The sequence below is a fragment of the Chelon labrosus genome (genome assembly GCF_963514085.1).
Source record: "Chelon labrosus genome assembly, chromosome: 4".
Taxonomy (NCBI): Eukaryota; Metazoa; Chordata; class Actinopteri; order Mugiliformes; family Mugilidae; genus Chelon; species Chelon labrosus.
The window spans coordinates 14,417,070-14,667,566 of NC_140340.1; the positions used below are offsets into that span (position 1 = coordinate 14,417,070).

Below are 250,497 nucleotides of genomic sequence, written 5' to 3' on the forward strand. Positions count from 1 at the left end.
GGCACGAAAAGTTACACCGACAGTGCTTCACAAGTTTACCCACAGACAGTTTGAAAGTCACAGAACAAGAATCCACCTCTTTTATTCTCTGTTTTTTGGTCCACGGTTTACCAACCAAGATCAGGTTTCACAATATCAATATTAAAATCAGCCTATGTGTAACTTTTAACTGGCTCTAGTTCTAATTTAACAGCGTGGGAACAACCGAGATTTTCTCCGTAGATTACAAAGCACGCACGACACGTCAGCACAGCACAGTACACAGAAAGTTGACCTATTCTAGACTCTGCCTCAGATCTTTCCACTATACCGACCCAACTGTTAGATCGAATGCAGGACAGTCGTATTTTATTACATACCATGAACATGTAGAAGTTAGTACACTTGAATTTATCACATATTAGAGACACACAGATAAGTTGTTGTCCTGGTAGCAGCTCTGGGAGGATGTACAGCGCTCCATCAGCACAGCTCTGAGCTAAATGCTAGCTGATGTTTAGCAGGTATAACAGCTAGTTTAGTTTAGCTCGCATACTAACATTTCCTAGTTATCATGGGAATGTCAAGACAGGTATCCAAAAATTATTCATAAGATTATTTTTACACATGATATTGGTGCTGGTAGACAAACATGGGGTAGAAAAAGTTATGTGACCATGTTTAGACCAGCTTTTATGCTAGCTGTTGGCTGTCAGACAGACATCCCTATAACTAGGCTGCTAGCTTGGCTGAAAACGTCCTCTGAATTCCCAGTTTTCAGTATGTGACCCTTTACAAGTAAAAAACAAAACAAAACAAAACAGCAGTCTCTACTTTAGATCTCTACCCTGTGGTTTTGCTGTATTATTGCTCAGCTGCAGGCTAACTAGACATGATTACAGTCCGACACAAAAGCTGGTTTTGTTCTCTGGAGCTAATTTCCCCCATTCATGACAACTGTGGGAAGTGTACATTTTTTTATATCAAGGCTTCAAGGCTTAAGGTTAAAGCGTCACCAGCGTGACTCAGCTCCACATCTTTTGAAATTAGAGTTTGGGCGGAGTCAGGCGATACCGAGATGGCGACAGCCAGAGCCACCACACTGAGCTTCAAAATCTCTTAAATTGCTCTTGAGGACGCCTGTGGATGACGTCATGCAGGGTTTGTAATCTTAATTTTATGATAAAGTAATTTTTTCTTATTTTGTTTGGATACCTTAAAATCATAGTTTAGAAAGAAAAACTAACTTTAGAGGAATTTTTTATTATTATTATTTTTTTTAATTGTGGGAAGTTTTCAACTTTTCTGTCCCACGCACACAGACAAACATTCAAGAAATATTCAGAGCAGGGTAAAACTGGCTGAAAACATCCTTTGAATTCCCAGTTTATTGGTTTGTGACCCATTACAGTGGATGTTGACTGGCAAAAGAAAACCTTTAACAGTTTCTAATGTAACCGTAAAGAATGACAAGTATTTAATCACGCAGTAAACCCTCCTCTCAGAGAAAGCTCCATGTATTGCTACAAGTACAACTGAAAAAAAAAATAAAATAAAAAAAATCCAGTTAATCCAGTCAGGTTTTGTTCCACATATGCAAAAAGCTGAGCAGGATATTCGGTGCACCTATATTTCCGCCTTCCATTTTAACACTCAATGTTCTGAGGAAATTATTCTGCTTATTTTCACAGTGGCTTAACGAATAAGTCAATTAGAGCCTGTGAGAAAAATTGGGAGGATGAAATAAGGACTGGGGAGATTAACAGTTCCTGTCAGGACAAATATTCCTACATTTGGATGAAGCGTCTACGTACCAGTCGGCGACAGTTGTCTGTATCCTAACCCGTGCTGATATTTCAGAGCTGATTGCTGCTGCTTGGAGACAAAATGGTTAACCTCCGTCTCTAATGGATTCCTGGGAGTAAATTTAGAGCAGCAGCTCTCCGCTGGAACCAGCACAACTGGCTTAAGTGGTCACGTATTTGGGAAAGGCTAAAATGGCATTTGTGTAAAATCGATTTTATCAACGTAGAAAATGGCCACAAAAAAAAAAAATACCACACACACAAACGTTCATGCACGGATCAAACACGCAATTAGAAGAGGACACGCACTGGAGTCTGCACACTCGTCTTTTCTCCGACCTTATAAACACACTCCAGCTGATTAGTGCCTTTCAAGTGTTCATTAAGGGTCAATTGGTCAAAGGCTTCTAATTGGGGCGTAATGAAAGATAAAAGAGCGCAGCATGAGGCATGGCAAGACAAGAAAGGAGGGACCACAAAGGGAGATTTCAAAGTCTCCTTACACATTCTTATTTCATCTTTTAGGTTTTTTTTCCTTTTCAGTTTCTGTTCTTTTCTCAGTGCAGATGGTAGGGTGTGTAAACAAGTGCTCCCTTCTTATTTTTCACTAAACCGAGAGAAAAGCGTGATAGGAAGGGGAATAGGAAAAACATGGGGGGGTTGAGTAAGAAAGATAAAGAAATATTGTAATCACACAGCACTGAGCGGTTCATTTCCTCCGTATCTACATCTTCCACAGTTGGTTTACGGTTTACAGCTCCATAAAAATGACATTTCATTATTCCATTTAAATTACAGCTGAGCAGGAGTTCAGAATCCAGTGCTGAGAGTGTCTGCTTCGATGGGAGTCTTGCGTGGGCTGGGTAAACTCTTTAGGTACTCCAAATGCCTTCGGGCCTCAGCTTGGTTCTGCCTCACGTAGTACACTACATACACAATGACCATAAAGAACCACACGAACATGGTCACGAGCATGGCTACGTCAGTGGTCTTCCTCTGCATGCTGCAGAAATTCACCCCAGAATCCAACAGTTTGACCAGAGGTTGACCTGTGTGCTCCCCCTGTGAGCCCGGGTCCTCCCACCGGCTCCCCTCTCCCACCCCCCGCACAGAGCTCTCGCAAATGATGCCATTCACCGTCTCAGGCTCCAAGTTCAGAGTCTCCATCAGCTCCTGGAGGGCGCAGTCACAGTGCCAGGGATTGTGGTAGAGGCGTGCTTTTGCACGGGTGGAACCGAACTCCTCCCTGCTGGCCTGCCTCAGCTGGTTATGCGAGAGGTCCAGGAGGCGCAGCTCGGGGCCCAGGTGCCGCAGGGCCCCCGAGGCGAGGGAGTCGATGCGGTTGTGGGACAGGTACAGGTCCCGCAAGTGAACCAGGTTGCTGAAGGCACTCTCAGGGATGTTTCGGATGTAGTTGCGTTCCAAGTGGAGGGAGACAGTCTCTGGTGGGATCCCCTCTGGGATCTCCCGCAGCCCGGCGTCCGAGCACAGGACTGTAGCCGTGTCCCAGGCGCAGTGGCAGCTTTTCGGGCACTGAGGGGAAGCTTGGCCCCACAGAGCCGAGAACAAGAGTGACATGCACAGCCATGAATGAAGATCCAGTCTTTTACCTCTTCTTCCGCTGATGCTGGTACATCTCTCCTCACACCAGCCTGTGCACATCGCCTCACCATAGCCCACTGACACACACCAGGTCCCAATCAGACATACACGGTCGCACCAGGAGAATCTGACAGATTGAGAGAAAAAGGGTCAAAATGGAAAAGATGACACAGTCTCCCGCTCTCTCTCTCTCTCACTGTCTATCTCTTTACAACCACATGCAATCAAAATGAATGCTCACAGGGGAGATTATGATGGTTAGGAGGAGAATAAAGGTCAGTGGGTAAAGAGATAGACACTGAAATGAGCTTAAGGCCGTTTATTCAACAAAAACACTCGTGCATGGGGAGACACTGTAATACAAATGTACCAAAACATGTAAGAAGATCATTTCTGTACAATAAAGAACACCTCAATGCACAGCAACTAATTCAGATTTGGTGGCGCCGTTAATGACTTTGGAGTGAAATTGCACTTTTACAAGAGGCATCTTATTGCAGCGATCCCCCCATGAATCACAGCTTAAGCAGCAGTAATGATAGCTTAAGTGATCTAATAAGGCTGAAACCCCCTCTTGTGCTTCTGCATTAAAAGCACATAAATCATTAGACGTGATTATATGAACTCCTCCCCGCCTCTTTCCTGTCGTGTCCTTCCTGTGGCTCAAAATAAAGACCAGAAGAAAAGCCTCATATCACTCCCATCAATACACGCTCATCTCATTTATCCCTCTATTTATTTTCCCATGGTGCCATAGCCCCCTTAATCATATTCCAAAGGGGAGTTGGGCAGGGAGGAGGGTGGTGCATTGTAGGGATGGAGGTTAGAATGGGAGTGGGATCGATAGTCCGAGCATTGCCGGCTACACTATTAACCGCAAGAACATCAATCCTGCCTGAGTCCCAGAGTGTCAATAAGTGACAGAGATGGAAAAAATAACCCAGCAGTCATCTGGGTGTTAGCAGCTGCCCATTGGTTCTGCAAAAATTAAAGAAAAAAAAAAAAAAGAAAGTCTGGCTATACTGGAGCAAAAACCTCTGGAGATTACATTACATGTGTTATGTGTGTTAGGCTATTTTAGAGCCTCTCATCTGCTTGTCTGTCTGGCTTCTTCTTCAATTTATTTATTTATTTATTTATTTTTTAAATCTATGTGGGTCTGTAAATGGTGTCATTGCAGTGTGTTCAGACAATCCAGTCAAGTGTTTTCAGAAGGACAGTTTTGTGTTGTTGTTGTTGTTGTTTTTTTTTAGTGCGCCCAATATGATGTTCATGTTCCAAGACAGGGATCACTCATTGAATTTGATTAAAAGACTATCCTCTTAAATGTCAAGCACTTTCTGCTTTCTCCCTTTTCCATAATAGAATCAGAACTGCCATCCGTCTCAATTCTCCTGCCTACACTGAAGATCCATCGACCCCAGACTAAAGAGTGGCCTGGATGGGCTTGATTTGCCTTAAGGTGACTGAACTGACACTCCAAGTGGCCCTGTGTGTGTCTTATAAAGCGAAGCGAGGGTTTAGTCCTCCGCTCATTAACTGTCTACTTATTAACATACCCAATGTAGACGCATGCAAATCCCCAGTTAACAAAAATAATCATCCGGTGCATGAATAAGAATGGGAATGAGAAAGGATAGAGAGACGGGGGATGGAGAGAGGCACTCAAAGCAAACACAGCTGGCACTGTGGTTACAGCTGGCGATTACAGTTTCCAATTATTATTATTATTAGTTTCAACATTCCTCCTATCTGCTTTTTTTTTTTTTTTTTAAACAGACATAAGGTAAATTGGAAAACACAACAGATGAATCCTCGGCTGATTTCCTCTCCTCTACCTTGCAGTAATTGCATCCAGCTGCCCCGAGCCATAACATTTCCGATTAAATTTCGTTTAGACTTATAAATGTCATCAACCTGCGTAGCTATCCGAAAGTAAGGACCTTTTCACATTCCTCCTCGCTTTGCACTGTGGCAAATATCCGTTTCCTGCGTCCTGTTGCAAGCTCGGCACAACATAACTCAACAGAACATTTTTTTTTTTTTTAAAGAAAGCTTTGGCTCCGATCGCCTCGCTGTTTTAAAAAGTTTATGCAAATTAAAGAAAGACATGCACGACTATAAGAGACCTCAGCTCCGATGTGGTGTCTAAAGAACAGATGTTACGGATAGATGTGAGATGCTGAAATGGATTGATATAAAGGAACTTACCTGCAAAGCTGCGCCTTGTGAAGTTTGAGCGCATACAGCGGGTGAGGATGTTTTTCTTCTTCTTCTTCTTTTAGACTCCGTTTCCAGTTTTTCTTAGGGTTTTTCCGAGCGACAGAGTGGATACTATCATCATCATCATCAGTGTAGATAAATTTAGGAAGAGGATCAGCTGTGAGTCGGGGGCTTGTCGCCTGCAGACGCTTCCGTCACTGACTGTTCTACCAGTGGAGGGCAGTTATAGCAATGAGGATGTAGGGCAAACTCTCTCTCTCTCCCTCCCTCCCTCCCTCTCTCTCTCTCTCTGAGTGCGTGAGCGTTTGTGTGTGAGTGTCAAAAAACAAACACGGGAGGTGTGTCATCGATCTTGCCTTCACTACAGATGACGGCAGTCTCGGTTTTCTGAGAGGACACCGGTCCCCTCCGTATGAGACGTTAACTTAATTGAATAATAGGTGTAATTAGATTCTTACAGACAATCTTCCGGCACAGTCTGATTGAATCTCAGGCCGGGGCAGGTACACAGGTACAGAGAGGCATTTTAGAAGGAAAATATAGAAATGCAATAGCATAACATTATGACCACTGACAGGAGAAGTAAATAACATTGACCAACTTGTGACAATCCAGTGTTCTGCTGGGAAACGTTTGGACCTGGCATTCATGTGGATGTTGCTTAGACATGTACCACCCACCTAGACCAGACCAGACCAGGCACCCCCACCACATAGCAATGACACTCCTTGATGGCAGCAGCCATCCCCAGCAGGATGCAGCCTGACACAGACACAAACACGAAAACGCTTTAAAGAAAACAAAAAAACAAACAAAAAAACAGCACAAGGTGCTGCCCTGAGCTCCACTAGATCCCAAACCGATCAAGTATCTGTGGGATGCACTTTAACAAGCCTGATCCACCCAGGCGCCTCCCCTCAACCCACAGGCCCCGAAGGCCCCCACTAACAAGATTTTCTTATCAGACAACAGGCAGAACTGTTTGGGAGGCACAAGGAAGAGCTATAAAAAAAAAATGGGGGGTGGTCATAATGTTATGCCTGTTTAGTGTAAAAAAAAAAATAGAATAGAGAGCGGACGGAAACACTAAAGAGAAGACACACCTGTTTCGTCCATCCTTAAGGTGCAGAGGCCACTTGATTCATAAATCAAGTTGGACTTGGATTAGGTGTAGAAACAAATGCATGGATTTGTTAAGGCCACCTAGAAAATCGCATGTTAAGAAATGTGTTATTCATGGGGCGGGGGGGTTACTCTAAAGTACAAGCGGCTTTCTCTCCCTTTGATTTTCTACCATAAGCAGCAAAAATATCTGCCCATCTACAGCAGAGCCCTCCGGGGGGGAAAGGATGGCTCTGACAGCTATGATGGCACCTCATATCCCTCCTCTGTCTCCCCCCCAGCCTGTCCTGCTCCCGTCAGCTTGCTCAAACCTATGACATTTCCACTCTTGACAAATATAATGCAGAATGCTGCCAGTGTGATGATGATTTTTCTTTTTCAGCCTTGCAGCTGGATTTTGTTGTGAATATTTCGCCCTTGACGGGTGATTGTCTGCCAGAGATGGGCCTGTGCACAAGCTGAGTTTTGTGGTTTTACAGATAGAAAATAAGGGACAAAGGGGGTGCATAATGAGAAAGCACACAGCACGGCAGAGAGGAAAAACACCCCGCCCTAAAAATGAAAACCTCGCACATTGGCTGTTTTTTTTTTTTTTCCTGAACTGAGAGTGAATAGCACGATGATGGGTGAGAAGTTCAATTTGCAGGAGGAGAAAAGCTGTGGAAAGAAGGGTGTTATGCATGTGTCTATCCGGGATGTCTTAAGAGGACGCGGTTCAAAAAAGATCCACATGCCCTACGAGCAGTTCGCCGATGACAATGTTGACAAAGTGAACTCGACTGGAAACTGCAGTGAAGTGAAGCAGTTTGGCATCGTCTGTTTGGTTTTGGTGGAGAGCTCCGAGGGGAAAACTGGATGAACCTTCCACAAATTTGTTAACAGAAAGGAGGCAGTGGAAAGATATGACAGCCCGCAGCAAAAACCTTCTCCTCCAAGACACAGAGTGCATGCATGGTTGGGACTGTGTCTATTATCTGTGTCACAAAAAGAAAGAAAGAGGACAAAAAAGAACCCCCCCCCCCCCAAAAAAAAAAAAAAAAAAAGATATCCATGTCCTAGAGAGTATGCCTGGTGGAGTGGAGGAGAGCGAGATTAAAAAAAAAAAAAAAAAGGAGCATTTCTTGTAACTAGCCTGTGATTCTCTTGGGATTGAATCCCCAACAACAGGTCAGGCTGGGGGCAGGTGTTCTGCTGAGGTTCTCAGTAGCCATTCTTTCCACTGTGTGGCCAAATGGGACTTGCCGGGAAAGGAGTCGTCTAAAAATGCTTACGACCCAAGGCCAATAGAAAGGTTTGGTCTGTTGGTGCTGCGTCGTAACAAAGTACAGTGCAGACGGGGAGAAAAAATAAATAAAAAAGATCCTCCATGCTGACAAAACAAAGTATTAAAAAATGTTGCTTTGTAGGTAGTTTGTTTGACAGGAAGGTACTTAGTGCTGGAAGAAAGGAAAAAAAAAAAAAAACAGAGCATAGGCTAAAATTAAGCAACCAAAAATGCTACAAAAGGACTTTTGAGGACACTCTGAATTTTAAAACACAGTGAGAACATCCTGTGATTTCCTGCGCTCAGCAATCAGCCACTTGATCACGAACACACCTGAAACCGTGCACGCACGGGCACAGTGGCGACTGGAAATTCAAATCAATACATATTAGCCCACTGTTCTCTCCCACTTTCAATTTGATGCTCGTCGAAGAGTGTCTCAAATTACACCACCATCATGAACAACACCTTTTTCCCCGATTTGTTCGGTGAGGCAAGCTGTGAAAAAAAAAAAAAAAAAAAACAGCATCAGTTGGCGGAGATTGCAATATGAGCCAGGCGACTGTAAAAGGTTGTCAGAAATGTGTATGGATTAGATTGAGGCCCTGGCTCAAGTCCAGCACAACAGAGTAGCAGAGTAATAACATTAAAATGCGTGTGTGCGCTTATGTGTGGAAAAGAATATGCAAGAGGTAGAGTACCTTTCCAAAGCCATTAAAAATAGCCACTGCACTCCCAGCTAAAAGGGAAACAATAACTCAGCAGCTGAAACTTGAGACTAAATATAGATTGGATGATATAATGCAAGCTTTGTTGCAATGACTACGTATTCTGTGGGTAAACTCGCAGACTAACAGGCATCTAATTTCAATTTCTGAGCAGGAATCACTCTGAACACAACAAGCTTCTGTTAGAGAGAGAAAAAAAAAAGTAAAATGTTTAAGAATTAACAGTCCGCACCACTGAACTGAACAATGAATGACAAATGAGGAAAAAGAAATGAAGCTGGGGCGACGTTAACAGCCATAAGTAACAACACGTGGCTTATTTTTATTTTTTTTTAATGCACTGGCATTTGGACAGTGACACCAGCGCTGATGGAAATAAAACGGGCGCCAATGAAATTAGAGCGATACGTTATGTAGAGCAAGAGCAGCAGAAGGTCATAAAGGAGGAGAGTAACAGGTAGAGCTACGGGGGAGAAGGATATCTGGAGTATTAATGAGAATATTCAAGGCACACCCCCCCAGACTTTATTACAGGGAAATTGACTGTACGACTCGTCTCAGTGCCGGTAACCTTGTCACGACACTGGCTGCCACAAGGAGCACCTCTTTGTGGCGTTCGGAAATTTAATTTCTCAGAATTAATCAGGCCTCATTATTGGAGCTTTGATCTCGGGGCCAGCGGAAGTAGCCTCTGTATCTCTTTGTAGTGCTGCAGTTAATGTCAGCACACTGGAAATGAAAGAAGGAACCACTGTCCAGGTGTCTATAGAAATCAACCCTTGAAAGGTAAGGCCGTGGTATTCACAGGCTTTGAAGAAGATGCTGGAGTTGGTCGGTCAGACGGCGGCACATTACGGCTGCTGAGACTAAAAAAACCAAGAGATGTAAGCGGACTACGAACAGAGGTCAGTTTAATACTGGATTTAACACAACAGTTAACGCTGAAATTGAAGTTTACATACATTTATGAGAACCAGTAGACAGCAGAACTGAGGAGAATGTGTTGAAATATCAGTATTTAAGAATTGGTCTGATGTTATCTGGCTGCCATTTCCATACCATCTCCATTCCGCAGAACAAAACAACATTAGCGGCGGCTCGGATGTACAACACAAGATGCTCAGAGGAACATTTTAATCCTTGTTATTCTCTCTAAACACTGGGGCCACATAACAAAATGTGCTGTTTATTGTTCTATCTAAGCGATCAGCTGCTTCCATTTGCAGGGGGCTGGGCGGCGGCCTGCAGGGTCCTCCGGGCCATCTCCAGGACTCCTTCCTGGGTCTTGTTCCCGCCAATAAAGCCTCCGGCATGGACGAAGATGCAGCCCTTGATCCCGCTGAGCTCCGACAGTGCTTCATCGCGAACACCGCGCCACTCTTCTGGCAGGGACAGCCTGGGACAGGAGCACAGAAGGGCAAGTTGGCTTACAGATGGACACTATGTGGTCAGCTGCTCACTTCCTGTTGACACATTACTTTTGCATAACACACTGTGCTGCACTAGCAGCATGTCTGCACAAGCAAAAGAACAGCTCTTATGAGGGGAAAAAAAAAACAATTCTGGACTCAGGAATAGTGTAACCTACCTATTGTCCTCCAGGTCAAATTTGACCCATCTCAAATGTTTTTATATCATATAATTTGATATAAATGTGGTCTACTGCCCATAGACTCCAGGAAGACAATACAAGGGTTAAATAAAACATCACTATATAGAAGTTAATATGAGTGACTATTAACTGGCTGGAGCTTCTTGGATATAAAGAGCTGCTTCTTTTCTTTCTTGTCTTCTATGACAGTGACCTAAATTAGTTGGTGTTTGTTGGATGCCATCTTGAGGTCTAAGAACCTAGACTCATTTGTTTGATTGAGAAAATGAACAGGAAAACACAAAGACTTTCTAAGGCTTTGCACAAAAAACTTTGATTATTCTTTCCAGATTTCACGGTCAGAATGACAGGAGATAAGCTGCCGCCATCAGAGCTAAACTGGAGTAACTCTCGCATATGGCTCCGCTACAATCAGGCCCGGCAAATAGACCAATAAAAATCAGCTTCATTCTTCTCCAGCAACGTGGAAAATCCCACATCTGCACGGCGGCCGGAGAGCCATACGGTGGCAGCGGAGTCAACAGGCAATCGCACAAAGGGGAGGAAAGATTGGTTCTGCGAGGGTCTGCGATGTGACCTCGACACAGAGTCTCCGGAGGAAGCGGCGAGAGGCTGAAAATTCATAAAAATGCAAAGAAGCTCATTTACCCCCTACTGCATGTAGCATACATGTCTGTCTGCAACGAGACAGATCGTTCAAAGTACATTACCATCTATCTTGAGTGCATGGACATGTGTGTCAATTTTCCCTTGAAGGAGTTATTATCTTCGTTATCTTCTAGTATTGTTATACTCGTTTCATTCTGGTTTAATTCCGATTCAGCACGTCATCGCTCACCTCTCACCCTTTGACTGCTTCTGAAATAGACTTTAAATGCCTTTCGAACTACTTAAATTCACTAAAAGCTCCAGATTTCATCAAAATGTCATTCTGCCCCATCTTTCTCTTCGCCACATGCTTGGTGAATTACAGGAGCGTACAGATGAACTTGTCAGAAACAAAGTGGCCCAGTTATCAAAGACAGCCGCAGTTTCGGTTTGTTCAAACCGTATAGGGTCTAATTCTCTGAAATCTGCCTCTGAATATTAACTACCATTATCTATAGCATCCTGGTGGCACAGAAAAACCATCAGCGACCGTGGAAAAGGGACCCACAATGTCAAATGATTTGCATGAAACTTGTGATTAGTCTCTAGGCAATTATCCCAAGTCTACACAGTCTTATCCCTATTAAGGCTGCCAGAGGCCAACCTGGGGAGGAAAGCATGGCAAACCTCTAATCCCCGTTAAAGAATCAGCCAATCGATAGCTCCACAGCATGGCTGGAAAACGAGCTCGGAGGAAAGGTCAACAGGGCCGATAATGAGGGAAGGAGTAGGAGGGGGATGACTGCTGTTATGACAGGCCAGGAAGCTTTCGTTCACTCGATGACCAGTCTAAAAATAAGACCACAATCAGCAAATTAGCATCTCATGGGAGGAGACCCCCTTTGAGAGCTTAAGTGGGACAAACGCTGGGAATTAATAATTCATTAGAAAAAATAAATATCTTCCTTTAGAGTAGCTTTAGGACCCAAAACCATATTTACTGAAGTTATACAGGGCTTGAACCCTGTGATCAGAGGATAACTAGAGCCACTTATATGCAGAGGTGCTGAATCCTCCTGCACCCTGAGTCAGGGACACCATTTCTGAGCCACAGATTTTTCACACATTTTCTCCTTTCAACACGGGCCATACTGGTAATTCAGCCAACTGATATCACAAGAGGGAAAAGCTGGGAAAAAGGGGGGGAGAACATGCATAATTTTCTCACTTTTGAAGGGAAAATTACATGGAATTATTTTCATTTCCTCAACACATTTCTCCCCCCCCACCCCACCCCCCCACTTCTCACAAACAAGACAGCTGTTAATCCTCCTTAAATCTATGATGTCAGGCCTGAAACCATCAGTTTGGTGGATTAGATGGACAAATTATTTCCATTATTGTTCAAGAAAAGTTGTCTAACATTCTCCAGTTGCAAAGATTTGCTGCTGTTGTTCCTACTCACGTGATAGTTAAAAGCTTTTGGATTATTTGTTGGACACTTGAATATGTCACCTGGTGACAGACAGGTGATTGTTGAGGAATCAGTTTCTATTTTATAACTTTTTATTGGATAAACTATTAATCAAAAATAATAATCAGATGAAGAAAGAGACAGAGGAGATAAAAGATAATAATTAGAAAATGATCAGCAGCTGCAGCCGTGATACAAGAGTACAGTAGATTAACAGTGACAGCAGTCGGTGCGTTTTCCCTGAAATAGGTGAATGTTTCTGGTTCAGCTCATGCTGCTGTCCACCTACAGTACTATTCTATATAGCGCATCTCTAAGGAAGGACTGCTTCCACTCCCCTCTTCATTCTGCCGGCTCACATTTCCTTAGCAATGTGATGCTGATAAAAATAGACCTTTTTTTCCCCCAGGTGCAGTAGCAGGGACACGGGTGATAACAACACCCCTTTCGCAGAGTCGGCACAAGCCTACTGAGAGGAAGCAGGCCACCCAGAGAAAGAGCCATCTGGAGCCATGTTTTTTTATCCCTCCAACAAGCCATTGTTCCCATGTAGCTCCACACCAACCAGCATGTTTGCATTAAATTGAATCTTTGAAGTGCTCCGCCACCATAAACAGGTGCCTGTCCTTTTAGTTGAAAGAGCGGCCCCCTGATGAGATTCTGCAGCCGAGTGGAAAAAAAAAAAAAAAAAAAAAGTCAACAGGAGGGATGAGGCGGGGGGGTAGGTGTGAAAGGTGAAACGCCGAGATAGGGAAGAGGGCGGATGGGGAAGAAATAGGATTCATGGGAAGAGAACAAGACAGGAAAAAGGTAATGAAACAGAAAGGGGGTGAAACAGGCAGAAATACTCTACAAAAGAGAGAGGGACATAGGGCAAAAAAAAAAAAAACCCACTAATGACATATAAAGAGAAAGAGGAACTCGTGGAAAGAGGTGAAAATGGAAGGTATGTAACAGAGCACCCACTGGTCAGGTCATGAGAGAATCAAAAAGCTGTTCCTGCCCTCTTCCCATGTCTGTAGGCATGAGGTGTTCAGGAGGTCCCCGACTGCTCTCAAGCAACACGGCGTATCAATAATGAGACCCAGAATAAAAGCACCGGGCCACATAATGTCAGAGCTAATAAGACATTTAAAGAACATGGTGGTCAGCTGGGCTAGACCATCAATGACAGAGACCATCTGCAGAGACTTCAAGCAACAAAAATCTTCATCCTGACAAGTGTTTCTGTGTTTTCAAGAATAATCTCAGGCAATAACAACATCCCTGAAAATGGACCGTGTACACAGGAAGCTCAGGATCGGTTGCTTAGTTGTATAAATACTATGGAGGAGGATAGACGACGAGGTGGAGCTGCTATGGAAAGTAGCACATGAGTACAAGGCGGCCTTGGCTGTGGCAAAGCATTGGAAGTCGTCATAACGCAAATAATAAGTTCCAGGAGGGATGGGGGGGAAAAAAAAGCTTCAGCGTCATCATTTCAAAAAAAAAAAAAAAAAAAAGACTCTATTTCTGCCTGCTCAGACTTAAACACCAGCAAGGAGTTCTCAAACTAAAAGGTGGGTCAGCAAGGTTTCCTTTTAGAGGGGAACTAAAATTGGTGGAGTTGCAAAAGTTTGTATTGTAAAACGAAAACCCATTAGAACTCGTGAGACCATAGGAGGGTGTTATTTTCAGGAGCAGAAAGACATCCAACCAATGCCTCATGTGCAAAGTAGAAAAAATACTGTGTATGTACTTCTGTTATTATTGATACCATTTATAGCCAGCATTTGATTCAGCGGCAGTGATTCCACGTATTTACACTGTATAATACCCTCTTTAGAAGTATGCCTTTATTGTCAGCGGCAGACTGTGTAATTGTATCTCACAGTTACCAGCTTCACTCGCCTATTGCTTTATCTGAGACGTATTAAGTTTCAGTTAGACATTAGGCTAATTTTTAAGGATTTAATTTGATTCACATTTCAGAAAAGATTACATCTGATCATGAGGATTTCTACCAACAGAAAACACCTCCAGCGGAGATTATGTAATAAATGTTATAATAGCTTCTGAGAGATGTAAAAATAAATAAATAAATAAAATTTGTTGAAGATGCAGTCTTTTAATAAGCGATTAAATTTCCTATTAGGCTTCTCTTCCGCATGACTCTGCATTAGGCTTATGAAACCTGCTCCCTAGAGTCATCCAGAAGGAGGTGGGGTGAATAAGTGAAGGCACAATAATAATTACTCTCCCACAACAGAAATGTGACTAAAAGCTTAACGTTTGCTCCAAGGGAAGAAATCTGAAGACTGAAGATGTCGGGGAGTAAAGTAGGATTCAACTTAATTTTGTGTAAAGGCCAATTTGTGACTCAGGGCTACTTGTGAACGTATTACATACAAAATGTATTTTTAACTGTTTTAATGACATGAGTGAGAGAACAGTGGCAATGGGGACAAATTACTTCAAATCGCATATCGCTATGATTCAGTCATACAGCTAACCAGAACCCTGTAAAACCAGAAATCAGCCTCACCAACTTGATGAGGTGTAACATTATGACTACCTGTCTAATATTGTGTAGGTCTCCCTTGTGCCTCCAAAACAGTGACTCATCAGAGAATGGACATGGACCTTCTGAGGGTGTCCTGTGGTGTCAGGAAGTTGTTAGTGTTGTTGTTGTTCCAGTTCATCCCACTGATACTTGATCAGTTTGGGATCTAGGGATGTCAGGCTGAATCCTGCTGGGGATGACTGCTGCCATCAAGGGATGTCATTGCTATGGGGTGGGGGTGTCTGGTCTGGTGTAGGTGGGTGGTACATGTCTAAGTAACATCCACATGAATGCCAGGTCCAAAAGTTTCCCAGCAGAACACTGAATTGTCACAAGATGGTCAATGTTATTTACTTCTCCTGTCAGTGGTTTTAATGTAATAGCTGATCGGAGTATAAGCAACACTAAAGATTTTTCCCTCTTCACAGTATTACCTTCTTTCTTTTTTACAAATCTGCATTTCAATCAGATCTCCTCATTAAATCATAGTCAATACCATTGGATCTTATCAGGCTTCCTTTAAGACATTTACAAGCAATAATAAGCCAAGAAAGAAGATGAACTTTTTCATTTTAGTCATCACAGAATAATTGTTAATTAACAGTTGATATAATCTGCCTAAAATTGTGAAGCCGACAGGGGTGTGATACAGCCCCGTCCGTGATCAGCCAGCTTTTGTTGTGTGTGCTGACACAAGTTGTTGGACCATTGGCTTCCGGCCAGTTTAAGATGTTGAACAGGTGGCTTATTAGCGAGAGAGACCATGCTGGCTTTTGAGCTTAGCAATCCAAAGTACAAGAAACGAAGCAAACAACAAATCTTACAGAGGGGTCACGTAGAAGGCGCTTCTCATTTTTCATCTTCGTCTCATCTGGACATTACTATGCAGACAATGAAGACAAACCAGCTGGTTTTTATTTTATAATGATAAACACAGACTACTGCCACTTGCTGTATGAGGCTATTCATTCTCACTAAGGTGCAGAACGTATGTGCTAGTTGGTTTTAGTATTCCAGGTGCATTCAAGTGCAACTTTCTGGCCCAGACACACTTCACATGAGTCAAGGCAACAGTACATATTTGTTGCCGCCGGTTCTTTGATGTTGTTTCAGTGTGTCTGTGCCTGTAAAGATATAAGATGTGATAAAGAAAGGTTTGTGTGTCTGAGATTAATTTTATTTATTTTTATTTTTGCAACCTGGGACACAAGATCAAAGAAGCAACTGACATCAGAAAGTATCCCCCGGCGATACTGTTCATGTTTACAGCTGTGAAAATCAAAAATCACTATCAATGCTCAGTCACTAGAGCTGACGTGACCAATCCACGGCGGCAACATCAATGCTGTAAAGTTTTTCTGTAGTTAATGTTTTAAAAGTAAAGATCAAAATTAACAGGTCTGTGTGATTACACATGTTAAATGTGACACTTTGACAGCTAGAAAGGGTCCAAAGGATCCTGGAAGACGTTTTCATTGACCGCAACTTGATGAAGTGTGCTACATTCTGGGATTTAGGAAAGTAATAAAACAAACGCACCACACCTACAGAACTCCACTGGGTTTGCTGACGACATTATTAGAACAGCATTGCTGGCCAGACCGAAAGAGGCTCTTTGGATAAACAATTCCCCTCCAGGGATAAGGAACACAGCCGGTTCATACAGAGGCTCTTTGTGCCGTCATCACTGTCATTATGACAGTGATGACAGGGCGAGAATACTAATATGGTTTCATGAACATGGATGAGGCACTTTCATCATTTGAGTGCCTGGCTTTAGGGTTCAAAACCTCATTATTGCTAAAACATGTAGAAATGTCCTACAACAACGGCAGCAGCAGGGACTGACATAAAAGACAAGGAGAGGTAAGACATGTATGTGTAGGGAACAATTCAGAGTGTCTTTTAGTTGTGTAACAGTTGAGGCTAATATTAGCCTCAGCTGTAGTTTGTGTTTTTAGCATGTTAGCATGCTAACAAATCAAACCGATTAATATATCAAATTATTTTCAGTATATGAGTCTGGTAACATGTCATTTGAATTCATTACCGGGCACATTTCAACCAATACAGATGAAAAAAAAAAATACTTCTGCACGTTACTGGATAGTCCTACAAGAAAGTAGGGCATTTTATTGTAAATAAATTCAACTCCACTGCTCTCATATGATGTTACTTTTCTGCCCATCACCACATAAAGACCAAAAGATTTGGTTGGCCCGGCAGACCTTTGCTGTTGCATAATCATTTCCCAACGGAGCGACCTCAGACATACTTTCTGACGCACAAACTTTTGCGGGCAAGGGAAGTTGTGTTGGCTTTCGAGCTATGGAAGCGATGAATCAGGCATAAATTGACCTTAAACCAAAAATAATCTAAGGGAGCTTGTGTAAATTTGAAGCTTGACTTGGTTCGGCTGCAAAAATGATCAGACTCGACAGCTACATTGACATTGCTGCTTTGTTTTCACTCTTCAGAGAATGGCATTCAAGCTGAGCGCTGATAATTGACCCTCCTTCGGCAATATAAATAATTATTTTGTTCAGCATAAGCACATTTGCACATCAAAATTCGAATTAGTTCAGTGCTGTCATTTAAAGACTAAACAAGACTATAAACAAACTATTTTTTTTTCCCTGGCCTAAATCCTATTCATATTATGAGGAGGATGTGAGTGGACTATGTGTCTTTTAATCAAAGGGACTGAATCTTACGTTCATTAATATTCATACTCCTGCAGTATGCTGGAAATAAAAGCATCTCTCGACATGGCAAAACAGCATGTATTGTATATCCATCAGCTGGCTTTATTTGAAGCACAGTGTTTAATTAACATTAGGAAGACACCTGAGTGCGAAGGGTGTGAATGGAAAATAAGACTCAGGTGGCTCTGTTGAGATGTGGGTGTGTTTACATCTTTTTATCTCCTTAGAGAGCAATGTGAAAACAACACCTCTGCCGGAAGTAAAGTCTTCTTCATCCTACAAACAAATATTACTATCGTTGTCGAAGCATCGCTCTCAACAGATAACGCGTCGGCCCTCCATGAGCAGTTGTCAGACGGTCCAATAAGCACGAAAGTTAAATCATTCACCGTGGGTCGTCTCTGTTACTAGAGCGCAACTCAATTCAACACATGGAAAACTCTGTAGCTCTGTGACCATCTCCAAGTTTCCCACAAATGGGTCTGGGAACATATTTTGTGTGTGACTCAATCTCACAACACCTGCGCGAGTGATGCACGCTTGATTTCTGCCAAGGTAATTCATGCAAGGTGTTCCCTCTGCACCTACGATCACAAGCTGTGTGTCACGAAGCAGAAATAGCATTTGAATGACCTTTAAAAGATCCCATCCACATGTCTTAATTCATTAAAAACTCTAATCTGTGTCTCGCACAGTTTTACAGAAAATAATAACATAATAATAATAATAATAACATGCCACTACTCTTCCCTTATAAATAAAATCCCAGAATATAGTTATATTCCTATCTCATACTTTAGTGTTTCCACATCAGACACATGAATGTTGAATGTCATAGATCATGCTTAAAGGCCTCAATCTTAAAATAATATTTTCAGTCAGTACACAGAAAATGTATATGAATGAATGAAAGTACTGACTACAAAGTGCAGATTATTGAGTTAAGTTTTCTTGTCCTCACTAAAAACAGACTTTGGATTAAGGTGCAGTTGTAAAAACAATAATAAAAAAAAAAGTACCTGTTCTGGAAGGTGTTGAGCCCAGCAGGGACACACTGGATCCTCCAGTTTTCTTCCTGGTCTTGGTAGAGGACAAACTTGATGGGCGTCTCTACCTGGAGCTCCTTCTCCAGCTCAAACAAATGCTCCTTCCAGGGACACCCACTTAGGGGGAACACCACCACCTCTCCACTGGGGTCTACCTGGAAATGAATGAGATGGAAAACAGGAAATTGCGTGTGGATACAGAGCAGCAATGATTTAAAAAAAAATTCTGCAATTATAAATGCATTAGTAACAAAAGATAAAAAAGACGAATAAAATAATTGTTTTAAATAATTAAAATGTCTAATAACGGCATCGTTATATGTATTAGTATACTGTGTGTTTTTTTGGGACTGATTGATTGTAAACTGAACTTGGCACTGAAATTCAATACAGGAGGGAAAAACATTTGCAAAAATGGAAAAGACACGGGACTCCTCCCTGATTTGAGAGCTGTGACAGAAAATCAATACAGAAAAGGCAGGAAGAGTCGGTGCCAAATACAGAAATAACTGTCTAAAACTAAAAGAAAAACAAAAACACACCCTCGTCATTCTACAAACCACCATTCACCACCTGTCTGCCAGATCACCAGGAGCAGCAAACGGTATTATTTACAAGAAAGCCAGCGTTCTGATGTTTTTGGCACATAGACAGTAAAACGCGAAACATGTCAAACTGCACACAGCCCTGTACCTGATGCCTCTTTTTAATGGCTTCCTCCACGAGCTCACGAGCCGGCAACCAGGCTGACTTGTAGAAATTCACTTGTTCCAGGAACTCCTCCCCAACCATCTTCAGAGCTTTCTTGAAACCCTCCTAGAGATAAAACGCAAACACATACGTAAATACACATTGAAGTCTAACAGGGTAAGAGAAAGTGAAAATAAAATTGCATCATATTCTTAAGTGTTTTTACTAGACTTTAGATGAGAAAGAAAAAAAGCTTTGCCAACCTGCTCTTGGTTAAAAATCTTTTGATCATTCATTCTCTCACAACTATACCATCTCTGGATTCCAATACCGCCTGATGTCAAATACTTTGGGACTGTGCAACATTTAAAATGGGGGTTGTCTCGTCTACACGCACAACCCCAGCCAACTTTACCCTTCCTGAGTGTCAGAAAACCTAAGTGATCATTATACACAAAAATAGACACACACAGTTGGTCATGCAGAAGTCTAATCAGTATGCACCTGACTGAGAGGGTTCGCAGCGGCCCCGAGTTTTAACAGCCATGGACGGAGGAGATGAAAATCCATTATGTTTTTCAATTATCACAAACAGCCACTGTTGAGAGTTCACCGTGTCACTCCATCGTGAAGTTGTCTACCAAACCTTATTCAATTCAAATCTCTCCCGTCTCTCAGAGCTGGCTTGCCTGCAGTGTCAGTTAGTCGGAAAATTGGAGGAAAGTGCCGGGACAAGTATTATAATCATGTAAGCTGGAATGTGGGGAAAAAAAAAAAAAAACACAAACAAATAGGCCAGCGTGTCCCTGGGGAGCCTCTATGATGGGAAAAAAATTGTTAGCGTAGTCAACACATATGCAAACCTAGGCTGCAGGTATCTCATGAGAGTCTGCAGAGGACAGGTGCTGTTCTCCGGCAGGCATTCCCATCCTGCACTAATGAGAGGCAGAAACGTCACGCTAGGCCATTTCTGAGGTTCTGTTGTTTCCAGACAATGATTGCACCCGTCATGTTTACCACAACACTCTTAAGCTATTTTGTATTTTAGTTTCACTACAGGTCAATCATTGCTAGTGATTATGTGAAAGCCAAACTGTGGAACTGCTTTCCATTAAATACCCAGGTGGTAAACACAAAAAGGGGCCAAGGCGACAGGTTATTCATCAACCTGAAAGGTTTTTTACATCATCAGTTTTATTTATTTATTTATATATATATATATGAAATTGCATTTTATCATTTTGTTTATCTATTTTGTGCAGAGATTACTGTTTTTGTGTTTGTCTGTAGAAGAAAACATTAAAAACTAATTAATTATTAAATGCAGCTGTTTTGTGAATCAGTAAATTGATTTACTGAGTAATTTTACAGGCAAATATGTTCCATCAACTCAGATTTGGGCCCACACTTGGTCTACTGATTCGGATATAAAATGTGATTTGAAGACATCTGCTCAGGCAAGAATTAAGTAACTAGGAAAACCCACTAAACTTTAATTGGTGTGAAAAATGATTGATTGTTAGGCTGTTATCTCTTGGATACAATGCGTCTTGTAAATTCACAAAATATAAAAAAATAGCCTCCCTGGGTGTTGAGCATTTAATCTGGTCTGAGTGGGGCACAGAAAAGAAATAAATGCTGTTCGTTCACATCATGGGAATAGTTTGGATGCCAGGGACGAAATGTGGCTTCACTACCTTCATTTGAACACATTTGCATGACTACATGTGTTTACTGTACTTTAGCATTTGACATACAGCATCAGTTGGACGGTCCTAGAGTGCTAAAGTAAAAATCCAAGCATTGATAAAACACATATTCATCCAGAGACCTCTGTGCCACAGTTAAGTGCTACCAATGATTCAGGCAGACAGACTTGAATGGTTATGAAACAAATCACTCAAGAGGGATCCACTTTATCACATTGACTCATACTCAGGAAATTCTTGGTATTTACTGTGTTCAGAGTAACCCAAAACAACGGTGTTGTGTGTATTTGTTTGGCCACAAATTTCCTCACACCTCCTTATAATGTGTTAGTTAAGCCCTCTGATGCTGCTAAACTGCACATTTCCATTTCTAATGTTAACCTTTGCCACTACTTGTTCAAAAATAATTTAATTACTATTGTAACTTCAATGTTAACCGAATAAAAATGTCCAAGCCAACCTAAGAAAAGTGCACAATTTGACAGTTCAAACACCAACCGTTTTCTTGTAGCACCGTCACAGAACCATGTATATTACGGGTTATCTGCGGACGCATCTGTTCTCTCTTTCTCTCTCACACACGCAAATGCATACGCACACATGCCCTCACCTCAGTATCCTGACTCTTGCTGTTCCAGCGTGGATTCAGGTAGCCGACACGTGAGCTCAGCGTGGAGGAGATGGTGTAGCGGGCCTCCCCATCATACTGTGAGATGCCATTGTCTATAGCATCCACCGCCTCCACAAAGTTCTCGTACACCTGCGAGCAATTCAGAACGACATGTGACAGCAGAGGTCAGGAAACTGCAACAGCGCTAGAATCAACCGTTTAACATTTACACCAATTGCAAGCATAAAGCCGGCATATTAAACAGGGATTTCCGGAGAGATAAATGGAGCGGGATTATCAAATCACGATCAAAACCCATTTGGTCACAGTGTGTGGGCAGTTACTGAACTGATCTTTTTTTTTCTTTTCAGTTCACTCGTAAACTGCAAGGAAGTGCTATTTATCGAGGAAAAGTAAACTCCTCTCTACATTTAAAGGTCATTCACCAAACACTTGACATTTTGCAAGTGGCTTACAAGTCAAACTAGGCTTTGGGGCGAAAAAAAGAGAGGTTCAGTGAGTCTGAACTGGCCGAGGACAAGGCACGCAACACTCTAAAATATATAAAGACCAAGCGGTAAGTAAAGGGACTAAACTAAACTCTGGGCTTTAAACAAACTCACACATCAAAAGGCCAATGATAATAGGAGTTAATAGTGCTAATATTTACGGTGGCACAAGATTTAGCCAGCTTAATGTGACTGCCCGTCAAAACGTGCATTAAATGGAGACTTGGTTTGAATCTGACAGAGGAACTTGGTCCTATGGTCAATGCTGCAACTGAAGACAAAACGGCAAAAGCTAAATGTTAAGCTTTCTTTTAGACAAAACCTGCATGGTTTCAGTTTTGAAACAATACAAACACAGTTTTAGTAGTGAAGATAGATTTATGATTGTTTCTAGGACTACATCCTTTTAACTTAATTAGCAACAAAGATAAAAGCCTTTGGGTTCAGTTTACCAGCTGATGCAGGCCAGTGGAAAAATTTCAAAGGAGTGTTTGTTTTGTGATTAAAACAATCAGTGGTAATCTTTGCCTGCTATAAATCTGTCATCTTTATTCTCTCACCTTGTCATAGAGCACCTCCAGCTGCTTGTCATCCTCCTTGAGTTGCGTCAGCTGAGCCACCACCCGCCGGCCAAAGTGGAGGTAGACCAGGCCGGCTGAGCTGAGCTTGGTCACCCATTGCTTCTCTGGACACAGGCTGTGGAAGGTCTCTGAAAAACTCCTGAATAGAAGAAAGACAATCTGTTATAATCCGGATTATAAAAGGAAGAAAAGGTCCTTTTAAAACTAACACTGTACAGGAAGATGGGGAAAGATCATGAAAGACATTTAAAACACGTAAAAGGGTCGTAAGAATTAAAATAGGTTAGAGCTGGAATTCTTTCTTTTAATCATTAATTCATATTGTACGGTTTCAATCAATCGCTTAATAGTATAGTTAAACAAAAAAAACTGGTCAATTTCAAATGTCTTTTTATGTGTGACAAGGAAAGAAGCAAATTGCATAATTTTCTGGCCCCGATTACTTTAATTTCACTATTATTCCACTATTAGATCAGTAAATATTTTCTTGCAGCTCTAGAGATCGTATCTTGCAATCAGATTTATTTGGCCGTCATTGTTAACAATTTATAAAGCACTAATAAGAATAATAAATCATTTATATAGTAATTATAGGTACTAATTGTCCGTGATCATTTAATTGCTTTTTAATCAAAAAAGACATTGCAGTGAGCCTGGGCTGTTACACATAGGTTTTCTGCTCATAAACAGATAATTTACATTTTTTCCAATAACCGATCTCTTCAATAAAATGCTGCACCAAGCTATACATCTACAAAGTCCATTACTGCATGTGTATCAGACATCAATAACAACACATCCATGATTATTGTCACCCAGGCGTGCTTGCGAGTGTGAGCACGCTGAGCCACTGGAGGCCTCTCCACAAACACGTGCTGAGCTGGGTGGGCTCCAGCGCCGAGCCACTGCTGGTCATTTAATTCAGGCTTAATTAGGGTGCTTGGGCTGCAGCACAGCGGAAAACAGGCCGTCAAATGAATGAGTGACATGCTAGGGAAGTGGGGGGGTAATCACAGCCATTAAAGAGCTAATTGGCCAAGCCGAGGCATTTCTATGCTGATAACCGCGAGATGGGGAGAGAATGCAAGAGAGGAAAATGACAGACTGGAATGGAGAATGGCGAAAAGAAATGCGCCTAGCAAAGAGAAAGTCATCAGACTGTTTGTGTGAAATCAAAGACGGGTGCATCTCCCAGCATTTACCGCACCGGGTCAAAAGTGATACAGAAGAATACAAAAAAGAGTTGGAAATATTGGGGTGTGAGTGTTCAGACATAATAAACATAAAAGCTACTACGATTCCCATACTGCACCAGCTGCACCACTTATTGACGCCGATCGCTAGTCTAAACCAATAGAACAGCCTTACTGAATACTACCCAAGCAGTTTTTGAAAAGACTGGCTAGTCATTCTCCATCACACTGAGTCCATCCTCAAAACAATGGAAGAGATGGCGTATTAGAGTTAAGTGTGGACTTTCATGAGCTTTAAAGGAAACATTTGGAAACATCGACAGACGTCAAATAGGAACTATGATCTCATATCATGTAATTATATCAATTCAGTTTCACTACAGAGTAGTTCAATGAACGGTGTCTGAATCTGCAGCAGTTACATGAGAGAGAAAAAGATCAAACACCTTACTCTTATTACATTATACAGTGAATCTGTCCCAAATAGAAATTGCAATAAAAGTGTGTGATGTCACTTTCCAATATGTTTTAAACACATTTTAGGTTCAAAGCAGCGTTATTATTTATTTTACACCATTGGTGGATATCAAAATTGCAACAGATATGCACACACCTGTGAGGGAGTATACATACTATTCTTATATTTTCTTAAACATCATGAGATTACACGGGTTTCAACTGTCTGTGTTCGCTCCAGAATCCTGTCTTGAAACTGAAGAAGGCTCACACACATAAACAGACCCACTGCTGCAGTCGGGTACTGTCTAAATGTTTTGGGCTGTTTTATGAAATCTGGCACAGAAACGTGATATTGTGACACAGCTCTGTACATTCGTCTTCATTTACGTTCTGTCAGAATCATTGATTGTCCCATTAATAAAGAATCTGACAGCTGTGAGGCTTGTTTACATCATCTGTGGTACTACTGCAGCGCATGGTTACACCAGAGTACGATGGCAGCACCTTTGTAGCATGAAGGTTTGTTCTGCGTCTTCTAATGTCCCGTTCTATATCTATGACTCTACAAGATACAAGAAGCATTACCACAACAAAAGAAATGACCATGTGATAGTTTTCTTCTCAAAAGCATACTGGATTTACTCCTGTGCTCATTTGAGAGGCAGATGGCAGGTGGGAAATGTTGCATTTTAATTCATTTAGATCCAACTGTGATCTAGTTCTACAGCCTGCCATTGCTGGTTAAACGCCTACCAGTTGAATTTTAGTTTTACTGAGTTCTGCAGAAACAGTGTTATCACTACTGAATTGTAATCTAGAAAATCTTTTTATTCGTTTGTATATTGTAGTTCATCAGTGTTTAGCTGGACCTTAATGCAATAACTAAACTATAGTAGATTATATGCCGATGTTTAAAACAAAACTTAATCCCAAATGCCAAGTTAACTGAGTGAACTGTAGTTGCATCACATTATAGATTTGAGTTAATATAAGTGGAAAGAGAAGTGCCCAAAAACCATATTTCCCTTAGTTCTGCAAGAGATGCAAATCCAATCAGATTAACTTTTAAACTATGTTCTCAAACAAAATGGCATAAAGCGTTTTCGTTATTCAGTTCCACTGGTGATGAGTGTCATGGTTGTTTGTTTTGCTCGTGTTGTTCTGTTCATGCAGGTTATTCTTTTCTGTAGTTGTTTCCTGTGTTATTTCGAAAGTCTCACTTCCCTCGTGTGTCAGTGTTTGCTTTTATTCTCGTCTTTATTGTCCCTCCCTTGCGACCGTGTGCTCCACCTTCAACAGTTGCACCCGTGTCTGGTTAATCAATCAGTTCTCTGTCTAGCCCTTTGTCCTCGACAGTTCATCTGTGAATCCTCCAGGTATTTTCCCTTTGTAGCTCTTGATGACAGCTGATTTTCTAATCTCAAGTTTTTGGTGTATCTTCAGTTTGCACTTCTGGACTTCGTCCCACGCTCCTCGCTTTGCTTTATGAACTTGCCTGTTGTGTCCCGCATTCAGCTTCTCCCTTTGAACTGAGCTGCGTCAATGAGGCACTACAAAACGAGGATCATGTTCTTCCCAGTTGAGAGATATATTTACTCCCTTTCATTCCTTTGCTGAGAGACTGAGCAGCGAGTCTATTTCTAGTGTGAGCAACCACAGTCTTAATCCCTGCCAGATTTAATCTGTTTTGCTTTATTACCGTCAGTCAAAACATTTCTCTTGCTACAACTTCTTGAAGTCATTTTCTTCTCTACTTAAGAAACTTCTGGCATAAAAATATGTCTGCACCAGTTTCTCACACTGTTAATAATTGTTATTTTTTCTTAAATACAAGGGAACATTTTTTTTTATCATAAATCTGCTTTCCTTATTCCAAAGTCTGCATGGCATTTTAGATTCCTGTTTGGGGACCTCCCTTGATGCTCGGTGTTCACTGCTTGCATTTGTTAACTTCTACTAAACTGCAGAATTTTCCACTGTGTTTAACATGCATCACATTTTCATATTATATAGTCACCTGTATCAGAAACGACCAAGTGCACAAGCACACTGCATAGCCTGTTCTCTTCTGTTTTTACTTGCTTCCTTTCTGTCTCTGTACCCGACCAGCCTCGGGCAAAAGGGTCCCCCATATGAGCTGGGTTCTCCTCAAAGTTTCTTGTTGTTGTAAGGGAGTTTTTCATTTCCACTGTTGCCTTACTTCTTGCTCTGGAAGGGACTGTGAAGCGCACTAGTGAAGCTAAATGCATTCTAATATGAGAGTCCAGCACCTCTGAAGATCACTACTTAACAAGTTATATCTCATACCTGGTCACCTCATTAAACACATGAGAGTGGTATCTTATCATCTACTGTTAGTAAGAAAGCCAATAAGAATATTTCCAAAAAATGTTTTAACTACTCCTCCAGAAGCTCAATTTTAGACTCTTACTTTAGATTTTATCTGTCAAGTATTGGTAGGGCTGTCAACCTCATCTGTACGCAGTGGATGTTTTTAAAAGGAGTGCAATTGAAATGAACACCCACTTAGATCCATCCCTGCCATCACAACCATATTGCCCCCATCCGCGCATGTGAGTGACAGTCACATTCTCCTGTGGCCCCTGACGGTGTCGTGGCAGCCTCTGTGCCTCGTGAACCAGCAGCAGGGGGGCGTTCAATTGAAGGAGCGCTAATTATCACTAACCGCCTGCCAGGAAGAGAGCCCTAGCATATCTTTATCGCTGTGGTCATAAAAGCTATGTCTGATTATCATCAGGACATTAAGCAGACAAGACACCTGGAATGGGCTGATTACTCAACGTGATGAGACTTTGAGTGCATGCAATCATTCGGAAGAAACTTTGCCAGGAAATTTAACACAAAACGTAGAGCCTCGTCCTTCATCATTCATGCAATCAGGGTGCTTTAAGAGTGTAAGAACAGAAGATGCATGTAAATTTTCTCTCTGATCCTTGAACCCCAGATGATGACAAGATTTACTGATAATATCTCAAGATAAAAAAAAAAAAGACAAAGCCCTTATTAAAGTAAACTAACTAAGCAAGAAAAACCCAATACATGACATGGCTGACTCATAAACACAGCACATCTAATTGCCTTGACAGTGCTACATTGCATTATTGTACAATGTTCAGTTAATTTTTCTTTTATCTAAATGTTGAGGAGAGTGAGGAAGTTTGGCATGAATCCTCAAAAACGTCTACAGGTGTCCCTTCGAGAGCCTGCTGACGGGCTGCATCACAGCATGGTACGGGAACTGTTCCAGCACACTACATCACTGGAAACAGTCTCCCATCCATCCTTATCAGAAACGGTGCCTGCGGAAGGCACACAGCCTCATCAGGAACCACAGCCACGCAGACTATGTCTGGCGGACGGAACAGGAGCTTGCCTGCTCGCACCAAAAGACAGAAAGAGAGAACCCAAGCTTTAACCCAGTTTCTACCACCAGGCTATCAGACTCAACTCACAATAAACTAATCTCTGAACTGAACTGAACATGGGCGACACAGTGGTGTGATGGTTAGCACCGATACTTCGCAGTAAGAAGATTCTGGGTTCAAATCCATCGACCCGACAGACTGCCAGATTTGTACCTCTGATGATGATCGTAGCGATGCCTCTTTGGGTCAAACTCTCCACCCACATCTACAACAAGGTCGCATTCTGCCAGCTTTGCCGGATCCCTCGTCCGAATGATCTCAGCATCCTGTGCAATAAGCAGAAAGAGTTGTAGATAATTTATCAGGAAAGAAATATTATTTATCCAAACACATTCATAACTGGAGTGTAGTCCTAATTGAACCTAAAAACACCTGTAGGCTGTTCTGGCCTCTGACCTTTAATTAAAAGACTGATCTGTAATTTTTGACCACTTAAATTACATTTTAAAGTCACATACACCGATCAGCCACAACATCAAAACCACAGACAAGAGAAGTGACCATTAAATTGCAGTGTTTTGCTTGGAAATCATATGGATGTTACTTTAAAACGTACCAATCACCTAAACATTGTTGAAGCCTAAGCACACCCTTCCATGGCAGCAACACCCCCCGATGATTGCGCACTCCCCAAGCAGGACAACGCACCCAACTGCACCACAAAACTGTTCAGGAACAGTTTGAGACGAAGGGGTTGACCCTGCCTCCAAACTCCCCAAATCCAATGTAATCGAGCATCTGCCGCCTGATCGCTCAACACACAGGGCCCAAAGGAACCACTACTAATGCTCCAGTGATAAACTCCCTCACAGCCTCAATAATTCAAAGCTGGCAGTAAGAGGGCGATCTACTCAGTATTAGGTTTTAATGTTGTGGTTGATCCGTGTAAGTAGTTTGTGGTAGATAAATAATAAGTTTAATGTCTGCTCCTTAACCTGATTATAAGCAATGTGCAGACCTCTATAATGCTGCATTTACATTACTTGTATTGACAAAACTTTCATACATTAAATGGTATAGTTGCTTTAAACTGTGTAGGGCATCTATCCAGGGCATTTAATTTACTGTATTAGTTGAACAGTTTCTCAACTGACAATCCAAAAACTTTGCCAGGTCAATACAAACAGCATACCATTATGTGAGGATGTAATCGGCCTAATGTCGGATGGATGAATTTCTTAAATGACGTTATATCTCTGCCTATGAACAACTTTATTCAGACAATAAACCCTTACATGGACACCATATTATACTAAAAGGACGTGTAGGAACATGTTCCAGTTCCATTCATTCCAGTTTGACTTAGATTATATTATTTTGCTTTTACTACAGTTTTTTTTTTTGTTTATACTGAGCATCTTGCAGAGGTGAAAACAAAATCTCGATGCACTGTACAACCTGTGTTCTGCAATTACAATAAAGGATATTCTATTATATTCTATTAATAACATATTAAGTTAATAATATGCTATTAAGGCATTTTACTATAGTATTGAGTCTAAAATGTGTGATTATACAGTGATTTCTACAGGTGCTTTTCCGCTTTCTAAGATCCGTCTATTTGTACAGCAGCGCCCCCGTCTGGTGAGCTTTAGCATGACACTACAACGAGACAAAATAAATTCATTAATTTAAAAAAAAAAATTTAAAAACCCATGCCGTAACTAAAAGAAGTTTATCGAGGGTTTCGAAATGATGCTGCTTGTAATAACAGATTATAATGAGCTAAATAGCAGTATACAGGGGTCTAATAAACTACAAATTCTCCCCATCAGCGACACTGAGCAGGTTATTGTACTTACCGCGTACTCAGGTAACTGTCGGAGGAGGAAACAGGCCAGAACCTCGTCGCAGTGGAAGGTTCCGTTGTGAGTTCCGATCTTTTTAACGGTCATGTTTTTTTCAGTGCGGATTTTCTTGGCTTCACTTGACATGTATCGCGGTTCCGTGTGCAGAGTAAAGTCTACAGAGAGTAAACAACAGCGGCTAGCCTGAGTGTGTGACCGCCGTGAAACGCGTGGCTTGCCTGCAGCTATTGAATATGTTATATGTTTTGTTAATTTCAGCGCAATCACGCGCAGATGCCACATTCAAACAAATCCAGCACGGGAAGCACGGGGGGCGGACAGATTTGGTAGCTGGACCGGATGTGGTGCGTCCGTACAGTGAGCCGTCTAACTCGGTTTCCTCTTCGAGATATGTTCCCCCCCTTGCTTGTCCCACGCATTGACTGGGTCCACGACTGGTTTTCGTAACACGGAGGTTTTAAGGAGAGACTCGGAGCCTAAAGTAATGTTTTGTAGAAGACAAGTGCGTTTCAGTTGTTGTCAATTGAAAGTGACAATGGATTAATTAAACTGCTGTGTTGCAGTTCTTTCAGGTGTTTGTGAACACATTCAGTGACTTAAATAATCAAATCCATTATGTTCCAAAAATTGCTGTTGGTGCTTTGTGGAGAGATATTATATACTGGTGGTGGTTAGCACTGATACCTCACAGCAAGAAGGTTAATGGTTCAAATCCCTGTGTCTGCATGGGTTCTCTCCGGGTACCCCGGCTTCCTTCCACTATCCAAAGATTCTAAATTGGCCATGGGTGTGAATATGAGTGTGAATGGTTGTCTGACTCTCTGTGTTAGCCCTGTGATAGACTGGCAACCTGTCCAGGGTGTACCCTGCCTCTCGCCCGATGACAGCTGAGAGATAGGCTCCAGCACCCCCCTCGACCCTTCACAGGAACAAGCGTTTACAGAAGATGAATGAATGAATGGTTGTCTGTGTCTCTGTGTTAGCCCTGTGATAGACTGGCAACCTGTCCAGGGATAGGCTCCAGCCCCCCTTGCATTCCTTCACAGGACAAGCAGTTACAGAAGATGAATGTTACTGTGCACTGTAAATACATTTTGTTATCCTTTGATTGCAGGAGTAATGTGGGCTTTTTTGCATAAATGTGGTGTGATTTTATAATATAAATATTTGATAGTGTTACATTACCTTATCACTGTCAGGCAATGGGAAACCCTGGGCACCTTGCATGGCTGCCCACTGCTCACAGTGGTGTGCTCACTTGGATGGGTTAAATGCTTGATGGTTGATGGATTTGATATTGAGAGTAGTCTACTCAGGGAACTTGGCTTAAAGATGTTGCCTTTAGCTGCAGAGGTGATACTTTTGATTGAAGCAGATGGAAGAGGACTCTCAGCCACTTTCAAAAGGGCATGTTTGCTCCTCCCGCTGTATGAAATGAAACAGTTCTTTGTGGTGACATTTCTTTTGTCTCAAGTCCATCCTACAGATTAAAACAAGGCTTATTTGTTCATTTGATATTCATGTTTTTGCCAATATTCTGTGACAGCAGAATGGGGAAAAAAAACATGGCTGTACACTATAGTTAATAAATCTGTAACTTTTAATCTCATCAACTGCAAATTTAATTGATAATAAAGCAGTAGAGGAAATGAGTTTATAAAATGCCTTAGAGCAGGTCTTTTAGAGTTAAGTAAAGTCAGTTTTCGCAGACAAAAAGTCACATTGTATTTACAAGAAACAGAAGTCTTTAAAAGAATGTCTGAAAATGAAAAACTAAAATTTGAGTTAAAATCAATGCAAAAGTAAAAAATAAATAAATAAATTAAAAACTAGCATATCCAATAATACATTCAAAGAATACTTCACATCGTGTAAACAACTGTTTGTCTTTAGCTTCCTAATTTTGAGATCACGTGTCAATGTCTATTTCTAAAACAGACTATTATTATTACAATGCATATACCTTATGCAACATATACTGGATTATTAAACACTTGTCTGTAGTTTGTAAAAGTCAAGATTTATGGACTTACGGAGTACCACTGAGGTGGTTGTGCTTGCGGTAGGTTCTTCCATTTCTGTAGAAGACTTTAGATGGTCTAAACTTATTGAGCTTTTGGTCACCTTCCTGACTCTTCTTCAGTTACTCAGTTTGGTCATAGAGACAGCCAACTCTATCTGAAAGGATCCAAGTGGCTGTAGTGGTTTGTTTCCCTATGGAATTCACTGTGCTCATGGGAAGATTCAGAATTTCAAAACTTTCAAAATGATTTGAAATCCTTATCCTGATCTATTTCTTGATTCATGATATCACGGAGGTCTACAGAGGGCTCTATGGACTGTTCGTTTATTTTTTTGTCCAGACAGCATCTTATAGTGAATAATGTCAGAAGTGAGACATATTTGATAAATCAGATTTCATTTATTTCACTTTGTCATTATAGGTCATTGAGAGTGTGATTGCATCCTATACAAATTAAATCTACAACAATGTGAAGGGATTTGCATTTAGCTTGTTGTTAATGTTTGACATTAAAATCATTCTTTTTATCATTTATTTTCTTTCCAATAACCTCTTTTTCAAATCAACGCAGTTGTGAGCTGCAAATCTAGAATCAGGGTGGGATCTTTAAGGAGTGTCAGGCTGAGCTCTCACCCCAACTCTCGTTCTCGCGGTATTACCTTCGAGGAATATTGACAAGGTAATTAGCCAGATGGGACCCCAGTAGTAGTAGCAGTAATAGACAGGCTGAACGGAGGTACCACGGTTTCAGAGCTTCGCCGTGTGGAAGAAAAACACCTGCTCTTTCTTTATTTACAACCGGACCCACGAGTGGAAACTGCTGCGTCCCGCTACCGGACAATAACAACGAGCCCGCTAAAGGTAGGGTTTTCTGTCAGAATCATGATTGCACTGTCTGTTTCCTGCAGCCCATGATTCATCCTCCCGATGCTGGTAACATCCTCTTCAGTGTGGATGTGCTTGAATCGCGTGCACATGTCACACTGGAAATCATCCAGGCTGTGTATTGTTATGGCTATGCAATTGGTGTCCGATATTGGAGTCATTCTGGGCTGTATCATTTTTTTGTGTGTGTGTATCAAGTCACTAAATCTCGTCGGGTAATAACTGACGCGATGTTGTTTTAGTTTACAACCACCAGGTGGCGCTGCGTGTCAGCCGAGCTGCTCCATCTCATATCGTCAGTTCGCCAGACATGAGTCTTTATTTCAGCGTAATGAAATCGATAAACATCGATTTAGGGGAGGGGGAGCCCTTTTTCCTGAGAGGATAAGGAGTAGGGTTTCTCTTGAAAAAAATAAAGTCGACGCCCACGTTATATCCAGTGCTCAGATTAACTCAAAACCGTTATTACAATCACTGGTGTGTGGCTTTAACGGAGTGTTGATGGCTTGGGAGTGTCATGGGATTACACTGAACTTTTGAATGTTTCTTAGACTTATATTTTAATGTTCAAAAAAAAAACATTGGATCTATCTTATCTGCAAACACGCTATTTCTGTGCAAGTTAAATGAAGAAATACACCCAGTATATTAGGTGCACTAGTGAAAATCTAATCTAATACAACAGTCCTGCACTAAACCTAGCTTCATGAAGGTTATGGTATTCAGAATATGTTTAAATAATTGAGAGATCTTTTTTTTAAAAAAATTTGGAGGATGTGGTTTATAGTACTATAGAATTGAACTGTCTATTATTTTGACAACCTACATACCATAAACACATTTGCCTTTCATTTGATATTTTAACAGCACAACAGTGTACAACTTCCAAAATGATCAGTGAATTACCACCTTCATTATCACCATTGTATTGTAATGCATTCGTTTGTACCTAATGTTTTGTCAGGTGAGTGTACATTTGGTCCATTTTCCCACTTGGTGACTTGTAGCCTTTGGTCAGCACCATGGACAGCGCACTGCTTTTTAAACAACTGGCCGAACGTGGCCTGGTGATTCTGGAGGTTTTATATCATGATGTTGGCTTCTTGTTTTTGATTCAACACTCTCTTTTCCACCTTTCGATGTGACATCAGCTCTACCACAATTTTATGGAAAGCAATAATTGACTTCTTCAGCTGAATTAATGACCCTTAATACAGCTAATATGTGATCCAGTCAAGTGGGTAATTTGCATGACTCTGTATAAATGGTGGTTGGTATTCCTCCAGAATACAGATTTGGGAAACAATACAGCTACCTCTAATTATTCTGAATATATTAGTCAAATGTGGGATTATCTCATCTTTAGCAGGTTATGACAGAACAGACACTTGGCGGATGAATAAAAGCAAAAGTCAGCCTCAGTTTAAGATAAATGAGAGACACATGTCGGGGATACAGAGATGAGAAGATTATTAACTTATGGTTTGCTTGGTATGGAGTAAAACCAAGTATGTAATACAATCTTAGCAGAACAATGACACCCGATAAGGCACTTAAATGACCTAAAGAAAAGCAGAAATATCTTCAAGAAGGCGTTGACATGCATCTTGCAAAATACTTAAGTCTTCTGCTTTGTTATTTTTCTGTTCAGGGTGGTCAAAAAAATAATAGAAAACTGGTTAAAAGTACCTGTATATTTATTTTCACTTTTAGGTAATCACAAGCCAAAACCACTGAGAACCACTGTCTTAAACTGACAAAAAAAATAAAGATACAATCTGAAACAAACAGAGAGAGGGGATAACCAGTTTTTGGTTTTACTGCAGGGGTGTGCAGCAGCCGCCACCCCTTCCCAAATATTAAATGAGTCATGGTCACAAGCAAATTGATATAAACAAGCCCGAGGATGCCGTTCATCAGCCAGCCTCCCACTTTTTTTCTGACCAGCCAGCGCTGTATGAGATAGCCAGCTTTCTCCCCATTGGTTCGCCCCTAGCCATGAGATACAGTTGTGGGTGGCTACAGAGAAAGCGTCACAGCGCCTGTGATTTTCCCTGCTGCTTCCAGTTTTACACGCGGCGATGATGGGAAATGAACCTGCCCTGGCTTTCCTTAAAAGGAAGAGGAACTCGGCGTTCAATCAAAAGTCAGATATTTGCTATAGGGGAACTGTACGTCACATCCCCCTGTGTTATAACCCTGCAGTGGCTGATGTGATGTGAGCGGCAGAAAGTAGGTTGGCTTTGGTAGTCTAATAATATACACATATATTTATGTTTATATACATTTATACATATATTTACGTGGGATTACGCTGCTGGCAACTTGATATTTATTATATGAATCATTACAAAAGCAAGAAAAATCTTAATATATTTATAAAGGTTCATCTGGTGGACATAAATCATGCTCACTTCCAAATAACCTTTACATGAAAATATTAATATTTCTCTTTGCCTTGGAAGTCAGAATCACTCTCTATGTATATAATAGAATCTATGTATATAATAGATGAGTTCATTTTTGTGTACAGTTACAAATTTTGTTCTGCGAGAATGAACTTTAGACATCTCATTGCTTTTCAATCCACAACAGAATCAGTTATCAGGAATCAGAATTGTGCATTTAAGAAAATATTTTTTGTATTATTTCATATTCTTTTGCACCTTGAGATAAAAAGTTAATTAAATATTTGCAAAAAAATATGTATCTAATGAGACAAACCCATTACCCTACAGCCAAAATAATAATAATAATAAAAAATAACCCCCAAAAAACAGCATAAAAATCATTAACATAATTATTCACATGTCCCCCCTTAACAGCTGGTGAGCGGCTACACTCAGGGGTATTTGGGAAGTGTAGTTAATCCAATGATAATCTTGAGCATGGTTTACACATATTATCGCTTTAATTGCCACGTGTGCTGTGCAATTATACCGTCACCAATTAAACGGCTGTAGTTTACCAGCCTGTCTCTGCATTTGGTTCCCTTAGTCTAATAGTTGCCCCTTCATCAATGCGTGCGAGCGACGCCACCAAAAGCTATACTAATGGATTTTCCGTAGACATAATGAATTAATGACATGCTCAGACGCAGAGTGGTGCAGGATGAAGGCCGATCTGTGGAGATGAGAAGGGGCCGAGGACTGAAGGTGATGTAGCCTGGTGAAGGTGTGTGCGGGTGCGTCCACATCTGTGTCCCTCCATTAGAATGCAGAGTGTGTCCTCCAGTGTGAGTCACCCCCACTCCCCCTACCCCTCCCATCCTCCCACCTCACACCACCACCAGCTCCAAACTGCAGTCACCGCCTAATATTACGCCTCTGACTTCACACTGGCCAACAGAGGATTCTGTTTCTACGGCAACACGCTCCAGACTCCTCCCCCTCTCGTCTCCAGCATCCACCCACCCTCCCCTCCCTCCAGTCCCCCCCCCCCCCACCTTCCCGTCAAAAACCACGTGACTTTCAGGAAGGCTTCTCCAACCTCCCCTTTATTGTTATTAACCCTCTCCTGACTGGGCCGCCGCCAGAGGCTCTCAACAGCAGGCTGCCCGGCTGCCTCCTCCATTCTCAGAGATTTCAAAGGAAAAATCAGATGCATCCCTAATCTCCCCCCAAGATCAAAGCAAGGCTTGATCTAAATGATGGATTAGCATATTTTAGGACATGACAGAATGAGTCAATATGCTTCAGTTGTCTGAGACACTTCTTGTAAATATCGAAAAGAGCACGTTCCCTAGAGATTCTTGTAGCAGTAGCTTTACTAACACGACTAATTGTATGTGAAGGAGTTTGACTATAGCAGTGAACCCCTGAACGTTCAGCTCATTGTTCTGGCTCTCATCTTGTTGTTTAGTGTTATTGTCACCATTACCAAGAAAGAATTAATATTAATTCAAGATTAATGGTGTATGGTATATGCAAACATACAACAACATTTGTTCTCTCTACGTAACCCATCCATTTGTACACACAGAGTAGAATGAGAAGTAAATATTGGAGCAGCAGGTAGCAATGCAAGACACGTAGGGAGCTTGCTCAAGGAACCTCAGCCATCGACATAGAGGGATTTGAGTCACCAAACTGCCTCACTAACCACAGCTCTTCCTACCTCTGCCGGATCTGTTTGCTATTATGTTCACTATATGAGGTTAAACCAGCTATAACAATAATAAGGTACAGGGAAACAGGGAAACTACAAAGAATTATCATCTGAATCAGCAGTGTAGGTCAAATAGCATTTTTGACTGGCAGCCGTTTGTTCAGGATCAAAGAGCAGATGGACACAGTTTAGTTGCATTTCCACTCATTGTTACAAGAAATTTTAGCCCCAGGAACTTTTTCCTAGGAAGTAAAAGTTCCTTCAGGTCGTTGGTCACGTCTACATGGTGGTCCATGAAGATCAGGCGAATTAGTTCACTGACAGATGACAAAACTGTGGTATGACTATGCAACACTGCTGTTCAGCTGCTATTGATTGTGATTTACTAGCAAGCGGTAGTAGAAAAGCCGAAATTCCTGATTTGCTAGACTTAAATTAAGCAAATTAATTTTACAAGTTATTGCAGAGATTGCTATTGCTGAAATAAAATGCTGGATTAGTCGACAAGTCAGAAATGTTTAGTGCCGCTTGCTTGCACCTCCAAATTTCCTGTACAAAGGAGTACAGGAACTTTGGAGTCCCTCCAGTGGGAACTTAATGAGTGCCTCCAAAGGCCCCTAGTCCCCGGGGAAAGTTCTGGTGGTTGGCTTTAGTGACCAGCTGGTAAACATGGTTGAGCATATGTAGAGATTTGACATGTGAGCTGGTGTTAACCAAAAACAGGAAAACAGCAACATAAACACATTAATGTCTATGTTCACCAATGTCTTCCAGATACGTAAACAAGTAAATATTTGCTTACGTGTCCAGTCTCAGTTTTGCAGGATGTCTTTGTTCTCTTTCTTGGCATTCGGTAATGCGGCCAGGGTCAAATGATGAAAGGCATCAAACACACATCATCCTTTATAGAGTTTGGAAATGGAAAGAGGAACCTTGGCATCCGGCAGTGATCTCACCTGAATATTGCCTCATTGGCACAGCTGTCTCCTCAGCATCCCGTTGGGGGATGTGTTGGTTGTAGATGTGTGTTTGGGTGCGCATGTCTGAGCACGCGCAAGTGTGAATGGGTGAACTTTATGAATGAAAACTCCTCTTCCTGAGCTGCAGACAGGAGGTGAGATCATCTTGTTGAAATGGAGAATCCCCCACCCACAACACCCCTCCCTCGCCCACAACACCCCTCCCTCACCCGTCCACCAACTCTGGTTGGCGCCAATCATAATGAATCCCATCAGTGGACAGTATGGATGAAATGCACAGTAGTGGCAACCTGATGGATGGCAACACTGTGCAACATCAGCTGCCCCTAGCAGACAGGAAGGGATCGCTCCATAGTGCGTATGGACCGAGGCATATATAAGCACACAAACAGACACACGCCTTCCTTTCTTCTTTCATCAGAAATCAGAAAGAATGTCTGGTTGTTGGTCTCCAGTCAATGTGATGGTGAATCCAAGTGCCAATTATCTTTGCTCCTTTTGTTCACATTCCCTTTAGGAATAGAGTTGAGTGGATTTGATGATTGGCCACCTATTCAGCTGTGTGTGAGTGAAAGTGACAATGAGTAACACAAGGGGCTCTCGATGACGATCCATAAATAGGCTCTCCAAAGAGCCAGAAGCTGCCCTCCCCCTCATTCTCTAGTCTACATCTGACCACACACACACACACACACACACACACACACACACACACCTCTACCCTACCACCTTCCCCCTAACCAGTCTGGGACAATCTGTGTCCACTTGGCACTGGTCCTCACGCAACATACTGTACACTGAGAGGCATGTATACGTGCATGCACACACACATGACATTCCTCTCGACATTCTTCACTGCGGGCTTGTGTTAATTCCCTCCTACAGATTATGATGCACGTTGCCAAACAATGCGGCATTTTACATCAGCTACTTGGAAGGATTGCACAGTGTGTTTGCTCGGTTCTCTCTTAAATCAGAAGGGCCCTTTGCATGTGTGTGGACAAAAAGACAAATTGCTCGTTTAAAATCTACGGTGCAGTCGTCCCATTGCATATATTTCTATAAAGCTGTCACCTTGTAGACTTGTAGGATTTGTGTCTGATAAGGACGGATACCCTGCGGCGTTCATTCTGCGCTCGTTTCTGGCGGCGCGGCCACAAGAGAAGCAGAAGCTGTGTTGGTGGACATCACAGGCAGCAGTGCTGATTCTCAGAGGCCTGAGCATCCCTAAAGAGGAGCCGTCCTGCAACTACAAGGTCTAATAAATAAGTCATGAAGAAAGTTTTAAAGAAAAGATAGAAATAGAAAGGAACACGTTCTACTCTGTACAGACCGCCTTAAGACAGGAGTTGCACAGGGATGGCATAAAATAGCAAGAATGATTAAAGCAGATTTTTTTCCCCAACCCCACTCTTTCATTTGGTTTTAAAACCAACATGAAACATTCATAAAGCACATTTTTGGCTCGAACTCGTTCAATATTCATTTGGGAGCTTCACATTCCTCAAATTGTAAAACTAAGGATCAAAACTTTTGTTTAAAGGAGATTTAGAAGTACTGGAAATGATAGCCATAGCTTTATACCATGTCCTATTGTGATATTTATTAGAATATGTTATTATGTTGAAGAAATATGGATGAGCATTTATCAACAGTATAAAAATCAGTTTGTCCTTTATCTTCTTCTTTATAGCAAACTAGATCATAAACTGCAAACAGGAAAAATATAAATTCTTGTTTTCATTTGATAAGAACATTCAAAAGGCGGCAGAGGACTCAAACAATAAATAAATGAAGCACAAGTGATGAGTTTTTCTAAGGTCCCATTTTACAACAGATATCAAACTCAGCGAGCACAGCGTCCTTTTATTTTTCCTCCACGACTTTGTAAAGCGCAACGAAAGGAGAAAGTGGGGGGAGGCTTTCGGCGCTTGTGTTTGTGCAGGTTTCTCGGTCTGACATGCCTCCGCACTAGTTAGGGTGTCTACAAGCGGCGCGATGAGGTCATCGTTATGGGTTTAAGCTCAGCACGGGCTTAATCTGGGAGATAAGGGCTGGATTTGGATTTAGCTCTCAAAAAAAAAAAAGGGGTCATGTAGCTACAACCATTTAGTCCCTCAATAAATACAAAGCTCAGACAGGGGATCCCCAGCTGTTTCACAGACGCACATGCTCCTCCGTGTCGGCCAACAAGTTTGACTCGGATTCTACGCTGTTTAGATTGATTTCGTAATCTTCCAGTTGGCCTGCAGAGTTCACCTGGCAGCTGCTCATCATGCAGGGTATCACTGACTTGAATGTGTCAACAGAGGAAACTGAGAGGAGTTTAAAGTGATTCCCATTGTCTTCAGGTGTTGATTATTAAATTCCAAGGCAATGGCTGGACAAAACCCTGAGATATTCAGAAACTGGTGTTCAGGTTTAATGTTTTTAAAGTTGAATAGTGTTTTAAGCCAGAAAATACACCGATCAGCCACAACATAAAAACCACTGACAGGAGAAGTAAATAACACTGACCATACAATGTTCTGCTGAGAAACTTTTGGACCTGGCATTCATGTGGATGTTACTTAGACATGTACCACCCACCTAGACCAGACCAGAAACCCCCACCCCATAGGAATGACACTCCTTGATGGCAGCAGCCATCCCCAGCAGGATGCAGAAACACAAACAGTTTAGGAACAACTCAAAAAAAACATGAAAAACAGCACAAGGTGTTGACCTGGCCTCCAAAGTATCTGTGGGATGATCCACAGAGGCCCCTCCCCTCAACCCATAGGACCCAAAAGCCCCCACTATGAACATTCATTGCCAGACACCACAGGACACCCTCAGAAGGCCCATGTCCATTCTCTGATCAGTCACAACTGTTTTGGAGGCACAAGGGAGACGTACACAATATTAGTCAGGTGGTCATAATGTTATGCCTGATGGTGCATATGCAAGATGTATTGTGTATAATAGATTATCTCCAGTGTTATACAGTGCATATTTAATCACTGTATTGTTCATTTAGTTGAAGTTTATTTTTTTTGTGATTTCTGCATTTTGGACCTTTTTGAACCAAGTTTTGTTTAGGCTGTATGTTGCATCCTGGATCTCATATGACTTTGTAGAGTGTTGATGCAATTTTATCCAAGTCACACGAATTCACTATAGAAAGCCGAGCACTGAAGAAAAAAAAATAAATAAAAAAAAACTTGTATAAAAACTTTATTTCAAGCTGGAGGCTTTGAATGTCTCTTAAAGCTGCACAATCAAACTAAATAAGATTTGTGTTGAAAGGTGACAGTTGTTCAAATTAGCGTGATATTTTATTTCATTCAGGTTAATTAAAGTCGCTGAGGGAAACAAATCGCGCCTGGGGAAAGTCCCATTTAGGTCCTGCAAGTGCTGTCCCACCTTCTCCTGTCTCAGAGAAATGGGTCAGTAGAGATTGGATATGATAATAATAAAAGAAAACACTGCCGTCCTTTCCTCCGCGTCCTCTCTGTGGCAGACGGAGCTCGCAGATTATGCAGCAATTACACTCGGTACAGAGGGCGTTAATAGGGTTTGAAGGGATTTAAATGGTGCTTTCCAGTCAAATGCTGCATGCTTTGGAGATGACATCATTTCGATCACCTCACATACCGGCTGACCGTCCTCCTCCTCCTCCCCCTCCTCCTCCTCCTCCTCCCGGCCTAAGAGTAGCCTCAGTCACCGCGTATACCTGCACTTGTCCCGTGTCTCACCGGACTCCACTCGTCACGGCGCACCTCTCGTCTGATAGGAGGATCGTCGACGCTTGCCTCCCTCCCTCCCTCCCCTCTCTCCCTCTCCTCGCCCGTCGTGTTTACTATGGCCGTATAAATTCCAGAGTGTGCGCACATCGCCTCCTCAGAGGGGAATGGAAAAGGAGGAGGAGGTGTCAGGAGCAGGAAAACAAGCGAATCGGGGGAGCGTAGCTATAGCTGTGTTTACTGTTCGCTGGAGTCAAAAGCAGGAGGAGGTTTCTACTCCGATCTAGGCTGCTGCTGCTGCTGCTGCTGCTCCCTGGATGCAGACAAGAAGCAGGAGGAGGAGGAGGGAGCGTGGATGCTGATCACAGCGACGAACCTAGAGAGGACGAATTGTTAGGTGGTTGTCATTTAGAATACATCCCAAACTGGAATAACGGCGATGGACTCCAGCTGAGGTAGGAGCAGACACTTTGGCAGCATCCACTTGGGATGTTGAGCAGGTATCGACAAGACATTAAGGCACATGCTCTTTGTACCAAACAACAAATCCTGTATTTTTTTTTTCCCCTTTAATCATAATAATGTGAAAATCCGTGGTGTGTTTGACTGTAACTTCAGTGTTGTCAGTGATGCTCCTTTGACGCACCGCGTCTTAAACCGCAGGAGGTTGCGCGGAGAGGCAGTGATGCGCCTCCGATACATCCACAATGCGCTGGCCTGTAACAGAGCGTAGCCTGCTCCTGCAGCTCCCGCAGCTGATGCCTCGAAATAAATAAAGTGGGAACCGGGGCAGCAACATTAGGAGACAGGTTCAGTCGGATGTGAATGACGCCTGAACCAGATGTGTCTCAGTGATTGCATTCTCCCTGGGAAGAAAATTATAATGAGGGTGATTTTTCCCCCACAGACTTTGTCTCTGTTAATGAAATCTCCTGCTGGTGTCTGTCTAGTTTTGGACTGTCTCTATGATCGATATTGGTGGTTATATATATGGTAATATATGGCTATATTCTGCAAGGGTACAATATACACACTTGGGCTGATAGCTCACACACATCAGATGCCAGGTAAATGACTGTTAGTGGGAGTATCAGTCATAGTAGTATGGCTGCTATAAGAGTCAGTGATAGCATGAAGATGCATTTAAGCTCTTCATTTCACACAAATTGACCTTCACACTGATGGATTTGTCAAGTACTTAAAGTCTGGATTTACTGGAATAATTATTCTGTGCTCTATATAATCGTGTGGATTCTGATTTGTGAACATATACAAGCGGTCACCTCTTAGTTGTGCTTGTCAGGGACAGCAGAGGGGGAGTGGATCTCATCAGAAGAGACTCTGCCAAGAAATAATGCATTTTCGTTCTCCACTGATCGTGCGTGCGCTGCTGTCCTTGGAGAAATGTAAACCTTTGAAGAATCCAGTAAAAATTCCCTCATTATCTCTCAGCCGTCGTCTAACCGTATCCATTTTAATATCCTAAAAGTAGGATATAAATAACCAGCTGTGGCTGCCATTTGGCCTGTGGAGCACTAGTTTTGTTTAATCATGTGCATGTTCCATCAGAAGCTATGAGAAGCTACTGTATGTTTGTTATATTCTGTCAAATGTCAGGAAACGAATTAATAAAGGTAGTCCGATGCTGTGGGGCCTGTACAAGGTTGTCAGTTGAGCCCAAGAGGGGGTTCTCACATTATTTACAGTGCACTTAATCAAAGCTAGTGCTTTCTCTGATTTATGGGCAAGACAGGATGATCTTTTGTCCTTTATCCATACATCCTGATTCACATTCTTGCCTTCGATATCTTTAGACATCAGTTAATGTCAGCGCCCGGACCACATAGCACATGTACAGTTATAACTCTCACCTTCACCTGTACCTGTCAGATTATGAAATATGTTGCAAATAATCACAAAAATGATGAATGTTTTGAATTATGCAGGAACTTCTTCCTTCGTATTTATCATCTCTTAATAAACAGCGTATTTTTTTTAATTCTATTTTGTTTGCTGTGTGCAAAATCTGTTTTTATTTTGTAGAAAATAGCAATATTCTCCATATTCAACAACAAAACCACAAAAAACTTGCACCTAAGGAGGATAGAAATGTTGAATATTCTGATTACAGCTCAAAGCTTGGGTCAGACTCACTGGACCAAGCTCTGACGCATGCGTATACTAACTCAGTAACAACAGCTACTTATAATAGGCTTAAGCAATCATCTGCAAACTCAATATTAAGCTAAATGAGCATTTATTAACAACTTTCAGGGGGTAATATAGTAATTTTAGCTTTCACTTATAATAATATCCCGTTCTCTTTTTCTTTCCTCCTCTCTGTGGTCTCATCAAGGCTCCCAGTTCTCCAGTCAGTCCCTCATGGCGCTCATTCATGAACCTCGTGCCCCTTCACCCTCTCTCTCTGGCTTCAACACACCCCTCTCTGATCCCCCATCCTTTCGCCGCCTCGATGCCGAAACCCCCTGCACCCCGGAAATGGACCTGACCCCAACCCAGTGTGTCCTCCGCAACGTCCTCTCCATAGACACTGGAGGTGCTGTCGAGCCCGGGGGTGGAGGGGGAGAGGGGCAGACTGCTGGACACAACCAGACACCTGGTGAGGAACAACAGGAGCACTTTGCCAACAGCGTCCTGAAGCTCCACGAGCACGATGGGAGTCCCGGAAGGACGGAGGGAGAGGGGCAGGAGATGGACAGATCTGTGGTCAGGAGCCATGCATGCGATGACGCCAGGCTACAGTGCCAGTCTACGGGAGGGGGAGGAGGGTTTCTGGAGGGGTTGTTTGGGTGCCTGCGCCCTGTCTGGACTATGATTGGCAAAGCTTACTCCACAGAGCACAAACATGACCTGGATGGTAAGTCTAGTAGTCACATTAATTTCTATAGTCTATACACACTACGATCAATGGCTGCTTTTAGTTTTCCAATAAAAGCAACCACTAGCTTCCATTTAATTTTAGTGTGAAGCTTTGATATGTTAATTAAATGATCCTCTCCCCAGTTTAATTACATTAAACAGTCGGTAAAATAAAAATGACTCCCACAAAGGCCATGTTGTAAACAAACACTTCCCTTGACGTGAACGAGCTGCAGCCAGAGAAGGAGACTCTATCAAAGCTGCAAAGGGCTTATTTCCCCCTGATATCCCCCTCTCACCCACCTCCATCATTTTGCCTGCATGTGCCCACCTCCTACTACCACCCCCCCAGTGAAACTAGCTCCCCGTGACGCCGTGTTGTTTATGTCTGCAGCCACTACAATAGCGCAGGGCTCCCCTGAGACTCCACTGCCAAATCTGCTTCATGAATTATGCATGGCCACGCTCTGACCCCGCGCCTCTCATCTCTATTAACGCAAACCATGACACACACACACACACACACACAACCACGCGCCCAAGGATGAAGGCGAGCACGCACAAACGCACCCTCAGATAAAAACACTTAATATCCAGCTCTGACATGAGCACATATAGTCAGATGAGATGCCAAATACAAACTTGATAAAATAAATACGGCGTCACACATCAGGCTTGAAGCTGGCAGTTTTATGCATCTCCTTGTCTTTACGGCTTCCAGATATTTTATCACCCGTTTGACTTCCACATTTCCCCTCTACTCCCCCCTCTCCCTCCGTCCCTCATTGTCTCCCTTCCTCTCCTTTTCATCCTGCGCTGTTATCACTCCCAGCCCATCTGCACCTCGCTGCTCCCCTCCTCTGTGCGCCATCGCGGGGAGTCACACACACACTGACGAGAGCAAAACGGATATTATAAAAGTGAAATAAATAGGGTTGTTGCAACTGAATGCCTGCCCGCCATATAACAATACCCTTTTCTTTAGCTTTGACTAGAGGTAACAATGTATCTCAGTATAAAGCAGGAGAACTGTAGGTCCTTTATTGACTGTGAAGGACGGTGGGGCGTCTGGTGATGTGCGCAATTTCTACAATTTTTCACATCAAACAAAGCAGACCTGAGGATAGTGACGTATCAGATGTGGCCTTATGTCTTTATTGTGGAATATCCAGTGACTGATTGAGGGCTCATTAGAGACTGAGCCCTCAATCAGTCACAGCAGAGCATTAATCATTCATATCGTCCTTATTAATATGACAAATGTGTCTGAATCTTCTTTTCCGGGGGTTAAGAACAGCAGCAGAGTGGGCTGTAGATTTTCTCTGTATTAACAGCCTGTCTCCAGCCACATGGACCCCCGCTGACCCGCGGGGAACTGCTACCCTTCCGCCCCTCTATTCGCCATCAGGCTCTCAAATCCCCTCCTTTCTTTCTACCCCCTCATGAACGTTGGACCCTTGTTTTTTGCGTCAGCCCAACAATGGCGCTAAGCTGGATTTAGGAGGCTGAGGGAGAATTACCCACAGGAGATTATAGTTCCCCGTCTGTGTGCCACACTCTAGTCTTAGGTTAAGGTGAGGTTCAGCAACAGAACAAGATATCAGCTGTGGTTCTGTGTCGAGGCTTACAGCAGAGTTTAACCTTTCAATTCAGTGCCGCACCACCTGTGGTGGGGTTGCCCCGTTACCAACGTAGTTTGTATAGTATCACAAGAAGAAAAACAAGACCAAGAGTTTACAACGGCTCTTTAACACTAGGCAGAGGAGGGCCTAGCTAAAGCATGCTAATAGGGAACAACACACTGATGCTTTGCAGAGCATGCTAACCCCTGCTAATGAGGACACAGTCATTTATTTTACTTGTATCTGGTCAAAAACTCTTCAGCATTTATCTTGAAGGGCTCTTAACTGTTCCACTGTTATTTGACACTTTCAAATGTCCTCACACCTCATGTAAGCTATAAATTGTCAATAATTTTTTACCCTGAACTACAAATGTCATGGTGGCACAAGAGGAGAGAGAATCATGAGAGTCCTTAACGTCCGTCATCCAGGTGACCGTGATTGTCTGTCTAGGTTTTATAACAAACCCTTCAGTAGCTGTTGGGATATGCTAGTCTGGACCAAAGTGCTTGGATTAACTTGCTGACATGTTGTGCATAGAACCTCAATACTAGTGTGGAAAAAGACAAAATAAATTCATTTGACAATTTTTAAAATCTAGAAGGCCTGATAGTCTGGCAGGTGGATGTTAAACAGCAGCGTAGTTTCATTGTTGACGCTGGTGTAATTGATCTACAGTCTGTAGAAGCTCCGTGCGACCGCCACTCTGTTCTTTATCCACAACTGGCATGTTACCATGCAGATGAACTCACCAAGCTCTTTGCCACCTCACTTCAGAAGCATGGGAAATCCCCTTTGAGGAGATATCGGACCTGCAGTGGGTGGGCAGCGGAGCCCAGGGCGCCGTCTTCCTCGGCAAACTGCACGGACAGGAGGTGGCCGTGAAGAAAGTGCGGAATATCAAGGAAACAGACATCAAGCACCTGCGGAAGCTCAAACACCCCAACATCATCACTTTCAGGTAAGGAACATACTTACTTGAGTTGAACATTTGGGCGTTCAAGTTTTAATAGATTTTGAAAATCATTTGTTAGCTTAGATGGTAGCAATATTTTCTAAGGACATTGTAAGATCAGCAATGAAAGTAGTTCAGTTTCAAGTTTTCCTAGCAGTCACTGTAACAACACTCTGTTTATTCTGCTTCACTCTTGCAGAGGTATCTGTACCCAGGCTCCATGTTACTGCATCATCATGGAGTACTGCGCTCAGGGACAGCTGTACGAGGTGCTGAGAGCCGGCAGGAAGATCACGCCGTCCCTGCTCATGGACTGGGCCATGGGTATCGCTGGGGGAATGAACTACCTTCACCTCCACAAGATCATCCACAGAGACCTCAAGTCTCCCAAGTGAGTCGTACAGACCTGGGAAATATTTACTGTTTGGCTGCAGCTCTAAAAAGTGGTTCTAATGTAACGGACAATGTCGGGACAAGCAGGTCACTGGAGAGTTACATTTAAAGCTCGGACTACTCACATTGCCACATTAAAAAGACAAATCGGTTTGAATTTAGTGTTAGAACCTTGTATTTAGTCCCCTGGAAAGACAGTACAAGGGTTACAAATCGATAAAGGAGACCCAGCAATATACAAAAAGCTACTACTTCTACTTTCCTATCCTTTTAATTAACCCTCAAAGCCTCAGATTCATCTTGTGACCTGCAATGGTGGTCCTGACCCTCAGTTTAGGCATAAGTATAATTCCCAAATGGCCTAACTGGTCAATGATAACAAACCAAATAAACTGTAAATTTTTTTATTTACCTGTTTGTACAGAGATGAATTTAAGGTAAATACAAACCTGAGAAATCTAACGTTTAATTCCAGCATGCTGATCACCTACGACGACGCAGTGAAGATCTCTGATTTCGGCACGTCCAAGGAGCTCAGCGACAAGAGCACTAAGATGTCTTTTGCGGGGACCGTGGCCTGGATGGCTCCCGAGGTCATACGCAACGAACCTGTCTCAGAGAAGGTGGATATTTGGTAGGTGTCCCAAACTGTCTGCTCTTGACAAATCTCCCTCATGATTTGTCTTATCATGTCTCTGAATCACCATAGAATCTCATTACTCGATGTTGACTACACTGGAGAGTGAAGGATCCTATTTCCAGAAAATCTATTCAGTATTATGTACAATATCTCATTACATGAAATTCTATAGGGTCTGGGCCACATCTGATGGGTTGCCCTATGTTAAGCCCCGGACTCCCCCCTTCCACTGCATTCTCAGCCTCTTTCTCTCTCCCCTTGTACTGCATCCCTCCATCAGTCTTCCTCTCTGTCCTGAAAGGAACGCTGGCTAATTTAATAATTGATTTGCCAGATGCTGCAGTGCTCAGGAGAGGCTGGAATAACCTTCCGAGCCTACGGATGGTTTGGCCCAGAGCCAGCAGTGCATTAGCAGAGAAGTGAAAATAGGATTAAAAAGCTTTTGATGTAGAAAGAAAGCAAAGCATGGGTGTGTACTGTGCAGTTTTGTTTAAATTTATGCAAATCACTTAACAGTAGTCCACAAAAAAATAAAACAGAAGTGAGAAGGAGAGGCCGTGGTTAAGAGCTGCCGTGTGTTGTACGTGTTTAGTGCTGTTTTGTGTTGGCATATTTCTTCAGTGAGAAAACAAGGATTGAAATTCAACATATAAACACTGAAGGTGATACAAGCTCACCACTCAGGTCAAAATCCAAATTAAATTCTGTTCATGAAGCACCGTATAATTGGTTACAAGTTAATTATTGTGTATATTTAAGAATGTACAAAGAGAGGACCGTTGTACAGCGAAACACAAAACTGTCACACTCTAACACCGGGGCTCAGTTTCTCAGTAACAGACTTTGACGACGGCTTAAATCAAACTCATTTTTCAGACAGAACTGTAAAGGAATCTATTGCACAGAGTTGTTGTCTGTGACTTCTGTGGAAATTAAGATATATTTTTTTTTTTAATCCTGCATTTGGAAGAATTTTACAAGAACTATTAACTGTGAAAATTCAAGGACTTTAGGCTTAGTACCCCTGCCAACTCTTGATTCAAGCTCAGGATAATTTCCTTTGGCAAGAAAAAAAAAAGTGCAAATATGCAAACGGTCACTGGAGACTGAAAAGTTTCTAATTTTATTTTATTTTTTTTATGTTATTAACCAGTCGGTGTTGCTGATTGTTACCATGGAAACATAGCTCACAGGGCTGGCTTACTGAAATTTAACATTTTAACAGACCCCACATATTAGCCCTCTATCGTCACGGCCACTCCTTTCATTTTACTGATTTCCCAGCTCTCTTGCCATATACTGTAAGATATATTTCTTATCAACACAGCCTGGACTATTTAAATATGTGTGCAGCTACAAAAAAAAAATAAAAAATGTTGATTTGTTTTTGTGAACTGCGTTGGAACCAAATACCTACAGTAACTAGCAAAATCCTTATGCTCTATAGCTAATGCTTCCTGCTGTATGAAGTGATCAGATAATTATTTGATGACATGAGTAGAATTCCCCTCTTTTCCTATCACCAGGACAGATGTGAAGTGTTCCTTCCTCGGCCTCCTGAATTATATTTTGTATAGAAACACATCATTGGTTGTAACCTTCTCATAGAAGTCATTTTGTAAGGTATGGTGTGGGTGGGGGGTGGGGGGGATAGATGCCGTGCCTTAAAGTCAACTCTTGTCTTCTTGTGCACGATGAATCATAAACGTGGCGGAGGTGGAGGGATTCTAAAAATACACATGTAAACAGAATATCACACGCACCCTCGATGCTACGCGCTATAGGCACCTTGGATACTATACGCGGTCACCATAACAACGCGCGGAGTCACCGGCAACAGACTTTTCTTAGTTACCATCCCCACGGTCCTGCTCTTCTGCTCTTACACCACAAACAGTGTTAAAAGCAGAGCAGGGAATTTAAAATAAAAGCTCAATGTACCGTTTTATTTATTTTATTTTATTTTTTTACATTAATCAGGTGCCACATAAATTGACCTATGACAATAATATTTACATGATTTAAATAAATTTTTTCTTGCAACTGTATTTTTTAAATATCCATTAAATATAACAGCTGCAGCAGTGTTTCAAAAAGCAGCATTTATTCACACAAACTTAAAAGTGTGACATGTTCCTTCGTCTGCCTTTCACATCTTTGCCAGCGTGTCTGACAGAAAATGTGCCACGTCCCTCTGCAGGTCATTCGGCGTCGTCCTGTGGGAGATGTTGACGGGAGAGGTGCCCTACAAGGATGTGGACTCCTCCGCGATCATCTGGGGAGTCGGCAACAACAGTCTGCAGCTGCCTGTACCTGAAGGCTGTCCAGACAGCTTCAAACTGCTCCTGAGGCAATGCTGGTGAGGAAGGGGGAGGAGAGCGGAGGAGAGGAGGAGGAAGGAATAAAATAGAATCTGATAAGCTGGATGCTTTGGAAATAAAATAATTTATTTCCACTCTTTACAGGAACTGCAAGCCCAGAAACAGACCCTCCTTTCGACAGATTCTCCTGCATCTGGACATCGCCTCTGCAGATATATTGTCGACCCCGCAAGAGACCTACTTTCAATCTCAGGTAAGTGTTCTTTATCCTGTTAAACAAATCAAGTGTGTGAGCTGCAGAAAAATGGAACTAAATGGAAGATACCTGATTCGTCGGACTTCTGAAGCTTAATTTTAATTTTACACGAGAAACTTGGAAGCAATAAACAGTTCATTGTACATTAAGACATGTCAGTACTGTTTTAAGATAGATAAGAGTGTGAACCCAGCCATGACCCCTATTTAATTTCACTTAATTAGATTTTTTTCATTTCATATTATTTGTCAGTGTCGAAGACGAGACAGAAATTAGAATTAAATCCCACACAAATACTGTTTATGTGTAACTGCAGAAAAATGGAGTTGAGAACCACCATTTCTCAAATCACTGTCTCTCTTATTAAATAAATGTCCATTAGATGAAGTCCACATTAGCTCTATATATCTCTTGACAGGAAACCTTGTATGAACAGCAGCTAGCATCACTAATAGTCATTTTGCTGTCACGCCACTGCCATTTGTTTCCAGTGTGCTGCAGTAACTACATGCAGTGCAGAGAGCGTGCAGCTGCACTGGGGCCCCAGGCCCCTTGGGAGTCCACTAATAATACCTGTCCTTCCAGTCACAACATATTATTGTTGGTTCCTCTGTCTTTGTTCCTTGTCGCATGTGAGTGCTGTTGTGCGGTCAAGGGGACAACCTTTCTCTACCTCCGTCATATCAGAGCGGGATAGAGAAGGAGGACGTGTGTCTACCTGAGACCCGGTGGGGGATGGAAGCACACGACAAATGTGTTAGGCCATGGCAGCCCACAGTAGATGATGGACACATGTGGAAAAGCGTAATTGTGTAGAAGATATGTCTTTTGTTCAGCCATGCAGGACCTCCATTTATAACTCAAGCATGTATAATCAAGGGACACGGCTGTGCGCACAAACGCAGAAGATCGATTTTTATTTTGTCTTTGCAGCAGTCCGCTGCTTTTACCTCTCACTACATCTCATGATGCAAAACGTAAACCTCTTTCACTAACTCCACTTATCCTTGATCCTTTATTTCTCCCGGTCCCCCTTCCCCCTGCAGCCCTCCCCGCTATTTCTCTCCTCTCTGGCCCATAATGGATTTTTCTTGTGACGTTAGAAAGAAGCATTTGCTGCTGGAGTGTATTGATTGCTTTAATGGTAGGGAGCAGAGAGCAAAGAGAGAGCAGAAAGAGGGGACTGGAGACATGGAGGAGTGTGCGCAGAGTCCATTAGCTTAATAAGAAGAGCATCTCTTGTGCATAGATATACGCGCACGCACGAGAGCCACATAGACATGCACGCACATGCACACGCTCATAAATCTCACTTCCTTTGTCCTTTGATATGACAGGTATCAGATAACAGCTGTCATGCTCCACTGTGTACAAGAAGATGCCCACACGGCGTTTTTTTTTAACCATGTCATGTCAGTTCATGTTCAGTATTGCTCGCTCTCTCTCTCTGTGTATTGGTGATCATCTGACAGCCTAATGGATTTTGTTTCACTGATACAAACAAACCTTAGTCATAGAGCATTCTGTTTTATACTAGATCAAGGTGCAACAACGTTTACTCTCGGCATTGATATCATTTGTTGTTCATTTTACCTTATCTCAGACACTAACACATGTGTGGCTGCATTTTCTGAATGTGCAATTTGGTTAAAATCAAGTGATTAGAAAATTGTGATAGCAGTTAGCTGGAGTTAGCTAGCTACGTCAGATTTTCTCCTTATCTTCAAGTATAAAATACTAATTTGTGACTTACTCTGGCAGTCATTAAAGGCGGCACTAGATATATTAATTGCTGCATATGCATATACGGTAGACTTATGATTAGTTCCTTCGATGGCGATTTCTTTTTTTCCCAGAAACATGCACACTGATCAGCATTAAGGCTGTAGATAGATGTGGTGGCAGAAGCATTGGGATTAAAGGACATAGTAATAGGGGTTGTAGTACTATTACATGATAAAGAGGATCCCATTTGTGGGTTAAAACTGGCTGAATGCTTGTCAGCACTACTTCTATCTGTAGACGTGGGAAATGTGCAGTCGCTGTGAGACGTTAACTCTTGTTCTGATGGCTGTGTTTTATGTGTCCCGGCAGGCCGAGTGGAGAGACGAGGTGAGGCACCACTTTGAGAAGATCAAGTCTGAGGGGACGTGCATCCACAGGCTGGACGAGGAGCTCATCAAGCGGCGCAGAGAAGAACTCAGGTTAGTTATGCAGGAAACACTGAAGGCTTATTAATTGTACAAGAGCAAATTTAATGCGTTTATTTGGGATAAAGGAGGAAGTAGTGCTCGCAGAGATGATTGCTTATTATATACTAAAGAAAAAATGTTTCATATACTTAAATCTGTAACATAATAGTAGTTGCTGTAGATGAATATCTTTGCCAGCATCCGTCTCACTTTCCTCTCCACACAGACATGCGCTGGACATCCGGGAGCACTATGAGAGGAAACTGGAGAGAGCCAATAATCTCTACATGGAGCTCAATGCCATCATGCTACAGCTGGAGATCAAAGAGAAAGAGCTGCTCAAGTATGACGACTGAATTGCTGTTATATTCTCTTCAGGCTAACAGACAACAAAGCTTGATAAATTCAAAATTTACCCGACTGTAAAACGATCAAATGTAGGGCTTCATTCATTCAAACAGACGGCGCTAAAAGCTTTTTTTATTCATCAGAGCCGGTTAAGTATTCGTAATGAAAGACCACGGAAAAGTTCAAACCTGAAATGTGAAGTGAATGGCCATTACATCTAGACACACAAGGCCACTGCATTTTACAAAGTGCTCCTCTCATCGCCGTGCTCAGTATCCATTGACATCCATTAAAAGAGCTTTGTGTTTAAATGTCAGGAGGGAGCAGTCGCTGGACAAGAAGTACCCGGGCTGCTTCAAGCACCACAGCTCCAGACAGTCGGCCTCCTCCAACTCGATGGAGAAACTCATGAAGAAACGCAACGTGCCTCAGAAGCTGCCCTCGCACAGCAAGAGGTGAGCCAGCGAGGAAGAAACAGCATTTATGTTCGGATTTGGTTTCATCAAGCTGCATCTACATGATTGTTAGAGAACTACTACACGCTTAGCAGGGAGTAGTGGTCTTCAGGGTGGACTCCAGGGTTGGAAAATACTGATATTCACAAAAATATGAAGACAATTAGTCTTATTCTGTAGTTTATATGGTGAGAAAGGCAGGTGATGAACTAGAAAGCAGCCGAGGTTTCCTCCTCGTTTTTAAATGAATTCTGTCTCTGTCGCTTCCAGGCCAGACTTATTGAAGTCAGAGGTCATCCTCCCCAAACTGGACTCGTCCATGACCCAGGTCACAATCCCCAACAAGGGCTCTACCTCCCCTGGCCGCTCCCGCCGAGGAAAACCTCGCTACAGGAAGGCCGGCAAAGGCAGCAGTGGAGACTTGGCTCAGCTGAAAGCCACTTTGTCTTCATCTTTAGCAATGGTCAATGCCACGTCGTCTGTTCCCAGCAGCAAGCACCATCTAGACCCCAGTGCAGCCCTCAGGGGCCTGCAGCATGACCTGCTGCTCAAGAAGATGTCCTCTTCCAGCCCGGATCTCATTTCCACCACACTGGAGGCCGAAGGGCGGAGGAAGTGGCAGGCGAGGCCGGGGCTGGACAGAGCGGGAAGCCAGAGCGCCTCAGCCGGGCTGGGAGAGGGCAGGACTGAAGGTCTGGAGGAGGGCCCCGACGTGGGCGGAGGCGCTGACGACCTTGCAGAAACACCCCCACGCAGCGACACGCCCAGCGAGGACGCGGCGTCTATTCCGTTCTCCAGCAGCCCCGACTCACCGTGCGGCAGAGGAGCTGCTGCAGGCAGGGCATCCGTGCTTGGGAACCCTCGCACGCCCCACGAGGGCGAGGAGAAGGAGGATGGGGCGGTGATCACGCGCTCACCCAGAAGTCAGCGGCTCACACCTGCAGCACTGCTCTACAGAGCAGCAGTCACACGCAGTCAGGTGAGACTTGAACGGAAGCGAGTGCTCTTTACTGTGACCCAGTTTCACAAAATCATTTTGACTTTTGCGTTAAAAGGGAGCAAAGATTAATTAGCAGGAAGATGCTTTGGGGAAATCAAACCATTTGGATTTCATTTGTTGCTACAGTGGGTAACAAGTGTGTGAGAATTCATAACTGCTTGTAAAATGCTGCCATATGAAAATTTGTTTTGTAGTCCAGTAGTCAAAACCTTTCTATCGTTAATCTGCCAAATATAATCACCTTCACTCCATTAGGTGTACTCAAATTAGGATCACACGCAAAAACTACAAACGATGGTGGAAAGACACAATTTATCCACATTTTATTACAGGCCACTTCATTAGGTGTGAATCACTGCTGCTCAGTCTCGCCTGGAAAAAGTCTAATTAATGTACATTTGCTCTTGTTTAGTGTACACACTGAATAAAATCATTGGCAAATTTCTCCACAGAGACGTGGAGTGTCTTCAGAGGAGGAGGAAGGAGAAGTGGACAGTGAAGTGGAGCTGCCAAGGAGGCGGTAAGAACTGTGCATCATGCGAGTCAGAGCACATCAAATAATAATTGAACTGTTTTTATATTTTTAGCTGTCCACAAGTACATACTTGAAAGTGTATATTTAAAGTGTACTTTTACGCCCATGAAAACCTCAAAAAAATCCATTTTCAGGGTTGAGCTAAAGGCATTAAACCAGCCACATCTCTTCTAACTCGCTATATATTTTTTTAACCTCACGTATTTCCCTGCATAGTTGCCAAAAACATCTGTGCAGATGTGTCCCAGTTCCCAATTAACAGCACAAGAAATCAACATTATTCGAAGCTCTGTACAAGCGGGACACACAAAATAATCAGTGCGTCTTTAAAATCACACCAACAACTAAACTTAAGAATAGCGGCTCCTACATCTACAACTTAAGAATAGCTGTAAAAGTCTATATGCCTCTTTGTGTATGTCATTTTTCAGCCTTCTTTCTTCACACTTCATGAATATGTACACTCTCCCATTTTGTACCCACTCAGGCGGCCCGTGAGCATCACCAAATGCCAGTCCCTGTCGACCTTCAGCTCAGAGAACTTATCGGTCTCGGACGGCGAGGAGGGAAACACGACCGACCACTCCCACAGCGGCACGCCCGACGTGGTCAGCACCAACACCGACGAGCGTCTGGACGACAAGAGCGACGACCTGCTGTCTCAGGGTTCAGAGATTCCCGCCGACCCGTCCGACCCGACCCAGCTGGGCTCCGACGGGCTGTCTGAAAAGGAGGCTATCCTACGACAAGTCAAAACGCAGCTCGCTTCAAATGACCATAATTATGAGGTAGGCGGACGGAAAGACGCGAAAAAGTAGTCTGGATGGTGACTGTAGCACAGAGAGGTGCTACAGAGATAATTAAACAAGTCTGCTGTCAGTTACTAAGATGCGTCGCCCTTTTGTGGATGTTCTTACTCGGATAATTAACGCTTTTTCTCCAAACCAGGGTCTGTACGATGACTCGGACTGCGACAGTGCAGAGCTGGACCATTCTTGCAGTGCAGAGCCCAGCCAACCTCCAACCAACTGGTGAAAGCCTGACACCTCAGCCCACTCAAACACCTGCAGATCTGGCCTCTGAATACCTCTAACCATCAGGGACATTTTAGAGATGCACAAAGCAAAGACCTGCATTCTCAAAAACCTGATATCCTGGAAAAATGTTTGTTTTGAGATAAATACATCACAGGGTTGTGGAACTGAACTGGGGCACTTGCCCAGCTGACAGAGCAACAACCCACCGCAACAGGCCCAAAAATCAGCATTGCAAAAACACACCTCAGCAACAGAGGCCTCGGTCAAAGAGGCCGTTAAATGTCTGTTAATGTCTTTACTATCAGTTTTCTATTTTCATCTCCGTCATGAAAGCGTGTCATATTATTTCACATCGTGTCATATGAAATTATTTCAGGGCTTCTGTGACGTTTTAATCGCCAACATCACCGATGTTGCTTGTTGCACTTAATTTAGGAAACATGCCGATTTCCTCGCAATCCTCGTGTCATATCGCATTTCCTTTAGACACATTATGCACTAATTTATTTATTATTACTTTCAGTGAATTCATTCAGAAATCATTGTTTACGTCCGATTTTTGTTGTTTACATTTTTTCGTTTTAACTTATATCCGTGTCATGGATCGTCAGCGTTTTCCATTTTTTATTATCAGTGTAAATATGTGACGTTGTAAAATGAACAAATTTTTTAAAACGTGAGATTGTATAATTTAAGGTGCTGATGTTTCTAATTAGGTGGCACTATTATATTTGAACCTCAAAAAGCTTATGGTAGTAGAATGTACTGTAGCTGCTGTTCATGTCAAGAGATTCAAAACACAGCCGACGAGAGGAACAACATGTGAACAAAGAAAAAGCAATATGTCTGCTCTGGTGCGCCTGCTGGATTTATTAAGAGGAGACGGGCTTTTTAAAAAAAAAAAAAAGAAAAAAAAGTATTGCAGTGTTTACTGTATTAAAATGTCTGGAAAAATCCCTTTTTGGAACATTTGAGGGTTGTGTATATATAGCATCAAAACAGCATGCTGGTGGAAAAAGTAAGGATAACTTATTGGATATAATCGAACAGGGACCACGGAGGAACAAATGCAACAAAAGAAAGACCTCAGATTTCTAGCAGACACTTAAACACTCCAGTTAAATGACTGAAGGCAAATGTATGACGGGGACACAAAACACCTAAAGAAGTCTCTGGGTATCTGAATCATTGTTACGCTCACTCAGTTTGAGCATTGAATGGTGTGGCCATATTGTTTATTGGAAATTTAAAAAAAGAAAAAAAAAAGAAATAAATCTATGTCCCATTTTTTGCATCCTCCATATTGTGTATTTTAGAAATAACAGATCAGTCACTGTCTTATATTTGGCAGGAATATCACACAAGAAGGCAGTTCACCCTTGACTTCTTACTCGGTGTCAAGAGGAAATAAATTGACCAGTTTGCATTTTTTTTCTGCCAAAATTGAGGCGTGTGGTACCGTGATTTGCCCCGTTTACAAGCTACACTCAACATGAGCTTATGATGGGGAAGTTCTCCAAGCCCACACATTAGTTTAGAGCCCTCAGGAGCTGAAAACTTGGACCGTCTCATTCTCACTAATGTCTAAGAGCTCCATCTGAACAAACTCCGGTGTTTATGTATTTGTGTCCCTTGACAAGCCTTCTTAAAGAGGACATGCTCCAATCTGACTGTACAACAGCACACTACATCCTGTTCCCATTAATCCACAACCGATCAGGTCAGACTCAATAAGCTAGAAACAAAAAAAGGCAGCTGTTCTTACGTTAAAATCAGGTGTTATGTTTTAAGAGTTTACATTTGTAGAGCTTCCCTCTCCTCCCCGCCCAAGGTTTAAAGCTAGAAATCCTCCTGCGGGATAAAATGTTGCCAAAAAGCAAAACTACTGCCCTCTAGTGTCTCAATCGTGGAGGTGCTTACGTTCGACATGTTGATTTCAAACATCCCCTCATGAACTGCGCTATTTTTATTTTTTATTTATTTTAAATGCTGCATTATTGTAACTGTACAATAAATATATTTAAGAAATTTAAAATAAAACCAAACGTGTAAAATCTCAACTTGTGTTTTTTTTTTTTTTTTTTTTATTCTATTTTAAACAGGGAGAAAAAATAAATTCTCAAGATGATTTGTGGTTTGAGCATTTCACATCTTTATTTATTTTTTAAACAATGTTGTGGCACCCAGGTCAACAGTCTCAAAAAACGTGCACAAAAGTTTTTTTTTTTTTTATTATTTTCCTTTCCTGCAAAATAAAATAAATTCTGACTTGAGCAAAAGCAAAGAGCAGGAAACTAGTGTTAACTCGCAACCCTTTCTTTGTCTAATTCCAGAGCATCAGCGATTTCAGTTCTCAGCCTCATCACATTTAATAGACAGATCAGTCAGTGTCCAAGAGTTAACCCCCCCTCCCCCTTTGGTAGATTAAAAAATAATATTTCCTCCATTTAAAACAAATTTTTTTTTTAGTATATATCAGTCTTTACAAAAAAAGCGAGGACAACCCTCTGCTTCAGATCCCTTGAGGCGAGCCCATACCCCAAAAACCTCCCATCCCAGCAAAATATCAACACATGATCTCAGAGGACCAGGAGGGCGGGAAAAAAACAGGAATGACACGTGGAGGGGAGAGAAAAAAAAAAAAAAGGGAACATGACATAATAGACATTTTAAATTATCTGAATTCATTACGTTGGGAGTGTTAGAACATTTGTGATCTAATATAACAGGTGACAGTGCATGTACAACTACGTGTGGTTGTCAGTGACACAAGTGTAATCCGTGTTACAAGCACTTTAATAGAAGAGGTGACAAAGTGGGAGGATGCTGTGTTTACTCAAAGCCAGTAAGCATGAACATGAAACGGGCCGGTGGAACTGGGAGAGGAAAAAACAGGAGCCGTATATAAACAGAATAAAACAGTCACTCTATTCTTACTGTTGATACCTTTTTTTTTTTTTTTTTTTGTCTTTTTCCTTTTTAAAGAAAAAAAACTCGACTGTACAGAACTAAATCTATATGCCTATTCAGAGCTTTTTCAACTCTACTCCTCTGCAGTGGCAAAGAAAGGAAAGGGAAGAGAGCGAGAAATTCGTCATGAAAAGAAGAAAATATTACAAATTATTAAAACCTCGACTCAGAAAAGGGGGGAATTAAAAATATAACTGTTTGCTGCTTCGTCTGACTAAAATAATAAAAAAAAACAAAGAAAATAAATAATAAAGTCAAGAGAATCAAATCGGTGGCGAAGGGGTGGTGACATGATTTTAAATGAGGAAGAGGCGGCATAATATATAAACTCTTAAGTTGGATAGTTGCATTGACTGCTTTATGGTAGCCGATGATATAAAAGTGAGATTTAGTGCAGATGCAGTGTCTTATCAGTTGGCTGCCAGTCCTGTGGCCTCAGAGGAAAGCCTGGAGAGACAGAGAGACACCCGGAGACCAGGGAGGGAGAGAGAGTAAGGCATGCAATCAGACAGACAAGATAAACGGTAATATATCATTTACTGTACATTACATTGTTATTATAAAATCCTCTAGGAGGACACTATCTGGATTTATTCATCAGGTAGATTATGCTCTGATAGAGAAAAAAAAGACAGCTAGATGTCTGATTACTTAAAACTTTCCACAACAAACAGATGATAAAAACTGATATTTAAAGAGGTTGCATTAAAGAAATAGTCAAGAGTGAGATGAGGAGAGTCATACCACGCTCACGTTTATAGGAAAAGCTCAGCTTGGCATAAAGACAGCAAACAGGAAGAAACAGCAAGAAAGGCTCTTTCCAAAGTACAGATGCAACTAATTATTAGCATTTATTGATCAGCTGATTACTTTCTTGATTGTTTAGTTTAGAAAATGTCAGACTATACTGGAAAATAGAGTGTAATAAATTCTGATGTCTTGTTTGTCTGACCAAGAGTCAGAACTTACTATTACATATGGCAAAGAAAAGCAATCCATTTACACATTTAAACAAATGGAACAGTAAATTCATTTTGAAGAAATAAGGCAAACTTTTATTATTCTAACAATAGAACCATTAAACCGCTGTAAACGTAACAATCGCAGCTCTACTCCAAATGTACGACAAACTCTACCAAAGTCTCACCTCTAAAGCTCGCCAATTAGCACGTTAACGTGAAAATGACAGATTACAGATTACGTGGCAAACTCTAGCAGGCTCCGCTGGTTGCCTGGCAACTGGTGGGCAGATACTGTCGTCTCTGATGAGAGCCAGGCTAACTGTTTCCTCCGGTTTCCAATTTTTATGGTGAGCTAAGCTAACAAGCTGCTGCAGCTTCCTACTGAAAAGATACAACGGAGCCTTTAAAGCTTCTCACTGAATACTTTGAGCAAGAAAATAATTATTCTGTTAATGGAGCTATGCTAGAAAAGGATTTTTTTCCCCCCCAATAAAACGACATAAAGGATGATTTGGTGGCTTTGATACCTGAGGGCTGATTTATTTTTTTTATTATTTTTTTATTGTATTTGAAATTACATCTGTTTCTTAAATAACCAAAAAGTAAATAAATCCTGATACACTCCATTATGACAGCTAACAAAAGTCACTTAAAATCCACTACAAGAAAACTATTCCCATAAATACAAGGTGACATCTTAAAGAGGGAGCCGCTACCTGAGCAGAGCTTACACAAAGAGAGAAATGCTTCAGTAAATCAGTGAAATGATTCACTGTCCATGCTAAGTTCAAAGTCATTAGAAAATATAATGCGCTCATCGTGTCACTTCTTTAAGAGACTACAGGTACAGGTATCTCTTTTTTTTTTTTTTATTATTATTATAAATATGGCATCAACCAGGTTTCTGGCTTTATAACAATGGGCTGTTTTCTGTAGTAAGCGAGGCATGGCACAGCCAGATACAAAAGCAAGTGCAGGTACGGACAACAGAAGAGCATTGTCAGCACTTTAGTAGTAGATGACTTATGTTTCCTTCGTTAGTAAGGGGAGAGCCTTCGCCTTTTAGACTTGGAGCCCAGCTCTGGGGCGATTTTGGGCGGCTCAGTGGGGATTGGGTGTGCGGGGTTACTGGCCCCGCTGACAACATGGAGGGCCAGGAGAGGGAGGGGCTTGAGACTGAGGAGACTTGACACACAGGCAGGAGAGCTGGGGAGCAGGGAATCGGTGGAGGAGGAAGAGGAGGAGGAAGAAGAGGGAGGAGGCGGCCCTGGAGCCAACAAGGACAGAGGGATGGAGGCTGTGGGGGGCACCACACAGGAGGAAGAGGAGGAGGAGGAGGAAGAGAAGGAGGAGGTAGCAGCAGAGGAGGTGGTGGTAGTAGTAGTAGTAGTGGTAGTAGTAGTAGTAGAGGTGGAGGAAGGGCACAGGCTGCTCTGTTCAGGGTTCAAGGAGGAGGAGGAGGGAGGAGGTTTAGAGGACTCTACACTGTAGAAAGAGACAAGGAGAGAGGGACAACACAGTCGGGATGGGTCACAGGGCAGGCTGGTGAGCAATGAGTGAGTGGGAGGGTGGGGTTTTTCGGGATAGGAGGAGGAATGTGGTGAGGTGTAGGGGGAGAAAAATCACTTAGGGATGTGTTCAAAAACACAAGACAAAAAGAATCACTAGTAATCCATGCATCAATTAAAATCAAAAAGGAAAGAATAATCACATCTCCAGTGACGGATCAATGAGGAAGTAAAGGACAGAAGAAGGGAATCAACACAAGTGCAGACTGACAGACAGCAAGCAAACACCAAAGTGATGATTAGCAGAAGTTAAACAACGCCATTAACTCATAAGTCATTTAAATCTGCACATAAACTGAAGCTATAAAGACACGTGGGACGTTACAATAGCACCAAATTCAGAATCTATACACAGCTTATACGATGCTCTGATGGTCTGAATCCCACGACTGAATCGATCTGTTTGGAGATACTGTGATTGATTATCTCACCTGGCGTTGATGAGGTACTCCGCCAGACTGATGCTGGCTGGCGAGCCTGTGATGGTAACCTGGCGGTCAGTCGACCCGTCCACTGGATTTGCAATCTTGATCTGGGCACCCGACATTTGCCTGATCTCATTGATCTTGGCTCCCTGGCGGCCGATGATGCACCCAATAAGCTGCATCGGGAGAAAGTTAAGTTATTAGACATGAAGGTAATGAACACGTGCTTCTCATAAATGTAGGCTGTCATTACAGGGGTTTGTGCTTGCAAAAGATTTACAATTTTGCTGTTCCAATACGACTGATTTCACATTAAAAAAGGGATAAACATCAGTGCACATGAATGTCAAAACCTTGTGCCTACATTACCCATAATTCAACATGACCACCAATAGTTCAACTTTTTATTTTACTTGCTGACATTTTCAGCAGTCCTCGTCTAGACATGTAAACCCACAGAGGTCCCCTTTAACACACCACTAATAAATGTATAGAATAACAAGTTTTAATTCTGATATGAAGTGACTTCTTGGATAAAAAGGGACTTACATCATTTGGAATGGTCATCTCATGAGAACTGGTCTGAGCAGAAGCATCTATTCCTGACAGAGAAAATGAGAAAACGTCTTATAAATGTGCATTAAAGCCGACAACTACTAACTGAAATGGCAAGTTACTCAAGTGAATACGGCACAAATGCCACCAGGCAAGTTGATTTTTAAGACAATGGTATAAATTTGCAATGAACTGACTGACGTCATGTAATGCTGTTGATACTCGCATTGACTGTCTTCCACTAAACCCAAGCCAGTATGCATTAGCTTCACCACAAAACATCTGAATAAAAAAAATATACTGGATTACACGTGTACTGTACATTATGTACAGTGTCATACACTATAGGGGAAAACAGTGTAGCGGACAGAAAGAGTATGAAATCACTCTTTCTGCATTTTAAAAGTCATCTGGTTTACAGGACAAGATTACAGAATGATATAACTTTTGAAAACCAAAAAAGAATAAAACAGTTACATGCGTTTTCTCATAGCGTCAGCTGGCAGAAGTAGGAATTCCTTATATAATAACACCCACATGGCCAAATAATCTTGAATCTTTTCATCCACACACATAAATCTCCTTTGTATAATCATATAAACCTCTCCTTATTTAAATACTTGTTACTGACTGAACTTTATTCATCTCCTTTACTTTTTTCTGTGACTCTACTAAATGTCTGAAGAAGACAAATAGTAAATCTTCATCTTGCCACTATCTCCATCCTAGCTGTACCATGTTTATTCTCGCCTAATTTTCATTGATTGTATGTGTTCGGTCCACAAATGTTGCGTTCTATGTGCTGCATACCAGTAAATCCCTGGTTGCTTGGTGCGATGGGGAAGGGGCTCTGCTGCATAGCCAGCTGGTGAAGCTTGGTGAGCTGTGGAGAGATAGCAGCAGAGGAAGACTGTGAGAGTGAGAGAGGAGGCAGGGAGAGAAACAGAGGAAATGGGAAAACACAGGAAGAGGGAAGAACAGAACAAAAACCACAGTCAGTACAGACGGCTACACAAAGAAAAGCAAAAAAAAAAAAAAAAAAAGATTTCACACACATCACTCAATACCGCTGTGTGTACATTTCTTATACTTGCACAAAGCTCTACACGGATCACTGATGTCTGACAATCAGTGTGTTTTATCACTTGTCTACAATAGATGAAATTGAACATTTAAGCAAGATATTAAATGTTTATCTCGATTATAAAGGCCTTTTTACTCCTGTAAGCAATGGCAAACAAATTTTGAATTGAACAGATTTGAACTATATACATGTCGCCATTATTATATCATGTATCTGGCTGGTTGTTCGCTGATCTGACGCCAACAGTCAGTGGCAGGTAAGTCTAATCATTTACCATCTATCACATCCAATGCTCCCTGTTGGAACTCATTAAAAAAAAAAAAAAAAAAAAAGAGAGAGAAAGATTAATTGAATAAAGCAACAAGTGGCTAGAGCACATATAAATAATGGAGGAGGAGGGAAAAAAAAATAAAAAAGAAAGAACAATGCATCTATCTGGGGCAGACTAATGAACGAGACATCACGTGAAACAAGACACAGCACAAAAGGGATACAACAGAAAACAGAAAAGAGTGAGCAGCAGGAACAGATTATTATTCATGGAAGAGTGGAGATTCTGGACACAAACAACAAATGGCAGTTTAATTAACAAGTGTCTGCCAGTCAACGGTCGAACTACACAAATGTGATGGAACGTAATGTTGCTGCTCTTTATATTGTTAATAAAAACAGGAGTGGTAATAATAATTGTAGGTCAGTAAAGGGTAAAACCAAACCAAATTAGGGGCAAGTTTAGCTACAGTTACAGGCTGCAAAACGTTGTGTGGGCGGTGGCACAGTTTGGAAGAGCTGTAATTATGGGAGGGAGTGGTCAGGGTCATGTAGAAATATCTACTGCACTTACATCTGGCTGTGGAATCGCGTGCTGTCCTTGTACGGCATAGGCCTGAAACAAACGAAAACAAAGCTTTCATAGGCCTCACATCGGATTTGGTCGGGAAACTCACTTCTCCACCTGACAGCGAAATATCTCCTGAAGACTCAAACACATTAAAGCCTCATCTGTACTCATACTAAATCAGTTCAACGCATATGTCTTGTCCAAAGTCTCCACATATCTAGGAAAAGAGAGTATCTTAGGAGCTGTTACAGTAAAGGAAAACAAGAAGTAGGGAGGAAAAATAGGTATTTAGTAAGATAAAAGAGCTTGTAAAGTTAGGCCAACAAGCATCAGTAAGCGTTTTGGTTCAGACAAACACTGGTGAGGAAATAGGGCCACATGAAACCTAATGCTTCAAACAATGAAACAAACTCTGGGGAGTTACACAAAAACAAGGCCCTGTAACAAACTGCATCGAGGCCAAACCTTTTGTACAGAAGTTGCTGATGCTCACTTCAAACAGTTAGCACAGGAGGATCTTGTTACAACGGTTTTCTTAACTTAAATACCTTCCAAAACCCTCTATCAACTATTGTGATCTTGCCAAGTCATATACCAGTATTAACATTGGAGTTTTCATGAACTTATTTTGAGTAGCTTGCATCATCAAATATGTATCTACCAGCGATAGAAAGACTGTGGTAATAAAAACAGCACAACACCATCCTGTGTTGCTTTGAAGTGTCATATGTACCTGTCCGCCTGCAAAGATGACGGGGGATCCTGAAGGCTTGGGTCGGTAGGGGATAGTGACCCCCTTAGGGGGAGACTGTACAGGAGACAAAATAAATATTAAACCATTAACGCCTGTGCTGACATACAAGATAAGAAGGGTACCTGCAGCTAAATTGTTTGTATAGTCCTATAGTGTTGAAAATATCATTAAAATAGCACAATATAAGAATCCATTCAATCAGCTCAAGATATCCCCGAGTCCAAACCCAACAAACAGCAACTGAAACCTTAGAGCTCACATTATCTCACATTATTAAGACAAAAGTCAATTCATTTGAGTCACTGCTTTCAGAGTTCACTTACCTCAAGCATGACCACACAGATCTGCTTTACACACTCAATTATTGACTGAGGAGTGCCGGCGATGGTGATGGCACGCTCCGTGGAGTTGGGAAGCATGTCTCCTGCCACTTGTACCTGAGCACCGGTTGACTGGAACACACAAATGGAGCGATACGAGATCAGAAATGTCTCATCAGTTTTTCATTATAACTAAAGTAAAGTAAAAGGTGACAGTCCGCAAAAGCTGAAGGCAATGCAGTTCACATCATTTATTTACATTACATGCTGTTCATTATGCACACCTCTCGAATTTCCTTGATCTTGCAGCCACCTTTCCCAATGAGGGAGCCACACTGGCTGGCGGGCACCACAATGCGTAGGGTCACTGGGGGCTTGCTGGTGGCTGTGCTGTTTGTCATTGAACTGCTTATATCCTGGCAACAATAAGAACATGTGTGTTAGTCCAGTTTGGGATTGGACTGGTTATTTGGTGAATGCATTAGCCAGTACAAATTGGGACCGACCTCTTCTAACTTCTCAATGATCATGGAGAATGCTTTAAAGATGGCAGTGGTTGGACCTGCCAAAGTAATGATCCTCTCAGGACAATTGCCCTCAGAGATGTTGATGCGAGCCCCGCTCTAAAGACAAAAGTACAGAGTTAAAGCAAGAAATCTGGGGATAACACTGCACAAATCTACTGATTAATGGTGACTTTAACCTAATGTTGTACAGTGTCATAATTATAGCAAAGTAATGGGTATGAAAGACCTCACCTCTTCTCTCATCTTCTTCACAGATTCACCTTTCTATTAGTAGAGAATCACACCAAGGTCAACTTAAATATCACTCAAAACAAACTTTAAATAATAATTCACAATTGGTTAATTATAATAATCTTAAACAGCAGCTTACCTTCCCGATAATACTTCCAACTTCCTGAAACAGAAAAAAAAAAAAGACCCATTAGGCTGATTCATGTTTTTTTAAACTTGCCACAGGCAATTTTCAGGCAGTGAAAAACCATGCAGTAAATTTCACAAATGATTCCACCACACTGGGACATGAAGAAGAGCTTTGATTGTAATGGCATCAAATGATAATGCGTTATTATAATAACCGAGAATGCGGTCTTTGATTTATTGCTCATCACAATTCATCGGGCTAATTTGAGGAAAGTATAGCCTGCCCCATGATAAACACACCCACACTAACCCACACTAACCCACACAGACTCAAGATGGTGCTGTTGACCACAGTGAGACCAAGGGTGCAATCGGACAAAGTTATCTGTAACCTGCGAATGCTTAGCCAGCGATGAAGTCCGATTTGAGATGCCACAAGATAGCAGAGCTTTTGAAGAATACTTTCTTTGCATCAGTCTGAAATGCTTGCAGTATAAGTGGATGTTTCAAGGGCAGATTTTGAGACATGACTTCTTGACTCGTGGCATGTCACCATTTGTAGCCACAACAACAACAGGCTACTGTCAGACCCAAGACACAACAAGTGTACGTTTCTAACCCGAAAGCCAGATTGATTCGTGATAATGGCGAATGCAATGTAACTCCTCCTGGTTGTAAAATTTATCGTGCTGATCTTTCAAGGTCCTCTGCGATCGTACAGAGAGGACTGATAGAGAGGAATACATCGCCACAATTTTGGTGAGATTAAGGACATAACTGCTGATTGGAGGGGTTTCACATGTTCCTCTCATGTGGGAGCTCCAGCAGAGTCGAATGCGAAAACCCGTTTCCACTTTGGTATGAGATACAAGATCATATCACTGAGACAACGCCCCTGCTCATTCCATCGAAAGTCCCTGCCCTTTGTACATCCCGGTGGGACGTCATTTCCATAAATAAAACGTCACACACTATTAGAAAGCCAAGGCGAGCAGCTGATGGGTGACCTCACCTTGCCATGCATGAGCAGCCTAATGGTAAGGGTGACATTGAGCCCGCCTTCAATCACACCGGAGTCCATAACTGCAACTGCAACTCAGCCGTCAGAACAGAACTGGGATCTTTGGTCACTGAGATGGATCTAGGAGGGAACAGACAAACAGATTATATACCAAGAAAGACAATGTGGAAATGTTCTGTATAAAAGTGGTCCACTATAATGTGTTGGTACATAGTAGACATATACTAAATATCTCTCTGTAACTTAAGATTATAAACTACTGCCCTCACTATGCTCTTGCTGCATACAGACATAGTTTTACTAATAGGCCATAGACTTAAATGTCAACAAAGTAGTTTAAATACCTCTGAATCTCTCAGTTCACCTTGTAGTTATCTCATTGTCCAGCATAGCCACATGACTTCACTCATCCTTCTGAATAACGTGTAACGACAAATCTCAAATCTCTTAAACTTAATTTACACAAAAGACAAACGTCCCTACAGAAGTAAAGATGAACCTAATCACAAAGCACATAACACATTTGGGATATAGCTTACGCTAACGTTAGTGCTCATGAACACTGATGCGTTGAACACGATGAATCAGAAAAAAAAATGGCTAAAGGCTTTCACTGTGCCAAACACACACGCTTCTAGTTGGGACGCATTTATTCTCAAACAGCTGACCGAGGCATGCTCCAGCACAAGTTATCTGTTTCCGAGCAAGCAAACAAGCATTTACTCCATGTCGACGCGACCAGAAAAAAAAAAAAAAAAACACAACATATGGCTCGTCTGCTAACGATGCTCTCATCATTAGCGATGAATCAAGTTTATCAACAAATGTGCGCACAATTATCGTCTCATTACCAGCCAGACCTTAATTACGTAAAACATACACCTAAAAAATGACTGGTGTGAAGAGACTATATTTAATAGCGTACTTTGGTGGCGGTGTTTAATTTAAAGTAAGCCAATTTAACTATTAAAGGTAGCCTGTTTGCAATGTAGCATGCTGGTGCTGGGAAAATGAATGGAGCATGCGTGCGCTACTTAGCAACGCTATCCTGTTAGCTTAATTCGTCAACGTTATTAACAGCTGACCAAATATCAGTTGCCTTCGTGTCAGTGTAGTTATGTCACCTTTTATTAGAGTCCGTGAGCTAAAATGAAGATAGGAGCGTTTGGAGGCTACATTAGAATTAAACTTCCCCGTGGCTAGCTAAGCTAACGCTATCGTTCAGTACGGAGACTGCGTGCTCATCATCGTGCGGCCTGTTAGCACGCTGGACCAACTGCGGCTAGCCGCTCGCTGGGCGCGATTTCTTTCCGCTACTTCTGATCACAACAACACGTACAAAAACACCAAACAGCGAAATAAAACTCACCTGATTCGAGCGCTGGTACGTGATCGGGGGGAGGGTTGGGGTTGTAAGGGTAGAAGGGGAGAGGTTCGGGAGGGTAGAAACCCGGGGGAGAGTTTAGAAAGGACTCGGGGAAGAGGGAAGAGTGATGTGAGATCGAGCTCCACTCCTTTACACAAAGACAACAAAACTGCAACCCATGAACTTTCCCCTTTCACCCATCACAACCCCCCCCCCCTCCCGGATCTGACCCGGAGATGTCCTAAAAGCACCCCTCTACAGTAAAACACCAGTGGGACATGATGCTATACCCCAAGTTACACGAAAACATATTATTAGAAGTATTATTAGTTATTGAGTACAACGCAAACATTATTACACTAGTTTTAAAAAAACACAATAAGAAGGGTCTGTTCTTGGATATAACAAAAAACCCACGTGGTTCACTGATGTAACATTAATTGTCAAATAATTTTATGATTTTCCCTTTCTAATATGTTCATATTTACAAACGTCAATTATTATTTTTTAAAGAGCCACTAGTGGGCGTCACATCTGTTGCAAATGAATTCACAAATTTATTAACTTGGGAAGGACACAAGATGAAAATGATTATTTGAACATGAAGTTTTATTTTTACACATAACTACACTGGATGCAGAATAAATCTGTTGTTTTTTTCCTGCAGCCATGAACAGTAGTGAACATACAAATAATAAACAATAAAAACAATATCCACTTCTAGATTAATTTTCAAAGAAAACCAACTCCTCTTATATGCATATTGTTTCATTTTACTAAAGCACAAATGTTAGATTTTTATTTATTTTTTTAATCAAAATAAAGTAGTACTCGAACACAGGTGCCCGCACAGTGCTGCAATCTAAATTACTTCGATATACATTAGTGTAGAAGTAACAGTAAAGAAACACTGCAGTTACCTTAAGCCCTTAAATCATTCATTTTAAGACATGGTGAGATGCCAATACAGTTTAATGTTGCGGTGATGTTTACAGTAACAGCTTAGTGTCATCAACAGACCATGTGAGATATGACAGAATACTGTAGAAACAGGAATCCCGTTGATAGTGATAATAATTGCGTTTGTGTGTTTTTATAGCTAATAGTTGTGTTGCACTTTTGTAAAGCAGTATTTTGTGAAAGCTCTCTGTTGAAGTGGTGTCCTCAGTCTGAGTCGCTGCTGCTGCTGCTGCTGCTGCTGCTGGAGGAGGACTGTGAAGAAAAGCAGGTTTACGATTACACATGCATTTATATATTAAAAACACAAACAGAAAGTGTTTAATTTAAATCAAGCTGCTTTTCATAAATGCTAACGTTGCAATTAAGTCTTACATGGAGAGAGAGACTGACAATAGTTTCCCATCATTCTAAAAAGAGAATGGGGCCACATGAGTCATAACACCGTCAAGTGGAAGGAATGCATCACACAGACATCCACCCACAAAACATATATTCTCCCGCTGTTACTCAATTAGATCCATACTTTATATTCATTTGGCAGACACTTTGGTCCAAGCCAACTTGAAATAAGTTCATATACACTTGATAGGAATGTTGAAGACCTTTGGCTATTTATCCAAGCAGTTTCTTCAGACCTGAAGAACTCAACAAGTCCAGCTGCCTTTGTCTTAGCTTTGTTCTTTACATATACTGCAATCTTCACAGACACGGATTTCCAACTATTTAAAACCTGTTTCTGTAAAGTACAGTATTACCTGACAGAAAGGCCCACCGTGCATGCATACTCATAATTGGTATGATCTCAACTTGTAATCTTCCAGTTGCCTTTAAAAGGTCTCTACTCCATATCAGTGGTTTTAAATATAATGTTGCTGTCAACTACTTTACATAATTTTAGCATGGCAAAACCTTATATCATTCAAACTGCATGCCATTATGTATGCTAGTCTTCTTTCTATGTGTGAACCATATATATTTTATATACTATCCAATATATTCAAGATGCCACATCTCTAAGTCAATAGAAACCATGTAAATTGGAAATTTAAGCTACATATGTGTGTTAAAGTCCAAAAGCCTAAATCTATTCTGAATAAAACCACAAGATCTAAGATAGTCAAATATAGCCAGAGAAGAGCCACATCATGTTTCCAAAGAGTTCATTAATTTGGCGAACATTAACAATAAGAACTGTTTATATGATAAATGACGCAAGGCTTGCAAAGTTTCGGATTTCTCTTCAGTACACATTTACTCAAATGTATGATATATTTAAGAGGAGCTTAAACAATTAACTGACTGAAAGAAGTATAACCGCTGCCGGTTCTTTGTGTTTACAACAGATGTCGAGACAAAAGTCTCATTCTGACGATCACATTGAGTATTTTGAGCATGTTGACTAATCTCCACCAAACAATTGTTTATTCTACAAAGAGAACTTTATGTCCAGAGCTACTCTTTGGTCTAGTATAATGTGGTCATGTAGTTTCTCAAGAGTGCTGTGTTTCTTGAAGTGTGTTGCACTTTGCACTCGTTAAGTTACTGTTGACTCTTGATGATGTGTGTTTCCAGCATTGACTGACATGAAATTAAAGACCCGAGGCAAAAGGGGTGTGGGCAGGTTGAAGTTTCTTCTCTTTATCTAGTTTTGCTATTAATATTTTACCTGCAGTAGGAGCAAATTTAACCACTAATACATACTTAACATTCTTACTTTAAACCCAGTCTCACCTTGCCATGTTTGTGGTGTCCATGCTTGTGCGCCTTATGTGCCTTCTTCATCTTCTTCTTCATCTTTTTGTGGGCTTTGTGTCCGACTAAGCCCACTCCCATTCCTGCCATTCCTCCCATCATGGGATCTACCCCTCCATGATGATGATGATGATGATGATGACCTTTGTGGTGGCCCTTCTGATGACACCCTTTTGGTGAGTGAGGGTATGGACCTGGGTGAACTCCTGCAGGAGGGACTGCTGGATATCCACCGGGAGGCATAGGATAAGGATGAGGTCCCGGAGCTCCATAAGGCATTGCCCCCATGGCTGGGTTCATACCTGCTGGGTACTGGCCAGGTGGACATGATGGAGGGGGAGGGTGGGGGAAGCCTCCTGGTGGAGGGACAGCAGGATATGCAGGGTTGTAGCCAGGGGGATAGGCAGGGTTTGGCGGCGCCGAAGGAGGAGGAGGACCTGAAACAGATAAAAGAACACGTATGCACCTTCAGAACACCTCCACTACAAAGCAAGGTCGTTCAGGTTATGTTTGATATCTCACCTTGATTTGGCCACATGACGTGTATTTTACTGGCTAGTCAGAAGAATAAAGCTCTCAAATGAAAACCTGTGGAAACGGGAAGACAGTAAATTCAGTTTGAACAATTCAGGAAATATCATTCTCTTTTATACTGTTGAACGGTTGAGTATGTGGCTCATGATTCAAGTATCAACAGCTCCCCTCACTGAAAAAAAAACCAAAAAAACAACAAAATAACTATGCAAAGCAATTCTGTGGTTGGTGATTTCAGTGATATCAGTCAGAATAACATGTCTGAGCAAGCATATTTGGACAGCTGTTTACACAATTATAGTTGAAGACTTTATGTCTGCTGCGATTTTGATTTGTCACAGGAACATATCAAAAGGCATAGCAGTGTGTTTATTGGAAACACAGAGCTAAAACTAATCTAATGCATTACATTATCCCAAGGTTTTTGTTAAAAAGGATATAGGTTACTGTATGCTGCCCAGTCCACTGATGTCAATAAATAAAACAAACACAAGCTCAAGTATTCAAAATTATCATAAAGTTCCATAAACGCATGCTTTAACCACCATAAAGGTGGATTTTTGCTGGACTGTTGCATTAAAATAATTTTTGCTGTGTGTACTTAACGAACAGACTGTAGGTCTGTTTACTCTTTCAACGCCCTACAACAACGACTGCAACATTAAGCACTGAAACAGAGTTATGCATTTCATTTAAGCATGATATGGCCTTATTCCTCAACCACAGCCAGTAATTTCGTAATAATATTTCTATTTTACCCTACAGTTACAGTACAGCTGTAGATCCAAAACAAACTAGGTTTAAATCATCTTGTCGTAGTAGTTTCTGTCTGTTTTATCCCACATACGCCACTTCTGACACTTGCATATTAAAGCATAGATTTCATAGGTTTACCTTCGATGATAGTTATTTCGGGTCGCGTGAAGTTTGTGAGGAATTCAGGGCTCCGTGTTTGGATTTCCGCATTGAGCTGCGCGGAAGGCTGCAAGTAAATGCACCAGGAAGCCACGCCCGTTATTAAAGGCTGCGCGCACTGTTTACTCACAGGCTAATAAGGTCCAGCAGGATTTGGGTATAAGAGTTGATCCACTAGTTTCTGCGACATAAAAGCCTGTGATGTCATGTACACCATTTGTAAATGACTTCTGTAAAGGGAGGAGTCAGAGGAGAGGGTGAGCGTTTTCCATGACACACAGATGTAAACCTATGAATCAGGTGAGGCATGAATCCATTACATCATGGGTTAACCATCGAGTAAACAGTTAGGCATGCAATTCAGTCATCTCAAGAGCTTTAATAAGACTTAACAACAAAAAACTTTAGCAAGTATTACAAAAAGAAAAGGAATAAAAATAATTATAATAACTTTGTTTTGGCTCATTTACTTAACCTAACCAAATTAATTTTACTAATTTACTAATTGTTAAGGGCTCCTATACAGCAAACATTTAATTTAATTTAATTTAATTTAAACATTAAAGTCTCACTGAGAAACAATATGTTTCAAAGTAAATGTGCAACTGTATTTCATTTAGTGGCTGTTCTACAGTTGAGGTGTGGGACATCGACAAAGGTGCTGTTCGATTCACATCAATAAAGCCATGCCAGTGTGACAATGAGTCATGCACAACAGCCAATGAAATCTGAAAACTGAAGCTCCTTTGCTATCCTTACTGTCACATGTCAAAATATATTACCGGTCAAAAAGACCCATTGTGCATGCTGGGATAATTTGGGAAGTGATAGCTCCATCTTGCCAGGATTGGAAGTAAAGTGGGTGCACTTGTAAGTAAGGTTTGTTATTTAAATATGAGTGATAAATAATTCTTATAACTCTTCTTCTCGTGTTTGCGCTTTTCCTATACCTGCAAACATCATTTGATTCATTCATCTGTATATACCACAGTGATAGAGTAACACAACAATCATCAGCAATAAAGACAAAATTACCTTATCAACAATAATAACATAACTGATAAGAACAAGTGTTAAGAGACACTGATATAATGATGCATACTGCATCTGTCCGTGTCCTTCAACCACATACAAATACTGTGTTTGAGTACGTTTTCCGCCTGGAAAAGAACTCATTATGCTATGAAACTTATGAGGTAAGCCAAATCTGTCCAAATGGTTCATTTTAGAGCCAACGTTATTACATACAAAGTCAAAACTAATTTATGTTCCTGACTGAAATATTTCAAATGAATAAATCAAGAGAACATTGTGATCCCAGTGTGCCAGCATGCACGATAGCCAATCACATTAGAATCCTTTGCTATCTTCTTCATGACAGGTCAAAATATATAATGGTATATTTTATTACATTCAAGCTTAAATGGACAAAAAGCAATGCAGAACAGCAGGACTGAAGAGGAACTAATCTGTTCAGAATCTCTGAGCTGTCAGTCAGACGTCCAGGTAAAAATCCCAAATATTTCTGTTCATGAGGCAACACATGCTGTGAAACAACAGCGCCTGCAGATGGAGACATTTGCAGAAACTGTAACATCAAATTAGAAACTATGGAAGCAGAACACAGATATACAAGTTATTACCTCAATGGACAGTATAGCAAGCTGACAGTACGGCTCACTGTAATATTTTAATGGATTTAACCGCCGAATGGTCATATTTCAGTACTATTATAAGGATGGAAAAAATAGCACACCAATCTTAAGCACCACCTTAACGGTAATAAAGACTAAATTTTGTCATATTTGCTTTGGGTATTTTGGGTATGACTGTAATAGGATGTGGTAAATTAGCCTGCAGATGATTAAGTACTCTACAGCCCAGCTCTCACAAGAAGACATTTTATTATCCATATAGTAGCAGAGCAGGCACAGTCAAGTCCTACAGCGCCTCCCTGTGAGGACACGACATATATTTTTATACAGCAGTATACCTTTATATCGTATTTTATATCCTATCTATCTATCTATCTATCTATCTATCTATAAATATACAGGTATTTATTGCATTTATGCATGTTTTATATGTACTTTGTTTATATTTTGATAAATACTTTGTATTTAGTATGTATAGTTTCTATATTGTTTAAATATACTTGTATAATATAATTTAAACTTACTTACACATTCTACCTCATTCTACCTTACTTTTTGACCCTGTTTAATTCCTTCTACCTCTGTGTAATAATGGTACTTGATACGTGGATGTCAAACAAACCGAATGGAACAACTTGTTGCTCCACTGAAACATAATGTATAATGTGCAAAGAAAGAAAGCTCATAGTAATTTTATAAGTCAGAGTGAAATACTGTATTTAAGTTAAATAAATAAAGCAGTGGTTTTTCGGTTTTGAGATGAAGCAGCAGTGGTCACAGTTTGCACTTTGATATCCAGTTTCTTGTAAGAATTAAATTCCATCTATGTACCTTCTTTCATCCGTGCCTTGAATCCACGGTGGTCTCTTACCTTTTAATTTGTGAAGTGAAGTGGCCGCTCACGTATTCAGCACATAACGTACTGCAAGACAGCGAGCCAGCTGCTGTTATCTGGTTTCCGCTCAGCGCCAAGGAAGTGGACGATCCCATCATGCTTCATTAGTGGTAGCTCAAAAACCTCCTTCACTTTGGTAAATTTATGTTTTTTCAGCCAGCATGGAAAACGTTCATGGCCACCTGGTATTTTTCTTGCCAAACAGTTGCAAAATGCCCTTGGGCCACAATGGAAGAGGAATGAACACACAGGCAGAGGGGAATGATTTGGGAACTGCAAACCACACATTCCCTGGACTGGCAGGACAGTGAAAGCATCTTATAAATAATGATTGTTATTTTAATTTTAAGGACTAAGAAACAAATTGCTACTTGTGTGTGCTTTTCAATTTCATTAACAAGTAACACATTGTAAAGGCTATTGATTTGTTAATGTTTATCTGCCACTGTGATATCATACAGTAGGACAAATAAAAGCATCAACATCATATCACAACAGGACTTAAAGGATACTAATCCAATAATATTGTTAGCTTGATTCCTAGTGACCTTGCTTGATTCCTTTTCAGCAGCATCAGTGATTTTTGGAGACTCTTCTCTCCTGTAACCCTCTGACTCCAAGAAGACTATGCGATTGATACAAAGACTTCCCCGCTGCCAACCCCGACAGGCTCAAAGCGGACCTTCCACTCATTCCTTCTGCATTACTCTATGAGCTCAGGATATTTCGCTTTCTTGCCTTCATGGGCCCCAGCCACCTGGTCTTCACAGGGATCAGTGATTTGCATTATGACCACTTGCTGGGAAGAATCTGATGTGGTGTGGTGTGGGAACTTCAGCTGTTTCCCTAAATCGACACTATATGATTTTATGTTTAGAAGTCAGAATTTTGATTTCCACCGAGCTTTAACCGCTGACTGTATGTTTTAACTTAACATCACATTTTAAATACTTTTAACACAGACAGACTTGAGACTGAAGTTGTGTTTAGGACGACATGTTATTCATTTTATATAGTGTTTACACAACTTAATGCATACGTGTTTAAATATATATAGGTTTGCCCTTTGTGGGCGGAGCTTAGAATGGATTAGCCGCCTACCGACCCCGATCCGTGCTGCCCAATGCTACAAAACAAGCGCCTCTAGCTTTCAATCACGTTAATTGGTTGTGTACCTGCGCGTGGGAGATCCTCGCTAAACTTCATCAACTACTGCATGTCGTTAGTTCAAATGGTAAAAATAACTTTGCTGTACTTTAAATGCTAAGCTAAATATGTGCTATACACCATTAATTAGTGTTTGGAGCTAATTATGTTCAATATATTTGTCTCCAGGCGCCTGTTTTAGGAAAGCACTCTCCCAAGAAGCTAGCTGATGTTTTTGCTGAAGACTCTGAAGGCGATGGAACATTTTACGGCTTTTCTGACACTGAAATCAAGAATGGGGTATTTTTATTTATTTATTTATTTTGTTGTAGTTTAAGACAATAACGACACAAGCTATACATATCCTGATAAAACATTAGAAAAGGAAGCCTTTATTCTTGATTTATTTGTCATTGATATAACGCCGTCAGGTCAAGAATCCAGATTTCCACTTTTAACCAAACAGACATTTGTGCTTTTCATTTGCTGTTACAATAATTACAAACAAAATCCCAATGTGAAATCTATGATGTAACCTTAGGGACAGCACTAACAGCCAAATGAGAAATAATCCCCATTTACATCCATCAGAATTTAACTTTTGAGGATGAAGATGAAGCCCAGACTGACATTTCCCCCAAGGATCAGAAAGCCCCCATCCGACCATCTGCTGCTGCTGCTCAACCCTTCAGGCTGAGAGTGGCCCTGCGCTCAGCTCCACTCATCCAGCAGTCCACTGATGATGATGATGAGCAGGCGGAGGAGGAGGAGGAGGATGCAGAGGAGGAAAAGAAAAGGACGAAAAACAGAGGGGTGAAGAGGGCAAGAAAGGGCGGCAGGACGAAAAAGGAGACCCGCGTGAAATTTGAAGATGAGGTGGAGACAGCGGTGGCTGGGACGTCTCCGCCCGAAGACTCGACTGAAGACGCTTCAGACAATTTCCTGGCCAAGAGAGCGCAGAACATCAAGGCCAACAAAGCTATGGTGAATCACACAAAACCGCACGCAGGGATGGAACAAACACATTTTTTTTTAATTATACACTGGTGCTGCAGAAAAGCACCCACAAGGTCCCACGTTAAACTAAAGTTCACACTCACTGTAGATATGTTGCATATCCCTGCACACAGGGATCTACTCAAATTTTACTTATAAGTAGACCGTAAAAGTCATAGATGTAGATGTGAGACACGCAACACAACTTCTCTTTTTCATAAGCCCTACTAGTGGTTATACTTTAAATTATGCTGAACAGCCGGTCATATTCTGGAAGCTGGAAGGAAAGCTATGTTTAGCCGTGCAGAGCAACAGACCGACAGTGTTTAAGATTTAAAAACCAGACAAAAGCACTTCAAGAGTTGGCAAATTTGCCCTTTACAGCGACTCGCTGTGTTCATCTGTTTTTATCTTCACTCTCTACTCCAACAGTTGGCTCAGCTGATGGCAGACCTGCAGAAAATGCCAGGAGGTGCAGGATTATTGCAAAAACAAGCAGGCAAACAGAGGGCAAAAGTTAAAGGCTCTGTGAGTATGTCGGGAAAAAAAAAAAACATTAGCCAACATGTGATATGCACGGAGTTGATTTTATTCAACCTCGCCTTCAGCGTCCACCCCGCTCTGGGGCGACTGGAGGGGAGGCCAGGAGGAACCCGGACCGGGCGTCCCGCAGACAGACCCGATCTATGGGGACAACTGAGGATTCTTCAGCTTCTCAGGAAGCCGAAGTGGAGCTCAGCCTCGAGGACGAGCTGCTGCAGGTCAGTTCTGCCATTTATCATCGAGCAGACGGTGTACATTTAGAATTCCATATGGTCTCATTTTTCTAGTGATTTATTTATTTTACAAGTCAAAATAATGGATTATTTGTATGCAGCCATTCAGAAAAACTGCATATTTATGCATCTGCAGTATGTGATTTATGATCCAAGGCTCCACATACAGCCACTAGACAGATCATTAGGTACACTAGTGAAAACGAATACATTCTAATACAACAGTCCTGCAATAAATCTTAACTCTGTGAAGTTTACGGTATACAGCATTTGCTTAAAATAACTGAGGGAGCTACAGTTTAACAGCACAAAAAGCTACATCCTTCAGAGGGGTGAATCGTTTGCCATCACACAGTTGGATTACCACCTTTCTTACACCGTTTTAACATAAACTGAACATTATAACGCTCAGGAAGCTAAGATTTAGTGCACCGCTGTCCTATTAGAATGCATTAATTTTCACAAGTTTACCATAATGAACTGTCAAATGAGTGTTGGTTTGTGTTTGTCTCGCCAATGCCCGTGTAAGGCTTCAAACTCAGTAAAATGTTTTTTCCATCATCTGTTTCAGGTACGGGGAGCTCCACGGCGTCGTGCCACCCCGCGGCCTAATACCAGCAAACCTCATATTATCCGTCCGGTGGAAGACATCACGGAGGATGAAATTCAGCTGGTCGCAGACAATATGACTGACAAAGTGTACAACACGGTCACAGTGAGTTTACTGCTGGACTTTGTATTCATTTCTTAATGAATTACAGATTATATTCAATGGTTTCCTTCAATATCGGGTTAGTTTTTTTTTTTTTTTTTTTAAGTCCTGGTGTCATTTAAAAAGATCAGACCTATTCTCACACACAGTGTTGCTGTGTAAGTTTTATTGAGCACTCTTGTATTCATTTGCACTGCACTGTGGTCAGATCTTAATATGCAAATCTATGACACCATTTTGGCAAGAACAGCGCCTCCTAGATCAGATTAAGTAGTTGTCCAGACCATTTCAGGCATGTTTGACAGGCATGTTAAAGTTAGCAGGAATAGGGTGAGTAAGACGGCCTTTTATCTTGCTGGGATGTTATGTTTCAGTAAGAATGTGGTCACACTTTATAGGCTACATTTGCACCTGGTGGAGATCTGTGCACAAACCATCTACAAATGTGGTCTGGCTAATTTAAATCAGATTTAATTCTTCCTGGTTTTGCGTTTAAACATTTAAAATGTTGAAATAGTGTGATTTGCCTTCTCTGTGTATTTTCAGGGCTCGACGTGTCATCAGTGCCGTCAGAAAACCGTTGACACGAAGACGTGCTGTCGCAGCGAGGACTGTCGGGGGATTCAGGGTCAGTTCTGCGGGCCGTGCCTCAGGAACAGATATGGAGAAGATGTCAGAAGGGCGCTGCTTGATCCGGTCAGACTTCTGATACACCAACACTCTACAAACCTTTACACTCGGTTAATTAACAAAGCTATGTAAAGAGATCTGGGGACGGGGGGGACACAGTTTACATAGTATGTCAAGGTCATGTGAGAAAATAACTTTTAATGATATTATCCCTCAATATGAAGCCATACCTCAGTTTTATGTTTTCAGAGTTGGCTTTTAATGACGGATATTGGGCCTGAAACCTGTTTAGGTGTGCACTGTGACATAAAAACCAGTTGAAGCAAAATATTCTCTTGCTTTTTTCAGTTCAGTTTAAGAAAGGGAATTTTCTGTATGAGCTAAAAACTGGTCCAGCCTGAAAGTGAAGCACAGTCTGTACTGCTCATAATTGTTTGCACTTTAAATCTTTTGATTGAACATTGCACTGATCTACAGTGTCTTATACTGCACTACATAATTACATCACTTTGGACAAAAGCATGTCCCAAATGAGCTTTATTACGCAACCATGCAGGCTAACAACTCCCCTACAGCAGCAGCTTCACTCTAAAATGAAACCTTTTTTTTTTCTTACCTCTCTAAAAAAAAAAAAAAAAAATTTGACTTCCTATTGTACATCAGGAGTGGAAGTGTCCTCCCTGTCGAGGCATTTGTAACTGCAGCTTCTGCCGACAGCGCGAGGGCCGCTGCCCTACTGGCATCCTGTTTCCCCTGGCTCAATACCACGGCTTCTCTGACGTCCACTCCTACCTCAGCAGGTGGGGTGCAGCTATATTTGATCAATTAAAGTTTTCATATGTAATGGCAACACAAGTTTGAAATAACGACTCATTGACACTGGAAATATTTGTTCATCTGGGGACTTGATGGGGTTTTTAGTTATTGTTGATATGTCTTTCAGTCCAGGTCCTAATAAGTTTTATCTAAAGCTTGTTACTTATGCTGCTAAACCACCCTTAAACTCTTCTTTATCTCCTCACAGCCTCCGCAACAAGCTGAAGAGCGAGGAGGACGATGTAGAGCTGTGATTTAAACACTAGAGGGAACAATTGTTCACATGCTTTTACATTTTTTGTATTAGTTTTGGGTCTTAATGTTTTAACCTGTGATTTTAAACAAATAAATGCAGTTTCTGACCAACCAGTTCTTTTGTGTGCATTGCTGGTGTTTGACTGAAGCACATTTTAGCAAAGAAATGAGCCAAAGTACATTTAAAGTTTTAATCCAGCTGTTGGCATTTGCAGTAGTTGTATACACAGAATATAAAATCCCTTATTCAAAACAGGGTGAAAAAAGAGCACTTGTTGTCCAATTAACTTAGTCTACGGAGTTTTAAAGAACTTTTCAACAGTACACAAGAGTCAATCTCATTTCTCAAAGCAGGATTATAAAGCGACAGTGACAGGAAGGACATCTTTTCAGAAAAACTTAATAGATTTTACAACTTATTTATATGGACAACAAAGGGAAGGTTTGCCTCAAGCTGAATATTTTCCAGTTATAACTTTAGCGTATACAAGAGTAAAAGTGATTAGAAAGTTCATGGACCGAATAATGTGTTCCTAGTTTTCTTATAAAAAGGAGCATTAACCTTTGGTTTTGAGCTTACATATTCATGTTGTCCGGACATTATTACAAAATACATTGCTCTGACCTGATATGACTAAATAAGAAAAAAAGTTTCAGAAAGCAAACAAACTCATGCGGCTGCAAGGCAAAATCCCGGAAGATATAGCATAGAAAAAAAAAAAAAAAAAAGTACTGGACTGTATAGAATACATTATTCTATGACAAAGGCTCTGAAGTTTACACGTGTAATCTACATATATATATATAAAAGTAACAAGATTAAGATTGATTGTGCATGAGAGGATCAGACAACTGGAAGGCAATCTCTTGCAATCATGTAAGATGACCCTGCCTATGCTAAGAATATCCATAGCCTTTACATCACCAAAAAATATGTATATACACATGGAAAAAAAAAAAAATCGAAATGCTTTGCGATGATACAGGTATCAAAGCATGATGGCTTGAATGTGTGTACTTACATGAGAGGTTAAAGAGTTATTCTCAGGATTTCAGTGCCCTGACACACTTCTATCCTCACATTGATTTATGTTTCTGTCTCTGACCTCATGAACAGCCCACCTCAAATCATTTTACATTTTATTCCTAGAAGGGTGAAATTGCTTTTTTGTTTTTTAATTCATTTCTTGAAAGACTGCGACTGCAGCAATCTAAGAATCAAACGCTTGCCACTCAAGATCATTTTCATAATTAGTTGTTTTTTTTTTTACAGGGGAATTTAGCATGTTGAGCTGATGTTTGTCAGTTAATGTGAGGGGGCCAGAGCAGTCTGACGGGGCAGGAGGTGCCTAAGGTGAAGATGGACAAGTGGCAAAGCTCACAACCTCAGAAACTAGGCCGAGCCTGACTTAGTAGTGTCATCTCTTCACTACGGAAGCTTGTAGAAAGAATATTACTAGCTACAAATTCAAAGTGAAGTGCACTGGTCTGTGTGTAAATGTTAGTGTAGTGCCATTTCCATTCAGGGGCAGTAAGATTTCATGACGATTTCTCTAATCTAACATTTTAATCCGACTCATCCATCTCTGAGCCTTAAATGACACATATCTAAATACAAGATGGAAATCATATTCCAGCCTCAGATCTCAAAATCAATGTCTGTTGTGTTGCATTTGTGACCACCTCTCCGTTCTGAAGCCCTTGAGAGGTTCTGCAGCTGCAGTAACGTGCCCTTTTTAACCCCAAATGTCCAATTACAATATCCACAAAGGTCATCTTCCTCCACCATCTTTAGTAGCTGTTGCCATTGATTTGGTGAAGGTCCACCTGCATCATGTTGATACCGCTGCTGGCTAATCGAGCTATGCTCTCTGCAGATAAGGTTTCCATGGTGACAATGGTGTGCTGGTCATTGGCTGACACAGCTCCGGTGCCGGCTTCTGTTCCTGCTGCGGGGGAAGGAGACTCAGTTGAGCCCGTGGTGCTGTTGGTGTTGATGCCTACAGCTTTCTTGTTCATATGGGTCTTGATGTGCTTTGAGAGGTGGTCGCTACGCATGAAGCGTTTGGGACACTCCGTGCAAGCAAACCTTTTCTCACCTGAAAAGTGGAGAGTACAATATGTTAAACATACTACGTAAACGTAACTACATCTGGTGCTTGTCCAGTCTATGACTGACAGCTGTATACAGTTAAGAAACAGCATAAATGCCAAATTATGGGTCCTGTCGTTTCAAATTAGAGGCATATTTGCCATTTTGACACACAGTGTGATATGCACACAGCTGTACCCTTTACAACCTTTCCATGAAAGACGACAACTGACCTATTCCACAGAAGCCATTTTGACCTGTCATAGTTATGAAACCATAGCTGTTGCTAAGAATAATGATGGCTCCAATCTATTCATTCATTCCAGTAAACCATGGCAGTGAACCAGCGTGCCCCAAACCAGGAACCTCACACTGTGTTTATGGCGACATGACATCTATGTAGTGCGAATGATTTAGTGTCCTAATATGAATAAAATCAAACAGAATTATCATTTGTACCCGTGTGTGTTCTCTTGTGGCGCTGAAGTTCATCTGAGCGGGTGAATCGTTTGCCACAGAAGGACCAGCCGCAGACAAAGGGACGCTCTCCCGTGTGCCAGCGAAGGTGGGCTCTCAGGTGGGATGTCTTGCCGTAGATCTTCCCACAGCCAGAGATGTGACAAATGTGCTGCTTCTTTTTATTTGGATCTCTAAATGATGCAAAAATAAATAAATAAAAGGTAAAGAAAAACACACCAGGGATGAGAGAAAATGATTTTTCCACAGAAAACTGTTGTGTTTGTTTTTTGTTAGAAGACTATGTGTCATCAGGTGAGAGAAAATTAACATTAATCAAAACTATTTCAAGGCAAATGTATACTTTATCTTAGGGATGTCCCGATCAAGTATTTTTGCCCTCTAATCCGATACTAAACATTTAATACTGAGCATAGGCCGATCCGAGTCCCGATCACATCTTAAATTAACAAAATGTCCTCCTCCTAGAGAACCTAGGCTCCAACAGATAGCGAATGACCTGTGTCCTCTACTACAGAAATGGACTGGTCATACAACGCCATTAACACCACAACCCTCTCTCTTTGCCTTGATGCTGTCTCCAGGATACTTATCTTTTCTTTTTAACGCATCGTTCAGTGATTGTTGTTTCTGTGCCACCTTTAACAGACTGTACTCAACATAATTCGTCTTATTTTTTTTGGTAGGGGGTGAATCAAGTTGCGAGTATTAAATTATGTTCTACTACTACCACCACCTTGCGAAACACCCACATTGCACAATTTACAATTGTCTGTCTGAGCGACTTCATTTCCACAGTAAAGTTCTTCCACACAGCAGCTGCGTTTCTTTGAATTTTGGCAGCTATGACGCTAGCCAACAGTCACTTAAACGAAAGAGGAAGAAGATGTTTTGACACTACAGGGATGAGATTTGGGTTTATGGCAGAGTTAAAATAAATACTACAAAAGATCAGGCTTGGCTGAAGGCCGACACCAATCCGAATGGTCATTTTAAAAATTACTTGGATCAGCCCCAATACAGATCAGGACGTCCCTTCTTTAGCTTACAAACAACACTGAGTTAATAATAATAGTAATGTGGTAAGTTAAAATAAATAAAAAGATTAAAATGCTACACTAATTGCACCTTTACTTAAGAACATTTGGCCAAGACGGCATCCATACTAGTTCAGTGACATACCGGCCCTCTCCATCCTTGCAGAACGGGCATGTACAGGCTTCTCTGCGATTACGACGCCCTTGTGGTTGTGTGCCCATATCCTCATCATCCATAGCGGTGCTATCATCCAGACCTTCTCCACCCGTGTGCAGTGCCTGCTCTCCTGTAGTTTTGGAGGAGAAAAACACTCCAGTGTGAGATAATGTACACAGTGGTTTGAAATCTTTTTGGTTTATACATATATTATTTATCAAGTTTAAAACACACTCCATCCACTTTACAAATCTGTTTCGTTTTTCATATGTTTGAAATTTGTTCAAACCTAAACTCGCACGTAACTAAAAATGTGAGGTTATTTCTGATCTATTGCCAGTGATTTCCAAACTATTTCACAATTATTGATTTCCTTCTAATACTTCCTTATCTCCAGGCCTTTAAGAATGAAAAAGCAATACTAGACCCAGTGCATTCATAATAGATTAGCAGCATACAATAAGTACCAACAAGATTACAACTTAAAGTACTGGCGCTGAAGTGAAGAAAGAGCAGCCATTCAGTGTTGCTGTGATCTAAACAAAGGGGCTACATACAGTATGTGGTGGCTGAAGGGAAGCACATATTTTCATACTTTACTTAAGTTTATCAAATGATAAGTCAGAAAGACTTATTTGATAAACTGTAGACTAGCAAGCATGTTGATATACTAGAAGAAACTGCTGATGACAGAACTAAAAAAAGGGGGTCAGATATGATAATGGTCTTAGTATGATGGGAGGGGTGAAGTTACACCCCTGCTATAATACAGAGGTTGTGACCAACCCACAACTACAGTATTATATGACTAGCATCCAAAGAAATGAGCGTCAACAACACAAGAAAAAACAATGAACTGAACACAACACGTACAATGCAGTCACATGTTCACGGGAACACTGGAGCAGCCAGACTGGTTAAACCAGAATACACACAGTAGAGCAAGATCCAATCCAGAGATCATTTGCATTTAACTGCAAGTAAATGTAGTTTTCTGGACTAATTAATATTCTGTAAATACCCAACAACCAGTTAATCAACTACTTTTGCAAATACTGTCTACTACAATGGCTGATCTTAGTCGACTTGTTCAGAATAACTAATACTAAACTCAATTAAAGTTGGCGTCTGTTAATTGGATCCAAGCCAAAATAGATGTAAATATCATTTCTGAAGTAATTTTTAGAAGTTTAGTATAAACTGGATTTTCACTAAGAACTCAAAATGTTTAAAACATGCCAATCATGGATTTAATAAGCTGCATCTGTACTTGTTTTACATTTATCATCAATTATTCATGACTGACCTGTTGTGCTGGCGATGCTGATGGGAACCCCATGCAGCTGGTGCATCTGTAGTCCAGATCCCCCAAGTGTGTTAAGATTAATGGTCTGGATGCCTGGGATCTGCACTGTGTTGACAGATACTCCTCCAGCTGCAGCAGTTCCCTGAGTCTGGCCAAGTTGGGGGAGAGACTGCACTGGGGCCAGCGTGATTTGCGCTCCCGACGGATTTTGGATCTGAAGGGTCTGCCAGCTCACCTGGCCATTGGGGCCAACAGTGCGAAGGAGTATGGGCCCTGTATTTGGCATAATTTGAAGATTTTGAAGCCCCTCCTGACTGAGTGTTGGAGCTGCAAATACTTGACCGCCAGCAGTTGAGAGGGTACCGGCCTGGATGGTTTGAAGAGGTGTTCCACCTTGAATAACCTGCTGAGGCTGGATAAGGATTTGCTGTGGCTGCTGCCCATCTCTGTTGTCTGGCTGTATTGGGACACCCAGAGAAGATGCTGTGTTCTGCTGAAATGTCGTTCCTGCTGTGTTGCTGTTCTGTGTTTGAGTTATTCCATAAGAAGAGGTGGTCTGCGTTGTGACAGTAGACGCACTCGTCATGTAACCTGCCCCGCTGTTGGAAGACACTGGCTGCTGTGACTGCTGTTGCTGTATGAGTTGGTTTCCCCCTGTATCTCCTCCACCATTCCCATCTCCACCTGTACCACCAGTACTGACAGGCAACAACGTGATGTTTCCATTTAGAGACACAGGCATGTTTGCCAAGAACTGAGGCTGATTTTGTAACACACTGTTGCCTAAGCTTATATTTTGTATGGGGATGGCTCCCTGAAGGAGGCTGGGCATGGTTATGATGTTTCCAGCTGCACCAGCTCTGTTGGTTGCAGCTATAATCTGCTGGCCATTAGGAGAGGACACGATCTGCAACTGTTGCCCTGTTCCAGCCGCAGATACAGCAGACTCCTGCTGAGCATGTGCAAAGTGTACAGCCTGGCCATCTACTGTCTGAAACTGGGGAATAACTTGGTACTGAATGTTGGGCATCATCCCTGATATGGTGGTAAGCACCTGCTGACCCTGCATCGAAGGAGCCTGAGCTAGTACGTATTGCTGTGGCTGCGGCTGCTGCTGACCCTGAGTGCTCACAGCAACTGTTGATGGTGAAAGCACCTGTCTGCTCTTGCCGGTCTCTCCTCCTGCCATCACCACTGAGGAATCGGTGGTGATGGTGTTGGAGCCTGAGGATGCTTGAATGCTGAGAGGGATAACCTGCCAGCCGTTGGCACTTGAGGTGAAAACACCCTGGTTTATGTCGAGCTGTTGCTGTTGGTTATGTTGTTGTTGGTCGGCAGGGGAATCATTCTCTCCTGGGTTGTCAATCTGACTGCATGTGGCTGCCAACAGGGCGAGAGGAGACGGCTGTTGCGAGTCCTGGAAAGAGTTTAAATCAGGAGGAGAATACAGGAAATTAAGTAATTAAAAAAAATGTATATCTTACAATTGAATATGCACGAAAAACCTGCAAAAATGTCTACTGATATTTTACATGTACAGGCAAAGAACATTTTTTGAGCAAACGTAATGATAAAAGGATTTATAGCAGGATTACAGTAGCATAACAGCAGTCATTTAAAATGGGCCGGCTTAAACCAGGAGACGATTGAAGATTTGGAGAAGTGATTTAAAAGATTAATTTCAGTTTAGGAGTGTGGACTGTAAAGGCATTTTAAAGACAATAATTTTTACTTTGAAATAAAACGTGTTTCAAGAGATAGGACGGCGATTCTAAACGTTTACAACACGCTTGACATGCATTGGAAATAGCAATAAGCAATGTATGTCATAGTGAAGCACCGACAAAAGCTCCAACCCACTTTTTGTCATCAAAATCTCCAGTATGTCACGGGGAGTGGGCTTCAGGGAGATGTATGGGAGGGACCACATTTTTCCAGAGCAGCGGCGGGCTCGGCTTCCCCTCCCCCCAAACCCACCCATCTCCCTCCCACACTTTATTTTACCCTATAAACTAACACACTCCTCTAGCCACCCCCTCCGAGGCCAGCCAAATGGGCCGAGCGAAATGCACATGAAGTGCCGGGGTTAGACGGGAACACCCCGTGTGGGCGAAATTTACCTGCCCATTCCCCACCCCAGCGACATGTGCTCTGGGGAGAAAATCAACAACCAGCCCAGGTCCCGACACAGACGGGCTTCAGGATCCGTCAGATAGGGGAAATAACACACACTAGCTTCAGTGGGTATGAGCGGAGAGTATAGTTAATAATCCTACAGCTACAGTCATCCGATTTGGCAATAGCTGAAGTCAAAGAGACCGGTTAACCTACTTGTGAATTTGTGTTTCGCTTTTGACTGAAGCCTCCATCGCTCTTCACAGCGGCCATTTCACCCTGCTGCTGATCTGCGGAAGAAGAGTTTGTAAGATCACTTCTCTTAAAGTACTTACTTATAAAACAGCAAACCATCACACTGAGCTGCATTCAATATTGGGTGAAAAACACACACGGTGTCCACAAGATCCACGTTGTAAAAAAATAAATAAATAACTAGACATCAGAGGTATCTCTAGTGACTTTCGAGACAGTTTAGACGCTAAATGTGAGAAAAGCCATACCCCAAGTACTCCCAGGGCCAGCTAGCATATTAGCTGAGCTAACATGAACTCACCATAACAAGAAATGTTAAGGAAAATCGGTAAGTGTAAGCTAAAGTGACCGACAGATTATTTCAGTTGCTCTGTTAAATCTAACTTGTTGGTCGGCTCAGGGTAATCAGACAAAGTTAAAAGACATGGTAGGCATGTGGTGTCAGATAAGAACAGAAGTAAAGTTACTGTTCACCACTTAGCTAGCTTGACTTGGTTGGCTAGATGTTGTTAGCTAAGTACCAACAATTAGCGGTTAACGTTAGTTGGTCACTTTTAAACTGCTCGAGACGGAAGCTAGGTAGCCATATACCGTCACATTTACAACAGGAAATACGCTTAAAACAACGTACTTTGTCTTTACTCCTTACTGTAAAGTTAATGCTTCGTTTCGCAACATGCCACTGAGTTTAAAAAGTTCACTTACTGCTCATAATTTGAAGACGGGAGGAGTTTCTCTGGTCTTTTTTCGGGTTAACAACTTTTCACAACTTCACACAAACTTGACGCCCCCCCCATTTGAAGGAGAAGCCACGGGTACGTTCAATTTATGAACCTGCGCAGTCGTCCACATCCTGCAGTTCAAACTTTGACTGGCAAGTACTTATATCGTTAGCGTTTATTAACGTTATTATTATTTTATTTTACAGTTTGTAAGTGGTAATTAACTCATGGCTCCCTTTTTAGATTATTTATTTATTTGCCGGGCTTTTGTGCACGTCTACTAAAAATCATGGTATCAATTTGATACCAAATGACAAGTATCATTCAATTGGAAATTAAAAGACTGATCACACACTACTTTAGTGAGACATAATAGGTGCACTAAACAGCACGTATTTTACGTTATACTAACTATAAAATAATAATTTAGTAGTGTAGTATTTAGATGGAAATTCACATCGAGCCTCTTTTGACATCTGGTGACTGTACTATCGCTCTACCCTAATAGCTAAAAGAAGCGCACCCATCTGTGAGCTTCTTGCGAAGGATTGCTTCTATCCTCCAATGGAAAGGCTCGTTTCTGCCAACGAGCATCAACCAGCCAATGTAATTGGATCACAGGCAGAGAAGCGGGCGGGACTAAGCACGTTAGGTTGTACCCCTGAGTATGATTGACGTTGTGTTATCTGTTTTCCGCTTAAAAGGCGCCATAAGTAAATACGTGTACGTAAATACAGATAATTCCTGTTTCTTCAGCTGAAAACATGACTTATCATTCAACAGAGTAATGATGCCACAGCGTATATCTTGCTTTGGACACGGAGGTGGGGAGGGAGGAAGGCGGACTGGGTGTTTTTAAGTCTTGCCTCCGTGGCCACTGGCCACTCCCTGGTGGCGCCCGATGGGTCGGGAAACAGCAAGGAGGCGGGAGGAGTCAGCCAGGGTGGAGGAGAAGATGAACCCCCATCACACACTCACACTGGCTGTAACCGCGCTGGGAGGAGAAAATGGCTCGCTTGTGGGAGGGCTTACATTAGTGGATTTGTGAGGGGGCTGTCAGTGAGGCAGCACATGTGGCCATGTAAACAGGACAGAGGGTGGAGTCCATCCTCAGGCCAGGCCTGCACCAACCCCACTCAGTCTGAAATCACAGGTATCCTTCCGTCAATTACAGATGGACCTTCTCCTTTTTATTCATAGGAACACCTGTAAACTGCGGTAGAAATGGTAGAAATGTAGATATGAAACAAACAAAAGTATATATAACATATACAAGAATGTATATTCAGTATACAGTATACACATACAATATATACAATATATAGGAGCATAAACTATGGAGTGGACATGAGCTTTATTGTGTGTATATCTAGATAAATACAGCTTATACAAATATATATATACAAATATAAAGAGATAAGTGTATGACAATTCTATCAATTTTCAATTTTATTTTATTTATATAGCATCAGTAACGCTTTGAACCCGGCCCTAGACAGGACTGCAACTGTAAAAGAGGCAGACGTCTCCTATTATTATGTTGAGGTGTAGGTCCTTTAAGCTGTTTTCTTTTGCAACTGGGTGGTTTAATCCATAACACATCCCAGTTTATAAATTCATTTGAGCTTTCGTACAGAAATGTGCAAGCAATATAGTGTATATAAACTACTTTCGTTTAGACTACTTCATCAGTTCTCTTATGCATGCATGCAAAAACTACAAAGCCAGTAACCTACTAAATTAAAATCTTTGATTAAAAAATATATAATTGTGTTACATCAATATAACTAGATCTGCTATAAGCCAAAAATAAGGAACAGCCTTTGGGCTGGCAAGTCGTTAATAGTCATTAACCGGGCGGTTTCTCAGGTCATAATAATGTTAAGAAAGCTCAGAAAAATCTATTTCAAATAAGCCATCAGAAAAAATGTAATAATCTCTTAGACATCAATAAAGGGTTCCTCTGTTGTAAATATTAATACAACATTTATTATGTTTTTAATAAATTAACTACGCATAAGTTGTTTATTATGAGGCTGGTTTAGATTCGCTGCAACACCCTTCCAGGACCTCATCCAAGGTCAGAGGTCAAATAAAGGCCTTCGCTGGGGTTTTCGTGATGAACCAAAGGGACATCTGCTGCTGGAGGAAAAGTAGCTGCTAATTGGGATCTATTAAACATATGATCCCTTAAGGCATCATATTTCATAAACTGTTTAGACTTGTTATAAAGAAGTAGCTAACGTTTTCTCAGCTCCTTTATGTTGCTGCAGAAGTCGGCTACGATAATGGGGCACATAAGCTTTTTAGGTCATAACAAATACCTCAAATGAACATAATATACGTAGGTAGATGTAGATACATAAATAAAACAAATCACATTTTCTACATTAATACCACAGGAGGGCTGCTTTGGAGGGGTTTGTAATTCAGTTTTTATTATAGTCCTATTTATTCGTGTTGCACTGTCAGCCCTCACCTCTGGCATTTCCAGAAACCTGCTCAGAGTCTTGCTTTTGTCTCTGCAGGATGTGTCGCAGCTGCGTCCCACGCCGATAAAACTTTTTGTGTTTCAGATGAGATGCAAAGTCACTTCCTACAGTCTTCTGCAGCGTGACGACGGTCCGGGCAAACTTCGCCATGCCCGTTTAGCCGACACGTTTCAGAGGAAATCAGCAGAAACGCCTAATCGCGCGTTAATCGCCGACGGAACCGGAGCCCGCCTGGATGCAGTTTGACGTTTTGCTGAAGACTGCAGATGAAGTTTCAGATATTCTCAGCCTGCGACAACAGGAAACGAGAGAAAGAGCGCCGCTGACAGAACTGAAACCTGAAGCGTTGATGAAGGTAAGGCTGCTTGTCGTTTGGCAAGATTGATCTTTACTTTGCTTAAAAAAACTATGACCATGCCTCATTAATTCACCTGAAAACCTACAGACAACCTTTATTAGACTCAGTTTGGACTTTGACACCAATTAAAATGTTATTTATCCTTTGAATTTGGATGGCTCTATCAGTCATCCTTACACTCTGTCTAAGCCTGCGCTCTTTTACTGCGCTGGATGCTGCCTCACATCATTTTCTAGAGCTATTCGCGGCAGTTTGTTCATACTGTACAGTTCCCTATTTAATCATGTTCATTTTACACCGAATTTATTTGAACATATACAACATATGTTATTTAAATGATATCACTGCACACTGGGTTTATGTTTTGTGCTTTACTCTTGTTCTGAAGAAGCAGTATTTTATTGCAATTTTGCATTTGGCCTTGATAAACATGCCACCCTACAGTTGTTCCAACGGTTGTAGTTTAATTTATTTTATAATTAGACCGAGAGTTGTCTCTCTTCTTACATTTTGGCACTAGGTTAAGTGTCATCCAAACATAAATGTCAGTGAAAAGGTGTTGACACTCTATTAATTGTTCGGAAATATAGTAATACAGTAATTAAGATTAAATTCTCAGTTCATACTGATGTTTCTAATTTGAAAAACAATTAAGTTATTACAATTGAGGAGGATGATTAATAGTGTTTAAGTGAATCTTTAAGAAATACACTGAATATAATGGATTCAGCCTTTTCATCTGCAGCTCTCCCGGGCTCGTCTACAGCTTTGACCCCACCATGTTCGCTGGCCTTGCATGAACTGAGGCGATGGAGAGCCCGTCCTCCACGGTGAGGCGGCGAGCCTGGATCAACAGCAGCCGACAGTGGCCCACTCTGGAGGAGCCCGAGGGACCGCTGTGCAGCCTCCCATCTGCCTCCATAGCGGACGATGATGTCTTTTCTGATGGTAAGATCCTGCCATGAGGGTGAAGAAGCTAATGATTAAGTACAGACTGAACTATATTACATGGGAAAAGGCAAAAATACAACACTTCAGTGGAATCAAAGAATTCACATTTGTTTTCATGACAGAATAAGTCAGATGTTAGTATTTGGAGCGTGCATGCGTGTTTGGAAAAAGACAATAAATAGCACAACAGTTTAAAAAAGCACAAACATGTTTATATAATGAGGATTACTCAAATGTGTTCAATTTCCACAGGATGCTTCACAGGAAAGATTGAGAACTGGCTTCTCGGTTGTGGGTGAGTCAGTTTGCATTACTACTTGCATTTGATGTAAGATAAAGAAAAAAAAAGAAATCGAGCACTGAAGAACTCGATGCTCGTCTCTGGAAACTGGTGAACACACAACAGCAAGTAGAAAGTGGAAACTTTCTGAAGTCTGGTTGCTCAGGAAGAGGCAGCCACAGTATAGTTTCCAACATAATAGCATCAGGTGTTGTCTTTTTATTGTTCCACTGGAAAAAAACACACTTTAAAGCCGTGTCATGAGTGCCAGGAACTAACATTTTGCTGAAGTTGTTGATTTATAAAGTAATAATCACAACTATGATTGTATCTGAGCCTGTTTCACTAAAGGGCTTGTGGTTTATAGTAAGGCAACAAGGAAATACCGGTTCCTTCTGTGTTTTATGAAATGAGGTCGCAATATGTCATACTACATTATCAGTAACTCCACTGCATGTTAATGGACCAGTAACACAGCGAACATTTACAGTAAGAAAAATAAAAAAGTTGTGGTTGAACATATTCTCAGAACTTGGCGTGAAAGTGACCACTGATCGGTCTGGAGGCGTTGACCTTCATGTTAATGATTCTGCATGAGGAAGTTGACAGACTTGACAGCCCTCAAAAGGTTGTACAGGAGCCATGCTGCCATTGTGCTCCAGATGAAGTTATCTATCCAATTGCGTATTTGATGGAAGCATGCAAATGACCCTGACTGGATGTGTGTGTGTTTGTGTAATAAATGTTGGGACATGCCTTACAGGTCAAACGTCTGCTCAGAGAACAGCAGGCAGCTGAGTTTTGGTGAGTATGAACAGAGTATGACTAGTGACAGTGTGCTATTCATTGTCCCTTTTTGTTTTAAATGTTTCATATAGTAACACACTGAACTCAATGTGTGTAAAAATACATATTTCATTCGCTGTTTCCCCTTCCTGAGGGACGCATTCAGATTCTGTTAGTCTAAGTCAAAGAAAGTCAAATCATTTTGCCAAATGCAGTCGGGAGAAGTAAAATATCTTCCTTTCTGTTAGGCTACTCCATCAGTTTTCTTATGCGTGCATATATTCCATCGCATTTGACGCAAGAAAAATAAATGTATCTATATAATATAATGTACTTAAATCACTGACTTTGTAATTTCCTCAGAGGCTGTGCTGCAAGCCAGCAACTTAAGTGATGACCTGGGTCTCGGAGCTGATGGTAAGCGCACACATGCACTCACACACCGTAGTGTCACCATCACTTCAAAGAACATTGCGTTTCCTCTTCCCAACCTCAGCCTCAACTAAGTTTACCACCTTTAAAGGAAACTGCCAAAAAAGAAAATGACAAAATTGGGCGTGCGTCGCCGTTTCTAAAATTCTCCGCTCACACTTTTGCTTTGTCTGCAATAGTTTTGTCAGAGGTGCGCACGGACTGACCCATGTGTGCACATCAGCTGCAGTACGTAGCTGAAACATCCAGTGTTGCGCAGCGTTAATGTGACTCTGCCAAAGAGGATATTTTTAGGAGGGGGAAGTGCAGGCTGTTGAGTGCTTTGTTAATACATCTAAAGTGAATTCTCAAAAGGTCTTTGTTCATTTTAAAATAAAACACTTGGACGGGCTTTTCAGTGACACATATAGAGATTATACTGAAATGTTATAAAATTGTTATTTTAAAGGGTAACTTTGGATTTTATTCATTTCTTGCTTAGTGTCTTAGATATATTGTAAATTTTAAAGATGGTTACTGAAGATAATCTGGTCACAGGAACAGTTACAGGTGGCTTGCTTATAAAGACTTATGAGTAAAGGCCAAAGCTTTCCAGGCTGTTCTTTTTAATTTAATTTTAATTTAAATATAAATAATTCCACACCTTTTTTTTTTAGTAAAACTAAGTAAACTGACATTTCATTTATATAGTCTGACAGGAAACATGATGCCAGCCAGGCTTCTTTGTTCACAAGGAGTTTAGTTCAGTTGAGTTGGTTTCCCATATAGATTCTTAGACCCCACCTTTACAGAAAGCTGCATACCAGCCAGGTGAACACAGGTGAGAGTAGAAAGGGATTTTCCACTTGTGGCTTGTGATTCAAAGATATCTGTAACATTCCACTCTCTGTATCTGATTATGTTTTTGTAAAAATAGCATGTGAATTCATCCTTGAGTAACTTCCTGGTGCAGGTTCTGCATGGCAACATGAGTGGGTACAAAGTGATAAGTGAATAAGTACACACCTGATGGGATTTGAATCCAGATTTCATCAGTGTAAATCTACCCAGTGCATACACACTCAGATGCGTATCAGACCTGTTCTCATTCTGAAATGATTTCTGTGTTTCAGCGTCTGTGTTAAGTGACGGCGATGTTGCATGTGAACCTGGGTGAGTATCGCCTTGGCCCTAGGTGTGAGTGTGAACGGTTGTCTTGTCTCTCTGTGTTAGCCGTGCGGTAGACTGGCGACCTGTCCAGGGTGTACCCCGCCTCTGGGATAGGCTCCAGCTCCCCCGCGACTCTCCAGAGGACAAGAGGTTACAGAAAATGACTGAATGAATGAATATTTTACTGCTGAATTGTTGCAGACTGTTAGTTATGAGTCCATGCTGCTTTGGTCATTGTGGTTACAACTGCTTCTTGCGTGTTCAACTCACATTTCCTACATTTCCATTGCAATTAGTTTCGGTTTCAAATTAGGTAACGTTCATTCAAGCCTTGATCGTACGGTTAACCTACAGTTGTATGTATCTGAAGATGTTTGACTCTGTTCAGTGCTAAAGAAACTTAAATAAATGATCTGTTGCCACTTGCCTTCTCATTTATTCCCTGTGCTGAAAACAAAGCCTGGAACAATGTCCTTCCTTCAGACGTCAGAGCAGCCGGCTCACAAGCAGGTCGGTTCTCAGACTCAGTATGGTTTTTAGTTGTTGAAAATGAAATAAAGAATATTTGCTGTTTTTTACGCATTCTGACATTTACATTTCATGTCTATAGTACCCCTCGTCGAGGACTATGTCTGCCGTCGCTCAACTTGGGGAACAGCATGGCCTCCAGCTGCCTCTCCTCCTCCACCTGGAAAACTACATCAACGTGAGGCTTCAACGCGCTTTAAAGAATTCATTTTGTCTGTCTGTCTTGATTTGGTCTGAAGACTGCGGACCAGTTTTGCTTTTTAACTACCTACTTGACAAGTTGCAGATTTCCAGATTGGTTTTCCTAATCAATATATTCTTGAAACATTTTATTTCTCCCACTAGTGTATCAGAGGTGCTGCAGCTTTGTGCAGAGGATGCAGAGGAGACTCTGTATGAGCTGGGTTTTGGATCTGAGGAGCCTCAGGTCACCGTGCGCATTCCTCCTCGCTTCTTCACCTTTCCTTCTCAGGCTCAGGGCATCAACTTCCGCCTCTTTCTGGACTCACAGCTACGGCGAATACGGGAGGAGGACCCCAGCCTCTCTCTTGCTAGTAAGACCATTAAGTTATTAAAATCCTCTTCTGTAATTTATTTTTCTGTGTCATGAGCGTCGTTTAGCTGGGATGAATCATTCATTTCCATTTTATTCTTTTCACAGGTCGATTTAGACAAGTGCAAGTGCTCACAGCCATGGCCAACGCTTTCTATTCCCTTTACTCCCATGTGTCCCGCACTCCTCTCCAGAAACTAGCCACACCAGAGTTCACATTCTCCTCCTCTCCCGTGCAGAGGATTGAGCGGTTCAGGAGCAGCGTTCGCAGCGAGCCGCGCTCGCCGGTGGAGAGGCTGAAGGACACAGTCAACAAAATGTGTCTCTACACAGGCTCCCCCCGCGGGTCAGACTCAACCTCTCCACAGCCCTCACCCAGGAAAAGATCCAGCCTCCCGGATGTTGTGGATGTAGTCTTGAAATCCAAGAGCGGGGCTAACAAGAAACTGGATTTAGAGGAATGTGACAGGAGTAATTCAGCTGTAGATCTCAGGCTGATCACAGACGATGGGACGGAGGAGCGAACGCAACAGTTCACGGTGGACACAGAAAGTCTTCAGAGTGGAAATAAAATCTTTCATAAGGAGATGCAGGACAGTGAACAAACAAATAATGCGGATTCTGGTGAAAACTGTGACCTTGACAGAATGAGTCACGGTGTAAGAACATCTCTAGCGTCATCGTTATCAGGAGAAACTGTGATAGAAACAGGACATCAGTTACTTTCATGTAAACCAGAGCTGGACTCATGTTTCACTCAGAGTGACACAAGGATGGCGGAGCTAAAGCCCGTTGCCAAGGTTACTTATGATCTAATCTGCCCGCAGATAGTCGAATGCGTACACCAGGCGCCTTTCTGCTGTAAAAACACACACAGTCCGAACACTTTGCCTCATATCTCCACAGAGGCTGAAAGCACAGATAGATCTTGTCCCCGTCTACAAGGACCCATCTCTGAGACTAATAAGGACACACACACCAATGACATTGCCTCTTCAGGAGAGGCCACACAGACGGATGCGTCCGGATCACTTCCTGTCCCGGAGCCCAGTGGCGGCTACGCTCATTACTCCATCACTGTGACTGGCTGGGAAGGGGACGATGCGTCTTTGTGTCCCTTGAACACGTCAGAGTCCGGTCATGCTACTCCTGTCCCAGCCACCCAGACACGTAAGGAGTCTGGGTTTAATGCGGGGGAGGGACAGTACCTGAAACCTCTGACACACCAGGGCCTGGGCCACTCCGCCAATAACCTCGAGCAGGTTAACTCCTTCGAGCTGGAGGAGGTACAGTAGTTTGACAACAGTGCTACACATGCAGAGGATGTTTGACAGCTATGGTTGGATAATGCTGAAAAAGATAACATTAAATATGACGAGAAAATAGTTGCTTTTAATCTTTTTAACTACATTTGGAAAATGTTTGTCCCTCAAATGATAATGATTAAGTAGATTTTAGTGAAACGTGGGCAGCTCTTAAGTTTTCCGGTACAGTCAACAAGGCAAATTAATTAGTAATCACCAAAACAGAAAACTTCATATTATCTCTAAAAGCATGTTTGGTTTTAGCTACTGACTCATTGTACATGACTCTTTGGTTTTCGTGAACCCCATATTAGATATGTTAGATTATTCTAAGCACTTTTACATTTTTGTGATTATATAAAAGGATATCTACTTTTTGTCTCTTCAGGTGCACAGTGCAGGAGAGGAAGATTTTGGACAATCAGATGCTACTACAACAGAAACTTCACAATTGTCCAAAAAACATCAGTACAAAGGTATAGCTATATTTTATCTGGCTTAAAATATATATATATTTTCTCACAGGAACATGACTTGCCATCATTAAACTGCTGACACTGTGAGAAAAACTGCAGTCAACCACTATAGACGGTTGCATCCGCGAAGGGTGTTAATTCACACTGCAACAACCACTTACTTCTTCTTTCTTGAGCATGCAAAGCATCATGGGGGTGGGGGAGGGGGGAGGGCTTTCTTACTCTGACAGACACACGTATATACAGGTCACTGTGCAGGTGTGTTTGTCTCTGGGATCTTCCCTTCTGTGTCTCATCCAGGTCAGAGTGCAGCTGCTTTTTTTTTTTTTTTGCTGTGGCACACAGTGCACGTAACACGCAGGAGAAAAGCTCTGACTGTGTTTGTGTCCTTGTGCAGGTGAAGTGGTCCGAGGTGACAGCGTGCAGTCCGACAGCAGTGGCTACGCGGATGAAGAACTCAGCCCCTCATCAGACAGACACAGCAGATAACAGAAACGTCAACAACATGTAAAGCAGAAGATTTGCATAGCTAAACATCCGAACAAGGACGTAAAGTCAAATAGATCCAAAAGATTAAAATGTCATACAAATGAGAGGCTCTACACTGAAGGACATTTCCTTCAGACAGTTTGTTGTTATAAATAGCATTAAGTTTCTTCCTATTGCTCATACTGAACAGAGACCGTTGTAAATAAATGCAGCACTTGATGAAAGAGCGTGGTCTGTATTTTTATAGAATGGTAATTTAATAAAGAGAAAGACTGTACTCAGTTCCCAAAATCAGTAAAATGTACAAAAAAAATTTTTTATTGAAATTTTCTCAATGGAGTTCAGGCTTGGCAACCGGGCTAAACGTTCTCACTCCACCACACGGAAGTCTCAGCAAGAACACTGATGGTGTCGGCACCTAAAAGTTATTATTAAAAACCAGCAACTTCCTTCTTCTAATAAACGGGCGCAGGCCGGCCCCTTCAGTTACACCGAGCACCATGACACGAGGGCAGAAGTGTGACCAGCCTGCAATGTGCGAAAGGCGTGCAAATTATATGCCGGTTAACTCAGAGAACATAATCTGTAAAAGTAGCATCAGTTTTTAAATGTCACAGTTGGAGTCACAGTCATTTTGGAAGAAAAAAAAAACAAAAAAACAAAACACATGGGTATAAATTACTGGGAAAGCACAAAATTCTTGAGGTAACAATATGTGAAGAGTATGTGGTGGATTTGTTTGCCTGATCTTTGATATGGAAAGCTTAAAGTGAGGTGTGTGTGATGGTCATAACAAGAACAAATATTTAGACTTACTGGTCTTCTTGCACTTTGAGTCCAATCATAAATTTATCATTGTTCTAACAGGAATGGATTTACAAAAGTCCTAACCTGAATATCTAAAAGAGTTAATAGAGACAATTTAGACGTTCTGATATACAGTATGTTCACACGGACAGTTCATATAAGTGTTTCCTTAAATTTTACACCTAATTTCCATTAATACTCTCACACAAAGATAACACGGCCCAACATTGAGAACGGCACAGACAGTTTGAGTTCCTGGAGTTTCTAATTAACATACACAAATATAACACATTCTTCAAGACTCAAGCGAGCTCATCTGTAAAAGGGGGCAGTCCTTAAAACTATTGTCCTCTGATTATTCTGCAGAGTCTCTTTCTCTCTAGGTCTCAACAGCATGGCTGAATTTTTTGTTTTTTACATCCAGCCGTAAGAAGGGGCATTTGACACAGCACCAATTGACCTTTTTTGCACTTTTTCGCTTCATCATATTTTGTCTGACTTGTTTTTTTGGGAAACTCAGCTCACTGCAAGAGCACCATCTGTAGTTTAAGGTAAAGACTTTTCGTTTTTTAAAACGTAAGGAGAGGATGATGTGAAGGCAATAATGCAAATAATACTAAAATGCATTTTCAAAATAATTTGAGACAATAATGAAAAACGTCAAGAAGTGAGGTTCATGGGCTTTTGGGCAACTACATCTTCACTGGCAACAATCAGACTCAAAAAAAAAGAACTCGGGGGCAGAAAAAGTCTCCATTTCAAAATCTGAGGTAATTTGAGTTATTTCAACTCATCACAAAAGCGCCTCCGTCGTCCAGAGCGGAGATTTTGTGGCGGCTTGTTGTGTCGAGCACGAGTCTGTGAGGGGGACAACCGAAGACGCCCGTCATTTCCCTCCTGCCATGATTTTGAGGTACTGTAGTGCATTGTAGGCTGCGTTGGCTCGCGCGGCGTCTGTGTTTGAAGCGAAGCCGTGGCACACTGTGATTGGCTGCGTGGACAGCTCCACTAAACACTGGCACAGGCCGCTGAGGCTGCGCTCCTCTGGAACAGGACAGAATGTAAACATTAAAAAAACAGAAAAGCATTCGTGATGCCGACTTGCTGTCGTCTGGCAATTTTACTCAAAAACTGATATTTACAACATTATTAATGTTTTGGAAACAGGAATGAGAATTTAAAATATAATTCTCTATGTACATGATGCTGTGTCTAAACCCTCTACACGTTTGCATTACAAGAGAACCACAACACACAGATAAGCCATAACATTATGACTGTCTATGTCACTAGTCCACTAAATGACACTGATATCCCATTAATACATAATGATATCTAATTATGGCACCAGTCAGTGGGTGGGATATTCACCAATCAGCCACAACATTATGACCACTGACAGGTAATGTAAATAACATGGACTACATTGTGACAATCCAGTGTTCTGCTGGGAAACTTTTGGACCTGGCATTCACGTGGATGTTACTTAGACATGTACCACCCACCTAGACCAGACCAGACCAGGCACCCCGACCCCATAGCAATGACACTCCTTGATGGCAGCAGCCATCCCCAGCAGGATGCAGCCTGACACAGGCACCAAGCGTTAATGGTTAATGTAATATAGATATGTATAACCATTATCTCACACCTTCTAGTTGCAATACGTGGTGGACAATCCATGTGTAAAAATGATGTCTCATGCTCCCTGAACCACTCTTTCACAATTTGAGCCCGTTGAATCCTGTCATTGTCATCTTGGAATATGCCCGTGAACATCAGGGAAGAAAAAATCCATTGATGGAATAACCTGGTCATTCAGTATATTCAGGTAGTCAGCTGACCTCATTCTTTGGACACATAATGTTGCTGAACCTAGACCTGACCAACTGCAGCAACCCCGGATCATAGCACTGCCCCCACAGGCTTGTACAGTAGACACTAGGCATGATGGGTGCATCACTTCATCTGCCTCTCTTCTTACCCTGATGCCAATGATCTGACCCTTCTCAAACTTACTAACATCTTTTCAACGACCACGGGATGTGTCTTTCGACATGGTTGTTTAAGAAATGAGAAGCTATTTATTGCATCAGTTGGGGTTAAATAACTTGTTGCCAACTGAAAGATAATCACCCATGCAGTAATTATCCAGCAGGAGGCTCGTACCTATTTGCTTAATTAAATCCAGATGGCGACTTTTTTTTTGGCCAGGCAGTGTATTTGGCTGCAGCTGATGCTTATTTTCAAATAAATTAATACAATAGTTATCATTTCATTCGCGTTATTTTTTGTAGGAAATAAATACTGACCATCTGTGCTGATTTATTAACCAAATCCAGCACAAATTAAAGAACAGATCATTAAAACGATCATATTAATGTGTAAACTGAACTTGACGGCAGAGCTGTGATCTTCAATTCTGGTTCCTCTGTGAAACGTCGCCCACACATTAAATCTTTCCCCACAAACTGACATGCAGCTGTAGGCTACTTCCTCCATATCTGAAGACAGTAATAGCAACCAAACAGCATGCCATTTTCAAAATGTCCCCATGATGCTTTGCAAGTCTTAACTTGTGCAGATGGCGTAAACCCTAATAAGGTTTATCATAAACACAGTGGAAGCTCCACCGAATTATCGCATTTGCATGCTCTTAAATAAAATGCAGCTACTCTTGCATGTAGACAGTGATATCTGTTATGTGAATGTAACATAAAACTGAAGGCTACTGTTTGTAAACTCACCTAGATCCAGGTAACTGATATCGAAGCGCTGCTCCGCAGACAGGTCACTCAGCAAAGAGCAGAAGTTGGAGTCGGAGGGCATACCTAGGGGGTGGCTACGGAGCTGGAGGATCTTCTCTCCAGCGGAGTTGCGCAGAGAGTCCCATGTGCAGCTGAAGCCTTTGCTCTTTCCTGACTCAGCTCTGCTCCCCATGTGCTGTGTGAACAGATATTTTACAGCAATTCATTGAAATTTGCATTATCTGCCGGCAATTTTCATTTGACAGAAAAGCAGAGTTTGTGGCTTCTAGTATTTTGAATAATATTTGAAAGACAATCAACTGCAGCAAGAAAAATGGAAACCTAACTAAGGATGCAATTTAAATAAATGGTAAAAGCAGAGCATTTCATTCTTCCTCTGATAATGCCAAATAACAGGTTCCTCATAGTTTTTGTAAATCAGTGTAGTGGTGCACAGAGAAACTTAATTATGCTTATGTCTCACCATGTTAAATGTGTCGTCTTCTGTTTCAGCCTCATTGCTGGTCCTCAGGTCTACAGGAACATCGTGAATACGCGATAACATCTTAGCTGCTGCGTTTCTCTTGGCTAGCTTCTTAGATGTTCCACTTCCTGTTGATGAACAAAAGATAACAGATTGACTTACTGATTACTGATTTAGACAACCAAGTCTTATTTAACCGTGATGTTAACATGTCATGTACCAAGAGAAAAGGTCAGAGAATGTCAGAATTTGCTTGGCACCCTGTAAAAAGCAGTATATATAATTTTCTTCAGTTTGCAGCATTATTTTTTTTTAACTCTTTCATCAATGTCATGAAGTTTAAAGAAACACGTACAAAAACATCCGCAAACACACGCTCTGAGAGTGAAACATTATGCAGCGTACCAATTTCTACAAATCTCTCGACTCTGCAGGTCATGGTGAACTCTTTGCGATGTGCTGGACCAGACTCCTGGGTGACCGTGTACTCTGGTAAACGCCATCCTTTCTGCACCACCAATTCCTGGCAAAGAAAGAAAGGAGAAAGAAAGAAGTGTAAATGGCAGCATACAATCAAACAACAAATCAAAGTCTGACCTCAGTAGTCATCTGCGTTTATTTACCTGCAGAGCCCCTACGGGGTTACATTCAGACTGCTGAGAAGTGCTCGAGGTCTTCATCTCTGATTGAGAGCTACACAGTTGTAGAGGTGGAATAAAGCAGAAGAGGAAATAATGAAACCACTTGGGCCTCTATGTTTTGTTCTTGTTTTGTTCTGTTTTTAACCACTCTACATATAATTCAAATACATCTCACTCATGACTAGCCATTAGGTGTATATAGCTGATGCAGGATCTAAGAGTTTATGTAAATAACCTAACAGAATATGACACTGACCTATCACCATCAGTAGACACATCAACCCCAATAAACCCTTCTACTCCAACACCAACTCCAGTGGGACCTCCAAAGCCTCCCTTGAGCATCTTCAGAGCAGCCTCAGCTGCTTTGTGCTTGGCTGCCTTCTTGCTGGGCCCTTGGCCGGTGCAGCTGATCTCTCCGACGGAGACGCGGAACGTGAAGTTGGGCTGGTGGGCCTGTCCCTCGGCCTTCAGCAGGTCATACACTGGGGTCTTGCCTATCCGCGTTCCATATTCCTGCAGCAGACTGATGGGCGTCTTTCCGGGATTCACAGCCAGCATTTGCTCAATACTAAACAAAAGAAGAACCCGTATGGGATGAACAGCCAAGCAACTGTTGACTTCTTTACAAAGAGTTTTAAGCATAATGTGCACCTCGATTATAAATGCTCTTGAGATCAAGAGAATTCTGCCATTGAGATATCACCGACAATATCACAGACAATTACGTATTATATTAGCTGAACTACCCCATATAATAATAATAATAATATTCCATACAACATATATCTAAATATTCCAGATAAATTGATCTGAGTCCATGCAGTTAGGACAAATATTACTACACAAATAATCACAAACTTGTGCTTCATCTTGATCCCTACACAGTTGATCTAAGTGTTGTTACTGGAGCTACATGGGGCACTTGCAGCTCTCTACATCACAGATTGATTAACCATGTAATCATAAACCAGGGTGACCAGGTTACAGTGAATCAACTTGTAATCAGTCCAAAATGTGCCATCCAGTTTCAGTGAAAGAACATGAAAGATAATTCTAAGCTCGTGGATGTCAGCATTATATATTAACTTTAAGAGTCAGGTGTGACTATATTTTGGTACCTTATCCTGAATTAATACCAGTAACATTAGTTCCGAAGGCAGCGGTTCAGTAAATACTAAAAAAGAGACCTATCTAACTGTCAGGACGTCCAGGGGAGCTAGCTACAGTGCTATGCTAGCTTAGCATGTGTGTAGCTTCACCTGGAACACCCGGAGTTTCTCTTCCAGCTGTCCGATGCTGTCTCGTCGTTCATTCCCTATTTCACGCAGACAGGGCCGATCGGTTTCGGTTGGCAAGTCGCCCCACCAAAACAGACACCTGCTTTCATTAGAGTGTATTTATTATTTTCCCAGACAGACGATGAGGCAACGAGCAGACGAAGCCCCCCTCTGCTCGGACAGACTGCGGCTAAGTACTTTCAGGCGCATAGATATGACGTAAACGCGCCCCCTGTGAAACGTGGTCAGTGATTGGTCCAATGGCTCTTGACGTTTGATTTTTTGGGCGCTGACATTTCATTGTGCAGTGTGGGCCCAGTGGTACGGGCTGTCTACCTTTCTACATCCATGGACAGGATGAAGGAAAATCCAGGTATTTATGCGCAAAGCCTCGTGAACACTTGCTTCTTCGGAACAATAGTGAAGTTGAAAAGATGCATTAACCAAAAAGGAAACTTTTGTAGTAGTGTAATAGGCCTATACGTACCACAATCACCCTGCAGTCAAATAAAAGTAATGAAAAACCAGAAAGAACATAAGTATCCCTCTCAAGCCAACAAGATGAGCTTAAGTCTTTTTGTCAGAGTAACACAACAAAAATAATGAGATAATAAAATATGTAAGTACCGAGACAAATTGTACTCCAGTGCATGTTAGTTGTTTTCGCCTCGTTTTGTTGAGTGTGCAATAAAAGTAATAGTCTTACAGTTTATATTTATTTCTGTGTGAAGTAGTTGAACTTTAAGTCTATTTGTTTTCACTTAATTATAGGTTGTAGCAATGAAAGGGCATTGGTTTGACTTGACAGCTTTTATTGCCTTCTGGGTATTTGTGCAGCAATTTGGTGAGCCTGAATTGAGCCAGCAGAGGGCGACAGTTAGTCACTGGTCGTCCCAGCTGTCAAGCCCCCTCCGTCTCTCTGCCTTTAATAGTGCTGTGGGTCACTGGGTTCTCTAGCACCTGTCATCTCCACTACAGATCAACGTGGAGAAATGGAAGTGGACTGACCATCATAAAGCTAAAAATGACAGTTCTGAATTTGACATACTGCAGGATATGAATTGGAAAACCTTTCAGAGATAAACCCCTCTATGATAAATAATAACGGGCATACAGATGACTATAACATCTTTCAAAACAAATTTAAAAGGTGTGTTGTATGGTAAAACATTTCAATGAACTGGCAACTAAAGCCGCAAAACTTCTGTCTCTGTTTCTTGTTCATTTGTTCCTATGCAAACTTTGTACATTTTTGCTTTTGTCTGTGCAACTGAGCTACTGTGACCAAGCAATTTCCCTTGTGGATGAATAATGTCTCTCTCAGTCTAACTCTAAGTCTAAAAAATACACTACGTGTAATAGTCAAAATATAAAAAATGAAAATAAAAGCATAGACTAGAAGATAACATGCTGAAACCATACTACTGTATCTGGCTTGACCAAACTTTTGACTAAAGTATGTGTGCTGTGTGAGAGCACAGGATGAAATTTAGGTAGGCAATGAAACTGTACATTTTATATAGTGCGCTATAAAATATCAGGCAGACAGCTCTGTTAATCGGATTTCTCTGTGTAGTTTGGATCTTTTTGCCTTTAAATACCTAAAGGAATCGTGCAGACCCTTAAAAATCTTTCGGAGCCACAACTCTAGCGTCCCGTTTCCAATTTATATAGCAGCGCTTCCATAAAATATTTCAGTACATTTTCCACCTTTCCACAATTTTACTTTATTTCTGTGGCTGGACAATTAATCCCGTGATGGTTTGCTTGTAAACCCCTGCTGGCCGTCGCTGAAATAGAGCTCTTATTCTGATGGCTTCATCTGCTGGCAGTGCGGAGGAGCACATTTTGCCAAATGCAACACGAAGTGAACCGTCCATGACAATGAGCAAAGCCGTCTCCCATCTGAACTCCCAAACCTACAGTCGAAGCAGCATGATTTATCTGTGACCAGAGGATACCACGCCTACTCATTACTCATACTTTCAGTGTTAATTTGCCTTGTTTGCCGGGCCTTCATTGCTCGGCTGAAGACCCTAATTTATTGGCCTATAACATGATAATATAAGTGTTTTTATTGAGCCAGTGGTTAAATCCCTGACTGAGTAAGATCAGAAATGAATGCCGTCTTAGCAGTTACTATATACTTTATCCAAATTGTACGCATACATAGGCACGCACATCCACAAACACACTTTCCCTTTCCTTGTCTTGGCTCGGTGCATTAGTATGTGTGGTTCTCCGGTTGCCAAAATCATCAGTAGATATCTTGAAGTATGGAGCTGTATGAATGCGCTTTTTTCCCTCCTTCCACAATATGATGTGTTTCCTTTTTTGTGTGTGTTTTGATCCCTCTCTTGCGGCCAAGCTGTGCTGTGGTGAGGCGCGGGTTCGAGTGGCGCTCCTGTGTTATTTTTGGCAGCAGCAGTGGTTGGTGGCTGTTGAGGAGAGAGGAGACAGAAGGGGGATAGCATGAAGACCAAAACCGAGGCTGTTTAAGGGATTTCTGTCTGAAGGAATTGCTTTGTAATGATCACAGACTCATTATGGACGTGTGTGTGTGTGTGCATGTGCACTCATGCAGTCATTCGCACACACACGCCGAAAAAAGACCTGGCGCGCACATTTGTTCATTTAACACTTCACAAACACCTCATATACATGTTCTCATTCACAGACCACACACTCCCCAGTTGCTAAATTGCTCAACATGTGAAATTCTTCCTTTTTCATAGATTCCATAAGTAGCTTTTTAAAATATAGCAGCCAGTGTACATAGTTGTCCGTAGTTCATCTTTTTTTCTCTTCCTGTCACATGGGAACTGTTTCTTGTTTGTCAACCACTTTGTTAATGCTCTCTCTCCTCTGTGGGAGTCAGACTGAGACATGCCGCCTGCTCAGGCAACATGCAGTGTCAGACATTCACGCTCCTCCCTCTACGCTTCTGAAAACACCATTTGAAAAAGATTTTCTCCAACTCTGCTCTTGGCCTCAGATCAAGAGAACGTTATTACTCTACTTTATTTATTTATATATTGTGGTGGTAATGTGTGTGTGAACGTATGCGTGTGTGTGTGCGAGTCTGGGTGTGTGTGTGAGTGATATGTAATTGTGTATGTATGTGTGTCAACCCACAGAGATATTTCAATTTCTTCAGAATATTAAATAAACATGCAGCAGCAGCTTCAGTGAAGCGCTGCCTGCCAGTGGGTTTTGGGTTGGATGGGTGGCGGTGCTGGTGGTGAAGGGGGAGAGGGGGTTTGTGGCCGTGGCTCTGGGGGGGTGAGGCAGCTCATGGTCAGGGCCCCCGCCGGACACACTGGCGCCTCGCGCTGGAGGACTTCTGAACCACCACACTCCTCCACCAAAACCCTGCCAACCCTGGCTCCCTGCTCCTGCTTCCAACCCAAATCACTCAGTCCTCCCTCTGCATTTGACTCACTCTCCTTCTCTTTCTGTCTCACTGTCTCTCTCTCCTCTCCCTCTTTCCTCTCCAACTGTTTTTTTTTCCTTCTTCAGTTTCCTCATTCACTTGATCCAAATCCAGATTCATTTGCTCATTTGGCTGCGTTCTTTTTCTCACTTACCGCTGTACTCTTAGTGGCAGGTCTCTCTTACTGTGTTTTCTCTACCTTCTCTCCTGAGGGTTTTGTGTTTTTACACCTCTGCCGCCCCTCTTCTGCACTGTCTCTCTTAAATCTCTTTGCTTTAAATGTTCCAAGGAAGTATTTAGTGGCTTGAACTTAAAAAAAGCAAACAAGAATGGTTTGGGCTGTATGTCAGTCAGAATACCATCAAGATAGTAAGCATTTTCAAAAGGAAAGAACACTTTAATGGCGCTCTAGATATTTGTAAGGGTATTAGGCTATAATGGGCCATCAATTTTCTGAGTGGTTTTCCAACCGTCTCCAACAGATATACTCGTCTTGTGAAAGAAAGAAACTTTCCATTGTGGTAAAAATGAAGCAAACCACGCCAGCTTTACAGTACGAGCTCTCTCTATAGATTCTACGACCTTTAATCTGAAATCTGCTCGGAAAATGAATATGCCGCCATGGTGAAAAATACATGATTATCGATAAACATCCAAAGCTTGCATTTTATCCAGGCCTCGTGAGCAAATGTGGTTTTTCAAAGACTCTTAACTGCACCTACTTCTGCATATAATTCAATTATGGATGTCAAACATCCTAAGTAGAGTAGATATGTCTTTACGTGTCACACACGCAATTTTCTTAACCTAATTTTCCCCTGGAAGCAATTTGTCATCCGGAGGCCATTAAACGGGAAGCATATTATCTTTTTAAAGGGGCACAGAGTCACCCACAACCCTCCCACAGTTCCTATAAACAAAATGGCCTCATTTAGTGGTGCGCTGGGCAGTAAGGGAGGACTCCCTTTTAACTTTAAAGGCTGTCGTTAGACAAAATAATGTTGTAACATCATATGATGAGCGTTGGAAATATGAAAAGCACTCAAAGCAAAGTTTGATGATGCAAAGGGCATGGATCGTTATTTGTTTTTACGGAATAGTACGGTAACACATAATCATATCGTACAGTGAGAAGAGGTAACGGAGCTTGACGCAGCATTGCTGCCAAAATGGGAAGGAATTCACTGCATAAATTAAGAAACACAGGACACATAATCACTGAGGCGCATCTTTTGTACTTCTTTGTCACATATATTTCCTCTCCTGTCATGTCACTGATGGCTAAAATGATAAGCATAGCATACATAAAGTACATTTGCAAAATAGCTTGGCCTTTTTACCTCTTGCCCTTTCTTATCTGGCATGTCTTCCTCTTAAACCTTTGTTTTTCTTCAGCCTGACCTCCTCTGCTCTCCGGGTCATGTTATGGTTCACTCAGGTCAGCTTACTTCTCCCCTTTGCCAAAGATGCCTTATCTTGTTTTTACTTATGACTGCTGACTGCTGAGCCTCTGGGCATGCTGACATTCTTTGCCCCATTCTCTTCCACAGAGACCCCAGTCACACCTGCAGACACCTGTGCCTTTGTCCTGCTTTATGCCTCCCGCAAACCCCCCGCCCTGCACACACGGGGAGCTAGAAGAAGGAACCCAGCCCTGTGGCTATGTCAGAGCGCAGTCCATTGTTTCACGTGGCCGATCAGTCAGGACCAGATAATAGCACAAAAAGAGGTTAATTAGCATTTTGTCCAGCACATCGTGATGAGGTCTTTTATTCTGAAGAGTTGGGTATCTCCCTGGAGTGTTCATTAGCTGTGTGTATCCCATCAAGTTGTAAGAGATTAAGTAAACAGTAGGTGCTTTAAAGTTGTTCGAATGTTTAAACAGGTGTATCTGGGATACCGTGGAATACCCCTTTTTAGTGCCGTTAAGCCTGCAGCAGTTTTGATTTTTGCAAAAGGAGTAAATGGGCACACGTGGGCAAACCATATGGAACAGATTGGCCGGCTTCTGCTTCTTTGCCTCTACGTGTCACTGCATGTATATTTTCTTTTTATGACCTTATTTGAAGCAACACGTAATGTTCCCTGGCTTTCTAAATAAAAGGAGTAAAAATAAAGTTAAGGCTACACTAAGTAAGCCACCACCGCTGCACAGGGAGTGTGTTTAAAAGAAAAAAAAGGCAGAAAATACCAGTAGCAGCGGAGGTTTTAAAAGCCACTGACCGTCTTCTTTACCCCCCACCCTCACGCGCTGGAACTGACACACCCTTACCCTACCCCGTTCCCCCATGTTTGGCTTTTATGTTGTGGACTCGACCGTGCGCCCACTTCAGACCACCATAAACATGTCGGTCCCTGATGACAGAGTCGGCCCCGGGACGTTTTATATAAATTGACCTCAAATACAGCTCATTAGAAGACCTAAATTGGAACCATGCAGCCTGGGAAGTGTAAATGTTACAATAGAAGAGTCGGTAGCTTCAGGGGGGTTCCAGCAGCTCTACAGGTCTCCTCTTCACTTTTCTGATGAACGTCCTTAGTTATTTTAAGCCAGTGCTTTTGTCTCATTGCATTTTCCTTTCTTTTGACTGGATAATTAATGCCATTTTTCACCTGCTTAGGAAAAAATTCTTAAACATGTCTCTAAATTTTACTCACGTGCTTGTCTTTCCTGTCGTCCTGTAACATCACCTGTTACCAAGTTATCATAAAAACCCCTTGAATAATTCTTTGTCTGGAGCTGCTGCACATCTGTTTGAGGCCTCATTTGGTCTGTCCTGAGGCTATCTCTCTTTTAATGCAGAGTGGGAAGTCCGCCCACCTAAAGTATTTTTATTAGTCTGGAAAAGCCTCAATGACCCCGACAGAAAAGCGGACAGAAAGACACACAAGTGGCACTTGTTCTGACTGTAACTCTCGCACAAACCCAAGGAATGAATCACTTAGGATGGCCAAGAAGTTTCAGAAAAAGACACAGACTTTCGGGTCGGTCAGCCCAGCTTCAACCACGCATTCGTATCTTCACATCACATCTTTCGTCCTGCATCCTGCCTTAATTGGGGTCCTTTGTTTGACCGCCTCCCTCCATAAACAATGCAACCACAGCTCCCCTGTCCTAATCCCCTCTTCTCCTCTCTCCTGACTCTGCTGGAGCATCGCTCTCGGTAATTACCCCTCTCAAGCTGGAGAGTGGAGTAATTGTCTTGAGTGTAACTACAGTGGCTCTCTGAAAGGGGGTCATTGTGTGGAGTTAAGACTTCAATTCAGTGAACGGCTTTGTTTGCGCTGCAAAAGATAATGAAAGTATTTGCTTGGCCATGGCGAGGTGGAAATATAGTAAGATATGAAAAGAACGACAGCGAGTGAGGAGAGAAGGGGATGCAGTGTGCACGTTCATGCATGAACTGCTTTTCTTTTTTTTTTTTTACATCTAAAAGTCAGACTTGTTTTTATATAACAATAACATCAGCAAAAAAAAATAAATAATAATAATTTTTTCAAGGTTTCTTTACTCGTAAAAGCACCAAAATTGCCGCACCGTAAATCTTACAACATGTATACCTTTATGAGGCTTCATGCTTCATCAGTATTTACACACATTTCACAACGACACAAATTTCTGGCCAACAAATGAAGCTCTTATGTTACTGTTAGGTGAAGCAACATTGACAGTATTTCATCTTGTAAAGTAAAATATAGAAAATACATAAAAAAAAGGAGATAAATAGCACACCTAACAATATCTATATATTGTTGTCAATATATAGTATATACAAAGAGGAAGGAAGTCCTTATTAATCAATACATTTTCCAGGTGTGGAAGACTTCACAATTACAAGATTATATAGAAATAGTTTGCACACACATTGAATTTCAAGATCTATAAATAAAACTTTAAAAACAAAGCCCCCAAACTCCACCTTATAACTAATAAATAGGAAAAAGAAAAGATTTTGGCCAGCTTCAACCACCTTGCATTCATTTTTCAGATATTTTATTTCCTGCACGGTGCAAGATAATCCTCTGTGTGTATAATTTAAGGCATAAATTAGATTATTTTATCTAAATATGAAATTAAATTAAACATGTAAAGAAGCAAACAGCAAACAAAAGGTGTTAGGAAGTACCTTTTACATCAGAACTTTTTTGGCAACAAGAAGCTGTAAGCAAGACTGTCCATTGTTTGTTTCAAAAAATAACGATTAAGTATCATAGTACGGCTGTAAATCAGATTTTTCTCAAGGCATGCGATGCTCCATCAACTCCGTCATCTTAACCATAAGTCTCCTTCTAAAACTACTTTCCTTTTGCGGCTTTAGAGCTCTTTTCCTTCTGCCTTAGCAGATTAAGTTTCCCCAGTGGTTTGTCTCATTTGAAAGGCAAAAAATGTGTGTAGGCTACAAAATTTGTGCATGAGCATGTTTACGTGTTCATGTGTCTGAGCAGGCATCCTTCTCTGTGAATCCCTGCATACATTATATAGGCTTGCTCATTTGTTTGCAGTAAATGTGCGCATGTGAATGTTCTGCTCATGTACGTGCATCTCGACTCGGTTGGTCATATTTGTGTGTGTATCCATGTGTGTGTTTGCATACGTTTCTTTACGTTTGCAGGTTTGCGTGTGTGGTCCAGAGAAAACAAAGCGATTGCTACCTGCAACTTGCTCAGTCATTCAACATATCAAGTCTTTTCAGACATTGTCCAATATCATTGTACGTCTTAGAACAAAATACTGTCTTTTTTTAATATGAAATGTGATTTTTTTTTTTTTTTTCTCCACAAAATAGCACTGGGTCAGATCAAGTCAGATCTCCAACAGTCCACTGCTGTTCTCCACTCCATTGGGCGTGCCAGTCTTCTCATCCCCATTAGTGATTTGGTCAGCGACAGGGTTGTTGGGCACAGCGCTGGAGTTGAGCTCTGCGGTCTCTTCGCTCCGAGGATCTGTGTCTCCCTCCCCGGCCACAGCTTTGCCCTGCATTGTAGAATCTGCGTGGGTCTTCTGATGCTTTGAGAGGTGGTCGCTGCGTGTGAAACGCTTGTTGCACAGTAGACAGGTGAACTTCTTCTCCCGCGTGTGGGTGCGCACATGCCTCTCCAGTTCGTCTGAGCGGGTGAAGCGCTTCCCGCAGAACAACCAGTTGCAAACAAAGGGCCGCTCGCCGGTGTGCCAGCGCAGGTGGGCTTTTAGGTGGGAGGCCTTGCCGTAGACCTTCCCGCAGCCTGGGATGTGGCAGCTGTGGACCGGTTTCTTCCTCAGGGACGCAGCTGAGGCTCCCAGCCTCTCCAGCTCCTGGCAGTTGGGGCAGTCACATGAAGACCTGGTGGGTGTACCCCCTCCACTGTACCCCCCTGATCCCCTAGCAGGCTTTAGGCCCATGGGACTTTCAATCAGCCCGGCACTTGGCACAGGCTTGGGCTTGTACATGTCCTGGGGCAGCATGTGTTGGGAAGGTTGGAGGAGATGTGACGAGGAGCCCAGTCCCACAGAAGGGTAAGGAGCTGGGTTGAGTGGTGTAAAGTCGGTGCTGTAACTTGGCAGCTGTGGGCTAAGGGACGCCTGCGGTGCTACAGGCTGCAGAGAGGCCTGGAGACCTCCGTCCGTCTGGGGCTGCGTTGCTGACAGCCAATTGGAGTTGGGGTGGACGTCCCACCAGGAGGATGTGGCATTAGCTGGAGCAGCAGTTATGCCTGGGTGGATACCAGCCTTATACCATGAACCATAGGGGTGCGTCATGTCCAGCGAGGTATAGACACTGGTGAGACAGTCGGCCGTAGCATGAGCCTTAGACACTAAATGAGACGGGTCCTGGGAGACGGAGGTCTGGAAGGAGTGGGAGAAAGGGTTATATTCTGTAGTGTAGCCTCCGGCTGAAGGAGGGGGGCTTCCAGTGGGGGTAAGCAGCCCACCACCTCCTCCTCCTCCAGCTGTGGTGAAGGAGCCAGTGTAGGAGTCCGCCAGTCCGCTGCCATCTGTGGCCCGCCCGTTCTTAGCTGTTTGAAGGTCAGAGGTCATGGTGTAGTGCTTCTTTACTGGAGTGGTGCTGCCGGTCTTACCAGGTGTAGCCGAATCCCTGACTGGGCTGGTGCTGCCAAACTTGTTACAGGTAGCAGTTAACATAGCCAGAGGACTGGAGCCATAGCGTGCGTCTTCCTGAGGAGGAGGAGGAGGAGGAGACAAGGGGGGAAAATGAGACTGTCTGTCTGGAGGAAATGGCTGCTTGCTGCTGCTGCTTCTGTCAGTGTCAACTCTAATAAAAAACTTATGCCTGACTGCCACCGCTGGCTTTTCCTGCTCTCTCTGTTTTCAAAGTGGTTTAGGGCAATTTCAAGCAGCGAATGTTTACGCTTGTGAAGGTTCTGCTCCGCTCAGCAAAGGAGGAATCCCCTCACCCTTTTATTTCCCTTAAACCGCTGTCGACAAGCTTTTCTTACCTTAACATTAATATTTGCTTTAAAGCTTTGTCCCGTTTTTACGGCATACATTAATAGACACTGTGCATTCATGCTTCTAAGCAGTTTAACTGTGTCTCACAAAGATCTTGTCAAACATGTTTTGTTTTTTTTTTCCCACTGGTGGTCACCATAGCATTGAAGACCTTAGACAAGCTAATTGTACATTGTGTCATAATAGTCTAGCCATTGTCCTGTTTATATTCCTACAGATTTAGATCTAGCCATTGTTCATGACCACGTTTGGGACCTGGTAAACCTGCACAATCTTTTATAAAACACAAGTATACGATACACCACTGTTCTACAAGGAGTTAACTAAATATATATTTATATATATATTTTTTGCAATGCTCCTTTATCTAGTATTTCACGTTCCCATGCGGCAGGTAACTTACCCCACAGTACAGCATGTCACACACTAAACACATGGATGTGACTAATTAATAATAAGTTTATGTCTGTATTGTTTCTGTAGTGAGTTTATGTTAGTTTCAGTTGTTGCTGCCGTGATACACTCTTACTGTTGAATTAAAAAGGCGCTTTTTCAGTGCGACAGAACTCTTTTTAATCCTAGCCTATAACTTTGAATCTTTACAAAATCTATTCAAATATTTGCTTAACTTTAGGAGAGAAATTCAGGCGTTTCCACGTTGATTGACTTCAGAGGTGATTGGCCGCTATCTCCTTCTCTTGCTACGAGCTCTTGCACCCTGTTGATTTTGGTTTTATTTCATGCTTTCAGATCTTTTACTCTTAGCGCCGACTGTCTTCTTCATTTCTTCAGCCTCTTATAATAATTAGAAATAACTTGTTGTGGAATTAGGTTTGTTCTGTTGACTTGTGGGGATGTTGATCCCAGGTTTTGAATAAACATGAACAGAGGTTAAATTTTAAGTTGTAAAACTTAGTAATACTGGGTAAAACCCAGCATGAGGTTGCTTTAAATCTCAAATATTTCTCAGTTAATGCGCAAAACTGGCAATTTCTTATTAATAATTTGTCAGACACCTTCTAACTAAACTTCATCCCTTCCACTTACTGCTGCGCAACTTTATCACGAGCTCTAGCTGGGATTTCAACAACATTCACATCATGAAAAGTTTGCATCAAGAAGAGGAGGAAGAAGAAAAGTCTACTTACAATTACATTCCCTACCTCCAGAATAGATGCGGCCATCCCTGAGAAACAGTATCCCTTTAGAAGCTGAGGGGAGAGGGAGAAGCGCCGCTCTGAGTCCCGGGACAGTTTGGAAGAAGTTGGGCTCCAACGCGGGGAAGTGTTTTGAGGCACTCGGGGCCCGCCCCCTAATTACAGACTCTGGGCTCTTTGAAGACTCGCTAAGAAGCAATAAAAAGCCAGAGATGGAGGAAAATGAACGGAGATTGGTGGCTAAAAAGAGGACATCCCACCTCCCCAAAACGAGAGTGTCGAATCATTTTTCAACATAAATGCATGAATGGGTTACTCATCAATCACCATGTGGACATTATTTCACTTTACCCCGCTGTATTTTTTTCCACTCGTATTAGTTCCGTGGAGTCTGAAGGAAAAGATTATACATTTAACATAAACTCTGAGAGAATCATCTGGACTGATTTCTCCATATAGACAGTCAGACTAAAGCGCACTTTAAATTGCATTAGTGCTTTTAGTCATATTATTGTTAAGATGTGGAAAGGCAGACTTTCTCCCAGAAGAAGAAAAATAACAAAAGACACATTCCCGCGCCACATAAATAAAATAAATAAATATATAAAGTTGACCGAGGTTGTGGTTTCTATCCGAGATTTTATTATTCTGGTTTCAACCCTCTCTCTGTTTCCAATATTCTTAACTGCCTTTTTAGACATTAACTGTGATGGTTAAAGAGGCCGAGCCGCAGACGCAGGCGAAGAAGAAAAGGATCGAGTCATTAAATAAAATAAAGAAGAGATTATCACGTCAAATAAAACGCATTCAAACGGCGGTGCGCTCAGGAATGACAAAGACTCGCGAGATTATTTCCACAAGCAAAAAAAAGGAATAAAAGAAAAAGAAAGTTTGAAAACACATAAATATAAAGTTCTGCCAAAACAAAGTTAAAATGTGGTATTTTAAATATCCAAATTTCTCTGTGTTGGCAGAGGAAAATGTCAGAATACAGTTTTAAAAATACTTAATGGCCAAATCCTGCTGACTTCCTTAATGAAATAAAAAAGTTTTTGTCCCCAAATTGCTTTCATGTAAAGACAAGATTTATTATTTAATTGTTAAACCATACAGATTCATAAAACTTAATATATTTAACACCGTAGAACATTTTATTTAACTTTAATATTTTATTTACTCTATACATTCAGTATTGTACTATGACAAAGCCTTCCAAAGAACACATTTCCTCGTCGGCTTAATCTTCTTTTATTGCACACATTTGCATAAAACAAACATTCACACATATCATAACAGAAACAAGACACTATAAGTGAATTATATTAGAAACAATAAACCTTTATATTGTATCTTTGTGGAATAACAGTATAACACAATACACAAAGAGCCTTTTTCATGGCAACCGTAAAACAGAGGATTTGAGCTAGCTGAGTCTTTTATGAAAAAAAAATGCGGCTTTGACAAGTTGACAGTGAAGATATTCTCAATGCTCACATTTAGCTCTGAGGTGTGTAAGGAATAGAACTACATCTTAATATTAGTTTGCCTCCTATGATTCATTCGGGTTTCCTACATGAGCGGCCGAGCTCGTTTTAGAAGTCCAAAACTCAACTTTCAGTCTCTCAGATTCTCAGCGCCTTTTTGTGGGCGTCTCGTTTTCTGAAGGAGAGCACAGAAGATTAAAATTGTTGTCAAAAATAAACATATAATTTCTGTCCTTATTTTCTCCTCAATTACAGGGCATGGTCAGAGCTGGGCTTGTCGTTCTGGAGAGTCTGGCCCTCACATGAACACAGCGGCTATATTTGGCAGTCTGCTCTCCAACTGACCTTCATCGCTTTATTTTCTTATTCCAGAAGGGGTGTGAGTAGAAGAAGAAAGGCCGCTACATGCAGTAGTTTACAGTGTCACACACTCCTACAGGACTGTGCACACACTCACATAAGCCTATAAATGTGACCTCAAACTGAGGACAAGGTGTCACAGAAGATTACAACACCTGCTATCTATCTATCTATCTATCTATCTATCTATCTATCTATCTATCTATCTATCTATCTCACATGTGTTATACGTGGCAATCTTTTGACACTTTCTGAGGCATTTCCTTCCCCTGTCATTTGGCACATGGCCTGTTACTGGTGTGAGTCTTTAAGTGAAATGTTCCTTTTCTTCTTAGCGTTCATTAATGCTTTATGTTTTACATTTAAGTGAAATGAGAGGGGAGGTAAAAGAGCTCCTGCGATGCTGCGAAGTGGTCTGCAACAGGCGGCTTTTCCTCATTTTTATAAGACTTGTAGTAATCTAAAACGTTGGCGTGCGTCCCATTTACAGTTGTCTTCAAAAGAGAGCAAGTGAGATCTATAATTAGAGAATGCGTTAAGCTCTTAACAGCCTCTTCAAAAAGCTTTCTCTCTTCTATTTTCTGCCCTGTGTGGTTTGGATTTTTGGGTACGGGCTCTGCAGGCTTGATCAACCTCGGGGCGTTGGGTGGGCACGACTGTGTTCCCAAGAGCTGATTACAAGTTAAAGAATAGTTATTGTCCATATGACAACCATCAGATGTGCTAGATGATGAGCTAGCTCATTAGCTCCAGGTGGTTGTTTGGCAGCACATAGCATGCGATAGCTGAATTAAGAAAAGTCATTAACAGCCTCTGCACTCGTTTCTTTAAAGACGTCAGAGTTTTGCAGAAGTCGCTTTTTGTAGTTGACTAGGTTTCCCAGTTGATTCTAGTTCATGGATTAAAGGATATTTTATTGTCATTCTCACCATAAAAGAGCAAAAAAGGTCAGTACTTGGTCTTAAAAGTAAGACACCTTATAACAGAAAAATAGAAGAATAATCCCAGCTGTCATTGGTCAAGAGGCGGAGTACACCCTGGACAGGTCTTCAGTCTATCGCAGGGCTAACACAGAGAAACAGACAACCATTCACACTCACACTCACATCTACGGCCAATGTAGAATCACCAATGAACCTAACTAGCATGTCTTTGGACGGTGGGAGGAAGCCAGAGTACCCGGAGAGAACCCACGCAGACACAGGGAGAACATGCAAACTCCACACAGAAAGGCCCCGGTCAGCCGATGGATTGCAACCCAGAATCTTGTTGCTGTGAGGCATCAGTGCTCACCACCACGCCACCCAAATTGATTTGATAACTTAAAACTTGACTTGATTAGTTCATCTCTTCTCAAAACGAAAACACACCTACAAAAAAAGGCAAAGCTCTTTAGAGAAATTGTCAATCTATCAAATGGGCGAAAGCTGACAAAAGTGAACAATGGATTCGTATTGCCATCCTATGACCAAGTTGTGCTGATTATGGCCAGATGTAATATAATGATTCTCCTATAGTCTCTGAAGAGCTTCTACTCTTTCATGAGTGTGTAGACAATCTCTTCTGATCTTGATGGGCCTGTATGAAACGTTGGACCACCTGACACTATTTTCATTTATTCATGAATAATCAAATCTACTTATTTGACAATTAGTAGCTGATTACCACATATTGAAACAGACAAATACACACTGTAGCTGCATGTCTGCAGTATGATTTCATCTCTTTGACTTCTTGAGTTTTTCCAGCCCTGATATAATTTGACGCTTTACAGATTATGGACATGGTTTTTCTCATAAACATCAAGTACAGACACTATACTCACTCTGCCTACATTAACGTGTGCATTTTCATTCATTCATACATTAATTTATTCATTCATCTAACTGCTTGACCTGTCGGCTGTAGGGGCTGTAGCCTGTCCTAGCTGTCATCGGGCGAGAGGTGGGGTACACCTTGGACAGGTCGCCAGTCTATCGCAGGGCTCATGTGCATTTTCTTTTCTTTTAAATGGAAATTACGATCTATTCCAAAGCCTTTCGCATCCATTTCCAAAATATTCATCCGTTATTTAAAAAGAAAGAAAAAAGCTTCAACTTCGTAAAAAAACAAAACAAAAAAAACAAAAAAAAACAGGAAGCAATAAGACTGCGTCCAACGATGACTTCCTCAATCATGTTCGCCAGTGGTCAGCTTTTCCGTGCAGACCCAGTCGAGCCATTTCATGCTGGCGAAGATTTTCCTGGTTGTTCAGCTCCATAGAAAAAGAAACTCCTCCCAGAGACAAATGACATGAAGCGAGGATGCAGCGTGTTTGCTTACATCCAGTTTGTCTGAGGAAACATTGAGTCGAGTCTTTTACACAACATACTTGTCGCCTCTTGTCGAAAGATAAAGTGAAGATACCAAACCTTTTTTATCTTTTGAGTATACGCAGCATCTGCTACGTCGTGTATAGTTAAGTTCTTATGTGGCTCCTTTGTATTTTCTTTATCTCAATAAACGTTTTAGTGTGAATACCGACCCATACGTCAATATCCAACTGAGAGTTGCACTCTTGGGTCAGATATTGGACAATTTAGGAGCAGCTAGTGTTAAATATTCAGCCAGAAAACAGAAAAGAAATAAACCTTCGTAACTTTAATTCATATTTTAAAGTTTCGAAATCACACACGTATCTTAGAAAATGTTATAATATTTCAATTTTAGTTGAATACATTAAGTTGGATTTGTGAAATTTTAGGCTTTTATGCCTGTAAAGTAAGTCAAATATCACTATACAGTACATAGTTGCAAGATTACAGTAGTTTTTCAAGTACTGCGGGCATGCTGTGTTCTTTGTGTACACTTTGATACTACAGCAAGTTCATCCAGCAGGCATCTTCTTGAAATAGCAGTGAAGGATCTGCCAGATAGATGCTACCACAGTCTTGGTGGTAGCGCAAAAAGCACAGCAGCAGTACAAACATGCCTGAAACAAAGCAGTTGGGACTCTGTAGATTTTAGGGGATGTCTACTCGTTGACATCACATACTTTCTTTTTAATGCATCGTTCTTTTTCGGGGTGACTAGCCTTCTGTTTTCTACATTGAGTCTAAATTGGCCTCTTGGTATCATTAGGCCATTACTGCAACCAAGTAAGTGTGTATAATGGAGGATCAATGGAATATCTCGCCATAATGCATTTCCCTTGACATTCCCCTCTGGGCTGCAACCCTCAGAAAATTAACAATGTTAATAATACTGCGACAGAGGGGGAAAATTGAAATGATTAGATGTGTTTTACTTTGCTGCTGATGGAAATGTGGTGAGAGGGAATCAGGGTCAGGGATAGACTTGCCTTGCAGCATGACTCTGTGCTATTTTTCCAGGCTGTGTGGTCAAAGTTTCAGAGAGCTTGTCAACGGAAAATGGGAAAGCGAGAGAAGTGGGGGAGAGGAGAGAAAGAGGGAGACATATAGACATCGAGACTGGCTGGGAGGAAGAGAGACGGGATAGCGGGTTGTTCAACGCACGAGTGAATATCATGTTCATTTGCGCCGCTGTTGATGCTGCTGATTATGGCATCAGATGTTAGTCACGTGCCTTTCCGAGTCAGACATGAAAAGCAACAACATGCTTTTAATAAAATGACCTGCCCCGGCTTGAGTGGTCTGTCTCTACTTTGGGGCATGTTGGTGGTTTTAAGTAATTCAACCACCAACAGGCTGCATTTCAGCCAGTGGACTGAACATATTCAGTCACCAGACATGGTGGCAATCACACAGAGCAATGAGGACAAAATACCACTAATCCTTTCTCTTTGATTTTTTTTTTTTGGAAATGCAAATAGGAAAGAAGCTAAATGTTTCCTTCTGCATATTTCTTTGAATATTTTTTGTACTTGTTTTTTTAATAGTTTTTAGCGTAATTTTAGTTTGACGTCCCCGTCTCCAGCCAGTTCTAGTTTGTTCCCATATTGCCGTGATGTCTCTGTGACCGCACATGTCAGAAATAATCCCACACGAAAAACTTTTACGATTTTCCCACTTTGGAATCACGAATGTTGTGTAACACTCTACTGTATGAGTATGATGTTTATCATTCGGGGCATTACGCACAAGTATCAGCTCTAGAAACACAGAAGTCCATCTGCTCCCAAACAAATCTCAGTCCACCGCCTTCTCGCTGTATACAAACCGGCATCTGGCCTGTAATCTCGCTGTCTGTCGGGGAGACCTGTGGCCACCTAATGACCCCAACAGGCGTCATGTGTGCAATTGCTCAGGACGGAATGACAGTCTCTTTCAATATCTCTTTATACATACTTTGTAAAATGAGAGGGACTTTTATGGCACTACCCTTTTGACTGGACACTGCAGGATGTCTCTAAGCTACGTACATGCAGTGTGAGAGGGTTGTGGACGCCTGTGATGTTTAATGTAAAACGACAAAGACTCGTTTAAATGTTCTAACCCCAGTTCACGCTTGGATTTTTATCAGACTAAAAAAAACTCATCCCATTCATTAATGGAATAACACAGGCTCTTTTAGAGTACTGCGGGACATAGACGTCGTAACTTACGCACGCAGCCTACGCTGGTGCGAGCCATTTACTTGTGTGCTCGTCAGTCTGGCTCGCCCTGTAAAAATGGGCTTTTTGTTTCTACTTCCTGCTTCACTTTCAACAATGGCGACTGAAACTTTCGCTGAAATTTCGCCGAAGACGAGTCACACAAATGTTTGTATCTCCAAACCGCCTCAGTTAACCTTTCCTCGATGTGTTCCATCTTTATTGATCCAAAACAATCAATTCGAAAATTGCGGAGATAGAGAAGCAGCCGGAAATACTAAAGCGGAAACACGCTACTACCAAGCGGACCAAACACAGGTCTTGTTCTCTGCGTGGCTGCAGCGCGTAGTTACATTTTTAGGGAGGTGCACGTCAGCTACGACATTAGGGTCTGCGCAGGGTCTGCGTAAGCTCCGCGCTGTCGCCGTAGCTTCTGCAACAATTTGGCGCAGAAGTCTAAACCGCCTTCAGTCACAGAAAGGACTTCAGATCTGAAACGTGACTTTTGTTTCCTTTACTCTTGATGTGGCGTATAACATGGAATAAAACAGATTCAAAATGTGACATGAAAAATCTGATTTAACATCAGTTTTTTAAAGTGGCCTTACAGCTACAATTTTTCATTATTTGATCATTAAATTTTCGTATTATTGGGTTCTCTTTTTTTAGATATGCTGAGATGATATTTTTTTTACAATTTAACATTGAGACCTGAAAAGACTTGAGTACATTTGCACCCTTTCGTCTCCAAGCGTCTCTCCGACATCAGAATTGATTTTGTGGCTTCCGACAGCTGCTATAACAACTCAACATTCATAGTCACTTTGTGGAGTAATTGCATGACGACATTCGAGCTTCTCATTCAAACTCTTTTTCAATCTTCACACAATTATGTCTCTGACTTTTTATACGCACAACTGAGTGAAACACTATCAGTGCTTTCAAGAAGATGCTGTCTCACCATTACCCCATTTGAACAATCATTGTCTCTCACCTCTCTTTATAATGCTATGTGCTTTCCCATTTGGAACAACTATGAAGACTTTACATATGAACTACCTTGTTTCAGGTGTATCCTGCCTTGAACACATACAGCAACTTGATATTGTCTCTACACAACTTAAGCTTTGTTTCCTCCCAAATGTCTTTAGGAACTCACACTATGTCTTATTGTGTGGAACATTTAAGACTGAAAAATCAGTGTGACCCCTGTAAAGGTTATTCAGCGCGGTGAGCAAACCTAAAACGCATGACAAAACACCACCACATGATTCTCATTTTAGTTGATTAAGGCCAGTGTGGTTGAGTCCGAGGGGGGGCAGAAATAAATCTGAGTTATCAGTTAAGCCTGCTTTCCTGATCCCTCTGATCAGTAGCTTCTTTTGCTATCACATGTGAACACTTATCGATTTCTTTGAATGTCACAATCTGCCGACTTGTACCCGCCAGAGTCAGAAGACCACCTTACTCTCTCTCCCTCTCTCCTCCCCCCCCCCCCGTTGGTTTCTACATATTTAGTCAGTCAGTGCCCCCAGACCCTGACAGCAGCTGGTGCTGAGGTTTGGGTGGGAGCTCATTACTCCTTGGCGGAGCCCTGCCAAAAAGAAGGAAGGGTTTTTTTTTTAAAGGGAGTAAATTGAGGTTTTCTTTTTTGGGTTTCTTTATATTGTACAGGCAAATCCAACTTCATGCGTCGTGTGAGCTGTTCCATGTGTCGTGTGTGTGCCACCAGCAGTCAACTCCGGTCCCCTCACCCTGGAAATAACTTCCGCTCTCCTGGGTTTAATGAACTCCCCTCCTGGATGTGCTTATTGCGCTGAAATAATCAGAACTTTACTCTGTGTTTGATAAAGCCTCCTGATTTCTTTTTCTTTTTTATTTCTTTCTCTCAGAAGTCATATTAATGCGTTTTGACATTTTTCTTCATCTTATAAACCTCATTTGAGACGACATTTTTCTTACTTTCAATAGAATTGCCTTATTATTTACTAATTTTGTCAACTGGTAGCCTCATATAGATAGTAAATCATCTTTACTTTGACAGGTTTTTAATTAATCTTTCGAAATACAAATCTACACATTGTGAGGGCCTGTAACGTAACTATATCTACGATTGTTTCTGTCTGTATTGCATTTTTTCTCTCCCTCATGAGATCCACTTCAGATCTGTGGTCTGCCACTCACGAGACAAAGCCTCCATCGCCTCTTCTCTTAACAGAGGATCGTTCAAAGCTTTACATTTGATGTCTTAGTGCCATAACGATGTGGTTTGGAGTACTGGAACTATCGTTTATTTATGAGAGACATATTGCCCTGCAGGAGACGGATAATATCTTCAAGTGGGTCGAAAGAGTGTCTCTATGTACGCGTTGGGTGACCAAGAGTATCAGATGTCCCTGTCTATTGAGTGATTGTGTGCAGCAGAAGTGCTCTTGACTTGTGTTTCCTCTTTGGGAGAGGAGACTGATGTGGGGACTTCCTGGTGATACTTATCAATAAAGGGGAGGGGGATCAAAGGAAGCAAAAACAGGGCTAGAAAGAGTGGGTTTGTGGACTAAATTGAGGACAAAGGCAAAGTCAAAGACCAGTCAAAGGTAGTGCTTGATATGATGCAGATTGTCCAGAGTTTCATGTCGAGCAAGCTGTCTGTAAGAAGCAGTGAGAGGAGTGGGAGTGGGTAGGGCACACTATACAGAAATAGAATGACATTATAGGTAAAATAAGCAGGTCATACCTAAAGAGAACTTCCTTACTTATAACCTAAAACCCCTAAAATCAAAACAAAAAAGGCCAAGCCACACCATATGTGTGCAAGAGGAAGCTCACGTCTTCTCTCCTTTAGACCACCCAACGCTTCACCCACACATGCTCCTGAAAAACACTGAGACTGTGCAGGACTGTTTAAACCAAACGTAACATATTTCACAAGATCTTGGAAGTAAGCTTAATACTTTCAGTTCATCCATTCTCTTCTTATTCTCTTGGGAGAAACACCAAAACCACGCAAGGAAAAACAGACTGATTACCGGGATATGGAATTTTATTTCTTCTGAATGAAAAATGCCTCGCTGCTGGGCGAAGGTTGGTTTGAAATTTTAATCAGGAAGTTTTTTTTTTCAATTTCATCTAAGAGATAAACAATTTCTCCACACTGACTGAGTCTAGTGGAGTGCAAATGTAGAAATTCTCCCAAAGCCCTTAGCGCTTTGACTGAAAATAAAGAAGAAACCTTCCTTCCCCCCACTTGCCTGAAGCCACAGCATGTGGTCTACTCTGTTGCTGCTCTAAAAATGGCAGGCGGGCGGCCTCGGGAGAAGCCCAGAACAGCCTCCACCGTAATGGCCGTGTGGGTGTGGCCCCTCGTAGATGGCTTTTGAGGGGGCCCCTCCCGGACGCCCGCACCCCTTGCCAGCGCCCAAGGGCTCCAGGCTGCCTGACCAGAGACACCGCGATGCGGCCCACGCTGAACCCAGGCCGAGCCGGGCTAGAGTGGGCTGGGCTAGTCCAGGGCCAGCACAGGATCCGCAGCTGCTTCAGAACAGGTTCCTACACTCCTGCCCTCTGCTGGGGTCAGATAGTAACGAGACAACCGGAAAAGCATGCGAAAAAAAAGTAGAAAAGTCCGTCAAAGTCATGTACTGTATGACAAACTGAGATTTCAAGAAACTTCAAATAGTCAGGTGCTAAGAAGCTTTATACCAAACCCAAACCTATATGAATTTCATTACTGACTCAGTGACCAGATAAAAGACAATACATACATAAAACAAATCACATACAAAAGCACCATAGCAAAAAAAAAAAAGAAGGGAATATCAACCAGGGGCCTAAACTACTAACCGAAAACCTACTACATATTATGTCTTTGTATTTTTCATTTTTTTTATTTATTTACTTATTTTTGTATTATTGTCTATTGATATGACTTATAATATGAAGCCAACATAACCTAAAAATGGTCTACAAGACTTTATAAACCTTTTTCAAAGTTGAAACCTGCAGGTGTAACATAATAGTGATGGAATACATTTTGTTAGAGCATATAAATCTGCCACCAATTGTCATGGATTGTTTAGATTAAAAATTAGTAAGTAAATTTAAATTTAAACCACCCAGCAGTGTAGGAATGATCTCTGCATCGATGTGGCATACACATTACTGCACTGATAATAATAATAATACGTATAACATGACAATTTCAGCTCGATTCTAATTCAGTTTGAATACACGAGCAGCAAGTAAATGGAAAAGAGGCGAAACACGGACATATTGTGCAGTCAGTAGTAGCTGCCTGTCAGAGGCTGACGCTGAGAAATGAAAGAAAGAAATGAGCTGGTACTCTTTGTGCTACCATTTCTACAGTTTTAATGTGGTTAGGTAAAGGCTTTAATCCTTAAAAAGATCTGACAGGTCAAACAAACAGTCCAATTTCATGTACGCGTCCTGTTGAGGAGTAGTCTGTCATTGAAAAGAAACATGCAGCAAGAAACCCTGAAGAACTCTGTCCATCTGAGCTCTGTTATACAGAAAAAAAAAAAAAAATGGTGGGTTGATTTAAGATTCGGCACGCAGCGTTAGCACGCTAGCCTCGGCATGTTTCAGCCCATCACATGAGAGTTCCTCAGTCGCTGATCATGTTGACCTTTAATCGCAATGATTATAGATGATACGCATTAAGTAACATAGTTTTGCATGTAAAACTGCACATGTGACTGTAGTGCGGCCTGCATTGTGAGCGGTAGGGTGAAGCCAGCCAGTCACCCTCTGGTTTGAATCAGTGGAAGGGGATTGCAGGGGCTCACTCTCAGTAGGTTGGCTTTTATTGCTTCTCCCCTTTGGTTTTAAACAGATCTGCCTGTTTGTGGAAGTGTGGCTGGCGGTCGGCTCCTCAGCTGGCAAGGCAGCGGCGTTTAATTGCTCTTTGTTGTGGCGGGTTGGGGGAGAAGGAGGCCCTGTGGTTGCCGCTGCACAATGGCGCTCCGGCCTGCCAGCACACACGCACATATGCGCACACATTGGGACACACATGGATGCACGCACGCATGTACCTACACACTCGACCAAGTGTGCTACGCATTTTTTTTATGCGCACAGAGATTAGCGGCCAAGCTCATGTGCACGTATACTCGTATCTAAACAAATGCATTTTGTTGAAATTCACGTTTCCTGGCATATGAATATTCTTGACTCCTGCTTATAGGATTTTAAAGGCGGTGGACGTCACCCTTGATGAGCTCAGCGATGTAGCAGTGTTGGTTTCTAATGGATTAACTAAGCGTTGGAGGAAATAAAGGGGGAATTACAGGGAGAATAAACAGAAGCAGCATGGTTTGTATATTTGTGCTGTTCTATGAAGGGCCAAGCATGTAATTATCACATTTACGGGGAAGAGCTGCTGAATAATGGGCCACAGTGGGTGTAGTGGTGGGGCAGAGTATCCTCCTTTATTCTGCTCCTCCCAGAGTGTGTGTTTGTGTGCGAGACAAGAAAACCTGAAGATGTGATTTGCAGTGTATTTAAATATGAGGTGAGCTAGTGTTTGAGCAGCAATTACTAAACCAGGTCACCTCTTGATTCTGATAAACCTTCTCTAGTTTGACGCAGTTTTAACTTCTTAATTCGTCCCAGCCCCAAATCCCTTTGCCTTGTTTACTTTTCCTGCAGCCCCTGCGCGTGTGTTTATCCAAATCTAAAGTATTCTTTTTTCTGCTCCTCCGTCACGGTGGCTTTTGTGCTCAACTGTGGTGAGTTTTGTGTATTTTTGTGTAATTTACTCCCACAATCGGAGGAATGATGTGCTCCTCTGCTGTACTCACCCTCCGCACCCCTCCTCCTCCCTCCCAGAGAGGTTCTTTTCCATTGATGCACTTACTGTAAAGTGTCCCCTCGCCCTCCATCTCTGACCACATCAACTTGGCCAATCAGTGATGACTCATTATACACACATAAACAGAACAAAGCACAAACAGTCATCACAGAGTTACTGCATACGTTTACACATGCAGAGTGTCTCTCAGCTCCCTCTATCTCTGTTTTCCTTTTTCGCCCTCCCCTTCTCCTTCCCTCTCTTTATTTCTCTAACACGCACACGTTGCGGATGCACGCAGAGCGAGCGCCGCTGTAATTTTTGGAAATGAAAATGGAAACTGGCACCAATTAGGGAAACCAATAAAGTAACCTCAGGTCCATACATCTGCCAAGTGGTGGAGGGGATTCAACTGAAGAGTATAGAGTTGCATCCAGCCTTTAGGTTATCATCCAGATAACATCCTTCAGTTTTTTTTTTTTTTGTTTTTTTTTTAACCATAGATGCAATTACATCTCATCTGCTGCACTCCTCTCTGCCCTTACAGAAGCGGCACATCATATAAAACAGGCTTTGAGTTCTGATTTAATGCCGTATTATACCTCATATCTGATGTCTCTACAAGACAAACAGATTCTGCCGGCTCCAAAGCCTTTCATTAAGAAAGTCAATGTTTACATCCACTGACAGCACAACTAACAGCGGAGCAGAAAGAGGGACATGTTTTGATTTAGTTAAACACTTACTAATTGCAGCCCTCATGGCTGCTGCGATTAATTGGTTCCTGCAGAGCGCCGTGTATAAGGCAGGAGAAGGAAGAAGGCACACGGGGCGGTGAGTTTAATCCTGCCTCGTGTAGAGACACAGTAATGGGGTAATGATCCTGTGGCCCTCTGTTGCTGATGTGGTGTTGAGGGAGAGAGAGAGAGGAGGAGAAAGGAAAGAGAGAGAGAGAGAGAGAGAGACCTGAGCTTCAGGAGAACCACTAAATGCTGCCACATTCGTCCACAGCAGTGACGCCATGCCACACGCCAGTCACACGATCAGACGCGCACCCACATGCAGACATAGCTCTCCTTCCTCCTGCTTCCTTAAAACATGAACATACATCAGGTATAGCGGCGGGCAGAAGACAAGCAAGTCGAGAAAACACCTTCATCATTTTGACACACAGAAAACAAATAAAACATGCTGCTGACAAGAAACATGTCGAACAGAACTGTGTTGCAAATATAGGCAGCACAACTCTCACAAAACAAAAGAAATCAAGTCAAGGTCCAGATACGGTGCATAGTTTTCTAGCTTGGCTATTTTTAATTGTTTTTAAGATTGTTTGTGTATTTTTAGAGGTCAGTAGAAGATTTTCACATTTAACTCATGACCCATTGTGAATGGGATGTCCTAAAAGAGCTACAGAATCATAAGAGCTGAACTTTTACATACCATTTCAATGGATCTATCTCCATGACAGCTGAACTGACTTTGTCCACTGTTGTGAAGACTGCAAAATACTCAGAATACTCAGAAAATACTATTTGAAATGTGTGTTGAAACATTAGGGATGCCCCCCAATGCCATACCGATCTTTTAATATTGAGTATTGGCCGATCCGATCCGATCTTACATAAACGTATAAATATAAACTCCTAGATCACGTGCGACTGGATTAAGTGCAACAAACAGGAGCTGTCAGAGCTAATGTAGTGTTGAAAGTGTACTCAATGTATTGTGTTTTGTGATTTATTTATTTATTTTTTTTTAGGTGGCAAATCAAGTTAGTAGTAGTAAATGACGGCATCCTTCAACCAGCAAACATCCACACTGGGCAATTTACACATTGCTGTCTGACTGACTTTATCTTCCAGTGAAGTACTTCCACACACCAGACATGTTTAGTCACGTGATATTGGTTTCCTATTCTTTTTATTCTTCTTCAAATTTTAGCAGCTTTGACGCTAGCCAACCACCACTAAAACAGAAGCAGTAGTAGTAGTAGTCGTCTCCTTTTTCTTCCTCTTCGTCTTCCGGGATTTTTGGCAGCTTTGACACTAGACAGCCGGCATTAAAACAGAAGAGGAAGAAGAGGACGTTCTGACGCTACAGGGACGTGGTTTTAGTTAATGGCAGACTTAAAATAAATAACTACAAAACACTGGGCTTGGCCAAAGCCTGATCGTGATCCAATCCTACGTATGTCATTTCAAACTTGCTGTCAGTGTGTCTTCACTTACTTGTGTTTTGCCCATTTTGTTTTACTTTCACTGAGTAAAGTTAAGCTTGTGTTTCAGGTAATACACACACACACACACACACACACACACACACAGGAAAAGGCCCAGCGATGTGCAAACATCATGTCCGCAGCATTTCTGTTCTGGGTGATGCAAATATATGCACAGTCACAAACATCCCTGTGTGTTTTTATGAATCATCCCTCACAGTGACTCATGTATCCACTCAAATATTTTAGTATTATAAAAACAATTTTATTCCGGTCAGTAGTCTGTTTTTCGAGGGAAACATCCCCCAAAAACCAGTTCTCTGTGGCTCTTTGTGGGCTGCTCACCAGTAGTATCCTGACACTTACTTCCTACATTGCTCTTTTCTTTCCTCTGGGCTGTCACTCCTCCTCCGTTCCTCCTATTCTATACCATCTACTGATTCCTGACTCTTTTCCTTCCCTCCCTCAGTTCTCTCTCTCCATCCCCACCATCCTCCCCCAGTCTCCCTCTCGCAGTCTTTCTGGCCTCTCCGTCTCCCTCTCAGTTGGACTCATGTGGGACTGATTGAGCTTGAGGATCCAGCCCTCATCAAAGGCGGAGTGTGGTTGAATTCGAGCAAGCCACTGAGGCTCCAATCTCGCACTGGTTAATGAGCCCCCCCCCCCTTCTTCCTCCTCCTTCTCTTCATCCTCACTCCATAGCCCCGGCATCCCTCCAGCTGCAAGCTCATACAACACAATACCTTTTCCCCTTTCCCCCTTTCTTCCTTCCTTCCTTTCTTCTTCCTTCCTTCCTCCTTCCTCCAGCCACTCCACTCTTTATTATCTCCTTTACTGCAGCTTTCTGCTATTTCAGCTAATTCATTGCTAACACAGCTTCCCCTTCTCCTGTCATTCATTCATATTTCAGCATTTCAGTCCACACATTTTTTTCTTCTTATTCTTTCCTCTCCTCCCTCTCCCCCTCGTTCTTCAGTCCCTCCACTCTCCGTCAGCCACAGTCCCTCCTCAGGCTCAGCTCCAAACCGAGGCTGGCGTCTGTCTCTCTCTCTGTGTCCGACCCCCCGCCCCTCCTCCTCCTCCTCTCTTTCTCTAACCACCCCTACCATCACCACACTGATGATACATACACGCTCTCGCTCTCTTGCTGCGGACCCTGACTTTAATCACTGCAAGCACTCAAACACTCTCCGGACACACTTGTGCAAGTGCACACACAAAAGCAGAAGCCGTACACAGGTGGGCGACTTCCAGAGCCGCCACATTTATGCGTATTGTACTTGTAAACACATGCACACATTGGCATAGTTTTATGCATGCACACATGAATAATTTATCATTTCCGCTTTCGGTTCAGTTTTACTGTAGTGAAGCAAGAAAAATACCACAATAATTTACATGAATGCAGTAAGTCAGTGGTACAAAGGAATTATTTCTGACCCTATTCCAGATGGTAACTGGGTTTAGTCATTAAAATTCAACAGTTTACAGGAAACCAGTGAAAAGCTGAGACACGCTGTCTTGTGATTTAATGTAATTCAAAATTATTTAATTGAAGCATGAAGCATGAGTAGAGTGTCTTTCTCGAAAAAAATAAAACTTCCCTTTTCACTAAATCCTAAATCCTGGTTCACACACTGTAAGTGAGTAGTAACATGGAGCTGGTTTTGATTATGAATTATGTTTATCATCAGATTTACATTATTTATGTGGCGATGCACATGGGCAGATCAAGGCATACCATAAAATTACCAGCTGTTTACTTTAATATATTTTTCTGAAACTTGGTTTAATTCAAATAGCTTTGTTAGGATTTTATAAGCACAATTTCTTACTTTTACAATCTAAACAAACAACGGGTTATAACTGTTAAATGCTTTTTATTTTATTCTTCTTCAGAAGATCTGTGGAAGTTACTGCAGTGTCATATCAAAATTAATTTTCCATATGTGTGGTGGAAAACACTGAGACAAAAAAAAGGCCTCACACACACAATAATAAAAACAATGAATAAATGTATTATTTTAAATTATTTGCAAAACGTGAGGATGTATATCATAAAATCTTTCATGAGTCAGTCGTGATTTCCATATATCTCCAAGCAAAATCACATTACTGGTTGCTGTCTTGTTTGATGCATGATGTAACATTGTTGTATTGTTGCACAGTGACACGACGAGCGACTTCACAGCCTCACATCTCAAAGATTTCACTCCTTTTCAGCCTCGGTGAGGCTCAAATATTGATACGGGCGTTGTTAAAAGTTTAACCAAGATACTTTTTGTTCCTACTTTTTGTCTAGCATTTGGCAACTCGCAAGCTGCGATGGCTTTCCAAAGCGTGTTTACCACATTGTGTGTCTGAAATGGCGAGTCGTGATGAAACTTAATTAGAATGGGATGTGTCATTTTCACGCTTGGCTGCGGTTGGATTATTGTTGTAGAGAAATACCTTTGACTCACCACTCTGTTGGTTGGGCTTTTCACAGCAAAGCCACACGGTTCGGCATGTCTTTCTTTAGGCAACAATCTTGGCAGAGAACACAGACGTGATGCAGAGCCCGTTGAACAAACATCGACAAAAGAGCTTCATTTTGTCATTTGGCCAGCTCATCAGGTTAATTAGGCGCAGCTCACTGGCGTCGGTTTTTATCTCTGCTGGCTAAAAATGAGGAGAGACTTCTCAGATGTCTAAAAGCTTAGTTTTGTTGTGAAGATTAACATTATGGATGTGTAGATAAGTATCAGAGCTGAAAACTGTTGACAGAGTTGCTGTATCTCCCTACTGCACAGTAAGGCTATAATTTAGAAGCACACATACACAACTATTGTTCTTATTCACAACTGATCTGGTTTATTTCTGTCATAAACAAACAGACATAATGTACTTGGGAATACACAATGCAAAAATAACACAAGTACTAATATGACCCAGTGTGTCATCTGCATTAGTTTAGCCTTTGATAGATACCATCTTTCTTCTATAAATACTGCCAGTCACTGCCCATGTATCATCACCTTCGCACTCAGCCTCACACCATTTCTGGCCCATCTCCCCTCTTTGTTGTGTGTGGTTGTCTGGGTGAGGCAGAGGGGGGAAGACCAGCAGTCAGACCACGTACACATGTTTTCAATTCCCCCTTACGGACCTCCCCTTTACTCTTTTGGCCTTCTCTTGCCCTTCCATTTCTCCTCTCCCCTCCACTCCCCTCCCCTCCCCTCCTTTCCCCTCCACACCTCTCCGTCTTTCTTTCTCTTCATGTCCACCAAATTGCCTATTAGACTTTCTGTTTGTCTATCTGCAGGCCTGCCTGTCTGTGGCGTGGCAGCCAGCTAAAACTATCCTCCAGTCCGTGCCAATTACACCATGGGAGACCACTTCTAACATTTTACACTGCATGGCTGCCAGAAGCCAGCTAGTCATCTTTCTTCACACACACACACGTGGACTAAAAAAATGTATTGGTGCAATGCAGCATATAGATTACGTTCATATGCTTCACTACATTATTGTACCATTCAGAAAAAAAGGAAAAGAATTGCTGCAATTTTTGCTGTTTCAGGAACAAATGACCTTAGCTGATTTGCAATTAGAGATTTTACATTTTTTTAAAAAAGCACGTCCTTCATCCTGCCTTTGGTTTATATGTTCACCATGTAGCCGAACATAAAACTGTACAAACATATTTCACAAGGGTACGACATGACATCTGGTTTTACCCTCATGGCATCCCACATATATGTCGTATATATGTTCTCAAAGTTGTTTTTTTTTTAAACATCTTTTCACAGAGACATTTTAGAACCCAAGTCAAGACACGTCGTGTGTTCCAAGAAAAACTGACTGATCAGCTTCACACATTTCCTGTCCAAGACGGTGACCAAAAGAAGTCAAACGATGTGGTCAAATGCTTAGCTAAACATTGTTGTTGCATTCTGTAATAAAGAGAGGAAACCTAGAAACCCAAAGGTCCTCCGGGGGAAAGTTATTAATATCCAGTCAGCAGTAAATTAACTGTACGTGTACATGTCTTTTCTCCTTTTCTTTGTTTTGTCTAGCAGTGGACCTTCCACCGCTACTGCCTGCTGCGCTCACCATGTCCCCTGAAGCTCTAAGACTGAGACAGCATGGTGATAGGGCTGCTAACAGCAATGGAGGAAAAATGGATGGTAGATATATATATATATATATAGTGCATCATGGTCTATAGACAGTATAGGGATGTGTTTATGTATGTGCTGTGAGAGAAATAAACCAAGGATTTAGGCCAAGTCATCTTTAAAAACTGTGGCTGAGAAACGTCGAGAAACAAACCCAGATAGACGGAAACTTTGGCCGTCTATGCCAATGAAAATAATTTGAGAGCAAGACGGACTAAATGAATGTGCAAAAAGGTGACAATCTATATACAGCGTGTACCTACAGTATCAACCAATGCCACACACAGTGAAAGGATCCTCGCTTTGGTCCTGGTGAGGTCCCTGCGATGACAGGGGTGTAGTGACTGTAGTACGAAGTAATTAGAGGCAGTCTCCACTGGGTCACAGTTTAGTCTATAGTGGCCTTAAAGGAGACAGAGTGGGAGTGAGTGCACAAAGAAGAAGGTGAGAAGAAGGAGTGGAAAGAAGATGTAATAAGGATCCTCACACTGGAGAAGAATTATGTTTGGTGGTTGAAGATCTTCTCTTAAATCTGGCCTAATCAGTCGCTAGCACATTAACAATGTAGGATGGGTAAAAGGTGAAAGATATTGTATTCATGATCCCACAGAGGACTGGCTGTTAAAGAGTTTTTAACGTCTTTATAGTGCATCTTTTGGGCTTAGAGAGCCACCAACTCTGCTTTCATTGACCTCATTTATAGCAGTAAGCAGCTGTTTAAAAAGACACTGATAAACGGACTGTACTCGTTCATCACTTAATAGCAGACCAAGCGGCAACAAAGCTAGCAGGCTAGAGACAAATGTTCTCCCTAGGAGCACAAAGGATGGTGGACTTCAAACGGCTGGACATATTCAAATGACTTTCTCTGTAACGACTAGATTAACTTTCTTGTAAAGTTATAGCAACACAAATTTTAACTAGAAGCCATAACAACAGTATAAGTTAATAATATGTTATGATAGATGTTTCAACCAGTTTTTGAGCTGCTGGTTCTGATGCCCTAATCTATATGTTAATATTAAAAATGGATGTAAATATTGCATATAATACAAAGAGATATCTTATGACAGTGCAACATTCTGCTGGGAAATGTTTGGACCTTGTGTGGATGTTACTTAGACATGTACCACCCACCTAGACCAGACCAGGCACCCCCACCCCATAGCAATGACACTCCTTGGCAGCAGCCATCCCCAGCAGGATGCAGCCTGACACAGTCGCACACACAAAAATGTTTTAGGAACAACTTTAAAAAAAAAAAACATGAAAAACAGCACAAGGTGTTGACCTGGCCTCCATATTCACTAGATCCCAAACTGATCCACAGAGGCCCCTCCCCTCAACCCATAGGACCCAAGGGTCCCCACTAACAAGATTCTGTTGCCAGACACCACAGGACACCCTCAGAAGGCCCATGTCCATTCTCTGATGAGACAAATTAATGGGTATAATGTGTTGTATAACTGTGCATTATATATTTATTAGTTCTTTACAGGTCTTTAAAATGTTAATCTGTAAAGTAATCAGTAACTATAGATGTCAAATGGAGTGAAACGTATACCTTTGGGGTAGAAGAACAAAGCAGAAAAGCAGGATAAAGTGTAAAATAAAGAACAAGTACTAGACATGTAACAACAGTACAGATAAAATACACACAGTCAATATCCATCACTGGCTGAAAGCTTAAAGCTGATACTTGGCACTTGATGAGCACTAGAAGTCCTTAAAGATGAATTGTAACCACTAGAGAATACCAACTTTAATAGCAGGGACTTTGGGATTGGAGACTTTCCTGTCAGAAGTGATACACAGACAACAAACGGTGCAGCTTCAAGAGAGATTTATTTCTCTGGAAGTGGATCGCACTACATCATGCTCCAACTGTCCAACTTGGTTAAAACGGCAATATATTGGAAGCCATAAGACCGAGGAAGTTTACTCTGCATGAGTGCCATCCCTCAGTGCTGGTGTAGGCTCCTGCTGAAGTCTGCATATCCTGCTTGCCGCCTTGTTAACCCAGAATACCCTAATGACTTCCCCCTCTCTCGCTGCCGAGCCACACTGTGAAGTCATCCATGTTTCCATGTAGCCTAAAGTGAGGAAAGGAAAGGAAAGGAAAGGAAAGGAAAGGAAACTAGACCGGATACAGTACAGGTTGTATCACTAATGATGTGTGCCCTGATGTCATTCATCCTCTTCAGAGAGTGACCCATCTGAGTGACCTTTCCCACTAATGAACATCCCACTATACGCACTCATAACCACACTATAGGAACCATATCCTGCTGCAGTCAGCTTAAATGTTTCTCCCTTTTTTGCTACCATTTCTCCAGACTCCACTTCAGTTGTTTAAAGAATAGTAACTGCAGAAATTGTAATAACAATTGATTAGACTCATTTATTGCTGAGGGAAATACAAAAAAAAAAAAAAAAAAAGCAAAGGAAGCGGGAATGTAGCAGCACTACTTTTCCGGGCCACAGAAATGTTAGCTGGGTTTAATCACTGTTTTACATCAATGTCAGCTTGTTAAAATGGTTGCTGCAAAAACCTCACATATAGAGGATCCAGGATCCAAGAGCGCAAAGAAATCACAGGAGTTGGATATCAATGCACGCAAATTGTTTTTTACTGTGGAATACCCATGCTTCATCAATAGTTTGTGTAGATAATTTATCAATATTATCTTCCTAATAGTAACACTGACGACACGTCTGTTAATTTTTGGTTGATATTAAGCTGTTGCCCACACTATTTCCATTATTTTGAGGTTTGCTATGTTAGCATTTACAGTCCATGCACAGGATAGAGACGCCTGCAGCTGAATGTCGCCATCTTGTGGTTGCATAAAACTGTCCCCAACGTAATTCTCAGTTTTATGTGCAACACAGGCCTAAGAGCAGCCATGCAAACACACACTCAAAGCCAGACATAGCAGTACAAAAATGCGCATATAATATAGTTATAGCCCCGTCTGATGGGTGCCTTCAACAGGCCGCAAGTCTGAGATCTTTCCATCAGCGTTCAGTTGGATCAAGATCAGGACTCATGGCGGGTCAGGGCGGTCCAGTCTTTTCTTTTGATTTATTCCTGGGTGCTTTTAGATGTTTGAGTCGAGACATTATCTTGTTGGAGGAGTCATGACTCGCAAAGAACAAGGTTTGAATTTAGTTTCATTAACTAACGCCATAACGACATTATAAATTATATACATGTTTAATTTTTTTAGCTGGTTCTACTGCCTCCGGTAAAATGATCAATACCGCAAAGTTGTGCCTTCAAATATTTATTTAAAGCTGCTCTAATCAATGTGTTTACATTAACAAGGGATGGAAATGCTGTAAGGTGTCCAGAGAATATTCTCCCCAAAGCAATGCAACTTGTGTTTTAGCAAATTCCCTCATATTCCACCTTTTAACAATATGTTCAATTGTTCTCTTGAAGCTACATCCAGGCAGGTTGTTTATTGCATAATTGACCTTAAGCTTTCCAGTGATATCAACAGCTGTGGTCTCAAGAACAGCAAGCTGCTTGGAAATGATCTTCAACCTTTTAACTTGAACATGTTGTAGAATTATTGGCCTCCTTGTCCCCTCAGACCTGCTACTCTTTTTCTTCTCTTATCAGTGTTCAGTGTGGTGCACATGTGTTATGCAAAACAGCTCAATCATAAAAGAAAAAACAGCTGAATGACAGATTAAAGTCTTCTATGATACTAACTGAAGACAGTAGCCTGCTAGAAACTGCACAACAGTCAAATACATGTGACTGTTGTGTGTCAGTGTCGAAAGCGTCTTGAACAATCTTAAGATTTATTCTGTTATAAACCAAAAGCATGCCGGGTATCTGCATGTGAATTACACAATCACAGAACAAAGCCTGAGTTAAAAAAATTCAAAGTGTATTTCCTGAAGTCATTCAAAAAATAACACCATATACCGGTGTCACATGTCTGCAGTTTATTAGCACAGATAAGGAGGGTCGCATAATTAGCAGAAGTACAACATAGTATATCTGTATTGTAGGGAACATAGTGAACTTCACAAGTGTAAATGAGGTTCTGTGTGGGTGGCTAGAAGGTTCATCTTGTTCACAACAGTTGTCCGTAATTTCCGAAATTATTGATTTCAGTAACAAGCAATTTCAGAGTGCTGCTCACACCATGACCTGCCTACCTGTTTCAGGACAGAAGCAGAAATGTATGAGTATTTTCAAATGACACACTCCAGGTACAGATTCCTCCAAATGAGACAGACATGGCACCTGTAAACATGAATACAAAAAGTGGTACAGTGTCCTCTGATCGTACTGATTGATTATAATGGATAGATGACAGATTTAGGAAACAAGCAAATAACAAAATAAAAGTGCAGCGTTCTCCCAGGATGACTTAAATGCAATTAGTTCAAATGTATTTGCACTTTTATTTTGTTATTGTTTGCCAGTGTGGAAATGACAGCTCAATTTCCCATTCAGTTACTTTATAATTATGGCAAGTAGCTGGAAAATGTGCTTCTGATGGAGCTTTCGATTTAAATTTAGCGTCGACAGGCCATTTTTAACACTTGAAATCATCAATTTAGGGTTTGTGACACATCCTACTAAGGAGCAAATGAATAGTGATTTAGTATTCATGATGATTCATTGCTGCAAACATCAGGAAGAGAGGCGCCAACAGCTAATCAGTGCCAGGTGATTCAGCCGATTACTCATTACTTAGTTTGACTGATGATGATTGATTATGATAAACCTCACAGGTCTAGACCAAAAGACGAAAACAGCAAATCTCAAAACCCTAGATTATTCATTCATCTTCTGTAACCTGTTAAGGGCCGCGGGGTCTGCTGGAGCCTATCCCAACTGTCATCAGGCGAGAGGCAGGGCCATTCACACTCACACCTATGGCCAATTTAGAATCACCAATTAACCTAATGAGCATGTCTTTGGATGGTAGGAGGAAGCCAGAGTACTCGGAGAGAACCCACACAGACACAGGGAGAACATGCAAACTCCACACAGAAAGGCCCAGTTGGCCCATGGATTCAAACCCAGGACCTTCTCACTGTGAGGCATCAGTGCTAACCACCTCACCACTGTGTCCCCAACCCTGGATTAATGTAGGGAAATAAGGGTCTATATTAGACCGTTATCTCTGCACAAACAGTTATAGTTTTGTGTATGTAGTTTTATGCACTTATTTGCACTTAAGTGCATGCCAGTGCTTAGATCTTCAAAACTTAAACTTCTATTCACTTAAAAAACTGTTTTTGTAGATAAAAAAATATGTCTTTAAAGGGGAACTCTGGCGCAAAATGAACCTGGGGTTAATAACACATGTGTACCGAGTTTGACCGTTCTCTGGTATTTGTTTTCATGTATTTGTTTTGTTAGTCAAATCAGTTTTCTTGCAAACCGCTATTTAAAAAAGGAATACAGTACCGTTCGCGTCCGGCTCGCTTATCCAGGCGGGCGCCATCTTGGGGAAACTGAACTGTCTGTTGCCGGAAGAAAGCACTGAGAGCATAGAAGCAGTGAACGAAGAGAGTTCAGTTTCCCCAAGATGGCGCCCGCCTGGATAAGCGAGCCGGACGCGAACGGTACTGTATTCCTTTTTTAATAAACTGCCTGTATACTTGCAAAGTTCTCAATGGTTCGGTTTACATGTAGAGACCCTAGTTATGCTACCGTGTAAGTGTGGTGATATTGTGAGCCTTGTTAGTGGTATAGAAATAGCGATTCTTTTTATGTGTCGGTGTGCCCCGAAGGCTAGCGTTATACGCTAAATAGCGGTTTGCAAGAAAACTGGTCACATTTGACTAACAAAACAAATACATGAAAACAAATACCAGAGAACGGTCGAACTCGGTACACATGTGTTATTAACCCCAGGTTCATTTTGCGCCGGAGTTCCCCTTTAAGCTCACTGGAGATGCCTTCTGTAATATCGTATCATCCACAATATGGTAATGTAGCAATGTCTCGTTTTAACGGAGGTCTTGCAGATTTGTTATTTAGATAAATAACTATAAAAAACAAGTTTTGCCTCTGGGAGTGAGTGTCGGGATAACAAGGGCAAATGTTGGACATTAACCCTCATTTGAGATTTGAACAGCTAAGGCTCAGAACCTTTCACTTTCACAACTGATCCAGCAACTCAAATGGCTGCCTTTTGGCATGTTTTATAATGACAACCCTGAACTAACCTATGAAGGCCCTACTCCCTTCTGTCTATTTTATGACAGGGATTGCTCCCTGACTGATTTTTAACCTTACAAAAGACCCAAGTCAAGTGAGTTTCAGGTGTGCACCGTGCACAGGTGATCCTAATAAAAACCTACACCCCCTCCAGCATTCATTTCGATCTGAAGAAGCTGTACTTGTATTATTATAACGTCAACCAGTCTATTGTTGCGAGCGTCCTGTACTTTGCTGTGGTTTGTTGGTGGAGCAGCACCAGCAAAAAGGACGTAAGTAGGATCGACAAACTGATCCGAAAGGCTGGTCATGTCATTGGAAGTGCCAATTTGGCAGTGAGTTGGAGATGTTTGTCTCAGTGAGGGACAGGAGGACGCTGGACAAACTGCTCTCCACCATGGACAATCACACTATACCAGACAATAGGGGGGTGTCTCTATTTCTTGTACATTTGTTCATATGCTAATTCTGTACATTTTTTGCTTTTACTATTTTTACTTTATTTTACTAGATTTTACTTATCTTTTATCTTATTGTATTTTATCTTTCTTTTACTTGTGCTTCTTGAGAGTGTTTTTATGTGCAACTAAGCTACTGTGACAAAGCAATTTCCCTTGTGGATCAATAAAGTCTTCAGAGTAAACCAAACCAATCCGGTTGCCTTTGTTTTTAGATATACCACGACCTGGATCACTGAGAAACTTCACAGACACATCCCACTCCTTGGTTTGAGTCACATACTGTACATAATATTATAAACAGCCTATGGTTTGAGCTTTTACCCCACTTGTTTGGGCCACAGGACGGGCAGCTTGTTTGTGGCTCTGGCGCCCCCTTGCGGTTTTAACAATCCCTCGGTTCAAAATGTCCCCTTCGCTTTCCTGACCAATGGGACCGGCTTGATTGTTTTGCATTAGCGCTCCTCCCTTTTTGTCGCCAACCACTCCCCCTCCACCTCCTCTCTCTTACACACACACACACACACACACACACACACACACACACACTAACCCACTCGCCCCCCCCACCTTGTGATGCCGAGAGCCGCTCCGCGGTTGCACCGGACGGCGTGTTTGTGCAGGCGGTTTGAATTTTAAAAAGCGACGTATTATGGATCAGTGATTGTGTTGATGGGGTGGTGACGCTGCACGAGAAAAGGTGATTAAATGTGCAATTTTGCATGCATCTCCATCTATACACACAACTATATTCATTGAGCTTGCGTTCAGCTGATGGCGTCACCTCTCCTCCGTCTGTGTAAACTGTGGTTTGGCTTCATTGTTGCACACTATTCTCCCTCCTCGCAGATAATCCCATCGGTCTCCGCGGCGGTATGAACTATGATCGGCGGTAAACGAGTAGAGGAACACGGAGAGAGAGATCTGACTAACCCATCTGGACATCAGCGGCGGGGATGATGAGGACCATGATGGCTTCTTCTGTGAAAACTGCATTATTTGTATTTCTGCACTGGGGTGAGTCCCTCCGCGTGTAGCCTATATTATTTGTACCTGTTTGCTCCGTATAGGCTACACACACACACACACACCGCCGTCGCCATCTGTCACACAGAGACTTTACATTTGCATGATTGTTTCTTCAATCAGAGTATTAATTTAGATATCGTTCCCAGCATGTGGCTTGTTTCCAGTTTGTTAGGCTGCCATCTTATCATGCAGTCATAGCTGGTGAACTCATCTGTGGCACGGCTATCAGAATATTTCTCTCATTCCTGTGGCCCTGTAAATTATTTGTTATTGCCCATAAATGCAAAAGAGGCTGGCTGGACAGATCGCTGTCAAATAAAAGTCACTTCCAGGTTGCTCAGGTGTGGCATCCAGGAAGTCCTGGGCATTGCTTCATTTGGACACTGTGAGGGTGTTTGCGTAATTACAACCATGATCGTTATTCTGTGGTGCTAATCAGCAGTTTTATGGATGAATGTATTTGATTTCCTTTAAACTTAAGGTTTGGCTGGTCATTTGAGGGTTTGCCACTTGTTTTATGTCATGCTTTATGGTCATAGTATGTCCTTATATTTTCCACATTTGTTTCCTGTTGTTTCCTACATTCAAGAGTCTGAAAAGGTGGGCGGTGGGCAAGTGTTTTGCAGAGATGTTATAAAAAAACAAATAAATCCACTTAAAATTCTAAAACAAGTATTTTTCTTTAGGGTAGAACAGTTTCACCGAAGCAGATTGAGGCAATAAAGTGCTTTAATATTTTTAAAACAGGGACTTTTGCATTTTCTAAACAACTATAGTTTTACTTGACAGTTTGGACTGAGAGAGGAAGAGTGTGGCTGACATTGGTTATATCTCCATGCTCACAGTTAATAGTGAATCATATCTAATATGCGTCAGGCTTCCTTGGGGCATAATAGCATCAGCCAGAGGTCTGTGGTCCAACATACGTCTCTTTGTGGGTCCTTGATTAGAAAACGAAGGGCCCCCTTGTTGCACATCATTTAATCCAGACAGTATTGAGCATTGTGACAAGCTGTGGTGTCCCCCAGCCCTATCAGGCCGGGCCCAATGTTAATTAGGACTTGATCCGCTTAAGCCTCCCACTAGTCTCCCATGTCATTATCTATGGGCGTGTTGTTATTGGGCTGTGGCTCTGCCTGTAAGAAAGCTCCAGTTGTTTGGGTCTCAAGTCCACATGCTCGCTCACGTTAACTTTCCGGGAGTGTCAAAACACACTCATACTTGTATTTCTAGTTGTTCAGGTAGTTTTGTTGAGGTCTGTTAGTAGGTGGAGATCTTTGTTCAGTGTTGGTTGGTAGGTGGGGCTGTGTTGTCTGACGTGTCAGGACGATCGCGTCTCGTTTGCATTTAGAGGTCATGAACTTAATTTTTAGCCTTTGGCACTACAGCCATTTAGCGTTCGACCCATATTAAAATAAAAATTTTCTAACGGTTTATAAAAACGTTGCAGTGATCTTGAATCGTTTCCCTCCAAAAAATGGGATAAGTATATTGATCACATCAGCTGTCTGACCTCTGGCTGTCCAAATGAGCGACAAGTTAATTTATGTGACCCATTCAGGGATTTTTTTTTTCTTTGAAATCATGTCATGTTTTAGTCTGTATATATCTTTGACTGAAGATTTTCTATTTAAGATGAGTTTTATCATCAGTTCTTATTTTATTCTTGGGATTTTTTTTTTTTTTTTTGAGTCTCTAATAATTTGCTCACTATTTTCTCAACAATTGTCCAGAATGCTCTAAAAATAATTCTAACATTTCATTATGAGGTGAATTTTATTTGCTCAACATCAGAAACTACCCGAAATAGATTGATAGAAATAAATTGAATAAATAAAACTGAATCATCCCAAATGAGAAACTGGCAGCCATCTCTTAATCAATCAGTTATCATATTTAATGATTAAACAATAGTTTTTATTATTTTCCAGTGCCGTGTTGTGATGTGATTTGTTCATTAGATGTCAAAAACTGCCCCAAAACAAAATATTATGTTGCAGTATTTATCTGTAGCATACAGCTGCCTTTATGTGTTGTTGATTTGTTCTGTTACAAAGTGCCTGTACATAGTAAATGAAAGGATAATAGAAATTTCTTATGAAACTCTGAAATCAATTATTCTTACAGAATATCATCTCTCATATTTTACTTCTTCCTTTAAAAGAGGAAACGATTCAATTCCTCCTGTGCCTCAGAAGATTCTAAAATCTGACTTCTTTTGGTTAACAGGCATCGGTAACACCATGCAAATATTTTGTGCAAGTGTCCTGGGAATGAGAGAGTAGTGGAGGAGTTTCAGTTCCTGTGGCCTAGAGAGAGTTTCTGTTGATCTGAGCCCATCACTATTTCAGACAGCTTTTAGTGGACGTCCACGTTATTAAGACAGGCAACGAGTCTCTATGAAACACAGTAACACTGGAAGCTCTCACCCCTGAGGCGCTCGCATTGAATATTTTGGCTCATAATGAGAAGAACACTGACAATCTGCCATGTTACCAGACCTCCATTAAGCAGTAAGGAGACAGGTTCATTTTCGTTTTCCTTTTTGGCCTGAGTGAAGTATTTTCAGTCAGTTTCCCTGTGATTTGCAGTTCAAATATGTCATATTTTGTCCATTATTATGCTCTCTGCCTTTATTTATTACTGCATTTGCAAAAAGAAACTTTGAATATCTTAACAGCAGCATATTTTTAATAAATACCAGTTGCTAGCGGTGATCACACCACCTGTTGCCTATGTTTATTTAAGGTTTAAGCCACAAGAATGGAGAGAGAGAAGTGTGGTACTTAACCTGGTTTCAGCCTTAGTTTTGTTCAGCTTTAGACTGTAATTTAAACACAGAAATTATAATATTTCATTCTATCTGACAAGTTATAGGCAAAACAATTACCCATGGAGTGAAATACAGCCACTATCAGCAAACATCACTGTAAATACGCCACTCTCTTTAAGACAACTGGCTGGTATATATTATTTTTTTAGTGAATAGCTCCTTTAAACACTACCCCTGACAAAATAATTAACGCATGAGCTCACTGAGATGGTTGTATTTCATTTATTAATTGTGTAATGCTATCCTGAGGAAGCTGGCACAGAGCCTCATCCCTAGGGTTCAGCTATTTAATGTATTGATTTCCTGTTAGTCCGTCATCAGCTCAGGATATTGAGCGGTGACTCCATGCACCAAAAAACGCCGCGAGGTAAAACCCTGACCCACAGAAACTGACATTGTTTCCAATCTTTCCCACTGACTCACCACACATTCTTGCTTATCTCGTGTTTCTGTTTTGTTTTACAGTGCTCCACTATGCCACGTGCCGCGATGTGACTCTTCCCGCTGGACCCCTGTTCCGTGTTGCTGGGTTCCCCCTGTCGCTGCCCTGTACCGTGTCGGGATACGAAGGCCCTCGTACGCAGGACTTCGAGTGGTTCCTGTATAGGGATGATGCTGGTGGAAGGCAGATGGGAGTGGTGTCCACCAGGGACAAGGGCTTCCCGTACGCCCCGTTCCAGGCCCGGGTGAGGAACGGGGAGGTGAGGGTGGAGAGGGACTCTGGGGACAGGGTCCGGCTGATGATCCAGAGGCTCCGGGCTGAAGATCAGGGGAAATATGAGTGCTACACGCCCAGCACGGACAGCACTTACCAGGGGAACTACAGCGGCTCAGTAATTGTGAAAGGTAAGACACAAGTTAATTCAACTCCAGGTGCATATATAAAGGATACTGGTACTCTAGTAATTGCTTACAAATCCTACAACAATCACCCTAAAGCAGAGTTTATTCCTCTACGGGACTAGGCACTGTAACCTACCCACACAGCCTACACCGGTGCGGGCCATTTATACTTGTGCGCACGTCAGTCTGGCTTGCTCTGCTGTTGCTCTGCTTGTCGGCGCTGTGTCTTTTTTGCCAGTCGGGTTAATTTTTGTTTCTACTTCTGCTTCACTTTTCAATTCCTGCTTCAGTTTAAAAAATGGCAACTGAAACTTCCGCCAAAAATTTTACTGAAGACGAGTCACACAAATGTTTGTATCTCCGAACCTCCTCAGTTAACCTTTCCTCGGTGTGTTCCATCTATTTTGATCCAAAAGTTGCAGAGATAGAGAAGCAGCCGGAAATAGTAAAGCAGAAATACGCTACTACCAGGTGGACCAATCACAGCTCCTGTGGCCTGTGTTGCCGCAACGCGTAGTGACATTTCTGGGGAGGTGCACGTCAGGCTACGCCGTTAGGGTCTGATGTCTGTGGCATAGAGGAATGACATTAGGAATATTTCTGTTGAAAATAAAGTACCAAATATCACCAGACTTGTAAACCAACCAACTCGGTGACATTACAAATCTATTTTACTGGTCAAGGATTGCAGGAAAGCAGAGCTTCAGTAAATATGTTTAAATCCATAAAGTAAAGAAGTAACGCGGCAAGATTCCGTATTCTTCCGGTAGTATTTGTTTTAGAAATATTCCTGTTTTTCTGTTTTTGTGGCAGCCAGGAGCGTGTGTTGAACCTAATTCCTTCTACCTTAATAATCAAGTTTTAGCTTTGACATATGCAGCAAACTGTCACATTCAGGGTCAGTCTTAGGGTATACAGCGTAAGAAAATGTTATTATCCAGACATGACTCAATGACTAATTTTGTTACATGTGTAATTTGGTGCAGCATTCCTCATTCTCGGCTTATTTTTATGCTCACCATCTGGAGTTGTCTGTTTCTCTTTCTCCCTATGAACTTGTTACACTGAGATCCATCTGCTCAAGCTGTCCAGAAATATTTAGGCAGTTTTACACCATCCATATGGTAACCAATTTGGTTTCTGTTAATCATGTTCTTTGTGTACTACTTAGTTTGGAGGGGTGTTAGTTTTGCTGGGTGTTAGTTTTGCTGTTGTGCATCGTCATAATATCCTGATAATCCTCTCTTCTTTTGGCAACACTAGAGACAAAGCGAAGGGAGGCAACCTCATTTCATGATTTGCTTTATTGTTCTAAACATGGAAGTGACTTAACAGCACACAGGCGATAGAATTTAATTTTGGCACATTTTTTCCTCCCATCAGGCTCCTGCAGTAGCTCCTTGTGATGTCATTGTCTTTCTGTGTGTCTTTGTGCACCTACAGTGATCCCAGACACGCTCCAGATCAGCTATTCCCGCTTACTCACTGGCCAGCCCGTGCCAGAAGGGGCTGAATTGACGCTGACGTGTTCGTCCAGCATCCAATCGGAGCAGCTCACCCATCTCGCCATCACATTTGGGAAGCGTGGCGCCGGAGAGGGTCCAGGGAGCGAAACCGGGGGCGAGGTCAGCACGGTTAGAGAGATCATCTCCATCGACAAGTTTCTGGGCATCGTCCCCGGACGTTTCTACAAAAAGCGCTACGACGACGGAGAGATCACGCTGGAGAAAAGGAACGGAGAGGGCGGCCAGGGTGTGTACGTGATGAAGATGAGGGCGGTGCAGCCGGACGACACCGGCTCGTATTTCTGTGAGGCCTCGCAGTGGATTCTGGACCCGGATCGATCGTGGCAGAAGATCGCCCAGAGGACGCTGGATATTGGCAACTTGACTGTCCAGCAACTAGGTAACCAGTGTAACCAAGAAACTGTGCTAGCTACTGTGCTGCCAAAACTACTATAACATGTGGCAAGATCTCAACAAGCACATTACACAACCGCTGATTATTTTGTGATCAGTCTTCAAACAACGTACACATGAAGATTACGCTGTTAGTAATAAAACCAGACAATTAAGCTTTGAAATAGAGATGATCGTAAAATAAATGAAATCTGAGACAGTTAATGAAAAACATCAGAGGTTTGGTTTCTACATGTCCGTTCAAGGCTCTTGATGCTTCTCTCTGTTGCTGCCAAGTAAGTGGTGTCAGTCTGTCTGGACTTGTAGAGCCATTGAGTACATTGGACAGTGTCCAGTGTTCAGGCTCAAGTCCTGGATGTTTGTGTTACTTAGAGCTCAGCTGAGTGCCTAGCTAGCTGGCTGATCAGTTTACAGACTGCACGGATGGGCGGCTGATTAAATTACTGGATAGACATTTGTATTCAGCTTGTTGCCTCGTTTTTGTTTGGCGCTTGGATACATTATGTGTTACGGTTTCTGATTAGCTCTCTGGACAGAGTTAGGGGTTAGTGTGGTTTCTGCTAAACTTTTTCCTCCATGTGCATGTGTTGTCACCTTACCATTAGGGCTTTTAGGGCAATTATTGTGGGTAAAAAATAAACGGTAATTACCAAATATCTTGTTTTTTTTTAGAGAAAACGTTTCTAGGAAAAGTAATAAAATCCAGTACGTTTAAATTCAAGACCAAGAGAAGCAGCCAATTCTCACATTTGGCAAGATATTTGTGTAAAATCTTTAACAGAATGTGACTACAAACAGCTACCAATTCATTTTCTGTCCCTCTTATCTGTTCAGGACTTCAGCTGTCACCTGACCGACAAGCTAAATGCTCAGCTCTCTTGTTGATTATCCAGCTGGATTTAATAGGTCAGCGGCAGGCTAGCTGTGCAGCTGGATAGCTTTGCCTTGCCGTTTTGGCTCAGTTTAAATTCTAAAGTGCTTGTGTCGATCTACAGGATTAAGTAATCTTTTCTCCCACCTTGACCTCTTGTGACTTTGCAAAGAGGATGACTATCTTTCTGTCAGACAGATGTGTCCTTAAAAACAGAACTGCTGCATCTAGAAATCCTTCCTTCCAACACTTCAGCTTCTCCGTTGTGTTACAAGTTTTAGTAAAAGATTAACAGCTCGACTGGTCTTGAAACCTTGGGTTTCCCACTATAGTTGAAGCACTGGAGCTCATCAGTGGCTGCATTGTTTCAGACAGACGTTCACTGACAAGCGCTATTTAGTCCCGTATCTTCTGGCCCCTGTTGTCTGACTAATACAATGGTCTGACGCTTCTCCTTTTGTTTGCATCTGTGTTTAGAAAAGTTGTGGGTAAATGAGGCTTTGCGCACACAATGGCTTAGTGTTGATAGCTTATAATTGTACCAGGCTATTAATAACATTTCCCATTTATCTAAGATGCACTTCTGCTATGCTCGTGTACTTTGATATTTCATTTTACCTGACTTAGTCAGTTACACTGTAAGTTTGTATTTTTCTGTTGCTGTGTGCAGTAGATTATTGGTGGATATTTGTATGTACGTGTATAATATTAATTCAGTACAATAGTAGATAGCATGAGCATAGTTTTTTTTAGCTCTTCTGCTCATAATTCATTAAAAACTAAGAAGTAGTAGTTTGATTGTGACTGCTCATCATTGATTGCATATCACGGGATGTCAATGATCTAATTTCCAGCTGTGTTTTTCTAGTTTTAAAATTATGCCATGGGAACTCTAATTCTACTAATTGCTGTATATTAATATTTGATTATTTTATATAATGTTTCAGTTGTATGATGTTTGTAGGCGTTCTGGTTTAGGTGATTTTATCCTGGCTATTAAGTGTAGTCACCCAAGCTTTCTCATAGACATAGTACTTTCAGAATATCACTTCCTGCAAAGGGTTTTACTGTCGCAGTGTTTACAGCTCTCCACGAGGAAGAATTTCCGCTACTTAAACTTTTATTTCTCTCTCTCTCTCTCTCTCTCTCTCTCTCTCTCTCTCTCTCTCTCTCTCTCTCTCTCTCTCTCTCTCTCTCTCTCTCTCCATCTCTTCCCCAGCGGAGTCTCTGAGTGTGACGTCCTCGCCCAAAGGGGTGGTGACCCTGCAAGTTGGTTCCCCTCTCATCCTGACCTGTGAGGTGTTGGGGCTGCCGTCTGAAGTTAAGTCAGGCCTTCTGGTTCAGTGGATGAAAAGGGGATCTATAAGCAGCGATGCGGTTGGGACCGGAGGAGTCGAGGTATCGTTGTTCAGTGCATTTATTGTTTTCAGTTTATACAACTCAGTGCGTTTGGTTGTATGTAGAAGGACAATGTAGGGATTAAACATTTCATTTCAGTTCACAGTCTAATAACTACTGTGTTCAAATTTTAGGTGGAGGTGGCCCGGATGAACCCAGATGGCATAGTGAACTGGGGGGATGACCTCAGCCGAGCTAGTGGGGGCTCTATGGAGAAAGTGGCAGAGGGGAAGTACTCCCTGAAGCTCTTCTCAGCCCGGCCTGCTGACTCTGGGGTGTACCGGTGTGTGGTGAGTGTGTATGCTGGAAGGACTAACCCCGGCCTCTCCATGCCTGCAACACTCACCCAGAAGTCGGAGGGCGTCACTGTCAACCTGAAGACCAAAGGTGAGGCTCAGGTCCTCATTTTCTTGTTAATTCTGCAAACAGAGCCAGAGGAGGTGGCATCTTTTGCACACCAGTGTTCACTGGTGGTGAGCCCAGAAGACCCTTGTTAACGACCAGCTAACTTGCCCACCACTTCATATCTTCCTCTTCTTCTTTAGAGTTTATTTGTTTGTTAGGAAACTATGAGTTTAAGTGTTTAAATACAGTTTACCAGAGTAGTTTGATGAGTAAACGGGTGCAGCGTCAGACTGATACAAGCATCTGCATCAGGACGTCCTCACTTTATATTCTATGAACAATACTTTCATTATAATTTATGTAAGTTTAGGAAAATGTATTCGCATGTTAACTAAACTCGGGTTAGCTCGGATCACCTTAGTAAGGTGACTGCAGAAAGTAACATCTGTTTTTCTGTCACAGATCAAAATCATACGTTTTAGTTTTACTCTTTAACTGTCACATCCAGTATTTAACATCTCTAACCTGTTTTTTTTCACTGCTCCACTACCTTCCACAGATGTTTTGGTGTCAGCTGTCGCTCTGCTCCCTCCTGGCCCCCTTCTAAAAAGAGGCAGCACCATCACCCTAATGTGTGATGCCACTGTGACAACCACAGGCCCAGCCCAGGCTCAGGTGCTGTGGCTGCGGTGGCCAATCCCAAAACCACTCATCAAGAGGGGATCTGCTGTTACTCCACTGGAGCCTCCTGCGGTGGTAAAACCCACGCTGGTAGCTGCCCTGTCGTACAACGGCGTCGCAAATATCTACGTTAACGGTAGTGAGATTAGCATCGACCGCTTGTCCGCCGTCCGCTACAGACTGAGAGTCCACTCGGCGACAATGGATGACCAGGGCATGTACTCTTGTCATGCTGAGGCGTGGGGGCAGGACCCGCATGGAGGCTGGTACAACACAGGGGTCAAAGCCGAGTCAGTTCCAGTGACTGTTTACCTGTACTCCAGAGGTAAGTGTCACCTACTGTACCTAACAGCACTAGACACAATGAATTCATGTGAGGGACTGTTTACTTTACTAACTATTTATTCAGGGCAGTTCTGCAAAGAGCTTAACTCTGGAAGCTGCTTGGTGCAGCTACGGCATGGTGGCCACTAACTAAACTGCTCCAGAGGAGTTTAGAGGCCACGATTTATTCCGGTGGTTCTGAGGATTGAACAGCTGAATCGAACAAGGGGTCACGCTGGCAACCTTTGATTTCTTGCCTTTACTCTCGACCTCGAATGGGGTTGTCTTGTCTTGCCCTCCTTAGAAAACTGCAGAGCATGGTTCATCTGTATTTACAAAATGTATGCACAGATGCACTTAAATGTATGGTCAAAGCATAATAAGGCCAGTGTGAACATGAATAGAGGTCTTGTTTCTGCTAAAACCGTTCCACCCGGAAGAAATTATAAATGTATCTTTCTTCTGTGTGTCTGCAACTGTTCATCTGACGGTGGTTTGGGTGAAATGATTATCATTGCATGACTCTGATCAGTGGTGGATTATACGGATCTGTAAACCTGTAGAACTGGCTCATAGAGTGATACTGCCACGCAGTTGGTGGTTATCAGTGTGTATGCTAGTTAGATTATGCAACATTTTTTCTTTTCTTTCTTTTTTTTTCATTTGCCGTTTAGTTCTTTGAGTCAGAGAAGGACAAAGTAATGTTTTTTTTATATTGTGCGTAGCCATTAAAAAACTTAAATGAAAGGAAAATGATTAAAAGTAACCCTGCAGTCTTATTTGTTTGTGTCCTCCTCTGTCTCCTCAGCTGCTGACCTCCTTCTCATTCCCTTGGTGATCGGAGTCTCGTCCGCCTTGTTTGTCGGCATTGTCATCATCGCGACAGTGACGTGTTGCTTCATGAAGCGGCTGGCGAGCCAGCGCGCTCGAAAGTAGGCGTTGCCTGTCGCCGGTTGTTTTGAAATCTGCACAGCGGCGCAAAGAGGCGACGCTGAGATCCTGTTGGAAGAGATGGCCCGCAAAGAAAAATACTGAAAACAAAAGGAAGTGGGAAAAAAAAGACTTTGTCACCTTGTTAGTTGATTTTTCTGTGTTCTGACCTACCTATTTACCAGTCAATGCCAAAAAAAATCTGTTTTATATTCTCTTGTATTTTTATATCCAAACCTTCTTGTGTGATTGCTGCATTGTGCACAAATAATTTTAAGCTGGATTTTTGGCTCCACCGCTCCGTCGCTCCTTTCCAGTCTTCAAGTGGACAATTTTCTTTTGGTTTAGCATAAACCACAGTCTTAGTTATTACCTTGTCCCATCTTATTATAATGTTTCAACTGAAAAAGAGTCAACATTCACAGGCAAGCATGGTCAAAAGTAAGCAAGGCACTCCAGGTTTGTCTGTCAGACGTGACAATATTGTTGCTTTTTAGCCATATACCCTCTCAGAAGCCTTGGTTTGATTATTATAGCGTGACGCGACCAAATGCTATTCAACTCGATGCTGGATATGTAGGCCATCCTTCGCTGACTAATGGTGCAAGTATCCCACAAACAACTTACAAGTTGTTCCAGTTATTTGTTCCTTGGACTGCATGCTTTCTTTTAACACAGAAACCACGAATGTCTAAATGTATGTGCATGGTTGGAAGGCACTGCCACTGACAGTCACATGAATGCTGATGGGGGCTCCAAAGGCTTAGCAGGATGTTCCACTGCCTGCAGTCCAGCACTGCTCTGCATGTAAACAAAGTCTCCGTCTGTTAATAAGGAAGCTGCTGGCTGAGGGACTTTCTAATAGCCAGTTGAGTAGCGGTTCTAATTTCAATCATCCCTCGCCTGTGATGATTCACCCGTGTGAAATATACAGACTTATAGATTTGTATAGATTTGACAAAGAAATGGAAGAGATAACTATTATGCACTGAACTGAAATATGTAAATACTCTATGGAGTTTAGCTGTTTTATTTTCTTAATGTAATGCTGTGACACTGTGTTTCTTTGGCAAGTACCTGTGTTTAACATTCTGCAGCAGTCTGTCCTGCTCTGTCAAAGCACTCGGACAAAAATGGGACTGGGACCAAATGCCTTTGGTATCCTTCTTTTTCTTGATTTTCTTCCAGATGAAAAGCTGTTTGTTCTCTTTTTTTTTGTGCGTGTATGTGATTAATGCTTTCTAAGCTCCTGTCAAGTGACTGAGATAGAAAAACAGAACTGTGAAAAAGAATTCCCCGTTATTTACACTGACTAACAGGGGAACAGTTGTGTTGTTTCACGCTGTTTAGGCTGCTTGTCCGCGAGGTGAGACTTTCCCGAGGAGTACAGTCATGTGACGGTTTAGTGGAGTCTCACTGTTGTCGGCATCCGAGCTATCGTGGTTTGGGCCACACATTTCTGCTGCCAAGGCTTATTATGAATATAACTGCGCTGCTAGCCCACAGAAATCTGTTGGACAGATTTACTGTGTCTGCGCACTTAAAATGGGTGAAATCCATCCTCCTCTTCCTGTTGAAAGTAACACTTAAGTAAAGCTTGGTCGTGCATGCCGGCCCACATTAAGTGATCATTTAAGGTGAAGATACATGTTCGTGGAAAGGAGGAGGGAAGCAAAATTTGTTGTTATCCAGCTTGTGGCTCTCATTGGAATGGTTTCAGGTCAGTTTTCTGACTCGTCTGCGCTGAGCTATACTTTACTGTCTCAGTATATCTTTAGTTTCTGTCTGTCGCTGTCAGAGTCCCTCTAAATCTCTAAACCCTGTCCTCTCCAACCTGTGCTCCCATAAACCCTGATTATAAATGTTCACGAACATTAGGGAATAAAATCACAGCTCTGCTTGCTTCCTGAGCCACTTTGTTCCAGATCAACTACTCAAAGCTGATTTGTTCCCCCACATGCCCACCTACCACACGATTACACGAGTACACGGATGCATGTTCACACAGTGGCGGCAGCAGCGGCAGCAGCAGGACAGTGCTGGCTGGTATTTTCAGAGGGAAGTAAGTGAGTATCTGCGTGATCATCTCTAATCCCCGTTTATGGCTCCAGTGTGTTCTGTTGCCCTTCCCCCAACCTACAGTCACACTGATGTGGCTCACATTCGATTCATTTCAATCTCTGCTCCCTAAGAACTACCACCAGCTGTGTTGCATATAGCGTGCAAAGTGTGAAACTGCTGTCTAAGTTGTGTTTTTGTTTGAAGATGTATAAAACCCGTTCATGAAGGTGTTATATTTTGTTTGCATTGAATACTCATACTTTAATGCCACTTCCTGAATGCGTCTTACTGCCACTGAAATACACAAAGGCAGGTTATTGCTCAGTTTGTTTCTTATGGTGCTTTGGCAAACCTGCCGGTTGATAAAACCAATAAACCACTCTGGATTCACAATGTCACCATGCATGTGTTATTCCCTAATTTTTTGCTGCTTTGACAAAAGTCAGTTTTAAGCAGAGAACCTGGTTAATGCTCCGGAGACATCTTAGTGGTATTCCTGGACATTCGTCAGATAAAGTGCTCGTGAGCTAGCTGAGCATATTTTCCATCTGTATTATGAAAAACCAAAACATTTCTTGTGGTTGCTTCAATTTCCTTGTTGAAAGCAGGCAAGCGGAGAGGCTTATATTTCAGCTGAAGCGAGTGGAAACCTTTTGGACAACTTTAAACATATTAAGATTTCCATTTGTTTTACTCTGCATTCTTTTTAATGGACAATGTGTCACTCCCTTCGGCAAGTTTCTCCTCAGTGTTACCGAGCGTTTTAGCGTCTTTGAGCTCATTGCCAACTAGTTTGCTTTTAGCGGCTAAAAAGCGAGATATTTCTGGTCGACATCAGAGCAGGTCTACTGCAAAAATAAGATTTATATTTGTCAGATGACTAAAAGAAAATGTGATTCTAGGTGAATTATGTTGCCACATCTCCACTTGTTTAAGGAAAATGCACCATGGTTTTATTTTCTCTGCCCTGCCCCATGAGGCAAAATTCTGCTTGATGTAGAGGATATTGTTTCCTACACACTTTCACTTGCCTCTTTGTATTCATCGAGCAAAGAAGTTATTTAACATTGGCTCAGCCATGTGCAGAAGATGGAGGCTCTGCCACATTAATCAATGACCATGACAACAGCATCCATCGAAGAAATAAAATATGTGACAGCCCTTTCAGGTGTAAGTTAAATGAAAGCGGGAGATGAAAACCGCTTTAAAAATGGCATGAATTTTATTTTTAAGGGAAAAATTTGACAAACCGCCGGTAGCAGAGGAAAATCTATTTCATTCCACCTTTGATGGTGCCTCTGAAACTATCTGCCCTGCCCCTCTCTGAGCTCTGTTGGTATTATGGCGTATCAGTTTACAGAGCATTACATCACTAATGCAAACACTGAACCAATGTTAATCCTCGCCTTCCTGTATGACTGCATGCTGGAGGCGGACACACAGAGGCTTTGTGGAATACTGATAAAACGCTGAGCGGCCTGTGATTGGTTGGTTAACATACCTGCTCTACCAACCAGTCCCTGCCAGCTGAATGCCAGCCGAGGCAAAAACAAACACATGACACACACTCACAGGTGACTATGGGAAAAAGTATGTTGAAAGTTTTCTCTCGTTTGACCTGTTTCCATTTTGTAAATCACACAATAGGAACAAGTTCCAAAGACACCATTTAATAATCTGAGAATAAAACACTGGTTTAAACAATTTCTGTGTTTCATATAAATACAGTAAAGATAAAAATGCTATTAAACATTAGTTGCACCCACATAAATTTAACAAATTGCATTTAGGTAGGTTGTGGCTATAAATTAAGCTTTCCTATATTTTCCACTACATACTGTATTTTTCTTCCTGTGCATTTTTGTGAACATGACGTGGAAGTGAGTGTGTTCTCAAAATGTAACGCCGCAAAAGCTCACAGGAATGGCATGCTGTATCTTCTTGATGACAGATATCCAAAAGCTTGACTTTCTGTCCACAAACACAAAAGAGCTATGTATAGTAGCAATCTTTAGGACCTCCTCTTCGTTCACCCATGACAGTAACTGGTAGCTGCAGGTGTGTTTTTAAACCTTACTCCCAGAGATCCAAACAGTGTCGCCCATGTGACATACTGGGTCTGTTCAACGTTAGCTTCCCACATTGTCTCTGACAGAAAGAAAGCTGTGGGTGACGGCTTACAGATCATGTGTGATGTTACGCAGGAATGTCTCCACAGACACTCACATCACAGACCTGCAGATGCAGTCGTCTTCATATCATTTCATGAACGGGCCACAGGCTCAGTCGCTATTGTATTCCCTCATTTATAAATTAAAATCTTGCCACTTGTTTCGAGACACCATGTTCGATTTGCACTTGAAAATAATGTTTTACTGAAGAGAACAGAGAAGTATTTCATACTACTAGTGCAAATAAAAACCTGATGCAGTCCCATTTAAATGGCAATATAGTGAGTGATGGTCTCATCTGGACCATTAGGAATCTTTTACACACTAAAAAGAGAAAACCTTATTTATTTACAAGTCCTCAAAGTCGTTGAATCTCTTTGCTCTTCCCCATGCTCAGTCCATCACTGCTTTCAGAGCTCCGTCTTGATTTTCTGACCTTCCACTGTTCATCATCCGTTCTTTCATCGGCTTCAGAAGGCAGCTTCATCTCTGGTAGTTGCAGAACCAGGATCGAGGCATCACCAGCTCCCAGAAACTATTCTGTTGAGAAAGAGTGGAATTAATCTAAATATTAAAACAGCTCCTCTTCCTCCTCCTAGTAACATGATGTTACACACATTTTTTTTCTCCACATGATTTAACGTATCTCCATTGTCATGTAATAATCCCATTCTACAGCACTTCTATTTTTAAACCAAAGTTATCTGTGTTAAGCCACTGTGTGTCTGAATGATGCCACTACACACACACACACACACAGGTTTTAGAGGACGCCTTGCACAGAGAAGCAGTAGTTCACAGTGGAGTAAGTATGCTAAGTACATCTGGGCCCATCTGTCATGCAAATCCTTCGCAACTTTGACTTTAAGAAAACGCAGGGTGTCAGAGTTGGGGAAGGGGTGGGCATGTATTTAACTCTGACATGTTAAAGACATGTCAGAGTTTTACGCACATCCGCTACTCGACACATGTGGCTCTGCTTCATGGGCTTACGTGTGTGTGAGCTGGGTGTGTAGCTCTGTCTGTGAGTAGTAATGAGTGACTGGGGATAAGAACAGACGGCAAAGCGAGGATGGTGAAATTGGGAAATCTGTCTCTCAGTCACTGTCATTAGGTTACTGACGTCTTATGTGACGTCCAGCATCAGAGTATTCAAGAAACAGAAGTATTCTGCTTTTTTTTTTTGTGTGTGTGTGTGTTTTATTATAATCTTAAGTCTCTCTCATTGTAAGCGTATTTCACCTCCTGGCCTATTTTCCATATAAACGCCCCTGAAATTGGAGTTAAAGTACTCTCAAATTATGTCTTTGTAGTGGATAGTGCTACAAATAAACAACTTGCTGTTTCATTTCAGATCCACAAAATGCAATCACATGCTCTCTGCTTCTCTAGGCGACTCTAGCTATGTATATAAACGGTAGGTCATGCAACGAAGCTTCACCGCTGCTGCAGCTTCGCTTTGAGCTTTACAATCCAGCAGGGAAGTTGTTTATGCCCCCAGACAGTGTAATAAATCTCTTTCTAGCAAAACCTCACAATAAGAACTGTCTTCATATGTTCTGCTGAAAAAAATATATAAAATAGGTCACTGAAGGCTCTTCATGTCAAGTTTTATTGATTTTGTTTCAGACAAATGCGTGGACGTAGCCAAGAGAACAAACTGTTAATAAAAACTGACCCACTTTTATATGGCTAAAATATAGCCGTGTGTGATTTTTGTCATGCATTTTAAGGGGGGATGAATGTCATGCATGATTAGACTGCTGCAGGAGAATTATATTTCTTGAAAATAAGTCTCATGCAGAGGTTGTCCTCTGCCTGAACCTACATTAAATGATTTGTTGCATCATTTTAAGTTTAGGACGGTAAATGTCCCAGAAGAAACAGAATCTGCTATTACGTAAACAACCAGGCGACCCCTCTGACCTAATCAGTGATCCTGAAAACACATACAAAGTACATACCCCCGTCCGCGGGCAGTGAATCTGGGCGTACCACTCCTGGCAGTACAGACACACCTGGACGCCCTGACCCAGGAAGAGACACGCCCACATGATGACGTTGAACGCGGGGTTCTGTCGCTTGTCGTTCATTGTAAAGTTGAACACCACTAGGAGAGGAAGAGGACAGGAGAGGGGAAGTTGTCCATGGCATTTTTTATTTTTTTTGGTTAATCAGTAATGCTTCATGTGTGTTGAGGGTTTAGAAAGTAACAAGGACAAACAGAGAGATGAATCATAAAAAAAAAAATGTAAAAAAATACTTTCAGACTTCTACTTTTTGAGTCCCTGAAGGAAAGGACATGATGCATAAGTGTACTTCCTTTAAATATAATGAGAGTCCTCTGAAGACAGCTACTAATAGTGTGAATAATTACAGATTTTAACTTTGAATGCACTGTCCATTTACATATTTTAACAAGCTGGACCGATAATTCAGACACAGTGTTTTAACTTTAGCCGCAGATGTAGACATGGCATAATTATCTGTTTTCTATTTTTAAAAGGCCTTTAAGTCATCATTTCTGCAACAGAGTCAGACTCTGTAATTTGTGTTTGTGAGTAATGAGCGTATCCCTCACCTCCGAAGAAAGCGAAGAGAAAGAACAAGACGGGATAGAAGAAGCCAAAGCCCATGGATAAAGCGTACTCATGGACGACAGCAGAGACGATGAACACGGAGAGCATGGCAGCTGTTCGGAATTTCCTTTTCGACAGCTGCAGGGATCAGAAGGCTCAAAGTTCAGAGGTCAGGCTGCTGAGTAAAACTACTATACACACTTCTTCATGTGACAGTCTTGGCTTTGGGCGAACAGTACATAAAAAACCCTGTGCGATATATGACATTTGTTTACTTTTTCTTATTTACTGCATTCAGCTGTACTGGTGCTCTACTCACCCAGAGGAAGTCTCTGTATCCGTAGTAATACAGCCAGTCGTGAACCACTACATTCCACGTACGGTAGTAGTTGGCGAAAGACGTCGAGTTCCACCAGTCCTAGAAAAACAACAGGGGATAATTAATTCAGTGTGGACGGCTCAAAATAAAAGCACAAAACCAAACACTTGGACGCCAGTTAAACAATTCATATACTCATAAAGATTTTATGTTGAGTTGTTTTAGGTTATGCTGGCAAGAGGGGAAACCAGATTGATCTTTCTGAAAACATCTGAGTTCAGCAAATCAATTACAGCCTTAAAACTCCAGCCAGTTCAAAGCGTTGGATGACAGTCTTGGAGCTGAAAGCATGGCAACTCTGCACGGTGGATCCAATTACTGGAGACTTTAACAGTTTTTGACTTTAAAGAGTAAATTGACATAGACATGGACATAGACATGAACATAGACATAGACATAGACATGGACATAAACATAGACATAGATATAGACATAGATCATGGACATAAACGTAGACATAGACATAGACATTGACATGGACATGGACATGGACATGGACACAGACATAGACACAGACATGGACATAACATAGACATGGACACAGACATGGACATAAACGTAGACATGGACATTGACATAGACATGTAGATAAACATAGACGGACACAGACACAGACATAAACATAAACACAGACGTAGACATAGACACGGACATGGACATAGACATAGACATGGACATGGACATGGACAGACTCTTGTCATTCAGGTATACAACTAAATTTTGTTGCATTGGCTCAGCACAGCATTACAATATACAGCAGTGGACTTGCTATGTGAAAAAGTGGGTATGGTGATTACAAATACTGCGTCTGCAGCGTACAATCTACAGTGTAACATGCAGAGTTCTGCATAAACCAAATGAACCAAAGTTCAGCGGTGGAAGAGTGATGTGCAGTATTAGCAGTAATGCAAATAGTCTGTAAATTGTTAAATAGCAGAACAGTTGTTTAACCAGAGTGCAGAATACAGGATCACATACCGCACACTATAAAGTGCAATAGGAAAAAGAACCTGTGGACTTGACAGGCGTGCAAAAATGATGTATATACAGCACACTATAGGTGTGTTCATAAATATATGATGTAATTGTTCACATATATATGATTGTTTTTTTAAATATATAGTGAATGTAGGTATCACAGCAACAAGATTCTGGGTTGCAATCCATTGGCCGACTGGGCCTTTCTGTGTGGAGTTTGCATGTTCTCCCAGTTCTCTCCGGGTACTCCAGCTTCCTCCCACCATCCAAAGACATGCTGGTTAGGTTCATTGGTAATTCTAAATTGGCCGTGAGAATGCTTGTCCGTCTCTCTGTGTTAGCTCTGTGATAGACTGGCGACCTGTCCGGCCTGTACCCCGCCTCTCGCCCAGGCTCCATCCCCCCCGCGACCCTCCAGAGGACAAACGGTTACAGAAAATGAATGAATGTATGTATGTATTTAGGTAACTGAACATGTCTGAAGTCGAGAGCAAGACTTTATGCCTTATACAATTCAGCCTTATAACCGCAACAAATTCAACACTTTGTTGTTCTGGATTACCCATTTTAAGTGTTTTTCTAATTTAGTTTCGGTCAGGGTGGGTGTATGGCTGTGCTACATTGTCCTTTAATCCCATACGGCTGAGTATGCCTGCAAATGTTTAACTGTAGATTAAACTGCCAGTTTGAATTGAAAAAAAAACCTTCAGGTTTACGTAAAGAAACACATTAAAGTGGATGTGACCAGCAACGAGAGGGAAGCGAGTAATTTCAGACTGATGTGTCAACACAATGTAATGATGGAAAGTTTAACAGTTTGGGGACAATCGGGCCGCCCTGCTGTAATTTCACTTGTAATTAATCTCTCATAATTAATTTCCCACCAGGAAGAGCAAGCATTGTTGAAAATAACGAGTTCACAGAAGACGAGATGCCACCAGAATATCAACCAAACCACACACCTTGTAGAACATCCTGTCAGCAAAACGCAGCAGCTCCCCGAAGAGGTTGAGCCAGCAGTGCAGGAAGGCAAAGAAACACAGCAGGAGAAGCATTATTCCTGAACACAAACACACAGAGAGCGAGAGCGAGCGTTATATGCAATACTTTCATTTTGGGCATTGATCCCAGAAGATTTCTCAGAAGAATTGTAACCTGACTCTGATGCTCTAATATCAGCACTTACTTAAATAGCTCTTCACATAAAGAGAGCAGTAACGATGCCGGTCTTTAGTTACCTGCATCTGATTGCATAATAGAATCTTTAATCGTATCACTGATTTAGAAACACCAGACACTCCTTAAGTCTACTTAAGTGAGTATATAAACCTGAGCTGACTCATACAGATAAGAGATACAAGAGTTATAAGCAGAAGTGATGTTACAAGCGGAGCCACAGACAAACTTCAACTTACATGTTTGCTTTACACACAACTTCCTACTAACTATCTTTATCTATAAAGTCCATGTACGTGAACAACTTGTTGGGTGGCGGAAAGTACCCGGTAATATAGAGTTGAACACAGCCAGAACCATTGTCCGTTTACTAAAAGGCTGGTTGGTCTCGGTTCTGAAGACGGGCACGCAGAGACGCACCAAGATAAAGTAGCTGTAAAACAGGCATCCCAGTATCTGCAAATTGGGCATAAAAAAAATATATATATAAATGTGAAAACAGGCTAAAATACTGCACATCCTGGAAACAAGGAAATTAAATGGGAAAAATGAGAAAAAAAGAATAGTGTGATCTGAGATATCAAAGATTTAAGCTATAAAGGGCCTGTAGTTATAGATTACATTATCATACATGCGCAACTTCTTCTTATCTAGGTCAGTAACAACACAAGTACCTTCTTAGAAGACTTTAAATGACACGTTCCAACTATATGCTTATTAAAACATCTTACCATGCCAAGTGTAACACCAACATACTTCCATCGTATGTGGCTGTTTCTGTGAAGAAACGACAAGATGTCACAAACAGAGAAATGTGTGTCGTCATATTAACTAGACGGTTATATTTAGTCCCAAATTACGTATTCCACATGGCACCCTCCTCTCTTCCCAGCCAGAGCGTGATTGCCTTTAACTACATCTATAATGAAAAGGATGTTTCAGGGTTCCTCATTAAACGAATGCTTTCATCTGTTGATAAATAGATTCTGAGGGATTCAAGGCCGCAGTGAATATGAAATGCTTGTTTCGAATTGCAGCATTTTTTTGGAGTTTGCGGCACACAAGGTTAATGTGTCACCCAATTTGTCCTATGACATTTGCACACAGGTCACGTTACTAATTAGGAGACCAAACAGAAAAGGAGGTTGTGGGATTCGGGCGATGGAGGAGCGTGTCTTACCGAGGGTATGATTCCCTGTAGATCAGTGTCGGACAGAAGAGGAAGTACAGATAGCTGGAAAATGTTGGGAATCTAGGACTTTCTCCTGAAAAGGAAAGGCATTTCCATAAGTATGAATATCACATCACATTTGGAGCAGTGGACTATTGGTTGGACAGCGAGGTCACTGGTTCCTGAGGCGCCTTGGGCAAGCACCTAAACCCCCTGTAAACTGCTCCCTGGCTACTTGCATGGTAACCTAATGCTCCAAGAGTGCTCGCTTTCATTGGTTAAATAGAGGAAACAAACTTTGCATGTGTGTGTATACATGCCAAATAAAGCTGGTTTGATTAGGACCCAATAGGTATCAAAACCTGATTTAGACCAGTTTCAAATTCAGTTCACACTTCTGCTTCTCATTTGATTGTTCTCCTTTCATTGTGCCGCTTAATGTCTGGCATTTAACTTTTCCATTTGTGAATTCGAAAGCTTTACTACGCCTTCATGCAGGAGCCTGCTAACAAATGGCCATCTTTAAAATTAATCGGCGGTGGGTTTATCACTAAATCGTTAAGCCGTTATACTCAATTGTCTAACTTAATGCCTCTAATTTAGTTTCCCGAGTAGTTTGCTGTGCTTCATCCTGCCTCACGCTGATGACATTTATACCTTGTAAAACAGCACAGTTTTGTATAAAAATGCATTTGACATCATTTTTATTTTAAACCATGGTCTTCTTTTCGCTTTCAATCCAAAACCACAATCAAAGCAGACACTTCTATGAAGGTATTTCACGTGAGTTTTAATATTAACAGTTTTCTCTGGGGGCTTTTCGCTGCAGTGAGTAATTATTCATGTTTATTCCCTCACTTTCATGTTCCTTAACTTTATTTCCAACAAACAGAAGTCTACAATAGCATCTCTGCACATTATCAAGGTGATTTATCCTATGCAGGTGTATTCATTGTCAGTTTTAACCTCAGCATGACTCTTTGTAACCTGCTGAGCTTGGTTTTAGGCATTTATTATTTGTGTCTGACAGAGTCCCTGAGACTTATGATAGCGCCTGAGTAGTAAATACTCCTGTCATCAATACAATACCTTCCTTCGGGGTATTCTTCATAATAACAGGAACCATTTCCCTCATGAACGAGTAGGCCTTCATCAGGAATCGAATCTGAGGAAATTGGACACAGTTACTATGTGAAGGGAGACGGTGTATCGGTATTAACAGCTTCTTCTACTTTGTGCGTCTTTGCTGCAGGATCTGGCAACATGTCTGAAATGATTAATGTGTTTCTTTAGGCTTAAGTCTCTTGTTTCTGAGTTCGTCCACGGTGATTCATATTGTTTTTTGCGCTCTCACACAATGAATCAGGAGTAAAACACAAGGATGGCGGCACGAGAGCAGCATAGTCTGAGTACTGGTTCATCATTTTCAGACAGGATGCTTCATCAATTTGCATAAAGCAGAAACAGCACCACAAGGAACAATTCTTGTAACACCAGTGGTAGATAGTGACACACTTTTTGGAGTCATGGTTTGCTAACCATGTTCCTGTTAGCCCCAGATAATGTACAGTAGGCTACATGTTATTTGCATAGATTACAGAACTGTGATCCAAACTCGAGCAATCACTTGAGACTCACGCGGAGATTCATGTTAGTGTGTGTGGACAAATGTACTTAAAGCTGTCCACCTGTAATCAGATAACGCAAAACATAGACAGACTAGACCCAGGTTCCCCCGAAGCATCAAAGCACCGTGCTCATCTCACTCCAACAAATGGACATAAAATGATCCTGAGAAGGTTTTTGGAGATCAGTGTAATAAGCATGAGGTTTTATTTCCATATGGCTTTCTGGTGTTCAAACTACACTGACATATGCAGGATGTCTATTTCTGTGAGTTTCCTCACATCTTCATCCAGCAAGCCTCCCATATCACAATGTTCCAGCACATGGCAATAAAAGGCTGCTCATATAATTAGTATTACAATTAAATATGATGTTATCAACAGTGCAGGGTGCATGCAGCATACAAGTAAGACATTGTATGCTAAGGGAAAGAAAAATGAGTTATATCCCATTATCACTGATTAAAGGAAGTTAACTTTGAATGAACGTCACTTTTGTGGGAAAAGAAATCTGTAATAACAGAAAAACATGTTGTGTCGACAGAGGTCACACATCAAGTGCAGCCTACCCACATGACAAAAGCATTTCTGCACCACGCACATGCACACATACCTGCTCCAGGATCACAATGAACCGTGAGGCAGGTGGCAGCTGGTGATGCACAACCACGTATACTGGGTAGAGTCCCAGTACACAGGTCTGTATGGCACAGAGGACTATCCCTGTCCCCAGAGACAGCCAGAGCTTGGAGTGAATGCTGTGGTACAAAGAACCCCAAAACACCAGGGTGTAGTAGGGAACGAGCAGGGTGTACGCAAACATAACAGCCCAGGCCCAAGTGACCATTCCCAGCTTCCCAAAAGCGAAGAACAGCAGGTCGAACTCCAAGACCAGCCTGAGATTACAAAAAAAAAATGAATAAATTACAAATTTCAGACTTTATATTTTAAATTTCTTTGAATGTGCTTTTAATAAATGTATAAATCCAAATCTTATTAAGGACATGCACTCTCAACAGATGTAAACAAGGTTTTGAATCACTGCTACTGATGATATTGAAGGCTGGCTAATAAATGCCACATAATGTTAAATACATTCCTGTTACTCTCTCATTAAAAGAGATAGGACCCCATTTAACACGGCTTCATACAAGGGCGATGTTATTATTATTTTTATTTCATCAATTTACCCATTTTAAAATCAATATTAACTGAGAGTGAATGGCCACACATTATTTGCACATAATTGTGGCGTTGCCTGCTGGCGCTTGCTCAAATGAGGGACATTTGCACACGCAAACAATGCCCGACTCATTACCGAGCTGCCCAGAGCAACAGCAGAAATGCTCAGGGGCATTGGCTGCACTATCGTTCTGCTGTCAGACGAGCGGCGGAGAGGCAGAGAGGGGAAGGGGGGGTGACACAATGAGGAGAAACAGAAGATAAGACGTCTTTTTTTTTTTTTTTTACAGACTGTGGGGTAATTGAGTTTGATTTCTTTAGAGAGAGAGAGAGAGACCTCCAGACATCGGCACATGCACGTGTCCCACAGACCTGCCCTGGTCGATGTAGTCAACAGCCAGCGTGCTCAAGCAGAAGATGAGGAGTACAGCTATGAACATGTGGTAGATGGTCCGGATGTGGCTGATCTCAAACAGTTCACTGATGAGGGGGAAACACAGAGTATAAAGTCATTAAAATACAGCAGGTCCACTGTTTATTGTCTTCATGTGGATCTGTTGAGGTGTGTACTAAGCTACATTACACACAACCAACACCAGTGAGATTATCTGGATGATCTATATAGGATGGTATTGGATCCTACAGTTTTATACGGTATACAGTATATCATGGAGATAGATAGATAGATAGATAGATAGATAGATAGATAGATAGATAGAAACAGATATGAAAGATATTAAAATTACATAATAATATAAATATATAATGCTGTGTAAAAAATATACAGTAGTGACCACAGTCCAGTTGGTTCCTCACAGGGAGGCGTTGCAGAGTTGCATGGATATCACCTTGAACTCTAGAACGTTACAATAACATGTATCTTGCTATTTTCTGACATTTTCTAACTCGACCGATCAAGTACGGAGGCAAAATAGTTCCCCACAAATCTATAATCCACTCTACTCTTACAGTCATGTTTACATGCTCCATGGACGGTTTGGAAAGTTCAAACAGTTCATTAAAAATGTCTTCTTCTTGCACGTCATGCTGCTCGCATGTGACTTAAATCGCCCCACGGGGACCAACAATGTTTTCTGAATCTGAATAACAATCCTTTGCTGTCGCCCTAACGTCGGTCTGCACTTTTATACTCACTCCAGCAGTGATGCTCTGTCCATAAACACTTTGCCATCGTCCATCTTCTGAAACCTGACACAGACCACACAGAGAAACATGCGCACAAGTTTTACTGCAGTGATTGAGAAAGTAACAATACCTACTGGACTAGAGTGAAATAATATATGAGATAGTAAATCTTGTCTCACTTGGAGGAGTTTTTATTTGCTGTTTTTCCATGGACTGTCGACTGGATGTGGGTGAAAGGTTGGACAGATTCAGTCAGAGCTCTGTCCAGAATTTCACTGAGCTGATCCTGGACCTGCTCCAAGACTTTCACCTTTATCTTCTGCATGGAGGCAAACAAAAACAACATTTTTTTCTCTACTTATTGAGTGCTATTGTTTCCGTTGCGGAGATAATTATAGGATTAGTTTATTTTCAAATGAGTAGGAGAAAAAGTTACCTGTGCATGTTTTTCCCACCGCCTGAAATCCTCTTCCTGCATGTTATCATGGCTCCCAGCTACAGAGAGAAGGACACATGCTGCTTAAATTGTCTCCTAAACCATACAGTATTACTTGAAACTGAAATATATTTAACCGAGCCAGGCAGATTAAAATGTAAATAAATACCACACACATTTTTTTTGCAGTAATGTGACATGTAGTACAACTTGAATAACGACGACATTTTAATGGTTGCCCTCGGAAATATTCGATTAACACCAACAACATTATCATGAACAAAGCCTTTTAAAAGACACAGCAGAAAGCGACCTTTCTGATCATACCATGGCTGGAGGTGTCATCTGACTGCTGGGCCTTGATGTTTCGGCGCCACAGTCCATTTTGTGCCTCTGCGGTCGTCATGGTTACCGCTGAAACGAGCCACATCTATTAAAACGTACAGCTGGGACTCGTGCAGATGATCATGCAGGTTAGTCACACACACACACACACACACACACACACACACACGCTGTTGCTTCGCTGAGGAGAAAGAAATGGAAACTTAAAAAAAAAACTTAACAAGACTAATGCATGTGATGTCACACTGATGCGATGTGGGAGTGGGTGATTAATGGTTGCGCTTGCTTGTTTTCATGGATATGAGAAAATAAAAGCCCTCGGAAACCCTTGGAGTTTACACACAGCTGTTTTGGATCCATGCATAGCCCTCGTGGTGCTATAATATAACGTAAACTGGTACTAAATCACTTAGAGAGACACACGAGGGTGCAGTGCTCCCTCAGATATACCGGCATTAAAAGTGCAGCAATATCACTGGACTATGGTGCAACAAACCTGTATGTTTCAACCCACAGGGGAAAGTGCAGTTGGATTTACTCTTTGCTGAAGTTTAACAATGCAGAGATAACTATAAATTGATAGATTACATCAGGTCACTGCACCATTGCTGGCAGGTTGCCTCATATTAAAAAAAAAAAAATGTATTCCTGATAAGCCTCGGTGCCAGTGAAGCGCACTCACTCATGTGAATCACAAAGTGCACAAACGGTTCATCTAGGAACATGTAGGGCAGGGGTTTTGAACTATGGTTACCTACAGTGGTTTTCCGCAACGAGAGTGTTGCCAGCAGTCACTGGAGTTCAAGTTGAACAGTGTAAACAAATGATAAAGCTCCCTGACCCCAGTGGAGGTTCACACACACGATAGATAAGATGCACAAGAGACTGACGGAGAGTTTGTTAAATGAACTTCCTGGGAGGGGTAAAAAGACGCAGAGTGACCTCATTTTCTAATCCATGCCGTTTGATCACTCCTCAGGAGAAATGTCAATACCTACAGCAGATAAGCTTTGCACAGATATGCAGATATACAGATTATATATTTTGCAGACGATGGCTCAGAGAAAGAGATTCTTAGCAGAGTCTTGTTCGTTGTGAGCTGATTCAGATCGTTTAGGAAAACATTTACCAGATTGTCTTGTTTTTAATCCACTCACTTGCAGCTTGTTCGCCTGCAACTTTCCTCTCACTTGCTGATCAGCAAGTTTATGACAATAGCAAAATAAAGATATTTGATTGAGGTGTATTTGCTCAATAACTTGATGTCAGTACACCAATCAGGCATAACGACATTATGGCCACCTTCCTAATATTGTGCCAAAACTGTTGTTGTGACTCATCAGATAATGGACATGGGTCTTCCCGAGGGTGTCCTGTGGTGTCTGGCAACATAGGGGGAGAGGGGAGATCAGTGGATCAGGCTTGTTCCAGTGCATCCTGCAGATACTTGATCAATTTGGGATCTAGTGCATTTGCTGCCATCAAGGAGTGTCATTGCTATGGGGTGGGGGTGTCTGGTCTGGTGTAGGTGGTAATATCCACATGAATGCCACACCCAAAAGTTTCCCAGCATGTTCAGTGTTATTTACTTCTCCTGTCAGTGGTCGTAAAGTTATGCCGGAACAGTGTAGCAGCTAATAGTGATTCCAGTTAATTCTCTTTTCAAGAATATTTAGGGACTGATTTAAGGCATTTGGCGTCATTAAATCAACTGTGTTTGACCTAAAAGAGAAACATCACACATAGTTGTTTTGAGTTGGGTTCGTGGCTTCCTTCAACATTGAAGGAGCCAGAAAATCCAAATTTGGACAAGAGACAATGCCTCCGTTTCTAGGAGTATTGATTTTTTTCTGGCACTGAAGAACCCTTGAGCTTAGTAACTCAGTTCTGCTTCTGTTTACAAAGTTAAATCTCAGTTTTAGGGAGTCTGTAGCTTTGGTTATGTTTGACATTTTGATCTAGTTTCACTGTTCATCTAAACTCATGCATCTACACGCAATCCTGACAACCCTCCCAGCGCAGTTTCATCCCAATTCAGACACATGTGAGCTTTGGTTTGTTGACAAGCCTTTCATCATATTAGGTTCAGGTGAGTAACCACCCACAGATGCCCTTTAAAAACCTGTCTGAGGAAGTCCAGTCGCTTTTTAAAGTTCTTCCCAAATCTTTCTGCATGTAACTTTTATTTTATTGCTTCTTGTTCATATCTAGCTGCTGTGTCATATCACAAACAACTTTCTGGCTCGGTTAAAGCAGTCACATTGATTTAGTGTTGTACTTCATATTTGTTATATTTAAAACTCACAAAAGTGCAGAAAGTGCAGAATCTGAATCATAAAAGTGACAGATGTCAAATACAGCCGTGTCAGGTAGATGCGACATCCTTCATAAACATTCATCATTGTGTCAGACTTGTACTCACAGTCTTTCAGCCCCCGGGCTCAGTCAGCAGTCCACAAGATGAGAGGAACTGTTTCAGTCGATCAGTCTCGCTGAGATAGAGATAGTTGCTGGGGTATGTTTAAATAAGTCTGTGTCACAGTTCTTGTGATCCCTGTATGTCCTCTCCTCAGCTGCTTTTTTGGACTTTGCCCTTTTGGCTCCTGTCCCTGGCCAAGCCAGATCCTCCGCTGCCCAACCCCACTGATCTTCTCTGTTGGACGCATGAGGTCATGCAGCTGAGCGCTGGAGTTTGACCTTAGGTCTGACACATTCAAGTAGACTGATATTGCAAAATGCATTCATAGGATTTTTATATACTTGACTGTTACGCACTCATATTGGCCTGAAGATATTTCAAAAAAATCTAAAAGACTTGACATCTAAAAATATAGATATGTGTCGTTATTTTCCCTCCATCACTCAAAAATGTGTTTGGCCTATTGTTACACTGAAGGAGAAACATTTCTCTGAGCTCACCTTAAATCTAAGTTCAACCTGTGTTGGAATAAATACATAATTGTATAAAATTAAAAACTTCCAGTGAAAGAACTTTCCACTGAATAACAGATAGAGACTGGGCTTTATACTGAGGGAGAAATAATAGGTGTATACACAGAGCAGGCATAACATTATGACCACCTTCCTAATATTGTGTAGGTCTTCCTTGTGCCTCCAAAACAGTTGTGACTCATCAGAGAATGGACATGGGTCTTCTGAGGGTGACCTGTGGTGTCTGGCAACAAGATGTTAGTGGGGGCCTTTGAGTCCTATGGGTTGAGGGGAGGGGCCTCTGTGGATCATCCCACAGACACTTGATCAGTTTGGGATCTAGTGAATGTGGAGGCCAGGTCAACACCTTCTGCTGTTCTTCATGAGTTGTTCCTAAACCATTTTTGTGTGTGTGCCTGTGTCAGGCTGCTTCCTGCTGGAGAAGGCTGTTGCCATCAAGGAGTGTCATTACAATGGGGTGGGGGTGCCTGGTCTGGTCTAGGTGGGTGGTACATGTCTAAGTAACATCCACGTGAATGCCAAGTCCAAAGGTTTCCCAGCAGAACATTAAATTGTCACAAGATGGTCAGTGTTATTTACTTCTAATGTCAGTGGTCATAATGTTATGTATGATCGGTGTAGATGAGTATTACTCACTGGTTGTTTTGAACTGTGGCAAAAACATCAGTGATAAACTATTTTATGTCTCAAAGCATGTGAAAGATGACCTAGAGGGAATAATTATAGCTGTGAATGTGTTTCTTTGTCGTAACGCTGCAGAAAAAAAAAAAAAAAGTATGAAAAATACTAAAAATAGCTGCATGCTAAGTGCTCGAAAATCATTCTTGGCATCAGATGTTTGCATTTGTGTGATACTTCAATAAACACCAGAGCAGACCGTAGCAAACACACTGTCACGAGACTTAATCTGGAGTCAAGGTGGCATTATGGAGTCTGAGATGACATTTCCTCCACTGTTGCAGCCTATGTTTGTATATCTGAAGCATATTTCTTTAATCTTTACATTTCTTTAATCATATATAAGTGTGAATCTGCGTCATATATCTTTAAAATGCTGTTCAAAAAAAGAAAAGACAAGACGCTACGTAACACAGGATCATATTTATTGAAATGAGTTTTCTTGAGATAACAACAGTGTTTCTCAGCGGCTACAGAAGAGAGTACTCCATGCACTAAATCACACACTATAAACAAACCAACCAAGACACGGCTGTACAAACAAACACAGACATTTTGCCTTTGTTTTCTTTTTTAACCACCCCGCCATTCATGTCATAGTTCTTTTTCTGCGCATGACGCGACATCTTGTTTTATTTTTTCGCCAGAATATTTTCAGATTGGTTATAATTACCTGGAGACAAACAGAACAATAAGAAAGACAAATCTACACTCAAGTCATTCAGATGTTTCCATCTCCGTATGCAACCGTAGCGCACGTCAGGTGAATATGTGTTTACAGTATACTGATGTTTAACCAAAAACATGGTTTCTATAAGTTATATAAATGCACCAAAATTCAAGTTCAGTAACATTTGAGACAAAGGTTACAGTAAAGAGAGATGAAGAAAATAAAAAGTTAAAGTGCTGCATACATTTTTTGATAAACCTCAATGCTGTGGTGGGATAAAGAGGTAACAGGTAACACATTTAGTGTTACGCCAGTAAAATTAGTTATGCTGTCATTTACTTTAAGGCTATGATGCACTTACAAATAAAGTCATTGTTTTGGAAACTATATTGTCAAAAGTATATGTTGCTCAGGAGTGAGGTGTTTGTCCTACGTGTATGTTTATAGGTCATTTAAAATATAATGTGTTTTTAAAGAATGATGTACTGAAGAAGAAGATGAACCTTTAGGTACCTCCTCAACACAAATGTCATTACCCCCCGTACCTGGACTCCCTGTGTTGTCGCATTGGTGCAACTGATGTTAGTATCATTTATGGTAGTAAGGGAACTGTTAGTGGTCTATGTTGCATCACAGAGAGTCAAAGTGCAAGAGAGTCTGCTAATGAGATCCAGGTTCTATCCTCCACAAAATACACAAATACACTAGTGCACACACACAGGACAGTCCTCTCGCCGTCACCCCTGACCCTCATCCCGACTGTCTGATCAGGAGGTCGATGGAGAGAGGGGCTGGGTGAGACGACCGACCGCCAGTGTGTCGCTAGAAAATAAGTGAATCAACTTATCTGCTCAGATAGCTCAGACAGCGCCCGAGTAATAGGCAGGATTTATAATGTGTGGGTATTTTCGGGCCAAAGGTTAGATACCTCGCTGGCTGATGAGGTGCTTTATCTCAGTGTGTGTGTGTGTGTGTGTGTGTGTGTGTGTGTGTGTGTGTGTGTCAGCAGGATAAGAGAGGACTGTATTGGCTCTTGATAACCTACAGTAACCCCTGGTTCATGTCTTATATGAGCTATTACAGAGCAAGTTTCTCCTTAAAGGACTCACTGCAATCAGACAATCGGGGCTTCGGTTTCACTCTGAGGTGGTTCAGCAACCTTTGAACCTTTTCATTAGTCATCTTCTAAACAAATGAATTTTGGAACAGCAGCTGCACACAAGCACTTTCATTACTTACAAAACAGTGGAGATCTGAAATCTTTATCATTTTAGTAAAATAAATATGTGCCAAAATAACACATTTACACATCAAGAAAGAAAAATCTTCACATTCAACAACTGGCATAAATTAGGAATAATTAACATTTTAAGCAAATAATAAGTAATAAATATTATATATCTTTCTAACTAAAACTAGCAGTATAAAAATAGTTGCTACACTTGTTTTTTTTTTTTTTTTTTTCAACTCTGCCATGCTCTTAGATGACAATGATTTAATATTTCACATACAATCCCAGACAGGCAGTTTTTTAGGGTTTGATTTACAGCTTAAAAGTCTCTTTTCTACTACACCATGACAACCCTGTGTGTTTGTCTTCACCTGCGGTTCAGATGTAGCTGCTTTGGACATTGGTTAAAGCGAGCGATGTGTATCAAAAGTCAGACACGCTGTGGCGACTCATGTTAACCACCGACCTTATTTTACACGGCACGCTAACCAACTTCCTCGTTTGGCTCGTCTGACAGCGGCACCACCAGCACGAGATTCAAAAGATTCAAGGCGAAGATTCAGACGTGTTTGATCTGAAGCTTGATGGACGGCAGAAGATTTGTTTGGTTCATTATTCCAGTCAACACATTGTCATGTGGTGTCTAGGTATCCGAAATATATTGACAGAAGTGGAGCAACAATCTTTTTACTAAGCTTAATTTTTGTATCATTTGAGTAAACAAGTCAAATGTGAGAAATTGTCTTTGTCTACAGCCCTGTGTGTGTGTTTTAGTTGTCTGCCGTTGGTCTACCGTTACCATGACTACACAGTTTCTAAGAATGCATATTGTAATTAGATTGATAATTTTGGAGAGAAATGTTCACAGATTAGTCCGTGTTTGAATATTTCACAAGAGACACAGGCAGGGGATGTCAAATGAGTTTGTTGGTCGGCTGTTCATTACTTTTACTTATTGTCTGTAACATAAAGTACACCCCCAATGTTGCTCTTTAAACTTATTTCTTTCTTTTTCTACTTCCCATTAGCTGTAGCCCACCCAGCATCTTCTCTGCTTGAGTAGGGACCGAAACATTTCATCATGTTTTCTGACCAACATCAAAAATCAACATGCAGTCAAAAGTACAAATATTAGTAAAGTGAGTTAGATCACACTGTTTTTTTGTTGTTTAGCACATTTGAATTTTGTGTTTTCATTAATAATTATCATAATAGTAAGGCTAACTTCAGTTTTATGACCTCTGTGTCCCTGACTGAGACAAACAGCACACCCTAGTGGTAACACATCCCACTGCACCTTCTCTTCCCCCACCTTTCCACTTGTGGTCCCTCTGTATTTCAAGTGACGGGGGAGGGAGTGCAGCGGCAATATGGGGTGTAGGCTGCCAGGTCAAACATCTGAGATGCAGTGCTTGCCAAACTGCTACCCGCACTCAAACCCAACACATCATAGCATAGAAAGGAGGAGGGATAGAAGAAGGGCAGGCAGGGTGGGGAAAAGAGACGGGGGAGGTCTGTTCACAGCAGGTGAGGATGGGAGACGAACGGGAGTCTGGGAGGACGGTGATCAGCTGCATGCAGATTTACAGAAGAGTCCTCAGACAAGAACATCTGGCTGGAGAGAAAGAGAGAGAGAGACACAGAAGCAGAGAAACAGGGAGTTAGAGCGACAGTCAGATACATTTGAAAGGAACAGCGAGAGGGAAAGACGGCAGAGAAGAGGAGACGGCAGCCAGTGAGTCATGCTAAAATTGCCAGAAGGAACATGTCTCGAGTCATTTTATGTCTGGTCTGTCTTCACCGAGAGTTGGTTATGTCTGGGAACGTCACAGAGAACTCCTGGGCTAGATTTAGACTTCACAGTATGTAAAATCCACCTTCTCTGTGCAAAAACTTATATTTACTCTGCATAAAACTTTATGGCAGTTTATAGGGCCTGAAAACTTTCCGAAATAATTTTAAAAAAGTGCTCATCCTCTCACAGCACACTCAATGAAGGTTTGTATTTTGAGACCAAAACACTAAGACCAAATAGCCTCTAAAGGCACAGTGAGGCTTCATAAGACGAGGTCTGCTCACAAACCATGCAGGCACATTTTAGGTTCTGAAAAGTTGCTATTCTGAAAAAGTATGAACAAGAAAAGAACATTCCTATAAATAAATGTACTTCCTGTTTCTTGTTGCAAGCTCCAATTTGCAATTGTAATGTTGACACACTTCATGGATCTATGCAAATGCCATGCAGAACCATCAGTTCAATTTTCAGATCAGTTTTATTCATATAGCATCAATAAAAATCCAAATTGCTGCTAGACACTTTCCCTAACCTAATAATAACAATTCACTCTGTTGCCTCCCCTAACAAGTGGCGGCGAATGTGTATTAGCTTTAATGCTCAAAAAGAAAAGCAACCAATAAGAGGAAGAGCAAAAGTAGTGGGATGAAGTAAAATCCCAGAAGCAGTGATAATTTAATTCCCATTTCTTATATGGGTCGTTCCCAGAGCAATTTATTTTTTATTTTTATAATACTGTTCAATTCGGCTGGGATTTAGAAGTAATTTTAAAAAAGTGCTCATCCTGGACAGACGCTGTTTGTTATGTTTTGTATGAAGGTTTGTATTTTTAGAGTGGGATAGCCCAGAAAGAAAAAGAAATCACCCTGGCAGCTGGCAGTGTTATAACTGCAAGAGAGCTGAGACCAAATAGCCTCTAAAGGCACACTGAGGCTTCATAAGACGGGGTATGCTCACATATTAGGTTCTAAAAAGTTGCTATTCTGAAAGAATAAGAAAAGAACATTTCTATAAATAAATGTACTTCCTGTTTCAACCTGCAAGCTCCAATTGCAAATTGGAGCTTGCAGGTTGAAACAGGTTAATATTGGCACACTTCATGGATCTATGCAAATGTCATGCAGAACAATCAGTTCAATTTTCAGATCAATTTTATTCATATAGCATCAATAAAAATCCAAATTGTCTCTAGACCTTTTCCAAACCCAGAAACTGAAACCCTGAGGCAAGTATGAAGAAAAGGATGGCAAAAAAAAAACCTCCCTGTTAACAGGAAGAAATGTTGAGTAGGACCCAGTCTATATGGATGAATGAATCTGCAATCTGCAAGTTTTAATAGTGTGAGATTTGACACTGCTATTATTCAAGTGTCTTTAGTTGCCATTTTAGGCCAGATTCTTGGGTAATAAACATTAATTTAAAATAGCAGATGGAATTTTAATGGAGCAGATGCAGTTTTGATTTTTATCAAGCTTCAAAACCACTGCCGCACAGTGTGAAGTTGATTTTTTAAACTCCTGCGGCCACCACAAATAGAACAGCAGCTGTTAACCAGCAAACGATGAAGAGGTTATGGGTTTTCCACAGAGCAGAATATCATATTTCAGGGGGGAAATCAGACCCTCACTGAGGAGTTTCTCCATTTTTCTGGTGGTCTTACCTCCTCAGAGCTATTAGCTGGCCGAGGCTTCTGGCTGCAAGTTGTAGAGTTTGGCTGGGTCCTGATTGTCACAGACATCAGTTCTGGACACAGAATTCACATTCAGACACATGCTAACCAACACACAGGAGTCACAGGGCGTCGCAGCGTCATCACCAGCAGCAGCCGCAGCCGTAGCAGCAGCAGCAGCAGCAGCAGCAGCAACAAGGGGGCAGCGATGGAGCAGGAAGACAGAGTAGTGAGGGAGGCAAGTCAGTGATGTTAGTTTTAAAACAGAAGCGGGATCCGACAGTGCATGCAACGTGAATGTCTCACATCTTGTTACCAAACATACTAGAAGTCAGTTAACAGCAAATTATCTCCAAAATAAAAACAATACTTCAACCAAACTGTGGCTAGGCCGTCGTAGAAGATCCAAAATAAAACACGAAACATCAACAAAGCCAAAGATAGCAACAAGGGTTTTGCAGTAATCGTGAAGCGTGCGCCAGGCTTACCTGTTGTCATTGATATCTGTGGTGTTTCCTGTGGACAGAAAGAGTGCGTAAGGAGGCAGGCGGGTGCACAGTGACAGGGTTTGTGGTGTGAAAACTAAGAGGGAGAAAGTGGGTTTAACTGAAACGGCTCAAAGCCATTGAAGACAGATGGCTTTGCAACAAGCAGCTGCATAATAAGGCTGGTTGATCAAATAATCACTTATTGTACAATATTTGTGAAGCAGAGAAATTTTACTTGTCAGGAAAAGATATGCATGGGTCATTATAAACCACTAGGACAAATGGAAAATGCTGCAATGTGGGACCAGGTACACGTAATATTAACAAGAGACACAAGTGCAACAAATTAAAAGCTCTCTTCCAGAGCGTGTCTTCAAATTAAAAGCACAAGCTTCTTAAACAACTGTCATTACTGGAGGAGCATAGCAAAGCAGAGCGTGGAAAATGGGACCTGGCTCTGTTTGCATTTCCTGGATGAGCTAAATAAATTTTCCATGTGTTTTGTGCAACGTTAAAATTCCTGCTAGCCCCGGCGCTTTATAACTGCAGTCCTTGGAGACTTGTGTTCTCTCTGAGCAACCCTGACAGAGATCAATTTCACAAAAATATTCACTAGACTTTGTGTTTGACACAACACATTGGCAGCCTTGCATAACAAGAAGCTTCAGTTATTCCTCCAGCAAGCCCTTCCGAATGTATTCATTGTTATGCATGGAAGCGAGTTTATTTAATTTGCTTGCAATTTGCTGAGCTGGCTACGTATCACGGGACCACACGCTTGACTGGATTATAGGGCTGTACAGTTTAATCCCTCAAGAAAGAAAAAAAAATATTGAGACAGTTAATAAAAATCGTATCCCATCAAAGCAATCTTCACTGTCAAGGCCACACCTAACTTATTAAAGTAGACGTGTGGTGTACAGGACTTGCAGAGCTGTTTGGATATGAACTGTACACTTTCCCATAAGCTCTTATTGAAATTCATGACACAGTGCCAGAGTGCAAATTTCTAGTCATGAACCAGAAGGAAATCTGGCCTGGGAAATATTGACTTTCTAATAAATTACAGTGAACAGTCACTTTACTTGTAAAAATGCCATGTGTCCATTTTGGGAGAAATACAAAAACTTAAAAATATACATAAGCAGCTGAGCAAAAACTAGTATTATCACAGGCAAAAACTGCGCAACATTAGCATATCTGGCCCAGAATATTCCTGATGGAAGCAAAAAACTAAAAGTCTCCTCTGGACAGTTACATCTGATATCGAAGCAGATCAATACGTTGTCTCCAATGGGCAAGATGCACTTAGAATTTTAACAGAATAAAGATAAAGTGTCCAATTATGTCTTGATTCATGGAAGTTTCCATGTCAATCAAACAGTTGTTGAAGGTTTTGTAAAAAGGGCAACTTTGAACCTTTTGATTAAGATTACTTTGTCAATTACAGCATCAAATTGTTTCTTGTCAAACTATGATTTTTGAGTTTGAAACTGTAAAATGCCACTGGAAACTACGGGAAGAGTTTGATTTAAGATGATTTAAGATGGGACTCAAACTAAAACACTAAAATACACGTCAAATATTTTTTTTTCCAGTGATGGTTTCAGTCATTTTAGGTAGTCAATACAATGTTGATGCATGTTCAAGTGTCAAATTTTTGGATAAGTTCCATTTTATTTACTTATTTGACGCTATAGAAACAGGATATGACATAATGGTGACTACCAGTTGCCATGCCAGCTGCTCTGTAAAGCAGTCCTGTGGGACTGTAAAAGTTAAAACAAGTACAGTGTATAATCCAACATTTCTTTGTAACTGGTGGAGGTAAAGCAGAAAGAAAATGCGAGTGAGTCCGGCGGAAGTGTGGGTAGGTTATTGATATCGCGGCTCCACTCCCATACTGCACAGACTCTGGCTCCAGAGTCGAAAGATGGCGCTGCCAATGCAAGGAATTGGCGAGACGTTGTCCATATTTATGCAGTCTATGGTTCTAACCCAGTTTCTGACTTTTATTGATAATCCTGAGAGAATCAAAGAGGTGTGGTGTTGTTGTTACACAACCTAACAACTGTCATCACTGGGTCAGAGGCTGAAGTGGCCATCCAGCCTGTCTGTCGTCTATCAGTCTGAGTAATGACACTGGAAGCCTAATCTGTGTCCTCCAGAGCCTGTCGCTGATGGATGCAGACACACACACACACGTTCAAACACGAGCCGGCACAAGCACCTCGGGCAAAAAAAGTATCCCACAATCAACTGCACATTTTTCTTGGTGAGTTTTAAAACCTGACAGTTTGTATCCTGTCAATATATGGACATTTTATTTTATGCAAAGATTGCTGACCTATATTGAGAGCCTGCACCTCTCTCACCAGTGGATCAGAGCTGACGGTTGAATCTACTGACTACGAGCCCATTACATGAAGATGAAAGCAAGAAAAAAAGGACTGTAATGATTGCAGCAGGGCAACCACTATACACAGGTTTAAAAGCCAGCACTCAGTAAGAGTACATAAAACAACATTCAAACATAATGGCTGGTATGATGGCGTAGGCAATCACAGAAAAAAAAATGTATTTATCTCTCCTGAATTTATCTCTAGTGAGCTTCATGTGGACGGGGCTCACCATTTTCTGAATCGAGCATCTCTGAAGTGTCCGCTTGGCTCGCCGGTTCAGTCGGAAGCCTGCGAAAAACAGAAGCAGATGTTTCAAAATCGTGGCTTTCATTTTGCCGTCTGAGTTCAGCAAGACAAAATGAATGTAACTGAAAACTGAGAATAATTGCTCACTCAGGCCGGAATACTACACAGCCATGTCAGAACAGATTACGGATTGTGTCGCATCACATTAGACACACAGGCTTAGCTTCAAGATGACGGTTTAAGCTTTTCACAAGCAGAATTCAGATAGTTGGCAGGTAGAGGTATGATATTTAATATAAAATTATTTTATATTAAAGTAAATAGAGTTTTGAGAAAACAGCTTCAGTTCAGAGTCCACTTACTAGGCGTTTTCTACGCCGTCTTTGTCTGTGGACGGTTGTTATGAGAACCATACTGTTGCTGAAGCCTCCAAATTAAAGTTATTTAACATGTGTAATTTTCATGTCAGTGAGTAAGAGAGTGAGGCCAGAAAAGAGGACTTTTAGATCATTTTGTTGGGGTCAATGAATGAACATAAGCCAACGGGGCACGTGTTAAGATAATTTTCTCCATCTACTTTTGTGTTTCTGACATGAAGATGTTCAAAAACTCTGCCACATTGAACTGGGTTTACTCACAAGCTATTCTGAACATCGTTGTCGCATGTGTCGTTGTTCTGGGAGTTGAGGTGTTTGGTGTCGCTGTTCTGGTTGGAGATAGCCTTGGGTAACCTGGGCTCACTGTCCGGTGTTGGAGGAGCAGCAGAGGCAGCAGGAGCAGCCGATGGTTTGTTGTTGCTGTTGTGGAAGACAGCATTGCAGAAGGCAATGGGGTGTTCGCTGTAGCCTCTGATGAAGAAGGGGTTGGTGGGGGAGCAGGCTGGATAGTGGCCTGCACGCACAGGTTTGGCTGTAAACAGTACCAGATGATTGATATATTGATTGATCCATTCATTCAGAAAAAGACATATTTATTAGGCCCTGAGGGATGTTGCTACTCAGTGTACTGTAGTTGCAAATAACACAATATTTTGTATGCCCCAGGAACGCTGAGAATGGATTATTAGGCCGCGCAGTTATTCCCAACTGCTCGGGCGCAATCCTCAAATGAAAATCATTATTCTGAAAACGCTCGCCCAAATCAATAGCTCATTTTCTCATGACAGCAGGATATGCATCTCTCATTTCTGCGGTGCAGTTATCTTCAGTGGAACCAGATGAGGCAAGCTAGTGATCAAAATGGATTACACTGCCCTTCTAATGATTCCCATTTCTTTCAAAATATCATGCTGTCATGTAATGTGGTGTGCTGGTAATTATTATTTTTCACACCTTCATAGCAGGGCAGATTTCTCAAGAAAATCCTTCTCAAGGAAACCACTGTTTCCTTGTTTTTCCCCTTACTGGCTTTGTTTCTCTGAGCCTTTAAGGATAGCAGTTTCCTTGAGAAGCGTAATGAGGAACGCTTGTGCTTGCAACTATTGTTTTTTAAGAGTATTTTTTTTAAAGTTAATTATTTCATTATGTTGATACGACAAAAGTTGTTTTTTGGTGATAATTAGTCTTCTTGAAATAAGAAAGGTAATTTTCATGTTATACAAATTAGACGATACTGGGTTGCTTCAGCAGTCAGGCGACAAAGTATAAAGAGCAACAAATCTGTAGTGGAAGATGGTTGGATGGATTAAAAATAGGACTCTCACCAAAGAGATCAGGATTGGTGTCATACGTGAAGCCAGAACAGAGAATGTACCTTTTGTTAACTCTTTATAGGGCACTCGTTGAAATACCTGGAAATTCAAAATTTCAGCCCTAGTCTTATTGTAGGGCATCAGAAGACTTTTTTACTTTTGTGAATTTTTTTTCATATTCACGTAGAAAATCAAGGTCAGTGAAATATGGTTCCTCGCCCCATAAAGGATTAACTGGTTGTTTTCAGTTTTCAGTTACAGTCTGGTTAAGTTTAGCTACCAAATCTACTCTGCCAGGTCTTGGAAAAGATCGTAGCTCATTCTCAAATAGACTCTTTCACAATGGTAATCATGTCTTACAAAGCCAGAAAGCCTTTCTGCCAGATAGCCCTGAAGACAAACTATAACATTCAGATCAGTGCTCATCATTTAAATAGACGATTAACCTGGTTGCCACTTCATAGTCGAGTGCACTTCAGGGATTGTACAGTTCAGTTATGGATCCTCACTGAGAGTAATGACAGTCATGAAGACTGTGATCAGGTGTGATCAAATACGCCAGAAAACTATGTCTGAGTTCTCCATAATTGTCCTGTAATCACAAGAAAATAAAATAAATTTTCTACTGATAAATGATGATGATGATGTCTCCAGAAAGACCAAATGCTCTTGGTTTCTGTATTTTTGTCTAAATAGTCTACCTAACAGTTGTAGTCTTCCAGGATAAAATCCCTGTTTGGACAGAACATCAACTTTTGTACATATCAATGTGTTCGACAACGGCAAACCTGAGTTTCAGGTACTTTCACTTCCTGAATACAGAAATAGTTCAGTACGGATACCACCGTCAGCAAGGAGCAGCGGTTTGCTCGTGTGGTGTCTAAACTATGGTTATCCGGCAGGGAGAAGAAAGGACATGACAGAGGAGAGGGAGTGAAGCATACAATGGATGTAGTGTGTGAGGAAATCACAGCAGGGACATAAAAGGGATGGCTGCGCCATGCCGAAGCATTTTTCTCACTGTGACTTGCAGAGGGAAAATATCAGATGTGAAGGCATAAAATGTTCTGGTCTGAATGTCAACATGTAGATTTTTATTTATTATTTTTTCTGTAATAGCCTTTTCTGCTGCACAGTATAAATTCCCGCAGTGACTACATGAGAAATGTTCTTAAGCCAAGGAGAAAAATTAAATATCATTAAATGGACTAGACATGAGAAGGGCTGTGCATGTGAACTGCTTTCAGACTGATTATAAGAAACCAATTAAAGTCCTTAACAGCAGCAGAATTACGTACATTAATACCCACAGATCCAATTTACGCAGCTTATAAAGAAATGACACATACAGCAGCATAATGTAACAGGTGTTATATGTTACCTATCTGGGCAGCGTGGGGCCGGCGGAAGGGATAGCGGGCTCTCATCACATCCTTGATTCGCTCCACCTCCTGCTGGTAGCGGCGGCGGTCATTCATGGCTCCCTCCTTTGCCTCCTTCAGCGCGCCCTCCAACGCCTTAACTCGCTCAGCTGTATACCGAAGACGTTTCTCCAGTTTCGGAAGCTCGCAGCGAAGATCTGCATTGTCACGCACCAGCTGCAACGCACACAAGAGACAGACACACAGTTTGACCAACATGCCACAGATGTTGATGGTGACCTTGTTTGGGATATATTCTTTACACTTTCACCTTGGAATAATGTTTTTAATGTAATAAACAGTACTTTTTCTATATTGGTCAACACTTGTTTGTTGTATCACTGCCAATGGAAAAAGCATCTCCTTTTTTTTGCGCTAGAGAGCATTGGATACTATAAATAGAAAGAAATATAAGTAGCCATTTAACCACTAGGTCTAGAAGTGGAAAGTCTTTGTCAGTTAGAGCCAATCAGCGCAGTGGGGCAGAACGGAGTAACATCAAGTGTGACCAGAAAAACGTCTGAGGATAAGATCCAAACTGCCTTTTATGTTGAAGAAACACACTGCACGGCAAAAAAAACAGCCTCAGAGGAAGATATACTCAGTGGAATATAAAATAAATTTGGAATCTGTCTTAAAACATGGTCAGGCCTTCATCTTTGTTACAATTATGGACAAACACAATCTGGGCCTGGACAAGAGAAAAACTGATTCCGAGGGATAATATCAGGGTGGCTGTCCGCCAGCCATCTGTGGAATAGTCTCAAGGGAGGCGTTCACACCAGACATCCAAACAATATGGATGAGCTGACGTCCTCTTTAATGTTGTGGCAGAAAAGATCTGCAGCTGGTAGAAACACTTGGTTATTCCTGCTATACGAGGTTCCACTACTTATTTTTTTTTCCAGCAGTGTTTCAAACATTTAATGAGTCTGTACAATAAAGAAAGAGATGAATTATAATTATGTGTAATTAGCTTAAGGGCGATAAAGATTTTATGACTGATTATGCAGAAAACTTGTTTTTTCTTGCCTATAAAACTACTTAGCTACTGCACTTTACAAAACACTATGGGGTAAATGGAGAGAGTTAAACTGCTGCACCTCATTGATCGTAGTGTTCTTTAGCTTGAGCATGTAATAATATGAAACAACTCTAATACATAATATATAATGTACTGCTTGTTTACGCCGATGATGCAGAATCAATGTGGACATTTATTGATTTTAAACTGCAGCATGTTTCTTGGTGGGAAATGCTATGTTGTGAAGGTAACGACTGAGCATCTTAAACTTTGACAGTCTGCTGCTGTGTGATCGTGAAAGCTGATCCATAACCTGCAGAGATGCTGAGCTACAACGACTCAAGAGTTTCACAAGCAGGTGAATTTATCTAACAGGCCCAACTTTCATGAATTCAGTATATCCACCAGAGGTTTGGCGGTGGGTCATTTTAAAAGAAAAAGAAAATGAATCATTGAAGTAAGATTCCCACGGGAGGTAAGTGATGTTATAAGAGAAAATCATGACGGTTTTGTGTGTGTGTGTGTGTGTGTGTGTATGCGTGTGTGCGTGTGTGCAGATAGACGGGGACAGAGATACTCGCAGCCCCAATGCACTGTCCACTGCCTGTCTTTGCCTTATCAGTTTCTGCTGGGAGTTTTCTTATTTATGACCATGACTTTGGTCTTCCATTCCCACACTATCAGCAGGTGGTGGATAGGGTTGTAGTCTCCCAGCAGCCACTTTAGGATTGGTTTTCTGCCTGACAAACTGCTGCAGTGCAGCTCTCGCCAATCTGCCAGCCTGAGAATATGCGCCAGTCGGCCAAATGTTTAGCACGTCAACACTTAGCCGACTGCTGTAGCCCATTTAGGAATATTAAAGAATGATGTGGAGTGTGTGCGTTTATGAGCACGGGGTTGCTTGTGAGAGTTTGTGAGTGAGCTAGAGAGAGGAGAGTGAATGAGAGCGCTCATGTGAGAATGAATGCGTTTGCGTTTATCAAATCTGAATCACTGTTTTCTGCTTGGTGCCTCCTTGCGTTAACACCTCCTGCTGCTCTGTTTTCGAGGAGACTTTCATGTGAATTTGTCGCAGTGATGATTGATGGTCCTAGAGTTACTTTTGCCCCTAGGAGAGCAATGACAAATGGTGCACACTTCCGTGTATTTTAATTTGTCTTGCACTTTTTGCCTTTCTCATATATTGCATCAGGCTAAGACGTATCCGAGTTGCCGCTGCACCACAGTGAGAACCAGGCTGCCAGGCCAAAAGAAACCTGATCATTTGTCTTTATTTTAAAAAAGGTAGACTGGCAAAATGTTTTCCTCCTCGGCTTCTTGTTGTTACCTGTTTGTGAACTTTTGTAAGCTGGTCCAGGTTGTTTTCAAGAAAGGAAATCTTCTGTTTCTGGGTGATATATCCCCCAGTATCATCGGGCTCCATCTCTGCACTCTGTCAATAGAAACAGAGATCTTTCAGCATAGGGAAAAAAATACGGCGCTTTTTAAAACCTTTTTTTTTTTTTGCATTAAATCGAATTGAGTGGCATGTCAGTATGTGGTGCATTAAAGCACCAGTGTAGTTTAGTTATGTTTGGCTTACTTTTCTAACTCGAGCCGTGAGGTCTTGAACAAAAAGCTTGCGGAGGTTGTGCAGGGTGTGGAGCTCACGGGCCTACAGCGTGAAGAGAGAAGAGGAAATAGAGCAGTTAAAGCTGTTAGATAACATTTAGTGGATCAGAGGCATCTGAGGGTAGCCATGAGAATTGTGACAGCCACTTTAGACTTACGACAGTCTCTTCTAGCCCTTTGAGATCCTGCTTTGACTGCTCATGACGCTCATGGAGAAACCTACGGATAGATAGACAGACAGTCAGACGGATATTGAAAATTCTAATTGAACTACCCAGATGATTACCAGAATAATTCATGAATAGAGAACAAAGGAGGCGTAGACTGGCTGCCCCACTCGTGGGCTGCTACCCATCTGCCATCTGATGCAATATGCTGCAAAGGTCAGTTCAGAAGGAGGCCTCTTAACAGCCAGCTGCTACCTTATTCCAAAACTCCACAATGGAAACGCAAAACGAGGTAGACAAGAAGAATGAGACCATTAGAGAAACTGGCAAAGCGAGGGTTAAAACTGTTAGCCTCCCGCTTATTTTAGCCACAGTGTGTATAACTGCATTATTCCACGGAGAGTGAGTCGTGTACTGTAAATAGAATGACAGTAAGAGCTCCAGAGGAGAGAGAAAAACAAACAGACAAAAGGAAGACAAATGACGCTGAGAAATGGGAGACGTGAATCAAAAGAGGCAGCTTGCCCCAAGGCCTCCATATGGTGAAGTGTTTGAAAGCCAGCCAGGACAGTAAAGCAGCCACTCACATCAGTTCCTCCAGCTGCCGGCTCTTGTGATGCTCCTTGCTTCTGAGATGTTCGAAGTCGCTGTGCAGTTGCTCCAACTCCAGCTGCTGTTTCTGGTTACAACTGAAAAGATAAAAACGGACTTTAAATATTTAACAGGTAGCAACACATAATACATAAAGACAGACAGACTGCAAATGGAAATCAGATGTCTTCTATTTAATGTTTGACATAATGTCTATTGCTGTAACCTAAGTCCCACATTTGTTAGATTAGAGTAGCCTGACAACTACCTTACTCTCATATGACGGAAAAATTTCTTTCTTGAGTCTGATGCATATGGCTCCAGCTTGACATGTGCACGGAAGCAAAAATGATTGAGAAGCACCATTTCAGCAGGGTTAAGATTTATTTTTGCCCTAAATACACATCAAAGCCGCACTGGCCAGACAAGCATATTGGCAGACCGCAGGGGTACTTGGGTGGGCCAAGAGTGTAATTAGGTCAAAAATAAATAATTGAAAGGAGTATAGTCACATGTAGTTTTCACAGTTATGGGGAACTTGTCAAAAAGGTACACACCTGAATGTACCACTGTGTATAACCCAAATTTTGGTGTTAAAGGAAATATAGTGTTTCTAATCCTTACAACTTGGAAGAACCCACTTTCCCTATTCGGTTTAAAGAATCTGAAGGGCATCACTGCTCCTATTTCTCATGCGTTCTACCTCACTGACATCCATCCATCCATCCATCCATTTTCCAAGCAGCTTATCCAAATCAGGCTGTGCAAGCAGGATAAGCAGAGCAGCCCCAAATGGTCTTTTCAGGCAGAAATTTTCTGCAGCTGCTCCTTGGGTGTTAACAGACACTCCCAGGCCAGCTGGGAAATGTACTTTACTCCCCTCAAGAGGGTCTGACCAGTGGTCTCTTCCCATATGTCCACGCTTGGTATAGTACATCATCAAAACATGGGACCTGAAGGGACCGCTTTTCAGTTGGGCCAAACCAGGCTGCTTCTCAGACCGAGGTTCAGCAGCGGCTCAGTCACAAGTAATCCAACAATACAGTTTCCACACCATGTAAACCACCCACACGTATCCATCTCAGCCACACTTACAGCTACAGCAGGGCCCAGACTTTTTTAGAGAACTCTGCTACTGAGACATGAGACGGCACGGTACTTTTTCAGAGCTGGAAGTAACCAGATTTGGATGGGACTGAGGGACTGAGGGACTGAGCTGTGAGTGAGAACCTGAGGACAACCTGTCAATCAAAACTAGGTCAATATCAAAGATACCTGTCTTTGAAGCCTAATATGACCAGCACACTGACAAGAGCAGATGAATTTAGAAAATGTAGATGTAATATCTCATGATATAATTTGACTATTTTTGAATCAGGACTGGTTTCGATATCGATTAATAAAATTAGTCCATTCGAGGGAGATCCAAAACATAACAGAAGCTACAACTCTGAGAGAACCGTCAGGCATTAAAGCTGAAAGATGTGCCGACTAAAGGTAAAATACCGTGGAAATAGCACGAATCTCCAAAACCAATGACAGCATTTGTTTTTGTGAAAATTATGAACTGGAATCAAAATGATTCAGAAAGCGTTACGCGGTCCTGATTGGAACGGGAGACCTGAAAGGAAATTAAACTTTTCAGGCTTTGCATGATTGCTACACAAACCACTCTCAAACATACAGGTAAATACTGGTAAGATTTATCTATGGCAACATCATTACTTTAAAATACGCCACTCTTTTTGTATTCTATGTCAACAACTTGTTTAATGGAGTCTGTATTCTGAAGACAGGTTGATTTAGCATCAAACACGGAGAAGAATTGCAGTGAAACACCGACTCAGTTAAGTCGTCGATGATCTTCTGCTTTTCATTGATCTCATCTCGAAGGCGCCCAAGCTGTTTGCTGTGCGTCTCACGGTGCGACTCCATCTGCTGCTCCAGAGCCCTCTAAGGTAGTGAGAGAGAGAGAGAGAGAGAGAGAGAGAGAGAGAGAGTACCGTGTCGTGGGAACAAAAGGAACACAAAATGACTAAATAACAAGGAGAAAATTACACACACCGGTGCACATGTGGACACGGGAGGGTTTTAAACACACACATCCCAGACTGCGTCACACACTGCCACTGAGACACGGATAATGAAATCGGACCACGCTGCACAACAACACATGCAGTGACATGAAAAAGGCACGTGAACATACAGTATCCGCAAATGCAAGCCAGTTATTTCAGTTTTTATTATTTTCAAATGGCACATTTTTAGTAATCAAGTGGTATTTTATCTAATCGTGACCAACTAAATGACAAAAGGAAAACCTGAAGCATGGATTGTGTTTATTAAAAAAGCTTAATACATCTACAGCGTCAAGCAAAGATCCCAAAAGAGCCAATGCACCATGTGGCCTCTATGCTAATGTGACTTCAGTTCCTGTACCTGGGGAACATTAATATGTCAAGTTTACTCTAAGCCAGTCTGCTGCATCTTCATATTTATCGTATAGATGTGAAAGTGCCAATGATCTTCTAATCAAATAAGCATTTTCCCTCAAATAAAAACCCGGAGTGACGAGTCCAAGTACAAGACCCAGCAAATTATATATACAAAATGCCATTTATGCAGTCACAGACACACACACATACACACACCTGACACATGCACACCTGCAGTTAGTCGAGCTCCAAGCCGGTGTGATAAAAGGTCAGTACACTAATTCGCTGTCACTGTAGTCATGGTTACCTTTATATCGCAGGAACTCTGAACAGACGTGTGATTCTCCCCCCTGGTCGCCTGTGACACACTCTCTGAAACACACAAATTTAGCAGGGGGTGGCAATTAAAAAAAAGTCAAAGACGAGAAGGAAGACAGATAAAAGAGAGTAACACACTGGTGGCGATGAAAGACGTAACAGCAACCTGTCAGCAGCACCAGCAAGGTCAGCGTGCTCCAAGCCATGCCTAGAGTGTGATAATATCTATTTGCAAAAGACATCTATTGTGTCACGCTGATCTGATATTGACTCGCTGCTGTTCCTCCGTCGGGATGATCAAATTATGGAGCTCTCGACGTCGCATGAGGCTGTGTGATCAGCGTGACCTGCAGCACTTTGTATTTATATACTTCTGTAATGTCTCGAGGACCCCTTGGCTCGGGTGTTAGGCGGGGCTAAAATTGATTTCCCTCCCTCTGAATCCACCGGTTATTTAATGCTGGTCTGTGGGACTCAAGAGGAGGAACGACTTACATTGCCTTTGGCCTGATTTGTGAATTGTGTCAGCGCCTTGGGAGTATGTGCACTTAGCTGGACCTTGCACAAATTTCAAACGTACGATTAATCTCGGTGTGCTGGTGTTTGGAAGTCTAGCCTGTCCGTCAGTGTTTACTGGTGTTTTTCTTTTCCTTGACGGGGCAGGAAGAACTCTGGCACCGACTAAAACTCTCCACTGAAGCCAGCAAAGTTGCTTTAAATGAGAAGCCGCTTCCTTCCACCTCCAGCGGGTCATAGTTAAGATGCAGTGACACCATCAATTATTTTGTACAGACAAGGCTTTGTTGAACTGTGTAAGAACCCTGATGACACCTCAAGCGATGACCTTGCATTGACGACACCTTGAGATCGGCGTCTCAAGTCACCAGTTTATCAAGATTTACAATGTAGATCTAAATATTGTGCAGAGAGCCCCACAATGTCACACAGTACGTGGGATCATCAATCATAACAATAAGCCCTTCAGGACAATGTCATCTTAACAATATGAATTCATTGGAATAATGTTACTTAAAACTTTAATTGGATTAATATTGAGCAAAGACCTGCTGACTGGATTTGCTCCTGGAGTTTTGTTCATTTGGCTTAATTTATCAAACCATAAATCTGTTTTGCTGATCAGGTCATATTGAATTTTTCTCGCTCCACCTTAGAATCAGAATAAATGTTAAAATCTTTAGCCCTGGTTTGGCATTCTGCTCACGTAGGTACAACATCTAAACCTGAGCCTGAGGCAAAGACACTTTATTACAAAAAGTAGTGCCTGTACATTCCAGATATTCTGCATTTCCAGTGTTTGTGCTCTACTGATCTCCGAAGGTTTGCCTAGATAGTGACAGAATCATCAATCATCACTGTGCTTCTCCAAAAATGGCTTTCTCCAGGTCAAGACACACACATCAGGTTTATTGGTGATTGATTGATTTGGTGACGTAGATGTAAAGTATTGCTTCTCTCTCTGTGTTAGTTCTGTGGTCATCTGCCTCTCGCCCAATGTCTGCTGGGATATGCTCCATCCCCCTGCGACCGTCTACAGGATAGACAGTTATTGATAATGAATGCAGAGCTGCATGGCTGTGCGACGGTTGGCTGCTCAGTTGATCCCGACATGCTGTATAGATTGTCGTCACTTTACAAAGCTACTAGTGGTGCTTCGGAGATGAACCCAAATGATCTTAACTGTTGATGTAAAGATGCTCCGCAGTCCTTTCCTCTAGCACCATGAGTGGGTCAAATTTGTGCCTTCTTGAATGGAATATATCCGTTATAACAAGTTGGTCGCTTATATATAATCATGTATTTGTTCCAGCTTGCGACACACTTTTGTGCAAATTGTTCACTCATGAACCACTTTTGCGATCCCTGCACCTTTCATCATGCGCCATCATAAGTTTGACATTTCTGGTTTCAATATTTGAAATATGTCAAATATTGGATGGACTGTCGTGAAATTGGGTTCATTCATATCCCCCTCAGGATGAATTGTAATAACTTCGGTGAGTACCTCACTTTGATAAACATTATACCAGCATGCTAATATGTTAACGTTAGCATCTAGGTCAAAGGTCTGCTGGGCCGCCTCATTCCATGGCTCTGGACTCGTAGGTTTTTATGTATCTGCAGTATGTTTTATGTACTGTTTGCTTCTTCTTCTTTTTTTTAACTATAAAGACAATAATAATAACTCTACCTTGAGCTTGGAGTTTGGCCAGCTCCTCGGTCAAAGAATCATAGCTGTCCTCCAGCTGTCTCTTCTTCCGCTCAACGTTCTGCATGTACTCCGTTAGAGAGCGGATCTTTGCCTCGTGCTGAAAGTCAGAACACAGATCTCAGATGCAGAAAGTTTACTGATGAGTGCAGACGTCAACCCAAGGGAACACTTTATACCTAGGATAAAAGGTACTTTCTATCTTTGTTGAATGCCCATGGTTGAATATTGAATATTTATGATCTCTTGCCATTAGGGAGATTGTAAAATTTACATGGTGACAGCTTCAGGCAAACACATTACACACACAGCATAAAAAACACGCAATCCTTTAAGAGCGACGACAGTTTGCATACTGAAAGTTTCTGATGCAAATAAATCTGTTTGACGCTGTGAGCACATTGGTCTTCATCAGAGTCATTAACTTCACAAAAGACTATGCAGCTATGCATAATGTAATTAGACTGAAGTGTATGCTGAAACGCCACTCAGTCATTTGTGGTGATAATTAATATTTGGCGATGAGATGTTTCAGAGTCAATTGTTGTGATGTTCCCAAAACAACTCACTATTTCCCTGTGGAGTAACACATTCTTTCTGTCACCAGCTGTTTTTACTTTCTCTAATACTTATATCAGATCCCCTCTCCAGATATCATCACCAGCAACAGCTGGAACAGCAATCTTCATCCCTTTCGCCCTCTCTCAAAACATATCATCACCTGGGAGATGAGGAGGTGACACGAAGACAGCTCTCTGCCCGTCTCCTCCATCTTGCGGTGACACTCCATTTGGAGGTTCTCCAGGTGGCGGCAGCGCTTCACCATGGACTTCACCTCTGACTTGATTTTACTGATATACAGGCGAGCCACGGTGAACTCCTCCTCGATCGCTCCGGTGATCTCCATGGGCTGGAGATGAATGAAACAGGGAGGCGGAGAGACAGTTAAAAGACTAGATGTTTGATCGAGATTGAGCGGGGACGACTTGAAGACAGTTGGGAGATTAAAGGGGCAGGCGAGGGAAGGATCTTAAGAACACCTTCTGGCATTTTGTGCTCAAAGCCATTAGTTTAACAGCATCATTTTACAGACGCTGTGACTAAGGTGTACTAAAAGGAACTGTGGCGGATGAAATATCAGTCTAAACATAACAGATGACAGCAGATAAACCTGTATATAAAGTATATGCATAAACATAATGTCATGTCCAAGGGTTATATAGTGGTATAATGCACAGGGCTTGAGTTAGTCATTCTAAACAACACATCAGTAGGGGACTGTGAATAAAAATGGTTGTAATTCCTGCCCTTTAATTAAAGCTGAGAATCTGCACTTTAAGCCCATATTTGTGATACAATTGTAATTTTGGTATTTTTTGTTAAACAGGCAAAATAACAGAAATTGTGTCACTTTCCAAACATATTTTATATGGAGCTAATTGTAAGTGTAATGAACCTTTAGTGATGCTTAGAGAGCATTTTATTTTAAATCAGAGCCTCCAGTTTCATCTCAGTTTCTCTGGCAACTACATCTACACTCACCAGCTTGATGTCCCTGTTTCCAACGATGGTGCTGAACTCACTCAGGTCCCTCATGAGCCCGTTCAGAATCTCTGCGATTCGCTTTCTCTGGTGGCTGCTCACTTCACTGATACGGGACAGTTCCGCCTCTAACGCCATGAGGTGAGCCTGCGGGATGAGAGGAGAAAGGCGGGGAGGTGAAATTCGAGGAAGACAGGATGAGAGAGAGGCGGGGAGGTGTGCCGACTGAGAGCGGTCGCGTGAGAGGAGAAAAATTCAATCCAGAGGAGGGGGAAATGAGATGGGCGCGCGAATAATAAGTGAAATACAATTGTGTAGGAAAGGACTGAGAAAGACGATTTAGAGGCCTTTAACTTGAGAGCACACTTAACTGTGAGATGCATTTTAACCCCTGACCTCAATCTCTTCCATGAAATCCAAGTAGTAACATATAATAGCCACTAAATAACAAATCAATAAACTACAGAGACATGGGCTGATGGCATCCGCGGTGGATGAAAGGATCTGGGAGAGTGAACGATGGTGCTTACTTTACCCTTCACCATTTTGTACAGCAGGCAGCTCCTAGACAATGCTGTAGCCACAATGGCTGAAACACAACAAAACCGTTTTGGTACGATCGATACTCTACAAGCATGACGAAACACAGTGAAAGGTGGGTGCTGCATTTTCTGTGATTCAGACAAATTAGCTTTTTAGCTGACTTAGCGACATGAAAAACATTGATTTTAAATGCAATCTTGAATTTGTCAGTTTCCACTGTGATACTGCTACAAAGACTTACCCCAGAAATAATGTAGTTGAGCTCGTCTTAACAGCGCATTTTAATTCGTTGCCCCCATGGATCACAAGTCCACTGAAAGCACCATTAACCCATCCCCTGCTTAAATACAGTAGCATTCACACCTTCATCATCTTTTCCATCTTCATTAACTTCAAGCCCTGCTGTCATTTTCCAGGTCACCTCTCATGTCAAAACATTTACTTTGCACAAATGGCAGAATATAATTAACTAAAATTGATTTCTTTAAGGACAAAACAAAGGTTAATGAAAAATGTTCAGTTTAGCTGACGAAAGATTTATGAAGACATACCGAAGAGAGCAGTTGGTCAGAATGATGAACTGAGTTAATGGTAAAACGGGGCTTAAGTGGATAGATGGATGAAAGAAGGTGCTTAAAGGAGCAGATGAATGGCAGTGACAGTGACCGATGCTACGGCCTCCTGCAGCCTCAGACGTGAAGATGGCTGCAGAGAAAGTGAGAAGCTGACCGTGACGAATGCACTCCACTGCACCTTGTTTCTTGGTAAATGAAGCCCCCTTTATACAGCACACTTGAGAAAACTGAAACACTGCTCATTATACTAACAGCTGGACGGCAAAAAAATGGAGAATCGGCCCTGAAGACTCAGACCGCAGCCGGGAAAATTCCCTGAGACGATGGAGTAATGAGGTTTTCTCGTTTCTTGTATTTGCTTGTATTGTGTTCTTTCTCGCATTCAGTTCCTCATCTTGTTAGACTGCTAGAGAACGAGTCGTGTCAGGTGAGAGGTCGGGGCAGAGCAGACTGAAAAAGCTGCGGAGGTGTTGTGCTAAATGAAATGATTGAGGTGAGAAAGGCTTTCTCTATGGTGTGCAGTTATAATGTCAGCTGCTTTCATCAATCTTGATCAGCTTCTGAGAAAGGCCGAGGGGGAGGAGGGGAGGACACCCGGGCAGATTGTAAAACCGTGCATGAAATATTGAAGTGAAATATAAGAAGGTGAATAATGGTCCACTCTGCCCACTGAGTAAGTCAACTGTGTTAAGGTCTGAGCTCTGACAGTGGTCTTTATTTCGGTTCGATCTCTATTCTTTACGTTTTCAAAACGTTTTTTATTTTCTGAAAAATGCTGCACAAGAAGTTGCAAACTTTTAAAATGATAACACATTTTGAAGCAAAACTTTGCTTCACTGATAATCTTGTTCCTTATCTTAAAGCTGCTGACTCTCTTTTTGCTTTAATTCTGTGAAACATCCATAATCTTGAAAATCAATATATAACCACAGGGCTTGATGTTTTCTTCATTATTAAAGTGATCTGGGGACAATTGTCCTTACATCCCTGGATATACAGAACTGCAAACAGGAACTCATTTGGCGTGCATTTTAAAGCAACAGCGTGCCAAAATGCAATTAAAAGCCTTGGCTTGGTGGCAATCGTGTGACGTTATAATCTTGACTAAGCAGCCAACAGTCCCAAAGATACTGAACGAAGCAAAAACATTTTTGAGGTGCTGTATTTTTTAACACTCCAGCCTCAACATGACTGTGTAGGTGAGGTTTGACTGATCGTGGCCAGACAACCCACCTAAATCGTGACTGATGCACGAAAATATCAGACTGAACCACGTCCTCCCCAGAAGGGAAAAGCAATAAATACTACAAAAGCAGAATACCCGACAAATATTATAGCTTTGGGAGAAAATACTGAGTCGGCATTCACTAGGTGAAAATGCAGTTTTTAAGACTTTTCAAAGCCTCAAAAAACTGACAGCGTTGTCACTACAAGGCTTTGCTTCGTAAAACCTGAATATTATAAATTCTTTCTAGGTGAATTATGCCAGATTTTACTGACTAAAATGGAATTTCTTCGACAGCACCGACTGCTTCCCCCATAAAAACAAAGCATTCAGTAAAAATCATACGGTACATTTTTTGCGTCCTCTGTGGCTGCAGATGTTCTTCTAAAATCCACGTGCAGTTATAGTGCGAAACAACCACTGACTTGTCTCTTACCTAACAGTTATGGGTGCCACCGTGAGCGTGAGATTTTTCTAAAAATATTTTTTCCTTTTTCTTGCATGAAGCTGTTCAGGAATTCTGGAGGCACAGTGTGTCTTAATTTTGTTTCTTATCTGTCCTTCCATGCAGCTCTAATTGAGCTCATTATCTCTTTTGCCTCAAAGTGCCTTTTGAAGCAGTAGTCAGACATATTCTTCTAAGACATGGCCTTAAATGGAGTGATGATTTGATTGTTTTATAACTGAAAGTTCCTTCCTTCTTTTTGTTTTACCGCAGCATGAACCACCACAGCGTGAAATCTGTGCATTTATTCGGTCTTGATAAAGCCAGGACAGTCTCCTTTGTCTCATTGCCTTTTTCTATTTAATGCTCTTTGTAAATTTCTTCCATCTTAACCACAATATATAAATACATATTCACCTCTGCGGTATGAAACATGCCCCTTGAAAGTCCGACCCACCATTTTCTTTGCAAGCTCTTCAGCCAGGAGCTTGTTCTGCGCGCTCTTCTCCTCGACCTCCAGGCTCTTCTGGTCGTAGTTGACGGCCAGCTCCTCCAGAGCCTGAAGGACTTCCTTCACCTCCGCCTTGGCAGACTTGTTCTCCGTCTGCAGCCTGCCGAGCTCGGACTGCACCTTCTCACTGTCACCCTTGGACGATGCCAGCAGCTGAGAGGCGCACAGAGACACGGCAAAAAATAAGAACTGTAAACAGAGCAGGATTCGGTTTAAAGGAAAAATGAGCAGAGAAAGTGTGGAGCACTGTTAACCGGGGAGGGCTGCTGGGCTTTAATAAAACATTATTGCATTGTTTATCTTGTTCTCTTGCTAATAAGACACAAACTGGTGCACAGGCCCTGTTACACAATCCATGTGTGACTGAACAGATGAAACATCATCAAGTGACACTGTGGGAGCTGATGTTATTTTGCCACCATGGTGTTTGCTTCTCCGCTGCAGCCCACTGAGGGTCATTTCAGTCAATGGACGTCATTAAATGTAGATGTTGCTCGGCACGAGTTGCCTGCGTATTTGCACTGTAGCTTTCAGCAAACTGATGTGACACATGGATATAACTTCATGTTACTATGCACAGATCGTGGTCGGGTTATGATTGTGTCTGCTCAGCACACAGCGGGACAATTTGAGGATATGAATGGACAAATTTAGTGCTTTACTTGGCAATACAGCAGACTACCTGCTAAAGCCTGTCTCTGGTTATGACCATGTGCTGTAAATACTGCTCTTAATTACATTCTGATGAGGTATTTTAATTGCTGTTGTTCCCACAAGTAGAATATACTGCACACACGTACACGCCCTGCATACTTATTTTTCTACTACATCAAATTAAATTCACAATGATGGCAGAGTCATCGACAACTTTAAATATTGTGGTGGTTTATCAGCCACTGCATTAGCCAAGTGAAAGAAGGCAATACGAGTCAGATTGCTCATCAAGTTTCAGTCCTTCATCTTTCTTTGATTCCTCTCTGAATACCTCGCACCTGAGCAGCCACTGAAATCTTTTTAATTTAAATCTGCTCCAGATATAAATACACTCGTGTTTAAACAAGGCAGTTTAATTTCTTCAAGTACTGCTACCTGAAAAGAGTTTTGCTTTTCCCTCATTCATCTCAAGGGCAAGATAATAAACCTCTCACGGCTGACTTCTACTCACAGTGTGACTTTCATCGCCACATTTGAATTCCTGCTGTGAGCTGTTTAAACGAACTGACGAAAGGATGTAAAAATCTAGATATTTTACCTCCTCCTGGTCAAGCATCTGCTCCTTCAGCTTCTCCACCATCTGGCTCTGATGGTTGATCTCGTCATCCTTTAGTGGTGAGGAGACACATGTGATGGATACGGTTCGTTTCGTGTGTTATTTATTAAATGCTCTGATACAGTGCATTCACTGTACACTGTGAGACTAAGTGTCATCTAGTGGGTTCAGTGTATAGCCTTGTATATGCAGTAGTTCCAAAATCATTTATTTAATGGTCTATGATCAATTGACCATGCATAAGACAATAAACGCATGCTCCATCAATGCTAAACTCAATTACCTACAGCCAGAAACACTGTATATGTTCCAGGTGACTGCTAAGTATAAACACACTTAACATGTGACACAGAATGTCATGCATTAGGTCTATAATTGTAGGTGTACCAAATTTATGCATCCCCACGGACTGCCCTGTATGGGCATCCACACACCCAGATATGTCTGCATATGTGGAAACATCATGGTTCATTTTCCTCATATACATTGTACAGAAACGTACAGAAAAAAACGTGCCACTGTGTTAACACTATATTGCCTCTGAATATTTTATGGTATATGTGTAGATGAAAACAATAAAATAGCACGTTATAAGATTCTGGAGTTCACAGTTTGTGCAGAAAGTGTGTAAAATTAATCAAAGCTTTATTGCTTAAATATCAAACATTTCTATTACCCCAATGATATCTGTTCCTACATGAACCAGAATTCATTAACATGATTAATACATGCATTACATATGCTCTTTCAATTCATGTGTGCATACCATTATATATAAAAAAGAACACATTCATGCACAAATGGTCCTCATGTGACATGTATTTATTACCTTATCATCCAGCTGTTTGTAAAGCTTGCGGATCTCCTCCTCATACTTATAACGCTCCTCCTCAGAAATGTGAACCACAATGGAGGAGGCAATCGAGCAGGGGCTGCAAGGGCTGCAAGAGCTGCAGGGGCTGCATATATCGGGAGCCGGCTCCTCGGACTCTGGAGGCACCACAGGGGCATCCTCCGATCCTCCACTGAGCTCCCCCAGCACAACGGCCTCCTCACCTAAAGACGAGGCACAGAATGTTTGATTCTCTTTGTGAATGTGTCGCTCTTATCTCTGTGAAATTCTCCCCTTTGGATTAATGCATAAAAAGGGATTAGTGGGTTAATCTGCAGCATATGTCCTTCCCGTACCCCTGAATGCATTTAAATAGCAAGTCTGAGACATTTCAGTGCCATAAAAGAGCATCTTTTGATACATGGTCTGATACACACACCACATGCATATAATAGTAAGCTGCTGAAGCACGAGAAAATAGAGTATTCTAATTATACACAGTAAAACAAGTTGTAATGACAGCTACCCTGGGTTGCAACATGTTGCCTCAGAGAGCATCAAGAGGTTTATGGGAAAAGGAAAAAGCAGCAGGTTAATTGAAAAACACAAACTCTGGCAACATAACATGAAAGTGAGAATCTCACATTCAAGTCCTGTCACATAACAACCGACTGAACACGAACATAAAGTGTGTAAAGACAGACGTACTGTACTGGAACAGGTGACAACGGCATGAATAAGCCAGTGGATATGTGAACTGAGAAAGATTAATGAAATGTAATATACTGTATTGTGCTGCATTTATTGTTCTGTGTTATAAAGCATTTATCACTTCACTTCCTGAAGTGAATACGCAATTTATTACACATTATTAAATTTTCTCAGTGTGCCTGTTCCTGTGTGTGTGTGTTATTGCTCTTTATGTGCAGCATCCAGACTGATACAATAAACTGCAGCTGGAAAGTGAAGGATCAATATGGAAATTAAGTGATTTGATCTGTAAGACAAGGTTACAGAAATCTTTTTAAATGTAACATGCCTCTCCTTTGCACACCGCAGGAGATCCCCACTGTGAGGTATAAAGAGATGTGATTTACTGTTAGACACACCAGTTCCTATCTTTGGGACACCCTTGACTAAAGAGTTGGGTAATGTGGTACAAGACGCAGGTCAACAGCATCCATCTCGAGGAGTTCGTGCCCTGAGGTGTGGGACAATATAGGAAGCAGTGGGAAGGGAATGGGGGCAACGAGGTTGTCAAAATGATCCATTAGGAAATTAAAAGCACTAAATTGTGTAAGAGATAGAGAGCGATTTGAGGGAAAGATTGTGAGTGTGTGTGAAGGAGAGTGAGAGTAACTGAAATGGATGAAGCAATAAGAGTAATTATTTTCACTGATAGTTCAATAAAGATGAGTTACAGTGTTTCATCGGTGAGGGAATGCTCTCCAAGAAAAACATCGGACAAGACTCATTACACAACCTGAATGTCAGCCAATCACTGCCACTGAAAGCTGTGGCATTTGGAAGGAACAGAAGTGCTGTGCGTAGGTGTGTGTGCGCGCTGACATATGAGAGGATCAGTGTAAGTTGTGACTCTTCTCTGAATGTGATTAGCCCCCGTTGCTCTGAGGATTACTAATACATAAGGATTCATAAAACATAAAGTCTGCAACATTCCCTGCTTGCAGTAAAGTGTGAGAAGGGATCCAATTATATTAAAAGTAGAAGTCTGAAGAATATGGAAAAGAAGTAAGCAGAAAGAGTTTTTTAAATGTTTTGGGCACGGGTCCAACAAGCCTGTTTGGCTGCCGTCGCCTCGCATCTCTGCTGGCAGGTATTCAGACGATATCAAATGAGGTCAAATCTGCACTTACGTGAACTGAAACATAATGTCTGCAGGCTGGTGAAATTTTCATTCTGTTGGTGAATATGCTTCAGTGCATGAAAAGGAGCAGGAACGGGGAGATGCAGAGATTATTGCAGTGATTATTCTTCTGCAAACACCACACTTCTGTTTTCTCACTGCAGCCTTTAGTAGGCAGTTGATCTCTTAGTCAAACATAAAAATGATTCAGGATGTTGGCTTGCAATTCATTTTCTTAAAACTGGACAGAATTTCCATTCTTGTCGCATCTTTTATTGTAGTTATTAAACAGGTCTACAGCTACTCTTGCAGCTCTATAAGGTTTTGCATATGCACAGTAATGTTTATGAGCTAAATCCTAACTTAACATGCTCACAATCACAATGCTAATATACTAAAGCTTAGCAGGTTTTGCAGGTATTGTGTTATTAACCAAAATAGTGATATCCAAAACTGTTTTCTAAAGAAAGTTTATGTTCAGTGTTTTTGTGAGTTGGCATGATCTCGCTACCTTTCTTCCAGTGGTTCAGCTCAGCCTCGAGACTTTGAATGGTCTCCTTCATTGACCTGTTCTTCTCCTTTTCCTTTTCATACTTCTTCTTCCACTGCTCTGCTGTGAGCTCCAGGTTCACGGACACGGTATTTCTTATGGTCTTGGCTCTAATTAGATGGAAACAGAACGGGTAGGGAAGGGAGGAAGAGAAGGAAACAGCGCGAGTTAGGAGGGTGAGAAGGAAAAAAGATGGAAAAAAAGCAAGGTGTGAGAGAACAGAGTCAAAAATGGCTTTCAGCCCTGTCTGCTCAACGAATATGGGCTTGCATCTCATTAATTGGTATGCAAATTGGGTTGCTGCCAACTGTGTTTCATGGTGCATGCAGTGGGGGAAGCAAGAGGCAAGAATTCAACACGTGAAAATGTGTCAGACCATCTAAAACATATTCACACCATTTATATACCCATTTATACAATGCATAAGATGATGGAATATGTAGGCGACAATAGATCATTCCTGGATTGTGATGCCAATAAGTGGATTCAGAGCTGAAACCTTCACGATGGCATTTCCACAGCACTTAGTAGCTGTCACTTAATTTCACACTCCAGAGAGAAAACACCGTTGTCCTTGTTCATGTATTCCCTGATATCGGCAAGACAATCAGCATCATCTAGAGTCTCATCAGATCAGAACAGATATATAAAATATATACTTGCCTACTTAATACAATAGCCATAGTTTGCTCCCTATTATTGGGTTAATTATGTACTTTTTGCTATTTGCACTTCTAGTTAGATGCCAAACTGTATTTGCAGTTGAATCTAATCTAATCTAATCTAATCTAATCTAATCTAATCTAATCAGGTGGAAAAAAGTGAATGCAAAACAAAGCTAATGGACTGCAACTACACTCTGTGTACCAAAATTTAGAGTCCGATATTGAATCTCTGTTTTTAATAATAAACAAAAGTCGTCTTAAGTACTCGATCTACGCATTCAGTCCTTCTCACCAGCCTTTAATGCTGCTGTATGGACTGTGCATGGTTATTTGCTACAGTGGCAGCAGTGACCTATCTCAGTAGAGTGTGACAATATTAGTTCAATATCCTGTTTTATATCACACTGATTTTTACAAAGAAGCCAACTGTGGCATTCGACGGTTGTTTACTGAGAGAGAAATTTCAAATATCTGCTGTGAATCCTTTTGTTCGGCAAGACATTATTTATTTCAGCCAACCCTCGCACGTCAGTCTCAAATCATTGGTAGGGGAAAAGGGCTTAAGGAGTCTTCTTTAGAACTGCATTCCTTTGAGCTGCCAGCGAGCAATGGGAGAGGAAAGAAATCCAAACCTACGAATGCAGCTTACTGATTAGATTAGCAGGGATGCTCTTTAAGCAATCCCAGCACAATCAGAAGCCAGACTGCAACGCAAACCCAGCCTCTAAAGCAGCGCGTGGGTCATCAGCTAGGCAGTAATATGTGAGCAGCATATCCGAGGTGGACGCATTTAAGCAAAAAACATCCTAACAGCTGCAGCTTAGAGAGACAGGGGAGTGTGTCGTGCAGCACAGTGCAGCAGCTCATGGCTACATAGCATAGAGTCATGTTACCGTTGGCCAAACATCAAGGTGGATTTGGTCTCTGCCTCATTGTAGCTGGAGGGAGAGCAACAGATAAACATGGTGGTGCGACAGTTCCCGCCCAGAGAGTCTTGCAGGATACGAGTCATTTTGCTGTCACGGTATGGCACGTGGGATTTCTACAAAAGAGATATGAAAGGGAGGGGAGACAGGGAATCAAAGATAGGCAGAAAAAAAGACAGAGGAGACGATTGAAAACCAGAACGACCTTATGAATTGCTACACCACCATAGCTTTCTTCGAAAAACAACAAAACTGTGTTTTTAGCATCAGCAGAGCACAAAAAAGAGGTGATTCATCTCCTCCTGCTGCATTCATCACAGTTTTACCTTTATAACCCTTGGAAATGCTTCAAACAGACTGTGTCCTTGCTCAATGAATGAAAAATTAATACCAACGGATTTATGCAAGATTTGTGAGACATTTACAGAATGCGAGTCTTTCTATTATTTTTTACGAGGAGTTCCCTAAGCCTTCAGAGTTATATAATAGAAGATGGTGAATGTTTTAATTACGGCGAAGGAGATTGGAGGGACTACAGAGTGGGTAGAGTGGATCACATTACCAGCTGCAGCAGAGGTGGGAATTATGGATGAGGGGCACCGAAAACTAGCTAAGCCATGTCACTGCAGCAACCACCCAGCCCAGCTGCAAGACAAGAATTACAATATGGGAGTATTCACAACACTGCTTTGCATTCAGTGGTGCGTTGCTTTCACCTCTAGAGACAAAGTTTTCAAAGTTTTTGCTTTTCAATGCATGTGCACGGCATGTGGTTCAGGTTACTTAAAGATTGTGGCTGTGGAAAATCAAAAGTGGAACTACAGTTCAGTTCATTCGTTTAGAAATGTGTGTATGTCTCACAGCCTGTGTGTTTAGCTGGACTCTTGGAATAATGGGCCAGGCACAATAAAAAGGCCTCATGTCACCACCTCTATCAGAACAGGCTAACAGGGGAAGTGTAAACCATTCGTTCAGTAGGAACATATTAGCATGCAAACTTGATCTGACCATTTTACTCAGATTTTAAAAAATTCTTTCTGCACATGAAGGACATTGTCCTTGTCCAGGAAAACAAGGTGATGTGATGAACCACAGGGAGGGACAGAAACATAGCGGTAGCACGACAGAACTTTTTGTGTTGGAGACCTTCAAAAAATTATTACTGAATACTAACGGGCAAAAACAACAAGAAGTTCCAACCAAGTGTTGAAAGTGAAAAGATGGAGTCTGAATCGGCTTGGTTACATCATGGTTATCTTCTTCTATTGAACGAATTAATTGTTGTCAATAAAGTTGGAAAATGTGTATTCTACAGCACCACTTAATAAATGCAGCTTTTTGAAAAATCCATGCAAAGAGATAAGATGGAGTCACTAATCTGAATTATTTCAATCAATGTGAAGCAACATTTTCTGTGTACGGGTAGCCAATGACACAAAGATTAAAGACATTTGGACATAGCCAAGCTAGCTGTTTCCATCTGTTCTCAGTTTCTGTCTTAAGCCCAGAGAGATCCTCCATACAGCTATGACACTGCTATCAGTCTCTTAATTTAACTCTTGGCAACAAATAAGCATATTTTCCTGCAATGTCTAAGTGAACTATTCTTTTAAAGTAAGATGATGGTTGTCTCTAGAGACACTGGGCACATGCAGTGTGCTGTCAATTTGGCTCTGACTGACTGCTGGTTCTTTTTCCTCAGCCAGGATATTTAGGTGCTTCTAATCTAATACTTTTAGCTAATTCACTGCAGCCTGGACTAAATTTCGGGAGACATATTACTTTGGCCACGAGCATTAGGTATCCGTTAAAAACAATCAATAACGAAGCCGAGCCTTAGGCCACCGCTGATAGATAAGAAGGACTGCGGAGCTTTTCTCCACCTCACCGTTCCCTCAGCCAAAGCCGAAATGACATTCCCCAGGGCCGACAGGGACTTGTTGATGTTCTTGGCCTCATCCAGCACTGCTCCCTCTGCACCTGTCTTACTGACCTGACACAGATACACATACAGATAGGAGGAATTAGTTCATAAAACACATTATCGGTGTGGAAACTGTATTTATTTTCCTGGTGATGCTATTATTTACAGGCCCCAAGAAACCTGTATGTAGCTGGAAATTCAGAGCACAGTTTCCAGATGATGACAGCATACACCGTGGTGTACAGAAAACATAGACTGTTCAGTTGCTTCCTTTCCAGACAGTTACAATGAATTGGTACCAAAAGCGAAAGAGGAGGTGGTCAGCTGAATGTACAAAAATGTTTGTGAAACAAGCAGGATATGGTTCAATGTTAAGTTACCAATGAAAAATGAACCAAGATTTTATTATCTGGGCACAAAAAAAGGAAAATAGAACGAACCACACACAACCAAATAAACTCAAATAATTACTGGGCGTTTGTCTTTGTTTTCCAAATTTCAAGGACAACCGCGAGAAAACTGCAAGAAAATTACAGACAAGCAAAATAGATTAATTGATTGATGCTTTGTTTTGTTTATTGTTAGAAAAAAAAAAATCATTCAGCTTTTGAAAAGGCTCCTGCAAGAGGTTTAACTAAGGCAGGTCATTTTGTGGCACCATTGCCATGGGATATTTACCGCAATATAAAGAGTAGCTTAATTACAGAGGAAAGAAAGTTGTCCTATCACGGCCTTCTGTGGAGCACCAGGTTCCTCTTCACTCAACTGTATTTTGTACCAAAGCCTCAGAAGTTACTGGAGCAGAACCATTTCCCCCATTAACCCCAAGGGAGGACCTGAACAACTTACACATGCACCTTCAGCACTTATTAGCTTAAAGCCGCAGTTGTCAGCATCTATCCAGACTATAAGGCCACATACTACTCTAAGCACACACTATTCTATATTTTGCATCAATACTATCAACACCAGACCATACTCAGAAGCCAAAGGCCATGTTCAGCTGTGTCTTTAATGTATTTTCTTGCTTTCCAGTTTATGACCTGTGACCTTAGATAAATCATTTAATAGACGGGCTGAGCTGACTCAGAATTCACCCAAAAGAAAAAAAAAAACCACACCTTGGAGCAGGGAAATAATTCACTGTTTGTGTTTCCAAACAATCTGAGGTTTGTCAGGGTTGAAACCGCCTCCAGAGCTTATCTGAACGGACAGAAACAACTTCTGAGGCATATTATTCCTCAGAAAATATTTTTTTTCTCTTCATCAGTGCAACCAAGCGGATTCGTTCAAACCCGATATTGCATCAGAGACAGACTAAAGCAACTCCTCACTGTGGACTTCAAAAACAAAAAAAAATCCATTGCTCTGTCACAGTGAGAACTAAAATATGTTTGTAAGGGTGAAGTTTGGGCTTTTATTCATTGTTTATCTGCTTCTCTGATGTCTGAAAACACAATTTCGGAGGAAAGACATCTGCTCCCAGCGTTTCAAAGTCTTGTCAGCACTAAATGTTGACTTTTAATGCGATTAAAAGAAAATACCCCGTTGTTCCTACCTTCTCACTACCAGCAAGGTCAACCAGGTACAGCTTGCCACTCAGCTTCTGCTCGGTCTCCACGTTTTCTTGTTTGATGTTTATCAGGAAGATGCTGTGACTGCGGGAACTATGCTCATTCATGTCTGAAGAACAAAATGAGCAAAGAGACTCTTTAAATGAAATGTCATTCAATTTGCTATTTTCCCATAGACAGAGTCAAACGAGATGTACTTCGCACCTCATTCTGTACCCCCCCACACACACACACACACCCCTTGCACTTTGATACCGATATACTTAAAGCGTGAAAAAACATCTGACATGATATATCTGACAGGTTGAGTGTCAGAACATCAGGGAGCTCAACTGTGTGACTCACTGGTGACAGCAACGTGGCGGTTGGCCTTCCCTTCATCTATCACATCCATCACTTCCTCGGGACTCGTGACAAAGCGTTCCGTGCAGCCCTTAACGAAACAATACAAGGACACATTCATTGATGGGATGATGGGAAGAGGCATACTGTCTACATATATATATATATATATATATATACATATATATATAGAGAGAGAGAGAAATCATATTGTGTGCAAGGGCATCCATTTTACACATAGAAATGCACGCCTATACACATACAGACAAATTTAAACATACTAATACGATCAGTGTTTGCAATCTGAATCATTATCCTCCAAGTTTAAATGTTCAAATGTCTCGATATTTTGAGACACCGCGCTCCATCCTGTTGATTAAACAATCGGTCAAGGGAGGGATACTCACTGGTAAGAGTCAAGGACAGATAGCTGTTTGATCCCATTTGAAAGGAGCCATGAATCACATGTGTGATGTTCGTTAATTTAAAAGCTGCAGTTTGTCATTAAGACTGTAAAGTACCATTTAGCTTCACGTGCAACGGCTCAGTGAACTACAATATACGACGTACGTCAGCACCGTCTACACATGGCTATCACACTGGCACATTTCTACTTCAGCGGCTTTGGGTAGCTTGTGGAGAGAGATCAGGCGTGAAATCAGACTCCTGAAAATTAGTAGTCACGTCAAGAAATGCAACAGTAATTTACATCGTCCCAATAAACTGTGATATAATAACATATTAGAGAGCACTGGACGTGCTGGTCGTTGTGTTTTAATAGCATTTGGCAGAAGCAGTGTTAGATACGCTAACATGATCCTTGCATTTTCTTCACAAACAGATAGTAATACATATATATATATATATATATCTATATATATATATATATAGATATATATATTCATTCATTCATCTTCTGTAACCGCTTATTCCTCTTAAGGGTCGTGGGGTCTGCTGGAGCCTATCCCAGATGTCATCGGGCGAGAGACGGGGTACACCCTGGACAGGTCGCCAGTCTATCGCAGGGCTAACACAGAGAAAGACAGACACACACATGCACACCTACGGCCAATTTAAAATCACCAATTAACCTACTGAGCAAGTTGTTGGACGGTGGGAGGAAGCCAGTGTACCCAGAGAGAACCCAAATACATACTAGAGAAAATAACAATAATTTGCTGCCAACCTGAAACGTGTCTATGGGTGACTCACCTTCACAAAAGGAACTCTGTATTTGTCTTCGTGCACTGACAGGTTGATTTTTGTCACTGTGGTGTGAGGGGAAAACAAAGGGAGAGAGGTCATTGTTTCACCCAAAGCATTGCACGTGTATGGGTGTGTGTGTGTGTGTGTGTGTGTGTGTGTGTGTGTACAAATGACCAACTGCATGTCACTGTTCGTCTTCTAACCGTAAATAGAATCAGAGCTGACTACGTTCCCCTCATTTTTGTGTGAGTCAGCCTCCACTAACGCGGTGTGGAAGAAAAAATGTCTGAATGTTTTTTAATGGCGCTGAACCATTTTTTGACAAAGTCACAGAGAGGTGAAACACGTACATGTGCTAAGGTCGACGAATAAAGCACTCAGTTTTGCATTTCACATTTGAAAGTCCAACCATGTTGACGATGATTAAATTTCAAAGGTTTGGGGAAGCTTTTTTTCCCCCTCTTGAAGACAGTGCAGTTTTGTGTATTTTTCCTCTCAAATACCTCTATGGTGTGTTGTCCTCTTTGCTACCTTGATTCATCTCTTTTTTCTTTTTCTGTTCAAAGCTTAAATGTTCCTCGGCCTCCGTGAACACCCCCCCCCCCCCCCCGCATACAGATGAAGGCTTTCACCACCGTCTCTGGCTCCATTAAAGATGTAATCACAGTGGTGCTGCATCCAGCTCTCTATCCAGTGCCCTCATCATTTCACACTAGACATATATCAGTGAGACGACTATATCGGGCGTAATGTAGTGCCTCTGGGTGTATATTGTGAAGAAGCGTAGAGTTTTACTGTCTGGTGCAGATTGGTGAAAAATATAAAGAAAGGAAGTATGGTTGTTATTAATACCATGGCAACCAAAGAGGAGAGAGTTAATAAATATTTTTGCCTTGATGGCTTAGTAGTGCTTGGAGATGATGTTCCCGGGTGTAACTACTGTACGAGGCTTTAAACTTCTTTTGAAATTGTTCCTACATTTTTAATGCTGTTTAGATTTCTTCTTTAGTTTTGATGTGTAAACGAACTGTGTGCATTATGTGTACTGGTCTGCAACACGCTTGCTTTGAGTTGAGCGACACATAGAGCATTCTGAAACTGAAATAGCAAAAAAAAAAATAAATGAGTAACGAATGTCAGTTGTGCATACCGTCCAGGAGGTCTCGGATTTTATCCATGTAGATTTCAAAGTAGGAGACCTGCAGCAAAAAAAAAAAAAAAAAAAACATATTCCTCAGAAAGGAGAGACAGAAAGATAATCTATAAATGAGCAGAACGAGCTTTCTTCTCACTGCACAAATACAAAATGCAAAATGATGTCACAGTAATCTGTCCTCCCGCGGGTCTGGGGAGGTATTATCCTCTATTATAAGACTGTATAAAAGGGAAAATATTGTGGGATCATGGTGGTTTATAATCATGATTTATTGATGCTTGGCTGATTCCACTCAGACTATCCATGTGAGGATTACATCAGAGGTTCCAGTTGAATTCCCAATGAATATGTCATAGTGTGCAGGAGCAAAATTGGCCCCGCGTGCGCCAACTGCGCTCGTGCACACCTGAACAGAAACACGTGGGAATCTACACTAACCTTAATGTGGAATTCCAGGTTCTCATCCATGGCAAATATGTGTTCAAAAATGTCCTCTGCGATCCGAGGTATGATTCCCATTCCCTGGGGATCATGAAGGTTCCCCTGCACAAAGAATGAGACAAGATAAGAACATGGGAGCGAATAGGGGGATAAACGCAGACCCTGGGACGTATTAAGTAGAGCGAATAGTAAAAGAAAGCACGCCTGAGAGGCTTTTGACTTGAAAAGGAGCAAGGTTGTTTCCCAGAGAGGGTTGTAAAGGAGGCCGGGAAAGAGAGATGGAGAGCGATGGCCGTGATGGTGGCAGATGTACTGTCAGTGCGAGCAAAGGAGGAGGTAGTCTATAAAAAATAAAGGAGTAACTGTGTGCTTGTGTGTGTGTGTGTCTGAGTGCGTGTGCCAAAGTAAGAGGACTACCTTTTGAATTATTTAGAAACACTGTACCTCCATGGTGTGCGTCTTTCCCGAGGAAGTCTGCCCATAGGCAAAGATGGTCCCGTTGTATCCACCCAAGACATCTGAAATGAGGAGGAAGAAACAAAAACATGTTAGAGAAAGAGACAAGGAAAAGAAAAAAAAGGGAAAGAGGAAAAAAATGTAAAACTGAAGAATGGCAGCTGGAGTGTCAGAATTACAGACTCCAGCTGTGAACAGCCAGACATGAGGTATCCAGAGAGAAGAAAATATATTTGACCTTTGCTCCATACAGAGATCGAACTGAGCCTCATAAAGCCTGCGTGCGCTGAGAAGTGCACGGTATTTAAGATCGGTATGGTGCGGAACGACCTCTGTGGCTGCGCACAATAAACAACAACAACAACCTGCGCGGCACCTAGCGAGTACCAGTGTAGGCTATTTACTCCCCCTCCATTCATTTGGTGGGAGCCACAGCGAAATACAGCACCCCCTCACCGGCTGAGGTTATAAAGAACCACTCTGTTGAATGTCAAATTGCTGACACAGTTTAATAAACCCCTGCAGTAAAAGTCAAACAACAATAAAGAGGAACATATCACCCTGAAAGGCCGGCTGCCACAGGTTAGCTGACCACAGACTAATCACAAAGGCTCACAGCTGAAACCATGCAGAACCCTTTTCATTTCCTCCTCCTCCTCCTCCTCCTCCTCCTCCTCCTCCGTGCTGCCCTTCCACTCAGCTCAGCAACATGTCTTCCCCTGCTTTCACACTGGTCACGGTGACACAGAAATAGAGTATGACACATAAAAGAACAAAGGATGAAGAAGGTGTTTTCATTTTGAAAGGGAAATAAAGACAGCAGGAGATGAGGCTGCTGAACAACAGAGACCACCGGAGGGAAAAGATGGGAGAGATGAGGCAGCACGCGCATGAGAGAAAGACTGCAAAGAAATAAACACTATAAAGCAGAGAAAGTGAAAACACAGACATCTGTCTCCGGACCAGCTTTCTCTCGGGCCTCTCGGTTACCCTGCTCCCCTGACGCATTTCAAATCTCACTTCTTTTAAAAAATAAAAAAAAAAACTTCATTTTGTTAAATCCCTACCTTGAATTTTTAACCCTGCTGCAATTCACCTCGCCTTTTTATTTCTTCTTTCCTCCGCCTGCATGGTAATCTCGCTCTCTATAAGTAATCTCGCCCGCCAAATCAATCTTTCTCATGCTCCATCTAGAACTAGTCCACCGGAGTTCCACACTCGCTTTGAAGGTGAAAGAAAAATGAGAGTCTAACAGGGGAAAAAAGAGGCAGGCAGATCCAGAGAGATGGAGGCTGAGGTAGGGGAGGAAAAGACTTGAGGGTATTGGTCTTGCTTGATCCATGGCTTTGAGGTATATCAGTCCTGCCCGGCTGCTATAAGCACGGGTGGCGCTAATCTGTGCGTTTTAGTGCTCATACCTGCAGGTCATGTGACCACATCACGTCAGCTGCTGCTCCATGCACCAGTGAATGAAGCGTAAACTGACTGATTATGGAGAAAATGTTCATTCAGGTCATTCAGGAGAATTTTCAGTCATCCAGGTCATGATATACCTAAAACAAAGCTAAAAGTGTTAAAAGTGTTCAGGTGGCTTTTTCAGTTAAGCAACTTGGATGGGCGGTGAAACATCTGCAAGACAACTCCAACTAGTCCGGTTGCCTTGTTTTAGCTTCGTTATAGCTTCGAAAGATATATTCATTCAAAGTTTCTCGCCTTTTTCCCCCCTTCTGCTTTTGTGTCACTCATGCATATTGGATTAATAAACCTTAAATGTAACTCACCTTTGACAATCTGCTTGGCACAGGCGTTGTAGACCTGCTCTTGTGTGGTGTTCGTGGGAAACACCTGGTCAAACGCGTACGACTTCCCCTGCGAATGCCAACACAAACAAACAGATTAGAGAGCGCTGCGGATTATTTTCAACACCTCCTTCTCCCCTGTGTCTTCCCGTAAAATCCAAATTTGTGGCGCAGAGTGCAAGGGTGTGCGAGAGAGGAACGCTTCAGATGTAATGTTTATCCTCGAAACGTCATGTAAACACCATGCTGCCGCTGTAAAGAAGTGCCACGTCAATATTTCCTTAATGCACGGTGAACATACGGATGCAGTGTCCATCTGTGTGTATTAGCCCTGAATAACAGTGTGTCTATCACATTAAGAGGCCCATCTGTCTCCCTTTGAGTGGTGCAGTATGTATCCTGTGTGTATTTTGTGCTATTGAGAGACGGTGGGTGTTTTGAATGAGCGCGCTGCAGCACGGAGGCTTGGGATAAAGGCAGTTTGACCCCAAGAGAGAACGAGGGAGAGGCGATCACATCTGGTGTGAAACCATTCGAGGCAGCGCTCAAGGACTTGAAGAGAGAAGAAACAGGGTGGAGAAAGAGCAGAGCAGAGGAGTGGAAATGCAGGGAGCGTAGAGGAAAGCAGATGAAACCAATGTCTGCATGTGAGAGAGACAGCATGAGGAGCTGCACAAAGAGAGAAGTTAAAAAAAAAGAAAAGAGAAAAGAGTCTGTTTTTCTGACTGAAGAAGATCTCAGTGAGTCTCTCAACCGGCAACCAGTTAGGAACAACAGCCAACCAGCTGATTATCAGTCACCAAACATCCGCTCACATATTCAGCCAGATACAGTACATGCTAATTCACACAAGCCTTGATTGTCAGTCTTCCAATTAATTCGCCGCTAGCAGCAGCTAAAAACCCAGTTAACCACTCACAGTGAGTCACACATCAAACAAGCTCCCACAATGATTTAATCACCGAGAGAAGTCTAGTGCTAAAAAATCTGGACAGACTGCTGACAGGCCTAATGTTATGTGCCATATGGATAGATATATATATTTTGTGTGTGTGAGTGGGTGGTGCATGTACCGTACTGCATGTGTGTGCGTGTAAAATCCAAAGCAGTTGATGTGGTGTCAGAGCATGTCAACACCCACAAGCCTTGCAGAAGCAGACACATTAGAGGAACTGCAAGAAGTCGATGTTTCTGAGTTCCACAAGTTTTGTTCAGTTTTAATAACTATGCACAGTATTTATCATGTCTTGCATTATTATTAGTATTATTTTATATTTACCATATGAATTAAAGATGAGCTGCAGCTAATGCAGCTAAATTATTTTCAGAGTTGACCACATGTTATTATTGCGACTGTTAATATTAAACAGACTTGAATGATTCCACTGGGAAATTATAGAAGCATAAATAAGGGATTAGGGCTGGAAATCTATGGAATATATGGGACAGGCTGCACACTGCATCGTTTTGCACGTCACTGTGTTTTCATGGTCTTAACGCAACTCGCCAACTGCCATGCTTATGCGTTTTACCGTTACATAATCTACCACAAAGAAAATGACACTTATAGTCAGGACACGTGTCTCTGCTGTTCTTTGCATGAAAGGCACACAACCCGCGGGGATGGCCTAAACCGCGATTATGACTGCACAAGCAGCCTTGGATAAAATACGGCAATAATCCCCTGCACCTAAAGTATTACATACGGGCCCGCTGTTTGTCAACCCTCCACAAATGACACAGTCGACAGCGAGCGAAACACAAAATCCTAAAGCACACAAATTTATCAGCGGCCTGAATAATAAGCACTATTCCGGGTCTTTCGAGGATGGATGCATTTGTAGCTCGACTCCCAATCTATCTTGTTCCTAATCAGTTCCTAGCAGCATTTATTATGTGGTTATCAAGACACATGCGTTTTCAGCATTTTGTATTTATCTGACAGTCTGTGCACGAGAATCTGCAGGAAGAAAAAAATGATAGATTTTATTGTTTATGCGGTCAACAAGGAGTTATGGGACGTGGCGATGAAGGATGAAAATGTAATTCTTAAATTACACTGCACAGCAAGGGAAGGAAAAAAATATGAAGGGTACTTAGTCAAGCAGTGTAAACATATATATGTGCTCGATTTGCTTTAAACTCACTCTGCTAAGCCATTGTTATGACAAGCAAATAGATTTTTCTATAAGTGAGGAAGCAGGTAGAATAGTGGTTGTGAATTTGCTCTACCTAAGGAAGCTGTAGCTATCTATGCAGCGAGCTTGAAGTCATGGGAGTGTGTCACTGCTGTTTGGTTGTGAACTCAGTTTGACTTTCTGGTTTCTATTATCTATTGGAATATTTTCTTAACTTAGCTTTGACCGAACAGTTAATGAATTCCTCTCTGTATAGTACATATTCCGTTGCAAGTTCATTAGGTGCACTAGTGAAAAAGAATGTACTCTAATGTAATAGTCCTGCACTAAATCCTCCTTAATGTTTGGTTTATGCTGAAATTGTGTCAGAAAGATAGTGATTTAACTGTATGATCATTTTGGAGGATGTAGTTTGTGGTGTCGTTAAACTGGATTAGATTAAACACCTATGCTGAATACCATAACCTTCATTAATCTAAGATTCAGTGCAGGACTGTAAAAGCAGAATGCATTAATTTTCACTAGTGTACCCAATGAACAGGCATGCTAGAGTGTATGGTTTATTGGCAGTTAGCTTGAGATTCAATTTTATTCACCATGTTTGTCACAATAAAAACAAGATAGAGGCTTTTTTTTTTACTCAGCAGCTGGTGATTTCTTTCAGTGTTGCATTGGCTGAACATGCTGCTGGTGCTGCAATTTACTCGCTAGTGTGAGCATTGAAACAGCGAAATGAAATGTTGATGTTGTTTTATGCAGAAAAGCTGCAGCAGCAGTGAGGAAGAAAAAAAATAATAATTTGTGCCACTCCCAATAACTGTGGCTTAAAATGAGTCTGTATTACTGCAGAGCAAAAGACACTGAGTGGGAGCGTTGCCACAATGACCTCCTACTTTATAATTCAAGCTTTGCAAAAAAAATAATTTGTCCGTGACAGTGTGTGGAGACATTTTGGCAAGCTTTATTTTTATGCCTTCTTTTCCACTTCATAATAAGCTGAACTGTTTATCTGTTGATTTCAGCGGCGTAATCACAGCTGCAGGTACAAACAAGCTCCCCATCAGAACTGATTAGGACTGACTCTGCTCCCAATGAGCCATTTGTAAAGCTGCACAGTATACACATGCGAACCATGCTAAGTAACAAAGGGGGAGGGAGGGAGAGGGAGGAATTATGATGCCGTCTTCATCAGGGTGAATAAAATGAGTCGGTTACATAAGCTGTACGGAAAACAGCCCTTTGCCAATCATTTGTTCAGCTGGATCCACTGTTAAAGCACCTATCTGCTCCCGTGCAGCAGAAAGATGTTAAAAGCATAAATGTGCTTTACCTGTAAGCTCCCTTTCTGCATGTCCATCTCTCTGTCAGGCCTGTTAGTCCACCCAGATACAGACACATTTAGATGTTTTGTCTGTTTAACAGACAGATGTCTATTCAATTATGTGAGCGGACACTGATGTAGAACCCTGGAGAGGGAAGCAAAGTCTGTAAATGCACGAGCAAATATTATATCCAACTGTGCTTGCACATCATGCCCCTCAGCTTCGTGTGCCATGTCAAACACCCACATGGCCTGTCCAGCTTGCAATCTGCTGCTGTCTGCCAGGAGACAAAGAAGTATTGTTTGCAGGCAGTGAGGAAGAGAGATGGAGAAACACAAGGCGAGAGAGTTTAAAAACGCAATGATAGACAGAAACCGTGAGAATCATTGGCAGGTGGGCAAAGAATAGCCAATTAAGCACAAGACCGAGCTGAACAGAACCAGTGCAAGGGGAGAATAACCACAGAGGGGTGGAGAACGTAGAAAAATCAAGACGTATAATCAGCACAAAACAGTAATAAAAAAAAAAAGAGACAGAGAGGGAAAATACAATCAAGAGTGAAAATGACAGAGGAAGGAAGTGGAGAACGTACGAGGAAGCCAATCGAGCGAGGGGTATAATTTAACAAGCATCAAGAAAAGAAAAAAGAGAAAGATGAAGGGTTGCAGCAGAAGCTACTGAATTCACATGGGAATCATATAGTAGGCCACGTTTAGGGATTATAGAGATCAACAACCAGAGAGCGTGGAAGGGGCCGCTCACACTTTCAAATATTGCCCATATGCAAACAACAAGTAACCTCACAACTGAGCCTATCTTCCAAGCTCAATAAGAAGTTGTTTGTCAGGGCTATGCAAGATGAAGATGACGTTTAAAAAAAGATTTACATGAATATGTTTAGATGTTAGGGATCACATCACTACTTCTATGTTCCAATGAATAATCAGGGTTCTTTGCTGCAGCTGTTTTTACTGAAAACTTTGGAAAAACCCACTGTACAACAACTGACCAGCCCCAATAAAATATACCGATCAGGCATAACATTATGACCACCTTCCTATTATTGTGTAGGTTTTCCCTTGTGCCAGTTGTGACTCATCAGAGAATGGACATGGTCCTTCTGAGGGTGTCTGTGGTGTCTGGAAACAGAATGTTGTTAGTGGGGGCCTTTGGGTCCTATGGGTTGAGGGGAGGGGCCTCTGTGGATCATCCCACAGATACTTGATCGGTTTGGGATCTAGTGAATTTGGAGTCCAGGTCAACACCTTGTGCTGTTCTTCATGTTTTTTGAGTTGTTCCTAAACTGTTTTTGTGTGTGTGCCTGTGTCAGGCTGCATCCTGCTGGGGATGGCTGCTGCCATCAAGGAGTGTCATTGCTATGGGGTGGGGGTGTCTGGTCTGGACTAGGTGGGTGCTACATGTCTAAGTAACATCCACATGAATGCCAGGTCCAAAAGTTTCCCAGCAGAACATTGAATTGTCAATGTTATTCACTTCTCCTGTCAGTGGTTTTAATGTTGTGGCTGATCGGCGTAGTGGAGTGCTTAAAGGTTCATATATTCCATCAGGCGATGGAATGAGATGGAAATGATTCATTTGTAAAAATCATTTATTTGTAAACTCACGTGCACATATGTCTGTGTTTAGTCTATGGGCAAATTTTAATAAGTCTGATATGTTCAGATTAAGAATGAAATAGTTTAAGGCAACATAAATCAAGGTATTCAGTGTGGGATTTTGACCACCAGCGGCCCTATGATGAGTGGATTCCCAACTGTGTTTATGTCATGAACACGGGCGATACAATACACATTTAACAGCTGACAGTCTGTAGTAGTAATGCACCGAAACGTGTAGCAACACACTAGGAAAGTCTAGAAAGAAAAACAAACACACAGCGAAATTAAATAATGTGAAAACTCTCGTAAAAACCTTTAGGGTTAAGGAGAGATTACAGTCATACGCTGCCTTCAAATGGAAGTCGTAACCTCACGATATAGAAATGTGTATAAACAAAATGCTTGGTATTCAAATGTCAACATCAGGCTAATTCATGAGAGCATGTCCCAACAGTAACTAACAGTTTAGCAAGCAAACAGCGGGATAACTTACTGAAGGAAATACAAAGGCTTAATAAAAGCATTGGGCTTCTGGGAATATCAACATTTTCCTCAGACATAATATAAAATTCTATATGACTAAATTACAATATATTAACAAACCATTCCCCTCTCCTATTTCTGGAAGCATCAGCAAACACATCACATTAATGAACTCTGATGTTCAAATTTCCATTTATGAGGCTGTGAATACCACAAGAGGACTATTTACAACCTTGGACAGTAAACACAACCACATGTGAACGCCACAATAGCTACAAAAAGATCAGTGTGGTTACAAATCTCAAAATGACAAAAAGCCTGCAAACAGCTTTTTTCAGCATCAAAATCGCCTGCTTCATGGCATTGTGTCGATACCGTGCACACCGACCTTGTCCCTGAGCGGTTTCTCAGCTCTGTAATTACCTCTTTGTAGGATCCACCTTTACTCGTGACAGACGGCATTTATTAAACAAAAGGACTCAGTCCCGGTCAATGAAACTCAGTTGACTGGTGCAAGGACCGTTTCGAAGATGCAATTCTGCAAGAAAAGGCTAACACCGAAAAAAGCACCTTCTACATATGCTGAATATTCGGTCACAAAACATTTAGCTCCAACTCAGGGAGATTTCGTTCTTGTTACATCCTTCCTGCTCGTCAGGTTTCACACCAAAGCTTCCTTCCCACTAGCCAGAAGATGCACAGCTACATATTTTAAAGAAAGCTGTGTGAGATGATAATAAGATTAGGCATGTGTTCCTCTTCCTTCGACACACTGGTGGACTGACAGTCAGGCAGAGGGATGCTCATTTAGTGCACCGTGGCTCGTTTGCAGTGGTGTTGGTGTGTAATCTCGACTGGGGATAGAGGCGGAGGAGGAGGGGTCCAAATTTCTCTTGTCAGAGTCTGCGCATGTGAGCGTGTCTTGGTCTCTGTCAGTCTCTGTATCAGGTATCAGCCTTCCCCACAAACTCATCAACTCTCCTCTCTTTCTCCAAACACACATAAATGCACATAGAAGCACAACAGGACTGACAGGAGAGAGAAGTTCAGGCTGCCAGTGTCTGGCCCATCCGTCAAGCTAATCACGCTTCGAGCCCCAGATAACAGCATCATTAGCGGTTCTCTTGACAACAGAAAACCCCTCACAACCGCGAAAGCTCCAGTCACACAATATTACCAAACATTACTGTATTTCCTAATTCACTCTGCTGACAACTCTAAGCAGAGTCGACTGGCAGAGTGCCTCGAGGGCAAAGCGGCTCAGTGCCTCAGATATACAGTCTGAATGCCAGGATACGATGGTGGTGGTTTATTTTAGAGTTGTCTTGCAGCTATCTTGTACTTATCACGGCAATTTTTGTAGCTATTTTACTTAATCACTAGCTTAGGGAGCAGAGGTTTACCGCCCCGATGTAACACTGTTAACACTCGTCTAATAATTTCACTTATTTTCCTGCACGGAGTTGTTTATAAAAGATCCACACAGAAGTGGAGCAATTAGCCCCCCCATCAAAGTGAAATATTCTGCATAATTTATCAGGATGGGTGAGAGAAAAGGAGGAGTGAAGAACAGAGGGAAGGAGAGACTAGGCTTTGCTTGTTGAGATTTAGAGCAGGAAAACGCAGCAGTACGGATGAAAGTGGAGTGAGGAGGGAAAAAAAAAGAGCTCGACATCAAGCGGAGGAAAATGAGACAGAGTAACTGATTATAAGAACGGAAACTTTGTTCAGATGATAGATGAGAGAAGGCGGCAGCCAGAAAATTACAGAAATGATAGATCGAGACGGAGAAAAGAAAGCAGTAATTGTATTGCTTTATTTCTGAAGATATTGTAGCAAGTATTTCATCCTGTTCTCAGTGCATCTGAATTCCTTGGATTATTATAACAACGCCCACCACAGACACAGATGCACGCTTGCTTTATCTTTACACGTAGAAATGCATCGGAGAGTTCAAGTTTATAACCGCCTCCTTTCAGATCAGATTGAAATTTTGTCTGCAAAGCTTGGTTTGTACTCCAGCGGGTTATGCTGGTCTTAGCATTTATTCTGGTGCCCTCGTGTGACTGCATCGTTTCGTAATTACACTGTTAAAATGCCAGTCAGCTCCTAGTCAAGAGTTCAAGTTAACAAATGTTGAACAATAATTACTTTTACAGAAAGCAGCACGATACTCAAAAGAGTGGCGTGCTTGTCCGGTCTTAGAGCCATGAGTGAGGAAATGTATTTAGGAGCAATTACAGCTGTTACATTCTGCGTCGCTGCTACGTGTAGCTACATCCTGAGTGGGCGCACATCCGGACGCGGGTTACCTATCCGTTGATCTGGCACACAACCATAAATCTGGCTTAAGCTTCAAAATCCATCTGCGGCCATAGGAATGGAGGTTAGCGAAAACAATCTCACCTTGTGGTGCAGAGGAAACAGCTGGACTGATTTTCTCTGCTTGGTTGATGGATGGCAAAAGCTACACCTTCATATTAACGTCTCTATGCTGCATGGTTAGAAAAAGACTCCAGAAAATCACAGCTTTCTGGTCTTTGTTGCCAGAAAAAGAAACAATCACAAAAACAATTCTGTGATAACTGAGCAAACTCCTGCAGGTGAATCACGTTCTAGGACCAAAAGCCTCCAATATTAGTTTATTCTGTTTGTTAAACATTGACAGTTTTTAAAAATTGTACATGGTTAGTGTTTCCTTGTTTACCCTGCCCATACAAAAAAGACATGAATGTTACTACAACGCATAACGACACTGCCGTGACAGAAAAGCATGTGTACATTTCTCTAGTGAGGCGCTGAATCATTTCGCAGTCTGCATCCATCCTAGCAAAAAATCAAATAATTAAACCTTTGTCTTCCAATTGTGCGGAAACGAGCAAATGAAGCACACAAAGGAGAGCCCAGAGCAACCTCGAACAGCAAAGCACATAAAAAAAACAACTAAAACCCGGTTCACATAAACACTGAATACAGATGCAGCAGAGAGACAGGGAAAATAAAGAAAAGAGATTGAAAGGGAAAGGGAGGTCACGTGCAAGAAGGCAAGAGGAAACACTTGTCAGAGCTGACGAAGGGCGGCCTCATCGTCTTAGTGGCGCCTTGACTGTTCCACTGCTCGCTGGCAATGTCACATTTGATTGGGCCCCCAGCCTTCAAACACTTTCTATTTATTTATGTTATACAATTATATAAATCCCACAGCAAACAGACATGAACCTCGAGGCCGAATTGAGTTGTCAAACGTGAATCGGGATCACCGACCCCGACCTGGAACAAAAAGCTTCGATCAGCACACGAGACAGTCCGAGAGCCCGGCTATTAGCCACCCTCCCTCACTAAAGGGAATTTTTGATGTCAGAGGAAAGGTCTTTTGTCCTCGCAGTCGTTATCTCCCTTTCAGCCGGCAGCCACCTGCTTTCAGCTCAACTTGTGTATAAGTAAAAGCAGTCAAAATTAATTCACGTGGGATACAAGATTACTCCTGACAGCAGCTTTGTCTCTGTCTGCGTTGCTTCGGCACACTGGGGGAAAAAAAAGCCAAACACATTTAGCTTTTAATACTGAATAAATCTTGTTTTTCAGGCGGCAGGCTTACATTAAGAAAAGCATGGTGCCTAATGTGGCTCAGTCAACACTTACTAACACTTAAAAAATAGACATGGCATCTGTTTATCACATATTTGTCTTATTTTAAATGGGGTGTGCCATTTGGGAGGGGGGTGAAACACTCTGCATTAAGAGCATCGCCATGCTGAAGAAGAAACCTCTTAACCAAGCCACTGATCCTTTTCTACCAGTAATTCAATTAGTACAGAAGTCAGTGAGCCAAATGCATCGGCTGGAGTTAGGCGAGAACTAATGCTCCGAAGTGGTGATAATGCGGCCAACTCATAATGCAATGACTGCTGCAGACATCTTTAACTCGGTGCCAAATTGAAATACAGATGGTCCACAGTTCAAATTAAATCTGAATCCAGGACGTCGATCCTCAAAAGCACGAGAGCCAGAAGAAAGCACATGCAGCAGTCTATCGAGGGTACCAAGGCGCTGCATCGTACAATTAGTATGAGCCTTGTTAATGGCCACATGTGGCAGGGAATGAATAATAAATTGGACCTTGAAAGGGTAGAGTGGAAGAAGCCATAGTTAGTTGCAACGTAAGCACGTTTCTATCAACTTCTACGCTGGCGGCAATTATTAAACCCAGTGAGGGAATTGCTGGATGGCGAATGAAGCAATCCAAGAACTAGATTTGAGCAACGATTTAAATTTGCTGTAAAAATCATCAACGTAGTTATGAGTTTTTTGGGGAGGGGGGTTGTAATTCAGCCACTGGTAATGACTGAGACACGCAGCGAGGTAATTTGGATAATAAAAGGCCTCCAGAAAAAAAGGCAAGACCTTCTAAGAGATTGCATAAAATTGCATTAATTACAAGATGGAAGAGCTGGAGAAAAAGAGCAGAATTGGTTTGTTGCGATTATCGACGTGCCTACTGGGAGCCACAAAGAAACACCGCTGTGGTGCCGTAGCCTGGAGAAAAGTGTTTTTTAAAGTCTGAGCTGGGACCGATCCTTGGACACACAGAGATTAAAATAAGCCTGAAATTTATGTTTGCCAAGATTTTCCAGGTCTCTTTTATGTAATGGCATTTGAATAAAATCCCAACATCAGGCTAAATTCGATTAACCTAGATCAAAAACAGTAAAGGAAATTTTGCTTCTTAAAGCATAGCTCCCCTGGGAAGAGAGACAAAACAGTGATGTAGAGTCAGCATTCTCAAATGTCAGTCTGAGGAACTGAACTGTGACTAATCGAAGGAAACAGGAGTCCTGGGTATGCAGACTTCTGGGATGCTCCTTTCCTCTCCTCGGGATTTCCTCGCTGCCCTATTACCACGCTAACATGGCACCAACTGCTGGGGGTCTTGGAACATGCGAACACGTGAGCGAGCATGTGCGGCGGGCTGTGATGCACGGCCCACAGACGCCGAGGGCAGACATGGGGACCAGGCGGCATCCTGGGCAGGGCCGTGGCTAATCAGAAGAGGATGGTCCATTAACACTCCCCGGAGCTAAAAGCCTGGTAGTCACAGCCCACTTCTGTCATAAAGGAACAGAAATAGGCGTTGATGAACTGGCACAAGCTTATCTTACCCTGGCACGCGTGCACGCCGAGTAAAAATAAAGATGAGCTGAACAAACTGGCAGCTAATATCCTGTTGAGTGTGGCTGCTGACTAAACTGATGTCAGTATAATGTTAATATTAATGCAAAGTTTAAATGTTGAGCTTATTGGAATGGGAGCAGAGAGTTCAGGGTCTTAACATTATAAAGAAGGGCGAGTTAGCCATAAATCTGTGGTAATTATATTATTGATTTTTAAATTTAAAGCAAAATGAATCTTAGCAGTAGCCCTGCGATGGACTGGCGACCTGTCCAGGGTGTACCCCTGCCTCTCGCCTGATGACAGCTGGGATAGGCTCCAGCAGACCCCCGCGACCCTTAACAGGAATAACCGGGTATAGAAGATGAATGAATCTTAGCAGTTCAATTTTTCATGTTGTATGTGCTCACATTTCTGGGCATTTTTTTATGAAGTCAACTTCACGAAAGTTAGTTGATATTCTGGCTCATGATTGACAGGCTACAACCCCCTCCATTAAAACCTACTAGGAGCCTGCGCAGAATTTAATGAGATGACACACGAGACTGAGCTTCTTCCATCACGTCTTCAGAAAACTGCTGCTGACTCACGAGGAAATGAGCCGTGGAATCATTACACCGTGAAATCCAGCGAAACAGAGAAAGCACGGCGAGGCACGCATTGAGGAAAAGAATGGCAGAAAGAGCAGGCGAGAGGGAGAAGATGAGGTCTGATCCCAGGAGGGAACTGCTCAGATGCCGGCGTCCAACAGGACAAATGAGCGCAGATCTTGACCCTGCGCAGCAATCCCATTACGCTGCCTAATTGGATCGGGTGTGTGTACTGCGGAGATGGAATTAGAGCACTAAAGTGTACACAGGGGGCGGGAGAGAGCCGGGGAGCCCTTAGACCTCCATTTGTGATTTGGTTTGGTTTGCAGACGGTTACAGCCGCTGCAAAGAAATATCCTTGAGGAGAAATGGCTCCAGTGGAACTATAAATAACAAACAGTACGAGACAGGTAGATGACTGTACGCGGCGCCCGACATGCACTGTCAACAGTTTGTTTCAACAGCAGCTGTTTCCTCCTCCTATTTCCTACTTCTGCATCTGATCACAAAAGGGATATGAGATGAAGAGACAATCATCGCGCAGCTGAGGATCACAAGGAAAGAGCTGCATCCCGTCAGAAATTAGACTCAGAGACATCTCAGAAACTAAGAGGCTGCTGATGACTAATCAATTAATTTTTAACTGTGTTACATGCCTATTTTCTGCAGTAGCACACCATATGACCCTAATTTATTCTCATATAATTCAGCTTTAGGGGAGAATAACAGCCTTCATGTTGACAGAGCCAGAGTGCAGAATATACTCTGCCTTTGTGGATGCTCTAAAGCGGTTAATCCACTATCCTTCCTTAAAAATGTAAACAACGAGGATTTCCCAGCCGTGACAGCAGCAGACTGTGAGACTTTCTACAGGAGATTTGTGAGCACACGAGGGAATGGCGGCCGCAGAAAGTTAATCCATACAATTATAAATGGTGAGCAGAAAATAGAGAATCAATAGGTGTTTGTGCACATTTCAACTGGTTTCACTTACACAGGCTAAGTGATTTGCATTGTATTTCTATCTATCTAGCTATCACGTTCCACAGACTCAAAAAGAATCAAGCGCTGCACATGATAATGACAAGAAGGTCAGTGGGGGTTGATTTAATGTTTTACTACGGTCAGAGCAGCCACATGCAAACACAAAAACGGCTTGAGTAACCAAACACACAAAAAAAGGAAGTTTCCTTGTTATTTGCTGTATTCCAGTCTAAGTCTGTGTGACTTGGCTACAGGCTCTCATTAAATTGTATTTCTTATCTTGGAAGACTAATGGCTCTCTATAACAGGGACCCAAAGTTTTGGAGGCGCAGTGACCTATTGTTTTAAAGACATTGCGGATCCTCTGTGGAAGTTTTACCTTTTGCTTGCTCATAATTGGAGAATGATTTTAATAATACATGTCCTCCTCCGTTAGCCGGCTAATTTAAACCAAAGCCTGATTGTGCTGCTAAAAAAAATCCAGAGGGGTTTTCAACAGCGGCAGCCAAATGGACTATAAGGTTGTTGTTGTTTTTTTTTTCCATTTTGGACAAAAGGAATGAAAGTGAAGCTGTTTATCCTCTAGACTAGAGCATCAGTGAGGCTCTTACAGCTCTTACACCACAACAACAACTTAAAAAAAAACACAGCATGAATGGCTCAGGTGCGATATGACTGTTATTTTATTCAGATTCCTAGCCCACATTGTAATATAATACTGCATACTGTCACTCATATGATTCATATGTGAATACAATACATTTTTAATAAGTCTAGCCTGTGGACAGCTCATATAGCACTCACGTGTGATCTCTATATGTCGTGGCTGGAGAACAAGAGGGAGAGAATTCCATATCACGCTGCATCGGAGGCTGCCACTATCATTTATTTATTCATAGAAGAGAAAGCGTGATTCATCGTGGCAGTCTTTTTTGCCTGCCAGAAGATTACGAGGGACAATCTGGCCCCTGTGACGTCGCATTATTCTAGACAGTGAAATAGTGGAGACAGCTGTGTCACTCCACTGTGGAGCAAACACAAAGGCCATGCCTTGGGGCAGCGCAGGGTGAGTAATTATTACTGTCACACAGCCCCGGAGCCCTGCGGGGCTCCACAGGTGGCCTCGCATGAGATGGTGAGAAAAGACACTGAAACAAACTACTAATAATAAACATGGTCATTTTTTTTCCCCCTATCACACAAGTAGAAGATGTGACGTATGTGTTGTTGTTATTAGAATAAGTCTGGAGAAAAATGAACTGCTCAGAAACCTGACTGTCTCACTGAGGGATGTACAATACTTCAACTACCTCAACTAGAGTGGATGACCTAGTTCATATCATGCTCCACTGCTGCTTTCAGCCGCTCTTCAGTCGTTACTCTGTACTTTGCGAATGTAATGTCGCACGGATGCTGCAAATAAGTTCTGGGAAGTCTCTACTATGCCCTCAAGGTGAACTGCATCTGCCCGGCACTAAAGTGCAGACAGACTCACTTAACGACTACGGTGAAGTGGAGCATTTAGTACCCAGGAGATGGTGGAGACCAAAACTTGGAAATTCATCAGGTGTCCAGACAAACACCAAAGAATGCTAACGCTGCTCTATGTCTGCGAGACGTGAACCCTCTCAGCAAAAATTGATTGTCATTTAAGCAAGATTGTGAAATGTTTAACAGAAGAAACAATACTATATTCCCATATATAAAATGTAATTTTATATATGTAATTTCTTTTTTTGTTATGGTGAAGTTTTCACTGCTAATGTTGTCTTACACTGACAGACAAGTTGCCATCATAATGGATCCAATCGCCACTGTTTGTTGTTTTGTGCAGGCGACATCACTCCCCAAAGTTGTGAGACCCCAGAGATGCTCCTTCATCAATTCGGAGCACACCAGCACACCATCTTCTCCGATCTTTAATCTCTGCGAGTCTCCTCTTGCCTGCCACCCAGGTGCAGCCGAAACATCGCTCAACAACTCAAATCATTGCTTCTGTCAGCTAACAAGTTCTGCAAGAAGCCTTCGTCAAGCAGACAAATGTGGCTCCATCAGCACGACCCAAATGCGAATTGTTTTTATCAACCGCCAAAATCCGAGTGTCTAGCTGTCGCTGCGAGGTCCTCGCAGCACGCCTGCCTGTCTGTCAGCCTGATATTTTACCTCCTGATCCAATCTGACGGCCGCAGCATTTCAACTCTCGGGAGGCATATTTCTTTACAACTTCCTCTGAGAGTATTACAGAGATACGGAAGCACCACAGAAGGAGATTACAAACACTGACTACATTTGCACACGTAAAAACCTTCACATGCAAGCCTCCAAAGTAATCACATTCATAGGATCTGCACACATGATTTCTTGATTACAATCATCTGAACAGGAGGATATTAAGGGACAGTTAGTACATGAGATGAGTGGAAATATAAGTAGACACTTGTGAAGGCTCTTGCTGCCACAAATATTCATAGTGAACAACAGCAGGTTCTTCCCATGGCGACAGATCGCAGCTCCCTGGATGTGTTAATATAACTTAACTTCATTTCTGCACAATCTGCTTCGTGTTATTATCTGTGATTTCAAAAGAAGCACACATTTCCTTCGTTTGAAACATTATCGCAGAACTGGAACGTAAGCAGTGGCGTTGAACAATAAATTCATAATCATCATCTGTTAGAGTGAACATCCTTTCCATTCTTTATCTTTCAACACGTACACAAATTATTTAAATACAGCTGCCGAGACTGACCCTGGGATGAAGGATTTCAAGCAGTTTAAGCTTCCGTCCCCAAAAAGGCTCTAAAATAATGTGATAATGAGCACTCAGTCTGTTGGAGGCATCCTGCTGCTACAACCAAGATTTGCAAGACAGTCATGCAGAGACATCTATCCCAACTAAGCTGTGGTGCATTTTAATATGTGTGTGTGTGTGTGTGTGTGTGTGTGAGACAACAGAGAAAGCCGGTAGGGATTTTCAGCTGTCTTCATCATCACTTGAAGTCAACCCTCAGGCCAGATGGGTGTGGATTTCTCTCTGTGCGTCTTCAGTATGTGTGCATGGAAAGTACGAGCAGTTTGTGCAAATTTCATTGTATGCATGCACGTTCATTTCTGTATATATGGGCTGGATTTACGCATATATGCATGCATGCATTGTGTGCAAGCCTTGGCCCAGATGTGCTTTACATCCAAACAACAGGAATATTTGCATTTAGACCACTCTAATCATCCTCCTGCACGCTAGTCATTTTGCTAAAATGTCAACGGTGAAGAGATCACAATCACACTGTTAACCTCGGCCTCGGGTAGGAATTCATCAGACTGATAAACATTTTATAGCTGGGTCCAATTTCCTTACAGCTTCTAAGCAATGACAGCAATCCGTTTGCGTTGAGACAAAGCCAAAATCCATTTACTGCACAGAAACAATCCACAGGGCGTAATTATGACTCTCATTAGACTTGCACCACCTCATAATTCACTGGTGCATTAAAGGCTGACAACAAGATGCATCAGCAAGGAGATCAATCAATTCGGCATAATTATCTGAGACAGGGAACACACCAAAATCCAGCAGATCAATTCTAAAGAAGGAGCAAATAATAGACCTGTGTATGATTATAGAGGTGGGGTCCAGACGCATTTTCACAAAGTGGTGAGTTGATTTATTTATTTATTTATTTTAAATCACTGATTGTGGAGTTGAATGATCTTGGACTGAATTTGAAAAAGAAAGTGGTAAATATTCTTCAACATGGCACTGAATGTCATCGTTCAGATCGGTGCTTTCTTTCTCTGTGACACTTCTAATGACAGATTTTGGGAAGCCTCTTTGGCACAGCAGCAGCAGCAGCAGCAGCAGCCTACACCTGAATGAATCCAGCACGCTAATCGTAATATTGATAGTACTGACGGAAGCTATACTTAGTTTGATCCCTGTCAGGAGCCTTGAAGCTCCCAGTCTTCAGTCTGGTCAGTATCTGATGTGTGTGTAAGATGATAAGTTTAACCCCTGGCGTTCATCGACTGCATGGCAAGGTGGCAAAAAGGAAGGAATCGTTAGAAATAACTTACCCCGAGGATGACAGTGTCTTCTCCTTGAAATATTGGGATGAACTTATCTCCGCGGACAATTTCGGACTGGTTCAGTGGACGAAATCGACACAACACCTTGATATTGCATTCAGCGTTGGCATCAGCCATTGTGGAAGGAATAAAATAGTGGGTGCGCTTCCAAAAGATGATTTCCCACCAAAAAAATAAAAAAAATAAAGAATAATAAAATATTCCCTTTGCAATCTTTCTTTTTTTCCCCCCCAAGGCACCTGGACGTTGACTGAACCCACCGGTAATGCTCACATGCAAAGCGAGACTAGGAGGCGAAGCATTTGGGAGAATGGACAACTACGAGTTTTGGGGGATCCAAAATCATTAAAGGAATGTACAATAAAAACAGAAAAAGAAATAGTTTCAGGGGGTTTCTTGTTTAAAATGCCCTCAGACCAAACTAAGACGAGGTGAGAACAGATGGAGAGTTGTAAATGGGGGAGTAGGATAGTCCAAACTGGTCCGGTCGGTCTGCATAGGATGCAGGCTGCTCAGAAGCATGCCTTGCATCACTGTCATCCCTGCTCTCTCTCACTGGGGGCGGGGCGTGGTGGAGTAGCGACTCAAATCCTTTCTCATCAGCACCACTGAGCAGAGGAGCAAGGGGAAGAGCTCCAACTCTGCCACATTTATCTGAATACTGGCCTCTATTAAAAAAAATAATAAAAAAAAAAAAATAATAATAAACATCAAACACATTCAGAGACAGCAACTTGACCCCCCCCCCCCCCCCCCTTTTTTTTTTAAGGGAAGCAAACATTTTATTTTTTTATTTCCATAGCTGCACCGGACTGGTCGTCATAGCAATGTGTTTTGCATGACTCAACGGCTCTATCATTTTATCTCTGACATTTAAAGAAACTTGTTTACATGGATAAAGCGTAATAAATCCCTTTGCCCTACGTTTATAACACAGGCTTTCTGAATTGGAAGAAAGAAAGAACAGCTGTCCGACCTCAACATCGGGGATATAAACGCAACAGTTAACTATTTTCAAATGACGACTGACAAGTAAACAGATTCTCGTATAGCCTATACATCTGAGTTATTTCTTTAAAATAAATAAATAAATAATACAACAGCACTAATCTCAACCACTTTATAAAATAGGACTCTGCTTTCCGACACAATGAATCATCTTCCTCATTGACTATCTTTGGTTCATTGATCAAAATGTTTGCTCGTACCTTTGGCGCCCTCGTGTGGCAACACTGTTACAATTCAACTCTGTTATCGTTGAAAATAAATACTAAAATACTTTTTTGCTGGCACAAGGTAATTATTCTAGTCGTATAAAATATTGTGTTTAACGGAGAAAGCAGCTGAAACGGTACTAAACAATCGAAGGAGATCTTTAAATCGTATTGGATAAACGGAGCGCCTGCGTAATGACGTCTCGCATTTGGGGTGCGTTTGTTTTGTTGCATTTGATAAGCCGTCAAACGCTCTCTCCCATTGCCGCAGCAAACACAGCACCGCCCAACCGTCTGTGTTTCTTAGAAACCGAGCGTCCACTCCGTCATATCAAGCTAGTGACCACATCAGCCTGGATAGCTCCGCCGGCTGAGAGACTGCTGGCTCATCCATCGTTAGCTTTTGTCGCATCTCGACTCAGTCCATCGATAATTTACACGTTTTAAAGACTGTTGTTATATTCAGTCGTGGTTTGTTGGTGTCGTTCTTGCCTCCCGCTGACAATGGCTGACCCTAAATACGCAAACTTGCCAGGAATTGTAAGTGGCTAATGCTAACGGGCAGATAGCTAGACTGCTATATTTAAGCAGTGCCAGCTTCAAGATGTGACAGCTAAGTTAGCTAACAGCACACACCCCATTGTTTTGCTTATTGTTTGTAATAACTGCACAACAAACGCTAATAATTGTAGCTTTACAGTTGCTAATTTACCAGTCAACGGAACATTTTGTGCTGTAAGCCACCACAGAGGAAGGGCTAGCTAGCAAAGTCTTGTTGTGGCTTGGGCCGGGGCGTTGGCCAGGCTAGCGGTAATGAACGGGACATGTCTAATCGTGTTATATATTGTTTACCTACTTGTTTCAATAGGCCTTTAACGAGCCGGACGTCTACGAGACCGGTGACCTTCCAGAAGATGACCAGGCTCAGTTTGAGTCGGTAAGTTGTGTCCTAAACGATTGCTCACTGTCGGCTAATTCCCTGCACATAAAGCTAACTAGCAAACAAGTGTTTACACCTAACATAAAAGGACGAGTATAGATATATTTACTGTAATCGCTGTGCATTATGCCATCATTCATCAACTAACTACACAATTACTTGACTACCTAATTTACAAGGCAAAGTAATGCACTTAAATAGTTTATGGTCACCTAATTATTGTGTTGTTAGCTATGAAACCTGTGGTGCCAGTGCATTGTGCTGTCTCCTCACTAACTAATTTATTAATGTTTAATGGATAAAGCTTACGTTTCTAAATCACTTATAGTTTTTTGTTATTATTCAACAAATTTATCTCCAACATTTACAATATATGCTTCGTTACACTCACTTGCCAAAAATAATAGGTGCACTAGTGAAAATGAATGACTTGTATAACAGTATCGCATTAAATCCCCACTCGTGACTGTCTTCCATGTGCAGGTTATGATGTAGCTGTGTAAGAAAGGTGGTAATTCAACAGTATGATCATTTTGGAGGATGTAGTTTGTGGTGCTGTTGAACTATTTTGAATTGAGCACTACGATTTAGTGTAGGACTGTTATATTAGAGTGCATTTATTTTCCTTAGTGCACCTAATAAACTGGCAAGTCAGTGTATATTTGGAGACAATTAATAGACAAGGACATGATTGGGGAAAAAAAGCCTCTCCTGAAGTCTCCTCCAAGCTCTATTTATAGGTATCGGGGAATGAATGATACAGTGCATGTGTATGTCATGGTGATCATCTTGTGACTTTTAGAAATGAGGCTCTTCTGACTGCCGTTTAGTGTTAGCGATGTGTTTTTTTTGTGGTTTTCAGTCCTACTTAACAGTTCACATTGTAAGCAGTTGAAGGAGTCGGGTCTGACTTTGCATTTAAACATGTCTGGGGTGTTTACTGACCAGCTGAGTGAAACCTAATTGGCATTTTCCCTTCCATGTTTCCACATTCATTCTCCCCATTCCCTCTCCCTTGTTTTGACTCCCCCCCAACCCTCCCGGGACCCTAGTTTGTACAAGTAAGATTGGCTCCGTTTTTCTCTCAGTGAGCTCAATGCCTTTTTATGCATGTTTTTTTTTTATTTATTCATTTTTGATCTCCACTTTTTCTACCTCCATTAATTGGGATGAAATGAGAAATGGATCGATGATGTGGCCTTTTCTGTGCTCTATAATTAATCAGTTTCTGATTGCTTTGAAATCCAGGCCGACTGGGGCCTTTCCGTGTGGAGTTTGCATGTCCTCCCTGTGTCTGCGTGGGTTCTCTCCGGGGACTCCGGCTTCCTCCCACCGTCCAAAGACATGCTTGTTAGGTTACTTGGTGATTCTAAATTGGCCGTAGGTGTGCGTGTGAGTGTGAATGGTTGTCTGTCTCTCTGTGTTAGCCCTGCGATAAACTGGCAACCTGTCCAGGGTGTACCCCGCCCCTCGCCCGCTGACAGCTGGGATAGGCTCCACCCCCCACCCCACCCCCGTGACCCTTCACAGGACAAGCGGTTACAGAAGATGAATGAATGAATGATTGTTTTGATGTGCAAGGAATTGATTCTTTTCCCCCTTATTTTGGTTGCTGATTTGCACTTTTAAGGGCATAATGGTGTTGATGGGTCTTCAAGGAGAACTAATTCACTCTTTCACTGGGTCATGCTTCGACAGAGTAGCGAAGGCTTTAGTGTGCATCTGTGAGTGTGAATCTTGGACAGGAGAAAGAAAGGTGTTTGCGTATTTGTTCTGCAGACTTCCATTTTTAACCTGTTTTCATGTTCTAACATTTGCTTCCCGGCTAACCACACTATTCTGACTAACTGGACTTTTTCAAGGCCTCTGTACACTGTATGATTACTTCTTGCAGGATCATTGCATGCCACACTATGCAAGATGACTGTAATATCATGAAATCTCAGTCGCAATGTGCAGTGGACTGTAAATTTTGAGACTGTTCGATAAACGTGTCTGGGTTTAACCCAAAAAAAAAAAGAAAACGAAGCAGAAATATGCCAGCCTGTGTAGTCTACCTGTGGTGTTGCCATATTTTGAAAATGTGACCAGAAAAACGTAAGCCTTGGCTATTACACTCGCAAGATTTACCTTTTGGTTTTGATTTCTCTCTGGTACTTTGATCAAAAACTATGTTTTGTGTGTGTTCTCCATCATCAGAGATGCAAATAATACATATAATTCTATATGGCGTTATGAGCTATATGATTGATCCATGTTGAGATGATAGCTCCTCTGTCAATATAAAATTACTTGTTTTTCCCGTTAAATTAATTCAGTCACAGCGGGCTGCAGTCTGTAGTGCTGTAACCTAAGTTAAACATACATGGAAGTTGGATTTATTTTATCGCTTCTTTGCGCCTTCTTTTAATGCAGGCTTTCTTTGGTCACCAAAGCCTTCAGTTGGCCATCGCTACACATATGTAGCAGAGCAATTCATCATTGTTTGTTTGGGAAAGTCCAAAATCACACAATCTACAGAGGCGTTATCTTGGATATATGAGGGGTCATTGATACGTTCGCGGTCTAAGATAGAAGGAAAGGAGTTATACTGCTCTTGATACATGCACATGTGGTTCAGCTGCTGAAGGTTTTTCAGTATTTCTGTTTAGGTAATTGAAAATTGCAAGTCAGCACTGTTTAGAGAAAATGGACAACATCTGTCTTTGTGCAGACATCTGCTACCTCTGTTTCAAGGGCGAGGTACAAGCAGCACAAGGGGAGGGTGCTGGATTTTAAGAAAAAGGAGTTCAGTGGTCGCCATTGGATAGAGCCGACGCCGTCCTCACTGCTGCCTAGAGGTCCAAGACTTCTACAAATAAGGGTTTCAGATGCTGATAGACAGCCAGCATAGTGTGTAAGTGTAGGAGGGGACTACTTTGAAAAAATGTGTTCTACCTTAGCCCACAAACTTATCATTCACCCCTCATAGTTAACCACTTGCTTTGGTTCAGTCAAGCTGATTCATTTTGGATGAAGTGCATGCTACTAAGAACTCCAACTGAATGATGTGATGATTGATAACGGCAACAGAATGCATTTTAGGTAATTCAGGCCTTTTACGTTGTCTTAGACACCCTTAAACCACCCAATACACTTGATTCTGACCGATGGGATTGTTGTTGTTTTTTTAAACACCAGACTCTTCGTTATAAAATACAGCACGGTTCGCAGACCATCTTACCACCCTGTCTCGGGGAAGAGAGAAAGAACTGGAGACATCATAAGCTGTCTGAAGTGTCTCCAGGGTTTTTTTAGCAGCAACTCTCAGAACACTGCTTTCTTTCTTATCTGTCCCCGACCCTGGCCAACTGTTCCTGTTGTGTGCATGGCATGTGATAACCACATTAATCTGTGTTGTCTCTCTCTCTCTCTCTCTCTCTCTTTCTCCCTCCCTACTTTTTTCTCTCCCTCTGCTCTTCCGTTATTTTCTCTAACTCTCTTTGGAAACCCAAGGAGCTGGTAAGCGCCTGACTAACTCCTCCTCTTCCTCCCCATCCTCCTCCGCCCGACATCTTGTCTAAGTGTCTTGTGTTTTGTGTGTATTTTTATTCCAATCTGTGCGTGAGCCCACCCATGTTATGCATCTATGTGTCCGTTGTGTTTTTAATCCTACCCATAGTCTCTGCGCCATCATAACTGATCACTAGAAAGTTTTGATCAAGTGTAATCTTGTGCTCCCCAGAATCACTAATCAAAGAGCTTTTATTTAGAAGAGAAAGTGTTAATGACTTCTAGCTGTGGGTCTGACGCTTTCATTAACCTAACATTGTTTTACTATAATGAACCTACAGTGAAGCACACATGGACTTTTTGTTATATATATATATACATATGTAAAAGTTGAAACCTTTTACAGATGGTCCTAAGACTCTACACTTAATCCTAGGCAAAACTGTGACTTTGACATGCATCAATTTACATCGTTATTCTCTTGTCGCTCCTCCAAATTAAGTTGAAATTCTCCAAAAGAAAACCTCAAATAATGAATGTGAAGATTTTTATAATTTATGGCTGCAATGGCTTTTTTTTTTAATTTCAGAGGGTATCTGACCTTGATAAGCAATAAAATGCTTAAATCTTTTAAATCACATTTCGGGGCAGTGATCAAGCACAGGTTTTCCTATCACACTTTGTCTTACCCGACCTGCCAGAAATTATTTCAAGCGACTTTCGGCTCACTGGTTCAGTAAGCCGAGGCTCTTTTTATTTATTTTTTTAATCTTTGTTTTCTCTAAAGCCTTTCATGCATTTACGATTTAATTCATGGTTATCTGACTTCATTTCCCGCTGTTTCAATGACAGGAGGAGCTTTGCAGCGACAGCGTGGAGAGGATTGTGGTCAACCCCAATGCAGCCTATGACAAGTTCAAAGACAAGCATGTCAACACCAAGGGACTCGGTCAGTTTGTAGTGGAAGATAAACCCCTTTCTTATTACACGGTGTTAACTTGAATTATTCTAGAGTGCAAATGGACAAATTACCTGCTTCAAAGAGCCTGGTAATGGTTCCCATAATGTACTTAAACAGCCGCATCATTGCACTGGATGACTTTATTTCTCATTCCCACCTTATTTTTGGGAATGAGAAATATTTTAGCCTTTTAAAGATCTACATCTTCAGTGTTTCCCACAAGATTTTTTTTATTACATTTTTTTTGGGGGTGGGGGGAGGGTATACTGTCATAGTAAAAAAAACAAACCTCAAATTATGATACTATCCCGCTATTAAAAACAATTCATACAGTATGTGAAATGTCTGCACATAGAATAATTATTTTTTTTTATCAGTCTGTCATTAATTTAGCGACAATTAGCAGCAGCCTGTGCAGTATCTATACATGAATACTAAACATAATGCTGTTGAGACGTGGCATAGTTCACGTTACGTCTGGAGTCTTTTTGACCAACTCTCTTAAAATAATTTTAGATCTCTATGGTCTAAAAAAATTTAAAAAGTGGGGGTGTAATGTCCATTTTTATTAGTGAACAACACAAATACCTTCACATGCTACGTGAGTCCTGCATGTTGTCCGTGCCGTTCACTCCGTCAGGTTAAACAGATGCTTCCAGGAACAATAAGAAAAAAACAACGCCAGCACAACGTTGTTTGAGACGTGCAAAAATATTTCCCATTTGTTATGAGACCATGGCAGAGTATATTAGATCCTGGCGGGCCGCTGTAGTATTAGCATTGTATGGGAAATCCTGATCTTCTTTAGAAATTAATGAACTTGGAAATTGAAAAATATTAAGAGAATGACTAAGCTTCTTTTCACGTCCTGAGCTTGTGCCACAAGATCAATGACTCAGGGAGTAATTGATCCAATATGTTGGTTCTATTCAAGACAAACTTATGACACGGCCTCAACACTTTCGTGATTAGTCATAATTTTTAGGCAAATTCAATCACAGGAAATAATTGCATCGCACATGGAGCATCAGCAGCGAGTATGGGCACTGGCATTTATTGCTGTTGTGTGGTTCAAGTATATGAGTAACAGGATTATGATTGAGCACAAATTATAATCAATCGCAAAACTGCTTGCATGCTCGTAGTGTTTATTGTGCGTCAGGACTTTATCTCGATGTGAACACAAACCGAACTGATTAAGTTCATGTAGCATACTGTGTCAATTACTCACTGAAATAGAACAAAGTAATTGTGAAATCATGTTTCCTCCCTCATTGTTGGCTCTGATTGTTTTTTTGTCCGATTTATAGACTGTAACCACTTCTTAAGGTACATATAATACAACATTTCTTATAGTTAAATATGGTGTAAACAGTCAGTGGAATAATAAACAATAATTACAATTATGGCTAAGATTTGTAACGGATGCCAGAATAAGTGCTTCTGTAATTTTTTCCACAGTGCAGCTTTGTCTGTCTTGCCTTCATCAGTGTGGTTTTTGAGTTTTGTTTTCAGTTACTGTCATTTTAAAAAAGGGTTTTCCTAAATACATTTACTTGAAATTTACAAGAGAAATTAAACTCTAAATACAGAACGTGTAGACAACCTCTCAAAATATTCCATTCCCTTCTATTACTGCTCTAACAAAACAGATGGTCATTCATATCAACACCTGTCGGCTGTTACCCAGTTCCTCTGACAACGCATTCCTCTCTTCTTCACAGACTTCTCCGACAGAATCAGTAAAAGCAGAAGAGTGGGCTATGAGTCGGGAGAATTTGAAATTGTGAGTATGTTCTGTTCAGAAATCCATTATTTCACTTTTTAAATTTTCAGAAGGTGATCCATTTTTCTTCCACCTACTACATGTGTTTTCTGATAAAGTCAAAAAGCCTGAGAGGATGAGCGTGTTGTTTGATCGTTTTTCTCTCTGCTGCTTTTTCTCTACTAGACTCACTTGTGTAATGTTCATACCACTTCTCTCATCTTTGTTTAGCTTGGAGAGGGCTGTGGAGTGAAGGAGACGCCCCAGCAGAAGTATCAGCGTCTGGTGAACGAGATCCAGGAACTCACTCAGGAGGTGGACGCCATCCAGGTGGGCTGCCAGCAATACAAACACACACACACAAAACAGCTTTCCTTTTCCCAAAATGGTACACAAATTATAGTGTTCTCCTATTATCCAGTCTTGATTTTAATTCCATGTAATCATGTAAGATTATACCAACCTTTAGATTAGACCTCCTTTTCAGACTATCAACTGAGACATTTAATTAAATTTGGATGCAACAGAGCAGAGACACTGTGCATCCAGCACCAAATTGTAATTTAAGATGCAACATAGCCGCTGATACGATGGTATCCTTTGACCTCATGCAGGTTGAGCTGACAGAACATGCAGCCTTTCTGCTACTTTCTCTAAATCTAATGTTATAAAATGTCTCCTTGGAGCAGTTGACATTCTCCAAGTAATGTGCTGTCATCCATCAGGGTAGATGAAGCGAATACAAAAAAGTCACATTTTGCATGCTTGACTGTGAAGCATTCACTTAGATTGTAAAAGAGATTGACTAAGGAATAATAGGATCATTTATCATATTGTGCCAAAATAACTTTAAAATTTGTGTGCTCAGCAGCATAAAGGACAATTCTGGTATTTTTCAGAGTGTCAGGGTTATTGCGGAGATTAAGCTACTGAATATGTATTAAGGAAGGGATGAAAACATCTGAACACTTACTTGAATTTACATAGTTCAGATATATTTTTGTCCAAATACACCTTAACTCAGAAATGATCTCCCTGGGAATTCGATAGCTGGCTAGTTAGGCCAGTTTTTTGGCACTAGCCATATGTTCACTGTAAACATAGCATAAGAGGTGGCCAAGACAGACTTTTGAATCATGGATTTCTTCAACTTGTGTCGTTTCAAAAATAAAACTGCTGCGTTGACCTCAGTTACTTAAAAATGTCCTCTGCTTCCAGGCGGCTACGAAAGAGAGTAGTGCAGAGGAGCGCCTCACCCCTGTGGTACTTGCCCAACATGCAGCGCAGCTCAAACAGCAGCTGGTGTCTGCACATCTCGACTCTCTGCTGGGACCACAGGCACACATCAACCTGGCTGACCCAGATGGTGCTCTGGCCAGGTGAGTTGAGAAGGGTCGGAGACAGTCAGTGAAGGAAGAAAGAGATTGAGCATCTGGAGTCTGAAAGTTTTAATACTGGGCATTAAACCATGACAGAGACCATAGCACAATGTACTCTGAAGAAACAGAGTCAAGAGACAGTCAGAGAGAAGAGCAGAGCAATTAATTTCACTGAACTTTGGACCATAACCCGGATATAAGAAGGAGTTGCAGAGAGGAAGGGAAATAAAAACTGGAGAAGGTGAAAGATGAACTGAGGGAACACATGGTCCGATAAGAAATGAGTGAGTGGAGCTGAAGGTGGAGAGAAAAGCAAGCAATGACACAAACGAATGTCAGGAGTCATAAAACAGAAGTAAAGAAAAAAAAAAAGATTTAAGCTCATCTTGACTTTGCAGTTTAACACGGTTCCTGAAAAGATTGGAGGCAAGAGTGAGGAGGGGGCCACAGACATAACAGTAGCGGCACACAGGACAGATAACAATATTGAACATGAAATCCTTTTGCGCCTTCTTATCATTCTTTTCTCCCCCCAGGCGTCTGCTCACCCAGCTTGAAGCGGCTAAGGGCAGCCGTGGCAGTGCTGGAGGAGACGGCAAACCAACAGCATCAGCTAAGGGCCAAGATGGAGTGGTACTCTATGAGCTACACAGCAGACCAGAGCAGGAAAAATTCAATGAAGCTGCCAAGGTAAAGTGGCAAGGGAAGTGGGTGATTGAAGTGTCTGGGATAAATGCACTGACAAAATGTTTTTGTCGTGATTTATTTTCATTCTCATGAGAGGAATGTCAGTATCTTTGACGGCAATAAACAGGACAAAAAGGGAGGAAGGTGCATGTGCGTGGGTGTTTGTGTGTGTCTTGTGGGATGCTGTTGTCGCTGCCAACCATGTGTTGTCTTCCCCTTAGATGGCAGAATTGGAGAAGCGTCTAGCTGAGTTGGAGATTGCTGTTGGCTCAGGATCAGACAAGCAGGTACACAACGACTCAGACACACGACTCCTCTCTAATGCTTTTCTCTCTCGTTCACACTAATTCTGTGGATTTTCCTCTTTCTCTCACACCAGCAGAATTTTCATGCGTCTTTTGCTGTGTTAACCATCCACGAAGTTAAATTAAAAATAAATCTTCCACTTTCATTTATGTATATTATGGGGGTGGCTTCATTGCTTTCTGTTAAAATTGATCTTCCCTCTTGGTGTTTATATTGCAGGGACCTCTCAGTGCTGGTGCACAAGGAGCTAGTTTAATGGTAAGAAGCCGACTACTTTCTTTGGAGCACGCTCTGCGTAGTTTGTGTCTGTATTCACAACCGTCTGCATCTGATGTGCAGCCAGAGAAATGGGTCATACTTCAAAGATGACATCAGTTCTTCCAAGTTTGTTTGTTGCTGCTGTGCCAGTAGCAGGAGCAAGAACACAAAGTTCTGCGTTCAAGCTTATATATAACTCGTGTGCGTTCTTTTTATCAGGACACTATAGAACTCCTGCAGGCGAGGGTCAGCGCACTGGACTCGGCTACTCTGGATCAAGTGGAGGCGAGACTGCAGGTGACTATTCTCCAAAAAGCATAAGCTAGAGAGTGAGGGTGGGTGAGAATTGTTGCTGCCACCAGGCAGCACTTTAATGGAGCATTGAGTGGAGTGGTGAAATACTGATCATTTTGAAGCTCGGCGTGTTGGCTCCAACACGTCCGTCTAACTCCCTGCTAGTTCAAAAATTCACAAAGAGGAGGAACGTGAGTGAAGCGGAGTCGGGCAGGTGATCCCTACATAGATAACTGGCATATGTGAAGGCATCCTCCTGTCACATAAAGTGGCCACGCCCTTATTTAATGCAACTACCAGCTTACAATTAGAATGGGAAATTGAGGAAATGTAGTTGTTGGCACATCCTCTGTAGCTTCATTTTTTAGCTCCTAAGGTCTGGCTGGCTAGGGGTCAAACTGTGGACATTGCAGTTATGTGGTATCCCTCTGTGACACCCTTGGGTTACATGTGACGTGGATGGATTACATTTAGTCTTTTTTTCCCTATTATCTGCCTTTAAATGGTAATGTATTACAATATATAACTTCATGTGACATGTTTTCTTTCCCTTCAGAGTGTACTGGGGAAGATGAATGAGATTGCTAAACACAAGGCAGCGATTGAGGATGCTGAAACACAAAACAAGGTTGGTAATCCTTGCTTTTCCATCAGTGCAAAACAAATGCAGTGATATTCTCACGTAGATGGAAATTCAGACTGTTCATCTGTGATTAATTAATTATGAAGCACTTTCAATGGAAGATTCTATGAGTTATGAATGTTACAGCCTCAAAATAATAATAATAATAATAATAATCTTGCTAGTTTGGTCCTAGTGGCAAGATGTGTATTTGAAAAAGACTATTAGAGTCTGACTTTTTTTAATTATTATTATTATTTTACTGTGAGATCTGCTTGATTTACAGACAGATTTTCTTGTGTTGGCATTGACTGTTCAGTTACGTTTTCTTAAAAAAATAAAAATTAGAAAAGTGCTGTAATGTGAGATCACATAAAGTTGTCATAAAATATAACCAGAGCTGGTTAACTGTTATTTTTAGGCTGTTTGAGTTGCCAGTTCTCCCTAGTTTATTGATTTGTACACTATTTGAACAGATTCTCAGAAAATAAATAAATAATGGTCAACTCTTGAGAGACCTGAGTGTGGACTAAGGTTCTACTTTAAGGATCAACTTGAGTCTGTGTGACAGACTAACGTCAGTGTTGATCTACTGACCAAATATAGACGGAAAATGTTCTATTAATATATCATTTTTATATATCATGTCTAGTAAAATTAAGCATAAAACTAGAACTAATAGTGTTAATATACAGACCTCGAGTATGGATCTTTTTGCTACACAAATGTGAATTAAACATTTCTGATACAAGAATAATATTTTGTGTTTTCAGTCCACTAGATGGCGCTGTTGAACTGTTTCATTCATTTCATTTAGCCCAGACTGAGCCTCTTTGTCAGGTTCATGCAGCGTTTATGACAGTGTTGGTCGATCATTCTGAGTGACAGTCCCATTTTGCGGCAATAAAAATTATGGACATGTGCTAAACACACTTAACAGAACATTATCTTAGAAGATAAAACAGATGTTGTCCAAGTTTTCCTTTGGGACACAATATAAATTCATCATGATACTCAGCATGATTTAAATTGTTTATGATCCCAGTAATATTGTATCATCAGGCCTCCCCTCATTTATTCAGTTATGTGCTAAACACAGTTCTTTCTCTTGGCATTAAATGTGTCTGTGACTGTGTGTGTTCACCTGTCAGGTGTCGCAGCTGTATGACGTGGTGCAGAAGTGGGACGCCGTCTCCACTTCTGTACCTCAGGTGGTGCAGCGGCTTGTCGCCGTCAAGGAGCTGCATGAGCAAGGTAACACACAGAGGAACTAAACTTATTACAAGGTGGCAATCCAAGAGTTTCTCAGTTTATTCACACAACTCTATAAACTGGATGGAGGAAGTTGTTCGGAGGATGTTTGGAGGTGGTGGAGTTCATTTTACCCAGTATTAAATTAATGTACTGTGAGTAATTGGTTCATATGATTCGCAAATATTGAAATATTATCGCTTTAGGGGCAGATTTCACCCCAGTAGGGGTAATAACAATGAAAAACTCAAGATAATTTATGTTCTGTTCTTTTATGTGAGGGAAGAAGAACCTTGAAATGACACCCCATGAGAGTTCAAGGAGAGGATGTATGTAGGTTAGTGGGGGTGGGGAGGTGGCATTAAAGATTCAAGATATGTAGGATGTTGCTGTGGAACATAACAGGGTGTGAACCCGGATCACGTTTCATGCACCATCTGTGCTGGGGAGTAATACTTGGTCTGGAAGATTTGCATCTACTGTAGAAATGTCTGCGAGACAAAAGATGAAAATGGGATTCAGAGGGATAATAGAATTAGCCCGAACTATACCGATCTGTTATAACAAAGGCCAGGAAAATCACTGAGGGGGGGGGGGGGGACTCAGAATGGTAACAGAATTAGACTTAATCTTGCAATACTGTTAAACAACCCTCAGGGAGAAAGAGATGCATGATATTATATATCACATTATCATCTTTTTATTATTTAGCACATGAAAGCGGAACCTTGGCATTAGATTATATTGATAATTCACTTCTGAAAGCTGAAAGAGGTCATTTATCATCCAGCCTCCATCTGTCACAGTCAACTCCTGAAGTTTTTCCCGCTCAGTAAGCTTTAACTATAGATTTGTCTCTCTCTGCTGATCTTTCTTTACCAATAAACTTTTTTTTTTTTATCTTTCAAGCAGACATTCAGATTAGATGAGCACTAATCCCTTTCACTTTTGCTGAGAACAAAGACATGTTTAAATTTGAAAACTACTACTCTCTCTTTCCATCTTTCTACATTCTCACTTCACTTCAACCGTCTGCTTCACAGCCATGCAGTTTGGCCAACTGCTGACCCATCTGGACACCACTCAGCAGATGGTCAACAACTCTCTGAAAGACAACAACACCCTGCTAACACAGGTAGGTAGTTCACACCTCTGCTCGCCCGTTGGGGCAACGTAAATAACTCCTCCTGTTGGCGTTAAGTGTAAAAGGACTACTCTGATGGGCCGTCTTTCACAGAACAAATTAAGAGGAGGCCAACCTCAAGTCTGCCTGGCACTGGCAGGGTTTACAAAAGCATGAATACAAAAAGCTGGCTCATGTTTGAAGGGAGGTGGTATTGGAGACAAAGGTCGGCCCATAACGTTCAGCAGGGCAAGGATCAGGTGCTTCTGGTGAGTCATCCAGACACACCGGCTCCTGTGAGTTAAGTATCAGCCACGCCAAGCTGGATTAATAGTTTACAGAGATGCTGACGGAGTGCCAAAAGAAACAAGAGATCGAAGTACTTTAAATATAAAAAAATAAAATACATGAAGCCTAAATAATTAAACTATCAACTCAACTGTAATAAAATATGATAAACCTCTGATAAGTCTATATGTTTATCTTAGAGTTGAGCATTGAACATTGCTTTTACAAGAACTAACTGTTGTTCTATTTTATGACCAATTTAATTTTCAGTTTAGTTTTTCACTGGAGTGAAAATATTCATTGGAAAATAAAAACCTTCATACTGCTTGTCAGTAACCCTTCATGCTGCATGTGGAATAATTGGGTGTAAAGAGTGTCCTGTAATACACTTAAGAGTTTAAAGGTCAAAGAGGGTTTTTATTGTCATTTCATACAGCAGTACATAGCGAGTTGAGGGGACGTTCCTCCAAGATCATGGAGCTACATGGAGACATAGGACTAAGGACAAAACAAGGGTCTGGGCATAAAGTGTGCATGTGCAAGCTTATGCAAACAATACAAAACAGTGCAAACACTACAAGCAGTGTAGACAAAAGTGTGCAGCAAACCCTGCTTTTCATGGCTAGAAGTAACAAAGTGCAGCCCTCAATTATGAGGACAGAAGCTCTCCAAAGCCTCTTCTTGGGCTCAGTCAATAATGACCCTGGGTTTTCCCAGTTTAAGGCTTTTGGCTGGATGGACACAACACTGCCTTGTCAAGTAAAGTGTTTCTCTTTTTATTGTGCCCCTTAAAATTTCTGAAGTCAGAAAAGTCCTCGTCTTTCTTTTCAGTGTCTTTCATTGTAAAGTGAAGTGTCCTACAGGCTATTGGTGCTTGTCAATGATTTCTTTTTAATCCGTGTAGCCTACCTGAACAGCATACTGATGACTGGCAGTAGCATTTTTAGTAATTACTAGCATGTCTTCATACAGTTTCCTTTTGTTTCTCCGTGACAAATTTATGTAAACATATTCAACAGAACTGCAAGTAATGCTCTTTTTTTTATCATCGTTTTTATCATTTGTTTTGATTATTTAGTCTCGAATGCAAAAGCTTAATGTCTTGTTTTGTCCAGCCAACAAAATATTCAATTTACAAATTGTAGAAACCAGAGAAAATTCGTGAAATCTCATGTTTCCGAGCAGGAACAAATAAAGTTGTTGTTGTTGCTGAAAAGGGATGAAAGGAAAAGTTAAACATAGCCCTGTTAAGTGATTGAAAATCGGTTGCTATGGTTACATTGAAAATATTTCCTCAACCAGACTTTCTGATCAGAGGTTCCAACTTAAACTTGGAGAGGCACTTCTTATTCTGATTATTACTGGAATGCTAGTGTCAGTGTAAACACAGCAACTGTTTTCTGCTGAAATCATCTTTCTACTGTGGCTCTTGTCTCTTACCACCTCCTCCAATGCTGCCTATGTTTCCTTCCCTCTTCACAACAGGTGCAGCAGACCATGAAGGAAAATCTGGTGGCTATAGAAGAGAACTTTGCTGCTCTCGATCAGAGGATGAAGAAGCTTTCTAAATAAACGGTGGCAGTGTTTGGACCGGTCCAGGAGAGAGTAGAACATGGACAATTAAGAGTTGGCTAGAGAGCACAGATGAAGGGGATTTAGGGGTTTGACGCCGTCCTTTCTGGCCATCCTTCTCTTGCTCTCCACTTCCGCCTCTGCCTTTTTTTTCACAAAGTGGGATGTTATAAAGTTGGATAAGATGGAATAACAACAAAAAAAAAGAGAGACCAAATGTTCCTGTCCACCCTCCGTTCTGCTTCCTTTCTCTTGCAGCAAACTGATATCAACTGAAAACACATTTGTCCACTCTATACATGCCGCTGATTCAAGACACTTCTTTAGCTTATTGGGTTTTAGACTGGATTGTTTTTATAATTATTAGTATTAGACATAAGGAATTTACACTATTACAGGATTTGTACTGTAAGCTTCGCTCAAATGAAACGGATCACGGTGAAGTTGGGTTGCTGTACGGCACATTAAAGACGTCTTTGACTGTGTTAAAAAAATAAATAAATTAAGATCTGTTGTCCTGTATTGTTGTAGCAGGAGCATGTTTGGGTGTCGGGGCCATGTCACAGAAGGAAAGCTTGTAAATATGCCTGTTATTGTTTCTTCACGCTCAGTCGCTTGTAACTATATTATTATGACTGAGACCGGACGCCACAGACAAACTTTTAATCTGCTTTGTCATTGCCTACAAGTCAACTGTATTATTGTTCATCTGTGGTCATGGAAACTGATCAATAAAACAAAGTGCAGTATGCTTGGCTCGCTTACTTTTATGGCACCAGGATCTACTTTTGTACTAAAAAAATAATCAGTTTGAAACAGCTGCAGCGCTGTGAAAGAACAGATTGAAATGTAATTATTTCATGTGTGTAGTTTGTACCACATAAAATTAAAAGGTGTTTAGCTAGCTTTTAAAAGGGCACAAAAACAAATGCCCGTGAGTGTTTGGTTTTGCCAAATATACACTCACTTGTCAGTACATTAGGTACACTAGTGAATAAAATGCATTGTAATATAATAGTCCTGGACTAATTCCCCCTTAATGACTGCTGTATTGTTCAGTTTATGTTGAAACGGAGTCAGAGAGGTGGTAGTTCAACTGGACGATCATTGTGGACGATGTAGTTTGTGATGTTGTTAATGAATTGGACAGAAGTGTTTGTTATTTAGCCTAGCCCACTGACTAATATGGGGTTGTCAAAACAATAGAATCAGTAACGTTACAACACAAAATTCACAGCCTCCAAAATGCAAACACAGCTCAATTAGCAGCTCTCGTTATTCCAAACAAATGCCAAACACCATATGCAGCACGGTTATATAAGAATACATTTGCGTGTACATCACACTTTGCTGTGTAAAACACTTTCAGTATAAACTGGAACATTTAAAATTGAACAGCTTGTCTTTTCAAACGCTACCTGCCTGAACTGTCAAGCTATAAGACCTCTTCATTCTGTGTTAGTTGTGACCACTAGGTGGAAGCAGAGCATCTAATAAAACAAATGTCGAGCCAACAATGGATACAATTAAATAACATCACTGGAGCGCATTATTTTGCCACTTTTCCATGTTTCTGTGTCATTCAAATCATTAATACACACATGAAATGTCAATTTCCTAAGAGTTAGTTTGTGTTGGAACCAGAAGACTTTTGAAATGTATGGAAAAAACAATGTAGGTCACAAACTGCCTATAAAAATAAAAATCGTTTTAAAACTGTCTGATTACAGGATCTTCTGTTTGTCAGCCCGCACCTCTTTTTCTCTCTCCCTCTCATCTATCTGCTGTCATCTAACATTGTAATATAATAAAACTGATTAGGATCATTATTCTAAGGGCAAAAGTTCTGTTCCCACAGGACAGTGACCACAGAAGTTATAATACAAAGAGTAAATTAACAGGAAGCACCGGATGAATTTGAGGTCAACCTCAAATCCACTTGGTGTTAGTAGGTGTATAAAACTTGGCTCATGTTCGAAGTCAGGTGGCGCTGATTATAAAGGCTGACCGATAGCGTACAGCAGGGCAAGGATCAGGTGCTTCTGGTGAGTCATCCAGACACAGCAGCTCCTGTGAGTTAAGTAACCACTACGCCAAGCTGCCACAAGTGGATTATTACTAGGATACAGAGTGCCGAAAGAAACACGCACAAGTCAGATGTTTGGTTTGATGTCCACTCCAATTTGTGCTTTAGATATAAAAAAAAAAAAAATGACAAAGCTCTGTGGTATTAAAGCTGCATCTTATTGCTTATACCACATATTTTACTTTCATTCCTGATTAAGTGCTGAGCACGGACCCCAGCTTTCCCCCGGGCCTGCTTGGACAGGGCGTATCAAGTGTAACTTACAGGGAATCAGATCCAGAGCTCCAACTTAGAAGGGAATGCCCCAGATGAGCACAGAGACGTACTGTGTACTGTATATCATGTTGTACTGCATTTGTCCTTCTATTTTGGGCGTGCTCGATTGGGTCTCACCCAGCCCCATCTGTTAAGACACATTTCAACACAAATACAAATTGAGGATTTGCCAAAAGGAGAGCTCACAGCTTTTTTAAAAAAAAAATTTAACAAGAGCCACAAAATATTACAGTTTTATTTTAGAGCGCGGCTGCCTTACAACACCGAACAAAAATTCGGATTGAAAAATGGAAGCTCTATTGATAAAAAAAAAAAGAAGTCTATTTTAGGTGACGTGCTGTAGATATAAACGGAAGCAGTCATTCTTCTCTCTACAGCATGTATGCAGCTACTTACATATAAATGTCGGCACCGCCTGCCATTAAATGTATTGGACAGGGTTGATGTTTAAGTCCTCTGCCAGCACAGAGCAGCTGAACACAGGGGAGACTGTAGGGAGCACAAATTGCTCTAAAATCTCTGTTTCTGGTGCTGATCTGGGGAAAACTTGGGAGTAGAGGAAGAAAAGGATGGCGTAAGAACCTGGAGTGTGTGTTTCACTGCCAGCATACCCACCTGTTCAGACAGCCGTTTAAACTTTAATGCCCTACACTCTCTTGCTTAGGCTAGTATATATATATATATATATATATATTGTTTTTTATGTTTTATCCTTGACACATAAGTGAATGAAGAAATCAAGGCAACAGCAGCGGTTTTCGATGATAACAGTCACACAGCTGTAGCGTACTTGGGAGGTTTTTAAATCATGAGTCAAAATCATGAAAACAATTGAAAGAAATAAACTCAGAGCTGTTTAAAGGTTGGGGGAAAATCATGATGAAATAATTAATTAATTTCAAACTCAACCTCAACAAACAAGTATAGAAAATATAATGCTGGAAATAAATTGGAGGCAATAATGCAGAGAAGAGGGGGCAAATCACACAAGGTACTCCGCATCAGTTTGTCAGATTTTCCTGAATGGGTCCGGACAGGTGAGGAGGCTGGGGTGAAGCAAAGGGAAAGGACAGAGGAGGAGGAGGAGGAGGAGGAGGAGGAGGAGGAGGAGGAGGGCGGAGGTAAGGAGAGGGTGAACAGTCTGCAGTCGTGGGGCAGAATGAGGCTGGTAGCGAATGAAAACAGGGAAGACGGAGAAGATGGGGTAAAGATAGGCGAGGCTCGGAGGTAAACACGGTTTAACACACCTTAACGGGATTGTCCGCAAAGTCGCTCTGAATCTCCAAACAAGAGAAATCTCAGCAAGTAGATGTGACACTCAGCTGTTAAATCTGGACGAGATGTGATTGAGTGGATGAGTCGATAAAGGCTGAAGTGATCTCTTCCTTTAAGTTGACTAAGATCATTTGTTGTTTCCTGTGTATACCAGATGCCTTGGAAATGTAAAAGAGATGATATATGGGGGAACTTCCTGAGAAAATAAAATGCAAACGGGCGTCATCACAAAATAGAAAATTGCAGTACTGGCCTCAGCTGAGACGGGAATTGGCAAGACGGATGAGTGTAGTAACAAAGCTTTTAGACAAATCACTGTTAGTCCTGTCTGTTGGCAAAATGTCTCATTTGCACTTTTAAAGTGTCACCCGTGTACGACTGTATCGGGAATTCAAGTTCAAGTAAATGTGTTTTTGTTGGGTGTGAATTTGAGTTTCCACCAACAAGTCGGATGAGACGAAGAGGTCTTTCTGCTGGTTGTCAGGGGACATCGGAAAAGACTTGAAACAAACGATGGGAAAGGACAAGCCAGGATACAAAAAAAAAAAAAGGGGGGCTTTACTTTCAGAGCAGTACTTGTTAACAGCTGTATCAGTTGGTCTCAGTTCAGAGAAGGGAAGGATTCCGACAGCTGGTGTGTGAGCGTGTGTGTGTGTCGGGAGGAACTGGGTGTGGAGCTTGGACCAAGGGCACAGGACAGAAAGAAGGGGAGCGTGGTGTGGTGGCTGGAAATTCCCCAGACTCTTTCTGCCTGTAAAACAAAAGAAAGCAGACGATGAGATGTGGTTTATGGGGGGAGTAGGGGGGATAATCACTGATAAACCAACAGCAAAGTCAGTTTTTCCATATATTTTCCATTGCTTATCGTGGGAAAAATTTCAAGCCGGTGCGCTTCATTTAAATCAGCATGGCAGCAAATACAACATAGATTTTCACAGTGAAATCTGTGCATTTTACTTGTTGTGTTCACAGTAGATATATCTGAATATCATATAAACTCATGAGGACAATACTGATCTGTTTTTTTGCTTATTTAAAATGATATATTGTAATATATTACTCTATTATGTGGTGGTGTGACAGAAAATATCAATTAAAACGAACTCTGTTACGCTATTCCTGACTTTATAAAGACAAAAAGCATATTTGTGAGATTAGGCAACAGCTAATAAAACATTACAGGATCACCGTAACGACTAAGGTGTCCAAGTACAACCATCAGCGAGGACTGAAATCCCAACCACAGGCGGATCCACTGACAAGTTATGGTTTTAAGCGCTTGTTTACACTATGTTGGCATGAAAATAACACAATTAAATAAATAATAAATGATAAATAATATATGTCACCTATAACACAGTGTGTTTTTATTTTATTTTGACTTTTTTTTTGCCCCTATTATGCACCAAGAAAAACGACAGTATGCGAGAAAGCAGGGACCAGTCGTCATCAAAACGTGGTGAAAAGCTAGAAAAAGGAGGCAACCTAGATGTGGGTTTGTAAACAGTGTTTTATAATGACTACAACACAGACGACGGGACTGACAAAATAAACAGACGGCAGGGGTGGAGAAGGAGGGGTGTAGAGAAAGTATGCTGAACTACTCAGCAACAGCCACTCAAGTCGTGACGTGTTCGCGGTGCTTCCTGCAGCGCTTTAACCCGGGTCCTAGAGACAGTATTTGAGCTTTCTATTCGCTACTTGGCGCTGTTGCTATGGGGCTGTGCATGTCGAGGCGTGCACGTTGCACCCAGCGTGCATGGAAAAAAGAAAACAGTTAGTGTGCGCCGAGTTTGGGATTAGGGCAGAAAAAGTGTCAGGAGCTGGGCGAAGAGCTCGCACCAACAGCGTAACATGACGAAATTGTTTTTTTTTTATCGTGTCACTTTCTTTGTTGTTGTAGTCGCCGCTGTTGTTTACCTTAGTAATGGCCGACACACTTAACCATCACAGCACATTACTGCGTGGCTGCATGCGCCTGTGTCTGGGACAGTGACCTCGTTGAACTTTGGGTTTTTAACCACCTATCATACACACACATATATATACTTATATATATACATACACACTACTTTTATATATATATATACATTATTGTCTCTATTTACTTTTATCAATTTGATACTCTGTCAATGAGCTAAAATGTTCACCTGAGCGTTTCTTAAGCATTTTAAAGGCTATCTGCTAAACTGTTTATTTCACTGATTAATTATTATGTATGCAAACATTATAACATTAATTCATACGTTTGTTTTATTGGTATTTATGCTGTCATACACATATCATGTTGTATAGGTTGTTTACCTGTAAATGAGACACCACAGGAGCTAATCTTCATCTTTGAGCGCGAGAGCTACGCTGTAAAACTAAAATGATAACATCCACCTGAAATATTCCTATATATTTGTTACAGACACAGAGTGTCTGTGTTGCTAAGGTTTTGTTTATTTATATTAGTTTTAACAACCATAACAGTCTAATAGAGTTATAGCTTGGTGTAATGTATCACAGCCTATATCGGTTGTTTATACACAAACGAGACACCACAGGAGCTAATGTTGACATATGTGCCAGTTATGGTATAAAACTAATATTTTAATAGCCATCTGAAATATTTTTATATATGTTATAAAGAAATTGTGTTCCGAGTTTTTTTTTTTTGTTTGTTTTTTTTTTACTTGCTCGTAGAACTATAGTTTGATGAAACATGTCAGCCTACATGACTGCAGCAAGATTTAATCTCATACCGTACTGATTTATAGAAAAATAGCCAAGTAAATAAAGATAAAATGCAACAATTAAACAGACACGTTTGAGAGAGTGGGATTAAATAAAAGTATCTATTATTCAATAATGGAGAATTCTGATTAATTTTATTATCAACAGCTAAAAAACAAAATACAATAAAAAAGAAAGAAAGAAAAAAAAAAAAAAAGCAGACGGACATGAAAAGGGGGACAGTCTGCTGCTGGATCACACCCAGCAGCAGCTCGCGCTACAGACGCTCCACTGACCGAGCTCGTGTTTTGATATCTCGCGGAGCTGCAGCAGAGCGCGCGGTATGAAACGAGTGAGAAATATGACGCCCGCTGTGCACGTGTGCTTAAATTTTTCGGCATGGAACAAATACCCGACAAATAACGGACACCTGTCCTCTAGAAACACCCTATCCCCACATTTAAGTTTTAATGGGACGTTATTTAACGGGTTGCCATTTCCCTCTGGTTGTTGTGACGTTAAAGCAGGTGTGCACAGACGGTGTCACCGACAAACTTTACGCAAACACCTGTAATCAAAAGTCAGGGGAAAACAAGCGGATGGCGACTCAATTAATAAACTCATCACGAGCAAATAAGCGCTAAATAAATTCGCTATATTATTTTTTTTTTATTAT

General features: G+C 41.7%; 13 protein-coding genes and 1 pseudogene across 23 annotated transcripts; 5 read left to right on the forward strand and 9 right to left on the reverse strand.

Annotated features, from left to right (window-relative positions):
* Positions 1 to 2,594: 2,594 nt before the first annotated feature.
* On the reverse strand, positions 2,595 to 5,634 carry LOC311487365 (leucine-rich repeat-containing protein 3-like; the record flags this gene model as incomplete). Its single annotated transcript, XM_084543620.1, has 2 exons — positions 5,598 to 5,634; positions 2,595 to 3,513 (listed from the first exon to the last, which is right to left on the reverse strand). Exon 2 carries the CDS (start codon positions 3,444 to 3,446, stop codon positions 2,595 to 2,597), a length of 852 nt encoding a protein of 283 aa, XP_084399746.1. The 5' UTR covers positions 3,447 to 3,513; positions 5,598 to 5,634.
* A 3,983-nt stretch (positions 5,635 to 9,617) lies between these two features.
* Positions 9,618 to 30,075, reverse strand: myg1 (myg1 exonuclease). The gene is made up of 7 exons (XM_084543148.1): positions 29,690 to 30,075; positions 28,041 to 28,153; positions 22,769 to 22,928; positions 21,700 to 21,849; positions 19,384 to 19,506; positions 18,664 to 18,845; positions 9,618 to 10,119 (listed from the first exon to the last, which is right to left on the reverse strand). Exons 1-7 carry the CDS (start codon positions 29,975 to 29,977, stop codon positions 9,930 to 9,932), a joined length of 1,206 nt encoding a protein of 401 aa, XP_084399274.1. The 5' UTR covers positions 29,978 to 30,075; the 3' UTR covers positions 9,618 to 9,929.
* A 13,722-nt stretch (positions 30,076 to 43,797) lies between these two features.
* Positions 43,798 to 56,200, forward strand: LOC311486401 (mitogen-activated protein kinase kinase kinase 12-like; the record flags this gene model as incomplete). The annotated part of the gene is made up of 13 exons (XM_084542227.1): positions 43,798 to 44,293; positions 46,695 to 46,878; positions 47,072 to 47,263; positions 47,741 to 47,899; positions 50,106 to 50,264; positions 50,371 to 50,479; positions 52,577 to 52,686; positions 52,901 to 53,017; positions 53,340 to 53,477; positions 53,748 to 54,456; positions 54,930 to 54,997; positions 55,500 to 55,800; positions 55,961 to 56,200. The coding sequence occupies 13 exons, from the start codon at positions 43,798 to 43,800 to the stop codon at positions 56,045 to 56,047; spliced, it is 2,829 nt and encodes a 942-aa protein (XP_084398353.1). The 3' UTR covers positions 56,048 to 56,200.
* On the reverse strand, positions 50,131 to 68,961 carry LOC311486402 (poly(rC)-binding protein 2). 6 transcript variants are annotated; one of them, XM_084542229.1, is made up of 13 exons: positions 68,806 to 68,961; positions 67,428 to 67,556; positions 66,426 to 66,449; positions 66,287 to 66,319; positions 66,035 to 66,151; positions 65,813 to 65,944; positions 65,532 to 65,660; positions 65,188 to 65,262; positions 64,458 to 64,499; positions 63,340 to 63,439; positions 62,524 to 62,576; positions 61,981 to 62,150; positions 50,131 to 50,261 (listed from the first exon to the last, which is right to left on the reverse strand). In XM_084542229.1, the coding sequence occupies exons 2-13, from the start codon at positions 67,494 to 67,496 to the stop codon at positions 50,240 to 50,242; spliced, it is 966 nt and encodes a 321-aa protein (XP_084398355.1). In that variant the 5' UTR covers positions 67,497 to 67,556; positions 68,806 to 68,961; the 3' UTR covers positions 50,131 to 50,239. The 6 variants fall into 6 exon arrangements, with proteins under 6 accessions (XP_084398355.1, XP_084398356.1, XP_084398354.1 ...); XM_084542230.1 differs by lacking the exon at positions 50,131 to 50,261 and adding an exon at positions 58,828 to 59,466 and having other exon boundaries at positions 63,340 to 63,412; XM_084542228.1 differs by lacking the exon at positions 50,131 to 50,261 and adding an exon at positions 58,828 to 59,466.
* A 438-nt stretch (positions 68,962 to 69,399) lies between these two features.
* On the reverse strand, positions 69,400 to 73,396 carry prr13 (proline rich 13). The gene is made up of 4 exons (XM_084542361.1): positions 72,943 to 73,396; positions 72,037 to 72,102; positions 71,494 to 71,951; positions 69,400 to 70,014 (listed from the first exon to the last, which is right to left on the reverse strand). Exons 2-4 carry the CDS (start codon positions 72,050 to 72,052, stop codon positions 69,967 to 69,969), a joined length of 522 nt encoding a protein of 173 aa, XP_084398487.1. The 5' UTR covers positions 72,053 to 72,102; positions 72,943 to 73,396; the 3' UTR covers positions 69,400 to 69,966.
* Positions 73,397 to 75,674: 2,278 nt separating this feature from the next.
* On the forward strand, positions 75,675 to 80,961 carry LOC311486911 (cell division cycle-associated protein 7-like; annotated as a pseudogene). The gene is made up of 9 exons (XR_014699925.1): positions 75,675 to 75,698; positions 76,782 to 76,959; positions 77,251 to 77,643; positions 78,088 to 78,183; positions 78,264 to 78,416; positions 79,003 to 79,146; positions 79,690 to 79,839; positions 80,437 to 80,573; positions 80,798 to 80,961. The product of XR_014699925.1 is annotated as a cell division cycle-associated protein 7-like (transcript).
* Positions 80,962 to 81,021: 60 nt separating this feature from the next.
* Positions 81,022 to 89,040, reverse strand: sp1 (sp1 transcription factor). Of its 2 annotated transcripts, none has more exons than XM_084543446.1 (6): positions 88,989 to 89,040; positions 88,245 to 88,318; positions 85,914 to 87,330; positions 84,596 to 84,737; positions 83,396 to 83,586; positions 81,022 to 82,943 (listed from the first exon to the last, which is right to left on the reverse strand). In XM_084543446.1, exons 1-6 carry the CDS (start codon positions 88,993 to 88,995, stop codon positions 82,636 to 82,638), a joined length of 2,139 nt encoding a protein of 712 aa, XP_084399572.1. In that variant the 5' UTR covers positions 88,996 to 89,040; the 3' UTR covers positions 81,022 to 82,635. The 2 variants fall into 2 exon arrangements, with proteins under 2 accessions (XP_084399572.1, XP_084399573.1); XM_084543447.1 differs by lacking the exon at positions 88,989 to 89,040 and adding an exon at positions 88,915 to 88,938.
* Positions 89,041 to 90,020: 980 nt separating this feature from the next.
* Positions 90,021 to 99,012, forward strand: tespa1 (thymocyte expressed, positive selection associated 1). Of its 2 annotated transcripts, XM_084543607.1 has the most exons (13): positions 90,021 to 90,158; positions 91,582 to 91,852; positions 92,586 to 92,803; positions 93,059 to 93,101; positions 93,850 to 93,890; positions 94,236 to 94,289; positions 95,417 to 95,456; positions 95,913 to 95,963; positions 96,064 to 96,159; positions 96,327 to 96,535; positions 96,643 to 97,820; positions 98,227 to 98,314; positions 98,712 to 99,012. In XM_084543607.1, exons 3-13 carry the CDS (start codon positions 92,665 to 92,667, stop codon positions 98,801 to 98,803), a joined length of 2,031 nt encoding a protein of 676 aa, XP_084399733.1. In that variant the 5' UTR covers positions 90,021 to 90,158; positions 91,582 to 91,852; positions 92,586 to 92,664; the 3' UTR covers positions 98,804 to 99,012. The 2 variants fall into 2 exon arrangements, with proteins under 2 accessions (XP_084399733.1, XP_084399732.1); XM_084543606.1 differs by lacking the exon at positions 90,021 to 90,158 and having other exon boundaries at positions 91,359 to 91,852; positions 92,601 to 92,803.
* A 55-nt stretch (positions 99,013 to 99,067) lies between these two features.
* Positions 99,068 to 104,937, reverse strand: tarbp2 (TAR (HIV) RNA binding protein 2). The gene is made up of 7 exons (XM_084543456.1): positions 104,745 to 104,937; positions 103,739 to 104,053; positions 103,465 to 103,534; positions 103,247 to 103,364; positions 102,842 to 102,969; positions 102,358 to 102,553; positions 99,068 to 100,654 (listed from the first exon to the last, which is right to left on the reverse strand). The coding sequence occupies exons 1-7, from the start codon at positions 104,795 to 104,797 to the stop codon at positions 100,497 to 100,499; spliced, it is 1,038 nt and encodes a 345-aa protein (XP_084399582.1). The 5' UTR covers positions 104,798 to 104,937; the 3' UTR covers positions 99,068 to 100,496.
* A 6,747-nt stretch (positions 104,938 to 111,684) lies between these two features.
* sp7 (Sp7 transcription factor) lies at positions 111,685 to 115,893 on the reverse strand. 2 transcript variants are annotated; one of them, XM_084542634.1, is made up of 2 exons: positions 115,807 to 115,893; positions 111,685 to 114,349 (listed from the first exon to the last, which is right to left on the reverse strand). In XM_084542634.1, the coding sequence occupies exons 1-2, from the start codon at positions 115,825 to 115,827 to the stop codon at positions 113,000 to 113,002; spliced, it is 1,371 nt and encodes a 456-aa protein (XP_084398760.1). In that variant the 5' UTR covers positions 115,828 to 115,893; the 3' UTR covers positions 111,685 to 112,999. The 2 variants fall into 2 exon arrangements, with proteins under 2 accessions (XP_084398760.1, XP_084398759.1); XM_084542633.1 differs by having other exon boundaries at positions 115,792 to 115,890.
* Positions 115,894 to 141,589: 25,696 nt separating this feature from the next.
* igsf8 (immunoglobulin superfamily, member 8) lies at positions 141,590 to 155,243 on the forward strand. 2 transcript variants are annotated; one of them, XM_084542047.1, is made up of 8 exons: positions 141,590 to 141,737; positions 141,887 to 142,054; positions 145,365 to 145,745; positions 147,186 to 147,647; positions 149,752 to 149,930; positions 150,065 to 150,317; positions 150,835 to 151,281; positions 152,089 to 155,243. In XM_084542047.1, exons 2-8 carry the CDS (start codon positions 141,994 to 141,996, stop codon positions 152,214 to 152,216), a joined length of 1,911 nt encoding a protein of 636 aa, XP_084398173.1. In that variant the 5' UTR covers positions 141,590 to 141,737; positions 141,887 to 141,993; the 3' UTR covers positions 152,217 to 155,243. The 2 variants fall into 2 exon arrangements, with proteins under 2 accessions (XP_084398173.1, XP_084398172.1); XM_084542046.1 differs by lacking the exon at positions 152,089 to 155,243 and having other exon boundaries at positions 150,835 to 152,037.
* A 1,551-nt stretch (positions 155,244 to 156,794) lies between these two features.
* Positions 156,795 to 167,618, reverse strand: soat2 (sterol O-acyltransferase 2). The gene is made up of 15 exons (XM_084542072.1): positions 167,442 to 167,618; positions 167,115 to 167,173; positions 166,858 to 166,997; positions 166,688 to 166,741; positions 165,905 to 166,012; positions 164,964 to 165,246; positions 163,815 to 163,890; positions 162,735 to 162,819; positions 162,286 to 162,331; positions 161,881 to 162,010; positions 161,341 to 161,438; positions 159,341 to 159,439; positions 159,024 to 159,159; positions 158,407 to 158,552; positions 156,795 to 156,982 (listed from the first exon to the last, which is right to left on the reverse strand). Exons 1-15 carry the CDS (start codon positions 167,542 to 167,544, stop codon positions 156,926 to 156,928), a joined length of 1,620 nt encoding a protein of 539 aa, XP_084398198.1. The 5' UTR covers positions 167,545 to 167,618; the 3' UTR covers positions 156,795 to 156,925.
* An 8,633-nt stretch (positions 167,619 to 176,251) lies between these two features.
* kif5ab (kinesin family member 5A, b) lies at positions 176,252 to 227,545 on the reverse strand. The gene is made up of 28 exons (XM_084543565.1): positions 227,303 to 227,545; positions 210,906 to 210,993; positions 209,113 to 209,186; positions 208,666 to 208,770; positions 208,222 to 208,270; positions 207,078 to 207,133; positions 205,869 to 205,956; positions 205,508 to 205,632; positions 203,914 to 204,018; positions 201,993 to 202,141; positions 200,396 to 200,544; positions 198,015 to 198,241; positions 197,168 to 197,236; positions 195,862 to 196,068; positions 192,617 to 192,763; positions 191,796 to 191,984; positions 191,057 to 191,174; positions 188,837 to 188,901; positions 187,938 to 188,047; positions 186,091 to 186,192; positions 185,495 to 185,555; positions 185,308 to 185,379; positions 185,053 to 185,157; positions 182,662 to 182,878; positions 180,229 to 180,499; positions 179,574 to 179,632; positions 176,943 to 176,970; positions 176,252 to 176,528 (listed from the first exon to the last, which is right to left on the reverse strand). The coding sequence occupies exons 1-28, from the start codon at positions 227,429 to 227,431 to the stop codon at positions 176,459 to 176,461; spliced, it is 3,234 nt and encodes a 1,077-aa protein (XP_084399691.1). The 5' UTR covers positions 227,432 to 227,545; the 3' UTR covers positions 176,252 to 176,458.
* A 1,332-nt stretch (positions 227,546 to 228,877) lies between these two features.
* Positions 228,878 to 245,138, forward strand: dctn2 (dynactin 2 (p50)). The gene is made up of 14 exons (XM_084542722.1): positions 228,878 to 229,068; positions 229,397 to 229,465; positions 233,813 to 233,909; positions 235,646 to 235,707; positions 235,918 to 236,016; positions 236,905 to 237,065; positions 237,602 to 237,755; positions 237,974 to 238,039; positions 238,278 to 238,316; positions 238,536 to 238,613; positions 239,167 to 239,238; positions 240,384 to 240,486; positions 241,527 to 241,618; positions 243,380 to 245,138. The coding sequence occupies exons 1-14, from the start codon at positions 229,033 to 229,035 to the stop codon at positions 243,464 to 243,466; spliced, it is 1,215 nt and encodes a 404-aa protein (XP_084398848.1). The 5' UTR covers positions 228,878 to 229,032; the 3' UTR covers positions 243,467 to 245,138.
* The last annotated feature ends 5,359 nt before the right edge of the window (positions 245,139 to 250,497 follow it).

Excerpts from the sequence above, each read along its gene's own strand:
- tarbp2 (XM_084543456.1), bottom strand. The coding sequence starts at position 104,797 with ATGAACGACGAGACAGCATCGGACAGCTGGAAGAGAAACTCCGGGTGT. Across the intron at positions 103,535-103,738 it reads GTGTCTACTGATGGTGATAG|CTCTCAATCAGAGATGAAGA; the intron begins GTCAGTGTCATA and ends ACAACTGTGTAG. Across the intron at positions 100,655-102,357 it reads TATCAGTTACCTGGATCTAG|AGGAGCGCAGCCTCAGCGGC; the intron begins GTGAGTTTACAA and ends GTCCTGTTCCAG.
- tespa1 (XM_084543607.1), top strand. The coding sequence starts at position 92,665 with ATGGAGAGCCCGTCCTCCACGGTGAGGCGGCGAGCCTGGATCAACAGC. Across the intron at positions 94,290-95,416 it reads CCTGGGTCTCGGAGCTGATG|CGTCTGTGTTAAGTGACGGC; the intron begins GTAAGCGCACAC and ends TCTGTGTTTCAG. Across the intron at positions 95,964-96,063 it reads AGCAGCCGGCTCACAAGCAG|TACCCCTCGTCGAGGACTAT; the intron begins GTCGGTTCTCAG and ends TCATGTCTATAG.
- kif5ab (XM_084543565.1), bottom strand. The coding sequence starts at position 227,431 with ATGGCTGATGCCAACGCTGAATGCAATATCAAGGTGTTGTGTCGATTT. Across the intron at positions 202,142-203,913 it reads CGGCTTTGGCTGAGGGAACG|AAATCCCACGTGCCATACCG; the intron begins GTGAGGTGGAGA and ends TCTCTTTTGTAG. Across the intron at positions 192,764-195,861 it reads AAGAGCTTGCAAAGAAAATG|GCTCACCTCATGGCGTTAGA; the intron begins GTGGGTCGGACT and ends CTCATCCCGCAG.
- sp7 (XM_084542633.1), bottom strand. The coding sequence starts at position 115,827 with ATGGCCGCATCTATTCTGGAGGTAGGGAATGTAATT. Across the intron at positions 114,350-115,791 it reads TGGAGGTAGGGAATGTAATT|GAAGACGCACGCTATGGCTC; the intron begins GTAAGTAGACTT and ends CCTCCTCCTCAG.
- myg1 (XM_084543148.1), bottom strand. The coding sequence starts at position 29,977 with ATGTGGCATCTGCGCGTGATTGCGCTGAAATTAACAAAACATATAACA. Across the intron at positions 21,850-22,768 it reads TGGAGGTGCTCTATGACAAG|GTGTACGAGAACTTTGTGGA; the intron begins GTGAGAGAATAA and ends AATTGCTCGCAG. Across the intron at positions 18,846-19,383 it reads CCATTAAAAAGAGGCATCAG|GTAGACCCCAGTGGAGAGGT; the intron begins GTACAGGGCTGT and ends ATTCATTTCCAG.
- soat2 (XM_084542072.1), bottom strand. The coding sequence starts at position 167,544 with ATGTGGCTCGTTTCAGCGGTAACCATGACGACCGCAGAGGCACAAAAT. Across the intron at positions 159,440-161,340 it reads CTGACAGGATGTTCTACAAG|GACTGGTGGAACTCGACGTC; the intron begins GTGTGTGGTTTG and ends TTGTTTTTCTAG. Across the intron at positions 159,160-159,340 it reads GATACAGAGACTTCCTCTGG|CTGTCGAAAAGGAAATTCCG; the intron begins GTGAGTAGAGCA and ends TGATCCCTGCAG.
- sp1 (XM_084543446.1), bottom strand. Across the intron at positions 84,738-85,913 it reads CAGCATCGCCAGCACAACAG|GAGAGCAGGCACTGCACACG; the intron begins GTCAGTCATGAA and ends CCAAAACTACAG. Across the intron at positions 82,944-83,395 it reads CCACAAGAGAACACACACGG|GTGAGAAAAGGTTTGCTTGC; the intron begins GTACAAATGATA and ends TCCACTTTTCAG.
- igsf8 (XM_084542046.1), top strand. The coding sequence starts at position 141,994 with ATGATGAGGACCATGATGGCTTCTTCTGTGAAAACTGCATTATTTGTA. Across the intron at positions 145,746-147,185 it reads CGGCTCAGTAATTGTGAAAG|TGATCCCAGACACGCTCCAG; the intron begins GTAAGACACAAG and ends GTGCACCTACAG. Across the intron at positions 150,318-150,834 it reads TGTCAACCTGAAGACCAAAG|ATGTTTTGGTGTCAGCTGTC; the intron begins GTGAGGCTCAGG and ends TACCTTCCACAG.
- prr13 (XM_084542361.1), bottom strand. Across the intron at positions 70,015-71,493 it reads GACACCACAAACATGGCAAG|TCCTCCTCCAGCAGCAGCAG; the intron begins GTGAGACTGGGT and ends TTTTCTTCACAG.
- LOC311486402 (XM_084542233.1), bottom strand. The coding sequence starts at position 67,496 with ATGGACTCCGGTGTGATTGAAGGCGGGCTCAATGTCACCCTTACCATT. Across the intron at positions 65,661-65,812 it reads AGATCAAGGAAATTCGAGAG|TCAACCGGTGCTCAGGTACA; the intron begins GTGTGCATAATG and ends TGTGTGTTCCAG. Across the intron at positions 64,500-65,187 it reads TCATCTTTGCAGGCGGACAG|GCCTATGCCGTACAAGGACA; the intron begins GTACATATGACA and ends CGTTTGTTTCAG.
- dctn2 (XM_084542722.1), top strand. The coding sequence starts at position 229,033 with ATGGCTGACCCTAAATACGCAAACTTGCCAGGAATT. Across the intron at positions 238,040-238,277 it reads GCTCAGGATCAGACAAGCAG|GGACCTCTCAGTGCTGGTGC; the intron begins GTACACAACGAC and ends TTTATATTGCAG. Across the intron at positions 238,614-239,166 it reads AAGTGGAGGCGAGACTGCAG|AGTGTACTGGGGAAGATGAA; the intron begins GTGACTATTCTC and ends CTTTCCCTTCAG.